Source organism: Mobula hypostoma, chromosome 11, assembly GCF_963921235.1.
Source record: "Mobula hypostoma chromosome 11, sMobHyp1.1, whole genome shotgun sequence".
NCBI classification, from domain to species: domain Eukaryota; kingdom Metazoa; phylum Chordata; class Chondrichthyes; order Myliobatiformes; family Myliobatidae; genus Mobula; species Mobula hypostoma.
Window position 1 is genome coordinate 109,630,335 of NC_086107.1, and position 226,445 is coordinate 109,856,779.

A 226,445-nucleotide genomic window follows, 5' to 3' on the forward strand; every position below is an offset into this window, starting at 1 on the left:
ATGAGGATAGTCATTGTAGTCATAGTCATACTTTATTGATCCCGGGGGAAAGTGGTTTTCATTACAGTTGCACCATAAATAATTAAATAGTAATAAAACCATAAATAGTTAAATAGTAATATGTAAATTATGCCAGGAAATAAGTCCAGGACCAGCCTATTGGCTCAGGGTGTCTGACCCTCCAAGGGGGGAGTTGTAAAGTTTGATGGCCACAGGCAGGAATGACTTCCTATGACGCTCTGTGTTGCATCTCGGTGGAATGAGTCTCTGGCTGAATGTACTCCTGTGCCCACCCAGTACATTATGTAGTGGATGGGAGACATTGTCCAAGATGGCATGCAACTTGGACAGCATCCTCTTTTCAGACACCACCGTCAGAGAGTCCAGTTCCATCCCCACAACATCACTGGCCTTACGAATGAGTTTGTTGATTCTGTTGGTGTCTGCTACCCTCAGCCTGCTGCCCCAGCACACAACAGCAAACATGTTCGCACTGGCCACCACAGACTCGTAGAACATCCTCAGCATCGTCCGGCAGATGTTAAAGGACCTCAGTCTCCTCAGGAAATAGAGACGGCTCTGACCCTTCTTGTAGACAGCCTCGGTGTTCTTTGACCAGTCCAGTTTATTGTCAATTCGTATCCCCAGGTATTTGTAATCCTCCACCATGTCCACACTGACCCCCTGGATGGAAACAGGGGTCACTGGTACCTTAGCTCTCCTCAGGTCTACCACCAGCTCCTTAGTCTTTTTCACATTAAGCTGCAGATAATTCTGCTCACACCATGACAAAGTTTCCTACCGTAGCCCTGTACTCAGCCTCATCTCCCTTGCTGATGCATCCAACTATGGCAGAGTCATCCGAAAACTTTTGAAGATGACAAGACTCTGTGCAGTAGTTGAAGTCCAGGGTGTAAATGGTGAAGAGGAAGGGAGACAAGACAGTCCCCTGTGGAGCCCCAGTGCTGCTGATCACTCTGTCGGACATTTCCACCTGGGGTTCAGTTAACAATGGTTGTGTTGTCAGCAAAATGATAGATGGCATTTGAGCTGTGCCTGGCCACACAGTCACGGGTGTCGAGAGAGTAGGGCAGTGGGCTAAGCACACAACCCTGAGGTGTGCCAGTGTAGATTGTCAGCGAGGTGGAGATGTCACTTCCGATCCGCACAGACTGTGGTCTTCCGGTTAGGAAGTCGAGGATCCGTTTGCAGAGGGAGGTACAGAGGCCCAGGTTCTGGAGCTTTTCAATCCGAACTGTAAGAATGATAGTGTTAAACGCTGAGCTTTATTTAATAAACAGCATCGTGATAGAGGTATTTGTATTGTCCAGGTGATCCAAGGCCGTGTGAAGAGCCACCAAGACCACATCCGCTGTAGACCTATTGTGGCAATAGGAAAATTGCAGTGGGTCCAGGTCCTTGCTGAGGCAGGAGTTGATTCTAGTCATTACAAACCTTTCAAAGCATTCCAGCACCTTAGATGTGAGTGCTACTGGACTACAGTCATTAAGGTAGATCACCCTGCTCTTCTTGGGCACTGGTATAATCGTTTTGAAGCAGGTGGGAGCTTCCGACTGTAGCAAAGATAGATTGAAAATGTCTTTGAACCACTCCGCCATTTGGTTGCCACAGATTTTCAGAGTCGTATCAGTACTCCACTGGAGCCTGTCAGCTTGCAAGGGTTCACCCCCTTCAAAGGCAGCCTGACGTCAGCCTCTGAGACAGAGATCATGGGGTCACCGTAGGGATCCTCACAGCTGTAGTTTTATTCTCCCTTCTAAAGTGAGCATAGAAGACGTTGAGCTCGTCTGGGTGTGAAGTATCGCTGCCATTCATGATGTTGGGTTTCACCGCGTGGGAGATTATGGCCTGCAAACCCTGCCAGGGTTCACAAGATGGGATTTGAGCTGTGCCTGGCCACACGGTATTGCGTGTAGAGCAGTGGACGAAACACGCATCCTTGATTCGCACCGGCGTTGATTGTCAGCGAGGAGATGTTATTTCCAATCCGCACTGACTGTGGCCTCCTGATGAGGTCAAGGATCCAGATGCAGGGGGAGGTACAGAGGGCAACGTTTTCGGAGTTGTTGACTGGAATTGGGGGTAGGATTATGTTGAACGCCGAGCTGTAGTCTATAAACAGCAGCCTGACGTAGGTATGACTATTGTCCGGGTGATCCAAGGCCAAGCACAGATCCAGTGAGATTGCGTCTGCTACGGGCCTATTATGGGAACAGGCAAATTGTAGCACGTCCAGGTCCTTGCTGAGGCAATTGTGGATGTGAGCGCAACTGGGTGGCAGTCATTGAGTTGAGAGTGGTTATTTTGTCAAAAGGGCAAAGGAAGTTCTCCCCAGTGCTCTGTGGTATTTGAGCTGATAATCACAATCTATCAAGTGGTAGGCAGAGATGGTGAGGAAAGGCAGGTCGTGACTTGCATATCCTTTAATTCCTTTGACAGTTTTGACAACACAGTTCCGGTCATTATGAAACATGACAGCAAGCTTGGAAGGTGGAGCCATGTTAATCAGATTCTCGAGTATCCAAATCGTGATGGCTTACAGAGTAGAAACGGGCCTTTTGACCCATAAGGTTTATGTTGGTCACTGACTACCCATCCATATTAATCCCATTAGTTACTTGTTACTGAAACTTTGACAAACTTCTATAGATGTGTGGTGGAGAGTATATTAACTGGCTGCATCACAGCCTGGTATGGAAACGCCAATGTGCCCTTGGATGGAAAATCCCTCAAAAAGTCGTGGATACGGCCCAGTCCATCACAGGTAAGTACTCCCAGTCATTGAGTACATCAGCACGGAGCACTGTCGCAGGAAAGCAGCATCTATAATCAGGGATGCCCACCACCCAGGTCATGCTCTCTTCTCACTGCTGCCGTCAAGAGGAAGATACAGGAGCCTCAGGACTCACACCACCAGGTTCAGGAAGTTATTACCCCTCAACCACCAGGCTCCTGATCCGAAGGGGATAACTTCACTCGTCCCATCACTGAACTGTTCCTACAACCTATGAACTCATTTTCAAGGACTCTTCATCTCATGTTCTCGATATTTATTGCTTATTTACTTATCATTATTATTTCTTTTTCAATTTGTTTGCACAGTTTGTTGTCTTTTGAACACTGGTTGTTTGTCCGTCCCGTTGGGCGCAGTCTTTCATTGATTCTATTATGATTCTTGATCTATGCCCAGAAAAAAATCTCAGGGTTGTATGTGGTGGCCAATCTGTACTTTGATAATAAATTTACTTTGAAGTTTGAAATGCTCTGAGAATCTAACGTTCATCGCTCCTTCAGATAATGTGTTCCAGATTCCACCTTCTGGGTAAAAAGGGATCTTTCTCAAGTACCTCTGGGCAGGTCATTAGCTCAGTGAAGGATGCCCTTTGCTCTGCCCGAACCTTGCCGGTCTGCCAGCAAGTCGAGATGACTGTCGAGCAATGCTGCTGACTGGCACCATTCCACACTGCCAGGAGGTGAGGTGAAGCTCGGGGCAGCCGCTGTGAGGACTCGGTGGAGAGGGGCCAGAGTACAAGGCTTTTCCTCTGTTGGAGAGAAGGGGGCCAGGTTGAGAGAGGAAGCCCTCGATTGTTGTAGTAGTGTACCACCCCAGAGGTCCATACGACTGGCAGTTGTCCTGTTGGTTTTAAGGACTGTGATAGAACACGGCTTAATGAAACACACACAAAATTCTGGAGGAGCTCAGCAGGCCAGGTAGCTTCTATGGAAAAGAGTAAACAGTCGACGTTTCTGGCTGAGACCCTTCTTCAGGACCGGAAAGGAAGGGAGAAAGAGTCAGACTAAGAAGGTGGGGGCAGGGGAGGAAGAAGTAGAAGATGGCAGGTGATAGGTGAAACCGGGAGTGGGGCAGAGGGGGAAGTAAAGAGCTGGGAAGTTGTTAGGAGGAAGAGATAAAGGGCTGGAGAAGGGGGATTCTGACAGGAGAGGACAGAAGACCATGGAAGAAAGGGAAGGGCCAGGACCACCAGAGACAGGTGATGGACAGGTAAGCAGAGAAGGTGTGAGAGGGAAACAAGAATGGGGAACGGCGAAGGCGAGGAGAGGGGTAATTACTGGAAGTTCAAGAAATTGGTGTCCATGTCATCGGGCTGGAGGCTACCCAGGCGGAATATAAAATGTAGCTCCTCCAACCTACATGCTGTCTTCGCGACAGTAGAGGAGGCCGTGGACAGACATGTCAGAATGAGAATGGGAAGTAGAACTGAAGTGGGGGGCCACTGGGAAATCCTTTATTTTTTTGTGGCAGATGGAGCAAATGTGCTCAAAGCATTGACTGTGACTGTAAGAAGGAGAAGGCTTTGTGCAATTTATTACGAATAACGTATGGGAGACAATAATAGATCAGTAAAAGCTGACAATGAGCGTGCAAGTCTCAAACGCGACCCTACAGGTCAAGCTGCAGCTCACATCAAGGAGACAAAGACTGTCCCATCATCCTCTCATCCAGGTCTCAGAGCAGAAGCGAGGCTGTGTTTGTCTCGAGGCTTCACACACAGACTGGCCTCCCTAAGCTCTGGATATCCGTCCTGCTGGCCACGGTCTTTCATTGACTCTTTTGTGTTTCTTGTATTTGCCATGATTGCCCTCAAGAAAATGAATCAGGTTTGTATATGTGACATATAGTTTATTTATTTGTGTACTTATTTACTGAAATACCATGCTGCCCAGTAATCCCTGATTTAACCCTAGCCTAATCACAGGACAATTTACAATGACCGATGAACCTACCAACCGGTCTTTGGACTGTGGGAGGAAACCAGAGCACCTGGAGGAAACCCACACAGTCACGGTGAGGACGTACAAACTCCTTACCGGCAGTGGTGGGTATTGAGCCCGGGTCACCGCCTGTACCGTAAAGCGTTGTGCCAACCGCTACGCTACCATGCTGCCTTTTGATAACGAATTTACTTCGCGCCTCAAACTTTGTATACGCGGGCCCTACGCCTCAGCAAACAGCCCCGTAGGCACACGTACACACCTTATGAGGAATTTGCTGAGGAGCATTGGCCAGGGTGCAACATGCAACAGAAACTAACAACATTAATAACAATAAAGAATTATATGAGCAATAAACTCGGATACTAAAGTACAGATATGGAATAAACTGAGCTTAATTACTTACTGAGGAAATTAAGAACATGGTGGCATGGTGCGAAGACAATAACCTATCCCTCAATGTCAGCAAGACGAAGGAATTGGTTGTTGACTTCAGAAGGAGTAGCGGACCGCACGACCCAATTTACATCGGTGGTGTGCAAGTGGAACAAGTCAAAAGCTTTAAGTTCCTCGGGGTCAGTATCACAAATGACCTGACTTGGTCTAACCAAGCAGAGTTCACTGCCAAGAAGGCCCAGCAGCGCCTTTACTTCCTGAGAAAACCAAAGAAATCTGGCCTGTCCCCTAAAACCCTCACTAATTTTTATAGATGCACCATAGAAAGCATTCTTCTAGGGTGCATCACAACCTGGTATGGAAGTTGTCCTGTCCAAGACCAAAAGAAGCTGCAGAAGATCGTGAACACGGCGCAGCACATCACACAAACCAATCTTCCGTCTGTGGATTCACATTACACCGCACGCTGTCGGAGCAGTGCTGCCAGGATAATCAAGGACACGACCCACCCAGCCAACACACTTTTTGTCTCTTTTCCCTCCGGGAGAAGGCTCAGGAGCTGAAGACTCGTACAGCCAGATTTGGGAATAGCTTCTTTCCAACTGTGATAAGACTGCTGAACGGATCCTGACCCGGATCTGGGCCGTACCCTCCAAATATCCAGACCTGCCTCTCAGTTTTTTTGCACTACCTTACTTCCCACTTTTCTATCTTCTATTTATGATTTATAATTTAAATTTTTAATATTTACTAATTTTAACTATTTTTAGTATTTTTAATATTTAATATTTGTAATCCAGGTAGTGGGAAGCGCAGAATCAAATATCGCTGTGATGATTGTACGTTCTAGTACCAATTGTTTGGCGACAATGAAGTATAAGGTATTCCAAGTATGCCCTGTTACGCTTTTCAGGCGGCAATGAAGATCCTCAATCTCTGTCTGTCCTTGCCACTTCAATTCATTGCAGTTTCTGTAACAATTTTTTTTTACCCATCAGGGGTGAGCTGAGCCCCAAGCAGTTAATCTGATCAACCATTCTAATTCACTCCTCCTTGCCCCCCTCTATCTGGTATCCTGGCACTGCACTGTAAAGAGCTTTTTATCATGCTGTTTACATTCTAAATACTGTACATGCTGGTATTTATGTATTAATATATGGCTTATTCCCTCCAAGAGGGCCACAACCTTGTCGTTGTGAGCCTCAGTGACCCGGAAAGCTACATTGGCTGGAGTCAGGGCTCTTGGAAGGGTCACCCATGCCAAACAGGTCAAAGGGTAGAGGCCAGACTAAGAGTGGTCCACTGGTCCTCCAGGTTCGGGGGTTCAGCTCAGGGCTAACAACCCTGACTGGTCAAACAAAACTGTTACGGAAACAGCAACGAAGAATCCTTCTACATCTGAGTGTGACGGATGTTCTACGAGTCTGTGGTGGCCAGTGCGATCATGTTTGCTGTTGTGTGCTGGGGCAGCAGGCTGAGGGTAGCAGACACCAACAGAATCAACAAACTCATTCGTAAGGCCAGTGATGTTGTGGGGAAGGAACTGGACTCTCTCACGGTGGTGTCTGAAAAGAGGATGCTGTCCAAGTTGCATGCCATCTTGGACAATGTCTCCCATCCACTACATAATGGACTGGGTGGGCACAGGAGTACATTCAGCCAGAGACTCATTCCACCGAGATGCAGCACAGAGCATCATAGGAAGTCATTCCTGCCTGTGGCCATCAAACTTTCCTGGATTCCTGGTCCTGGATTTATTTCCTGGCACAATCTACATATTACTATTTAATTATTTATGGTTTCATTACTATTTATTATTAACAAAAACCAATTTCCCCCGGGATCAATAAAGTATGACTATGACTATGACTATTCCTGAGTCTCCAGCCAGGACTTGCATGACTGACAGTAGTGAAAACCGAGGGGAAGCTACTGACATGATGAAGGGAGCCCTGAACACCACCAGAGATGGAGGACCTTCATTGCTGCCCTAAACGCCAGCGGTGTAACGGGCTGTAAGTAAGTACGTAGATTGTTCTGTGATTAGGCTAGGGGCAAATCGGCGAGTTGCTGGGCAGCTGGGCAGTGTGGCTTGATGGGACGGAAGGGCCTCTCCCACACCCTGAACAAAATCAAATAAAGCTTCTGTACCAAGTTAGGCGTCGTTGAGCAAGATATTGTTGAGTAACTACTGTCTGCTTGAACGGTGGTTGACGTTCCTGTACTGATGACTGAGAAATAGCGGGCTGGATTTGCAGTACTTCATATGAACAGGACATACCTGGGCAGGTTGTCATAACACTAGGCGGATGACAGCACCCTGACTGTGCTGGATCAGCTTGACTGGAGACACAAGAACTTCTCTGAGTGTCCTCTTGAGAAACACACACACACTCACAAAATGCCGGAGGAACTTTTGAAGTATTGCAGGGGTTCCCAAGCTGGTGTCCACGAAGCCCTTGTTTAATGGTATTGGTTCATGACATTAAAAGAAAGGTCAGGAACTCCTGACTTACAGCATTTTGTTCAGTTCTGGTCACCTCAATAAAAAATATGGAATCTTTAGAGTGGGTGCAGACAAGTATTACTAAGATGCTGCCTGGATTAGAGAGTGTCTCTAACTCAGTAAATCAGGCAGCATCTATAGGAGGGGAATAAACAGTCAACGTTTCAGACTGGGACTCTTCATTGGAACTGTAAATTGGAATCCGATTTATTGTCTCTGATATAAATTGTGAAATTTGTTGTTTTGTGGCAGCAATGCAGTGTAGGAATAACAAATTACTATAAATTACAGTAAAAAAGTAAATATGTAATCTCATTATCTCATGTTTTTGTTACTTATTCATATTTGCATTTGCACAGTTTGTTGTCTTCTGCCTTCGGGTTGATCTTTCATTGATCCTGTTATATTTACTATTCTGTAGATTTGCTAAGTATGCCCGCAGGAAAATGGGTCTCACGGTTGTATATGGTGGCATATTCCTACTTTGATAATAAAATGTACTTTGAAGTTTGTAAAAGAGGAATATTGAGGTAGTGTTTGTGAAATTAGAGACCATTCAGGAACCTGTTGGCACAGGGGAAGAAGCTGTCTCTGGAATATTGAGTGTGTGTCTTCAGGATCCTGTACCTCCTCGATGGTAGCAGTGAGAAGAGAGCGTATTCCAGATCGTTGGGGGATATTTGCGTTGATATGCAGGTGTACCTAATAAAGTGGCCACTGAGTGTACATTCAGTGTATTGTGTGAATTTATGTGCCTCTGCTAGCAGATGTTTTATTGTGCCTGCACCTCATCACACGTGTGCTTGTAAACTCGACACGCCTCTGAGCCTCAGTGACCCATCTGTCTCTGCTCGGTTTGAGCCCATTCCCGTCCAGTAGCCGGAGGCCAGTGACTCGATAGAAGACCTGGCACCAGCTGGACTTCATCGGGAGTTTGTGGCGAATCCGGGTGCCATCAAAGGCTCCAGTAAATTCCGACAGGCGTACCGTGGAGGGCATTCAGACTGGCTGCATCGTCGCCTGGTACTGAGGCTCAAGCACACAGGATAGGAAGAGGCCGCACACTTGGCCATCGTGGGAACAAGACTCCACTCCAGCTTGGACATCCTCAGAAGGTGGCATCCGTCATTGAGGACCCTCACCACCTGGGCATTGGCATCCATCATTGAGGACCCTCACCACCTGGGCATTGGCATCCATCATTGAGAACCCTCACCATCTGGGCATTGGCATCCATCATTGCGAACCCTCACCACCTGGGCATTGGCATCCATCATTGAGGACCCTCACCACCTGGGCATTGGCATCCATCAGTGAGGACCCTCACCACCTGGGCATTGGCATCCATCTTTGAGGACCCTCACCACCTGGGCATTGGCATCCGTCATTGAGGACCCTCACCACCTGGGCATTGACATCGGTCATTGAGGACCCTCACCACCTGGGAGTTGGCATCTGTCACTGAGAACTCTCACCACCTGGGCATTGACATCCATCATTGAGGACCCTCAACACCTGGGTCATGCCCTCTTCTCATTGCTACCATCAGGGAGGAGTTACAGGAGACTGAAGAACCACAGTCAAACTTTTAGGACCAGCTTCCTTCCCTCCACCATCAGATTTCTGGAACTGTCCGTGATGATACCTCACCGTTCCTCTTCTGCGTAATTAATTTTTTATTGCAATATAAAGATCTTCTTTATGTCTTGCACTGTGCTACCATCAAAAGAGAACAAGCATCACCACAGAATCGGGTTTAGTATCACCGGCATACGTCGTGAAATTAGTTGTCTTTGCGGCAGCGGTACAATGCAATACACGATAATTTGTTGTTGTTCAGTCGTTAAGTTGAGTCCGACTCTTCGTGACCTCACGGACCAGAGGGTCCACAGGGTTTTCATGGCAAGATACGGAAGTAGATTGCCAGGCCTTTCTTCCACACAGGTACTGCTGCTGCCCAGGTTGGGACCCAGCTGGGATTTGAACTCACGACCATCTGCCTCAAAGTCCAGTGCTGATACCACTACACCACTGGCCAGCCCAATCCATAATAATAGAGACTATTAAATACCATGAGAAATGTATACAAAATTGAATTCAATTAGTAGCACAAAAATAGAAATTAAAAACAGAACTGAGAGGCAGTGTTTCGAAGGGTCTCGGCCCGAAACGTCGACTGTACTCTTTTCCACAGATGCTGCCCGGCCTGCTGAGTTCCTCCAGCACTTTGTGTGTGTGTTGCTCAGATCTCCAGCGTCTGCAGATTTTCTCTTGTATGTGAGAGGTGGCGTTCATGGGTTCAGAAATCAGATGGCAGAGGGGAAGAAGCTGTCCCTGAATCGTTGAGTGTGTGCCTTCAGGCTTCTGTACCTCCTCCCTGATGGTAGCAATGAGAAGAGGGCATGTCCTGGGTGATGGCTTCCCCTATCTCTTTATAGCTTGTCCTCCACCCCGCCTCGCCCCACCTTTTTTTAAAATTCTGGCATCTTTCCTCCTTCCTTTCCAGTCCTGATGAAGAGTCTCGCCCGGAAATGTCGACTGTTTATTAATTTCCATAGATGTTGCCTGACCTGCTGAGATCCCCCAGCATTTTATGTAGGTTGCTCTGGATTTCCGGCATCTGCAGAATCTCCTGTGATTATTGCACGGCCGCCTGACTGTGCGACTAGAGCTAACTTGCACTGACCAGTGAAGGGGCACTGTATCTTTAAGACGAATTCCTGCTCCTCAAGTTTGTACAAGCTCACAGCCCACTGACTGACGCCCCGGACCCTCCCCCAGGACGTGCCTTGGAGAGGTGCTCACCTCTCCCACCCCCATCCCACGTAGGTCGTGCCCAGGGGCCACTTTATTAAACATGGGCTTGATTGGCAGCAAGACATGAATCACTTCCTCATACACACACCACAGGAATGTCAACAATGCAGCGCCTCCCCGGATTTCGAGCTGCCCTCGGGGTCCTAGTGCCCTCTGCCAATGGGCAACAGAGGGCTGGAGGAAATCTGTAAATGCGCACATTGTGTCAAATGAGAGGGGCAAAAAAGGATTAAAACCAAATTAAAGGAACGGAAAATAAAACAGTGCAATAGTTTTACATTGTGAATTGTGAAAGGATTTGAAAACTTTTTGGTCTAGGGTTGCTGCACGTAATTTGGTTTGTACATTTACCATGTTACAACATGACCCCTACAGGCTTTTTTTTTAATTCATAAACACAGGAGATTCTGTAGATGCTGGAAATCCAGAGTAACACACAAATTACTGGAGAAATTCAGCAGATCAGGCAGCATCATTTAATGTTTAATTATTTATGGTTTTATATTGCTATATTTATACTCTATTCTTGGTTGGGGCAACTGGAAGGAAAATCAATTTCCCTTGGGATCAATAAAGTATGACTATGACTATCAATGGAGGGAATAAATGGTGGATTTTGGGCCGAGACCCTTCATTAGGACTCTACAGGTCTCTTGTTTTAAGATTCAACATTGTGTAACACCATTTCCAACCATCATCAACATCATTATGTGCTGTGTCGTACGACGTGGGCGATCATGGTCTCTTCCATGATTGTTCTTGGCAAAGTTTTCTACAGAAGTTTGCCATTGCTACTTTCTGGGCAGTGCCTTTACAAGGCGGGTCACCCCAGCCATTATCAATACTCTTCAGAGATTGTCTGCCTGACATCAGTGGTCACGTAACCAGGACGTGTGAAATGCACCAGCTGCTCATGTGACCATCCACCACGTGGCTTCACATAGTCATAGTCATAGTCATAGTTTATTGATCCCGGGAGAAATTGGTTTTCGTTACAGCTGCACCATAAATAATTAAATAGTAATAAAAACCATAAATAATTAAATAGTAATATGTAAATTATGCCAGGAAATAAGTCCAGGACCAGCCTATTGGCTCAGGGTGTCTGATCCTCCAAGGGAGGAGTTGTAAAGTTTGATGGCCACAGGCAGGAATGACTTCCTATGACGCTCTGTGTTGCATCTCAGTGGAATGAGTCTCTGGCTGAATGTACTCCTGTGCCCAACCAGTACATTATGTAGTGGATGGGAGACATTGTCCAAGATGGCATGCAACTTAGACAGCATCCTCTTTTCAGACACCACCGTCAGAGAGTCCAGTTCCATCCCCACAACATCACTGGCCTGACGAATGAGTTTGTTGATTCTGTTGGTGTCTGCTACCCTCAACCTGCTGCCCCAGCACACAACAGCAAACATGATAGCACTGGCCACCACAGACTCGTAGAACATCCTCAGCATCGTCCGGCAGATGTTAAAGGACCTCAGTCTCCTCAGGAAATAGAGACGGCTCTGACCCTTCTTGTAGACAGCCTCAGTGTTCTTTGATCAGTCCAGTTTATTGTCAATTCGTATCCCCAGGTATTTGTAATCCTCCACCATGTCCACACTGACCCCCTGGATGGAAACAGGGGTCACCGGTACCTTAGCTCTCCTCAGGTCTACCACCAGCTCCTTAGTCTTTTTCACATTAAGCTGCAGATAATTCTGCTCACACCATGACGAAGTTTGCTACCGTGGCCCTGTACCCAGCCTCATCTCCCTTGCTGATGCATCCAACTATGGCAGAGTCATCCGAAAACTTTTGAAGATGACAAGACTCTGTGCAGTAGTTGAAGTCCGAGGTGTAAATGGTGCAGAGGAAGGGAGACAAGACAGTCCCCTGTGGAGCCCCAGTGCTGCTGATCACTCTGTCGGACACACAGTGTTGCAAGCACACGTACTGTGGTCTGCCAGTCAGGTAATCAAGAATCCACGACACCAGGGGAGCATCCACCTGCATCGCTGTCAGCTTCTCCCCCAGCAGAGCAGGGCCGATGGTGTTGAACGCACTGGAGAAGTCAAAAAACATGACCCTCACAGTGCTCGCTGGCTTGTCCAGGTGGGTGTAGATACGGTTCAGCAGGAAGACGATGGCATCCTCAACTCCTAGTCAGGGCTGGTAGGCAAACTGGAGGGGATCTAAGTGTGGTCTGACCGTAGGCCGAAGCAGCTCGGTGGAGGATTTGTAATTACAATATGCTCATGTGACCATCCACCACGTGGCTTCAGTTGACCCTTTTCAGGGGGAAGGGGCAAAGCAGGTGCCACACCTTGTCCAAGGGTGACCTGCAGGCTAGCGGAGGGAAGAAGCACCTTACAACTCCTTTGATAGAGACGTGTCTCCACCGTGCCACCCACATTTCCTGTACATGTGTGAAAAATAATGAAATGTTTGTTACTCAGTCTCCGAAGCAGCACGAAAACACGATAAGACAAAGAACACAATGATAGTTAAAAAAACACAACTAAATGTAAATAGATGATACTTTATATTCATACATTGGTTGTATATCCATAAATCGACGCTAAGCACGGGAGTGTCTGTACATAAGGTGACTCTGACAGGAAATGATAAAGTGGTGCTGGTTGGGAGGGTGGAGAGGTGGTTAGTGATCTACTTGCAAAGGGTTGTGAATGAGGGATGTCATTCACTCATGGGGTCAGAACAGAACAATGATGAAGTTAGCCGAGCTGCTGCTTCACAGCTCCAGTGACCCGTTCTGGCTCCTGGCTTCTTCCCCCTTCCTTTCCGGTCCTGAAGAAGGGTCTCAGTCCGAAACGTCAACCGTTTACTCCTCTCCATGGATGCTGCCTGCTCTGCTGAGTGCCCTGCCATTTTATGCGTGTTGCTCTGGATTTCCAGCGTCTCTGGAATCTCCTATGTCCAGCGAGCCATGTTCATTCCTGACCTCGGGTGTTGTCTGCATGGAGTTTGCAGACGTCCCACCCTGCAAAAACTCACTTCAGAGAGGTAGCGCCATCAATTTGCCGGAGACTCCCGGAACTTCCGGGAGAGGTGGGATGTCTGCAATAGAGTAGCTCCTTAGCAGCCGGCCAGCTAGTTTAAATAACGTTAGCTCTGCTAATGAACGAATGACACCTGTTAAACTCACCTCAACATGTCTTTTACAGTCTTAACCCACCAGGGCAGTAGAAAAGTCACTGTTGCAAACAGTGCAGCGAGCAACACTGCCATTATTTTTGACCCCTATTAGGCAGGAGTACACTTTAGGGTAGTCTGGGGTGACGTACGTTTTATATTTTCTTTCTTTGGAACACTCTGCCATGGCGCGCGTGCTCACTCTCTCGCTCACGTGCTCTCTCGCACTCTCGCTTGCTTGCTCTCGCTCTCTCTCTCGCGCTCTCTCTCTCTCTCTCTCTCTCTCTCTTGTGGTCGCTCTCGCGCTCTCTCTTGCTTTCTCTCTCGCGCTCGCTCGCTCTCAAAAAAATTGATTTCCGGGACATTGTATATAATTTGTGGGCATCAGGGAGCCACTATCAATATGCGGGAGACTCCCGGAACTTCCAGGAGAGGTGGGATGTCTGAGTTTGCACGTCTTCCCTTTGACTGGGTGGATTTCCTCCCACATCCCAAGGGCGTGAAGATGGTAGGGTAATTGGCCACTGTGTAAGTTGCTTCCAAATTGAGGATGAGGTTTAGAATCTAGGAGTGGAGTCGTAGGAGAGTGAAATATGATTAGCATAGAGAGTCATAGAGCCATAGAAAAGTACGGTACAGAAACAGGCTCTTCAGCTCATTTAGTCCATGCCAAACCATTTAAACTGCCTACTCCCATGGATCTGCCCTGGGACCATAGCCCTCCATACCCCTACCATTCATGTACCTATCCAGACTTCTTTCAAATGTTGAAATCGAGCTCGCATGCACCACTTACATTCACTTCATGGTCTCACGGCCCTCTGAGTGAAGAAGTTTCCCCTCACGTTCCCGTTAATCTTTTCACCTTTCACCCTTAACCCATGACCTGTGGTTGTAGTCCCACCCAATCTCAGTGAAAAAACCCTGCTTCCATTTGGCCTATCTACACCATAAGGTATGGATCTACTGCTCCTGGAGCATTGACTTCCCTTGGCACTGTTTATGGACTGAAAACTTACATTGACCTGTTATCTACACATGCACATTGCTCTCACGCTCTCTCCCTCCCTGCAACGTGATTACACCAGTTAATCTCATCTCCCGCGTGCGTGCTTTTATTTAATTGATATGTTGTTGTACAGACATAACAAATTGGCAACAAGTAAGAACCTGAAAGTCTGCGAATATCACCAACTGCACCGACTGCTACAGGACGACAGACTTCGGAGAGAGACAGCAAGAGGAAAGAGTTAAACAGTATGGGGGAGGCCGTCACGGACACCAACAAAGGGACACATGGGTGACCGTGCACGGTACACAGTGAAAGATGCACAACTAGCAAAGTTAAAGGTGAAAATAACGTGACGATGGCCTTCGTCGGGAAAGCTGACAAATTTGATAATGCTAATGAGAACTGGGAATCGTATATCAAGAGAGTTGAACTGTACTGTAATGTGAAGGATGTGGTTGAGGAAAAGAAAATATCCACGCTTCTTAGCTTAATGGGTGCTAAAACGTATAGGCTTTTACACAACGTAGTAACTCCTGAAAAGCCAACAAAGAAGACGCACGATGAAATTATTACAATTTTACAAAATCACTTGAGCCCTAAACTGCTGGTAATAGCTGAGAGATTGAAATTTTACAAAAAGAACCAGTCAAAGGATGAAAGCACTTCTGAATACGTTGTGGAACTGTGCAAACTTTCCCAGTGCTGTGACTTTAGAGGTGGACTGCAAACAGCCTTTTCCAAAAGCTCCCTTCTGGAGAGCACTGTAGGGCTAGTAAAACAAAAACTCATGCCATCTTAGAAGTTCCTTCCCCCAGGCAGTTAATCTGATCAGCCATTCTAGTTAGCCCCCCACCACCCCCTCTATTATCTCAAGTTCAAAGCTCAAAGTAAATTTTATGATCAAGGTACATCATCATACACATCAGGGGTCCCCAACCTTTTTTGCACTGCGGACCGGTTTATTATTGACAATATTCTTGCAGACCGGCTGACCCGAGGGGGCGGGGGGGGGGTGGGGGTAGGGTTGCCAACGGACAAGAGTAGCAGTCAAATATGTTGTGTTTACCCAGAGAAAGACTACAATGACCATGAAGCCTTGCGTGGGCACCAGTGCGCATACGTGATTTGCGCATGTGTGTACCTGCCGATTTTTTTCTACAAATCGTTTTTTGTGATTCTGTTTGGGGGTGGGGGTGGTGTTAATCATGACTGGAATATAGGTGATAAGTGACTAATGCACTCAATTTCATTTCTAAAAGGGGTTATCTAACAAATTTAATATTAAACACACAGCGCATATTTTCCTCGCATGAATATAGTGATAAGTCAATTATCAGGGGAGGACAGGGGAGCTTGAAGTAAGTGTTGAATGAACTTCCAGTAGAAGTGGTAGAGGCAGGTTCGATATTATCATTTAAAGAAAAACTGGATAGGTATATGGACAGGAAAGGAATGGAGGGTTGTGGGCTGAGTGCAGGTCGGTGGGACTAGGTGAGAGTAAGAGTTCAGCATGGACTAGAAGGGCCGAGATGGCCTATTTCCGTGCTGTAATTGTTATATGGTTATATAAGTCACTTATAAATCGATAGCATCATAACATTTTAAGTAATGTTTGGATATTAAACACAGAACACATATTTTCCCCATATGAACATATAAAATCATTGCAACACACCAACATCGCTGAATCAGTGGGAGCCCTGGGCTGAATACTTGTTTCCTGCAACAACATAGTCCCATCAAGGGGTTATGGGAGACAGCGATACTCGAAGGGTGTTCCTTATGTCCAGTCTATTCCGCAATTTAGTTTTCGTTGCATTCATTGCAGAGATATGTTGGAAATGGAAGCAACGTTTTCAGTTCTTTCATGGCTATCTCAGGATATTGAGCCTTGACTTTGATCCAGAATGCTGCCAGAGAGGTTATGTCAAACATACTTTTCAGCCCGCCGTCATTTGCAAGCTCGAGGAGTTGATCTCCTTCCCGCGCTGACATGGATGACGCGCGGGTAATGACCTCGCGTGCGTAATGGCTCAACTGTGGGCGTGACAGGGAATGAGGAAAGGTGCAGCTGACTCATATCGCCAAATCATATTGTTTCCTCATGGTCCGGTAGCGCTTACCTTGCAGCCCGGTACCGGTCCGCAGCCCGGTGGTTGGGGACCACTGATATACAACACCGAGTTTCATTTTCTTGTGGGCATACTCAACAAATCTATAGAATAGTAACTATAACAGGATCAATGAAAGATCAACCAGAGTGTAGAAGACAACAAATAGTGCAAATAGCAATAAATAACGAGAACGTGAGATAATGAGATAAAAAGTCCTTAAAGTGAGATCACTGGTTGTGGGAACATCTCAATGGATGAGCAAGTGAGTGTAGTTTTCCCTTTTGTTCAAGAGCTTGATGGTTGAGGGGTAGTAACTGTTCTTGAGCCTGGTGGTGTGAGGTTTTTATAATGCTGTTTACATTGTAAATACATGCTGGTATTGATGTATTTATGCCCATTTTGTTCCACATCCGTACTTTAACCTCTATTTTATATTTATTTAATTCTTTATTCTTATAATGTTGGATGTTGATTTTTGTGAATGTCATGCCCTGACCAGCACAGCACAGCAAATTCTGAGAACATGTAAATGCATATAGTGAATAAAATTGATCCTTGAAGCAGAGTTTCAATGCAAAACTTCGATAGTTACTTTTGCCCCCATAGAAGGAGAAGGTGTTTTTTACGGCGGGAGAATCTAGGAAAAGACAGTACAGCATCAGAATAGAAGGACACTGCTTCAGAACAGAGATGAGACCTTGGTCAGACAACACTTGGAGTACTGTGTTCAGTTCTGGTCATCTCATTACAGGAAGGATCTGGATACCATAGAGAGAGTGCAGAGGAGATTTACAAGGATGATACCTGGAGAGCATGCCTTATGAGAATAGGTTGTGTGAACTCGGCCTTTTCTCTTTGGAGTGATGGAGGATGAGAGGTGATCTGATAGAGGTGTATAAGATGACGGGAGGCATTGATCGTGTGGACAGCCAGAGGCTTTTTTTAGATTTAGATTATGAGGACACTCAGTTCTCGTTTATTGTCATTTAGAAATGCATGCATTAAAAAATGATACAATGTTCCTCTGGTATGATATCACAGAAACACAAGACAGACCAACTGACAAAAACCACATAATTATAACATATACTTACAACAGTGCAAAGCAATACCGTAATTTGATAAAGAGCAGACCATGGGCACAGTAAAAAAAAGTCTCAAAGTCCTGACAGCCCCAACACCTCACGCAGACGGAAGAAGGAAGAAAACTCTCCCTGCCATGAGCTTCCAGCGCCGCAAACTTGTCGATGCAGCATCCTGGAAGCACCCGACCACAGTCCGACTCTGAGTCCGTCCGAAAACTTCGAGCCTCCGACCAGCCCTCCGACACCGAGCACCGAGCACCATCTCTGCCAAGTGCTTCGACCCCGGCCCCGGCCGCCGAGCAACAGGCAAAGCCGCCGAGGATTCAGGGCCTTCCCCACCGGAGATTTTGGATCACACAGTAACAGCGGCAGCAAAGCAGGCATTTCAGAAGTTTCACCAGATGTTCCTCCGTGCTCTCACGTCTGCCTCCATCAAATCAGAATTGTGCACGGCCTCCTACTTGACAGATTACAGATATTCATCACCAGAGGCCGCTGCATCATGCCGCCATCTTCTGCTCCTCCTTTTTCCCAGGGCTGAAATGGCTAACACGAGGGGCATAGTTTTAAGGAAGTAGGCACAAGGGAGATGTTAGGGGTAAGTTTTTCACTCAGAGAGTGGTGAGGGTGTGGAATGTACTGCCAGCAAAGGTGGTAGAGGCAGATACAATAGGGTCCTTTAAGAGACTCTTGGATAGGTACATGGAGCTCAGAAAAATAGAGGGCAATGTTTGTAGGGAAATTATAGGCAGCTTCTAGGTTACATGGTTGGCACAATGTTGTGGGCTGAAGGGCTTGTAATGTTCTATATTCCATGTTCTATGAATTTCTGTGGCCAAAGGACAGTGAATTGGTGGAAGTCATTGCCGTAGACGGCTGTGGGTGCAGTCTTTGTGTGTAGGCTAAGTCTTTGGGTGTAGTTAAAGAGGGGGTTGACAGGTTCTTGATTAGCACGGGTGTTGAAGGTTACGGGGAGAATGGGATTGAGAGGGAAAATAAATCAGCTGTGATGGAATGGTGGAGCAGACTTGATGGGCAGAATGGCCTAATTCTGCTCGTATTTGGTTTTATACCGCATGACCCTCTGAGTTCTTCCAGCAGATTGTTTGTTGCATCAGGGAGAATATCTTTGTACCTTTCATAAAACGATGGCTTGGCTCCGCTTACTTCTGTAACCCCATCCAAACCTGGGCAGTTGTTAATTTGCGCACGGTAAGCTCCCGCAAGCTAAGCTGGATTGTAACGCACACAAAATGCTGGAGGAACTCAGCAGGTCAGGCAGCATCTATGGCAAAGAGCGAAACAGTCAATGTTTCGGGCCAAAACCCTTCATCAGGACCAGGGAAAATGGTAAGTCAGAGTAAGAAGGCGGGGGGAGGGGAGGAAGAAGTACAAGGCAGCTGGTGACAGGTGAACCTGGGAGAGGGGAGAGGTGAAGTAGAGAGCTGGCAAGTCAATTATAGTCATGGTCATGGTCATAGTCATAGTCATACTTTATTGATCCTGGGGGAAATTGGTTTTCGTTACAGTTGCACCATAAATAATAAATAGTAATAGAACCATAAATAGTTAAATAGTAATATGTAAATTATGCCAGTAAATTATGAAATAAGTCCAGGACCAGCCTATTGGCTCAGGGTGTCTGACCCTCCAAGGGAGGAGTTGTAAAGTTTGATGGCCACAGGCAGGAATGACTTCCTATGACGCTCTGTGTTGCATCTCGGTGGAATGAGTCTCTGGCTGAATGTACTCCTGTGCCCAACCAGTGCATTATGTAGTGGGTGGGAGACATTGTCCAAGATGGCATGCAACTTGGACAGCATCCTCTTTTCAGACAGTGAAAGGGCTGGAGACGGGGAGGACAGGAGGCCATGGGAGAAAGGGAAGTGGGAGGAGGTGATGGGCAGGTAAGGAGATAAGGTGAGAGAGGGAAATGGGAATGGGGAATGGTGAAGGGGGGAGGGGGTTGCAATTACCAGAAGGTTACGAAATCAGCGTTAATGCCATCAGGCTGGAGACTCCTCCAACCCGAGTGTGGCCTCTGTGCAACAGTAGAGGAGGCCATGGAATAACATGTCGGAATGGTTGAACCACTGGCCTATCTTAGCTGTTGGCATTGTAGGAGACCTGTTACTGAGAAATGCCCCAGCTCTTGGCTACGGCTTGCCATGTGCAAATAACTCAACCTCTCTTAATGAGTCTCAAAGGACAAATACATCATGGCATTGAGTAACGCTGAAGGATTTTGGCACCAGCCCCTAGTTTCCACTGGTTTTACTCCTCTCTGCCAAGTAGTATTAGCAGCCACTGCGTGATCTGGATTACAAATCCATTTAAAGATTAAAAATAAATATTAGCTTTATTTGTCACATGTACGTTGAAACTTGCAGGGAAATGGATTGTTTGCGTCAACAACCTATACAGTCCGAATCTGCGCTGCGTTCAGCCCGAAAGAGTCGCCGTGCTTCTATCGCGTCCACAACTTACCAACCCTAACCCGTACAGTCCTGTGCAAAAGTCACAGGCACATGTATATAACCAGGGTGCCCAAGACCTCTGCACAGGACTGTAGTAATTTTATGTATTGCACTGTACTGCTGCAAAAAAAAACAAATTTCATGACATATGTGAGTGATGATAAACCTGATTCTGATATGGGTCTCTATTGTGGACTGAGGGTGGGAATGAGGCAGGGAGAGGGGAATCATGGTTGGGAAAAGGGGAAGGGAGAGGGGAGGGAGCAGGAAGCACCAGAGAGACATATCTGTAATGATCAATAAAACAATTGTTTGGAATCAAATGACCTTGCCTGCTGCCTCAAGGCTGGGTGTGTCTGCACCCTCGCCACCCCCTGCCCCAGCACTCCTTGTCTGCCACCTGTCCTTCACCCCTCCCGTGGCGCTCCACCCTCGCCATTCCCAACACCCTTTGCTCCCAGCAGATTTACAGACTCGCTCCCCGCTCCACATTGACAAATAAAGTGCTGTACAAAAGTCTTAGCCACTCGGACTATACATCATGCCTAAGACTTTTGCACAGTTCTATACATCTTTGGACTGTGGGAGGAAACCAGAGCACCCGGAGGAAACCCACGCGGTGATGGGGAGAACGGACAAACTCCTTACAGGCAGTGGCGAGAATTGCACCCCGATCGCCGGGGCTGTAAAGCATTATGCTGGCCGCTAAGCTACCGCGCCAAGTAGCGCTGATCGAGAGGTTGCTCGTCGCTCGAAGATCTTTAACACCCACCCTCCCTCCCACACAGTGCCCGCAAGCCCTGGAAGAAGATTTGAACGGGTGCTCACTGCTCAGAGAATCAACGGAGCTGTTGAAGTGTAGACCCATGAAATGGAGAACAGGCTCAGAGAACTGAAGGGTATCCCCTGTCACAATGAGGAAAGAGATACTTCATACTTTATTGTCGCCAAACAATTGATACTAGAATGTACAATCATCACAGTGATATTTGATTCTGCGCTTCCCACTCCCTGGATTACAAATAGATAGTAAATATTAAAAATTTAAATTATAAATCATAAATAGGAAAATGGAAAGTAAGGTAGTGCAAAAAAACCAAGAGGCAGGTCCGGATATTTGGAGGGTACGGCCCAGATCCGGGTCAGGATCCGTTCAGCAGTCTTATCGCAGTTGGAAAGAAGCTGTTCCCAAATCTGGCCGTACGAGTCTTCAAGCTCCTGAGCCTTCTCCCGGAGGGAAGAGGGACGAAAAGTGTGTTGGGTGGGTGGGTCGTGTCCAATTGGGCACAGTTACATGGAGCACTGACACAAGAAAGCAGCATCCATCATCAAGGACCCCCACCATCCAGGCCATACTCACTCCTCACCACTACCATCGCGCAGGAGGTACAGGAACCTTAGGACCCACACCACCGGGTTCAGGAACAGTTATTACCCTTCAACCATCAAGCTCCCAAACCAGTGTGGGTAACTTCACTCACCTCAGCTCAACCCACATCCTCACTTTCAAGGACTCTTTGAGAATCAAGTTCTCATTTTTTTTTTTAATTTGCCCAATTTGACTTCTTTTGCACGTTCCTGATGAAGGGTCCCGCCCCAAATCGTCGACTGTTTATCCGTTTCCATAGACGCCGCCTGACCTGCTGAGTTCCTCCAGCGTTTTGTGTGCGCCAGTTTTACACATCGGTTGTTTGTCAGTCTTTGTTAAGTATAAATTTCATTGCACTTCTTTATTTTCCCGTAAATGCCTGCGAGAAAATGAATCTCAACCTAATACACATACTTCCATAGTAACTTTTACTTTGACAACCAGTGTGTGAAAGCAACACACACACACAAGATGCTGGAGGAAAAAGCTTTGAGCAAAGACCACCAGGCTCCAATCAATTACTTTCCACAGAGGTGAGACTAGTCAATAAACACTTCCACCCATTAATTCATCACGACTTTATCATTTTCTGTCAGAGTCACCTTATGTGCCCAGCGTCACTTTATGGACATATAATCAACCTGTGTATATAAGCCATCTTATTTTTATTGTGTTGGTTGTTTTTTATTAGGACTGTATTCTTTGTCTTACTGTGTTTATTTTACCCCGATCACACAGGACATGCCCTCTTCTCATTGCTACATCAGGGAGGACATCCAGGAGCCTGAATGATTCAGGGAGAGCTCCTTCCCCTCTGCCATCTGATTTCTGAGTGGCCATTGAATATATCAGTACTTTTTCTGCACTACTAATTTAACTTAAATTTTAATTTATATGTATTTTTACTGTCATTCACAGTTTTTTAAAGTTATGTATTGCATTGTACAACAAATTTCACGGTGTATGCCGGTGCTGCCTTGGATCTGGAGTAACAATGATTTTGTTCTTTTTTTGACACTTGTGTACTGGAAATTACTTTAATTTTTCTCGAATCTGGAACATTAACGATCCTCGACACTTTGTGGTGGAGAGCAGTGCGCCCCCTAGTGAGCAAATATGACTTCAAACAAAGTGCATCCAGCAGCTTGTTTGAATCACGTCAAGTGAAGTTTATTCAAGCAACATACATCATAGTTGCTGGTGAACGCAGCAGGCCAAGCAGCATCTATAGGAAGAGGCGCAGTCGACGTTTCAGGCCGAGACCCTTCGTCAGGACTAACTGAAGGAAGTGAAGTTTATTGTTTTTTTAGCTGTATACATGTATCTAAAGTATATAACCATAATGTGTATAGAAACGAGGTAACATTTCTCTGAACCAGAGTGTAAAGAACAGTAGTACACATAAGACACAATAACTTATGAAGGTAAGGATAAAGTCTGCAGATAAATCACACAAACTAAAGTGCATAAATTAAATATTGTCAGATACAGATCAACCCATGACACTTTGAATGGGATGCAGCAGGGAGTTCAGAAGCCTAATGGCCTGAGGGAAGAAACTGTTTCCAATCCCGACCGTTCTTGTCTTTATGCATCAGAGTTTCCTGCCTGTTGGTAGAAAGTCAAAGAGGATGCTGGATGGATGGGTGGGGATCATCAATAATACTAAGAGCCCTTGTGTATCCAGTGCTCCTGATAAACGTCCCCAATGGATGTGAATAGTGCCACTGATATAGCCATCTCTGGGTCACACGCTCACTTCAAGTGCTGGAACCGTTTCTCAACTTTTTCCTCTCCCTTTCAGCCCAGGGTCACTGAGTCACCAGCGTCAACTCTTTGCAGGGGGTGCAGTTTCCAGCTGATGTCCAAAGTCGAGTTTGTTATCATATTTGCAAGTGCATGCATGCATGGGTGCACTATAAAACTTACTTTCAGCAGCATTACGGGCACACAGCAACAGAGAGACAACTTTTACAAGAACATGTCAATTAAACACGAGTGATCCAAAATTACACAAGGAAAGCCACAATAATAAATAAAACAGTTCAAGGAGGAGCAAAATGGTCATAATGTTTAGTACATTGAGTTAGTGATTAAAAATTTAAAGTTGAGATTAATGTTGTATGTGTGTTATGCACAGGTGTAATGAAAAACATACACTCAGTGTCCACTTTATTAGCTACCTCCTGTACCTACAAGGTGATGACTACTGAGAGTATGTTCATGGTCTTCTGCGACTGTATTGTCAAAGTTTGATGTATTATGCGTTCAGAGATGCTCTTCTGCACACCTCTGTTGTAACGTGTGGTTACTTGAGTCACTGTCACCTTCCTGTCGGCTTGAATCAGTCTGGCTTCCAATAGACAATAGACAATAGGCGCAGGAGTAGGCCATTCAGCCCTTCGAGCCAGCACCACCATTCACTGTGATCATGGCTGATCATCCACAATCAGTACCCTGTTCCTGCCTTCTCCCCATATCCCTTCACTCTGTTATCATTAAGAGCTCTATCTAACTCTTTCTTGAAAGAATCCAGAGAACTGGCCTCCACTGCCTTCTGAGGCAGAGCATTCCACAGAACCACAACCCTCAGTAACAAGGCATTTTCAACCACAGAACCTGTTCCCCAGATGGTTTTTTTTTGTTTTTTGCACCTGTCCCTATAAACTCTAGCACAGAGGTTCCCAACCTGGGGTCCGTGAGCCCCTTGGTTAATGGTAGGGGTCCATGGTATAAAAAAAGGTTAGGAAAACCTGCTCTAGAGTCTGTTGTGCGTGAAAATCCCAGGAGATCGCCTGTTCCTGAGATACTCAAACCACCCCATCTGGCACCAAGATCAAAGTCACGGTCAAAGTCACTTAGATCACATCTCTTCCCCATTCTGATGTTTGGTCTGAACAACAACTGAACCTCTTGACCATGTCGGCATGCTTTTGTGGATTGAGCTGCTGCCGCATGATTAGCTGATTAGATACTTGCATTAATGAGGTGTACCTAATAAAATGGCCGCTGAATATCTTTGCAGCAGCATCGGAGACATATTACAACATTTACAAGAAAAACAAATTATATATAACTTTTACAAGTAAAGACACAGGAATAGGCACTTCCGGCCTCTAACAACCTGCACCACCCAACCATCCACCAATTTAACCTTAGTCTAATCACAGGGCAATTTACATTGACCAATTAACCTACTAACCAGTACGGGGAGGACGTACAAACTCCTTACAGAATTGAACTCTGAACTCCAACTTTTGATCGTTGAACATGGAACGAAAAGATTGAGCATCACAGCCTTCTGGCTCTGATCCACAACCCTCTGGGTCAGAAACTTCTCCGCGTCTCAGTTCTAGCCATCCGACTCCTTATCCTGAAGTAACAAGGTCTTTGGTCCGGTCTCTCCACCACCTGCTAGGGATCTGGTGCATTTCAACAAGATGGCCTAAACCTCAGGGACCTTTTCTGTTTGGTCTCCCCACCCCCACCCCCACCCACCCCCAACGTTGCTCTGCCACTCTGACGTGTCTCTTCCATACACAGCGATGTGCAGTCCACAAGCCCCACCCTCCTTGGTGGTGTTACCTCACCAGGAGGTGAGTCACCTCTGTCTAGATGCAAGTCAACAAGAAGGTACTCCAGCCCTGATAACAGTTAATATTAACTCAAGTTAACCAGTCAGAGATTAAAAAGCTCCCCGCTCAGATTTGGAGTCAGGTAACAAACAATCTGCTGGAGGAATTCAACGGGTCAAGTAGCGCCTGTTGGGGCCAAAGGATTTGTCGATGTTTCGGGTCTCCGAAGACTCAGGCAGGTTTCTACAGATATACCATGAAGAGTATAGGGGCCTTTGAAAGGAAGCTCTCCAAGTACGCAGGACTGGTCAGCAACTGTCAGCAGGCTGGATGAAGAGCGAGGTGTCTCCCAGTGGAGGTTGGTTGTAGGGGATTTGTAGCCCGTTCTTTAGTTAGAGCCTTCAGCATTTTGGGCATCGAGGGAGAGAGGAAGAGGAGAGCCATCCGCAGTACCACCGATGCGGCAGAGAGGGCCTCAAGATGGCTGTGGCTCAAAAGAGGGGAGCCATGGAGTCATAAGCAGCTAGCCATCTGGACACAAGCTGGGGTCTGATCAGCCCGGCTGGGTCACCTGGAGGAGGTTGTGTGATGCTGAAAGACCCGAAACACCCGATGATTCCAGGAACATCACTGAAGATGTGTCCGGAAGCATCAATAGATGTATGTACACAGTGACTGGTATGGAGCCTCCAATGCACAGGATCATGAGGATGTTTCAGAGGGTTTTAAACTCAACCAGCTCCATCATGGACCCATATCAGAATCAGGTTTATCATCACCCACAGATGTGGGGGTGGGGACGGGGGTGGGAGTCGTTGCCTTGCAGCCGCTTGAGCATGGGACGGGGAGTTGAGGGGGGCTTTGGGGTTCTAATGTTTTAACGGCCATTCATTCTTTGGGGCATCTTTCTGTTTTTGTGGATGGCTGCAGAGAAAAAGAATTTCAGGCTGTATATTCTACACATTTCTCTGACATTAAATGTACCTATGTGTCATGAAATTAGAGTTTTTTTGTGGTAGTATAGTACAATTAGATGAGTGGCCAAAGGGTTAAGGTGTTCCTCTAGTGATCTGAAGGTCACTACTTCGAGCCTCAGCTGAGGCAGCATATTTGTGTCCTTGAGCAAGTCACTTAACCACACATTGCTCTGCGACGACACTGGTGCCAAGCTGTATCAGCCCTAGTGCCCTTCCCTTGGACAACATTGGTGGCGTGGAGAGGGGAGACTTGCAGCATGGGCAACTGCCGGTCTTCCATACAACCTTGCCCAGGCCTGCGCCCTGGAAACCTTCCAAGGCACAAAGCCATGGTCTACATAAAATTACTACAGCACTGTGCAAAAGTCTTACACGTCCAGGCTGTAAGACTTTTGCACAGTACTGTATCTGTGACAACAAACCAAATTCTGATTTTGATCAGGATTGAGAGTGGAGAGGCGAGATGGCCGGTATAAAGGGTGGGGGGGGGGCAGGGGCGGAGTGAGACAGGGGTCAGAGATAATTGGTCAATCGAGGAAGGGCAGAGGATTATGGACAGGTTGAGTTAGGTGGAGGGATGAAGTTATTAAGTGCAATCGTGAACAATAGCCAGATCAGAAATGCTGATCAACTCAACTAGTTCCCAAAGAGAACTCTGATAGTCCAATCAGATGGTTCACTGCTGCTCGGTGATAGAACACAAAAAAAATCATATGTACAATTAAGAAACATTAAAAAATAATGGCAATACTGGAGTCATGGTGATCATGATGAAGTCTGCTGGAGAGAGACATCTATACACGTGCTGTCCTCCATAATTCAAAGAGATTGAAGGATAAGGTTGCAGGGTGACGAAACGTGGCAAGAGCACTCGGAACTAAAAACTAATCCCTACCGGGAGAAAACAGCACCTGTTCTTTCTGCTTCTGCCAGAGATCAAGGCAGGTGGATGTTAGATGGAGACAGAAAGAGAAAAAGAAGCAGATGGAGTGAGCTGGGGAAGAGGGGAGGATGAAGGGGAAAGTCGGCAAGAAGACAAAAGCTGCTGGCGCTGGAACCTGATCGGTAAGGAAGGTGACATGAGGCGACAGGTGGGGGGGGGGGTGATGAAGTGTGGAAGCTGGGAGGTGATAGGTGGATGGGCTGAAGCAAGAGGGATCTGATAGGAGAACAACACACACAAAATGCTGGAGAAAATCAGCAGACCAGGCGGCATCTGTGGAAAAAACGTACAGTTGACGTTTCAGGCCGAGACCCTTCGGATTTCCGGCATCGGCAGATTTTCTCTTGTTTGTGATCTGATTGGAGAGGATAGCAAGAACAGTGAACTTTCTGATTGTGGGTTACCCCCATGTCCAGACTGTTCTCCCTCCACTCCCTCCTTCCGACTTTTCACCCCTCCGACTTTGTTCCTCTTTCCCATTTCTGGAAGAATGATTCGGAGGAAGTGGGACTTGCACTGACAGCTGTCTGGGGTATGTGGAGAAGATGAAATTGGGATTGTGAGAGGGGCGTGTCTGCTCCATCATGATAATAAATCTGTTGTGTCAGGTACAAGAACTTCATTCATTTTTATAGTTGCTGAGACCCTCGTTGAACGTGTACTTCTTTTCCATGGACGCTGCCTGACCTGCCGAGTTCCTCCAGCATTTTGTACGTGTTGTTCTGGATTCCCAGCATCTGCAGAACGTCTTGTGGCGAGGACTTCCAGTGTTGCTGTCTGGGGTTGAGGAAATATTGAAACACTTTTATTAACAGTAAAATGGGTCCTCGTCCATGCTGTGTCTGCCCTGGACTGAGGGAGGAGCAGTGGCGCAATCACCTTTATTCAGGGGTCTGTGGGAGGAGTCACAGGGGCGGTCAGCAGAGGGGCATGTCCAGACAGGTAACCCAGTTACAACATATATATATGGTTTACCACACCCATTCCTGGCTGCTCTCTGTAAAAGCCATCTGAAGACATCTTCCATTTCATCTGTAGATTCCAAGCAGGTTATTTGATGCACAAAGCTCCAGAGAACAGAAGCAACATTGTCCCCTAGGTTGCCAATCTCCCAATTTTTTTTTATAAATGACACCAAGCTGCCATCTCTATCGAAAACGCACAACTAAGTTTGTAGGAATGATTTTGGGGTCAGAGAAGGGAACTAGAGGTCAGATTAGGATTTGGGAAAGGTGATAGGGGCAGTTAGAGGCCAGTCTTACGCTCCACATCCGAAGGCCAGCAATGTGGATGGGTGGCAAAGGACGTTCACAATCTAGGCCCCTACTCTGCACTCGACGGGACAGCGGTGTGGACGTAGGAAACAGAGGACATCCGTGGGCTGTCCTAGGTCAGTGGAAGTCCATTGGAGGAGGCAGCATTAGGGTCAGTTGGTTGGGGTGCTCGGAATTCAATCATGGAATTCGGGATCCCGTCGTCAGCTAGTCCAGCGGTCGAGGTCGAGGATCAAGGCCTGAAGAATGATCAGGCAATCTGTACCTCCAAAGAGGAGCATTTCCTACTAAAATGTCTGTTTCTCAGAAACCCTGGGAAGAGATACAGTGGAAGAAATGTGACCTAAGTGACGTTGACTGAAAATGATCGCTGGTGTTAGATGGGGTAGTTTGAGTATCTCAGAAACTGCTGCTCTCCTGGGATTTTCACACACAGTCTCTAGAGTTTATAGAGAATAGTGAGAAAAACAAAACAAAAAAAAAATCCAGTGAGTGGCCATTCTGCGGGTGACAATGCCTTGTTGATGAGAGAGGTCAGAGGAGAATGGCCAGACTGGTTCAGGCTGACAGGAAGGTGACAGTAACTCAAATAACCACATGTTACAACAGTGGTGTGCAGAACAGCATCTCTGAATGCACAACACGTTGAAACTTGAAGTGGATGGGCACAACAGAAGAAGACCACAAACATACACTCGTAGGCATAGGACACATCTCAAAGTGGCCATTGAGTCTAGGTTTAAAGTCATTGGTAGAAAGAAAAATCAGAGGGAAAATGAGGAATCTTATTTTCACCCAGCAGGTGAAGGGTAGTGGAGGCAAAAACATTCAATAGATTCAAACAGGTCTTGGGTACAGGCAAACAGCTGTGAGCGGCAAGTTCAAAAATTCAAAAAGTTCTAAGTAAGTTTTATTATCAGAGTACATACATGCCACCACATACAACCCTGAGATTCTTTTTCCTGCGGGAATACTCAGCAAATCTATGAAATAGTAACTATAACAGGATCAATGAAAGATCATCCAGAGTGCAAAAGGCAACAAACTTTGCAAGTACAACTATAAATAAATAGCAGTAAATAATGAGAACATGAGATAATGAGATAAATCCTTAAAGTGAGATCATTGGTCGTGGTAATCTCAATGGATGTGCAAATGAGTGTAGTTATCCCCTTTTGTTCAACAGCCTGATGGTTGAGGGGTGGTAACTGTTCTTGAACCTGGTGGTGTGAGTCCTGAGGCTCTTGTACCTTCTACCTGATGGCAGCAGTGAGAAAAGAGCATGGCCTGGGTGGTGACTATCTCTGATGATGGACGCTGCTTTCCAACGACAGTGTTTCATGTAGATGTACTCAATGGTTGGGGCAGCTTTACCCATGATGTACTGGGCCAAATCCACTACCTTTTGCAGGATTTTCCATTCAAAGGGCATTGGTGTTTCCACACCAGCCGGTCAATATACCCTCCACTGCACATCTATACAAGTTTGTCAAAGTTTTAGATGTCATGCCAAATCTCTGCAAATTTCTAAGGAAGTAGAGGCACTGCCGTGCTTTCTTCACAATTGTATCTACATGCTGGGTCCAGGACAGGATCCTCTGAAATCGTAACAACCAGGAATTTAAAGTTACTAACCCTCTCCACCTCTGATCCTGTTATGCAGACTGGCTCACGGACCTCTAGTTTTCCTCTCCTGACATCCACAGTCAGTTCCTTGGCCTTGCTGACATTGATTGAGAGGTTGCTGATGTGACACCACTCAGCCAGATTTTCCGATCTCCCCACTGTGTGCTGATTCATCACCACCTTTGACAGCGGTGTCATCAGCAAACTTGACTATGGTATTGGAGCTGTGCTTGGACACGCAGTCACGGGCGAAAAGCAAGTAGAGCAGGGAGCTAGACACACATCCGTGCAGTGCTCCATGTAGATGGAGATCATGGAGGAGATGTTGCCAGTCCGAACTTACTGGGGACTGCAAGTGAGGAGATCCGGGATCCGACGGCACAAGGAGGTGTTGAGGCTAAAGTCTTGGAGTTTATTGATTAGTTTTGAGGGGATAATGGTGAATGCTGAGCTGTAGTTGATAAAGAGCTGTCCAGATGTTCCAGGGTTGAATGAAGATGAGACAGCATCTGCCATGGACCTGTTGCTCAGTATGGAGCAGGTCCAAGTCACTTTTCAGGCAGGAGCCGAGATGTTTCGTCACCAGCCTCTCAAATCACTTCCTCACTGTGGGTGCAAGATAGCCATTGAGGAGGCCACCGCCCTCTTCCTCAGCACCGTATAACTGAAGCCTGCTTGAAGCAGGTGGGCACCACACACTGCCAAAGCGAAAAAGGTTAAAGACGTCAGTGAACACACCAGCCAGTTGGTCAGCACAGGTCTTTAGTACATGTCCGGGTAACCGGTCCGGTCTAGGTGCTCTCCAAGGATTCACCCTTCTGAAGGCAGCCCCCATGTCAGTATTCAGATACTGAGGTTCTGAGACGTGGGGGTTTGCGATGGTTCCTCCCTGCTCTGATGGTCAAAGTGAGCTTCATACCTTCGATGCCCATCTGGATTTGAAGCCCTGCCGTTCCCCCATGTCGCTTGATTTGGTTTTGTAGGAGGTTATAGCACTCAAACCCTGCCGCAGCCATCGAGCATCCCGCGTTGATTCTGGTTTGGTCCGGAATCTCCACTTTGCCCATGAGTTGGCTTTCCAGAGATCATTCCTGCACCTCTTGCAGTATTCTTGGTCGCCAGGCTTGAATGCCTCTGATATGGACCTCTCTTCAGACCTCATGGTTCATTCAGGGCTTCTGATTGGGGGAGACTGAATGATTTAGTGGGAACACACTCACCTGTAACTGTTCTAATGAAATCTGGAGTATTCGTTCAGATCCACAGATGAGTGCTTGAACACAGCCCAGTCCACTGACTCAAAGCAAGCCTGTAACCGTTCCTCTGCCTCCCGTGACCACCACTTAGCTGTCCTAATCTATGTCGTGTAGACACTTGGAGCTGGCTAGAGGGATTAGACTGGGCAGCTGTTCCCAAACTGGTCCAAGCACTGTGGCCCACGGTGGCCTGTTTCTGCACTGCATGCTTTTTATGATTCTGGTTCTGCGTCATTAGAAGACATGGTGGTGGGTGGAGGAGGAGGAAATGGGTGTGGACAGGAATCGGAGCGGACATCATCCGCTGAGCTGTCCTCCCCTCAAATCTGTACTAAAAAAATCTTGGCTATCCACCCTGTTTACTTTAGTCCAAGTGTCTGTGACGGGGCACTTCTGAATGGTTAAAAAAATAATGGAAATGGCTCAAGTCCAAAGGGACTTCCGTCCCTGTGCCAGAGAGTAAACTTCACAGAGAGGTACAGACAATAAAAGGCGGTGTTTATCAGGACTGGGAATTATCCATCAGCAGTGCAGAACTTACTTAGTCACCCCGGAGCACACCACACCTTAACACCATCGTCAGACAGGAGTGCAGTGTAAATTCACCCAAAAGCACCTCAATTCCACAGATGAAGTTTTGGGAAGAAGGAACAGCAGTGGGATTGGATTGGATTGCCTGGAATTCTGAAGGTTTGATTGTCAAATTCAAAGTAAACTTGCCGAAAAAGTACATATATATCACATAGAGGTTCATTTTATTGCAGGCATTCACAGGAAAAACAAATAAGGAGTTTATGAAAAAAACTATACAGAACAAAGACTGACAAACATCCAATGTGCAAAAGACAAATTGTACCAATAACAAATAAAAGTATTGATAAATGAGTTGCATTTTCCTTGAAAGTAAGTCGATAGGCTGTGGAGTGTTGTGTTTGATATTGAGGGAGAGTGCAGAGAGACACCCCTGGGGGCCAAAATGCAGGCTATTCAACTGAACTTTATTGATAACACTCTGCTTGTTCAATACGTGAACTCCTCCCATGTCATCATCGTAGCTTGTCGCACCAGACCGCCAGCCACTCTAGTGTTGTTTGGTTGATGTTGAGCAGGTCAGTGTCAGCTAAATCAGGTGAGGGTGGGCAGTTGCGCGGAATGTGTTCAATATTCTGCACCCTTTCGCCACACTCACAGGATTCGCTGGTCTATAAACCCCACTTCACCATATTGTCTCCCGTCCTACAAACTCCCGCTCTCGCTCCGTTGAGAGTGCACCATTTCCATCTGTCAAGCAGTGCCTCGTCTGGTAACATTTCTGTGGGGTCTTGCACTGTATTGTCTGGTGGGGTTCTGGCTTCTGTTTATTGCCAGAGGTTGATCCTGTAACGTTTGGGGGGGGTATGTTCCGTGCTGTAGTAAAGCTTTTCCTCGATTTTAGGCGGTTGGAAACTGGCACATGATGATGTAGTGGGTGCCGTGGATCCGAGTTCTGTTTACCTTTTACAATTTTTGTTGTAGTGTGTCTTCGGATCTCTGGGGGAACAATGCTTGCAAGTCTATAAATGATGTTAGTGGGTGTGGGAGCAGCTAAATGAGTGGCCTAGGATTGACCCATTAACTAACACAACGTCTCCCCTTCTTGGGGCGGGGGGGGGGAATAAACTGAGTATCTACTTCTCATCTATAGACCTGCATTGAAATTATAGTCACTGACATTAGCAATTCAGTTCACTTTACCCGTAAGCACGTAACTTGTTGCTCCTTACGTAATCATAAAAGAATTGCCAACATTATAACTGTCTTTCTCTTTTATAAGAAAAACTCTCACTGTCCTTGTATAAAAAAATGCCACATTATGACCATCCTTCACACTCTCTCTCTCTGTTTTCCTCCTTTACACACCAATTTCTTTTTTAAGAACAGTCTCATTTTGTGAAACATTTTCATCATTAGAACACCTTTTAAAAACAGCACTAAATCTAATGGAGGTCAGGGAGGACTACTGGAACACTCTGGCAAAGTAAGAAGATTATTCTACACCTCTTTAGTCACTCGTCCTGAGCTATTAGGCTATGGAGTAGGGTGGTGGGACAGATAAACGACCTGATCTGGTATAGGCTCCTGGGAGCGTTGGAGCAGACGAAGATTCTGTAACAAGTGTATCCACCTCAGGCAAGTGGTCCTTGTCATAAGGATCAGACCACTATTTCTTTCGCTACCTATCGTGGACCTTGAAGGTGAATGAGTGTTCTGCCTGACTTCACCTCATGATCTCCTGATCACAAATGACCCACAGTGCAGGTTCCGCTCTATTGTTCCTTTGGTGGATTGGTCTGAAACTCAGACATCGTCACCTCTCCTGGCTGCATGCTGCTTTCCCGTGGCAGCATTCCGTGTAGGTGCGGTCGCTGGTGGGGACGGCGAAGGGGAACAAGGAGAATTTCTCCACCTCTGTTCTGATCGCACTGTCGGAGACGGGCCTTCATTGCTTCAAGTATTCCAACACGCTTCTGGGATCACTTCGTCCTTCTACAGTTGAAGTCGTTCAAAGTCACGGTGCCCCCCGAACCTAACTCACCATTGCCTGTAAGGAATTTGTACGTCCCGTTGACTGTGAGAGTTTCCTCCCACATTCCAAAAACGTACAGTTAGAGTTAGCGAGTTGTGGGCATACTGTGTTGTCGCCAGAACTGTGCCCCCCCCCCCAGTGCATCCTTGGACTCTGTTGGCCATTTACGCTCACGATGCATTTCTCTGTATGTTTCAAAGTACATTTGACAAACAAAAAGGTAATTTTTTTGCTATTCTTTGAATCTTTAACTAAAACCAAGTCTCATTCAGCCAGCACCATTATGTTCACACATATACACATACCCATCACCTAGGACTTTACACAGCACTGTAGTAATTTTATATATATTGCACTGCACTGTTGCAAAATTAAAATCATGACATATGTGAGTGATGATAAACCCAGAGTCTGATATGGGTCTCTACTGTCGACTGAGAGTGGGAAGGGGGCAGGGAGAATCATGGCTGGGAAAAGGGGGAGGGAAAGGGAAGCACCAGAGAGACATTCTGTAATGATCAATAAATCAATTGTGCAAACATCTTAGGCACCCTGGTTATATACGAAGGATGATTGATAAGTTCGTGGCCTAAGGTAGACGGAGTCAATTTTAGAAAACTAGCACATTTATTTTTCAACATAGTCCCCTCCTACATTTACACACTTAGTCCAGCAGTCGTGGAGCATACGGATCTTGGACCTCCAGAAAGTGTCCACAGCAGGGGTGATTGATAAGTTTGTGGCCTAAGGTAGAAAGAGATGAGTTACTAACTTCAAACTTCCTGCATTTTCACTCAGAGTGAAACTGCACTTCCATGTAACCAGAGCTGTATAACTCATCTCCTTCTACCATAGGCCATGAACTTATCAATCACCCCTGCTGTGGACACTTTCTGGAGGTCCAAGATCCGTATGCTCCACGACCGCTGGACTAAGTGTGTAAATGTAGGAGAAATAAATGTGCTAGGTTTTCTAAAATTGACTCCTTCTACCTTAGACCACGAACTTATCAATCACCCCTGGTATAGTACTCTGCAAAGCACAGACACAGACAGTTAGGGTGCCTAAGACTTTTGCACAGAACTGCATTTGTCAATGTGGAGCAGAGAGCGAGTCTGTAAGTCTGGCGGGAGCAAAGGATGTTGGGGAATGGAGAGGGAGAGCATGGCACAGGTGGCAGAGGAGTGCCAGGTTGCAACACGCCCAGCCCTGAGACACCAGGCAAGGTCATTTGATTCCAAACAATTGGTTTATTGATCACTACAGAATGTAAATGGTGCCTCCCGCTCCCTCCTTCTTTCCCCTCTCCCTGGACCTTTCCCACTCTCAGTCCACAACAGAGACCAAAATCAAAATCAGGTCTATCATCACTCTTGTTTGTCATGAAAATTTTGTGTTAGCAGAACAGTGCAATACATAAAATTACTACAGTACTGTGCAAAAGTCTTAGGCACCCTAGCTATATACACACGTGCTTAAGACTTTTACACAGTACTGTACAGAAACAGGACCTCCAGCCAGGTGACTCCAACTTCAGGGAATCTTGTAGTTATTATACAAGACAGGCGTCCCCAGCCATTGTTAATACTCTTCAGAGGCAGCCCGCATGATGTCAGTGATCGCATAGCCAGCACCAGCTGCTCCCATCGCTTCACTTGACCCTGATCAAGGGTGGGGTGGGGTGGATGCTAAGCGGGTACTACACCTTGCCCAAGGGTGACCCGCAGGCTAGCGGAGGGAAGGAGCGCCTTACACCTGCTTTGGTAGAGATGCATCTCCACCCCACCACCCAATCTTGCACTTATCTGAATTAAACTCCATTTGCCATTCCTTGGCCCACTTAGCTGAAAAAGATTCCCCCCTACACACTAATTTTTGCTAACTGCTTTCATTGTCCCCAATAATCACCTATTATAGTGTCAGCTGCAAACTTACTAACCAATCCTTTTGCTTTCAAATCCCTCTCTTTCGCCAGCCTTACAACACTGCTGTCTCTACACCTCACATTTGTCCACTTGCCCCACCCCACTGTCTCTCTCCTGGCACACACACAAAATGCTGGAACTCAGCAGACCAAGCAGCATCTACGGAACAGGGTAAACTGTCAACGTTTCTGGCCAAGACCTTCCTCCAGTACGATCTCCAGCATCTGCAGATTTCCTCATGTCTGTGTGTCTCCCCTGGTACTTAGCGGTTTTGAGGGCATTCAAGGCATATATATAACCAAACGAAACAACGTTCCTTTGGACCACGGTGCACCCACACAACACATATCACACACAGCACATAAACCAAAATATTATGCTATAAACAAGTCAATAAAATGCAATTCAAAATGCATGAAGCAAAACGCAGCAAAGCTAAATGGTAAACAGCCCACAGTCTCCATGATGAGACCTCAGCGGTGTATTCATTAGTCTCACCACCTGAGGGAAGAAGCTGTAACCCAGCTTCAAGGGCTGTGATCACATCAGAACAATTGCCTGTTTCCTTCCTGCCAGGTCCTGGATTCGCTACCGCCGGTGATCAGTGGAATGACGGCGGCCTCATCCGCAAACTTCATTAGCTTAACTGATGTATCACTGGAGATGCAGTCATTGGTGTATAGAGAAAATAGAGGGGTGGGAGAGGAGAGCCGAAACTCCGACCAGCCATTCCCCTCGTACGCCTCCTGATGCTACCATCTGCCGCTTTCAACTCCCGTGCCCTACATTGCTGCCTTTAATTCAGTTATTGAATTCTGAATGCTCCTTGAGGTGGTTATAGCTGGGGCAGGTAGTGGGGACAAGCTCCCACAACCTATTAAAGGCTCCCAATGGCATGCATCTCAAATAGCCTCTGACAACCAAGTCCAGCTCCTGACCATCACATGTGGCTTAGCTACGAAGCCCGGCGGAACCATTTCTACTGACAGGAGAAGGGGCAAAGGCAGGTTATTGGCGCTTTAAAACCTGTCACTTCGGGCAGATGGGGCTCATCAGCCGTGGTTGGCAGCTCATCTAGCAGAGGGAAAGTTAAGCCACACGTGATGGTCAGGAGCTGGACTTGGTTGTCAGGGGCTATTTGAGATGCATGCCATTGGGACCATTTAATAGGTAGTGGGAGCTTGTCCCCACTACCACCCCTGGCCATAACTACCTTAAGGAACATTCTGATCTCAAACCTCCGCTACTTTGCATCTATACACACTCATGGGAAAAGTCCACGGCAGGAGTCCCCCAGGGCAGTCTAGCGTTGAGTTCAACGCTGACTGGCAACTCCTGCGATGCTGCTGGTGCCAAACGGTATTGGTCTCCGCCGTTCCTTTGGAATTCGTCAGATGTGTGGAGAGGGCAAATTTTGCTGCATGAGCAACAACCTGCTCTCCATATCGGAGAAGGAAGTCTGAGAATCGGAGCCAGAGTGCGGCGGGAGCCATTTTGATTTTTCTTATCATTGGAGTTCAGAGGGGTGGGACTGCGCAGGCGTGTAACATCGGGCAGTGAAATGCGGAAGATTTAAAAGGAACAGAGCCTTATACAGCGGGCAGCGTCAGTTTGCAGGCAGCGGAGTGAGCTGGGAGCAGAGTGAAGACTTAAGGGCTTTGGCTCAATGGGCTTCGGCGGAAACAGGCGAGACAAAGTAGGTTTGGTTTTCAATTTTTCCTGTTATTTGAGGAAAGGGGGAAGTATGAGTGTGAGGGCAGCTTGCTGTTCTCGGTGTCAGATGTGGGAAGCCCTGGAGTCTCCTAGTCTCCTGTACGTCCACATTTGCGCCAGGTGCGCCAAGCTGCAGCTCCTAAGGGACCGCGTTAGGGAACTGGAGCTGCAGCTCGATGACTTTCGTCTGGTCAGGGAGAGTGAGGAGTTGATAGAGAGGAGTTACAGGCAGGTGGTCACACCGGGGCCACAGGAGGCAGACAAGTGGGTCACGGCTAGGAAGGGGAAGAGGAAGTGTCGGGTACTAGAGTAGCTGTGTAGCTGTGCCCCTTGACAATAAGTACTCCTGTTTGAGTACTGTTGGGGGGGGACAGCTAACCTGGGGGAAGCAACAGTGGCCATGCCTCCAGCACAGAGTCCGGCCCTGTAGCTCAGAAGGGTAGGGAAAGGAAGAGGAGGGCAGTAGTAATAGGGGACTGGGTAGTTAAGGGGTCAGATAGGTGATTCTGTGGACGCAGTCCAGAGACCCGAATGGTAGTTTGCCTCCCTGGTGCCAGGGTCCGGGATGTTTCTGATCGCATTCAAGATATCCTGAAGTGGGAGGGTGAGGAGCCAGAGGTTGTGGTACATATAGGTACCAATGACATAGGTAGTAAAAGGGAAGAGGTCCTGAAAGGAGAATATAGGGAGTTAGGAAGGGAGTTGAGAAAAAGGACTGCAAAGGTAGTAATCTCAGGATTACTGCCTGTGCCACACGACAGTGAGAGTAGGAATACAATGAGGTGGAGGATAAATGCGCGGCTGAGGGATTGGAGCAGGAGGCAGGGATTCAAGTTTCTGGATCATTGGGACCGCTTTTGGCGCAGGTGTGACCTGTACAAAAAGGACAGGTTGCACTTGAATCCTAGGGGGACCAATATCCTGGCGGGGAGATTTGCAAAGGCTACTGGGGAGACTTTAAACTAGAATGGTTGGGGGGGGGCAGGTGGGAATCAAATTGAAGAGACTAGGAGAGAGGAGGTTAGTTGACAAATAGAGAAAGCCAGTAGACAGTGTGTGAGGGGGGATAGGCAGGTGACAGAGAAGGGGAGCAGTCAGACCAAAGATGTAGGGGAGAAGGAAGAAAAAGATAATAAAGTTGTTTGCACCATTAGGGATAAACAGAGAGTAAGAGGTGGAGAGTTTCTTAAATGCATCTATTTTAATGCTAGGAGCATTGTAAGAAAGGTGGATGAGCTTAGAGCATGGATTGATATCTGGAAATATGATGTTGTAGCTATTAGTGAAACATGGTTGCAGGAGGGGTGTGATTGGCAATTAAATATTCCTGGATTTCATTGCTTCAGGTGTGACAGAATCAGAGGGACAAGAGGGGGAGGTGTTGCATTGCTTGTCAGAGAAAATATTACAGCGGTGCTTTGGCAGGATAGATTAGAGGGCTCGTCTAGGGAGGCTATTTGGGTGGAATTGAGGAATGGGAAAGGTGTAGTAACACTTATAGGGGTGTATTATAGACCACCTAATGGGGAACGAGAATTGGAGGAGCAAATTTGTAAGGAGATAGCAGATATTTGTAGTAAGCACAAGGCTGCGATTGTGGGAGATTTTAATTTTCCACACATAGACTGGGAAGCCCATTCTGTAAAAGGGCTGGATGGTTTGGAGTTTGTAAAATGTGTGCAAGATAGTTTTTGCAGCAATACATAGAGATACCAACTAGAGAAGGGGCAGTGTTGGATCTCCTGTTAGGGAATGAGATAGGTCAGGTGACAGAGGTATGTGTTGGGGAGCACTTTGGGTCCAGTGATCACAATGCCATTAGTTTCAATATAATTATGGAGAAGGATAGGACTGGACCCTGGGTTGAGATTTTTGATTGGAGAAAGGCTAACTTTGAGGAGATGTGAAAGGATTTAGAAGGAGTGGATTGGGACAATTTGTTTTATGGGAAGGATGTAATAAAGAAATGGAGGTCATTTAAAGGTGAAATTTTGAGGGTACAGAATCTTTATGTTCCTGTTAGCTTGAAAGGAAAGGTTAAAAGTTTGAGGGAGCCGTGGTTTTCAAGGGATATTGGAAACTTGGTTCAGAAAAAGAGAGAGATCTACAATAAATACAGGCAGCTTGGAGTAAATGAGGTGCTCGAGGAATATAAAGAATGTAAAAAGAATCTTAAGAAAGAAATTAGAAAAGCTAAAAGAAGATATGAGGTTGCTTTGGCAAGTAAGGTGAAAATAAATCCAAAGGGTTTCCACAGTTATATTAATAGCAAAAGGATAATGAGGGATAAAATTGGTCCCTTAGAAAATCAGAGTGGACGGCTATATGTGGAGTCAAGAGAGATGGGGGTGGTTTTGAACAATTTCTTTTCTTTGGTGTTCACTAAGGAGAAGGATATTGAATTGTGTAAGGTAAGGGAAACAAGTAGGGTAATTATGGAAACTATGATGATTAAAGAAGAGGAAGTACTGGTGCTTTTAAGGAATATAAAAGTGGATAAGTCTCTGGGTCCTGACAGGATATTCCATCAGACCTTGAGGGAAGTTGGTGTGGAAATAGCAGGGGCTCTGACAGAAATATTTCAAATGTCATTAGAAACGGGGATGGTGCCGGAGGATTGGTGTATTGCTCGTGTGGTTCCATTGTTTAAAAAGGGTTCTAAGAGTAAACCTGGCAATTATCAGCCTGTGAGTTTGATGTCAGTGGTGGGTAAATTGATGGAAAGTATTCTTAGAGATGGTATATATAATTATCTGGATAGACAGGGTCTGATTAGGAACCGTCAACATGGATTTGTGCGTGGAAGGTCATGTTTGACAAATCATATTGAATTTTTTGAAGAGGTTACTAGGAAAGTTGACAAGGGTAAAGCAGTGGATGTTGTCTATATGGACTTCAGTAAGGCCTTTGACAAGGTTCCACATGGAAGGTTGGTTAGGAGGATTCAATTGTTAGGTATTAATATTGAAGTAGTAAGGTGGATTCAGCAGTGGCTGGATGGGAGACGCCAAAGAGTAGTGGTGGATAACTGTTTGTCAGATTGGAGGCCAGTGGCTAGTGGTGTGCCTCAGGGATCTGTACTGGGCCTGATATTGTTTGTCATATACATTAATGATCTGGATGATGGGGTGGTAAATTGGATTAGTAAGTAGTCAGATGATACTAAGATAGGTGGAGTTGTGGATAATGAAATAGGTTTTCAAAGCTTGCAGAGAGATTTAGGCCAGTTAGAAGAGTGGGCTGAAAGATGGCAGATGGAGTTTAATGCTGATAAATGTGAGGTGCTACATTTTGGTAGGATTAATCAAAATAGAACATACATGGTAAATGGTAGGGCATTGAAGAATGCAGTAGAACAGAGGGATCTAGGAATAATGGTGCATAGTTCCCTGAAGGTGGAATCTCATGTGGATAGGGTGGTGAAGAAAGCTTTTGGTATGCTGGCCTTTATAAATCAGAACATTGAGTATAGGAGTTGGGATGTAATGTTGAAATTGTACAAGGCATTAGTAAGGCCAAATTTGGAGTATTGTGTATGGTTCTGGTCACCAAATTATAGGAAAGATGTCAAGAAAATTGAGAGAATACAGAGAAGATTTACTAGACTGTTACCTGGGTTTCATCTCCTAAGTTACAGAGAAAGGTTGAACAAGTTGGGTCTTTATTCTTTGGAGCGTAGAAGGTTGAGGGGGGACTTGATAGAGGTATTTGAAATTATGAGGATAGATAGATAGAGTTGACATGGATAGGCTTTTTCCATTGAGAGTGGGGGAGATTCAAACAAGAGGACATGAGTTGAGAGTTAAAGGGCAAAAGTTTAGGGGTAACATGAGGGGGAACTTCTTTACTCAGAGAGTGGTAGCTGTGTGGAAGGAGCTTCCAGCAGAAGTGGTTGAGGCAGGTTCGATGTTGTCGTTTAAAGTTAAATTGGACAGTTATATGGACAGGAAAGAAATGGAGGGTTATGGGCCGAGTGCAGGTTGGTGGGACTAGGTGAGAGTAAGAGTTCAGTACGGACTAGAAGGGCCGAGATGGCCTGTTTCCATGCTGTAATTGTTATATAGTTATATATTGTGCTACCTTGACTTCTGTATCACGTACCGGTGGGACACAACATCCATGGTCATCTCAACCAACAGAGGGCTTCATCAATGAGCTCTGAAAGATCTCAGAGGATTCTTTCCCTTCCCCGTTCCCAAACATTGCAACCAGGCAGACAGGAAGATCACGATTACACCGGAAAACAAAGATTTTGCTTCCTGGATACTTCTGGGTGTATCTTGGGCATTTGGGGCTGCTGATCATGAAAATCACCATGAAATTTCCGTACTATGCATCTTTTTTTTGAAACTGCCTATATTTGTTGTTTCAATTCATAATTCAAGTCAGAATAATTGATACCAAGATTAAGGAAGGCATTTTGTTGGTCCATAAATCAATGACAGGCAATTTGAAGAACCTCTACTGGGACTGTGAGAATCGCATGGAAGGCATTCAAGGACGTTGTTGAAAATGTTCTTTGCAACTACAGAGCACCAGACTACATGCAGCTGGTTGACAACATGCTCCAAGCACTCAAAACCATGAAGTGCAACAAGTCACTGAAGATTCATTTTCTGCATTCCCATTTAGACTTCTTCCCTGCAAATCCTGGCACTGTCAGTGACGAGCATGGTGAAAGGTTTCACCAGGACATTGTGGTCATGGAGAAACGGTGTCAGGGCAACTGGAATCCATCAATGCTGGCTGATTATTGTTGGACACTTAGATGAGAAGCCTCAGACACTGAGTACAAATGAAAATCATCAACAAAACATTTTTAGCTTAGTTGAACTATTGCAAACCGCCAACACTGTTATGTAATTAAACACATTATATTCAATAAAAGTTACTTGTTTCCCCAAATTCCTACATGATGCAAGTAGTCTGAAATTATACTTGTGTGGTCTATCTGAGGAAGCAACACTGAAAACGTTGTCCAATGTTATCTGACTGCTGCTGGATGCTCCATCGCTGACTGTGACACTGGAGTGACATTCTGACGATTGAAATACCACAGGTACACCGCCTCCCTAATGGCAAATGGAATTTAATTCAGAGATTACATGCACACCAAAACATACAGTGAAACACATCGTTTGCATCAATGACCAGAACAGTCCGCGGGTGCGCTGGGGGCAGCCCTCAAGTGTTGCCACGCTTCCGGCGCCAAGTAGCATGCCCATCTTTGAATAGTGTGAGGAAACTGAAGCACCTGGTGGAAACACATGCGGTCACGGGGAGAACATACAAACAGCCCGAATTGAACCCCGATCTCTGGCGCTGCAAAGCACCCCGTAACCACTATGCTACCATGGCACCATCCCCTATTGTGCTTTACGAGACTTGTGCTCATCAACATGAGGTGTGCCACACCAGGGAAACTTAAGCACTCAGTGGTAGCAACAACATAGCCAGAGACAGATAAATATTTCCCTTCTACCCCAATACACAGAATACAATGGAGCAAATGACGATGAACAGGAGAATTACAGGTAGGCACTTGATGGCCAGCATGGGCCCAGTGGGCCAAAGGGCTTATTTCTGAGCTGTAAAATGATATGACATTAACTTCCAGTATCAGGTTGTCCCAAGGTAACACTTTCCACCCCTAAAAAAAGTGTCTCACATGATCACAGACATTCACAGGTTACAAATCTCTTATCCTAATTACCAACAGACATAGGAGCAGAATTAGGCCATTCAGCCCATCGACTCTGTTCCACCATTCCACCATGGCTAGTTTATTATCTCTCTCAACCCCATTCTCATGCCTTCTTCCTGTAACCTTTGACACCTTTACTAATCAAGAACTATCAACCTCCTTGAAATATACTTAAGTCACTTGGCATATGAGGGAGGAGAAGATGGCAGTACACCACGTGTGCGCAGCTCTCCAGTGAAAATGATATCGTATCTGTTAAATAGGGGCCGTGGACAATTTTGATTTGATGGAGAATGGACGTGAAAGCACAGAGGAACATCTGGAGAAATTTCTGAAACGTCCGTTCGTTGCCGCTGTTACTGTTGTGGTCGTGAATCTTTCGGAGGGTAGGCCTCAAAATCCCCGGCCTTGCCTGCTTTTGGCGACTAGAAAGGAGGTTGAATTGTTCGGACAGAGATGGCGCTCAGTACTCGGTGTCGGAGAGCTGATCAGAGCTCGAAGTTTTCGGATGACTCAGAGTCGGATTGTGGTCGGCATGGCAGGGAGAGTTTTTCTTCCTTCTCCCGTCTGCGTGAGATGTGGGACATTGAGAAAATTTGAACTTTACTGTGCTCATGGACTTCTTCATCAAGTTATGGTATTGTTACACTGTTTGTAACTATATGTTATAATTATGTGGTTTTGTCAGTTTTTTCAGTCTTAGTTTGTCCTGTGTTTTGTGATATCACACCGGAGGACATAATGCATCATTTCTTAATGCATGCATTACTAAATGGCAATAAAACAGGTCTACGTGTCTTCATAATCATACCCATATGTCAATACCCTAACAAGCAAGTGCGTGGAGGGACTGGTGGGATCGGGGGTTCCTAACTTGGAGATCATGAGGCACTTGCTTAATGATATTGGTCCATGGGATTTAAAAGAAAGTTTGGGAACCCCTGGGTGGGATGAATGAGGACGGATTTTCCAGATACTGTGGAGCTGCCGGCCTAAGAGAAGGACGACGTCGATTCCAAACCCAGGTAGATGAGACTCGTTAGCCTTGCCAGGAAGTCTGTCTAGGAAAAGGAAAACTCCGGTACTCAGCCAACAGCCTTGCAGTCACCGCAGCTCGTTGTGCCATTGTGGAACGTCCCCCAGGCCAAAGAGCGGAATCGGCCCACGCACGCCGATCCTATCAACCTACGCAGCACAGGGAAGAAGAACAGCCCTACAGCGAGGGAGTTCCCTCCTGATCTTCACAAGTGAAGAACCAGCCATCACATCTCACACTGTCCTGTGATTCGGGGTGCTGGGTGGCGTGACTCTTTGGACCGGAAGGACCTGTACTGTGCAGCGTCTCTAAATAAACAATCATATTTGTTACGGTATACTAGTTTAAGATTCATTTTCTTGCAGGTACTTACATGAAAATAAAAACAATAGAATTTCATGACAAAATGCACACAAAGACCAATGTGCAAAAGTCATCTGTGCAATTAAAACTAATACTGAGAACACGAGGTGCAAAGAGTCCTTAAAAGTGAGTCCAAGTTGTGGAGTCAGTTCAGAGTAACGGTACGGAAAGGTTACCCATGCTGATTCAGCAGCCGGATGGTTGTTTGGTAATAACTGTTCCTGAACCTGGTGGTGCAGTGGCATCAGCACCGAACTTCGAGGCGAGTGGTCCAAGTTCGAGTCCTGCCGGCCCCTTGTACACTTTCCATCCACGCTGGGTTGAGCTTTGTAAAACCTCGGCCTCGTTAAAAAAAAACAAAATAGGCAAATGCTACGGAAACAGCAAAAAAATGCCACCCGATGCGTCGCAGGGCGTGATAAAGGGACTACAACCCGGTGGTGTGGTACCCAAGGCTTCCGTAGCTCCTGCATCAAGAAGAGAGCATGCCCTGGATGGTGAGGGTCTTTGATGGCAGATTCTGCTTTCTTGTGGCATGTAAATGTACTCAATGGCGGGGAGGGCTTTACCTGTGGATGGACTGCATTACCTATATCTAAAATTCTCAGTCCAAGGTGGGATTTGAACCGTCTACAATAAAGAGGCCACTGACTGTATACTCATGGCTTTCTGCAGCCGGAGCCCAACCACTTCACACACCACTGTCGTAATCGCCTTCCTGGCACCCCTTGAACCATTCCCCTCTGATCTCTCTCTCATTAACAAGGTGTTTTAGCCCACAGAACAACTGCTCACTGGATGTTTTTCGCACCATTCTCTACAGACTTTAGAGAATGTTATGCATGAAAATTCCTAGAGAGCAGCAATTTCTGAGATACTCAAACCACCCCATCTGGCACCAACAATCATTCCACGGTCAAAGTCACTTGGATCACATTTCTTCCTCCATTCTGACGTTTGGCCTGAACAACAACCGAACCTCTTGACCATGTCTGCATGCGTTTACGCATTGAGCTGCTGCCACATGACTGGCTAATTAGATATTTTCATTAACCAGTGTACCTAATAAAGTGGCCATTGAGTGTATGCCACCAGATAAATTAATCTGGAATTACATCAAGGTGATCGCTCTCTCTCTCTTGATGCTGGAGAATAGTGCTGGAGCAAGGTTTAACCGCTGCAGTTGGTAGATTTGGACTAATTCAGGTTTATGATGTTTTCTAGGTCTGGTTCTTCTTTATGGGTGATTTTTGAATTGGGGCAGCCTGCAGATAATGAACACTGACCAGAACTGAAAATACCTTTACAGTTTGTGTTTTTCCACTCATTATTGTTGCTGTAGTTGGCGCAATTATTTTTTTTTGCATATGGGGGGGGTGCAGTTGATGTTTTTCTTTGAATGGGTTGGATTCCATGGTTCTTTGTTTCATGGCTCTCTGTGGGGAAGACAAGTTTCAGGGTTGTACTCTGCATACATTAATAAAAAAAAATGTACCTTGAACCTTTGACACTAGTTCAGTAATGACAGAACAACAACATGTGGATTTGTGGGAGGAAGGAAGTTGTGGAGATTTATACCTTGAAGGATTGGGGATAAGCGTTCTAAGTTGAATCAGCAAGGCCACAAAGTTCCAGGTGTTCCAAACCTGGTATCCACAGACCCCTTGCTTAATGACGTTAGGCTATGGCATTAAAAAGGTTGGGACCCCTGCATCTGGAACCCAATCCATCCAATAACACCCTGGCAGATTTGCTATTCTCTGACTGTTCTTGGCCCTTTTAATAAGACCATAAGATATAGGAGCAGAATTAGGCCATTTGGCCCATCAAGTCTGCTCTGCTATTTCATCAGGGCTGATCTATTTTCCCTCTCAGCCCCAAATCTCCTGCCTTCTCCCCATATCCCTTCATGCCCTGACCAATCAAGAATCTATCACCCTCTGCCTTAAATACACCCAATGACGGCCTCCACAGAAACCTCTGGCAACGAATTCCACAGATTCACCACTCTCTGGCGAAACAAAATTCCTCCTTGTCTCTGTTCTAAAGGGACACCCCTCTATTCTGAGCCTCTTGTCTTAGTCTCCCCCACCATAGGAAACATCCTCTCCGCATCCACTCTAATGAGACCTATCAACACTAGATAGGTTTCAATGAGGTCACCCCTCCGTCTTCTGAATTCCAATGAGAATAGGCCCAGAGCCCTCAAACGCTCTTCATATGACAAGCTTTTCAATCCCAGAATCATTGTCGTGAACCTCCTTTGAACCCTCTCCAGTGTCAGCACATCCTTTAAGATAGGGGGCCCAAAACTGTTCACAGTAATCCAAGCTTTATAATGCCTCCAAGATTGCATCCTTGCTTTTATATTCTAGTCTCTTGAAATGAATGCTAACATCACATAATAAGGTTATGAGTGTTGATTTCAGCTCCAGTCTTTCAGGCTCAGCATGGACAGGATGGGCCAAGTGGACAGTTTGGTGCTCTACGACTCTAAACGTTCAACACGTGTGTGGAAGAAGACTTTATGGAGCAAAGGCCCATGACAAACTACAGACCTGATAAACAGTCGACCGACTGAAATCGCACAAATGACTTTACGCCCGCTGGCGATGAGTTGATGATCTCCGAGGAGCTCCTTCTGCGCAGAGCAGTCAGCCGATGTTTTGGCCCATTGTCCCTGCGCTCACTTCTCCCCTGCCTCTCTCGCGCCATCGCGCTGTACAGGGGCATGTTAGTCTTCACGGTGTTGCCAAACTTGGAATAGTCAACCGCGTACCTGCCCTCTTCCTCAGTCACGATGGGCACGAACCTATGGCCCCAGAGTATCTCCTCCGGCAGGTAGGAGGTACGCACTTGGGTCGTGATGCCTGTGGTCTCCACCACACCTTCCAGCAGGACCACCACCTCAAGATCTTCTTGCTGGAGATCAGACTCGGACAGAGCGTAGAGCGGGCTCTTCTCGTCAATGGTGTGGCTTATGATCAGGGGGGACACTAGGAAGATGGCGTTGGGTTGCACCGAGTTCTCAACCTGGATGTCGATCTGGGAGATGGGGATCACCTCCCCCTCCTGCGTAGTGGTCTTCTTCACCAGTTGCATTCGGATGGTCGCGCTGATGATCATGCTCTTCCTCAGGTCGCCCACCCGGAACATGAAGCAGAGCTTACCGTTCCTCTGCGCTATGACCGCGTGCTTGCTGAAGATGATGGTCTCCGCTCTGCGGTTGGCCTGGGCGGTCTTCATGAAAATACAGCCCAGCATGACGGCGTTGACGATGAGGCCCGTTATGTTCTGGATGATAAGGATGGTGATGGCCATCGGGCACTCCTCTGTCACCATCCTGCCGCCGAACCCTATGGTCACCTGCACCTCGATGGAGAAAAGGAAGGCAGAGGTGAAAGACTTGATGCTGGTGATGCAAGGCACGGCCCCCTCCTGCCCAGCATCCAAGTCTCCGTGGGCGAAGGCAATGAGCCACCAGAGCATGGCGAACACAATCCAGCTGCACAGGAAGGACATGGTGAAGATCACCAACGTGTACGGCCACTTAAGGTCCACCAGGGTGGTGAAAACGTCTTGAAGGAAGCGCCCCTGCTCTCGGATGTTCTTGTGGGCCACATTGCAGCCTCCGTTCTTTGAGACGAAACGGGCCTTCCTCGACCTGGTGCAGTATCGGGGCTGTGACAGGTTGTCCTCCACTAATCTGGTCAGCAGGTACTCGTCTGGGATGATGCCCTTCCTCGCCAGCATCGTGGGTGTAGGTAACCACCTGTGGGGCCAGTTAGAAACAGGAAGAAAGTGTTAGGCTCTTTTCCAAGTTGACGCACTTCTATATTACCCTTAATGGACTACAACCTTGGAACATTACTACGGCAACTTGTACCCAGTCATGTTTTAGGCTTCAATTTCTTTGTTTGCTGCTGATTGGTTATTCATGAATTATTTTTCTGCCTGTTGTCAAGTTTATTATTGCACAGTGAGGTACAACTACAAGGAATAAAATAACTAGCTTGAAGCAGTATCGCAGGTACATGGCTTCTGATAACAACACCTCGAACACAAGTTACGTATACATTTACGTCACGACAATGTACAACGAGGTCACCGGACCAGACACTGAAGCTAGTGGATATAAAAGTGTTTATTCAACAAAAGCAAGCAATTGGCATCATAATTCGAGACACTCTTGGAAGAAGAGGCCCGCTCGACTCAGTAGGATGTGGCTTTTTTTACATGCTAAAGATCAAAGGCAACAGCAGGCCAATGTACCTACAATGCTTCCTTTAAATTACATGTAGTTTTCAAATGCCTCCTTCTTAGCACCCACACTCCAGACACCCAAAATGAATCACAAACACAAGAAAGTCTGCAGATGCTGGAAATCCGAGGCAACACACACACAAAATGCTGGAGGAAGTCAATAGGCCAGGCAACAGGTATGGAAAAGAGTAAACAGTCAATGTTTTGGGCCGAGACCCCAGAATGGAAGTTAATTGCCACCGACTCTCAGCCACATTCTTGTAGATGCAGGCATCTGAGTTTAATAGTTCAGAGCTGCATTTTTAATTCGATCTGCAATCCACATTCAAATCTGAAGATTGGTTGCTGGTGAAATTAATATCTGCTATGTAGCCCAACTCTAGAATATGACCCAACCTATCACACCGAAGGAAAACCAAACTGCTAAACAAGGAAGTGCGAAGATACCCAGGATCAGAGACAAGTCTATGGTGATGCAGAAGGTGATCAATTGTTAGAGGAGGATTAGATCGGATCAGTTCAAGAGCCTGTCGGTAAATCTCATCTAAACATTGAACATCTGAATCAATATTGACATTGAACATCTGTTTGGTGACTGTAGTATGGAGCGGATTGATGATGGCGCTAAACGGCAACTCCTTTGCTTGCATTTTTGGAAACAGCTCTACTTCTATCTTTATTTCTCCCTTTCAGGGTTCTTTTGAAGACCCTGACCTGAAGTTACACGCTGACTATGGGGGAATGCGGGAATGGGACCCGCTCTCGGGGTTTCATGACCAGCCATTGTTGCTCGGCACACCAAGGATTCAGCCCAAGAGTCCAGCTCTGATTCAGAAGCCTAGGATCCCAAGGCTCCGAAGACGGGCGGATCGAGGGTCGGTGTCCCAACAGGAGATCCATGTGTCGTTGGGGGGTGTCAGAATATCTAAGGCTGTGTGCCCAGATCTTTAAGCGCAGAGCACGAAAAGAAGCGACGTAACGGACTTTTAACATCGTAAACCAGCGAGTTGTTTGTTTTGTCTCCCCGCTCGCTGTGAAACGGAGACACCCCTTTCTCCCTTATTAGGGAGGGAGGGAGAGAGAGAGAGAGAGAGAGAACCTGTGGTATGTCAAACACCGGGTGAAACACAAAGTCTTTAGGGTAACTGCAAGTCTGTCTTTGCCATTGCCTTGCTCACGCTTGAGTGTTCGGTGACGGGTACCGATGCTTTTTTTCTGCCGGTGGGGGGAGGGGGATTGTTGCTTGCTGCCGCCAACATGCAGGAGGGAGGGGAGCTGGGGGGGGGTGGTCTTTGGGGTTCTAATATTTAACTGTCGTTCATTTGGGGCACTCCTCTGTTTTTGTGGATGGTTGCGAAGAAAAGCATTTCAGGATGTATATTGTATACATTTCTGAGATTAAATTGTACCTTGGAAACCTTTTTGAAATATTCTCAATGCAGTACTGAGGAAGTGCCACACTGTTGAATTCCAGTGACTTTAAACCATAATCCAAGCTGTGGCTTTTTGACCGGTAGGACTAGGGTTGTGCAAGTTGGTTCAAGAACCTGCGTGTTTCAGAAGAGTACCTTTCTCACTTCTGTTTAATGAATCAGACTCAGGTTATTCGGGCAAGCATCAACATGCAGCTCAATATTCCCCACTCAGGGTTGTGGACTGGGATCAAGGATACAAAATCTAATAGGGCCCCTTCTCCTTCCACTCCTCCCATTGTCCATTCTCCTATCAGCTCTTTACCTCTTCCACCTATCACCTCCCAGCCTCTTGCTTCATAGAGCAACACACACCCAAAATGCTGGAGGAACTCAGCAGGTCAGGCAACATCTATGAGGAGGGAAAAGGAGTCAATGTGATGGAGGATCTCTGCCCAAAACATCGACTCTTTATTCCTTTCCATAGATGCTGGCAGAGCTGCTGAGTTCCTCCAGCATTTTGTGCGTTACCTGTCACCTGCTTGCATCCTTCCTCCCCACCATCTTATTCTGTCTTCCATCCTCCTCCTTTTCCAATCCTGATGAAGGGTCTCGGCCCGAAACGTCGACAGTTTATTCCCCTCCATAGATGCTGCCTGACCTGCTGAGTTCCACCAGAATTATGTGTGTGTGCTTAAGATTTCCAGCGTCTGCAAATTGAAGTCTTTAACATAAACGGATTATCTTTTCAACACCATGAGCAGAAAACCACAAGCTACGAGCCCTGCTTTCAGTGCTGGAGGGTTGCACTGGATATCACCGAAGGAGAGAAGACAACTCTTTACTAGTGCCTTTGATCCATTTTAGGGACCTAGTAATTCTGTCATCAGGGAAGCAAACTACATTCAAATAGCGCCTCCTGGGGTGGGGGGAGGAGGAAGGAAAGATGAAAGCAAAGTTCACATTTTTTAATAGCACTTTCCCCATCCTCAGGACACCCCAGAACATTGGTTGAGCAATTTAATAATTTCATAGCATCATATACAGTGCCTTGAAAAAATATTCCACCCCCACAACTAGTTTCACATCTTACTGCCTCATTTTCTAAATTTAATATACTGAAGTAGGATTTTTTTTTGAGCTAATCTACAAAACGTTGTGCATCATGTCAAATCAAAAGGAAAAATTCCAAAACCTGTCAATAATTTAGTAAGAATTAAAAATCAAACTCGAGGCTGAAAAAAAAATCGTTTCCTTTGTAATTACTGATATCCCCTCAGGTACAATTCTGTAAATTACCTTACCAACTCGCCCAATTGGTTGATGCAGAAATTGGAGGATCACCATTTTCAATGAAAACCCCCTCTCGACAGTATAGTCAATTTTCAACAGACCAAAGTGAAGGCAAAAGAGCTTTAAAGACAAGTCAGGGAAATGAGTTTCAGTCAATATTTCGGGTTGAGACCCTTCCTCAGGACTGATCTAAAGACAGCAAAAATATATATTATTGGTGCAATAACACTGTAACACTTGCAGATCATTCTAGCTCTGGATGAGACACTTGCACAACTTGTACAGTCCTGATAAAGGGGCACAGCATGAAGCATCGGCCATAAATGCTGCCTGACCTGCTGAGTTCCTTCAGCATTGTGTGTGAGATCCTCTGGACTTCCAGCATCTGCAGAATCTTGTCCGTTCCCATTCTCGTTTATAGAGTCATTGGAAAGTACAGCACGGAAACAGGCCCTTCGGCCCATCGAGTCTGTGCCAAACCATTTAAACTGCCTACTCCCATTGACCTGCACCGGGACCATAACCCTCCATACTCCTACCACCCATATACCTATCCAAACTTCTCTTAAATGTGGAAATCAAGCTCACATGCACCACTTGCGCTGTCAGCTTGTTCCACACTCTCATGACCCTCTGAGTGAAGAAGTTCCCCCTCAAACCTTTCACCCTTAACCCATGACCCCTGGTTGTAGTCCCACCCAACCTCAGTGGAAAAAGCCTGCTTGCAATGTTGTTGTCTCGGTATGGCAGGTGTTTTCCTTGTCACACTTCTAATTGGCTTTTGTCAAGCCACACCTCCTGCTCGTGGCCGCATCGATGAACTGCGGCAAAGCCGTCTCGGATCTTGCTGGCAGGGCACGCTTGGACCAGGTGGAGGACATGCTGGGTTGGGGAAACCACGGGGGCAAGCTGGGGTTTGTCAGGCGCCCCATCAGTGGTAGTGTTTGCCCCCTTTTGACAGGTTGACTTCTGAGTCTATTTGCAGCTATCCAGCTTTTTCTAGTGAGGAGCAAGGCGGGGTCGTCGATCAAATCTCCACTGGGGGTGGGGTTGTTGGTGTGCCTGTACTGGCACCATTCAGTGTGTTCGTCAAAGCAGCTGAGGCTTTTCAAATTATAGAAAGGTTTTTGGGATTTGAATCGGGAAGTTGAAGGAGCATTTTCAATGAGTTTACAAACTGGATACGCTTGTAGAATTTTGCTGAAGCTGCTCTTCCACGGATCTCCAGGGGTGCTATTCCGTTCATTGTTGGGAGCCTTTGGGCAGGTGAGGATTTTAGGGCTCCTGAGATTATTATCATAGAAATATGGAGGTGAGTATTGCTACTGTTAGTTTGAGAACTTCTCTCCCAGGAGGGTGCGTAATAGATGGTGGCGCGACGCAGCGCACAGTGGCCACTCCAGTGATGAATATCTGTTATTTGTCAAGTAGGATGCCATGCACAATCCTGATTTGATGGAGACGGACGTGAGAGCACGGAGGAACATCTGGTGAAACTTCTGAAATGCCTGTTTCGCTGCCGCTGCTACTGTGTGGTCCAGAATCTCTGGAGGGGAAGGCCCCGAGTCCTCGGCTTTGCTTGTTGCTCGGTGGCGGGGGCCGGGGTCAAAACGCTCCGCAGAGATGGTGCTCGGTGTTGGAGGCTTGAAGTTTTCGGAGTCGGTTGTGGTCGGGTGCTTCCAGGGTGCTGCATCGGCAAGTTTGCGGCGCTGGAGGTTCATGGCAGGGAGAGTTTCTTCCTTCTACCGTCTGCGTGAGATGTTGGGGCTATCGGGACTTTGAGACTTTTTTTTTTACCATGCCCATGGTCTGCTCTTATCAAATTACGGTATTGCTTTGCACTGTTGTAACTATATGCTATAATTATGCGGTTTTTGTCAGTTTTAGTCTTGGTCTGTCTTGTGTTTCTGTGATATCATTCTGGAGGAACATTGTATCATTTCTTAATGCATGCATTACTAAATGACAATAAACGAGGACTGAGTGTCCTCATAATCTAAAATATTTGGCGAGTGGGAAACATTCCTAGGCCGGATGTTCGTAGGACTGACTGGTTAGCACCCTGTCTGGATTTTAGCTTTTTTGCAACATTTTGAAGTAGATCTTTTATGAGAGAGTTCGATCTAGTGTGAATCCTATGTACTTTGGGTGTGAATCATTGGGTAGCTGTCCGTCATTTAGTTTGATGTCAAGTTTAAGTTTGGTTAGTCAGTTGTCCAGATGAAACATGCAAGTTACTATTTTGTTGACATTCATATTTAGGTGCCACTTTGAGAAGTGGGTGGATAGGGAGTTGATAACTTGGGTAAGGTTTTTTTCCTCAATAATCTGACATTGTTTGATTCAAAGGTTATGGCTCAGTTATCAGCACATCCAAGTTGAAGGTAATTGTAAGCAAATTTGCTATCTATATATCCTTCCAAAGTATTTTGGCCCACAATGTCGACTGTGCTCTTTTCCTAGAATGCTGCCTGACCTGCTGAATTCCTCCAGCATTTTGTGTGTGTTGCTCAAGATTTCGAGCATCTGCAGATTTTCTGCTTTATAGATCCCTCATACTCTTCAAGATCCTGCCCAAACTCATTCCCACTCTTTTCTCACTCTCTGTAATTTCTAATATCACATTCTTCCTAATCCTACCGCACCCACACCCAGAATCACAATCAGGATTATCATCACTGACACATGCCATGGAATTTGCTGTCTTGTGACAGCCGTATAATTCAGGCTTTACAAATTACAAAGTTCCAACTAAAGTAAATAAACCATGAAAAAAAGAGGAATAATGAGGTAGTGTTCGTGGGAAGGACACCTCATTCTTCGTCTGGGTGAGTTGGTGTTGCAGTCTGCAGAACTCAATAATATTAAGTTCTCCAATTCCAGGTTCCTTGTGACTGCAGATGCTGGAGTCGGGAACAACAAACAATCTGCAGAGTTCCTCCAGCAAATTGTTTGTTGCTTCAGATAACCTGCTCTATCTTTGTGCCTGCCATCCTTTTTTCTTCCCCCATTTGTATCTTCTGGCCTGATTCCTTTAGGTTGTCTTAGCCAGGTGAGGTGGTGGGAATAAGCACAAAACACTCTGCAGATGCTGGGGTCAAAGCAACACTCACAACAGGCTGGAGGAACTCAGCAGGTCGGGCAGCATCCGTGGAAACGATCAGTCAACATTTCGGGCCGGAATCCTTCGTCAGGACTGAAGAGGGAAGGGGCAGAGGCCCTATGAAGAAGGTGGGAGGAGGGTGGGAAGGAGAAGGCTGGTAGGTTCCAGGTGAAAAACCAGTAAGGGGAAAGATAAAGGGGTGAGGGAGGGGAAACAGGGAGGGGATAGGCAGGAAAGGTGAAGAAGGAATAGGGGAAAGCACAATGGGTAGTAGAAGGAGGCAGAATCGTGAGGGAGGTGATAGGCAGCTGGGGGAGGGGACAGAGTGAAATAGGGATAGAGGAAGGGAGGGGGAGGGAATTACTGGAAGTTGGAGAATTCTATGTCCATACCAAGGGGCTGGAGACTACCTAGACGGTATATGAGGTGTTGCTCATCCAACCTGAGTTTAGCCTCATCATGGCAGTAGAGGAGGCCATGTATGGACATATCTGAATGGGAATGGGAAGCAGAGTTGAAGTGGGTGGCTACCGGGAGATCCTGTCTGTTGTGGCGGACGGCGCAGAGGTGCAGAATAAGCTCCCACTACCTACTGAATGCTCCTTAACAGCCTGCATCTCAAATAGCCTCTAGACAACCGAGTTCAGCTCCTGGCTTTTACGTGTGGCTTAGCTACTAAGCTCAGCAGAACTATTTCTACTGACAGAAGAAGAGATAAAAGCGGGTTACTGGTGCCTCAAAACCAGTCACTTCGGGCCGATGGGGCTCATCAGCCGTGGTTGGCAGCTCATCGGGGAGAGGGAAAACTCTGATCTCAAACCCCCGCTGCCTTGCGGCTACACCCACTCATGGGGAAGGCTTTGGGAGTAAACCTCGAAGAAAATTCCAGAGCTGGAGTCCTTAAGGCAGTCCTACACAGAGTTCAACGCTGACTGGCGACTCCTGGTACCAAACTGTATCAGTCTCTGCCATTCCTTTAGATTCATCAGCTCTGTGGAGAGGGGGAGTTTGTACTACTCTGGCTTGCATAGACTGCTAGGACACAACTTCCATGGTTGACCCCAATTAACAGAGGGACTACTAATTAACCTGCATCGGGGACACCGGTTGAATGATTATAAGCATAATTCTGACTCATTATCACTGACATATGTCAGGAAATTTGTTTTGAACTCTCTCCCTCCAACCCCTTCACCCCGCTCTCACGCAAAACATTATGAAGTCCTTCACATTCGCTGTAGAGAGCAGGTTTAATTTAATTCACCTGGAAAGACAGCACCACCTTGTGTTAACATCTCTGGAGCAGGACTCAGTCCTACGGTGATCTGACTCAGACGAGAGCTGGCCAATGAGAGGAGCCTTCAACGGTGCAGAGACAGGCTACAAGTGCCCATCAACATTCGCGCTAATTGTGCTTTTAAAATACAGCTGTGCAGGCCAACCATTGCTCGGAGGAGGAATACGAGTACGATATAAAAAGATGGCCTGAAAACTGTGTGGCACTTTAAATGTTTTTATATGCACAATACAAATATGTAGAAATGAAAATTGGAAAAAATATTGCGATTTTATCTATTAATTGAAAGGTATAATGAAATACAGTAGAGCAAAGAAAATCTTTCATGTTTCATCTCAGCATTGTATACTGCATACATACTTCGATTACAAATGTACTTTGAATCCCTGCTGACCTGATCTTCTGCCTCGCCGCATCTACCTGCAGTCAGACCGATGTTTCCTCTAAAGCGTTAGCGTACGTACACACAACTTTTGCCACTAGTGCACAAAGGAATTTAAACTGCGGACGAAAGGTTGTCACCCTCTACCTCGTTGGCAGGTTAAGTATATTTCACGATCGTACACAATCACACTTCCTTTTCCGGTTTCTGCTGTGGAGGGGGTTGACAATATGAAGTTTGCGACGATTTGTCTGCAGATTTTAGAACTGGCTTATTTATACTGTTTTTAATTAAAGAAATTATTGATTCACTATGTCAAATTGCAAACGGTGTGAAGCGCAAAAGAACTGCTAGTTCATTTAAAGTGGGACGGCTTAATGAAACAGTAGAAGCTGCTACACCGAAAGCTCATGAGGTCAGGAACGTGCAGCTACGAGAAATATTTATGTACAGAACAGAAACTGGTGTTACCTGCGTGTATTGTCGCAATGCAGAAGTTGCCGGAGTAGCTTCAAGTTTGCTTCCACTTAAGAATTCAGTGTGCACATGTTGTCGTCACTGGGCAAAAAAAATTGCACAACACAAGAGATTTTTGTGCCCACTGGTTATTATAAATTAGTGGGAACGTTGACCTAGACTATATCTCGGTAAGCATCTCTCATCCGGGGACCTCTCCATACTTCTGTCAAATTGAACCTATATCAACCACTCCACTAGTGACTCATCTACACTCATACCACCTTCTGAGAGGAGCTCCCCCTCAGATTCCTCTTGAAAATTCCACCTTTCACCCCAAACCCACACTCAGTGGCCACTTTATTAGGTACACCTGCTCGTTAATGCAAATGTATAATCAGCCAATCGTGGCAGCAACCCAATTCATAGAACCGTGTAGACATGGTCAAGGGGTTTAGTTGTTCAGACCAAACATCAGAATGGGGAAGAAATGTGATCCAAGTGACTTTGACCGTGGAATGATTGTTGGTGCAAAGACGGGGTGGTTTGAGTATCTCTGAAACTGCTGATTTCCTGGGATTTTCACGCACAGTCTCTAGAGCGAGGTTCCCAACCTGGGATCCACACACTCCTCAGTTATTAGCATAATGCCAGGAGGTATTAACCCCTTTGTTAACCTATCCCTCAATGTCAGCAAGACAAAGGAATTGGTTGTTGACTTCAAGAGTAGCGGACCGCATGACCCAATTTACATTGGTGGTGCACAAGTGGAACAGGTCAAAAGCTTTAAGTTCCTCGGGGTCAATATCACAATGACCTGACTTGGTCCAACCAAGCAGAGTCCATTGCCAAGAAGGCCCACCAGCACCTTTACTTACTGAGAAAACTAAAGAAATTTGGCCTGACCCCTAAAACCTTCACTAATTTTTATAGATGCACCGTAGAAAGCATTCTTCTAAGGTGCATCGCAACCTGGTATGGAAGTTGTCCTGTCCAAGACCGGAAGAAGCTGCAGAAGATCGTGAACACAGCCCAGCACATCACACAAACCAATCTTCCATCCTTGGACTCACTTTACACCGCACGCTGTCGGAGCAGTTCTGCCAGGATAATCAAGGACACGACCCACCCAGCCAACACACTTTTCATCCCTCTTCCCTCCAGGAGAAGGCTCAGGAGCTCGAAGACTCGTACGGCCAGATTTGGGAACAGCTTCTTTCCAACCGTGATAAGACTGCTGAACGGATCCTGACCCGGATCTGGGCCGTACCCTCCAAATATCCGGACCTGCCTCTCGGTTTTTTTGCACTACCTTACTTTCCATTTTCTATTTATGATTTAAATTTATTTATAATTTAAATTTTTAATATTTACTATCGATTTGTAATCCAGGGAGCAGGAAGCGCAGAATCAAGTATCGCTGTGATGATTGTACGTTCTAGTATCAATTGTTTGGCAACAATAAAGTATAATACCCTGTGGCATTAAAAAAAGTTGGGAAACTCTGCTCTAGAGTTTACAGAGAATGGTGCCAGTAACAAAAAAACATCAGGTGATGCTGATGCGGCCTCCTCTACTTTGGCAAGACCTGTCGTAAGTTGGGGGACCGCTTGTTCGAGCACCTCTGCACCATCTGCCACAAGCAAAACTTCCCAGTGGCCAAATACTTCGGTTTCGATTCCCATTCCCTCAGGACGGAGGAGCAACACTGTATATTCCATCTGGATAGTCTCCAACTTGACAGCATGAATATGGATTCCTCCTTCCAGTAGAAAAGAATTTCTCTCCCCCCTCCCCTCTTCATCTGTTCCCCACTCTGGCCTCTTACCTCTTCTCACCTGCCTGTCACCTTCCCTTTCTCCTCTGGCCCACTCTCCTCTCAGATTCGTTCCTCTCCAGCCCTTTACCTTTCCCACCCACCTGGCTTCACCCATCACCTTCTATCTTGTCCTCCTCCTCCCCCGACCTTTTTTGTTCTGGCGTCTTCTCACTTCTTTTCCAGTCCCGACAGTCTCAGCCCAAAACGGCGACCGTTTATTCATTTGTATAGATGCTGCCTGACCTGCTGAGTTCCTCCAGCATTTTGCGTGTGTTGCCATGTACTCAATATCCTGATTTACGAAGATCAATATGCTAAAAGCTTTCTTTATGACCCTATCTACTGGTGACACTGAATCACACATCCACATCACAACACACTCCTCTCACCTGCTTTTGTGTCATCAGAAATCAGTAAATAATTGAGGGCCAATATTTGATCTCTCGGGAAATCCCTTAGTTACATCTCTCCAGCCTGAAAAGAATTTACACGTTCTTTTCTATGTGATAGCCAGTTTTAAAATCAATACCAATGCACTTTCTCCAATACCTTGGGCTCTTAATCTATGAAACAGCCTCGTGTGGCATCTTTCAAATGCTTTTTGGAAATAAATTCATTGGCCACTCTGGTAGACACCTCCTGTGCCTAATAAAGTGGCCACTAAGTTTATGTTCGTGGTTTTCTGCTGCTGTAGCCCGTCCACATCAAGGTTCGATGTTTTGTGCATTCAGAGATGCTCTCTGCACACCACTGTTGTAACGTGTGGTTATTTGAGTTATTGTCACCTTCCTGTCAGCTTGAACCAATCTGGCCATTCTTCTTTGACCTCTTCCATTAAAAAAGCATTTTCACCCACAGAACTGCTACTCAATGGATTTTTTTTATAGCAACTTAATGACTGTCATCCAGTAGCACTCACATGTACACAATGAAGTGCTTTGAGAGGTTGATCATGGCCTGAATCAACTCCTGCCTCAGCAAGGACCTGGACCTCCGCGATTTGCCCATCATGGCAGACGCAATCACAATGGCTCTTCACACAGCTTTAGATCACCTGTACAATACAAACACCCGTGTCAGGATGCCTCTCATTGCCTATAGTTCAGTGTTTAACACCATCATTCCTACAGGCCTGATCGATAAGTTACAGAACTTGGTCCCTGTAACTCCCTCGGCAACTGGATTCTTGACTCCCTAACCAGAAGACCACAATCTGTGCAGGTTGGTATTAAAATCTCCTCCTTGCTGACGATCAATTCTGCCACACCTCAGGGATGAGTGCTTAGCCCACTGCTCTACTTCCATGAATCTGGCCAGGCATAGCTCAAGTGCCATCTATAAACTTTCTGATTGTTGGCAGAATTTCAGACAGAAACAAGAGGGCGTACAGGAGCAGGATATACCAGCTAGTTGATTGGTATTGCAGCAACAACCTTACATTCAACATCAGTAAGGCCAAAGAGCTGATTGTGGACTTCAGAAAGGGTAGGACGAGGGGTCGGGGACCAATCCTCGGAAGTGGAGAGAGTGAGCAGTTTCAAGTTCCTGGGTGTCTAGACCTCTGAGGATCTAATCTGGTTTCAACACATCGATGCAGCTATAAAGAGGACAAGACAGCAGCTATATTTCACCAGGAGTTTGAGGAGATTTGGTCCGTCACCTAAGAAACTAGGAAACTTCTACAGATGTACCGTGGAGAGAATTCTGACTGCCTGCAGCACCACTTGGTATGGGGGGGGGGGCGTGGTGTGGCTACCGCACAGGATCGAAAGAAGCTGCATAAATTTGTGAAATTAATCAGCTCCATTTTGGATACTAGCCTCCATAGTATCCAAGACATCTTCATGGAGTGGTGTTTCAAAAGGCAGCATCCATCATTAAGGACCCCCACCAGGGCATGCCTTCTTCTCATTATTGCCATCAGGAAGGAGATACAGGAGCCTGAAGGCACACACAAACTCGGCAATTCAGGAACAGTTTCTTCCCCTCTGCCATCCAATTCCTGAATGGACATTGAACCCATGAACACTACCTGACTTTTATTATTTCTGTTTTTGCACTATATTAATTTAACTATTTAATATACATATATATGCACTCACTGTAATTGATCTTAATTAATTTTTTTCTATTTAATCTGTATTGCATTGTACTGCTGCCACTAAGTTAACAAATTGCATGGCATATGCCGGTGATATTAAACCTGATTCTGATTCTCTTTAAAGCGTTTCCAACCTGTTTTATTGCATAGATCCCCACCGTGAACTGAGGCGTGCGAGGAACCCAGGTTGGGAACCCCCTGCTCTCCAGACTATTGTGTGTGAAAATCCCAGAAGATCGGCAGTTACGCAAACCCGTCTGGCACCAACAATCATTCCATGGTCAAAGTCACTTAGATCACATTTCTTCCCCATTCTGATCACTGGTCTGAACAACTGAACCTCTTGACCACGTCCGCATGCTTTTATTATCCCGGTCCAACTCAGGTAACTCCACTTTCCTAGTGTTATAAATTCAAGATAGTAGGTTTCATTCTGTGCTGTTTATCCTCAAACTTAGGCCATAAGACACAGGAGGAGAATTAGGCTGATTTATTATCCCCCCCCCACTCTCAACTCCATTCTCCTGCTTTATCCCCTGAAACCCTTGACCTCCTCACTAATCTCCTTACTAAGGAGGAGAAGATGGCAGTGCGCGCGGCGTCTTCGGTGAATGATATCTATAATCTGTCAAGTAGGGGACCGTGCACAATTCTGATTTGATGGAGACGGACGTGAGAGTATGGAGGAACATCTGGAAAACTTCTGAAATGCCCACTTCGCTGCCGCTGCTACTGTGTGGTAACCGGAATCTCCGGAGCAGAAGGCCCCGAAATCCTCGGCTTTATGTGTTTCAGCGGCCGGGGCGAGGTCGAAGGCGCTCGGCAGAGGATGGCGCTCGGGAGGCTATATCGGAGAGGCTGGTCGGAAGCTCGAAGTTTTCGGACGGATGGACTCAGTGTCGGCTGTGGTCGACTGCTTCCAAGGTATCAGCAAGCTGACGGTGCCTGGAGGTTTATGGCAGGGAGTTTCTCCCTTTTGCCGCCTGCTATCGGGGACTCGGGAGTAGATCGACTCGGGGACTTTTGAGAATTTATTTACCGTGCTCATGGTTTGTTCTTCATCAAATTACGGTATTGCTTTGCACTGCTGTAACTATATGTTATAATTATGTGGTTCTGTCAGTTTTAGTCTTTGGTTTGTCCTGTTTTCTGTGATATCACTCCGGAGAAACATTGTATCATTTCTTAATGCATGTATGCATTTCTAAATGGCAATAAAAGAGGACTGAGTCTTCTCATAATTTAAACTAATCAAGAACCTATCAACCTCTGCTTCAAATATACCCAACGACTTGACCTCCTCAGCCGTCTGTGGTAATGAATTCCACAGATTCACCACTGTCTGGATACAGAAATTCCTCCTCATCTCTGTTGTCCTTGTACTCTGAGGTTGAGTCCTCTGGTCCTAGACTCACTTACTAACGGAAACATCCTTTCACATCCACTTTATCCATGCCTTTCAATATTCTGTGGGTTTAATTGAGCTCTCCCTCTCATGCCCAGAAACATGAAAGTTCACCTAGGTTTCCATCATATCAGGATCTTTAACTACATGATCAGTTCTTATTTCTCAAAACTCACGAGCAAATCCAATATAGCCCGTTCCTGGATATACAAGTTGGTTGTCTGTCAATTTCAATGACGATGATAGGAACCTTTTGAAGTGGAAAAGTCGTTGCAGTGGGGCAGTCCCCCTCTCTCAATCTCAGAAGCCCTATTCCAGTGGTAAGAGTGATCGTCACAACTGGAGATCTCCTTGGTTGCAGAGGATGGCCACAATGTAGGTTCCATCATATATGAAAGCAAGAAGCAATCTGACGGAATCCACAAGTTCTTTTTCTTCGCCATCCTTACTAGCTTGGTCGGTCCAGTCAATAGGTAGATTAAAATCTTCCATGACAACTGCAGGTCCTTGATACGAGCTGGGTTAGATACATGGGTTATATCCAAAGGGGGGGGAAATGGCTGGAGTCACTTAGCACTTAAGTGCAAGGGGGTTTATTAAAAAAACGATCTTACAAAAAATGCGCAAATATAGCAAAAAGCAAACTGCCAATGCTTACAAAAAGATATCTTCTAGAAAACACCATAATAGCTCCATACTATTTTGTCCAGTGAGAACTCCGGGCAACCCCGATCTGTCTCTCCCACTGAAAGCGATGAGCCCTGTTTATTAGGCACCAGGATGTACCATCTTTAATCACACAAAGTTAAATTAAGACTACACATGAATTAGACTATGATGCATCCCACAAAGTAGTTACAATCACATTGCAAAATGAACAGAAGTATCTGGCTTAGATACGGTATATAAACAACATATACACATTGACACATCCCCATTACTGAAGATAAGAAATATTCTGCGATGCAAGGTGGGAAAGGCATCATAAAGTCACCCCGAGCACATCAGCTCGATTTAGGGCCCACTATGAGAATATATCAGGGGAGGGAGGACATTGAAGTGCAACGACAGAAGAATGACATGTGTCTGTGTCTGTCTGTGTCATACATTTACCAAGAATTCTCCACCACACTAGCCCTTTATTTTTATAGAGAGACAGCGCATTTATTTAATCCGAGCCTAATCACAGGGCAATTTACAATGACCAATTAACTTACCAAGCAGTACGTCTTTGGACAGTGGGAGGAAACCGGAGCACCCAGAGGAAACCCACACACTCACAGGAAGGATGTACAGTACAAACTTCCTGCAGAGGACAGCAGAATTGAACTCCAATCTCCTGAGCTGTAATAATGCCACTGCTACACCATTGTACGAGGGGCGATTGATACATTTGTGGCCTAAGGCAGAAGGAGTCAATTTTAGAAAACCTAGCACATTTATTTTTCAACATAGTCCCCTCCTACATTTACACACTTAGTCCAGCGGTCGTGGAGCATACGGATCCCTTCTTTGTAGAAGTGGTTCACAGCAGGGGTGATTGATAAGTTTGTGGCCTACAGTAGAAGGAGATGAGTTATTAACTTCAACCTTTCTGCATTATCACTCAAAGAGTTGAACTGCAGGTGCATGTAACAAGAGCGTCTTGGACCTCCAGGTGGTCCATAGTAGGAGTGATTGATAAGTTTGTGGCCTTAGGTAGAAGGAGATGACTTATACAGCTCTCGTTACATGCATGTGCAGTTCAACTCTTTGACTGAAAATGCAGAAAGTTTGAACAACTCATCTTCCTCTACCTTAGGCCACAAACTTATCAATCACCCCTGCTGTGGACCACCTCTGGAAGTCCAAAACGCCGACCTCTACAAAGAAAGGATCCGTATGCTCCACAACTGCTGGACTAAGTGTGTAAATGTAGAAAAAAATCAAAGTGCTAGGTTTTCTAAAATTGACTCCTTCTACCTCAGGCCACGAACTTATCAATCACCCCCTTGTATATTTACCGGACTACAAGATATAGGAGCAGCGTTAGGCAATTTGGCCCATTGAGTCTACTCCACCATTTCATCATAGGCGATCCATTTCCCTCTCAGCCCCAACCTCCTGCCTTCTCCACACGACTATAATGAAGACTCTAACAACCTCTTCCTTAAATATACCCAACGACTTGGCCCCCATGGCTGTCTGTGGCAACAAGTTCCACAGATTCGCCATATCTGTGGAAATTCCTCATCTCCATTCTAAATGAACATCCCTCTATTTTGAAACTGTGTCCTCTGGCCCTAGACTCTCCTCACCATCCTCCAAAAAATTCTGAGCACCCACTCCTGCTGACTGCAACCACATTTTCAGTTAATGCTATTTGATGATATTCCAAATGCTGCCACCAGCTCATCTTTTGGCGTGTCCCAGTACCAAAGCAGCAAGTGCAGCGCTTTCCAGCACCAGTGATAGGAAGATCAGGGTTCAATTCCCACTCCTGCCTTTAAGGAGTGTGTATGGTCTCCCCGTGACCACACAGATTTCCTCCAGGTGCTTCGGTTTCCTCCCACATTCCGAAGATGTACGGGTTTAGGGTATTAAGTTGCACCACCTGCTGCTAGAGAAGTGAAGCAACACTTGCAGGCTGCCCCCAGCATGTCGCAGACAGCGATGAAAACATCACATTTCACTATACGTGTCAATACACTGCATGAGACAAAAAAGCTAATCTAATGGTTCAGCACAGACTAGATGGACTGAAGGGCCTGTTTCTGTGCTGTAGTTTCTATGACTCTAATCTTGACCATTTTCTCAGTCCTGACGCATGCTTCAATCAGAGACTTTCTTGAAGTTCAAAGTAAATTTTAATCAAGGTACATATACGTCACCATAAACAACCCAGAGATTCATTTTCCTGCAGGCATACTCAGTAAATCTATAGATCAGTAACTATAACAGGATCAATGAAAGATCAACCAGAGTGCAGAAGACAACAAACTGTGCAAAATGCAAATAGAAATAAATAGCAATAAATAACGAAAACATAAGATGAAGAGGCCTCAAAGTGAGATCATTGGTTGTGGCCGCATCTCAATGGGTGGACAAATGAGTGTAGTTATCCCCTTTTGTTTAAGAACCAGATTGTTGTGGGGTAGTAGCTGTTCTTGAACCTGCTGGTGCGAGTCCTGAGGCTCTTGTAGTTTTCCTACTATAATAAGGTGGACAATTGCCCTCACAATCTATCATTGCATCTTATTGTCCACCTGCACTGCACTTTCACTTCTGCTGTTACACTTTGTTCTGCAATTGCTTTACAATGTGTTATATTCTGGATGAACAGTATACACGGCAATCTTTTCACTGCATCTCAGTCCACGTGACAAAAACAAACCATTTCCAACCTTGAATCAGCAAACGCCAGGAACACACAGCAGGCCAGTCAGCAGCTGCGGGGAGAGAAGTGGGGGTCAATGCTTCGTTCAGGCGCAGACCTGGATGGTGCCACGAAACACTTGAACAAGCACTGGCACTGCGAAGATCAGAGAGTGACCCAAGGCAAACGCAGACAGGAAATTTCCACACCAGCCACTGCTGTTACCCGCTGGCGTTTAGGGCAGCAATGAAGGTCCTCCATCTCTGGTGGTGTTCAGGGCTTCCTTCATCATGTCAGTAGCTTCCTCTTGGTTTTCACTACTATCAGTCATTCAAGTGCCGGGGTGGAGACTCAGGAATATCGTCACACTCAGATGTAGAAGGATTCTTCATTGCTGTTTCCATTACAGGACCGTTTTACCAGTCAGGGTTGTTAGCCCTGAGCTGAACCCCCGAACCTGGCAGACTAGTGGATCACTCTTAGTCTGGCCTCTGCCCTTTGACCTGTTTGGCATAGGGTAACCTTACCTAGAGCCAAAGCATAAAGCCCTGATTCCAGCTAGCATAGATCTCCAGGTCACTTCAGCCCCTTAACCCAATTAACAAGGTTGTAGTCCTCTTGTTGAAAATTTCCACACAGATTGCAGAAATTGAGGACAGTGCGTCCTTCGCCATTCCAAAAAAATGCAACCAGTTGAGGGGATAACTAATGGGACGACGGCTCCTAGAGAGGGAACGTGGGACAGGAGAGAGGCAATAAATTAAAATGTCATTTGAAATTAAGAGGTTTCCTGAATAGGGGGGAGTGTGTGTGTGTGTGTGTTGTACATTGGTAAGGTACATTTACCACCTGATTTATACTACACAAGCGCGGAGGGAGCCCAGTACACAATCAGTTTCATTTTCCTTGCAATAATTTCCTATACACTTCGATCAGAGCGCCACTCACCTCCGATGCCAAAAGCAGAATATGAGTTGCCGCGGTAAGGTTTCAGGAGCATCGATTCCGCATCCCTCGCCTGCAGGGTCCCTCCGCCTCACCTGGGAACAAAGACCATTTATTCCCGCTCGCTCACCCTGACACAGGTTGGTCCATTAAAATAGAAACAACACAAGCTTGTACCAGGAGAGACGCCGGTCTGAGGGAAATCAGCTGATCCCATCAATTCCCGTGGAAACCAGTGATGGACACAGCCTGAAAAGGACGACTTAAGGGCAAGTGGAAGATTTTATTTTGCCAAATTGCCACCGGCGCATGGATTCCTCTTAAAGGGAAAGTGCCCAGATCACGATGTTAAACGCGATTTCAAAGAGCAAGGCTTCCGCTCCGATTCTCCGGGGCACGTCCCAGTGTTTCAGCGGGGCGGCGAGGAGCTTTTCCAGAAGCCACATCTTCGTAGGAGGAGCGAAGCAAAATGTCAGCCGTCTCCTGAGGGAATGGGAGCAACTCGGCGCTTCACACCCGCTGCTGTGTTCACCCCCAGCGTGAGGCAGAGGAGGGTTATTTTTTGCTTTTATTGCATTCTAGCGTAATACCAGTCGCAAGGAGGCCCTTCGGCCCATTGTGACTGTGCCAGCTTATTGAAATCCTACTCCACTCTTTCCCACCCTACCAAGTTCGGGAAGAGTTTTTCAGCAGGTCGGGCAGCATCCGTGGAAACCTGCTGTGAGTGTTGCTTTGACCCCAGCATCTGCAGAGTATTTTGTGTTCGGGAAAAGTTTTGTTATCCTGCAACTATCAGACTCCTGGACCCGCCTGAATAACTTCTCTAGGTCCCTTGGAACATTACCCAATCTCTGACCATTTTTATTTAGACCATGAGAAGAAATTGAGTCACCTGGGACTGTATGTGCTCACGGGATTCAGAAGAATGAGAGGAGATCTTATAGAAACGTATAAAATTATGAAAGGGATATATAAGATAGAGGCAGGAAAGTTGTTCCCGCTGTAGGTGAGACTATAACGAGGGGACATAGCCTCAAGATTCAGGGGAGTAGATTTAAGACGGAGATGAGGAGGAACTGCTTTTCCCAGAGAGTGGGTAAACCTGTGGAATTCTCTGCCCCACAAGGCAGTGGAGGCTATCTCAGTAAATATAGTTAAGACAAGGTTGGATAGATTTTTGCAAAGTAGGGGAATTAAGGGTTATGGGGAAAATGCAGGTAGGTGGAGATAAGTCCATGGTCAGATCAACCATGATCTTATTGAATGGAAGTGCAGGCTTGATGGGCCAGGTGGCCCACTCCTGCTCCCGTTTCTTACGATCTTATGAATCACCTCACATATTCCATAATTGATGCATCTGCCATGTATTCCCCAAGGCCTCCTCGCATGCTCCGGCCGGATCACAATCCCAACTGGTGTTGTACCACCATGTATGATGGGTGGGAAGAAGTTCAAGTTCTTTGATTGGCTAAAGAACCAGAGTTAAGTTGAGGGGAGGCTTATTTATTTATTTATTGGGATGCAGCACAGAACAGGCCCTCCCAGCCCTTCGAGCCATGCCACCAGCAATTTAATCCTAGCCTAATCACGGGACAATTTACAAAGACCAATTAGCCTACTAACCGATACATCTTCACACTATGGGGGAATCCTGGAGCACCCGGAGGAAACCCACACGGTCACGGGGAGAACGTACAATCTCCCTACAGGGAGAGGGGAGGGGGGGAAATGAACCCAGATTGCTGGTACCGTAAAGCGTTGTGCTAACCACGGCGCTACCATACTGCCCCGTTCAGTGAGTTGTGACCCAAAATCCAGATTTAACTGGAGCGCTCAACTGTCTAGTGATGGCCACCTGAAAAGGATGTAAGCCATCAAAGTCAAGGTCGAGCTTATTGTCACGTGCACAAGTGCACGTATGCACAGGTGCGTTGAAAACTTACCTGCAGCAGCGTCACAGGCACACAGCACCATTCACAAGGAAAACCTAAATGGAACACAAATTATATGTGATTTTTACAAGAAATAACATGATTGGAGCAAATAAAAACAGTCTACTTTAGTGCAAAGTGATCAGAGTGGTCATAGTGTTGCTGGACTGCAGGTCAGCTGGTAGAGCAGAGAACTGTAGAGGAAATGTAGTCATGAGAGGGAAGGAGGGGAAGAGGGACTCCCCAACCCAAAATTACAGCACATTTTTATATGTTAAAAAACAAAGGTAACAGGACAATTTCTATAGTTACAATGCTTCTTTTGAGTTACATGTAGTTTTCAAATACCTGGATCTTCCCAAACTAAGGGTTAATCACTGTGGTCCCTCAGTTGTATTCATGCAATGGGGTGTTGATTGCATTCATGTATATATCAGTTTAGTTAGTGTTACCTGGTCTGTAATTTACTGTTCAGAGCTGCATTTTGAATTCAATCCACAATCCAAATTCAGGTCTGAAAGTTAGCTGCTGAAGTTAATATTTGCTATGTACCCTAACTCTAGAATATGCCCTAACAGTGTTGGTAAGGTTGAAGTGAAGTAGCTGTTCCTGAACCTGATGGTATGAGACTTCAGGCTTCTGTACTTCCAGCCCAACAGTAGCTGCGAGAAGATAACGTGGACCATCTGGTTGGGATCTTTGATGACTGATGTTGCCTTCTTGAGGCAGCACTTCCTGTAGATACTACCAAGACATCTTCAAGGAGCGGTGCCTCAGAAAAGTGGCGTCCATCATTAAGGACCCCCATCACCCAGGTATGCCCTCTTCTCGTCAATTCAGGAACAGCTTCTTCCCCTCTGCCATCCAATTCTAAATAGACATTGTAAGACACTAGTCAGGGCCGCACTTGAAGTATTATCAACAGTTTTCTTGGAAAGGATATATTGTCATTGGAGAGAGTCCAGAGGAGGTTCACAAGGATTATTCCTGGAATGAAGGGGTTAACATATGAGGAGGGTTTGGCAGCTTTGGGCCTGTACTCACTGGAATTTAGAAGAATGCGTGGGGATCTCATTGAAACCTACCGAATGTTGGAAGAACTAGATAAGGTGGACTAGATAGGAGAGGATGTTTCCTATGGTGGGGGTATCCAGATTTAGTGTCCACAGCCTCAAAATTGAGGGGGGGGCCTTTAGAAGAGAAGTAAAGAGGATTTTTTTTTAGCCAGAGAGTGGTGAATCTGTGGAATGCTCTGCCACAGACTGCAGTGGAGGATAAATCACTAAAGGCATATATTCAAAGCAGAAGTTGATAGATTCCTGATTGCTCAGGGCACCAAGGGATACGGAGAGAGGGCAGGTGTATGGGGTTGAGTAGAATCCGGGATCAGCCACAATGAAATGGCGGAGCGGACTTGATGGGCAGAATGGCCTAATTCTGCTCCTATGTCTCATGGTCAATCCCATGATCACTACCTCACTACTTATTTAATATACTAGTTAATTAATTAATAGTTTATATTAATTAACTAGTCACTATACATATATACTTACTGTAATTCAGTTGCTTTTTCTATATTTGTCATGAATTCCATTGTTCTTCTGTTTTTGCATAAATTTTTAAACTGTTTTCAATTTTTTTAAGGGAATGTCCTCCAGCACCCAGGACATGCTCTTTTCTCACTGTTACCATCAGGGAGGAGGTACAGGAGCCTGAAGGCACACACTCAGCGATTCAGGAACAGCTTCTTCCCCTCTGCCATCCGATTCCTAAATGGACATTGAACCCTTGGAGACTACCTCACTTTTTTTAATGTGCAGTATTTCTGTGTTTGGGCATTTTTAAAAATCTATTCAATACAAGTAATTGATTTACTTGTTTATTTATGATTATGTTTTATTTATTATTATTATTTTTTCTCTCTCTACTAGATTATGTGTTGCATTGAACTGCTGCTGCTAAGTTAACAAATTTCACGTCACATGCCGGTGATAATAAACCTGATTCTGATTCTTTTAATACACATATACTTATTGATTTACTTATTTTTCTACATTATCATGTTAGCATATATTAGCATTGTACTGCTGCCACTAAATTAACACATTTCATGACATATGCTGGTGATATTAACCCTGATTCTGATTCTGCTGATACAGACACAGAGCTTCCAAGTCAAAGTCAAAGTCCATTTATTATCAAAGTGCGTATGTGTCATTTCTGGACATTAAGGGAATCAAAGGAGAAGGAGAAAGTGCAGGAAAATGGTTCTGAGGCAGAAGACCAAGTGTGGTCTGGAGGAATGGTGAAGGTTGCTTACTCCTGGTCCCAATTCTTCTGTCCGACCTGTTTTCTCTCTGAAGGGCAGTGGTGGGTAGTGAGAAGGAGGAGGAGGGAAGGCAATTGGTCATTGGGTCAAGATCAGTCCTGTAACAGCCCTGGCTGAGTAAGAGGAAAAAGGAGGTACATCACAGGTGTAGGCAAGTAGGAACAAATGAGGAGCTTATGGAGTACAAGAAATGCAAGAGAACACTTAAGAAAGAAATCATAAAAGAAGGCATGAATTTGCTCTAGCAGACAAGGTGAAGGAGAATCATAAGGCATTCTACAGATATGTTAAGAGCAAAAGGATTGCTAGGGACACAGTGGGTTCTTTGCAAGACCAGAATGCGTGGAGCCAAAACAGATGGGGCAGATCTTAATTGGGGCATCTGTATTTACTGGGGAAACAAATACAGAGTCTATAGAAGTGAGGCAAAGTGGGTTCAGCTTCATTGGATCCTGTACAGATTACAGAGCAGGAGGAGTTTTCTACCCTGAGGCAAATCAAGGTGGATAAATCCCCAGGGCTTGACAAGGTGTTCCCTCAGACCCCAGAGGAGGAAAGTACAGAAATTGTCAGGGCCCTAGCAGAGATATTTAAAATATCCTTAGCGACAGAAGAGGTACCAGACGATTGGAGGATAGCCAATGTTGTTCAACTTTTTAGTAAAGACTCTAAACAGAAACCAGGAAATTATAAAGCTGGTGAATCTGACATCAGTTGTGGAAAGTTATTGTAAGGTACTCTAAGGGACCAGATATATAGGTATTTGCGTAGACATGGACTGATTAAGGAGAGCCAGCTTGGCTTTGTGTGTGGTAGGTCATGTCTAACCAATCTTAAGGAGTTTTTCAAGGAGGTTACCAAGAAAGTGGATGAAGGCAAGGCAGTGAGTGTTGTCAACATGGACCTCAGGAAGGCAATTGACAAGGTCCTACATGGGAGGTTGATCAAGAAGGTTCAGTCACTCAGCGTTCAAGAAGAGGTAGTAAATTGGATTAGACATTAGCTTTGTGGGAGAAGTCAGAGAGTGGTAGTAGATGGTTGCCTCTCTGACTGGAGGCCTGTGACGAGTGGTGTGCCACAGGGATCGGTGCTGGGTCCTTTGTTGTTTGTCATTTATATCAGTGATCTGGATGATAATGTGGTCGATGGGATCAGCAAATTTGCAGATGATGCTAAGATTGGAGGTGTGGTGGACAGTGTAAAGGGATATCATGGCTTGCAGAGGAATCTGCCTGAGATGGAAAAATAGCAGATGGAATTTAATGCAGACAAGTGCGAGGATTTGCAATTTGGTAGGACCAACCAGGGCAGGTCTTACACAGTGAGGAGTGTGGTAGGACAAAGGGATCTGGGAAAACAGGTACATACTTTGATGAAAGTGGTGTCAGAGATAGAAAGGGTCATAAAGAAAGCTTTTGGCACATTGGCCTTTATAAATCAATGTAATGAATACAGGAGATGGATGTTAAGTTTAAATTGTATAAGATGTTAATGAAGCCTAATCTGGAGTATTATATGCCATTTTGGTGACCTACTGACAGGAGAGTTGTAAACAAGGTTGAAAGAGTGCAGAGGTGTTGCCAGAGACTGAGTTATGAGGAAAAACTGAATAGGTTAAGCTGTATTCTTTAGAATGGAGATTTGATAGAGGTATACAAAATCATGAGGGGTACAGATAGGGTAAACGCAAGCAGGCTTTTTCCATTGAGGTTGAATTGAATTGAATTTATTTAAATCTTACATCCATCCCACAACATCTGTCTGTCTGTCTAGGTACCACATCTGATGTGGACTTTAGTGACCATGGTTTTCCATATAGATCTATCCTTCGTTTTTTGGATGACTTCCATTTCCTCGATGTGTAGCCACCTGGCTATGCTTTTGATGCACATAAGCCGAGGTCTTCCTCTAGGTTTGCTCCCCTCAATTTTTCCAGAGAGTATGAGTTTTCCTAGTTTATCTTTCCGCATGATGTGTCCTAGGAACCTGAGTTGTCTTTCTCTTATTGTTGGTATGAGTGATCGAACTGCTTGGGCTCTTCTGAGAACTTCTTCATTTGATGTGTGTGTGGTCCATGATATTTTTAACATTCTCCTGTAGAACCATAATTCAGCTGCTTCTAGTCTTTTTTCCATTGCTGGAGAAGTGGTCCAGCATTCACTTCCATAAGTCAGGATAGAATAAATGTAGCACTGCAGTATTCTGTTTTTAGTGTACGTGCTCATTTTTCTGTCTGTTAATATGGTCTTCATTTTTTGGAAAGCTTCTTTCGCTATTGCTATTTCTGCATTTGATACCTGTGTCGCACCTGCCGTTACTTGTTATTAGGCTGCCAAGATATTTGAATTTGTTGACTTGTTTGATGTTTGTATTTCTGATCACCACAACATCAGGGAGTAAAAATCTTTGCATTATGACTCCGTCACAACCATGTGAATTTATAAGTCTAATGGCTTGTAGAAAGAAGATGTCCTGTTGCCTGTTGGTCCTGGCTTTTATGCTGTGGTACCATTTGCCAGATGGAAGCACCTGAAACAGTTTATGTCGGGGTGACTGGTGTCCCCGATTATCCTCCAGGCCTTCTTTACGCACCTGCTGCTGTAAATGTTGGATGGAACTACAACCAGAGGTCATGACTTAAGGGTGAGAAGCTTAAGGGGAATATGAAGGGAAACTTCTGCACTCAGAGGGTCGTGAGAGTGTGGACTGAGCTGCCAGTACAAGTGAATGCGAGCTCGATTTCAACATTTAAGAGAAGTTTGGATAGATACATGGATAGTAGTGATATGGAAGGTTATGGTCCCGATGCAGGTCATTGGGAGTAGGCAGCTTAAATTGCTTACGGCATGGATTAGATGGGCCAAAGGGCCTATTTCTGTGCAGTACTTCTCCATGACTATGACTCTATGTTGTATCCCAGGAACACTGAGCTCAAAGATAAATTGGTAAATCGATAAATTAGCAAAATGTATTGAGGTGCAGTGAAAACTTTGCTGTGTATGCCATCCACATTGCTGGTCTACCTTGAGGGATCGGCAGTGGAGAGAGTCAGCAGCTGTAAGTTCTGGGTGTAACTATGTCGGATGACCTGTTCTGGGCCCAACATACTGTAGATGCATTCATATAGAAAGTGCATCTTTATTTTCTTCGCAAGCAAGAGGAAATCTGCAGATGCTGGAATATCAAGCAACACACATAAAAGTTGCTGGTGAACGCAGCAGGCCAGGCAGCATCTCTAGGAAGAGGTACAGTCGACGTTTCGGGCCGAGACCCTTCGTCAGGACTAACTGAAGGAAGAGTTATTAAGAGATTTGAAAGTGGGAGGGGGAGATCCGAAATGATAAGAGAAGACAGGAGGGGGAGGGATGGAGCCAAGAGCTGGACAGGTGATTGGCAAAAGGGACACGAGAGGATCATGGGACAGGAGGCCCAGGGAGAAAGAAAGAAAAGGGGGGGGGAAGCCCAGAGGATGGGCAGTGGGTATAGTGAGAGGGACAGAGAGTGAAAAAGGAGAGACAGAAAAAGAATGTGTGCATATAAATAAATAAATAACGGATGGGGTACGAGGGGGAGGTGGGGCATTAGCGGAAGTTAGAGAAGTCAATGTTCATGCCATCAGGTTGGAGGCTACTCAGACGGAATATAAGGCGTTGTTCCTCCAACCTGAGTTTTTCTTTTTTTAAATTTCTTTATTTTCTTAGGGGGTTTGCGTTGTTATCAAACACTTTAATAAACTTCCACAGATGGTTTCATCAGGGTTTGTGTTGTGTATTTAATATTTCAGTAGTATTTGAGTAATCTTGTATACAGTATATATATTGTTTGATTTAGCACTCTTGTTTGAATAATTCATTGCAGTTTATATATAAAATAAGTGAATTGCATACGTCATCATGCTAGCTCGTGATACGTTCGCATTTCGCTTCAAGTAAACACAAAGTTAGACTCACATTTCAGACTCCCATGTCTTCCTTTGAATTAGCTTAATGCTTTGAAGTTACAAAGAATAACAGTTTGATGTGGCAATTTGAATGCACGGACCATAAGACGTTGCAGAGAATGGTGGACCCGGCCCAGTATGTTACAGACACATCCCCCACCATCAATCGTACCACCCTACCACACAGGCCATGTTATCCTTTCACAACCACCATCAGGTAGGACACCATCAGGTAGGAGGTACGGAAGCCTGAAGCCTTGCCAGGTTCAAGAACAGTCCGGAAGACAGATCTCAGCCCAAAACGTCAACTGTTTACTCCTTTTCACAGAAAGTTCCTTCAGCATTTTTCGTGTGTTGCTCAAGAACAGCTACTCCCCTTCAACCATTCAATTCATGACCTGACCAGCAATACCCTAATCACTACAGTTTAGCAAAACTTTGAACACTTTGCACAAAAACTGATTTTTGTTCTAATTGTGTTTCTTATAAAAATTGTGCAAAATTTATGCTTAATAGTAACACTATACTTCTTTAAACTTGTATCATATATGCACTTTTTTATTTAAGTCAAGTCAAGTTTTTTTGTCATTTACCTATATACATGTATGTATAATGTCAAATGGGATAACATTTCTCCGGACCAGGCTGTAAAGCACAGTGATACACATAACACACAATAACTTAGGAAAGGAAGGATAAAATCTACAGATGAATTACGCACAAATAAATAAATTAAAGTGCAAACATTAAATACTTGGGAGTTTTGTGGTAATGTTACTTTATGTGTTATGTATATGAGTTATATGTACTGTGCTGTGCACCTTGGTCCGGAGGAATGTCGTCTTGTTTGGCGGTAAAACAAGTGTAAAGTTCAATGCCAATAAACTTGAACTTGAACAGTAAATGTAAAGTGACGAGCTAGTAAATTAAGGTAGTGCGGGGACAGCAGATGTTTCACTTCGGCCAACAGAGACGATTCAGTCAAAGTTCAAAGTGAATTTATTAACAAAGTGTCCATATGTTACCAGATACTACTGTCAGAGTCATTTTCATGGAGGTGTTTCGAAGTTCAAAGAAAATGTTATTCTCAAAGTACAGTTATGTCACTATATATAACCCTGAGATTCATTTACTTGTGGGCATACTCAAAAAATCTATAGAACAGTAACTATGAGAGGATCAATGAAAGATCAACCAGAGTGCAGAAGACAACACACTGTGCAAATGCAAATATAAATAAATAGCAATAAGTAATGAGATAATGAGATAAAGAGTCCTTAAAGTGAGATCATTGGTATCATCTCAATATGGGCAAGTGAGTGTGATTATCCCCTTTCATTCAAGAGCCTGATGGTTGAGGGGTAGTAACTGTTCCTGAACCCGGTGATGCAAGTCCTGAGGCTCCTGTACCTTCCTCCTGATGGCAGCGATGAGAAGAGAGCATGACCTGGGTGGTGGGAGTCCCTGAAAATGGATGATGCTTTCTTTTTAAACTCCCGAAGTGCTTCGTGTGGATGTGCTCGATGGCATTTACAGGAAGATATAGAAATACAATTGAATTTATGATATACTGTACATAAATGAAGACTGCCAAACAACCGATGTGCAAAAGAAGAGAAATAATGAAAATAAAAATAAATAAATAAATAATATTGAGAACATGGCTTGTAAAGTTCTTGGAAGCAAGTCTGTAGGTTGTGGAACAGTTTATGACTGAGGTGAGCGAAGTTATCCACACCAGTTCAAGAACCTGATGGTTGTATGGTAGTAACCTGGTGGTTCTCAGGCTCCTGTAGTTCCTACTTGATGGTAGCAGTGAGAAGAGGTCATGACTTGGCTGGTGGGGGTCCTCGATGATGGAGGCTGCTTTCTTGTTGCAGTACTCCTTGTAAATGTGCTCAATGATGGGGGGGGGGGGCTTTGCCTGTGACGGACTGGGCTGCACCCACCACATTTCGTGGCTTTTTTCATTCCTGGGCACTGGCGTCTCCACACCAGGCTGTGATGCAGCCAGTCAGGATACTCTCCACTGCGCCACTGTAGACGTTTTAGAAGACATGCCAAACCTGTGCAAAGTTCTGAGAAAGTAGAGGCGATCAGCGTGGCAAGAGTGCACTGGGGCAGTCACTGCTAGCAAACGTGTCAACAAAGATTTTAGACTTGATTAGATTAGATTATGAGGACATGTAGTCCTCCTTTATTGTCATTTAGTAATGCATGCATTAAGAAATGATACAATTTGTTCCTCCAGAATGATATCACAGAAACACAAGACAAACCAAGACTAAAAAAACTGACAAAAACCACATAATTATAACATATAGTTACAACAGTGCAAAGCAATACGGTAATTTGATAAAGAACAGACCATTCGGCAATTTATAAATTAAGGCAGAGTCCAAGCAGTGTGATGTTACAGAGCTAGGAACTGTTCTGAAGCAGATTTATGGTTCAAACCTCATCTGAGTGCCAAGGCTTGAACCAATCTGCACATTAAAAAGGATTTTGATTGATAGAGAATGAAGATTGTGAGTAAAGATTACTGATTCACAAAATGTATGGGTTTTGCAGGCAGAACCATCATGCTCTTGAACCAGAGGGGATAACTTCACTCAACACCACTAACCCCATCACTGAACTGTTCTCACAACCTATAGACTCACTTTTAATGACTCTTTACCTCATGTTCTCGATATTTTTTGCTTATTTATTAATTATTACTTTCTGTATTTGTAGTTTCTTGCCTTTTGCACATTGGATGGAGGCAGCCATTCTTAGACTGTATTGTGTTTCTTGTATCTACTGTGAATACCCGCAAGGCAATGAATTTCAGGGTTGTACAGTATATGGTGACATATATGCACTTATATAATAAACTTGTTTCGAAATTTGAGCTTTGAGATTTTATGTATCCCATTCTCATCGCTCATATCTTTCTAAAAAATTTAACATTGACATAGGACGATTTTCTTCTGGAAAGCTTAAAAAACCTGTGGAGTCCATAAAACCTTAAGACATAGAAGCAGAATTAGTCCATTCGCCCCTTTGTATTTGCTCCACTGTCCCATCATGACTGATTGATTATTCCTCTCAACCCCATTCTCCTGTCTTCTCCCCATAACCTTTGATGCCTTGACTAATCAGAAACCCATCAACCTCTGATAAGACCATAAGACTTAGGAGATGAATCTCGTTGCCTGACTCTAGACCAAGGGTTCCCAACCTTTTTTTATGCCGTGGACCCTTACCGTTAGCTGAGGGGTCTGTGGACCCCAGGTTTGGAACCCCTGCTCTGGAATCAGAATTGGCTTTTTTATTACTGACTTTGTGTCTGCAGGTTTCGCAGCGATTTGCCCCAGTTTCATGATGCAGACATCCCACCCTGCAAAAACTCATTTCAGGGAGGTAGCACCATCAATTTGCGGGAGACTCCCGGAACTTCCGGGAGAGGTGGGATGTCTGCAATAGAGTAGCTCCTGATCAGCTAGCCAGCTAGTTTAAATAACGTTAGCTATACTAATGAACGAATGACACCTGTTAAACTCACCTCAACATGTCTTTTCCAGTCTTAACTCACCACGAGCAATAGAAAAGTCACTGTTGCAAACAGTGCAGCGAGCAACACTGTCTTTATTTTTGACCCCTATTAGGCAGGGGTACACTTTAGGGTAGTCTGGGGTGACGTACGTTTTATATTTTCTTTTTTTGGAACACTCTGCCATGGCGCGCTCTTGCTCTCTCTCTCTCTCGTGCACTCTCACTTGCTTGCTCTCACTCTCTCTCGCACGCGCTCTCTCTCTCTCTCTCGCGCACTCTCACTTGCTTGCTCTCACTCTCTCTCGCACGCGCTCTCTCTCTCTCTCTCATGGTCGCTCTCACACTCTCTCTTGCTTTCTCTCTCTCGTTCTCCACACTCGCTCTCAAAAAAATTGATTTCCGTGATATTGTGTATAATTTGCGGGCATCAGGGAGCCACTATTAATATGCAGGAGACTCCCAGAACTTCCGGGAGAGGTGGAATGTCTGATGATGAACTGAGACCAAGGCTTTGGGCCTATTCCGGGCTACTCAGGGGAATCGGATCTAAGGGCTCAATTTGGTTCGGAATGCTGCTGCTTGCTTCCATTGTTTACATGATTTGTGTTTTTTTTCTTTCTCTGCACATCGGGTGTTGGTCCTTATTGTTTCTTAATTGGGTTGTTTTGGGTTTCTCACTTTGTGGCTGCATGTAAGGAGACAAATCTCAAGGTTGTATAATTTATACATACTTTGATAATAAATGTACTTTGAGTCTTTGACTATGACATGAAATTTGTTATTTTGTAGCAGCAGAACAATATTGATAAAATTACTATGAGCTACAAAAGGGTTCTTCTCTACTAAGATTCTATGAGCCGTGAGACCCAGTGTTTCCACTGCAGAAACAACTTTAATTTTAGTGGCTAAGGAGCTTTTGACTAAGTTCGACATGAACCCACATGAGGAAATATCAGACGAGGTGACGGAGCTCGCTCCTACAAGTTATGTTAGGGAAGAAAGTGGAGCAGATGTTTAGGTACTCAGCAGATGGAGGCACAGCTGGCAATGGCGGTGTGAAAAATATTATGCAATATAACAATTGAACTGATCAGACAGACAAGGCCCTCTCTTCTTCCCCCGTGCCATCAGATTTCTAAATGGTCCATGAACTCAAGAGACTACCTTTTTCCTTTTTTTAAAATTTTGCAACTTATGGTAATCTTTATGTCCTATGCTGGAGTAAAACAACAATTTTCAGACCCATATGATCCTCTCAGCGGTTCTCACAGTCCTTTGTAGGGGCACTGGACTGTGAGAACAGCTAAGAGGATCATAGGGGTCTCCCTACCATTCATTAGGGACATTTATCAGGAGCGCTGCGCACGCAGGGCCCTTAGTATTATCAAGGATCCCACCCATCCATCCAGCATCCTCGTTGACTTCCTACCATCAGGCAGGAGACTCCCATGCATAAAGACAAGAACAGTGAGGATGAGAAACAGTTTCTTCCCCCAGTCTTCTGAACTCCCTGCCTCATTGTATTCGAAGTGTCGCTGGTTAATCTGTGCACTTTAGTTTGTTATTTATATGTGATCCATCTGTAGATTTTATCCTTACCTTCATAAATTATTGTGTGTTATGTGCTTTACACCCTGGTTCGAAGAGACATCTAATTTCTATATACATTATATGGTTATATATGTTATATACATGTAGTTAAATAACAATAAACTTCACTTGACTTGATATATCAGTGAAAATACACTTGATTCTGTAAATCAAGCTGTATCATCTCTATGTGCTTCATTTAATCTCTGTATTGTCTCCACCCATCTCTGACACTCCATTTGCTCTCTCCACCCTACTGTGCAACATAGTTTTCCTGCTTCTGATGGAAGGTCACCAACCTTAAGACAGATGACACAAAGTTGGGTGGCAGTGTAAAATGTGAGGAGGATGTTATGAGAATGCAGGGTGACTCGGACAGATTGGGTGAGTGGGCAGATGCATGGCAGATGCAGTTTAATGTGGATAAATGTGAGGTTATCCAATTTGGTGGCAAGAACAGGAAGGCAGATTACTACCTGAATGGTGTCAAGTTAGGAAAAGGGGAAGTACAACAAGTTCTAGGTGTCCTTGTTCATCAGTCACTGAAAGTAAGCATGCAGATACAGCAGGCAGTGAAGAAAGCTAATGGCATGCTGGCCTTCATAACAAGGGGAGTTGAGTATAGGAGCAAAGAGGTCCTTCTGCAGTTTGTACAGGGCCCTGGTGAGACCACACCTGGAGTATTGTGTACCGTTTTGGTCTCCAAATTTGAGGAAGGACATTCTAGCTATTGAGGGAGTGCAGCGTAGGTTCACGAGGTTAATTCCCGGGATGGCGGGACTGTCATATGTTGAAAGATTGGAGTGACTGTGGTTGTATATACTGGAATTTAGAAGGATGTGAGGGGATCTGATTGAAACATGTAAGATTATTAAGGGATTGGACACGCTAGAGGCAGGAAACATGTTCCAGATGTTGGGGGAGTCCAGAACCAGAGGCCACAGTTTAAGAATAAGGGGTAGACGATTTAGAATGGAGTTAAGGAAAAACTTTTTCACACAGAGGGTTGTGGTTCTGTGGAATGCTCTGCCTCAGAAGGCAGTGGAGGTCAATTCTCTGGATTCTTTCAAGAAAGAGTTAGATAGAGCTCTTAAAGATAACGGAGTGAAGGGATATGGGGAGAAGGCAGGAAAAGGGTACTGATTGTGGATGATCAGCCATGATCACAGTGAATGGTGGTGCTGGATCGAAGGGCTGAATGGCCTACTCCTGTACCTATTGTCTATTAAGGTTTTTCTCTCCACAGATGCTGTCTGATCTGCTGAGTATTTCAAAGTTCAAAATAACTTTTATTATCAAAATACATATATGTCATTTTCTCATTGACATACTAAATCTATAGAATAATAAGCAGAACAGAATCAATGAAAGACCGTTCAACTGGAGCGTTTAATCACAGTGCAGAAGACAACAAAATGTGCAAATACAAAAAGAAAGAAATAATAATAAAAATTAAATAAGCAATAAATATCGAGAACGTAAGACGAGGAGTCCTTGAAAGTGAGTCCATTGGTTGTAAGAACATTTCAACGATGGGGCAAGAGAAGTTGAGTGAAGTTATCCCCCGATGGTTGAGGGGTAATAACTGTTCCTGAACCTTCTGGTGTGAGCCCTGAGGCTCTTGAACTTCCTTCCTGATGGTGGCAGTGAGAAGGGAGCTGGCCCTGGGCGATGCGGGTCCCTGATGATGGATCCTGCCTTCCTGCGACAGCGTTTCATGTAGATGTACTGAATGGTTGGGAGGGTTTTACCCGTGATGTACTGAGCCAAATCCACTTCCTTTTGTAAGTTTTTCCATTCAAGGTGTTTCGATACCAGGCTGTGATGCAGCCAGTCAATATACTCTCCACCACACATCTATAGAGGTTTGTCAAAGTTTTAAATGTCATTCCGAATTGTCGCAGACTCCTCAGGAAGTAGTGATGCTACTGTGCTTTCTTCGTAATTGCACTTACATGCTGGGCCCAGACTGGTCGTCCGAAATAGTAACGCCTAGGAATTTAAAGTTGCCTACCCTCTCCACCTCCGATCCTCTCTGATGAGGTCTGACTTATGGACCTCTGGTTTCCATCTCCTGAAATCTATAATCAGCTCCTTGATCTTGCTGACATTGAGTGAGAGGTTGTCGTTATGAAACTACTCAGCCAGGTTTTCAATCTCCCTCCTATATGCTGATTCGTCCCCACCTTTGATTTGGCCTCTGGCAATGGCGTCACCAGCAAACTTGAAAATGGCAGAGAGGCTGTGCTTAGCTCCACAGCCAGGAGTATAAAACGAGTAGAGCAGGGGTGGCGAAGCACACAGCCTTGTGGTGCACCTGTGCTGATGGAGATCGTGGAGGAGATGTGGTTGTCAATCTGAACTGACTGGGGTCTGCAGGTGAGGAAATCCAGGATCCAATTGCACAAGGAGGTATTGAGGTCGAGGTCTTGGAGCTTGTTGATTAATATTGAGGGGAGGATGATGGTGTTAAATGCTGAGCTGCAATCAACAAAGACCATCCTGATGCATGCACCATTGCCGTCCAGATGTTCCAGGGTTGAGTGAAGCGCGAATGAGATAGCATCTGCTGTGGACCTGTGCTCTAGTAGGCAAATTGGAGCCTCTCAGGCGGGAATTGATCAGTTTCGTCACTGAAAACTCAGAACACTTCATCACTGTGGATATAAGTGCAATTGGTCGACAGTCATTGAGGCAGGTCACCAAGCTCTTATCGGGCACCAGTATAACTGAAGCCTATTTCTATTTCTCTTACAAATGTAGTCCTTTCCAGCATAGAACACTGCAGCACAGAAACAGGTTCTTCAGCCCATCTAGTCTGTGCTGAACTACTAATCTGCCTGCTCCCATCAACCTGCACCTGGATTATAACCCTTCATATCCCTCCCATCCGTGTAATTATCCCAATTTCTCTTCAATGTGGAAACTGGACCCGCATCTACCACTTCCAAAGGCAGCTCATTCCACACACTCACCACCCCTGTGAGTGAAGAAGATCCCCCCCATATTCCCTTTAAACCTTTCACCTTTCACCCTTGACCCATGACCTCTAGTTCTAGGTCTCCTCCAACCTCAGTGGAAAACACCTGCCTGTATTTACCCTATCTACACCCCTCATGATTTTGATGTATTTAGTAGCACTAATTATTTCCCAGAGGTGCTCAATTTCCCCACCCACCTTGCCGGTGGCACTTGATAACGGGATCTTGTATTTCAGCCTTGAGTGGCAGAGTTCTCCAGCAACAAGGTAAACACCAGAGGAACTTAGCACCTCAGGAAGCATCTACGGAGGGAAACGGTCAACATTTGGCCCAAAAAACATCAATTGTTCATTCCATAGCCGCTGCCTGATTTGCTGAGATCCTCACATATTTTGTGGTTGTTGTTCAAAATTTCTAGCATTTGCAGAGTCTCTTGCATTTATGATTTTCTTGTGGATCTCAGCAGGTCAGACTGGATCTGTGGGTTTCATAAGCTGGTCTGTCCATTTTCCTCCACGGATGCTGCCTGACCCACAAAGTACAAAATGTACAAAGTAAATTTATTCTCAAAGTACATGTATGTCACCATATACAACCCTGAGATTCACTTTCTTGCGGGCATTCACAGTAAATACAAGAATCGCAACAGAATCAATGAAAGTCCAACAGGACAGATGTTAACTAATGTGCAAAAGACAACAAACTGTGCAACTACAAAAGGAAAGAAATAAAATAATAATAGTAAATAAGAAATAAATATCGAGAACATGGGATGATGAGTCCTTGAAAGTAAGTCCATCGGTTGTGGTTCCTCCAACATTATTTTTGTTCCAGATTCAAGTGCCTGCAGTCTCTTGTGTCTCTCCAACAAAGTTCTGAGCCAGACCTTCAGCCCCAATATACCAGGACGATTTGTAAACAAAGCATTATTACAAAGAGTCTCATATAGTAAATAGCACACAGTAATTAAAACATGATAAGAAAATACTTCACCCAAAAATAATTACATGTTCCATACAGTCCTTGAATAGTAAGAGCGTCAAAAATAGAAGGCTGGAGAATGGGGTCAAGAGGGAAAATAAATCAGCCATGATTGAGTTGTGGAACAGACCTAATTCTTTTCCAATGTCGTATGGTCTAATTACAGGTTTCTGGTCTTTCTTTCTTCACTCTTTCAAACTGCTTGGGATGATGTACTGCGTTATGCTGTAGCTCTGTAACAAATACTGTTGTGTATCTCACATCTTTAACACTGGTTATAAAAAAATTAAACTGGTTCAAATTAGGCTGTGCCTGCGAAGCCGGCCTCCGTGTCCAAAAGTGAGAATTTGACCATATTGACTCAGGTCCGGTGCTTGTTGTGAATTAAAAGCCTTCCCCAACTAAAAATGTTGAATTTGGTGAGAAACTTGTGTTCATCAATGAAACACAGAGATTTTAAAAACCATATCAAATTTTTCAGTGATTTAAAGTAGCTTATAGGTAAAATACTGTGAACACTTACTAAATTTAAAATTAACACACACAAAATGCTGGTGGAACGCAGGTCAGGCAGCACCTATGGAAATGAATAAACAGCCGACGTTTAGGGCCGAGACCCTTCATCAGGAAACCTGCTGAGTTCCTCTCGCATCTTGTGTGTGTTGCTTTGGATTTCCAGCATCTGCAGCCTTTTTCGTGTTTATAAATTTAAGGATTTGTTTTACTATAAAGTGCGTTCATTTGCATTAATGGCGTATTTCTCCAGTACATTAATTCTTTATTACTGATGACATGGAATTCAAATTATATTGATTTGATTTTACTTCTGTACGAAAAATGTTCGCAGAAACGTTAACTAAAACCCAACCATAGCATTTTCAAGCGTAATTTTTCAAATGCTTCCCATAAGAGGGGTAACGGTGTAGCAAAACACTGGCATTCCCCTTTAAGAAACCACTCTGCGGCTTCGTGAATTTCCGTCACAATTCGGCGGTCCCGCCGCCCCTAGTCTCCTATTCGATCATCCCCGTAACCATTCGGCAACTTCCGTGCCTCTCCATCCTCCCCTCGTCCTTCCCCGCTTCCGCTCGGCTCCCCCCTCCCAGCCGGAGCCGGTCCGGCGGCGCGCCGCGCATCCTGGGAGTTGCAGTTCTTTATCTGGCAGAGACTCCTTCGGGCGCCAGGGTGAATACGAGGGATGTGAAACTACAACGTCCGGCATGCCGGGCGATGTACGCGCTTGCGCATTGCGCGGGAGATCGGACAGTGCATTGTGGTAAGATGGTGGCTTCTCCATTGTTCAGCTGTGTGTTTGCAAGAGGAAAAAATCCCCTGAAAGCGACCAGTGGAGGAAATAAGGCTTGAATTTCACATGTAAGGTAATATTAAACTCACTTCTGTAAAAAGGAATGGGGGTAGTGCGAATCTGGCGCAATTGAATTTTGACTCTAATGGATTAAGAATCTATTAATCGCAGTGGGAGCAGTACAGCAGGGCATTAACGGGTATTTCTGGCCAAAGAGGGTAAAATATTGTAGTCCACAGTAATATAATGCTTATATACCACGATAATCTGTTTTCTCCCCTGTTTTCCCCCTATTCACTCCTCAATTATCAAGATCTAACTTAGTGATGGCGGGGAGGGGGGAAGAGGTGTGGAGAAACAGGCATCATCTGCCGTCCTCCACTTTCTACCGATCCCTCTCCACTACCATAAACCACCCCCCACCTTAACACAAATCAGTGCTTGGAATTATTCCACAGTCACCCTGGTGACCAGATCACGGCCCCATCCTGTTGCTGTCTGTACTTCCGTCTGTCAACTTTGGGGCAACGTTTATAATAGTTTTAATGTTTCTGGCTATATTTCTCCCAGAAAAATATCAGCATATATTGGCCCTGGGTCTGCAATATATGATGTATAACTTGTCAAAAATCTTGAAGAATGCACGTCTTCTGTTGCACCTGTACAAGCCATACGTGAGCGGAAATATTTCTTGGAGGATTCATTTTCTGTGCAGATATAAGCTGGTATTTTACTTTAATTCGTGTATATATTTTGTGCATTTTTTCCTCATTGGTTGAAGGATGTCACTGTCTGTGGAAATGAAACATGTCTGTTTAGATAACGAAGCTTGATCAACAAGATTGTATGATTAGTAGATGCTTTGCAATGTGTCACTTTCCAAAACTTAATGTATCCTTCACTGTGTGATAATTCTCATGTTAGTTTGGAGTGGCTTCACTAACTAATGTGGTGGTAATATTGTGCCTTGTATATATTGGAGACTGGATCAAAAAATTATACTTCATTGAAGATGATTGCAACGATTGTGGTTTTATGGTTTTTCTCTCTACTATAGTCTGTGAGTTCTGACTTTAGATGTGAAAGTAAAATAGACATCAAAAAGGACTTTAATGATAAGTAATTTAAAGTGGAGAGGGGAGGGTGTGCATCCAGAGACGCTCTCTGCACACCTCTGTTGTAACTTGAGTTACTGTCACCTTCCTGTCAGCTTGAACCAGTCTGGCCATTCTCCTCTGACCTCTCATTAATAAGGCATTTTCATCCACAGAGCTCCCGCTCACTGGATTTTTTTTGTATTTTGCACTATTCTCTGTAACCACACATTCGACGCCACTCTGTTGCTTGTGGTTGAATTTTGACTTGTATCGAGTGCACCCAATGAGCTCTGTACCCAGTTTCTTGCTTTGTTGTCCCATCTATCATCCTGTTTTGTGGTGAGTTTATAGGGATTTTTGTTTTGGATGTGTGGGGTGAAATATATAGATTACTGCGGATTGCAGTTGTAGATAACTGCAACAGGGTTGATCTTCCTGTCAGGAGATCCAAATTTCTCCCCCAAATACCTAACCTCTGCATCAAATAGCACAGATTCAAATATTGGAAGATAAAGCTTTCCATTTGGATTCATTGGAATTAAAGAGTGCGATAGCAGTTCTGGTATTAAATTAACAGCCCTAAAGTTTGTGAACTTGAGTCCCTCTTCAGTACATTGTAAAATATAAGAGAATAATTCTGCTAACACATGATAATCCCAAAGAAAAATGAAAATCCTGAAAGCTGAAGGACTGATAATATGAATTTATTAATATTTTTGATAGTAACAGACACTGAAAGGGTAACTTTCAGTTGTTTGGAAATATTTGTACCTGCAGTGTGTTGGAGGTTTGTTAATCAGAATCAGGTTAATATCTCTGGCACATGTTGTGAAATTTGTAAACTTTGCAGCAGCAGTTCAATGCAATACATGATCATCATGGTTTTGGAGATTTATGTGCTGGACGTGAAGGCTGGTGGGTGATAGGTGAAGGGTTTCGGCCCAAAACATCAACTATACTATTTTCCATAGATGCTGCCTCACCTGTTGAGTTCCTCCAGCATTTGTGTGTGTTGCTCGAATTTCCAGCATCTGCAGATTTTCTCTTGTTTGTGACATGATCATCAATGTTCCCTCTAATTTGTACTGACCAGCATGTGCAAAAATCTTGTGCTGCGTACTTTTTTGCCCAGTGACAACATGTGTGCACTTAATAATTTCTTCAATAAAAGCAGTGTAAATAAGCCTGCAGACAAATCATTACTAACTCCATATTGTCAACACCATCTGCATCAGAAACGGGAAAGGGAAATGTGATTGAGTACGATTGTGAAATATGCTTAATATGCCATTGAGGTAGAGGGAGATAACTTTTTGTGTGCAGTTTAAATTCTTTTGTGCACTGGTAGCAAAAGATGTGTGCGTACGCATACCTTAGAGGGAACATTGATAATGTAGGGAAAAAACTAAATTACAGTAAATAGTTAAATTAAATAAGTAGTACAAAAACAGAAATAAAGTGAGGTAGTGTTAATGTGTTCAGTGTCCATTTAGAAATCAGATGGCAGGTGGGAGGAAGCTGTTCCTGAATCGTTGAGTGAGTGTCTTCAGGCTTCTGCACCTCCTTCCTGATGGTAACAATGAGGACAGGGCATATCCTGGGTGATGGGGGCCTTAATGATGGACGCCACCTTTTTGAGGCATCGCTCCTTGAAGATGTCCTGAATACTATGGAGGCTAGTGCCCATGATGGAGCTGACTAATTTAACATTAATTTGAACAATTTAAAATCCCACAAATCATACTTGACACTGAGTCAATTTGCTGTTTTAAATAACTGATCGATAGGTTTTTGTTAATTGAGAGAATTTGGGTGAAGTTGTTTTATAGAATCAGATTTAATATCAGTGGCATGTGTTGTGAAATTTCACGTCACATGCCGGTGATAATAAACCTGATTCTGAAATCTGCAAACTTTATGGCAGCAGTACTATGAAGTACATGATAAATATAGAGGAAAAACAAACCCGAGTTACATTCAGTGTGTGCGTTCGGGCTTCTGTATCTACTTCCCGATGGTAGCAAAGAGAAGAGGGCATGTCCAGGATGGTGGGGGTCCTTAATGATGGCTGTCGCCTTCCTAAGGCATTACTCCTTGAAGGTGCCTTGGATACTACGGAGGATGACTGTGTTTCTTCAACTTATTTTGTTCTTGTGAGTAGCCGCCCACCCCCCCATCCCCCAGACAGGCAGTGATGCAGCCAGTCAGAATGCTCTCCACAGTACATTTGTAGAAGTTTTCGAGTGTTTAGTTGAGAAACCAAATCTCTTAATGAAATATAGCTGCTGTCTTGCATTGATACGTTGGGACCAGGTTGGGTCCTCCGAGATATTAACACCCAGGAACTTGAAATTGCTCACCTTGTCCACTTCTGATCACTTTATGAGGATTGGTTTGTGTTCCCTCATTTTACCCTTCCTGAAGTCCGCAATCAGCTATTTGGTCTTGCTGACGTTGAATGCAAGGTTGTTGCTGCGACAGCACTCAACTAGCTGGTATATCTACCTCCTGTATGCCCTCTCATCTCCATCTGATATTCTGCCAACAGATTCTCCATCTGAGATTCTATTATAAGCCAATTTATAGATGGCATTTGAGTTATGCCTAGCCACACAGTCATAGTTAGGTCAGCCATAATTTTGTTGACAGGTAAACAGCCACTCTTACTGAAACCATGTGTGATTCTTGGTGAGACCACACCTAGAATATTTTAAAGGGCTAGTTTCTGTTTCACAGGAATAGTATGCTTGCAGTAAAGGTTGATTTCTGGGTGGGAGATTGTCCTGTGAGGAGTCACAGAATAAGAAGTTTTCTCATTGAAAACGTGAAAAATTCATACAGACCTTGACAGTGTACATCAGTAGCCACTTTATTAGGTACACCTGTACACCTCGTTAATGCAAATATCTATTGGTAATTATTGATATGGTATGTCAACAAATACATTCAAAAACTTCTATAGATGTAACGTGGAGAATATTCTGACAGGCTGCATTACTGTCTGGTATGGGGTGCTACTGCACAGGTCCGAAAGAAACTGCAGAGGGTTGTAAGTTACTAGCCTACAAAGTACCCTGGACATCTTCAAAGAGCGGTGTCTCAGAAAGGCTGCGTCCATTATTAAGGACCTCCAGCACCCAGGGCATGCCCTTCTCCAACTGTTACCATCAGGTAGGAGGTACAGAATCCTGAAGGCACATATTCAGCGATTCAGAAACAGCTTCTTCCCCTCTGCCATCTGATTCCGAAATGGACATTGAACCCGTGAACACTACCTCACTTTTTTAATATATATTATTTCTGTCTTTTGCACAATTTTTAACCTATTCAATATACATATACTGTAATTGATTTATTTATTATTATTATTTTTATTTTATTTCTTTATTTTTTCACTTCTATGTTATGTTTATATTATATTTATATTATTATATTTTCATTGCAATCAATGAAGTGCTGCTGCTAAGTTAACAAGTTTCACAACACATGCTGGTGATAATAAACTTGATTCTGATTCTAATCAGCCAATCATGTGGCAGCAACTCAATGCATAAAAGCATGCAGGCAAGGTCAAGAGGTTCAGTTGTTGTTTAGACCAAACATCAGAATGGTGGAGAAATGTGATCTAAGTGACTTTGACTGGAATGATTGTTGGTGTCAGACAGGGTGGTTTGAGCATCTCAGAAACTGCTGATCTCCTGGGATTTTCATGCACAACTGGCTCTAGAGTTTACAGAGAATGGTGCAAACTATAAAAAAAAAATCCATTGAGTGACAATTCTGTTGGCGACAATGCCTTGTTGATGAGAGAGGTCAGAGGAGAATGGCCAGACTGGTTCAAGCTGACAGGAAGGCGACAGTAACTCAAATAACCACATGTTACAACAGCGGTGTGCAGAAGAGCATCTCTGAGTGCACAACACATCGAACCTTGAAGTCAATGGGCTACAGCAGCAGAGGACCACGAACGCACACTCTGGCCACTTTATTAGGTACAAGACCTACCTACTAAAGTGTCCACTGAGTGTATTTGTGGGATGAAAGTTTTCCTCTCTGGAATATCTAGAAGCAAGGATCACAGTCTCAGGATAAGTAGCAGGCGGTTCACAATTGAAGTGAGAATATATCAATTCACTGAAAGGATCTTTGGGATTGCAGACCAGACAGAGGGCCAGACTGGCTTCTTGCAACATACACAAAATGCTGGAGGAGGTCAGGTCAGGCAACGTGCATGGAAAAGAGTAAACAGTTGATGTTTCAGGACCAGAAAGAAACAGAAGATGGCAGAATAAGAAGGTGGGGGCAGGGGAGGAAGAAGTACAAAGTGGTAGGTGATAGGTGAAACTGGGGAAGGGCTGAAGTAAAGAGCTGGGAATTGATTGGTGAAGGAGATAAATGGCTGGAGAAGGGGGAAGAGTTGAGGGCCAGAGAGCTCACAGAGGGAGAACAATGAGAGAGCGTTTCACTGAACACCCGGCGAAGGGAAGCTTTGTTTGTGTTTTAGGGGTTTAGTTAATCTGGCTGGCATAAGAGACCTGGTGATGGGTTGAAAAGAAACTGCAGAGTCTTACAGTTCAGAGTCACTCTGGCTCGTGGCTCTGAGAATGGCCAAAACTGAAAAATGGCAGATGTCATTCAGCCAAGGTACTGAATCCAGAGCAGGATAAACCTCTTGCTAACTTGGAGCAAACAACAGGAATTCTGCAGATGCTGGAAATTCAAGCAACACACATCAAAGTTACTGGTGAACGCAGCAGGCCAGGCAGCATCTGTAGGAAGAGGTGCAGTCGACGTTTCAGGCCGAGACCCTTCATCAGGACTAACTGAAGGAAGAGTGAGTAAGAGATTACTCACTCTTACTCACTCTTCCTTCAGTTAGTCCTGATGAAGGGTCTCGGCCTGAAATGTTGACTGCACGTCTTCCTAGAGATGCTGCCTGGCCTGCTGCGTTCACCAGTAACTTTGATGTGTGTTGCTAACTTGGAGCAGCAGGTTTGAAAAGCACTCTGGAATAAATAAATTTAGAAAGGAGTGTTGGAAAACAAATCTGTTTGATCATTGGCATAAGTCACGCAAACCAATTGGTTCCTAAGATAGATTTGTTCCCCCGTGTTGGTGCTTGGTCATCAAAAGTACGTTTTCTAAGTTTTATTTCTGTTAGCCCGTAGCCTCAACCACAGGAAGTTAATTCCTTCCAATTTATGTCTGTATAACAATTTTGGAGATTCTGGCATTGTGACAAACAATACTGGACTGTTAGTCTTTTGTATATACAAAGTTTAAATTACACTTTATATTTTTTTTTTGCTGATGTTATATCCCGGACTGATGCTAATTTATCTCAATGTTGTGATTTGGGATTTGTCCACCAGTTGAGCTACAACAGCTTTCAAACGTGAAACATAACTAAATTCCAGCACTTGCTAACCAGCAGCTCTGAAACATAAATGCGAAAAAGCGCTAATTTGCTGTGGCTGCGTGGACTGGATTGGAGAGCCTGGAATCCGCACATGTCTGTGCTATTCCAAATTGAGACCGCATTTCGGCCTGCTTGTTAATTAAATGGTCACCGCACAGGTAGGGAGCTGCACCCTTCAATTCAAGACATCAGGGAAGAATGTCGCCATCTTTCTAAGACACTCAACCAAGAGGATGATAGTCCCGTTCTTGTAGCCCAGGGCATATTAGTAAGAAAGCTTTCCTCCTATTGTTGCATTTTGAGCTAGTGCACTATTTTTGAGTTTAATTCATTCTTCTTCAAGACCTTCCTCATTCAGTTTCCCTCTTCAGCTAGAATTAATAGGTTTCTCCTCTTTCACCATCTTCCCATTTCTCCCCCGGTGCCTCACAATCCCGATGAAGGACATTGGCCCAAGACGTTGACTCTTTATTCCTCTCCATACCTGTGGAGTTCCTCCAGCATTTGTGTGTATTGATTCGTATTTACAAAAGTGAATTATCAAATAACGCACACCAAATACTGGAGGAGCTCATCAAGTCAGGCAGCAACTATAGAGGGAAATAAACAGTTGGTGTTCAGGGCCGAGACCCTTCATGCTTCTACCCTCTTCTTTTCCAGTCCTGCTGAAGAGTCTTGGCCCAAAATATACTTTATACTTCTATACTTTATACTTTATTGTCGCCAAACAATTAGTACTAGAACGTACAATCATCACAGCGATATTTGATTCTGCGCTTCACACTCCCTGGATTACAAATATTAAATATTAAAAATATTAGAAATAGTTATTAGTAAATATTAAAATTTTACTTATAAATCATAAATAGAAAATAGAAAAATGGGAAGTAAGGTAGTGCAAAAAAACCGAGAGGCAGGTCCGGATATTTGGAGGGTACGGCCCAGATCCGGGTCAGGATCTGTTTTGCAATCTTATCACAGTTGGAAAGAAGCTGTTCCCAAATCTGGCCGTACGAGTCTTTAAGCTCCTGAGCCTTCTCCCGGAGGGAAAAGGGACAAAAAGTCTGTTGGCTGGGTGGGTCATGTCCTTGATTATCCTGGCAGCACTGCTCCGACAGCGTGCGGTGTAAAGTGAGTCCACAGATGGAAGATTGGTTTGTGTGATGTGTTGCGCCATGTTCACGATCTTCTGCAGCTTCTTTCGGTCTTGGACAGGACAACTTCCATACCAGGTTGTGATGCACCCTAGAAGAATGCTTTCTATGGTGCATCTATAAAAATTGTTGAGAGTTTTAGGGGACAGGCTAAATTTTTTTAGTTTTCTCAGGAAGTAAAGGCGCTGGTGGGCCAACTCTGCTTGGTTGGACCAAGTCAGGTCATTTATGATATTGACCCCGAGGAACTTAAAGCTTTTGACCTGTTCCACTTGTGCACCATCAATGTAAATTGGGTCGTGCAGTCTGCTACTCCTTCTGAAGTCAGCAACCAATTCCTTCGTCTTGCTGACGTTGAGGGATAGGTTATTGTCTTCGTACCATGCCACCATGTTCTTAATTTCCTCTCTGTACTCAAACTCATCATTACCTGAGATATGGCCTACAATTGTTGTGTCATCAGCAAAATTATATATTGAGTTTGATGGAAACTTGGCTACACAATCATGGGTGTACAGTGAGTACAGCAGGGGGCTGAGTACACAGCCTTGTGGGGCACCGGTGCTCAGAGTGGTTGTAGAGGAGAGCTTGTCCCCTATTTTTGCAGCCTGGGTCCTGTCTGTGATGAAGTTGAAGATCCAGCTGCAGATCTGAGTGCTAAGGCCCAGGTTCCGGAGCTTAGGAATCAGATTATTTGGAGTGATGGTATTAAAGGCAGAGCTGTGGTCAATGAAAAGGAGCCTTACGTATGTGTCTTTATTCTCCAGGTGTTCTAAGGAGGAATGTAGGGCCAGAGAGATGGCATCTGCTGTTGACCTGTTGCTCCGGTAGGCGAATTGCAAGGTGAGGTGGTGGAGAAGAAAGAATGAGGATTTTGTGCCGGTGAAAGTTCTAAAGGGGGCGCCAGCAAAGAATTCTGACCAGTCCGAAATACAAATCTCTTTCCAGAATCACCTTCAGTGCGTTCACCCCTCCACATGAAAGGAGAAAAATATTAAATATTGGCTGTTTATTCCCCTCCATAGCTGCTAAGTTCCTCCAGCATTTTTGTGTGTTTTGCTCTGGATTTCCAGAATCTCTTGTGTTTATGATCACCCAGTCCTTGATATTCTGCACAGTGACTCTTAGGTCTTGATAAACAGAAGATGAGAAGGGATTCATTACTGGGCTCTACTGAGAAAAAGTAATTTTTCAAATCCCTACCAAGCCAGACTGTAGCAACATAAAATAATTTAATAAATCTGGAATAAGAGGCTAATATTTGTGATGGAGATGAGGAAATTACTACATATGAGAGCCAATGAGATTGCATCTGCTGTAGTGGTTCCAAGTCGTTGCGGAGGCAGGAGTTGATTGTAGGCATAACCTACCTCTCAAAGCACTTCATCACCAGAGATGTGAGTGCTACTGGACTCAAATAAAGGTCTGGGTTTCCTTTCAAATGGGTTGGCCAAGGACAGGTTGCTGTTCGTTGGCTTATAGTGAGCTGTGTTCTTGATCTCAGCTAAGGAGTTATTCTGACCTGAGTGAACTCTGTGTGCTAGTGGGACATACAACTGCCACAATTATGTTGTGGTTCAGTCCTGATTCACCCATCCAGGGATTTTATTTTCCAAGGTTGGAGTCATTTTAGGAGTATATGCCGAGACGGGTATTTAATATTTTTCTCCTTTCATGTGGAGGGGTGAACCCACTGAAGGGGATTCTGGAAAGAGATTTGTATTTCGGACTGGTCAGAAAACCCTCATTCTTTCTTCTCCTCTGCCTCACCGCCTCAACACCCTGCACATCTCAAACCTTTTTAATTTTACCTCTTGGCACCTGGTCAATGTCTCTACACTCTTCCCTCTTTGTTTGCTGTACCTACTGCCCGTTACACTGCTGGTGTTTAGGTCAGCTATGAAGGCCGTCCATCCCTACCTGTCCTGCAGTTATTTGTGCTGGCTTGCCAGTGTTGTACATGGTTTGTACAGTCCAAACATCAACTTTGGTCTTGGTCTTGGTGGTGTTCAGGGCTTCCTTCAGCGAGCCGGTAGCTTCCTCGGGGTTTTCACTACTGTCAGCCATGCAAGTCCTGAGTGGAGATGTAGAAGTGCCATCACACTCAGATGTAGAAGGAGTCTTCATTGCTGTTTTCATAACAATTTAGGGTGCCTTGTTAGTCAGTTAGCCCTGAGCTAAACCTCGAATACTGAGGACGGGTGAACTACTCTTATCCTCTATCCTTTGACCTGTTTGGCATGGGTGACCCTACCAAGAACCAAAGCACTCGTCTCTGACTTCAGCCAACATAGCTCTGTGGGTCATTGAGGCACGCGAGCCTCCAGACCACGACATGGTTGTGATCCTCTTGTTGGTTTGTTTGTTGAGATGTCAGGTTATTCTCGCACTAAGTGATGCCCAAATTAGTTAGTTACTGCTTGTTAACACCGATGCCCAGGAGTGTGAGGAAATATGCCAAGATGTGATTAGTGTGCAAAGTTCTCTTGCGCTGTGACAAAGTAGATACCACTGAGTACATGACATGAAGCTAATTGTGAGGAGCTGTTTCAGTCACTTTAGAGCAACACACACACCCAAAATGCTGGCGGAACTGAGAAGGTGGAGTCTGGCAGGAGAAGAGAGTGACCATAGGAGAAAGGGAAGGAGGAAAGGGAAGGGAAGGAAAGGGAGAGGTGATAGGCAGATAAGAAGAGGTAAGAAGGCCAGAGTGAGGAATAGAAGAAGAGGGAAGGGTGGGGGGGAGATTTCTTTTTACCGAAAGGAGAAATCAATATTAGTAGTTGATGTCCATTACTATCTTACTGTACAGCAGTGGCCATTTTCCAAGCCGAGACCAAGAGCAAGATAATGAGCATGCAGTCTTTTCAGCTGGGGTGGGGGGGGGGTATTCAACACGGTGGCATAATGCATTGCAGTGCCCGATTCCTGCCACGGTTTGTAGGGAGTTTGTTCATTCTCCCCATGACCAAGTGGATTTCCTGCGAGAGCTCTGGTTTCTGTCCACATTCCAAAGACACACAGTTAGGGTTAGAAAGTTGTGGGATGTGTGGCTACGCTTTCCCAGCATGATCCTTACTGGTTTGATTTGATGCTAACAGCATCAACAACATTGTCTGCTTCGACATACTTGTGAGAAGTAAAGCGAATCTTTGACTCCAGTCGTGTTCAGTGGCAGGTGTACGCTTCGAGCGGCTTCTCCTCCTTGTCCCACTCGAGATTAGAGTGCTCTCTGAGAGACCTTCCTGATCTGCGTCAGTAAACACACCTAGAGACACCATTAACAAGTGAGCCCGAACAAGGTACTGTGTCTCATTGATCGGGTGATTGGAGATGACGTTCATTTTGAGCTGTGCTCGCAGCTACGGAGTGAACAGGGGAGATTGAAGGGAGCTGAAAGAGCCACTTTTCGCTCTGTCCTTCTGGGTGAGAGCATCGTTGTGTCAAAGAGCGGGACTGCCAGTGTGACTCCATCACTCTGTCTGCCCGCCGGCTCCTATGACTTCACAGGCACCGTGATGACTTCAGGGAGTAAATGCAATAAACTCGAGGGATTTTTTTTTACTCGAGTGTTGTCAAGTTGAAGGGAGCTGACAGGCTACCCTGTTCAGATTAGATTAATAAAGCGGCAGCCGTGTGTGTTTAAAACTGTACACTGAGAGTTACTATATTTAAACAGTGAAATTAAATTGTGGGTCAGACAGATGTTTCCAGATGGTGAGACCAAGAAGCTTTCCCTTTCCCATTCCTGTTCTGATATGTCGGTCCATGGCTTCCTCTTCTGCCAAGATGAGGCCACTTTCAGGTGGGGGAGCAACACCTCATATTCCGTCTGGGTACCCTCCAACCTGATGGCATGAACATTGATTTCTCCTTCCCTCCCCCTTTCCTCTGTTTCCACTGTGACCTTTCACCTTGTCTCACCTGCCAATCACTTCTCCTCTCCTATCAGATTCCTTCCTCTCCAGCTCTTGACCTTTCCCACCCACCTGGCTTCACCTATCACCTTCCTGCTAGCCTCCTTCCCTTTCCCCCGCCTTTTCATTCTGGCGTCTTCCTGTTTCCTTCTCAGTCCTGAAGAAGGGTCTTGATCTGAACCATCAGCTGTTAATTTACTTCCATTGATTCTGCCTAACCTGCTGAGTTCCTCCAGCATTTTGGGTGTGTTGCTCTGGATTTCCAACATCTGCAGATTTTCATGTGTTTGAGCTTTACGTATCTTCAGTGGCCACTTTATTAGGTACACCGGTGCACCTGCTCGTTAATGTAAATATCTAATCAGCCAATCGTGTGGCAGCAACTTGATGCATAAAAGCATGCAGACATGTTCAAGAGGTTTAGTTGTTCAGACCAGACATCAGAATGGAGAAGAAATGTGATCTTAGTGACTTTGTGAAATGATTGTTTGTGCCAAGCAGGGTGATTTAAGTGTCTCGTCTCAGAAACAGGTGATTTCCTGGGACTTTCTCCCACAACAGTCCCCAGAGTTTAAATGAATGGTGCAAAAAACAGAAAAAAACATCCAGTCAATGACAGTTCTGTGGATGAAAGTGCCTTATTAATGAAAGCGGGCAGAGCAGAATGGACAGAACGGTTTGCTCAAATAACCATGCATTACAACGGTGGTATGCGGTAAAGCATCTCTGAATGGACATGCCAAACCTTGAAGTGGAAGGGCTACAGGAGCTGAAGACAATGATATGCACTCAGTGGCTATTTATTAGGTACAGGAAGTATCAGTAAAGTGGGCAATGAGTGTATAAATTAGTCACTAATCTATATACTACCAAAACTCTCATGCTCTATCTCGTCTGTTTGTGACCTCCAATTAGCACAGACGATGCATTACAGCGGCACTTCTTTCGGCTAAATCAAATTAAAATGCACTAACTTACAGAATGCAGGCAAAGTTCAGGGTTATATATTCGTATAGTATTGCTCATTCGCCAAAATCAACAGGCTCCCTTTTTAACCCAAGAGCCGATCCGCCATCATGGAAATCAGGACGCGACAACCCGACGCATGCGCACAGCCAGCCTCAGCAGCGACACCTACCGGAGCAAAGGGGCAGGGCAGTTCTATTTCGAGGGGTCACATTCTGCTCATCACCATCAGCATGTGCAGGATGGGACAGATCTGGCTGCCACCCATCAATAAGTGATAATTAAATCTTACTGTAATGACGTACTTTGAGACACTCATAAAACACTTTGCTGTAGTCAAAGGACAGCAGTGACTATATCACGTCCATTTAGGAGAATGCCAACCACATCATCAAGAATAATCGGCATCCTTTGGTGTCAGTGCTTCGTATCTTCTATGGGGGGACATTATGATCAAGAGGTGACGCCAAACGTCATCGGGAAGCGGCAAGGAGAGGGAGAGAACAAGAATCGGATGAGGCCAGGGCCATACGACTCCAGGATCAAAGAGTCAAGACAAAAAAAGATGAGAGAAGAAGAGACAGAGGAGGAGAGGCATGCACGTCTCCAGGATCAGAGACAAACAACAAACAGCAGAAGAGCTGAAGAGACGGGGGATGAAAGGACTGCACCTTTCCAGAATGACAATGAGAGGCACAAGGGTGGCAGATAAACCAGAAATGATGCCATCAAAAGTGTCCTTTGTTAAATGAGGAGGAGCTGTATTTGCTTTGCTACGTGTCATTCTTCTTTAATAAACTGAGGTTTTCTACTTCAGTTTCCAAAGCAAAGTGATACCAATAGCATTCAGGAAAATTTAATGTTCATTCTGGTCACATCAGACTACACTACCCTTCTCTCTAAGGGTGCCCCAATGGGTCACCCTGTTGTCTAGTAGATTATTATAAATTTCTGTACCCAAGTTTGTCAGGGATGTGGCACTTAGTCCATTTAGAAATAAATGCAGTCAATCAAATAATTAAAGAGAAGCTGGATAACAACTTTATTTTTAAATGGTGAAATTAAATTGTGGGTCAGACAAATGTTTCCAGAAAGTAAGACCAAGAAGCCATGCATACATTCTGTCCACTTTATTAGCTACACCTGTACACCTCGTTAATGCAAATTTCTAATCAGCCAATCATGTGGCAGCAACTCAATGCATAAAAGCATGCAGACACGGTCAAGAGATTCAGTTGTTCAGACCAAACATCAGAATGGGGAAGAAATGTGATCTGAGTGAATGTGAGACAGAAAATTCATTGATCAATGAATTGAAATCAAAACTGTCATATTGTAGATGGGCCGAATATCCTGCTTCAGTGCTGTTGCTCCTTGCAGTTTTCTGTCATCTGTCAAGAGTTTTTCAATTAATTGTTTCTTCCGTTTGCTCATGCCTCACCGATGTGATTGTATAACCAGCAGTGGGTTCCGATGTCTCAGCCAAAGGAACATCTTCCACCTGTGACCTGATCTAGTGATTTGACCACAAGGAACATCACAGTGCAGTCTGCTGCTACCTACACTGGATTTCCCAGGCACATTTTTCAAGCTCTTCTATTTGCTTCCTTGTCTATTGATGTTGAGGCCAGCTGTAGTACCTGAATCCCTGCCAGAGCTGAAACAAGCCATTGCTTCATAGATCACATTAATGGCCTTCTTTATGCAAGTATCTCTGGGTTACCTGTCTGGCCATCTGTGGAACTGGGTTGTAATTACTTCTCTTTGATAAAGGGAGTGATTTGAGCACGCCAGTGTGGTCTCTGCTCACATGCTTGATTATGGAGTAACACATCAACAAGAACCCCCACCACCCAGACCATGCTCTCTTCTCGCTGCTGCCATCAGAAAGAAGGTACAGGAGCCTCAGGACCCACACCACCAGGTTCAGGGGCAGTTATTACCCCTCAATCATCAGGCTCTTGAACCAGTGGAGGTAACTTCACTTGCTCCATCACTGAACTGGTCCCACAACCTATGGACTTATTTTCAAGGACTCTTTATCTCATGTTATTGATATTCATTGCTTATTTATAATAATAATTTTTTTTTTCTCTTTCTGTTATTTGCACATTTTATTGCCTTTTGCACGTCAGTTGTCTGTCCTGTTGGGCATGGTATTTCATTGATTCTGTTATACGTCTTCAATTTAATGAGTGTGCTCGCAAGAAAATGAACCTGAAGTGTGTATGATGATAATAAATTTACTTTGAACTTTCAAGCCCACTCACAATGCTGGAGGAACTCAGCAGGTCAGGAAGCATCCATGGAATGGAATAAATGGTCGACGTTTTGGGCCAACATCTTCCTGCTTCCTTTCTAGTTCTGATGAAGGGTCTCGACGTGAAACAGTGACTGTTTATCCCTTTCAGTAGACGCTGCCTGACCTGCTGAGCCCCTCCAGCATTTTGTTGCTGTTTCTCTGGATTTCCAGCTCTGCAAAGTCTTCTGTGGTTTTCATCAAGCAGTATCTTTCATATTGCATTTATCTATTAATGTTTTTTTGCCTCTGAGCATGTATATTATATTTCAGTCCTCTATTAGTGACCTAATCTGCTGATAAGGAGCTTCTGAAGCCTCTGTTCAATGAATCAGGTGATGTTTGAGAGTGTAGGTTGGTTTCTGTGAAAAGCTGTGTAGAATTATGGATACTCTTCCTACAGATGCTGTTTGGCCTGCTGCGTTCACCAGCAACTTTGATGTATGTTGCTTGAATTTCCAGCATCTGCAGAATTCCTGTTGTTTGCATAGAATTATGGATTCCAATTAATTGGGACTGGTACATTTTGGTCCAATTAAGTGGCTGCCCCAGTATTCCAAAGTTTCATGGAAATAGTCAAGAAAGTATAAAGAAGACAAACTACCATTTAATTGAGTAAAAAATTGTGTATTTGAGTGAAATATGGAACAATTTAGAACACTACCAATATGATAGTACTATAAAACTGTGTATTTATATAGTTTTCGACAGAGGAATTCACCCTAGTGTGCACTGCTGTGTTCTTTTGATTGACTGTAAATGAACAAAATCAGCACGGACACGGAGTGCTTTTGTACAATGTTTTTGACAATTGCATCTCCAAATCTTCATTTTCATTGTAACATTCAAGATGATTGTCTATATCTGTACGTTCAAAGTTCTTCGTAGTTCTTGATTTGTTTAAATATTTAATTAATTTCACTTTCACTTCTGCCATTTTTGGCATCTCCAAGCCTGAATGCTTGAAACCACAATGAGCAAAATAGTTCTGAATTGTCTTACTGCTTATTCTTGCCAACTACCAGTGATAAAACTCACTGATTTTTGGACACAAATAAACACAACTGACGCTGTTTAAAAATAGTTTGCCCTAAGCACGATATGGTGTCTAACAGCCATACGAGTGCACACAACTACTGGTAGTTAGAAACTGTTTGGCAACAGTCTTCTTTCCCGATCAAATGGCATAGTATCCCAAATAAACAAAGGGAATCCCTACTATTTTCCGGATTAGTTTTTGTTCTTTAAGAGTTATCCCAAAAAAAGTGTCTGCCCCAATTAAGATAAGATAAGGCATCTGTTAGTCTTGCGAGACCATGGATCTGCGCCTGGAAAGTCTTCACTCTCCAGGGTGCAGGCCTGGGCAAGATTGTATGGAAGACCGGCAGTTTCCCATACTACATCTCCCCTCTCCACGACACCAATGTTGTCCAAGGGAAGGGCAAGGGCCGATACAGCTTGGCACCAGTGTCGTCACAGAGCACTGTGTGGTTAAATGCCTTGCTGAAGGACACAACACGCTGCCTCGGCTGGGGCTCGAACTCACGACCTTCAGGTTACTAGTCAAATGCCTTACCCACTTCGCCATGTGCCCACACATGCCCCAATTAACCAGTAGCCTAATTAACGGGAATTCACTGTATTGAGTTAATTAACAGCATGATAGTCCATATCTGGGTGCTGGGGTGGAGATAGATCTCTACCAAATGAGGTGTAAGGCGCTCGTTCCCTCTGCTAGCCTGCCGGTCGCCCTTGGGTGAGTCATAGCCCCCTGACCCCTGCTCCTCCGATCAGGGCCACGTGAAGCCATGAGAGCAGGTGGTGGATGGGCGTATGAGCAGCTGGTGCATAATCATGTCCTGGTTATGTGACCGCTGACGCCAGGCAGACAGTCTCTGGAGAGTATTGATAATGGCTGGGGGTCACCCGTCTTGTAAAGACGCTGCCCAGAAGAAAGCAATGGTAAACCACTTCTGCAGAAGAACTTGCCAAGAGCAATCGTGGTCATCAAAAGAACATGATTGCCCACATCATAGGACACAGCACGTAACAACAATGATGACAGTCCACATCACTATAGCTGAGGGACTGTAATGCTGTAAGTTTTCTGTTCTAATCCTTACTTCTAACTTTCATTACAATTCCAAGTCTTGGGCTCAGAACCACATGGTTTTAAAAGTTAGAGACTTTAAACGTAAAGAAGAGTTGGGACAAAAATGAAATGTACTCAAGGGATTCTGCAGATGCTTAAAGTCCAGAGCAACACAATAAAATGCTGGAGGAATTCAACAGGTCAGGCAGCATCTCTGGAAATGAATAAACAATCGACACTTTGGGCTGAGACCCTTCTTCCGGAAAGAAAATGAAGGGGAAAGACATTAGAATAAGAAGGTAAACAACAGGAATTCTGCAGATGCTGGAAATTCAAGCAACACACATAAAAGTTGCTGGTGAACGCAGCAGGCCAGGCAGCATCTGTAGGAAGAGGTGCAGTCGACGTTTCAGGCCGAGACCCTTCGTCAGGACTAACTGAAGGAAGAGTGAGTAAGGGATTTGAAAGAATAAGAAGGTGGAGGGATGGGGAGGAGGACAAGGTAGAAGGTAATAGCTGAATCCATGTAGGGTTTGGAAGGGGATGAAGTAAGAAGCTGGGCGGTGATCGGTGTAAAAGGTAAAGAGCTGGAGAAGGAGGAATCTGATAGGAGAGAAAGTGGACTGTAGGAGAAAGGGAAGGAAGAGGGGTGGTAATTGGTAGGTGAGGAGAGGAGAAGAGGTAAGAGGGAGGGACAAAAATACCACAAGTTAGAGAAATTGATGATCATGCCATCAGGTTGAAGGCTACCCAGACAGAATTTGAGGTGTTGCTCCTCCAACCTAAGAGTGGTCTCATCATGACAGCAGTGGAGTTCAGACTGACATGTTGGAATTAAGGTGGTTGGCCACCAGGAAATCCTGCTTTTTGCAGATAGAACCGAGGTGCTGGACAATTTGTATTTATAAAGGATCTTCAACACTACAAAAATGACTTAAGGTACTGCAGAGGAATGTATCAAATAAAACTTTAGTCATGAGGTGTGTAAATCCCATTGACTGCAATTGGAGATGTATAGGATGTGAGAATTAGAGGTTAGTGATCTTGTAGTGTTGTAATTCATAGAGGGTGTTAAAAGTAACAATGAGATGTTTAAAATTGAGATATTGCTGTCCAGAAGCCAAAGTAAGTTCATCAAATCTATAGAAATAGACCATAAGACATAGGGGAAGAATCGGGCCTTTTGGCCTGTCGAGTCTGCTCCACCATTTTTAATATAATTAATGAATGTAGATTAGTATTGGTTTATTAATGTCAAATGTACCAAGTTACAATGAAAGGCTTGTCTTGCATACTGTTCATACAGATCCAATCATTACACAGTACATTGAGATAGAATAGTGAAAAACAATAACAATGCAAAATTAAGTGTAAAATTCACCGAATGAGCACAGAGAAGAGAAACAATGAAGTACAAAGCCATAACAAGGTAGATTGTGAGGCCAAGTGTCCATCATCGTACGAGAGGTCCATTGAAGGAATGTTGATGAAGGCAACATGAACTTAGCAAGGCATTTGACGAAGCCCCGCATGGGAGATTGGTCACTTGGCATTCAGGATGAGGTAGTAAATTGGATCAGACATTGGCTTACACAGTGAACAGTAGGGCTCTGAGGAGTATGGCAGAACAAAGGAATCTGGGAATACAGGTCTATAATTCCTTGAAAGTGGTGTCACAGTTTGATAGAGTTGTAAAGAAAGCTTTAGCACATTGTTCTTCATAAATCAAAGTATTGAGTACAGGAGATGGGATATTATGTTGAAGTTGTGCAAGACATTGGTAGGGCCTAATCTGGAGTATTGGGTGCAGTTTTGTCACCTCCCTACAGGAAAGTTGTAAATAAGGGTGAAAGAGTACAGAGAAAATTTACAATGATGTTGCTGGGTCTGGAGGACTTGAGTTATAAGGAAAGGTGAATAATTTAGGACTTTATTCTCTAGAACGTAGAAGATTGAGAGGAGATTTAATAGAGGTAAAGAAAATTTTGAGGGGTATAGATAGGGTAAATGCAAACTGGCTTTTTCCACTGAGGTTGGGTGGGACTACAACAAGGTTGGGTGAAAGGCGAGAAGTTTAAGGGAAACATTAGGGGAAACTTCTTCACTCAGAGAATTGTGAGAGTGTGGAACAAGCTGCCAGCACAGGTGGTGCATGCAAGCTCGATTTCAATGTTTAAGAAAACTTTGATTAGGTACGTGGATGGTAGGGATATGGAGGGCTATGGTCCCAATACAAGTCGATGGGAGTAGTCAGTTTAAATGGTTTCGGCATGGACTAGATGAGCTGAAGGGCCTGTTTCTGTGCTGTGCTTTTCTATGACTCTATGACTAAGATTCTGATTAACAATGGGATAGAAGGTCTCCTTGAGCCTAGTGGTGAGTGATTTCAGACTTTTACATCTTAATGCCAATGAGGGGAGAAGAGAGTATGTCTGGGGTGGGTGGGGTCTTTATGAAGTACTACCTTTGAGGGGATATCATTGTGTAGTTTGTGATAATCAATTTGTGGTGACGGGATGGGAAGGGTTACATTCAAACTGCTGAAAGGAAACTTCGGGTCTAGCATCAGGAATTTCTTATTTCTGTATTATTAACACTAACAAGTGAAGGGAAACGCCTCAGTCATTAAGAGTCAAATGCACGAGGAAGAGCTGAACAATTTTCCGGACGATCAGTCTTACCTATGATTTCATTTTTTAAAATGTAGAGATACAGCACAGCAATGTTATCCATTGGCCACAGATTAATATTTAGGTCCATGAGAATTTATTTATGTGCATGCTTTAGGTCACTATCTGAGCTAAATTCACTCTCTATATACAATTAAGGGATGCGCTAATAGCAGAACATAGAACAGAGTGCCTGAGCTTATGTTATCTGTTTACCAGTGCTCAAATGTTTTAGGGCATCACAACTAATAAGTGCAGTACTGAAATAAGGCACTTCAGCCTATAGAGAAACATGGCAGCATCTTTTTCCCCCCACTGATAACAAGATGATGACCAGTTGAACTGTTGTAACTGGCTTTCTTCAGTATTCAGTCTGAGCTTATGGGATATTCTATGCCGATCTGATATGAAAGATCTGTGGCAATACAATCTTTGTTAGTGTTATACTATCATATTTGATCTTGCGTTTCTGACACGGGTTTCAATAGATGTAGACCTTTGAAGGAAAGCCGTGCTCTTGCTGTTTACAAAGTGCCGGCTAATTCCTAAATCATTGCGCTCGCTCTCACTTGTACTAACAAATTAAGGTACAGTAAATGCAAATGAGCTGGAATGTAAATTCCAACTTTCCACTTTGCTCGAGTAGTGAAAACACAAGGACGTTCCTGAAGTTAGGGTGCCAATATTCATTTCTGTAATCCTTAATAAAAATAATTAGTGGTAGCAAAGGACCTCTGCTACAGTTCAGAGATGAATAGGTTCAAAGGTTCACTTTATTGTCAAAGTACGCATGTACAGTACAGCTCTGATATTCGTCTTCTCCAGATAGCCATGAAATACAGAAAGTCCATGGAAGTTGTTGAAAGGAAAGATATCAACTGCCCCACCATCCCAGTACGAAAAAAATAAACAAAACTTGCAGACCCCAAAATCCCCCCTGAGGGTCTCAAAGCTGCCACACTGCAATGGTGTCCTAATGTGTCCTAATATTGCTCCATGATGTAAGTAAAGAGCAATAATTTTTGATTGTCTGAACCATGCAAAATAGCCAGTGATAGAGTTTTAAGGTTCTTCTAAAATTAAGTCTTATGGTCTCAGCAACTTAACCTGTTTAATGGTGCGGTACTTGTGATAATGGTTAGTAATTTGAGGCAATAAGTTGTGAGTAACACCCGAGAAGCAGATGAGTGCTTCTTTAAGTAGATCGGATCAGCTTTTTTAGATGTATTATTGGAATCTGGGTAATGTTTAAGGGTTGGACAAGAGCCATTGTTACTATAATGGTTGTCACATTTAGTATATGCTCTGACTCGTAGTGAACTTTTTGAAGAGATCTCATAATTTTCTTCGTCTTAAAAAGCTGAGTGGTTTTGAACAATAATCTAAAACTAGCAAGAATTTTCCAAACTGTCTAATCCAAGTGGCCCAAATATCAGTGAAATTTATTTTATTTAGGGCGGGGGTTTCCAACCTTTTTTTAATGCCATGGACTGATACCGTTAAGCAAGGGGTCACTGGATCCCAGGTTGGGAACCCCTGATTTAGAGATACAGCATGGAATAGGCCCTTAAAGCCACATGGCCCTGCAAACCCTGACAACTCACATTTAACCCTAGCCTAATCCTGGGACAATTTACAATACCAATTAACCTACCCAGTATGTCTTTGGACTGTAGGAGGAAATTGGAGGACCTGGAGAAAACCTCCACGCATTCCACGTGGAGGACATACAGAGACTCCTTACAGAGGATGCCTGGGTCCCAAGGACCTGAACTATAATACCATCTTTCTAACTGCTACACTACTGTGGCACTCTTTTGACCTTTGATGGGCTGAATGGCCTAATTCTGCTCCTATATCTTGAGGTCTTGTATACCATTAGACTTTGAAGACAAAGGAGCTGGGTTAGCCATTCAGCCCACCGAGGCTACTCCACCATTCCATCATGGCCGATTTTTATTTTCCCCCTCATCCCCATTCTCAAGAACGTATCAGCCTCTGTTTTAAATATACCCAATAACTTAGCCTCCACAGCCATCTTTGACTATGAATTCCATAGACTCACTGCCCATTAGCTAAAGAAATCCCTCCTCATCTCTGTTGTAAAGGGATATCTTCTGAGGCCGTACCTCCTGGTCCTGGACTCTCCCACTATAGGAAACATCCTCTCCACGTCCACTCTATTTAGGCCTTTCAATATTCAATAGGTTTTAATGAGATCCACCCTCATTCTTCTAAACTGCAGTAATACAGGGCCAGAGCCATCCATCACTCCTCATACATTAACCATTATGATTGATCCAAGTCTGTATTTACTTGACAGTTAGACTTTGCTGCCTAGAAGGGACATGTCCCAGTGCAACAACATGTTCCTCATTCCATGGTATCCTTTCAACTGCCTACTTATTGTCTTTTAAGTGTTGCCAGTGCCGCCACTGCTGATCCGGAATTATGGAAGAAGATGAAAACCAGGATCCACAGCAGAACGAAACTCCGGGGGATGAAGCAGGATTGGATCAGTGCACTGAATCACAGAGAGATAGAGGTACCATTTGCTTTATCTCTCGACACTTTGTTCAACACCCAATGCAGCTCTCCTCTTTTACTTCTCCAAGTGGGAAACTCCACCATAGGCAGACCATCTGTTAGTGTTGAAAGATGAGAGGAACTTTTACCCCCCTCAGCTAATTAATTTGGATCTGACCTTTACTTCAACTCCACCTACCTGCCTTGGTTCTGTAACCCTCTCAATGCTTTCCTGTCATGGATATGTCAATTCTCTAGCCACCACGGCTGGTGACGAGATCAGATTTTTCACTTTATTTTACATAAGATTATATTTCTTTCCCTCCCAAATTAAGACGGATACATGGTGTAAAGTTCAACTGTGACCTAATTGAATGATGATCTAGGTTTGAAGCTTGAGCTGAGGTGATTTTTAGTTATTTTGGAGCTATAGCGCAGAACACACCACCTGGCTCAACGAGCTGTGCCGCCCAGCAGCCCACCTATAGAACCCTAGCCCAATCACAGGACCATTTACAATGACCAGTTGACCTACTAGCTGGTATGTCTTTGGACTGTGGGAGGAAACTGGAGCACTCGGAGGGGGGGGGGGAACCCACGTGGTTCACAGGAAGGAACGTAGAAACTTCTTACAGACTGCGTCAGAACTGAACTCCGAACTCCGCTGCCCTGAGCTGTAATAGTGCTGTGCTAGCCGTTATGCTACTGTGGCTCCCCACGGAACAATGATGAAGGTTTGAATACTCAGAACTCGTGTTCTCAGTATTATTTATTTTTTTGTATTTGCACAGTTTGTCTTTTGCACATTGATTGTCAGTCTTTGTGTGTAATTTTTCATTGATTCAGTTGTATTTCTGTGTTCTACTGTGAATGCCTGCAAGAAAATGAATCTCAGGGTTGTATACGGTGACATATACGTACTTTGATAATAAATTTACTTAGACTTCGAAGGGCTCAGAGGCCAATTCTTGTGTTTTTAGTATTGCTTGATTGCATTCAAGCTCTCTTCTCACTGCTGCCATCAGGTAGAAGGTACAAAAGTCTCAGGGCTTACACCTCCAGGTTCAAGAACAGTTACTACCCTTCAACCATCAGGCTTTTGAACAAAAGGGGATAACTACACTCATTTGTCCATCTATTGAGATGTTCTCGCAATCAGTGATCTCACTTTAAGGACTCTTTGTCTCATTATTTCATGTTCCAGTTATTTATTGCCATTTATTTATATTTACATTTGCATAGTTTGTTGTCTTCTGCACTCTAGTTGATCTTTCACTGATTCTGTTAGTTACTATTCTATCGCTTTGCTGAGTTTGCACGCAGGAAAATAAATCTCAAGGTTGTATATGGTGACATATATGTACTCTGATAATAAAATTTACTTTGAATTTGAAATTGAAGGAGGCTCATTATGAATGTGAACCTAGTAGTCTGAATAAGCTGTGTTCTTTCCCATAAATTCCATAGTGTAGGAAGAACATCCTCCTTTTCAAACTTTTGACCCTGTTAATTTTAAGCACAGCATGTCAACAGAATCTAAGCATCAGTTAAACAATTACTTATTTAGAGATGCAATGTGGAGTTGGCCCATGCGGCCACAACAACCCACGATTCAAGCCCATCCTAATCACAGGACAATTCACAATGACCAATTAACCTCCCAGCCGGTACGTCTTTGAACTGTGGGAGGAAACCCACACATTCCACAGGGAGGACGTGCAAACTTCTTACAGACGGCACCAGAATTGAACCTCAAACTCTGACGCCCTGAGCTGTGATAGAGTCATGCTAACTGCAACATTACCGTGACGGTTGGCGCAACTCCAAGTCTGGATGTCAGGAGCAACATGTGAGACACCTCAGGCTTGATGTCCAATTCCATTCAGGTGAATTTGATTTGGTTGGTACTAAATTTGCTGAAACTCTCCTAAATTTTAAAGTACATTTATTTACTATCAAAGTAGGGTATACAGTATACAACCTTGAGATTTGTTGTCTTGCAGACAGCCATGAAACAAAGAAACACCATAGAAACAGTTTTAAGAAAAAATCCCACACAAGAACATCAGATGTGAGGGAAAAAACAGCTCAAGCAAACCGCAAGAGTGAACATTTAACACGCAAGACGCTAAACATCAATCTGTAGAGCCCCCTAAAGGGAGTCCACAGCCACCAGTGAGCAAAGCCAGACCAGCCACAGCCACCAAGGTTAGTCAGTTCAGTGCTGTGTCGATGATTGCAGACCTCGGATCAAATGGCACAAATAGTAAGACATGGTTCAGCACTGAGCACATATTTAGTTATGGGATAGGGTCGTCGCTGTCAAGGTGAGGTTTTTATTGGCCATCTCTACCTGCAATAATCAGCCATCTTCTGGAACTGGTGCAGTGTTTGTGGTGAACGGTGCTGCGAGCTGAGGATGATGAGGATTTAAATCTAACAATAAAGTTCAATGTTCAAAGTGAATTTATTATCAATGTAAATTTCTATCTTTTCGCAACCTTGAAATTCATATTCTTGTAAGCACCCACAGGAAAATAATAAAATACAATGGAATCCCTAAAAAGGCCCTATGTAAAGATCAACCAACATCCAGTGTTCAAAACCATAAAAAAGTATAAAAGAATAATACTGAGAAAATGTGCTGCAGTGATCATAAAAGTGTGTACAGGCTATGGAGTCAGTTCAGCCCTGAGGCAAGTGAAGCCATCCCCTCTGGCCCCAGGAGCCTGATGGTTGTAGGGCAATAACTGTTCTTGAACCTGGTGGTGTGGGTCCCAAGACTCTCTTGCACCTCCCGCCCAATGGTAGAAGCAAGGAGAGAGGGAGACAGGTCAAACGCAGGTAGACAGGATGGGTTCAAATGGGGAAACTAGGCTGACACGGATGAGTGGGGCTGAACACCGGTTCACCGAGCACTGGTAAACACCCTAATGAAATTAACCTCCAAGTCAAGCTAGGTTTGAATGCTGCAACAAGTTTTGGCATCCACACTGAGGGAGGGAGGGTGGGTGGATGAAGAGGAATTGGTAGGTTAGACAGCTAACATTCCTGCTACTGATCTTAAAAAAAAATCAATCCAGTTGTTTCTGTTTCAGGCAGGGCAGTGAGGAAATTTTATTTGAAGTAACACACAATCTTCTTGTGGAACTCTGCAAGTCAAGCAACATCTGTGGACAGAAATGTCAAAAATTCCTTTCCTCCCCACAGATGCTGCCCAGCCACTGAGTCCCTCAGCTTATTTCCTTCTCCCTCACCTCCATTTAGGGCCTCGAACAGTCCTTCCAGGTGAGGCAAAACTTAACCTGTGAATGTGCTGGGATCGTCTATTATGTCCAGTGCTCCCAATGATTGGTGAGACCCATCGTAAATTGGGGGGGCCACCTCATCGAGCGCCTCCAATCTGTTCGCCAAAAGCAGAACTTCCCAGTGGCGAAACTTTTTTAATTCCAATTCCCATCCACGTTCTAACATGTTGGTCCACGGCCTCCTCTTGTGCCAAGGTGAGGTCACCCTGAGGGTGCCGGAGCAACACCATATATTCCATCTGGGTCACCTTCAACCAGAGAGCATGAATAATGATTTCCCCTTCCGGTTAAAAAAAAAATTCCTTCCCCTCTCCCCATTTCTTCTGTTCCCCACTCTGGCCTTTTACCTCTCTTCACCTGCCTTTCATTTCCTCCTGGGTCCCCTCCTTCCCTTTCTCCTATAGTCCACTCTTCCTCTCCTATCAGATTCCTTCTTCTCCAGCCCTTTACCTTTCCCACCCACCTGGCTTCACCTATCACCTTCCAGTTAGCCTTCTTCCCCTCCCCACATCTTTTTATCCTGGCACCTTCCCCCCCCCTTCCTTTTCGGTCCTGAAGAGGGGTCTCAGGTGTGTTGCTCTGGATTTTCAGCATCTCTAGAATCTCTTGTGTTTACAGTTTATTTCTTGCTCCTGATTCCAGTATCTCCTTTTCTTTGAAGTAGTTGTCATGGCAGACCATGCTGTTTAGTTTAGGCAGCATGGTGGAATAGCAGTTAACACGATCACTTTACAGTGGGTTTCAATTCCTGCTGATCTGTAAGGAGTTTACACATTCTGCCCATGATCACCTGAGTTTCCACTGGGTGCTCCGATTTCCTCCCCACATTTTAAAGATGTACGGGTAAGTTGTGGGCATGCTATGTTGCCCTCAGCACAATCCTCACTAATTTGATACCGGGTGACACAGTAGTATAGAGGTTAGTGTAATGCTTTACAGTGCCAGTAATCAGGGCTCAATTCCTGTCACTGTCTATAAGAAGTTTGTACCTTCTCCCCTTTACCACAGGGGTTTCCTCCGTGTGTTCTGGTTTCCTCTCACATTCCAGAAATATATGGGTTAGTAGGTTAATTGGCCACATGGGTGTAATTGAACAGTGCGGGCTCATTAGGCTACAAGGGCCTGTTACCATTCTATATCTCTAAATAAATAAAATTTCAAACCCTACTTTCTGAAGTTGTACGATTTGGGCTAGTGAGTTGTACCAGAAGCATGGCGACAGTTGTGGGCTGCACAGTGTAACCTTTGCTGATTTGATTTTACATTAATGATGCATTTCATTACATTTCGATGTATGTGTGACAAGTAAATATTTTTAAATAAAATCTTGAATTGTTTGGTTGAGAACACAGTTGGAACACCTGCCTTCTCGTCCTCTGATTTCTGAAATCTGTACAAATGGAGCCTATGCTTGGCATCAACTAGTTCTTCCCTATTATCTTGACTAGCTTTTATCTCTCAACTATTAGTGCTATCCTGTTCCACAGAGCTAGGGTCTTCACCGCCAATTTTTGAACAGAAAAGGAAGCAATATGTCTCACTATTGCAATAAACTTGGGTTTAGAAAGCATCTTTAATGTTCCAAAGCTTATCACAGGTCGGCTAGTGAGTAAGGGTCAGCTTAAAGTCTCTTGATTGTGCCAAGGTTCTCTCTGCCATGCAATCCCCCATTGTTACTTCCCCCATCTACCCTGAAGTCATTTTGGAAGGTTCAGTGGCCAACCAGGATGCTGCTCTAAGGTATCTGTTAGTGACACTTCTGAGTAATGAGACCTATGAGCACTGGTTTATAATTTTGCCCTTGGTTTTCAAACATGAACGTGTAAAATGGGTACATATCTCATGGGGATATGTGGAAGCAGATTATGAGCTGCAGTGGCCTTCATAAGTCAAGGTATTGTATGCAGGAGATGGGACATTATGTTGAAGTTGTGTAAGAAATTGGTGAGGCCTAATTTGGAGTATTCTGTGCAGCTTTGGTCACCTACCTGCAGGAAAGATGTAAATAAGGTTGAAAAGTATAGAGAAAATTTACAAGGATGTTGCCAGGTCTAGAGCACGTGAGTTATATGGAAAGATTGAATAGGTTAGGACATTATTGCTTGAACGTAGAAGATTGAGAGGAGATTTGATAAAGGTATACAAAATTACGAGGGGTATAGATAGGGTAAATGTAAGCAGGCTTTTTCCACTGAGGTTGGGTGGGACTACAATCAGAGATCATGGGTTGAGGGTGAAAAGTGAAAAGTTTAAGGGGAACCTGAGGGGAAACTTCTTCACTCAGAGGATCGTGAGAGTGTGGAATGAGCTGCCAGTGTAAGTGGTGCATGCAGGCTCAACATTTAAGAGAGGTTCGGGTAGGTACATGGATGGTGGGGATATGGAGGGCCATGGTCCCGGTGCAGGTCGATGGGAGTAGGCAATTTAAATGGCTTTGACATAGACTTAATGGGTGGAAGCACCTGTTTCTGTGCTGTACTTTTTCTATGACTCTCGTAAAGTGCATAATTCCCATGGAATTAACCTTGTTAAGCTTCTCTCCTTATTTCAACTGGCTGACAATCTGAGTTTGGATAGTCTGGGTATAAAGCCACCAAATCTTCAGAACATTTTTAGTAATGCAAAAAGAAATGATTGTAAATATTACAAGTATATAAGAATTGTAGTAATGTTTCTCTGATACACTCAGGCTGTATATGGATATAATAGAAGTTTAAAAAAAAATTATACTGAAGTCTTTAATTTCTGTAAAGCGTTTGAGGACGTTCCGAAGTGATTTGCAGTGAAGTATTTTGGAAGTGTAGTCGCTGTGGTAAGGTGGAAACTGGTGTGCACATTGCAATGTAACCCTGCCATGGGCGACAGTGGAAGCAGATTCAATAGTGGTGTTCAAGAGGCTTTGATACAGGGGCACACACAATGCTGGAGGAACTCAGAGGGCCAGGCAGCATCTACAGAAAGGGGTAAACAGTCAACATTTCAGGCTGGGACCCTTCTTCGGGACTGGAAAGTAAGAGTAAGAAGATGGGAGGAGGAGAGAGAGAAGAACAAGGTGGCAGGTGATAGGTGAAACCAGGGGAGGAGGGCGGGTGAACTAAAGAGCTGGAGGAAGTTCCCTCTGGTGCTCCTCCCCCTTCTCCGACCCTTTATCTCTGTCATCAATCAACTCCCCCCCACCCCTCTCACCTATCACCTTGTTCTTCATCTTCCCCTCCCTCCGCCTTCTTACTCTGACTTCTCCCCTACTTCTCCAGTGCTGAAGAAGAGTCTCAGCCCAAAACTGTTTACTCTTTTCCTTTGATGCTGCCTGGCCTGCTGAGTTCCTCCAGCATTTTGTGTGCGTTGTTTTGGATTTCCAGCATTTGCAGATTTTCTCGTGTTTAAGATAGGCATTGATTATGCTGGGAATAGAGGGATATAGAAGGGTTTAGGTTAATTTGGCATCATGCTCAGCATGGACATTGTGGGCCGCAGCACCTAATCCCTTGCTGTACTGTTCTTCAAAAACACAAGAAGGATCATCATATTGAGCAAATAATCTGTTTTAGAAAATGACAATTCAATCCCTAAGCCATTTGGTCTTTGAAATAATGCAGTGAACTATTTTCTGTTCGCCTGAGAATAAGGGGTCCTCAGGTTAAAATCTCATCCAGACAATAGCTGTCTCAACAGTTTAACACACCTTTAGTCCTGCAGTGGAGTGTTGGACTGGATCCTTGCGCTCTGATCTTTGGAGTGAGATTCAAGCCCACAGCCTTGTGACTTGGAGGCAACAATGCTGCTAACTGAGTCACGACTGAAGCTAATTATAAGTGGGGTGGGAAATGAACTCAGTAAAAAAAAATTACCTCGGGATGGTGAGAACATGGAACTCTCCACAATAGGGTAGGCAAATAAACTGGGTATTTTTAATGGGAGCTAGAAAAGCACATCAGGAGGAAAGCAATAGATGGTTACACTAGAGGGAGAAGACCTGTAGGCAACACAGATTGGTGGACAAGCTTTATTGAACGACCCTTTTCTGTAACACGAAGAAAACACTGAAAATGTTCAGTCAGGGCATCTATGGAGTTCACGTTTCAGGTTCGTGATCTTTCATCAAAGATCATCTTATTTTTACTCCAAATTTCCATCACCTGCAATATTTTTGCCCTTGTGTAGTCCCTGAACCTCCACCTCGAGCAATATCCACTATTCTCTGGTACTTTTCACAAATAAAAGGGTAAATTTAACTTCTACCTCTATGTTATATTAACTTGTCTAACGCACCTTCTACATTAGACCTCCTGGATCAGTTTTGCTTACCCTTGTTCGTTTGCTGGTTTTTGTATTGAAATGTTTTAAATGAACTACTAACATAGGGCAGTGGTCCCCAACCTCTGGGCCACGGACCGATACCGTTCTGCGAAGCTTGCAGGGGTGCAGTGGTAGCCGGGACGCACCCAGCACATCTTTAAGAAAAAAGCCGAAATAAACAACCTAATTAATCAGGTGCCGCCCGGCACACTTGTTTATTTCGGCTTTTTTCTTGAAGATGTGCTGGGTGCATCCCGGCTACCGCTGCACCCCTGCATGCTTCGCAGAACGGTATCGGTCCGCAGCCCGGAGGTTGGGGACCACTGACATAGGGGACCTGATGTTTCATCATGAAGGTTCTGGAATCGCAGTGAATTATTCTAAAACTGTGCATTGTTTCCATGTTCTACAGGTGCTGAGCAGGTACGCCTGATCCCACAGCCGCTGAGGCAGAGCACGCACAATAATCGGTCTGAGTGCGGCACACCTCCGCAAGCTAACTGCAGAGATTCGCCATGTGGACAGCAGGTTAAGGTAAGGTGGAGGGCAGAGCGGTAGTGTAATGGTCAGCACAACGCTTTACAGTACCAGCGACCCGGGTTCAATTCCCACCACTGCCTGTAAGGAGTTTGTACATTCTCCCCGTGACCACATAGGTTTCCTCCAGGTGCTTCAGTTTCCTCCCCAGTCCAAAGATGTACCAGTGGTAGGTTAATTAGTCATTGTAAATTGTACCTTGATTAGGCTGGGGTTGAATCGGGGGTTGCTGGGTGGCGCGGCTAGAAGGGCCTATTCCACACAATATTTCAATCAAAATATTATTAAAAATAAAACATAGGAGCACATTCAGCCCATTGAGTCTGCTCTGCCATTCCATCATGGCTAATTTATTATCCTTTTCAACCCCATTCTCCTGCATTCTCCCCACAACCTTGACTCCCCTTACTAATCAAGAACCTATCAACTTCGGCTTTAAATATACCAAATGACTTGGATACAGTTAGCCGTGTCCTGAAGAAGCGTTTCAGCCCGAAACGTCAACTGCTTATTCACTTCCATAGATGCCGCCTGACCTGCTAAGTTCCTATAGCAATTTATGTGTGTTGCTATGTCCTGATGTGTAGTAGGCATGGGACGGAAGGTTTGACTTCTCCCCAGGTGTTAACTGGTTAATTTGCTGAGCTGAGAATTTTACTTTTGGTTACTACTTTGTGCATAACTAGCCATTCTTAGTCCAGAAGATTAAAATGGGCTCAACTCCTTTAGTACTGTGTTGACAAGCAGCCAGAAGAATTAATATGTCAGGTTGTTGAAAGATCCTTTCCAGCATTTCTAATTTTACTTATAATTTCTGCCCACAATATTTGGCTTTGAATCAGAATCAGAATCTGTTTTCATGTCATAAAATTAGTTGCCTTCCAGCAGCAGAACAGTGCAATATATAAAATAAGCTACAATACGAAATATTTTTAAAAAACAGTGCAAAAGTGTTGAGGTATTGTTCATGGGTTCATGGACTGTTCAGAAATCTGATGGCGGAGGGGAAGAAACCGTTCCTGAGTGTGCCTCCAGACTCTGGTACACTTCCCTGATGGTAGTCATGAGAAGAGGGAATGTCTGGGTGGTGGGTATCCTGAATGAATGCCGCCTTTTTGAGGCATCAGCTTTTGCAGGTGTCCTCGATGGTGGGGGAGGCTAGTGCCCATGATGGAGCGAGCTGAGTTTATAAATCTCTGCAGCTTTTACTGATCCTGTACAGTGACCCCTCCATACCTGACGGTGATGTGACAGCCATAATGCTCTCCATGGTACATCTGTCGAATTTTCTGCAGACTTCGGTGACTTGCCAAATCTCAAACTCGTAATGAAATATAGCTGCTGATTATCTGAATTTGATATTCTGATTATTCCTCCTCACTACTATCCTTCAGATACTGTCTCAGATCTCTTTACTCACTGATACTGTAATCATGCTGTCTCAATGCAGACATAATGTTACTAAAGTAGATTGTCTTGACATTATCACATTGCTGTTTGTGGAACATAGAACATAACACATAACACATTACAGCACAGTACAGGGCTTTCGGCCCTTTTAACCATCTTTAACCTCCTACAAGGCCCTCCATTTTTTTAAAAATCATCCATGTGCCTATCTTGAATTCTTAAATACCGCTAATGTATCTGGCTCTACCTCCCCTGGCAGCGCATTCCGTGTACCCACTACTCTCTGCGTAAATAAACCTACCTCTGTACTTTTCTATCCCCTATACTTTTCTCCAATCACCTTAAAATTATACCCCCTCGTATTAGCCATTTCCACCCTAGTTAAAAAATCTGACTATCCACTCTCTCTGTGCCTGTTATCATCTTGTACACCTCTTTCAAGTCGCCTCTCATCCTCCTTCACTCCAGAGAAAATCCCCAGTTTATCCTCGTAAGTCATGCTGTCTAGTTCAGGTGGTATCCTGGTCAATCTCTGCACCCTCTCTAAAGCCTCCTATAAAGAGGCAACTAAATCAGAACACAATATTTTGATGCCTCAAAAAGGTGGCATCCATCATTAAGGACCCCCGTCACCCAGGTCATGTCTTGTTCTCATTGGGGGTGAAGTAAAGAACTTGAAAGTTGATTGGTGGAAGAGATAAAGGGCTGGAGAAGGGGGAATCTGACAGGAAAGGGCAGAAGACCATGGAAGAAAGGGAAGGAGGGAAAGTAGCTCTTTACTTCACCTCCTTCCCCTCTCCTGGTTTCACCTATCACCTACCACCTTGTACTTCTTCCTCCCCCCACCCCCACCCCCACCTTCTTACCTATATTTTCTCTTCCTTTCCAGTCTCGACCCAAAATGTCAACTGTTTACTGTTTCCTATAGATGCTGCCTGGCTTGCTGAGTTCCTCCAGCATTTAGTGTGTGTGTTGCTTTGGATTTTCATCATCTGCAGACGTCCTCGTGTTTGAATTAATTTGAAAGACAGCACTTCCTTGACTACATTGCACTGTCAGTAGTGGACAGGGAGCATTAGGTTAGATTTTGTTCTCCATCCTCTGGAGTAGGACATCTGGGTCTAAAGACCTCTCATTTAAGCAGTGATTGGCACTGAAGGCTATTAACATGTTCTTGTTCACGGTAACATCAGGCACTGTGAAGTAAAGTGGGTTGGGGGGAGGAGTGCTACCACGCAAAATAGCATGGAGGTCACCTCTGCATTCTGGATGAATGCAAATGACCTGACAGCATCATTTCATCTTCTGCTAATTGAAACTTATTTACATTTCAGAACTCCCTGCAGTGCTTAAGAGGCATGAACGTGGCCATTCGTGAACCAAATGACTGTGGGAAGATGTGCCAGCGAGGTATCCGTCAATGTCCTTTTAGTTTAAATAAGTAGAAATGTTGGAAAGTCTACTTTGTAGATGGAATCTGGGCTCTTTTTGTTTACTCGTATTTCGCACCAGCCCTGAGTAAGCCCAGTTAAGTTGGATAGATTCAGAGTAATTTTAGAAAGTCAGTATCTTCAAGAGTGGGGGAGAAAATTGTTGGGAGGATGGGGAAATTAGCCTTAAAATCTTAATAGTGATTGCAAAATAAAAGGGTTTGACCCAAAACATTGTCTTTTTTATTCCCCTCCATGTGCACTGCCTGACTTGCTGAGTTCCTCCAGCATTTTGTGTGTGTTGTTCAGGATTTCCAGCACCTGCAGGATTTCCTGTGTTTGAGAGTGGCAGAGTAGTTACTATTCTCCATTTTAATGCCTTCATGTGCAAATTTGACCCCTTCAGTGATAGAACATGCTCTGGAGTACAAACCTTTGTGTTGCATTGTAAATGTAGCTGTATCATATCCACAAGTCCCTTCAATGCATATGTGCACATCATGGACCAAAAGGAAGCCACTACACAGGTCGGCAGTAACCGTTTGGATTTCAGTCAAGAATGGTGATATTCACTTCTCAGCATCGAGTGTCTAAACTGACATTTGATGCCTTCCGTGTTCTCCATGCAGGGACATAGGCAAATAATTGCACGGTATTTGCAATACTCAGACCTAACCCTGATCATTCTCCCCCCACCCTCAAAATGTCCTCCATGTCTTTCTCTTCCCAATATTTTATCAAACATCTCCTTAAAACCATCAATGTTTGCCTCAGTTACTAACGTGATTACAGGACCACTCGGACTAGAGAATATTTTCCTAATTCCCTCATCAGCAATGCTTATGAAGGTCCTCCATCTCAGGTGGTGTTCAGGGCTTCCTTCACCATGTCAGTGCTTTCTGTTTTCACTACTCTCAGTCATGCAAGTCCCAGATGGAGAATCAGGAATAATGTACTCATTGTTGTTTCCATAACAATTTTGTTTTACCAGGTTGTTAGCCCTGAGCTGAACCCCTGAACTTGGAGGACTGGTGGACGACTCTTACTCTGTCCTCTGCCCTTTGACCTGTTTTGCATGGGCGACCCCACCAACATCCATTAATGACAATCTGCATTTGTGGCTCTAGATTTAGACGCCCAGGAGAAATCTGATGACATTGGAGTGGGAAAGCTTACTAAATCTCCAATGGGGTCTATTAAAGGGACGAATATTGGCAGTTAAATAGAATCTCTTGCTGTGGTAATGTTTTCATTGTGGAAAGAAATTTGAGAAGCAGTCCTCTGGTGAAGTGAAGGTTAGGACAGAAATCACGAATACTTCTGATAAATTGTGAATAATTTTGAAGTAAGTATGATAAGCTTGTTAGACAGAAAAAACGGGTGTAAGATTGCCAAAAAAAAGCAGATGAATTTTATTTCCCATTACGAGTCTGAAAAGGACAGTAGAAGCCACTACAATAGCAATCTCTAAAAGACAATGGGATAGATGGTCAAAAAAAAGTTTACAGTTCTGTATGGAGAACAAAACAGAAGATAAGAGAAATTGGCGTCTCTCTCTTGGAGCTGTCCTCTGAGAAACTATGATTTCTTTTTGTGGCCCTTCTTCCTATAGATTCCAGGAAAAAGAAGCAGATTAGACGACGAAAGGTGTGCATGCCTGTGGAATCCAACGTCGCCACCAGAAACTCGCCAGAGGCTGCAGTGCCCAGTCTCCATGGGAACGGGAACCCGGTAAGGCTCCTGAGTGGACCCTTTGAAGATTAATTAGGGTTGATTGAATCCACCCTGTGAAGCATCTAAGAACATGAGGACTGCCCAGTAAGTTATCCAATTACCGTTCTCCCAATTGGAAAATACAACAGTAGTGAACCTGTTCGCTAATCATAGTACTGAGAATTCACCAGTGAATCTACAGCAGGCACGGATCTGTGTGCTGGCCACTTTAGCCACCTGCTCCCGTGAAGCCATTCAGTGTTGCAAGTTGCTGATGCAGGTCCTCACCAGGTTACCAATGAGTCCTGTTCCTGTAAGCTGGTCAGTGCGGATCGACAATAGTATCTCCTCCTCACTGACATTCGGTGCAGGCATACCTCAAGAACTTGTGCTTAGCCCACCGCTCAACTCCCTCTATACTTTTGACTGTGCTTCGGTACAGCTCATCTATAATTTTGCCAACTGTTCTGGCAGAATCTCAGATGATGACGAAGAGGACTTACAGGAGTGAGATAGGATCAGCTGGTTGAGTGGTGTCGCAACAAAAATCTCACGCTCAACATTAGCAAGACCAAGGAATTGATTGTGCCCTTCAGGAAGGGGAAGTCAGGAGTACACACACTGAGGGGTCAGCATTGGAAAGGGTGAGCAGCTTCAAGTTCCTCGGTGTCGACATCTCAGAGGATCTATCCTAGGCTCAACATATTGATGCAGTCTCGAAGAAGACACGCCAGTGGCTATACTTCATTAGGAGTTTGAGGAGCTTTGTTATGTCACCAAAGACTAGAACAGTACCACAGATGTACCCTGAAGAGCATTCTGAGTGGGATCGTCACCACAGATCTACTCTGAATGGGTACATCTGAGTGGGCTTATCCCCGTTTGGTGTGGAGGCTCTAATGGATCGCAAGAAGCTACAGAAGGTTATAGACTCAGCCAGCTTTATCACAAGCCTCCCCGCCATTGCAGACATTTTCAAAAAGTGGTGCCTCGAGAAGGCAACATCCATCATTGAGAGCCCTCACCATCCGAGACATGCCCTTGTTAGTCCCATCAGGGAGGAGGTACAGAAACCTAAAGAGAATGCACACTCAGCTGTTTTAAAAGCAGCTTCTTCCCTTCCGCCATCAGATTTCTGAACGGTCCATGAGCCTCATTATTCCTCTTTTGCACTATTTATTTATATCTTATTGCAACTTATAGTATCTTCGCCTTGCCCTGTACTGCTGCCACAAACCAACAATTTCACGACGTACGTCAGTGATAATAAACCTGATTCTGATTTGGTTTGTAACTCAGATCAACCGAGTTCCCACAAGGCAGACGATGCCTGCAGCTCTGTAACAGCTGGTAGGTTCATCTCGCCCCAGAATGCTTGTTTCCATGTAAGGGCTGTACCTGAATTGGGTGTTTCCAACCTGGGGTGGACCTGCATTCCATTATTCCCCCCAAAAAATGTTCAAAGTAAATTTATTCTCAAAAGTACATATCTGCCACCATTTTCTTGCGGATATTCACAGTAGAACAAGGAAATACAATAGAATCAATGAAAAACTACACACAACCATGACTGATAAATAACCAATGTACAAAAGATGACAAACTGTGCATATACAAGCAAAGAAAATTATAATAAATAATACAAAATTTGTTAAGAATAATAATAACAAAAAACACTCCCCTTGACTTTGAGTGAATCAACAGTGCTTTCACTGATTACCTTCCTTCTCTGTATTTCCTCCCTTCAAAGGAGAAAGAAGTGGTATCAGTTCTACTGTCCCATCTCAGCAGTGCGCTACAGCACATCGGATCCACATATGGAGCCACCCTGCGGACACGGCTGAACCCGGAGCCTGAATCTGTTGCCGATCTGGGCCCCTCTTATTTGTAAGAACAATTTCTTTCTGAATCTGATTGAATCAAATCTCTCTTGTCATTTGCACATCCCCTGCAATGTATTTCAGTTCTGACTGAATAATCAAGTAAGAACTTGCATTTGCGTATTTCCTTTCACAATCCCATAATGAAAAGAGTATCTAATTGTACCAAGTTCTGCTCAGCCAGTGAAGTGTTTCAACAGCAGATTCACCATTCTACTGTAGGACACACCACAGCTGATGGACAAGTAGGCTTTTACAACCAGCAGTTTGGGATTTATTTTCTTGGGTGATTTTGGTTAAGAGAAAAATAACAGTTTAGTTTGGGTAGCCTCCAACCTAATGGCATGAATATCGATTTCTCCTTCTGGTAAAAAAAAATCACTTTCCCTTTACCTCCCCTCTTCTTCTATTTCCTCAAACTGACCTTTTACTTCTTTTCATCTGCCTATTACTTCCCCCAGGTCCTCTCCTCCTTCCCTTTCTCCTATAGTCCACTCTCCTCTCCTGTCAGATTTCTTCTTTTCCAGCCCTTTACCGTTCCTACCCACCTGGCTTCACCTGTTACCTTCCAGCTAGCTTTCTTCCCCGCTCCCCACCTTTTTTTATTCTGGCGTCTTCTCCAGAATGGGATGCCTGTTAGATTGATCACTGACCACCTTCTTATTTGGGGGCTTGTGGGTTAGAATCATACGTTGTAGAAACAAGCAATTTGGCCCCTGTCTCCGTATTGAGCATTCATACCCACCTCTACTGATCCCATTTGCTGGCACCAAGTCTGAAGTTTTCAGAGCTTTGGCTATTCTAGTGCTTTTTCAGATAATTAAGTGTCAGAGTATATCTCCATCAACCATGTTCGTGCCCAAAATCAATCATTGTCTATGTATTTATATGACATAGATCATCTAGTCTCATTCTAGTTCCAGATAGACTTGACTTGCTTCATAGGGTCAGATTTGAAGGCCAAATACAGGGTTAATGGCAGGATTCTTGGCAGTGTAGAGGACCAGGGGGATCTTGGGACCCACATCAACTGCTCACTCAAAAAAGTTGCTATGTAAGTTGATATGGGTTGTTCAGAAGTCATATTGGTGTGTTGGCTTTCATAAGACATAGGAGCAGAATAAGGCCATTCAGCCACCAAGACTGTTCTACTGTTCCAGCATGGCTGATTTATTTTCCCTTTCAACCCCATTCTTTTGCCTTTTCCATGTAACCTTTGATACCTTTACTAATCAAGAGTTTCTGCTTTAAATATATCCAGTGATTTGGTCTTCACAGCCATCTGTGGCAATGAATTCCACAGATTGACCACCCTCTGGCTAAATAAATTCCTCTTCATCTCTGAAACATTTTTCTATTCTGAGGCTGTGCCCTCTGGTCTTAGAAGCACTATAGGAAACATACTCTTCTCATCCACTCATTTAGGCTGTTCAGTATCCGATAGGTTTCAGTCAGATCTCCCCTCGTTCTTCTGAACTCCATTCGAATACAAGCCCAGAGCCATCAAATACTCCTCATATGTTAACTCTTTCATTCTTGAGATAATTCTTGTGAACCTCCTCTGGATCCTCTCCAATGCCAGCATATCCTTTCTTAAATTGCATTTGCCTTCCTTGCTACTGACTCATCTTGCAAATTAACCTTCAGGGAATCCTGCACAAGGACTCCCAAGTCCATTTGTACCTCTGATTTATGAATTTTTTTCCCCTGTTTAGCAAATATTCTACACCTTTATTCCTTCTACCAAAGTGCATGATCATACACTTCCCTACACTATATTCCATCTGCAAAATCTTTGCCCATTTTCTTAATCTAAGTCCTTCTGCCTTCTCCCTCTTCCTCAACACTACCTGCCCCTCCATGATGTATAACATGAAAAGAGGTGGTCCCAACACCAGTCACTGGCAGCCAACCAGGAAAAGGCCTCCTTTATCCCCACTCTTTACCTCTTGCCAGTCAGCTAATCTTCTATCCATGCTAATATCTTTCTTGTAATACCATGGGCTCTTGTTTAGCAGCCTTATGTGTAGTATCTTGTCAAAGGTTTTCTGAAATCCAAGTAAACAATATCCACTGGCTCTCCTTTGTCTATCTTGCCTGTTACTTTCTCAAAGAATTCCAACAGATTTGTCAGGCAAGACTTCCCCTTTAGGAAACTATTCTGACTTTGGCGTACTTTATCATGTGCCTCCAAGTACCCCGAAACATCTTCCTTAATAATGGGCTCCAACATCTTCCCAACCACTGAAGTCAAGCTAACTTGCCTACAATTTCCTTTATTTTGCCTTATTTGTCAGGGGATTGAGTTCAAGAGCAGCGAGGTAATGTTACAGCTCAATAAAACCCTGGTTATTCCGCACTTCGAGTAACAGTTCTGATCACCGCATTACAGGGGGGATGTAGATGTATTAGAGACAGTTCAGAGGAGATTTACAAGGAATCCTCTTGTACTAGAGGCTTATGGAGTTAGGTTGATAGAGCTAGAGCTTTTTTCTTTGGCGCAAAGGAGGATGAGAAGTGGTTTGCTAGTGGTGTACAAGATGCTAAGAGGCATAGGTCAAGTGGATAGCCAGAGACTTTTTCCCAGGGCGAAATGGCTATTACAAGGGGACAGAATTTTAAGGTAACTGGAGGAAAGTATATGCGGGATATTAGAGGTAAGTTTTGTTGCACAGAGTAGCAGGTACCTGGGATGCCCTGCCAGGGGAGGTAGAGACAGATACATTAGGGCCATTTAAGAGACGTGCACATGGATGATAGAAAAGTGGAGGGCTTTGTAAGAGGGAAGGGTTAGATTAATTTTAGAATAAGTTAAAATGTTAGCAGAACATCATAGGCCAAGGGGTCTGTACTATTGTACATTTTATAACTCCAACAGGAAAAAAATGTCACTTCTTGGCCATTTGGTTAAGATCAAGTATAATATCTATAGAACCTCTCCAACTAAGTAAAATGTCCCAAAGGTTCTTGCAACATTGGTGTCAAACAAAATATTGACAAGAAATCAAATGGAGATTTGATAGGACAGGGTGGTTTTAAGGAGAACCTTAAAAGAGGTACTAGAGGTTCAAAGGTTTATGGAGGGAATACCCAAGTTAGCAGCTGAAGATATGTTTGAAAGTGGTAAAGCAATTTAAAATACGTATGCATAAAGAGCCATAATTGAAATTGGGTTGGCTGCTTGTTTGTAGAGTTGTTTGCCGAGTTGGAGGTTAGGTTGCAAATGTTTCGTCACCAGTCAAGGTGACATTGTCAGTGCGCAGTTGAATGTTGTTTTTGCCGGGTGCTCATGTTTATATTGGTCTGACTCATTGTTCTGATTGGTTGGCTGTCATACTGGCCACTAGTCTCCACTGCCCTGTATTCCTGGATGTGATCGAATGACAAATGGGGCAAGAGAAAGGAAATTGGTAGGCAAGCTTGGTTCTCAATGGAGGACTCTTATTAACAAGTATATTGAACTAGATGCAATTTACAGACTTGTATGTCTGCGGATCAGGGCCAAGGGGTGAGCTGCAGACACCCGAGAAGTCAATGCTCACAACGATTGAAGCAACATTCAATTGTGCACTGAGGGTGACCAAATGCTTGTGACTTAACTTCCAGGCTCAGCGAACAACCCTACAAACGAAAAGCAATAATTTCTTAAATCATCCAGTCATTTCTCGGCTGGAGGTAGATATGAAAATTGGGACAGGCTTGACATATGGGGTGATTGGAATACTCAACTTCCCTTTCTATAACATAGGTTATATAGATCCATAGATCAACCTGTGAGAACGATGACTAAATGAGTTGACAGGATACAGCGGGAAATGCTTTTTCCCTTGGGAAAGTGCAGAACGAGGTTGCACACCTTAAAATCAGAGTCTAGTCATTCAGGGATAATGTCTGCTAGCAACTCTTAAATGTTGATCTCTGTGGATAGGAAAGGCTGATGGGCCTAGGTTCTAATGGAAAATGTCAGACTAAGATTGAGGGATTTCTTTTTGAATTTGGTAATGACAGTGGAGCCATAACAGGGAGATGAGTTACAGTGTTGATCAGCTGCAGTGGCTTGGCAGAACAGAGCAGAGTGGTTGCCTTCTGCTCCTGTGGCTCTGATGTCTGGCCCAGCTCAGTGCTAGGTGATACCTCCGTCCCATTCATCATAAGGAAATAGATTTCCATCATTACCCAGTAGTAAGATGCAAGGTCAAGAGCTGTCTGTCTGCAGCTGAGTATGGTGGGTAAAGTTAACACAACACCACACACACAAAATACTGGAGGAACTCAGCATGTCAGGTAATATCTATGGAAATAAATAAACAACCAACGTTTCAGGTTGAGACCCTTCTTCAAGACTGACAAGGAAGGAGGAAGGCAGGAGGAGGAAAAGGTGGTGGTGGGGGGAGAAAAGAGGATTGCTAGAAGGTGATCAGTGAAGTCTGGTGGGTTGAAAAGATAAAGTGCTGGAAAAGGATGAATCTGATTGGAGAATGGACCATAGGAGAAAGGGAAAGAGGGGGGAACCTAGAAGGAGGTGATAGGAAGGTGAGATAAGAGGTCATGGAAGAAGAGGAGAGAGGCAGGGAAATTTTTACTGGAAGGAATAAATCGATGTTCATGCCATTAGATTGGAAGCTACCCAGGCGGAATATAAGGTTAACATAGCTTGCTTTCATGTGGCTGAGGTCCGTTCGAGGGAAAACTCAACATGTTGCATGCACTTCTTTGATGTCTGTGCTCCTATCTAGTGGCAGGTTAGAGCCAGAACACACAGAAGAGACGACAGATTTGCAAGAAGATGGTGTTTCCAGTCTTGGCATCCGTTTTGTACGTCACCCCGGGTTTGTTGTTAAGAGAGATCGGACCTGGCGATATAACAAGTCAGGTGGGGAAATGTTCCTTTTTTCTCTGTGCATGTGTGTCTCACTCTCACGTTCTCTTTTACTCCCTCTCAGTGCATTAAACACAGGCTGCAGTGAAGGTTTGAATGTTTAATGTACAGTAAGATACTTTTGTTTTTAATTGCCTATTACTCCCCTGACAATTAGGGCAGCAATGAAGATCCTCCATCTGTGACGGTGTTCACAGCTTCCTTAATCGTTTCAGTAGATTCCTCTCCGTTTTCACCACTGTCAGTCATCCAAGTCCCGGTGGAGACTCAGGAAGACCATCACACTCAGATGTAGAAGGATTCTTCATTGCTGTTTCTGTAACAATTTTTTTTTTGACCAATCAGGGTTGTTAGCCCCAGCTCCGAACCTGGGCGATCAGTGGACCACTCTTAGTCTGGCCTCTACCCTTTGACCTGTTTGGCATGGGTGACCCAACCAAGAGCCAAAACACAAAGCCCTGACTTCAGCCAACATAGTTCTCTGAGTCATTGAGGCGCGCAAGCCTCCAAACTCTACAACAAGGTTGTGGTCCTCTTGCAGGACATTAAGATAATTGCACTATAATTCTGTGTTGTAAGCATTATACCTAATATTTTTGCACCATTCCTCTATTCTTACTCTTAGAGTATAAACTGTTAATTTTATTTTTATTTGTTTAAGGTTGTCCTGAGCAGACTTCAAATGTCTGACATGTATGATTGTCATTGTTTATATAAAAAGAACATTTTAATATCTGCTGCATGTGTTTACTTGGCTGCTTATTCTGGCTAAACATGTAGCCACTGGAAAGGGATTTTTATTTTTCAAATTATGTTTCCCATTGTATAATCATAGACTCAGTGGCCACTTTATTAGGCACGGAAGTGGAATCTGCGTGGTCTTTTACTGCTGCCGGGCTCATCCACTTCAAGGCTCAACGTGTTGTTCATTCAGAGATGCTCTTCTGCACACTACTGTTGATTATTTGAGTTACTGTCACCTTCCTGTCAGCTTGAACCAGTCTGGCCATTCTTCCCTGACCTCTCATTAACAAGGCACTTTCACCCACAGAACTGCTGCTCAATAGATGTTTGTTTTTCGCACCATCACTGTGAACTGTAGAGACTGTTGTGTGTGAAAATTGCCCTGCCTAGCACCAACAGTCATTCCACAGTCCAAATGTGATCTCTGAGATCACATTTCTTCCGCATTCTGAAGTTTGGTCTGAACAACAACTGAGCCTCTTGACCATGTCTGCATGCTTTTATGCATTGTTGCTGCCACATGATTGGCTGATTAGATATTTGCATTAACGAGCAGGTGTACCTAATAAAGTGGCCATTGAGTGTAATTACCAGCAAGTTTACTTGGGTGCTTTCTCTGGCTAAACACTTTGATGGAGACTATGGAAATGGAATTTTAGTTATTAAATTGTTTTTCCTGTTGTATAATCATATGCTAGAAAAAGTGAAGTAGCCTTAAGGAAAATCAAAGTTCAATTCATGGTCTAAACTTTTTGTTTAGCAGTGTAACTAGGGATTTGGCAATGTAGTGTAATTCCTGCATCAGGTGAGACTCAGTTTGCTCTTTGCTGTATTGTTCTTCAACGTTAAATAACTTAGTTATTTAATCTTGTAGGGTATTTATTTATTTAGAGGTGCTGCGCAAAGTTGGCCCTTCGAGTTGCACCGCCCCAGCAAACCCCGACAACCCCAATTTAACCCTAACCTAATCACTAGCTTGTGTTGGGAATTGCTTATGTCACGTGCCCCATGTTTTTTTTATCATGCCTCGGTGTTAATTCTAGATATTCCAAGATGTCCAGGCAATTTAATGCTCTTAAAATGAGGTTCCCTTTCTAATGTAAGGCTGGAACTTTTGACCACTTGGTATGATGGCTAGTCATTGTATACAAGGTGAATTCTGGATTCAAAGCAGTAAGCACCTTTTTTTTTAATACAGTAGGTCCGCCTGGTTTTTGACTTATCCAACCCAATTCTATTTATTTATTTAGTGATACCATATGGAATAGGTCTTTCCGGTCCTTTGAGCCACGCCACCCCATCAACCCCACAACCCCCAATTAACCTAACCTAATCATGGTACAATTTACAATGACCAATTAACCTACCTGGTATATTGTTGGACTGTGGGAGGAAACCGGAGCACCTGGGAAAAACCCACACATTCCACGGCAAGGATGTACAGAGACTCCTTGCAGAAGACGACGGAATGGAGCTCCAATGCCCCAAGCTGTAATAGAGTCGCGCTATCTGCCGCACTACTGTGGCTCCCTCTAGTCCAGAAGCAGCGTATATTGTTTTAGGGTAAGATATCAGCCACTCAAGATTGAAATTCCCTCAGATATCTGGAAACCTTTGGCAAGACCAATAAAATTCAGATGAAAATTACGCTTGAGGGGATTGATCAAGAAAGTGGAATTTTAAGCAAAGATCAGATTAGCTGCAATCCTGTTGAACCCCACAATTGGTATGAGGGTCCGAGTGACGACTCCTGTTGTAATCACTGGGGTCTCCATAGCGTAGCGGTTAGCACAGTGTTTTTACAGTTGTGAAGTTCAGGGTTCAGTTTCGGTGCTGTCTTTACAGAGTTTGTAATGTTCTCTCTGTGACCACTTGCATTTTGTCCGGGTACTCCAGTTTCTTCCCGCCATCAGTTAGCAGGTTAATTTTTCTGTAATTAGGCTAGTGTTTAATAGGTGGGTTGCTGGGCAGTGTGGCTCTTTGGGCCAGAAGGACCTGTTCCGCGCTGCCTCTAATTAAATAAAATGTAAATTAAAAAATATGGGAATAGTTAAGGCTTTGGACAAGAACTTGTGCCCAGGCATTGACTTGATCGAGGTGTACAAGGTGTTAAGAGGCTTAGATTGGGTGAACAGCCAGACCTTTTCCCAGGGTGGAAATGGCTAATACGAGAAGTACAAGAAATGGAAATGGCTAAAGTGATTGGAGGAAAGTATAGGAGGTGGGTCAGCGGTAAGTTGCTTTTTTTTTTATTACATGGAGAGTGGTGAGTGTGTGGAACGCGCTGCCAAGGCTGGTGGTAGAGATAGATACGTTCGGGACACTTAAGAAACTCTTGGATAGGCACTTGGATGATAGAAAAATGGAGGGCTGTGTGGGAAGAGTTAGACTGAATCTTAAAGACAGGTAGAAAGTTTGTCACAACATCATGGGCCGAAGGGCCTGTACTGTGCAGTACTGTCTATGTTCTATGGCCTCCGGTGACTCAGTCACCTTACCCAGTATATTTCAGAGAAACTATGGGTGGACCTTGTGTTTGGCAGATACAACACCTCCTCGTGACTTGAGACTCTTGTCATCACAGCTGAGCACCACTACAACTCAGGAGGCTTGGGCAAACTGCCTCAAGATAAGATTCCTCTGTGTTCTATAGAAGCGGTAGAATAGGATTGAGGGAAGGTGAACCCACCACGTCTTTTCGGATTGATGCTAAGTTTTTCTTTGTTTCTCCTTGCAGTGTCCAGTGGCTTTCCATCTCCGTCACTGAGGGTACCGTCTCAGAGCATCGTAAGGGAAGCTTTACCTTTCAGGAATTGCTTATGCAGTGGTGGACTGTCCAACACAAGGAACAGCGGAAGCCATTCCATGGAATCCCACGGCATGAAGAAGGCGAACGATGGGTTGGGTCTGTTGGATTCATACGCTTTGTCACCAGCATCCTTGGACTGCCTGAGGCAAGGGTTGCTGAGAAACATGGGTAATCTGGAGCAAACTGAGACTTTGGGGGACTCGAGAACGAGAAACCCCGATACAAGGACAGAGAAGAGTAACCAGCCAGTGGCTACAGGCTTCAAAGCATCCGTTTTCTCCCCCAATGTAGACTTGACAATGAAAAGAAGGCTGGATCCATTGGGGGTAGATCTCATTTGCCTATCACCGAGAAGCAACAGGCTCGGTGTGCTTGTGAATCCGAGCACAGATCAAAAGCCGATGGCTGATTCTCCTATAAAAAGGCTTGTGGGTACTACCCAGGGCTTGCATCCCTCTGAAGGGGTCAGTTGGGGCATAGTCCTTGGCAACGGTAGTGGTATCTCAAATGGTCAGCAACGGCCATTAAACGGAGGTGGCTGCTCCAACTCAGGGAACCAACCCAGCTCATCTAGCATGCCTCAAACGTGTGAAAAGACAGAGTCCAGTTCAGTCCCTTGCCACCAGAGCGTCACTAATCGGATTAGTTGTTCTGACAGTCGACTGAGGCCTGAAGCCTATGACCCATTCAATCCAACTGATGAAGAAAATATTAACGGAGAGTTTATAGGTGGTGACTTTTCGCCGAAAGAAAGGACGGGCTTGGACGATGAGGAGGAGGAACCCGAGGAGGACGACGAGGAGAAGTATGACCCGTTTGACCCTACGGGTTCCATCGCAAGTTCAAACAACTTGAGCCCAATGGGAGATGACTCCGAAGGTGAGCTGAAAATTGTTAGCGATGCCGGGCTAACCGAGGAGGAAGAGGAGGAGGACTGCATGAGCCCTGAGTACGAGATGGAACGGTCCCCAGAGTCGACGACGTGCGTGTCATCAGATGTAGAGCTACGGCCTGACTGTGGGCATGCGGTCAAGTCAAACCTAGAACCTGACCTCTACAGTTCGCCCGAGTGCGGAGACGCACAGCCGGAGTCCCACGCCAGCTTTACAGAGTTAAGCTCCACGATCGAACCTGATTCTAAACTTCAGAGTGAGGCTCAGCTTGACTCAATCTCTCAACCAGACTCCAACTCGGTTGACTCAGAAGATGATACTCAGTCCCAGAATGAACTGATGATAGATGAAACAGCCTGTGCAATGTTTGAAGGTGAAGAGCCAGTGTCATCACCAATGGATTTTAGCTTGATGCATAATCCTGATCCAAAGATGAAAGAAGAGCCTGAGTCATTAAAGGTTATGGAGAAACAGGTCCATCCCTTGGAAGAGGGTGACCCTTGGAAAAGTGAACAAGCGAAGGAGCCAAGCCTTAAAGGAAAGATGAGCACTGGTCCCACAGAAGCTTCCAAACACAAAGTGGCTTCAGATCTGCAGAATGCACCCAGGTATCAGAAGGACTCTGAAAAGGTGGAGTCTGAGATGGCAGGAACACACAAATCCCAGAGCCGGTCTGCAGAAAAGATGAGCTCAAGTGGTCGGGTGGGATCAAAGTCGGCGTTGAAGCAGCGCTCGAGAGCTGAAGCCGTACGGAAGGATAAATCTGGTGGTAAGGGGCACTCGAAGGCAGAGCACAAAAGCAAGTCCTCTTCTACTTCCAGGTATCACCACAAGTCCCACCGTACCGTGGAGAGAAAAGACAACCTTGTCTTCACGGTGAATGTCTCCAAGTGGCCAGACGATGCACACAAGTACGAAGATTCTGAAATCGAAGAAGGTGAGATTGTCCAACAGGATGAAGAGAACTTCAGCCCGGCCAGGACCTTTCGCACTCGAGGGCGGATTTTTGAGCGTCTAAGAGGAGTTGAAGGGGACGATTTTATTTCCCTTCATGCCGACTCTGACGAGGGGGCGTTGCAGATTGACCTGGGTGAAAACTCGACGGAGGGTGGACGGAAGAAATTAGACCGCAGGAGAAAGGTGACAAATCAACAGAGAGAGAAGGTGCCGAAACACTCGAGGTCACCAGCAGAATCCAAAGGCCAGTCCGGCTCCCACTCGGAGTCCAGCTCCCGCAGCCGGAAAAAACGCAAGCGGGAACACAAGAAGACCCGATCGAAGGACCGGAAGCGATCCAGGTCCCAGTCTCGTGAGCGCAAAAGGTCCACGTCCCGAAGCAGATTGCGAATCCATCACAAAAAGTCCCGGTCGAGATCCAGGTCCTGGGAACGAAGGCGGTCGAGCTCCCGATCACGTCATAAGGTGTCCCGGTCTCGCACCCGTTCCAGGGAGCACCGAAGGTCTAGATCCTGGTCACCCTCCATCAGCACCAGCATGTCGGCTCTGGGCTCCATGAGAGCTTCGGCTGAGAGGTGGAAGGGCCGCCCGCCCCCGTCAAAGGAAAGTGGGTCATTCCACCGTTCCCGCTCGAGCAGCAAGTCCAGGAAGGAAAGGCGCAAGAAGGAGAAACATCGAGAGGTGGAAGCCTCAAAGCGCCGAAGGCATTCAAGGTCAAGGTCCAAGGAGAGGTCCCAGAGGGAGAAGAGACAGCCCAGCCCTTCCCCTAGAAGGTCAAAAGAAAAGAGCGAAAAAGAGAAGGACAAGAGTAGAGAGAGAAATCCTGTGAGTGAAAAGAAACACGAGAAAACTACAAAGGGAAGGCGTGACAGCAGGATAGTGGTTCCTCCTTCGATTCAGGAGCTGAATGATGATGACATTCTAATTAAAGCTCGCTCTATTACCAGAACCATTACTGTGAACCCAGGGGAGGCCATGGAAGACCAAGACGATTCAATGGAAGTGGCAGCCCTCTCCCCAAACCGGGAAGCCATTTATGACTCGGATGAATTGGGCTTTGAGAACAGCTTCTCCGATGTGGAACCAGCTGACCACTTGCAGGAGGGCAGGGTGCCGGGGAAGGGGCCAGACGGCAAGAATGAGAGGAGGAGTGTTCACGAGAAAAGCCACCGAGTGGGAGAGACTGGCGCTAAGCTGACCAAAGTGAAGGACCGAAAGAGAGCTCACCCGGAAGAGAAGCCTACCAAGGAGAAGCGAAGGAAGAAGCTAACCGAAGGGCAAAAGGGGCCAGTTGCGACAGACAGCCTGAAGACTGAAAAGAAGGCTAAAGAGCATTTAATCGGTGGTCAGTCTGCCAAGAAAATCAAGGCACCATCCAAGGAAAGCAAGCAACAGGTGCCTCGGAAAGTCAAACTCCAGTCAAAGGTAGCCGTTCTCATCCGGGACGGAGTGAGCTGCGCTGCCTCGATGAAGGAGGACCGCGGGAAGGGGGGAGGTTTAATCGGCGTGAAGTTCAGCCGGGACAGGGAGAGCAGGTCACCGTTCATGAAGACCGAGGAGAAGGTCCACGACTCGAAGCCCAGCCGGCACCGGGCTGAGAGCTCGGACAGCAAAAGCACTCCATTGCGGGTAGTGAAGGGGAAAGCCACGGTGAAGCAGCGGTCGGCAGCAAAGAAGGCCAAGGCAGCTGGTGGGAAGGCCAAGGGCTCTGGGAAGAAGAAGAAGGAGGCCAAGGCCAAGATTGCCCTGAAGAAGGCTGCATCTGATAGCAGCAGCAGCAGCAAGGACTCCAGCCCCTTCAGGAACAAGGAAGAGCTGCAGTGGTCTTCCTCGGAGAAATCTGATGACAAAGTGAACCTCCCGAGCCCTGTGAAGGACACGGTGGAGCAGGGACTGTCCCCCCTCTCTCAGATCTCCGAGAGTACCTCCCAACCCCTGGAGCCGGCCTTTGTGCCAAAGGAGCCCCCACAGCACCAGCCTCCTCCACCACCCCTCCCTCAACAACCGAAGGATTATCATGAGCACAGCGACACTTCAAAGGTCAACGGGGATAAACCAAGAACACTGAACAAACCACTGTCATGGGACCTCCAGACAGGAGGAGGAATGTTAGCACGTAAGTATTCTTGGCAAGAAGTGTACTCTTTTTTGAAGAAGAACAGTGGGAGGGGGATGTTCTCATTGAAACTTATTGAATATTGAAACATCTACAGTACTATGTAAAAGTCTGAGACACATATACAGTGCCTATAAAAAGTATTCATCCTCCTTGGAAGTTTTCTTGTTTTATTATTTTACAAAATTGAATCACAGTGGATTCAGTTGGTTTTTTTGACACTGATAAGCAGAAAAGACTCATGTCAAGATGAAAACAAATTTCTACAAATTGCCCTAAACTTATTCCAATTATTAAACACAAAATAATTTTTTTCCATAGTGGGGGAGAAAAGCCTTTTTCCCTCAATTATTGATTATTTATTTAACTCAAAATAATTGATTGCATAAGTGATTACAGCCTTGAGTCTGTTTGGATAGGTCTATCATCTTTGCACATCTGAACACTGCAATTTTTCCCCATTCTTCTTTACAAAACTGCTCAAGCTCTGTCAGATTGCATGGGGATCGTGAGTGAATGGCCCTTTTTAGTTCCAGCCACAAATTCTCAATTGGATGGAGGTTTGGACTCTGACTTGGCCATTCCAGGACATTAACTTTGTTGTTTTTAATCCATTCCTGTATAGCTTTGGTTTTATACTTGGGGTCATTGTCTTGCTTGAAAACAAATCTTCTCCCAAGTCACAGTTCTCTTGCAGACTGCATCAGGCTTTCCTCCAGGATTTCCCTGTATTTTGCTGCATTCATTTTACCCTCCACCTCCATAAGCCTTCCAGGGCCTGCTGCAGTGAACGTCCCCACAGCATGATGTAGCCACAACCACGCTTCACGGTAGGGATGGTGTGTTTTTGACGATGTGCGGTATTTGGCTTACACCAAACATCACGTTTAGTCTGATGGCTAAAAAGCTTAATTTTGGTTTCATCAGACCATAGAACCTTCTTCCAGCTGACTTCACAGTCTCCCACATGCCTTCTGCAAACTCTAGCTGAGACTTCATGTGAGTTTTTTACAACAGAGGCTTTCTCTTTGCCACTCTCCCATAGAGCTGCGACTGGTGAAGCACCCGGGCAACAGTTGTATGTGCAGTCTCTCCCATCTCAGCGACTGAAGCTTGTAACTCCTCCAGAGTTGTCATAGGTCTCTTGGTGGCCTCCCTCACTAGTCCCCTTCCTGCACAGTCACTCAGTTTTTGAGGACGGCCTGCTCTAGGCAGATCTACAGCTGTGCCATATTTTTTCCATTTCTTGATAATTGACTTAACTGTACTCCAAGGAACATTCAGTGACCTGGAAATTTTCCTGTATCTATCTCCTGACTTGTGCTTTTCAATAACTTTTTCACAGAGTTGCTTGTTGAGTTCTTTTGTCTTCATGGTTTAGTTTTTGCCAGGATATTGACTCACCAGCAGTTGGACCTTCCAGATACAGGTATATTTTTACTACAACTTGACTGCACATGGGTAGTCCCCATTTAACTAGTTAGGTGAGTTCTAAAACCAATTACCTGCACCAGTGATGATTTGGTGTGTCATATTAAAGGGGGCGAATCCTTATACAGTCAATTATTTTGTGTTTATATTTGTAATTAATTTAGTACTTGCAGAGAACTGTTTTCACTTTGACATGAAAGAATCTTTTTCTGTTGATCAGTGTCAAAAAAGCCAAATGAAATCCACCGTGATTCGATGTTGTAAAACAATAAAATATGAAAACTTGCAAGGGAGTGAATACTTTTTATAAGCACTGTACATAGCTGGGGTGCCCAAGACTTTTGCACCGTACTGTATTTGCCATCATAGAGCGGAGAGCGAGTTTGTAAATCTGGCAGGAGAAAGGATGTTGGGAATGGTGAGGGTGGATGCCACAGCAGGGTTGCAGGACAGGTGACAGGGAAGGATGGGGTGGTGCTGGTGTAGACACACTCAGCCCTGAGACACGAGGCAAACAGCTGGTTTATTGATTATTACAGAATGACTCTCTGGTGCTTCCTGCTCCCTCCCCTCTCCCCAACCATGATTCCCTTCTTCCTGCCCTCTTCCCACTCTCAGTCCTCAATAGAGACCCATATCAGAATCAGGTTTATCATCATTCATATATGTCATGAGATTTGATTTTTTTTATTGCGGTAGCTGTACAGTGTAATACATAAAATTACTACAGTACTGCGCAAAGGTCTTGGGCAAAAGGCCTAAGACTTTTGCACAGTGCTGCAGATGAAGTGGATGTGGAGAGGAAGTTTATAATAGTGTGGGAGGGGAACGCACATAATAGTGTAGGACCAGGACATCAAGGACATCCCTTTAGAACAGAGATGAGGATGACTTGCTTGAGACAGAGCGTGGTGAATCTGTGGAATTGATTGCCACAGACGGCTATGGAGGCCAAGTCACTGGGTATATTTAAAGTTCGAGGTAATAGGTTCTTGATTGGTGGGGTTGTCAAGGTTTGTGGAGAGAAGGGAGAGTAAGGCTGAGAGGGATAATAAATCAGCCATGACGGAATGGTGGAACAGGTTCGATGGTCCTATGTCATATGTGTTACTGCCCGTCACATGCTGGTGTTTAGGGCAGCAATGAAGATCCTCCATCTCTGACGGTGTTCGGAGCTTCCTTCATCAGGTCTTTAGCACCCTCTCAGTTTTCACTACTGTTAGTCATGCTGATAATGATGGAGACTCAGAAATATCGTCACACTCAGATGACGTAGAAGGATTCTTCATTGCTGCTTCCAAAACAGTTTTGTTTTACCAGTCAGGGTTGTTAGCCCTGAGCTGAACCCACATACCTGGAGGTCTGGTGGGCCACTCTTAGTCTGGCCTCTACCCTTTGACCTGTTTGGCATGGGTGACCCTACCAAGAGCCAAAGCATAAAGCCCTGACTCCAGCCAACATAACACTCCGGGTCACTGAGGCACACAAGCCTCCAAACCACATGAGTTTCCTCCAGGTGCACTAGTTTCCTTCCTCTTTCCAAAGACCTATGAGTCAGGGTTGTGGACATGTTGTGTTGAAACAAGGTGATACTTGCAGACTGCTCCCAGTGCAACCTCAGACTGTGCATTTTTATACTCTTCAATTATGTAGTGTATTTGACCCTGGATCTTAGAAGGATATACAAAATATTGGAGGAACTCAGCACATCAGGCGTCAGGCAGCAGCTATGGAAGGGAATAATCTTATGGGCCAAGAACCCTTCTTCAGTACTGGAAGAGATTTCTAAGATAAGATGCTAACTGCTCTCCCTAAAAAGCTGGGAAGATATTTAACATCTCTCTTTCTGGCTTCTTCCCCCTTTCTTTCCAGTCCTGATGAAGGGTCTCAGCCCAACCAGTAGATTGTTTATTCCTCTCCATGGATGCTGCCTGACCTGATGAGTTCCTCCAGCATTTTGTGTCTATCACTCTGGATTTCCAGCATCTGCGGATTCTGAAGATTCCTTTTTCTTCAGCCCTTTACCTTTTGCACGTATTACCTCCCAGATTCTTACTTCATCACGCTCACCTGGTTTTACCTATCACCTGCCAGGTTATACTCCTTCCCCTCCCCCTCTTTCTTATTCTGGCTTCTTTCCCTCTTCCTTTCCAGTCTTGAAAATCGGTCTCAGCCTGATATGTCAACTGTTTATTCCTCTCCATTAATACTCAAAGTTCAAAGTAAATTTTATTATCAAAGTACATATATGTCACCATATACAACCTTGAGATTCATTTTCCTGTGGGCATACTCAACAAATCTATAGAATAGTAGCTGTAACAGGATCAATGGAAGATCAACCGGAGTGCAGAAGACAACAATCTCTGCAGATATAAATAAATAGCAATAAATAACGTGCATGAGATAATAAGAATAGAGTCCTTAAAGTGAGATCATTTGTTGTGGCAGCATCTCGATGGATGGGCAAGTGAGTGTAGTTATCCCCTTCAAGAGCCTGATGGTTGAGGGATAGTAGCTGTTCTTGAACCTGGTGGTGCAAGGCCTGAGGCTCTTGTACCTTCAACTTGATGGCTGCCTGACTTGCTGAGTTCCTCCAACGTTTTGTGTGCTTCTGAGGAAAAATGTTTGCAATTTTCTCCAGCACAGAATGGCATGCATTAAGTATGAGTTTCAGTGATCACCCAAACTGATCCTGGTCCTTGGCCATGCTTACAGTTTTATCATGACTGGAAGGAGGGAACTGGGCTTGATATCTCTTCCCAGTAGGTGCAGAGAAGATGGTAATGTTGTCACCTGTCGCTCAGCTTGGTCCCACCCCTGCTGGCTGTGAACCGCGCTCATGCCTTTGTGTGTGTTCATTGTAGGGATTCATTGTAGCATTTAATATTGTTCTGCTATCTCCACGAGGAAGGGGTCATGGCAGCGTTTTATTATTCAATACAACACACTCCATTCAAGCTTATTTTATCAACAGTAACGAAATAGATTGAAAGCCATATGCAACATCAGTGACTATGAGCCCAACACAACATCGATGTGAGTAATGCCATCTGTTTAGCAGAATGAATAAAACCCAGCTTCTGTTGAAAACCTGGTAGTGGTGCCACAGTAGCGTGGTGGTTAGCATGACATTAATACAGCCTGTGGTGTCGGAGTTCGAAGTTTAATTCCTACGTCACCTGTAAGGAGTCCATACATCCCCTCCATGGAATATGTGTCCGGGTGCTCCGGTTTCCTCCCACAGTCCAAAGACTTAACTGGTTGGTAGGTTAATTGGACGTTATAGATTGTCCTGTGATTAGGCTATAGTTCTCGAGTGACCAGAGGGGCTTGTTTCGCATTGTATCTTTAAGTAAAATAAAATTCTGGTGAACGGTTGAGTGGAAGGAGAACTCGTTTCTTTAAGTTTCTTGGACCTGTTTGTCTTGTTGGTCATTCCTAGCTGGACCAAGACGAGGTTCTGTTATAACTGGCTTCATATTTTATTGTGCTTCAGTTGTTATTTCTAGATATGCCATGATTTCCAGGCTCACTTTTAAAATGGGCTTCCCCTTCTAATGTAGCGCTGCAACTTTTGATCACTTGTTATGGTGGCTAGTCATCCTGTATTGGATGAATTCTAGATTCAAAGCAGTAACCACCTTCAGTACAGGAAATCTGACTGATTTTTGACTTATCCAATCTAGCCCAATTTTTCTTTTCCCCCCTTGTAGTTATGTATTTAGCTATAAAGTGTGGAATAGGCCCTGCCAGCCCTTCGGGCCACCAGTTCCACCAACCCCACAACCCCGATTGAGCCCAACCTAATCACAGGAAAATTTACATTGACCAATTAATTATCCAGTACATCTTTGGACTTGGGGAAAACCAGTGCATTCCATGGGCAGGATGTACAGAGACACCTTACAGAACGTCGCAGGAATTGAACTCCAAACTCCAGAACGCTCCAATACCAAGATCTTTATTGAAACTGCATCATTGTAAGGGAATGTCCAGTTTTTTTGTTTTTACTCTTCCTTCATCCCCCAGAAAACTGCATAAGTTTTGTTGCTCAGTCCATGGAATTGTTGAATGGTCCAGTACAGGAGGAGGCTGTTTAGACCACCCAGTGAAAAACGTTCCTTTTAACCTGTCTTTTTCCTTTCATCATAGTCCTGGATTATTATATTATATATTAGTAAGATAATATATGCAGCACCAGTGGTGTCCTGGGTTCAATTCTGCTGCTGTCTGTAAGGAGTTTGTACATTCTACCTATGGTCTCCTCCATTTTCCCACATTCCAAATGGTTTGTATGTTAATTGGTCACATAGGTGTAATCGGGAGGGGTGGGCTCGTTGGGATGGAAGAGCCTGTAACTGTGCTTTATCTCAAATAAATAAATTAGTTTTCCTTCCTGTTTATCCAAATCCCATTTAGGCAGGAAGTGCCCACACTGGGCTGTTGTTCAGTGAACTCCCCACTGGGAATCTCAGTGAGAAGCTGGTGCTTAAATTCTACCAAACTGGTGCAGAAACAGGCTTTTGCTGCCAGACCTTTGTCCACAATATAATTCTACTTGTTCACTGGGCTGTGGCAACCTCGTAGTGACTTGACTTAACAGCTAGAATTCTGGGCTGTTACCTCTATTATGGCAGCTGAGGAATTTAAGATTCTGTTAATTAAATATGGATCTTATTTAATAGAAAGAAATCTTATCTTGGTTATAGAAACATAGAAAATAGGTGCAGGAGTAGGCCATTCGGCCCTTTGAGCCTGCTCCACCATTCAGTATGATCATGGCTGATTATCCAACTCAGAACCCTGTACCATCCTTCCCTTCCATACCCCCGATCCCTTTAGCCACAAGGGCCATATCTAACTCCCTCTTAAATATAGCCAATTAACTGGCCTCAACTGTTTCCTGTGGCAGAGAATTCCACAGATTCACCACTCTCTGTGTGAAGAAGTTTTTCCTCATCTCGGTCCTAAAAGGCTTCCCCTTTATCCTCAAACTGTGACACCTCGTTCTGGACTTCCCCAACATCGGGAACAATCTTCCTTCATCTAGCCTGTCCAATCCCTTTAGGATTTTATACGTTTCAATCAGATCCCCCCTCAATCTTCTAAATTTCAACGAGTATAAGCCTAGTTCATCCAGTCTTTCATCGTATGTAAGTCCTGCCATCCCAGGAATCAATCTGGTGAACCTTCTTTGTACTCCCTCTATGGCAAGGATGTCTTTCCTCAGATTAGGGGACCAAAACTACACACAATACTCCAGGTGTGGTCTCACCAAGGCCTGTACAACTGCAGTAGTACCTCCCTGCTCCTGTACTCGAATCCTCTTGCTATAAATGCCAGCATACCATTCGCCTTTTTCACCGCCTGCTGTACCTGCATGCCCACTTTCAATGACTGGTGTATAATGACACCCAGGTCTCGTTGCACCTCCCCTTTTCCTAATCGGCCACCATTCAGATAATAATCTGTTTTCCTGTTTTTGCCACCAAAGTGGATAACTTCACATTTATCCACATTAAATTGCATCTGCCATGAATTTGCCCACTCACCTAACCTATGCAAGTCACCCTGCATCCTCTTAGCATCCTCCTCACAGCTAACACTGCCGCTCAGCTTCGTGTCATCCACAAACTTGGAGATGCTGCATTTAATTCCCTCATCCAAGTCATTAATATATATTGTAAACAACTGGGGTCCCAGCACTGAGCCTTGCGGTACCCCACTAGTCACTGCCTGCCATTCTGAAAAGGTCCCATTTATTCCCACCCTTTGCTTCCTGTCTGCCAACCAATTCTCTATCCACATCAATACCTTACCCCCAATACCATGTGCTTTAAGTTTGCACACTAATCTCCTGTGTGGGACCTTGTCAAAAGCCTTTTGAAAATCCAAATATACCACATCCACTGGTTCTCTCCTATCCACTCTACTAGTTACATCCTCAAAAAATTCTATGAGATTCGTCAGACATGATTTTCCTTTCACAAATCCATGCTGACTTTGTCGGATGATCTCACCGCTTTCCAAATGTGCTGTTATCACATCTTTGATAACTGACTCTAGCAGTTTCCCCACCACCGATGTTAAGCTAACCGGTCTATAATTCCCTGGTTTCTCTCTCCCTTTTTTAAAAAGTGGGGTTACATTAGCCACCCTCCAATCCTCAGGAACTAGTCCAGAATCTAAAGAGTTTTGAAAAATTATCACTAATGCATCCACTATTTCTTGGGCTACTTCCTTAAGCACTCTGGGATGCAGACCATCTGGCCCTGGGGATTTATCTGCCTTTAATCCCTTCAATTTACCTAACACCACTTCCCTACTAACATGTATTTCCCTCAGTTCCTCCATCTCACTGGACCCTCTGTCCCCTACTATTTCCGGAAGATTATTTATGTCCTCCTTAGTGAAGACAGAACCAAAGTAATTATTCAATTGGTCTGCCATGTCCTTGCTCCCCATAATCAATTCACCTGTTTCTGTCTGTAGAGGACCGACATTTGTCTTAACCAATCTTCTTCTTTTCACATATCTGTAAAAGCTTTTACAGTCAGTTGTTATGTTCCCTGCCAGTTTTCTCTCATAATCTTTTTTCCCCTTCCTAATTAAGCCCTTTGTCCTCCTCTGCTGAACTCTGAATTTCTCCCAGTCCTCAGGTGAGCCACTGTTTCTGGCTAATTTGTATGCTTCTTCTTTGGAATTGATACTATCCCTAATTTCCCTTGTCAGCCACGGGTGCACTACCTTCCTTGATTTATTCTTTTGCCAAACTGGGATGAACAATTGTTGTAGTTCATCCATGCGATCTTTAAATGCTTGCCATTGCATATCCACCGTCAACCCTTTAAGTGTCATTTGCCAGTCTATCTTAGCTAATTCACGTCTCATACCTTCAAAGTTACCTTTCTTTAAGTTCAGAACCTTATCTTGGTTATGGTGTAATAACCTTCAGGGAGAGAAATCTGCCATTAGTATAACTCCATTTCACCTATGTAGTTGATCATTGAATGATTCAGACCATAGGAAGTGGGAAAGGGCCAAAAAAGCTTGCTTCATTGTGATCATGGTTGAACTTTTACCTCAGCTATTTTCTCCCACTATTTCCCCATTTCACTTAGTTTTCTTAAGTGAAATAAAATGCTGATGAACGGTACAGGAGTGGAACCCGGTGTGATCTTCTGCTGCTGTAGCCCATCCACTTCGAGATTCAATGTGTTGTGCATTCAGACATGCTCTTCTACACAACACTGTTGTAATGCATGGTTATTTGAGTTACCGTCACCTTCCTGTCAGCCTGAACCAGTCCAGCCATTCCCCTCTGTCCTCTCTCATTAACAAGGCATTTTCGCCCACAGAACGGCCACTCATTGGGGTTTTTTTTTTGGTTTTTCCACATCATTCTCTGTAAACTTTAGAGACTGGTGTGTGTGAAAACCCCGGGAGATCAGCAGTTTCTGAGATGCTCAAACCACCCCATCTGACACCAAGAATCAAAGTCACTTAGATCACATTTCTTCCCCTTTCTGATATTTGGTCTGAACAATAACTGAGCTTCTTGACCATGTTTGCATGCTTTTATGCATTGAGTTGCTTCCACATGGTTGGCTGATTAGATAATTTGCATTAATGAGCAGGTGTACCTAATAAAGTGGCCACTGAGTGTATATTGAATAGTCTAACAACTTAGTTAGAATTGGAATTGGTGTTATTGTCACATTAAATGAGGTACAGTGAGAAGTTTCGTTTTGTCTGCTATCCATGCAGATTATTAGATTTGAGACAGTGCATTGAAATAATACAGGGGAAGGTTGTAACAGAATGCCGAATGAAGTGTAACATACAGAGAAAGCACACTGCAGGCAGACAGTAGGATACAAAGCCATAACAAAGTAGATTATTAAATCAAGAGTCCATCTTAACATACTAGGGAATTGTTCAATAGTCTTATTATAATGGGGTGGAAGCTGCCCTTGAGCCTGATGGCACAGGTCTGCAGGCTTTCGTAGCTTCTGCCCGACGGGAGGAGGCATTGGAGTGTATTTACAGAGTGGGAAATCAAGCTGGCTGCTTTAGTGAGAAATGTAGACAGAGTCCCTGGAAGCGGGGAGGGTGGTCGAGTCACTGCAGTTTCTTGCAGTCCCAGGCAGCGCAGTTACACATCTGCACATCTGGTTAGGCTGGTACATCTGTATAAACTGGTGAGAGTCACTGGGGGTATGTCAAATTTTTTTAGCCTCTTAAGGAAGTAGAGGTACCGGTGAGCTTTTTTGCTCCTGACATCTATGTGGTTGACCTCAACACCACTGATGAAACCGGGAGTATGTGCACCCTCCTCCCCACCCTGATGTCAATAACTAGACATTGAGGGAAAGGTTGTTGTCAGGGTCTGTCCCCACGCTCTGCCACACTGGGCTCAGCCTTCGAGTGCATTTGGGATGGGGAACTCATAGTCTTGCTGGTGCACTAAGATCTCCTTCTGGTACTCCAGCTCTTCGTTAGCCACCTTCTGTACTGGAGGCCCACTTTTGGTGGTATCAGGAGTTCTCAAGCTTTTTTTTAATGCCATAACCAATACCATTAAGCAAGGGGTCCATGGGCCGCAGATTGTGAGCCCCTGCTGTAGATAAATAATCTGGCTCCTATAAGTGTAGAGGGGCTGAAATCTTGTGGTGCACCAGTATTGGGGGTACTTGTAGCAGAGTGGTTTCTGCCTGTCCTTACTGATTGCTGTCTGTTTGTCAGTGAAGGATCCACTTGCAAAGGGAGATGTTGAATCCTGGATGTAAGAGTTAGTAGATGAGTTTCTTGGAATTATAGTTTTGAGGTTGAACTGTGGTCAATAAACAGTAGCAGGAGTCTTTACCGTCCGGATGTTCCAGAAGTGAGTGTAGGGCCAGGGCTTCCGCTGTGGACCTGTTTTGGCAGTAAGCAGATTGCAGTGAGTCGAGGTTGTCTGGGAGGCTGGAGTTGACCAGCCTCTCAAAGCACCTCATGGTGGTGGATGTCAGAGTTAGGTGGTAGCCATTAAGACTAAAATTACCGTATTTTTTTTTTTATTGACATATATTGTGGGGTAGGCCCTTCTGGCCCTTCGATCCGCACTGCCCAACAATCCCCTGATTTAACCCTAGCCTAATCACGGGACAATTTACAATGACCAATCAACCTACCGATCGGTATGTCTTTGAACTGTGGGAGGAAACCGGAGCACCCAAAGGAAACCCACGCGGTCACAGGGAGAACGTACAGACTCCTTACAGGCAGTGGCGGGAATTGAAACCAGGTCACTGGTACGGTAAAATGTGCTAACCACTACGTTACAGTGCCACTCCAATTTTTCTTAGGTACCTAAACAGGCAGCCTGATTTGGCAGAGAGGTCACTTAATCAGTTCAGTATCAGCACTATTATCAGGATAACAATCATGTTTATTATGTGTTGTGAAATTTGTTGTTTAGTAGCAGCAGCACAGTGCAATATATAAAATATACTATAAACGACAATAAGAAATATATACTGTAGAAATTAAATAAGCAGTGCCAACAGAGATTGAGGGAAAGTAGTGAGGTAGTTTTCATGGGTTGATTGTCTATTCAGAAATTTGATGGCAGAGGGGAAGAAGCTGTTCTTAATACGTTGAGTGTGTCTTCAGTCTCCTTTATATCCTCTCCCATAATGAGATTGAAGCAGTCAGAAAAGGGCATTCCTGGATGCTGAGGGATTTAATGATAGATGATAGATATTTGAGGCATCACCTTCTGAAGTTGTCTTGGATGCTGGGGAGGCTAGTGCCAATGATGGGGCTGGCCGTAGTTTTTTCCTATCCTGTGCAGTGTACCCTCCGTACTAGATGGTGATGCAAACAGTTAAAATGCTGTCCACGATAGAAGTGTAGGAATTTGCCAGAGTCTCCAAATTGATGTTCCAAAGCCTCCACACTGCCTCAACTTAGACATTGCTGCAGCCTCTTAGTGACTCCTGTGAGGGGTGTTTCTTCCTTTTGAATGTAATTCTGGGCTCTTACTTTGTGTTTCAATGTTAAGTTACAGCACTGCTGTTCAAGATGGAGGAAGCCAACCGCGCAAAAGCCCAGGACTCTTTTCAAGCAATCACTCAGGTACTGTAGCCGAAACACCACCTGGTTTTGCTTCCAAAGTCTTCCCACTGTCTGTCGCCTCCAAATCGGGACAAAGTTGACTATTTCTCCCATGCGTGTCTTGACTTTGAAATCTCCCTTAATGTCAGCTGCCTTTGGGATCCGCCTGCTCCCCAGAGCTGACCACAGAAATCCACACTGATGTTCCAGGGATGTCCCTTTCCTTTCTGGGTGATGCGTTGAGCTCCAATAATTGGTAAAGAACTTACAACTCCTCATGGATGCAAAGAAGGCAAATTCTCCCCATTGAAATGTAACCAGTATTTTACAACCCGATCACTGACAATCCCATTGAAACTTAACATGTTACGCTTTGAAAGAGCTTGCGGTTCAAGTTCCAGTTTATTGTCATTCAACCGTACACATGTATACAGCAAAACGAAACCAAGGTGCAAAACACAGTACATATAGTCACACACAGCACAAGTAATTACAATCAAGTACACACAGTCACAAAATAATATTAGCATACCTGGCATTATTATAATAAAACAAGCTTTTACGGTGTTACAGTTGTGCGATATTTCAGTAACTAAAGCACTTTGAAAGAAACTTTATATTGGGCTTTCCTCTATTCCTGCCCTCTTTCCCATATCACGGTTAGCGTTTCAAATCCCACTGCAGTCTGTAAGGTGTTTCAATGTTCTCCCCATGGCCAAGCAAGTTTCCTTCCACATTTCAAAGATGTACAGGTTAGTAGGTTAATTGATCACATGGGTGTAATTGAGCGGTGCGAGCTCATTGGTCTGGAAGGGCCTGTTACCATGTCTCGATAAATTTTTAAAAATTAAATTACAGGAAAATGACCCAGCTTGTGTAATATATCTCATTATAGCTTCACCTGTTGAGTTACAAATCAGCAAAATCTACTCTGCACCCCCTCCAGGACCTATGAGTGCTTCCAAAGAGGTTATTGCAACTAGTCACAGTACTCTAGACCTAGGACAATCTCTGTCTACTCCCTCCCACACATAGTATTCTTGGTTGCCACAAGCCTGTCAGTTTTCCTCTTCTATTCATGTTTGCAATAAATGAAGCTGTAAGTGGCAACAAACAAAAACCGTCACATGAGGAATTTCACAGAATATGATGGAATTGTTACTGCATTTAAAAACTTGCTAGGTAGTGCATGACAATGGGACTAGCCCACAGTGACCAAAGGACTAACGGGTTTGTCCTGTCGTCAGCTCCACCCTCTGCCTCTGCACTATTTCACTATGAAGTGAGCAACAGGATAACCGATTGTTTGCTCTGCAGATTCTCAGCCAGGCAAAGCCCCCTGCGTCTCAAGTGCCGACTAGCCTCTCCAGCCACCTCCCTGCCAGCCAGCCCACACCGAAGTTTCTCCGCCAGGGCTCCTTGTCGATGCTGGGCACGTCAGCAGGACCGCCCACGTTGCCGGGATCTGCCAGTCAGCCCCCTGCCACCACCTCCGGGAAACTCTACGGCATGTTGGACAGCGGCGAGGTGGCCAAGGTAGAGGGGACCACCAGCTTTGATGCCAACATGGATAGTGACCGGGTAAGGCTCTCAAGTGATCTCCAGCAAATCGTTCACTGCTCAACCGTATCTTTCATCTGTAGTTATCTTTAAAGCAGTAAGCCTTGTCTCCGAGACACTTCTGCAACCATTATCCTATGAGGTATTGGGTCAGGTGACTAAATGCCCTGTCAAGAGGGTAGATCTTAAGATGTGTTTAAAATGCAGGAAGAGAAAGAGGTTTCATGGAGAGTTTCAGAGAATTAACTGTAGGCTACCAGTTGGCCAGATTAAAGGGCATAGGGCAGGAGAATTATGGAAGGCGATTCAACAGAGATGGAAGCAGGTAAAAATGTTGATATTGAAGTGTTACTTGAGTACTTTGCTTTGAAAGAGGCTCTAGTATTTTCACAGGAGGTCACAAAAGGGAGACACAGGACACAGTAGCAGAATTAGGCCGTTTTGGCCCATCAAGTCTTCACCATCTATCATGACTGAATTAGATTATGAAGACACGTAGTTCCCTTTTATTGTCATTTAGTAATGCATGCATTAAGAAATGATACATTATTTCCTCCGGTGTGATATCACAAAACACAGGACAGACCAAGACTGAAAAAACTAACAAAACCACATAATTATAACATATAGTTACTACAGTGCACAATACCATAACTTAATGAAGAAGTCCATGAGCACAGTAAAGTTCAAATTTTCTCAATGTCCCACATCTTACGCAGACGGGAGAAGAAAGAAAAACTCTCCCTGCCATGCCGACCACAATCCGACTCTGAGTCGTTCAAAAACTTCGAGCTCCGATCAGCTCTCTGATACCGAGTACTGAGCGGCATCTCTGCCCGAACGATTCGACCTCCTTCTTGGTCGCCAAAAGCAGGCAAGGCCGGGGATTTTGAGGTCTACCCTCCGAAAGATTCACGACCACACAGTAACGACAGCAGCGAACGGGCGTTTCAGAAATTTCTCCAGATGTTCCTCTGTGCTTTCACGTCCATTCTCCATCAAATCAGAATTGTCCACGGCCCCTATTTAACAGATATGACATCATTTTTCACCAGAAAGCTGCGCACGCACGGTGTGCTGCCATCTTCTCCTCCCGTCGAGATTTATTAGCCCTCTCGGTTATTAGCATTCTGCTCTCTTCATGTAACCTTTGATGCCCCAACAAATCAGGAATCTACCTACCTCCACTTTAAATTTATCCAACGACTTGACCTCCATAGCCCGTCAGTGGCAATGAATTTCACAGATTCATCACCCTCTCTCTGGCTTAAGAAATTCCTCTCATCTCTGTTCTAAAGGGAAGTTCTATTCTGAGACTCCTCGACTATAGGAAGCATCCTCTCCACAGCCACTCTATCTAGGTTTTACAATGTTCGATAGTTGCAGTGAGGTTCCTCCCACCTGCCCTGCCCCCCACTCATTTTTCTTAACTCCGGTGAGTAGATGCCCGGCTATCAAGCACTCTTCATACTCCCAAACACGAGAAAATCTGCAGATCCTGGAAATCCAAAGCAACACACACAAAGCACTGGAGGAACTCAGCAGGTCAGGCAGCATCAATGGAAAAGAGTAAAACATTTCAAGCTGACACCCTTCATCAGGAAGGGGGGGAGATGCTAGTGTGAAAAGGCAGGGGAAGGTGCAGGAGACTAGCTGGAAGGTGATTGGTGAAGCCAGGTGGGTGGGAAAGGTCAAGGTCTGTAGAAGGAGGAATCAGATAGGAGAGGAGGGTGGACTACAGGAGAAAGGGAAGGAGGAGGGCACCCAGGAGGAAGTAATAGGCGGGTGAGAAGGTCAGGGTGTAAACGTAACTTTGCTGGATCAAGTATCGACAGCACAAAAAGATCGTTATTTATCTTTTCACCCGTTTATTTCTTCGAGCTCAGCTGGTGAGTGAACTTGGACCCGACATCAGGGAGGGACCCTTTCTCATCTCCCCGGTAGTTCTACAAGTTCACTGCCCGATGTCCGAATTGTCAGAAGTTATAAGACCACCGATACAAAAGAACAATCAGTTTGACAGCCATTCTGGTCAAGTCAATGGACTATTGATACAAAAGTCCAATTAATTTGTTAGACACTCCAGCCACCTTAATTAAAGAAAGGAATGTCCTACCTGGTTTGCTGGAGCCACAACTTAATTACAAAGATAAGAACATCCGTAAAATTTATGCTTTAATTAGGAAAGGAATGTTCTGTCTAATTTCCATCAGATACTGCTTTTTGTCAAAATGAAAAGGTGTGAAAAGCCCAGAGACATCTATGTGGATCTGGGCGAACTTTAATCCTAATCTTGCTCCAAAGAAAGCAGCTGTGAGACATTATTCAAACACACTGCAGTCACAGACATAGTCAGTACTGAATCCATTGTTTACAGGGATCTGAAAATCCCCCTTTCCCTTAAACTTTATCAAGGGTAGGGAATAGAGGAAGGGGGGGGTAGATTTGTTTACTGGAAGGAGAAATCGATGTTTAAGCCATCAGGTTGATGGCTATCCAGGTGGAATATAAAGTGTTGCTCCTCCACTCTAAGAGTGATCTCATCATGACACAAGGGTAGGACATTCCTGAGATCAGTGTCGCTCATCCCATTTCATTGTCCAGCCTTGTACACTCAAGCAGGGTATTGGCAGAGCAAGCTGAGAGTTGCAGCCAGTTTCAGAAGAGACTTCCCTTCTCTGGCAATCTATAATTCTGTTACCCACAGTGCACAGTCCGGCCCACTCTCCACCCAGACAAATGCAGGAGCACGCCTGATCCTCGGTTTGGTACCAGGACTAACCCCTGGTTTCAGCTCCACCCTCTGCCTTGTTCCATCACCCTGCCAGCTTTGGCGCAATTCAACCGTCCCGGGCTAGGAGTCTGATTCTGTCTGTCCGCCCCTCACAGTACCTGAAGAAGCTGCACACGCAGGAGCGAGCGGTGGAGGAGGTGAAGCTGGCCATCAAGCCCTTCTATCAGAAGAAAGAAATCAACAAGGAGGATTACAAGGACATTCTCCGCAAAGCTGTACATAAGGTGAGTACTCTTGCTCATTGATGTTTACTGTTTTGTTTTAGTGCAGTGTTGTTGCAGCCAATATTATTCACCCTCCCCCTTTATTTTCGTTGACTGAAGCACTAATATTGAAAAAATTGCTTATTCGGTGCTAATCCTTTCTTGTCCCTCCTCTGTTTAATGGCTTTGTAGCATCCTAGTGCTTTATACCCATAAGGTCCTCCACTGGTCAGAGTTGACCATGAATATCGTATCCCAACTGTCACGTGAGGGCAGTATGAAATGGAGAGCAAGCTGTTGCCTATGCAGCAGGCTCCCCCTGTCCACGCAGCTGATAAATCCAGAAGGATGGCAAGAGACCAATATGGTTTCAAAACCATAAGGTATAGAAGCAGAATTAGCCTTATAATCAAGGTATGCTCTGCCATTCGGTCATAGCTGATTCACTGGAAATTACAAATGTCCTCTCTAAATCCATTCTATCTATGCCTTTCAATATTCAGTCGGTTTCAATGAAATATTACTCCACCCCCACCCCCTGTTCTTCTGAACTCCAATAAGTACGTTCTGGAGATCACTGCCTGGCTAAGAGTTGGAATGGTGTTCGCTCATGAGCTTCGAGAGGGAGCTGGATGGTCCACTTGATGGAGAAGGAGGCAGCAGTGTCGGCTGGGTCATGATGGGGAGTGGGACAGGGTGTCTGGCTCTGACAGAGTTGGCTTGTCGGGCTGAGGGAGCTGCGTCAGGGCAGCCATGAACGGCAACGCTCGCAGCAGCAAGAGTGTGCTTGCTCTTCCTGATCAAAAAACTGAAATCGTCACCACCTTCTCCAATTAAGAATGGCCAATACATATTTGTATCTTATGAATGAATAATGGAGGTATGTGGCATTCGATGGGGGAGAATGTCCAAGTTCGGTTTATTGTCATTAGACTGTACATACAGTTGCAAGAAAAAGTTTGTGAACCATCTGCATTAAATACTCAAAAAATATGATCTGCTCTTCATTTATGTCACAATCTGCCTAAGCTAACAACACACAAACAGTTGTACTTTTCATGTCTTTATTGAGCATATTGTTTCATCATTCACCATCCAGGCTGGAAACAGTATGTGAACCCTTGTATTTAATAACTGATAGAATCTCCTTTCACAGCAATAACCTCCACCAAATGTTTCCTGTAGCTGTTGATCAGATTTGCACGATGGTGAGGAGGAATTTTACACCATTCCTCCATTACACTATTACACCGGCACCTCTTTCACCTCAGACAGCTGAAGAAGTTTGGCATGAGTCCCAAATCCTAAGGAGCAGGGGCACAATTGAGAGCATCCTGACTGGCTGCATCACTGCCTGGTGTGGGAGCTGTGCTTCCCTCAATCGCAGGACTCTGCGGAGAGTGGTGCGGACAGCCCAGCGCATCTGTAGTTGTGAACTTCCCACTATTCAGGACATTTACAAACACAGGTGTGTAAAAAGGGCCCGAAGGATCATTGGGGACCCAAGTCACCCCAACCACAAACTGTTTCAGCTGCTACCATCCAGGTAATGGTACTGCAACATAAAAGCCAGGACCAACAGGCTCTGGGACAGCTTCTTCCACCAGACCATCAGACTAATTAATTCACACTGATACAACTGTATTTCTGTTATATTGACTGTCCTGTTGTACATACCATCTATTACAAATTACTGTAAATTGCACATTGCACATTTAGATGGAGGCGTAACAAAGATTTTTACTCCTCATGTATGCGAAGGATGTAAAAAATAAAGTCAATTCAAATTCAAATACAAAACTGTTTTCAGTTCATCAATATTTCTGGGTTACCTTACATGAATAGCCCTCTTCGGATCATGCTACACCATCTCAATTGGGTTAAGATCTGGACTCTGACTTGGCCATTCCAAAACATGGATTTTCTTCTTTTTAAACCATTCTATTGTTGATTTACTCTTGTCTTTTGGATCATTGTCTCATTGCATCATCCAACTTCTGTTGAGCTCCAGATGATGGACCGCTAACCTAACATTCTCCTGTAAAATGTCATGATACAATTTTGAATTCATTGTACCCTCAACGATTGCAAACTGTCCAGCCCCTGAGGCAGCAAAACAGCCCCAAACCATGATGCTCCTTCCACCATGTTACACAGTCGGGATGAGGTTTTGGTGTTAGTGTGCAGTGCCCTTTTCCCTCCAAACATAGCAGTGTGCATTTCTGCCAGAAAGTTCAACTTTTGTCTCATCTATCCACAGAACATTGTCCCAGAAGCATTGTAGAATATTCAGGTTCTTTTTGCAAACTTGAGATGTGCAGCGGTTTTTTTTTTTGGAGAGCAGTCGTTTCCTTCATCCTTCCATAAACACCATTTTTATTTACTGTTTTTCTTACAGTGGGCACAAGAACAGAGATTTTAGCAAGTTCTAGAGATTTCTGCAGGTCTTTTGCTGTTACACTGGGGTTCTTTTTCACCTCCTTCAAAATTGCAGGTTGTGTTCTTAATGTGACCTTGACAGTATGCCCACTCCGAGGGAGAGTAGCAGCAGGATCAGAATCAGCTTTATTATCACCGGCATGTGACGTGAAATTTGTTAACTTAGCAGCAGCAGTTCAATGCAATACATAATCTAGCAGAGTGAGAGAAAAAATAATAAATAAAATAAAACATAATAAATAATCAAGTAAATCAGTTACGTATATTGAATAGATTATTTAAAAAATGTGCGAAAACAGAAATACTGTATCTTTTTTTTTAAAGTGGGGTAGTGTCCAAAGCTTCAAAGCCCACTTAGGAATCGGATGGCAGAGGGGAAGAAGCTGTTCCTGAATCGCTGAGTGTGTGCCTTCAGGCTTCTGTATCTCCTACCTGATTGTAACAGTGAGAAAAGGGCATGCCCTGGGTGCTGGAGGTCCTTAATAATGGACGCTGCCTTTCTGAGACACCGCTTCCTAAAGATGTCCTGGATACTTTGTAGGCTAGTACCCAAGATGGAGCTGACTAGATTTACAACCTTCTGCAGCTTCTTTTGGTCCTGTGCAGTAGCCCCTCCATACGAGACAGTGATGCAGCCTGTCAGAATGCTCTCCATGGTATAACTATAGAAGTTTTTGAGTGTTCTTGTTGACATACCAAATCTCTTCAAACTCCTAATAAAGTATAGCCGCTGTCATTTTTATGGCTACATCAAAATGCTGGGACCCGGTTAGATCCTCAGAGAGCTTGACACCCAGGAACTTGAAGCTGTTCACTCTCTCTACTGCTGATCCCTCTATGAGGATTGGTATGTGTTCCTTTGTCTTACCCTTCCTGAAGTCCGCAATCAGCTCTTTCATCTTACTGACGTTGAGTGCCAGGTTGTTGCTGCGACACCATTCCACTAGTTGGCATATCTCACTCCTGTACACCCTCTCATCGCCTGAGATTCTACCAACAATAGTTGTATCATCAGAAAATTTGTCGATGGTATTTGAGCTATGCCTAGCCATACAGTCATGAGTATACAGAGAGTGGAGCAGTGGGCTAAGCACACACCCCTGAGGTGCGCCAGCGTTGATCGTCAGGTGAAGAGGATATGTTATCATCGATCCGCACAGACTGTGGTCCTCCGGTTAGGAAGTTGGGGATCCATTTGCAGAAGGAGGTACAGAGGCACAGTTTCTGCAACTTCTCAATTAGGATTGTGGGAATGATGGTATTAAATGTTGAGCTATAGTCAATGAACAGCATCCTAGATGTTTGTGTTGTCCAGGTGGTCTAAAGCCGTGTGAAGAGCCATAGAAATTGCGTCTGCCATTGACCTATTGTGACGATAGGCAAATTGCAATGGGTCCAGGTCCTTGCTGAGGCAGAAGTTCAGTCTAGTCATTACCAACCTCTCGAAGCATTTCATCACTGTCGATGTGAGTGCTACTGGGTGATAGTCAATAAGGCAGCTCACATTATTCTTCTTAGGCACTGGTATAATTGTTGCCTTTTTAAAGCAAGTGGGAACTTCTGCCGGTAGCAGTGAGAAGTTGAAAATGTCCTTGAATACTCCTGCTAGTTGGTTGGCCCAGGTTTTCAGAGAACTAGTATATTCACAGATATCTTCAACCTCTCACTCCGGCAGTGTTTGGTAACCCGCCTCTAAGACTATCGCCCAATGGCACTTACATCCACAGTGATGAAGTGTTTTAAGAGGCTAATGTTGAAGAATATCAGCTCCTGTCTGAGTGGCAACTAGATCCGCTACAATTTACCTACTGAAGCAATGGGTCTACAACAGATGCCATCTCATTGGCTCTTCACACAAACCTGGAGCATCTGGACACAAAAAGATGCATACATCAGGAAGCTCTTTATCGATTACAGCTCATCCCCTCAAAACTAATCAGTAAACTCCAAGATCTGAGGCTCAATACACCCTTGTGCAATTGGACCCTGAATTTCTTCACTTGTAGACCCCAGTCAGTTGAGATTGGCAAGAACATCTCCTTCACAATCTCCATCAGCTCAAGAGCACTGCATGGATGTGTGCTTAGCCCCCTGCTCTGCTCACTTTACACCTATGACTATGAGACTAAGTACAGGTCCAACACCATATACAGGTTGACCACCGATTTTCCAGCACCATCAGTTCCTGGGCCTTGCTGGATTAAAAGAGATCATGCAATAATAATGGCAAAAATGAACTGTAGAAGCTTTAAAAGGATTATTAAACCAAAAAAATGTAAATTTATTAATTACTGTGCTTACAAAGAATATTGCTTCTTGGTTATCTTTTTAAACATTTCATCCAGGAAAAGTTGGTTCATGTGTTTGATCTCTTGCTGTATAATGTTTCTTGCAACAAATAAAAATTCGTTAGCTCTTGTTCTGTCACGAAAGTACGTTTCTAACCCTTTGATAAAATCATCAGCAACTCAATTAACTTGTCAATAATAATCGTTCAGTTTCATCATCGCTGCCATCTTCATCACTTGCAGTGTTTTTATCAGCATTCAGAATGCTGTCTGTAATTTGAGTCTGTAAGGTGATGCACAACAAGTGTTTCATTGTCAACAATTATCCACTCACGTAGATTTTTTCATTAAGACTACTTGCTAGATCTTTGAAAGCAGGTCCTGCAACACTTTTTGCATACACAAGCAAATCATGAACATTTACTTTGTGCTTTGATACACGGAATCTTGAAAAATCATCGTCAAGCTTTTTTTCAGGCACGTTATCAAACATCAAGGCAGGCCACAATTTGTGCCAGCCATTCTTTCGTGTTGAAGGTTCTACCTTCTTCTGTCCTCGAGCAATGGACCAAAGAATGTCCTTCATGTTAAATTCTTTAATAAATGTGTGTACAGAATTGCCAACATTCACCTCATCTGACAGACGTTTCATGAAAAGTGAGTGATACTTGGCCTCGTAATTTCATCCAGATTAAAAGAGGTGCCAAATCGTCAGTTTCTAGAAGATCGGTGGTCAACCTGTACTGTTGTGGGCCGTATCAAAGGTGGTGATGATACAGGAGGGAGATTGAAACTTTGGCTGAGTGTAATAACAATAACCTCTCACTCAATGTCAATAAGATGAAGGAATCAATTGTAGATTTCAAGAGAGGGAAACTGGAGGGCCATGAGCCAGTAGTCATCAGAGGATCAGAGGTGGAGGGGGTCAGTAACTTTAAATTCCTGGGTGTCACTTTTTCAAAGGACCAGTCCTACACCTATCACATAAATATAATTGCAAAGAAAGCACAACAGCGCCTCTACTTCCTCGGGATTCGGCATGTCATCAATAAATGTTGACAAACTTTTATAGATGTGTGGTGAAAAGTGTGTTGACTGGCTGCATACCGGCCTAGTGTGGGAATACCAGTGCCTTTGAGCAGAAGATCCTAATGGACTCAGCCCAGAACATCGAGGGTAGAGCCCTCCCAGCCACTGAGCCCATGAAATGTTGCCGTAGAAAAGCAGCATCCATAGTCAAAGATCCTCACCACCCAGACCTTGCTCTTTTCTCACTGCTGCCACCAGGTGGAAAGTACGAGAGCCTCAGGGTTCACACCACCAGGTTCAAGAGCAGTTACTACCACTCAACCATCAGGCTCTTGCACAAAAGGGGATAATTACACTCATTCTACTTCTGATGTTCCCACAACCGATGGTCTCAGTTTAAAGATGCTTTATTTTGTTGTTTCATGCTCTCATTATTTATTGCTATTTATTTATATACATCTGCATTTGCAGTTTTTTGTCCATTGATCCTTTTTGCATTTACTGTTCTATAGACTTGCTAAGTATGCTGCAGAAAAAGAATCACAGGGTTATATGTGGCCCACATGTATGTACTCTTGATAATAAATTTTACTTTGAACTTTGATCTTTCCTCCATTTGTAGACAATTTCTCTTACTGTGGACTGATGAACACTCAGGTCTTTAGAGATGCTTTTCTAGCCTTTTCCAGCTTCATGCATCTCTACAATTCTTCTAAGGTCCTCTGAAAGTTGTTTTGATCGAGGCATGGTGCACATAAACAGATCTTTCTTGAGAAGAGCAGACTCTGTCAGTAACCTGACTTCGTCATTTTTTTTTATATAGGGCAGAGTACCTCTACAACCCACACCTCCAATCTCATCTCAGTTATAGGAGCACCTGACTCCAAATAGCTTTTCTAGAAGTTATTACCCCGGAGGTTCACATAGGTTTTTGAACCTGGACTGTGATTATTTAAATGGTGTACTCAGTATTGATAAGAAGAAGTACAATTGTTTGTGTGTTATTAGTTTAGGTGTTAGTCTATTATTGTGACTTAAATGAAGATCAGACCCAATTTTATGAGTAATTAATGCAGAAAACCAGGTCATTACAAAGGGTTTGCATACTTTTTCTTGCAACTGTGTATACAACCAAATGAAACAACATTCCTCCAGACTACGGTGCAGCCACAAAACATATCAACACAGCACATAAAACAAACTATTGCCATCAATAAGTTATTAAAGTATAATTCAAAATGCATGTAGTGTGCAGCACAAATAAACAGTAAGCAGCTCACTGTCCTCATGGCGAGACCTTGGTGGTGGCAAAGTATTCATTAGTTTCACAGCCTGTTACCTAGTCCTGATGCTCCTGTACCTCCTTCCTGACGGTGGTAGGGATCCTCAACGGTGTCTTGGGCTCTTTGTCTACAATGCTGCCAGTGAGTGTCACAAAATAGGTGGGAGGGAGACCGCTAATATCAAGTATCTGAAAGGAATATAGATGGCACAGGTGTATATGGTGTGGGACTGGGGTTGCTCTCGTGCAGCAGGCATGGACCTTTTGTTTTACTTAATTAGAAATACATCGCTGTACAGGTCCTTCCAGCCCAACCAGCCCGCACTGCCCAAACAATTAACCTATTAACCTGAACGACTTTGGAATTTGGGAGGGAACCAGAGAACCCAGAGGAAACCCTCACAGTCACCGGGAGAACGTACTATTGGGATGAGGAGTTCTCCAATCTGGGCAATTTATTTGTAAACGTTTCATCACCGTGCACGGAGGCTTTGCCAGTGCGCTATTGATTGTGATGTGTTCTCCGAAAGCTGAAGAGCAGACAGCGGCAGAACTGGACCTGGTTTGCTGGCACTGCGATAGCGTTACGCTGCACCCTTGGGGGGCTAAATGGCCTTCCCTGTGGTGTAACCTTCCCATGACTTTATCGGTGAGGTGAGAATGGGGATAAGGAGGTGGATGGTAAATTGCACAGTGAAAGCAGAGGGCTCTCTCAGTGAACAAGGGGTTAACTTCTGATGGCCTTTCTGCATCTCTCCTCTCATAACATCACTCACCAACTCGTCTTCCCCCGCTCAAATTCATCGAGCCATTCTCCCCCACTCAAGTTCACTGAACCATTCTCCATCGCTCAAATTCACCGAGCCATTTTTCCTCCTCACTCAAATTCACTGAGCCATTCTTCCCCCGCTCAAACTTACTGGGCCATTTCTTCTCCCCCTGCAGATCTGCCACAGTAAAAGCGGTGAGATCAACCCCGTTAAAGTTGCCAACCTGGTGAAGGCTTACGTGGAGAAATACAAGTATGCCCGGAGGCACAGCAAGAGACCAGAGGACAGCAGTCTCCAGAGCAACGGCAAGGAGGCCGGGAAGTTAGAAAAACACGGCAAAGTCTCGGCACAGACGTAAACCAGATCAAGAGACAGTTTTTAATGAGTTACCAGAATTCAATAATTTTGAGCACCTCTCCTCGTTTTATTTTTCATTTTAATAAGTGTGAAGACATTTTTTTTAAAAGACGAAAACTTTAGAAGTCCATCTGACGTTCCTGGGTTAATCTCATTGTGGCAGTGCCTACTGATCCTGAATTAGATGGAAGAAACTTGGGACACTTTTAATGAAATACAAAGGGGGGGGGAGGGTGGTGGGGTGGCAGAATATTCTTGGAAAGTTTAAAAAAATCACTTTTAAAAACTGTATACTGTATCTCCCAATTGCTGTATATAAGATAGGAGCCATCGGCAAGCTTTCTCATCTCCTTTCTGACTTCTGTTAATATTTTGTTTTTAATCTCCTCCCGCACCTCCCATCCCAATCCCTGAACTCCCTTGCCCTCCATTTTCTTTCTGCATGACGTTCCCTTTTCTAGGTCAGTGAATTCTATATGGTTTTAACCAGAAATAAATGATATTACTTGCTCAGTGATCGAGAGAAGGCAGTGTATTAGAGAGGACCTGTCTGTCCTGTTGATGTCTATGCTATTCGTTATTCTTTTAAAAAAAGATTATATATATATAGTTCAACGTTGAAGAAAAGCAGACGAGAGTCGATGTTTTCTCATTTGCACGTTTTAATTAGGTAAGAGATGGGGGATTGAACCTGTGACCACTGTCTTCGGAACGTGTTTCTCTTTATGTAAATGTATTTACTTTAGTCATGCTTCCTGACACTGTAGCTGGTCCTTTGAGGCACCCGGGGTGGAATTCTTTCATCCAATGCAATTACTGTTGTAAAGTTGAGTGTTGGGGAGTGCTCTTGGGGAGGGAAGGAGGAAGGACATAGGGTTGATTCGGCCTGTGTCACTGGACTGCCTAATCACACGTGTCCACCTTTTCATCACCTGCCACTGCCCTCGGTTTTCTTTCCTATTTCCATTCGTGACCGCGATGCACCGGATGCAGAGGCTTGGGAGACTTGCTTTGGGCTCCCTAATGATTTTTCCTCCCCCTTCCCCACCTCGACAAGTGTGTATGTGGTTCGTATCATCTGCTATCGTGTCAAGCCAGTTTTGCCCGCGCAGAGGAATAAGGCAAATGGTTGACGATCATCCTTATCTTTATTTCTTTAATTTATTTTTTCAGCAGGAAGTGTATCTGATATTTGGCCCACACCGTGAGCTGCTCAGGAGATGGGTGATACCCTCCTCGCCCCTTGATTTGGGGGAGTTTGTATTTTAATTCCAGAGCTATTCATTGGTACCCTCCCCTTCCACCCCGCTGCCATCGCCCCAGTTTGCTGCCAAATCATGTTAGACATAGGATTAATTCGGGCCGCTCTCCTATCATGCTGCAACCCTGTTGTGCCCTCCCCCCCCCCCGTGCTCCCCACTCCTCACCCACGGCCAAATTGACGCACCTGACCCCCGTGTACCACTGCGCTTCAGATTTAGTTCCTGCACGTCCAGGGTAGGACAGTCGTCTTGTAGGCGTGAATTGCTCTGTATCTCAACTGGCAGTGTTACATTGAGGGGGAAGAAAGGTTTGCAGTCTGACTTTGTCTGAACCTTGTATGTGGTGTAATTACAAGAGGAGGGTATATAAACGATTGACAAGTGTATCCACTGTTCTAATTTCAGTCTGAAGCAAGCTTGACTAACTATTGTTTGGTGTCATTTGGTTTTGAATGGGTTTGCAAGTACGCCTGGTGGATGAGGTTATGTGAATGTGTATGTGTGTATATACGTACACTGGGGAGTTGGGGTAGGGAGGGGATAGACTGGGTTTCACACACCCAAGAAGTACATATATATTGATAATTGGAGTTTTGCTGGCCATTTTAAATACTAGATAACATAATACTCATTTAGAAAGAGGCAAAGTAGTCCCTCTTGTGACATTACTGAATCTCGTCATTTAAAAAGGAAACATTTTTTAATTAAAAAAAAATAAAGCCTCGAGAAAATTGGACAAATTGTTTTGTAAAACAACTAATTTATTTGGGTTGTTTATATTTGCAGTTGAGGGGCCCGCCCTAGTGTTTCTGCATCTCTAACCTGAAGGAAAAGAAACTATAAACAGTATTAGCACAGTTGAAGTGAGGAGCACGCCAGCGTTAGGTAATGGCTTACGAGGAAATGGGAGATGGGTTGTTTTCAGTATTTTATGTTGAATAATCCCCTGTGTTCTTTCACACAGGCGACTATAGAAATTCTGAATGAGTGGGCAGGGCAGGGGAGGGCAGGTGGATGGTTGTTTGAGAAGGTGAATTTCATTGTGATCCTTGGAAGTTGGAGTGATAATAGGCATCTCATCACTAGGGGTACATGTGGTTGGGTTATGGTAATACCACTGTGCTCTTTCAACTGTGCTAATATTGTACATCTGCCTGTTGTTGAGAATATTGTATAAATAAAAAAATGAGATTGTTACAGAACAGAAGTGCTAGTTTCTTTTAAACAGTCAGATCCAAGTTGCTTACTGCCCATTACGCCATTGGCATTTAGGGCAGCAATGAAGGTCCTCCATCTCTGGTGGTGTTCAGGGCTTCCTTCATCATGTAAGTAGCTTCCTCTTGGCTTTCACTACTGTCAGTCATGCAAATCCCGGGTGGAGACTCAGGAATACCATCACACTCAGATGTAGAAGGCTTCTTCAGTGCTGCTTCCGTAAGTTTTGTTCCCCCCTCAGCTGAACCCCCTTGTACCTGGAGGACCGGTGGACCACTCTTAGTCTGGCCTCTACCCTTTGACCTGTTTGACATGGCTCCCTACCAAGAGCCAAAGGAGAAAGCCCTGACTCCAGCCAACGTAGCTCTCTGGGTCATTGAGACATGCCAGCCTCCAAATCCAAGGTGTACGGTCCTCTTGGGGGGGTCAACTCCAAGCACGTGGTTTTACCTAAGCTCTCTCACTTTTCCTGAGTCTGGTTAGTAGAGTGTGGAGTGTGGTCAGGGTCACTCAGGAGGGAGGGAGTGTTCTCTGCCTGCTTGCTACTGAATGACCTCCTGTTCAACACCACACATTGGGTCAGCAAGCAAGGGCAAGACTGGGGCTTGGCACTGCATTGCAGTTGAATAGCCTGTCACAATGACATGAATAAATCATAGAACCATACAGCATGGAAGTGAGCCCTATAGCCCGATTGTTCAGTGCCAACCCATCAAAGCTTATTCCAGCATGGATCCCCTACAATTAACCAAGTGGTCCGTGGACCCCCTGTTCTGAAACCTCACCAATCTATATACCTGTCCAATTATCTTTTAAAAGTTGTTTTTGTACCTGCCTCAGCCACTCCCTCTGGCAGCTCATATCATGCTTTGTGTGTTTTTAGGAGAAAAAAAATAGTTGCCCCTCAGTCTTTCCCCTTTCACCTTAAAGCTTTAATCTCTAGATCTTGAGTCCCCAACCCTAGGAGAAAGACTGTGCATATTGATCCTGTCTATGCCTGCTCATGATATCCTAACTTCCATAAGGATTGAAGTCATAGAGCACTACAGCAAACAAACAGGCCCTTCAGACATACCTTGTGCCCAAGTTCTAGCCTGTCCAATCTCTCCCTAGAACTCAGTCCAAGTCTTGGCAACAACCTTGTAAATCTTTTCTGCACTCTTGATGCCAGTCAAAATGCAGAGCAGAGAGGGTCCTGCTACCCAGCCTGGTTGGAGAACGTTACGTGTACCTCAGGTGGGGAGAGGAAGGAAGATAATGCCAGTTCTCCATGTAAAGTGCTTGTACTTCCAGTCATATGACCATAAGAGATAGGAGCAGAATTAGGCCATTCCATCGTGGTTGATTTATTATCCCACTCAACCCCATAATCTTGCCTTCCCACTGTAACCTTGAATGTATTTACTGATCAAGAACCTATCAACCTCTGCTTTAAACTTACCCATTGACCTGCCCTCTACAGCCACTGAACGCAACAGATTCCCACACTCTGGCTAAAAAAAATTCATCCTCATCTCTGTTCTAAAGGGACTTCCTTGCATTCTGAGGCCACGCCCTCTGGTTCGAGACTCCCCCACTATCGGAAATAGTCCTGCCCTCATCTACTCTGTCTAGGCCTTTCAATATTCAACAGATTTCAACGAGAAACCCCCCCCCCCGCCATTCTTCTAAACTCCAAAGAGTGCAGGCCCAATCAATGCTACTTCATAAATTTGAGAAGCCCAAATGTTCTTTAAGTACTTTTAGGTGTTATTTACCAAAAGCACATTCCGTGCCCATTCCAGTTGTGTCACTAAAGGTGTTTGTTTGCTTATTTATTTATTTAGAGGTACAGCATGGAAACAGGCCCGATAAGCCACATGACCAATTAAATTACCTGGTACATCTCCCAGAGGAAACCAACTGGGTGACAGGTAGAACGTACAAACTCCTTGGAGAGAGGGCCAGGATGAACCCAGAACTCCCCGAGCAGTAACAGTGTTACGCTAACCACCAGGCTACCGTGGTGCCTGCTTCATCAGGGCACTATCTTGGTTTTACAGCAGGCTTCCACACAGCTGGAAGAACTTGCTGAAGCTCCAGAGGGGCTTGCCAAGGATCGGCTGAGAGGGCAGCCTGGATCTAGGGAAAGGGTTCCCAACCTTTTTTATGCCATGGACCCCTACCATTAACTTGGTGGTCCGTAGATCCCCAGGTTGGAAACCCCTGATCTAGGGGATACAGTCCCAGATGCAGGTGAGGTGCAATCCTATCAAAGCCATGAATCGTTGAATTTCTGCCTCAGGTAGGCACGGAAACCGTTGGGTACTTTCAAGGTCAAGTTCAACCTTTGGTCTCCAAGAAAGAGGAGGCCAATGAGTAACAGGCAAGAAAATGGAGTTAGAGGCCCATGATTTTACAGAAAAGTTTGAGGGACTACGTGACCCTATTTTGTCATTCTGTTGGAGTATGGCTGAACTAATAACAACAGGCTAGTGTCTGAGTGAAAACAGAGCACGCCGGGCTGCATCTGTGGGGAAAGAAAACCAGGTAATGGCCCATCCCAAACAAGGTCGAAGCAGCCTGCTTGTTAGATACCCCCCATCAATCTTCGGACCATGTTTGTCATTGATTCAGATGACACATTTCACAGCATGTTTCGATGCACATGTGATAAATAAAGCTGGTCTTCATATAAATCTGGAACTCCCCGACCTAAAGCACCACCTTCACTAAAATGACAACAATGATTCAAGATCACCACCAGTTACTGCCTGCTACAGGAAGTCATTGGAGTTCTATTCAAAAGGTTCAAAGGAACATCTAAACAAGCCTGATGCATTTTAGAAACAAGTCCTGTGGACTGATGAAGTTAAAATAGAAGTTTTTGGCCACAATGAGCAAAGGTATGTTTGGAGAAAAAAGGGTGCAGGATTTCATGAAAAGAACCCCTCTCCAACTGTTAAGCACGGGGGTGGATCGATCATGCTCTGGGCTTGTGTTGCAGCCAGTGGCACGGGGAACATTTCACTGGTAGAGGGAAGAATGAATTCAATTAAATACCAGCAAATTCTGGAAGCAAACATCACACCATCTGTAAAAAAGCCAAAGATGATAGGGTAGTTAGAAAGCTTATGGGGTGTTAGCTTTCATAAGTCGAGGGATAGAGTTTAAGAGTCGCGGGGTAATGATGCAGCTTTATAAAACTCTGGTTAGGCCACACTTGGAGTACTGTGTCCAGTTCTGGTTGCCTCACTACAGGAAGGATGTGGAAGCATTGGAAAGGGTACAGGTATTTACCAGGATGCTGCCTGGTTTAGAGAGGATGGATTATGATCAGAGATTAAGGGAGCTAGGGCTTTACTTTTTGGAGAGAAGGAGGATGAGAGGAGACATGATAGAGGAGTACAAGATATTAAGAGGAATAGATAGAGTGGATAGCCAGCGCCTCTTCCCCAGGGCACCACTGCTCAGTACAAGGGGACATAACTTTAAGGTAAGGGGTGGGAAGTTCAAGGGGGATATTAGAGGAAGGTTTTTAACTCAGAGAGTGGTTGGTGCGTGGAATGCACTGCCTGAGTCAGTGGTGGAGGCAGATACACTGGTGAAGTTTAAGAGACTACTAGACAGGTATATGGAGGAATTTAAGATGGGGGGTTATATGGGAGGCAGGGTTTAAGGGTCGGCACAACACTGTGGGCCGAAGGGCCTGTACTGTGCTGTATTATTCTATGTTCTATGTCTATGAAAAGAGGATGGCTTCTACAACAGGATAATGATCCTAAACACACCCCAAAATCCACAATGGACTACCTCAAGAGGTGCAAGCTGAAGGTTTTGCCATAGCCCTCACAGTCCCCTGACCTAAACATCATTGAGAATCTGTGGATAGACCTCAAAAGAGCAGTGCATGCAAGACGGCCCAAGAATCTCACAGAACTAGAAGCCTTCTGCAAGAAGAATGGGCAAAAATCCCCCAACAATAATTGAAAGACTCTTAGCTGGCTACAAAAAGCAATTACAAGCTGTGGTACTTGTCAAAGGGGGTGTTACTAAGTACTGACCATGCAGGGTGCCCAAACTTTTGCTTCTGGCCCTTTCCCTTTTTTGTTATTTTGAAACTGTAAAAGATGGAAATAAAAGTTTTCTTACTTAAAATATTAAAGAAATGTGTCATCTTTAACTTCATGCCTTTTGGAAATCAGTTCATCTTTTACTCGCTTAGCTATTCACAGTAACAGAAATTTTGACTGGGGTGCCCAAACTTTTGCATGCCACTGTATATAACTATATAGGAATCTTTTTGTAACTGATAGTACTTTTTATGTATTTCACTCTTCTGTGGCAAAACAACAAATTTCACAAAGGTCGGTGATAATAAATCTGATTTTGATTTTGACAGGCTGAATGGCCTAATTCTGCTACTGTACCCAAGGGTCGACCAAGGATATTGCATTCGAGCTGTCTATGTGATACGCAAGCCGGGACAGTACGATATGGAGAGCAAGCTGTTGCCCATACAGCAGACTCTCCAGATAGGGATGATAGGGAGAGTTAGAATGTAGAAATCTACAGCACATTACAGGCCCTTCGGCCCACAATATTGTGCCGACCATGTAACCTATTCTAGAAACTACCCTACCGTCTAGCCCTCTATTTTCCTAAGCTCCATGTACCTATCTGAGAGTCTCCTAAAAGACCGTTGTATCCCCCTCTATCACTGTCACCAGCAGTGCATTCCACACACCCACCACTCTCTGTGTGGAAAAACTTAGCCCTGACATCCCCTATGTACCTACTTCCAAGCCCCCTCTCATGCTAGCCATTTCAGCCCTGGGAAAAAGCCTCTGGCTAGCCACACCATCAACGCCTCTCGTCATCTTATACACCTCTCATCCTCCGTCGCTCCAAGGGGAAAAGGCCGAGTTCACTCAACCTATTCTAATAAGGCATGCTCCCCAATCCGGGCAACATCCTTGTAAATCTCCTCTGCACTCTCTCTACAGTATTCACATCCTTCCTATAGTGAGGTGACCAGAACTGAGCACAGTACTCCAAGTGTGGTCTGACCAAGGGCCTTCACCCCCCTCCCGTATCCTTTCATGCCCTGACCAATCAAGAATCTATCAACTTCTGCCTTAAATATACAGTACATACAGACTTGGACTCCACAGGCGCCTGTGGCAACAAATTCCAGATTCACCAGTCTCTGGCTAAAGAAATTCCGCCTCATCTCCTCTCCATTCTGAGGCTGTGTCCTCTGGTCCTAGCCTCTCCCACCATCTGAAACATCCTCTCCGCATCCACTCTGTCGGGGCCTTTCAACATTCGATAGGTTTCAATTAGGTCACCCTCATTCTTCTGAATTCCAGTGGATACAGCCCCGGAGACGTCAAACGCTCTTCATATGACAAGCCGTTCAGTCCTGGAATTATTTTCGTGAACCTCCTTTGAACCCTCTCCAGTTCCAGTACATCCTTTCAAAGATAAGGGGCAGAAAATTGCTCACATTACTCCAAGTGAGGCTTCACCAGTGCTTTATAAAGTCTCAATGTTACATCCTTGCTTTTGCATTCTAGTCCTCTTGAAATGAATGCTAACATCACACTTGCCGCCTTGTCGCTGTTTGCGTGATTTTTTTTGCGCGCGGGGGGGAGTTGATGATCTTGTTGCCATTTGTATGATTTGATTTTGCTTTTCGTATGTGTGTGTGTGTGTGTGTGGGGGGGGTTGATGTTTTTCTCTGAACAGCTTCCGTGGTTTTCTTTGATTCATGGCTATCTGGAGAAGACAAATCTCAGAGTTGCAAACATACTTTGATAATAAAAGTACCCGGAATCCTGAACCTTGAAGTCGAGGATCCAGTTGCAGAGGGGGCCAAGTTTTGAAGTCTGATGATTAATACTGAGGGACGAACACTGAACGGTAACCAACATATAACAGCCGGAGGTATGTCTTGCTGTTGTCTAGATACAGAGCCGAGTGGAGAGCAAGTGAGACGGCGTCTGCTGTTGACCTGTTGCAGTGACAGGCAAGTTGCTGAGAGTCCATGCCCTTGTTAAGGCAGGAGTTAATTCCAGCCATAATCAACCTCTCAAAGCACCTCATCACAGTAGATGCGAATTCTATGGTGCAACAGTCGCTCAGGCAGTTCACCCTGCTCTTCTTGGGCACTGGTATGATTGAATCAGCCGAGAACTTCAGACCACAGCAGGGAGAGGTTGAAGGTGACCTCGAACACTCCAGCCAGTTGGTTTTCAGTACCTGGTCAAGAACGCATTCGATGGTTGGATGCAAACACGAGGAAATCTGCAGATGCTGGAATTTCAAGCAACACACATCAAAGTTGCTGGTGAACGCAGCAGGCCAGGCAGCATCTCTAGGAAGAGGTACAGGCAACGCTTCGGGCTGAGACCCTTCATCAGGATGAACTGAAGGAAGAGCTAGTAAGAGATTTGAGAGGGGGAGGGGGAGATCCAAAATGATAGGAGAAGCCAGGAGGGGGAGGGATGGAGCCAAGAGCTGGACAGTTGTGGAATTCACTCAGGAGTAGAGTTATTCTCCCTTTCAAAAACGAAGAAAGTGCGAGAAATGTGTAAACGTCTCAGTTTGGCTGTAGCTATATTTACACTAGAATGTGTAGTTAAAGAGTCAAGATTCAACGTGTAGTTAGACAGCCCATGTGGGCTGTATATTTCTACAATTCTGCAATCTCAATTGGGTGTGTGTGTGTGTTACCATTACAGAGTACAAGTTGACCACAAGAGTTTTGAGGCAGATTTTTATTTTTATTTAGAGCTACAGTGTGCAAAAGGCCCTTCTGGTCCTCCGAGCCGTGTCGCCCCAGCAACCCCTGATTCAACCCAGACCTAATTAAAGGTCAATTTACAATGAATAATTAATCTCAAAACTAGAATGCCTTTGCGCTGTCGGAGGGAGCTGGAGCACCCGGAGGAAGCCCACGCATTCTACGTGAATACTCCTTAGAGATGATGTCGAAATTGAACTCCGACCTCCGACGCCCCAAACTATAATAGCATTGCGCCAACCACTAGGCTACCGTGGAACAATAGTGCGACAGAAAGAAAGCATGTATTATGAAATTGCTATTTGACCCCATGCAGTATTATTGAGACCCCTTTAAATATTCAGAGCCAGCAAATGGCAGAAGATGACAGCTGATTAATTGAGTGGCTGCCTTTAAGTCAAATGAACAGCAGAGTGAAGCGTTACAGGAACCTCCCGGTCAAATCACAACGCTAACATTTCAGTTGCGGCACGGTGGCTCGTTTGGCTCCGACGCCGTGCTGCCGAGAAGTGGCCAGTACCAGAAAGTGCACTCGCAGAGCCTGCCCCTGTGCCGGGCCACAAACCTGTGTGCGACATAGAGCGAGGACTGTCCAGCACTGGGGTCTTCTCATCCGTCCAAGTGTCTCATCGGCCCACCCACAGCGTTACTGCAGCTGCCGGATTTCCAGCTTCACCATCGGCGCTATTTTATTTAGCGGTTCTGCACGGAGTGGGCCCTTTTGTCCCTTCGAGCCGTCCTGCCCCCCCCCCCCAGCAACCCCCACAACTCCAACTAACCCTAACTTAATCATGGGACAATTTACATTGACCAATTAACTGACCCGGCACGACCTCGGACCGTGAGAGGACCCGGAGAAAACCCACGCATTCCACGGGGAGGACGTACGGAGACTCCTCGCGGAACCAAACTCCGAAATTGCTGGGACGTGTACGGTCATGCACTTTGGCGGAAGAAATAAAAAGCAGAGACTATTTTCTAAACGTGAGAAAATTCAAAACTCTGAGGTACAAAGGGACCTGGGAGTCCCTGTGCAGGATTCCCTAAAGGTTAACTTACAGGTTGAGTTGGTGGTGAGGAAGGCAACTGCCATGTTAGCACTCATTTCCAGAGGACTATAAAGCATTATAAAGCGCTGGTGAGGCCTCACTTGGAGTATTGTGAGCAGTTTTGGGCCCCTTATCTAAGAAGGGATATGCTGACATTGAAGAGGTTTATGAGAATGACTCCAAGATTGAAAGACTTTCATATGAGGATTGTTTATGGCTGTGGGCCTGTACTCACTGGAATTCAGAAGAATGAGGGGGATCTCACTGAAACCTACTGAATGTTGGAAGGTCTCGATAGAGTGGATGTGGAGAGGATGTTTCCTATCGTGGGGGAGTCTAAGACCAGAGGACACAGCCTCAGAGCAGAGATGAGGAGGAATTTCTTTAGCCAGAGAGAGTGAAGAATCTGTGGAATTCATTGCCAAAGGTGGCTGTGGAGGCCAAGTCATCAGGTACAGTATATTTAAGGCAGAGGTTAATAGATTCTTGATCAGTCAGGGAATGAAGGGAGACAGGGAGATGACAGGAGACTGGAGCTGAAAGGGAAATGGATCAGCCACGATGAAATGGCGGAGCAGACTCGATGGGCCGAATGGCCTCATTCTGTTCCTGTATCTTATGGTCTTATGGAATTGAACTCCGAGCTCCATTTGCTGAGAGCCAATCATTTTCAGCCATCTTTGTCAGGTTAATGGACTGGGGGGCATCTATTCCGCACCCTTTGCCACCCCCAAGAAGATGATGAGGAACCGTCTTTGGAAACCACAGGAGAACCCATTGGCTTGGTTGGACAGTTAGATCGGACTCACGTATAGACCAGATAGGATAAGCTTTCCTTCCATAATGACAACAGTGAATCCATTCAATTTTCAAAACAGCATTCCAAATTTTCTGATGAAGGGGATCCGAGTGGAAACATTATCTGTGCCTTTCTCTATAGATGCTGCCTGACCTGCTGAGTCATTGAGCACTACAGTTCCAAAAAGGCCCTTCAGCCCATCTAGTCCATGACATACTATTACTCTGCCCAGTCCCATCGATTTGCACCCGGACCAAAGCTCTCCACACCTGTTCCATCTGAACCCTCTCCAATGTCAGCATCTTTCAAATGTTGATATTGAGCCTCGTCCACTACTTCTGCTGGCAGCTCATTCCACACTCTCACCACCCTCTGAGTGAAGAAGTTTTCCCTTAAACATTACCCTTAACACAACACTTCTAGTTCTAGTCTCACCCCTCAGTGGAAAAAGCCTATCTATACCCCTCATAATTTTGTATACCTCCATTAAATCTCCCCTCACTCCCCTACACTCCAGGGAATAATGCCCTAACCAATTCAACCTTTCCCTATAATTCAGGTTCTCAAGTCCAGGCAACATCCTTGTAAATTTTCTCTGTACTCTTTTAACCTTATTGCTATCTTCTGGTGGTGACTCGTGCAAGCAGCTTCAATGGAAATCATCACATATTCCTGTTTTAGATTGACACAGCTACAGCCATGGACAATGCAGTAAGCAACATCACTTTAAGGTATTTAAAAACTCTATCACTACTCAAAAGTCGACAAATCTCAGACAGTAGTCTCCAGTTGCAAGTGCAGTTCCCCTTTAAGACAGTGGAAGAGAGGATGCTGTGCTGGATTTAAGATGATGAGGGTTCCAAATTCCACCTCCGTCCGTTCTGCTGGCAGATGTACAGTCTCTGGAAGATAAAACTGAAGACGTCACAGCAAGATTGCTGTACCTGGGGGTTATCAGAGGCTGTTGTGTTTTTTGTTTCACGGAGACTTGGCTATCCCCCGTCATTCTGGACGCAGCCATACAGGTTGCTGGCTTCACGACCAAGATAGGACTGCTGACTCTTTTGAAGGCAGAGGAGGTGGAGTACGCTTTATGATTAACTCCTCCTGGTGCACAAACGTGGTGGTTCTGCTCACTCAACCTGGAACCTCTAGCAATCATTTTATCTGACGTGGAAGTTTCCAGCCATCATGTTGTTAGCAGTGTATATTCGACCTCAGGCCCGTGTCAAACGGGCTCCAGACGACCTGAGCAGTGTAATCAACAGGCTGGAAACAGCACATCCTGATGCCTTCCCCATCACTGATTTCGATAGAACCTGTGTGGATGAGTGTGTGCCTACGGGAACATATCAGACATACCTGAGTCAAGTGCCATGGATGAACCAGGAGATTCATGGTCTGCTGAGAGCTAGGTCTGTGGCTTTCAAGTCTGGAGATCCAGGACTGTACAAGAAGGCCAGGTATGACTCACGGAGGGCCACCTCAAGAGCAAAAGAACAATTCCGAAAGGGTTGGGGGCGACATCGGATGCACATCAACTGCGGCAGGGTTCACAGGCCATTACCGCCTACAGAGTGAAACCCTAACACCACGAATGGCTGTGATGCGTCACTCCCAGACGAGCTTGCTCGCTTTGAAAGGGAGAATAAAACGACAGCTATGAGGATCCCTGCAGCATCTGGTGAACCTGTGATCTCTGTCCCAGAGGCCGACGTCAGGCTTTCTTTCAGAAGGCTGAATCCTCCCAAGGCAACTGGCCCCGATAGTGTACCTGGTAGGATGCTGAAAACCTGGGACAACTAACTGGCAGGAGGTGCTCAAAGACATTTTCAATCTCTTATTGCTGCAGTCAGAAGTTCCCAACTGCTTCAAAAGAGCAACAATTATACCAGTGCCCAAGAAGAATAGGGTGAGCTGCCTTAATGACTATCATTCAATAGCACTCACATCTACGGCGGTGAAATGCCTTGAAAGGTTGGTCATGGCCAGAATCAACTCCTGCCTCAGCAAGAACCTGGACCACCGCAATTTTCCTATCGCCACAATAGGTCTACAGCGGATGTGGTCTCAGCAGCTCTTCACAAGGCCTTGGGTCACCTGGACAATACAATACCCATGTCAGGATGCTGTTTATTGACCACATCTCAGCGTTTAACACAATCATTCCTACAGTTCTGATCAAAAAGTTCTAAAACCTGGGCCTCTGCAACAGGATCTTTGACTTCCTAGCCGGAAGACCACAATCTGTGCGGATCGGTAATTAACATCACCGTCTCGCTGGCGGTCAACGCTGGCACACCTCAAGGATGTGTGCTCAGCCCACTGTTCTACTCCCTCTACACCCATGACTGAGTGACTAGGCAAAGCTCGAATGCCATCTACAAATCTGCAGACAACACAACTACTGTTGGCAGAATTTCAGGTGGCGTACAGGAGCGAGACAGATCAGCTGGTTGAGTGGTGTCGCAACACCAATCTCGCACTCAACGTCAGTAAGACCAAAGAATTGACTATGGCCTTCAGGAAGAATAAGACAAGGGAGCACACATCAGTCCTCATCGAGGGACCAGAAGTGGAAAGAGCGAGCAGTTTCAAGTTCCTGGGCGTCAACATCTCTGAGGATCTGTCCTGGGCCCGACATATTGATGCAGTTACAAAGACAGCGGCTCTGTTTCATTAGGAGTTTGAGGAGATTTGGTTTGACACCGAAGACACTCGCAAATTTCTACAAATGTACCGTGGAAAACATTCAGACTGGCTGCATCACCATCATGCACGGTGGGTGGATCGAAATAAGCTGCAGAAAGTTGTGAACTCAGTCAGCTCCATCATGGGGACCAGCCTCCCCAGCATCCAGGGGATATCTTCGAAGAGTAATGACTCAAAAAGGCAGCGTCCATCATTAAGGACCCCCATCAGCCAGGGCATACCCTCTTCTCATTGCTACCATCAGGAAGGAGGCACAGGAGCCTCATGATTCAGAAATCTCCTCTTCCATCAGATTTCTGAGTGAACATTGAACCCATGAACAGTTTCTCAATGCTTTTTTTTTGCCTTACTTACTTAACTTTATAAAAAATATATATATACTGACTGTAATTTACAGGTTTTGTTATTATGTATTACATTGTACTGGTGCCACATAACAACAAATTTCAGTGATATTAAACCTGATTCTCACTCTGGTCTCTCCTGTAGGTAAACAACCAGAACTGCACACAATACTCCCAACTAAGCCTCACCAATTGAATTTCCTAACTCCCGTACTGAATATTCTGATAGCCAAAGTGCCAGAAGCTTTAAGATCCTTTCTCCTGTGACACCTGAAGTGCTGACTACAGTTTTCTCAAGGTTTACTTTGTTAATCCAGGCGGGACTTGAGTTTCGGATGAGGCTCCCGTGCCGCTCCCCGGACGACAGGGCCCGTCTAGTCCAGGTCCATGTACTCCTCCAGTACCGATAAAAAGCTGCTGGTGCAAAGCTGGTTGGAGAACTGCAGGTTCATTTCATCGCTCCTCAGAGACGAGGCTCCAATTCCGAGAGCCAACTCGTGCAGCAGCTGGAAGGATACAGGGACCACCTGGACGAAGGGAGGGAGAGCCCATCAGCACAGTACCTGCATCGCATTCGCAATAACGAATTACCAAAGAACAAACGCACGCACACACACAAAACGCTGGAGGAACTTAACAGGTCAGGCAGAGGGAAATAAACAGTCGACGTTTTGGGCCAAGACCTTTCATGCTTCTACACACTTCCTTTCCAGCCCTGGTGAAGGGCCTCGGCCCGAAACGCCAACTGTTCATCCGTTTCCATGGATGCCGCCTGGCCCGCTGAGTTCCTCCAGCATTCCATCTGTTTCTCAGAAACCGCACATCCCTTCACATGCTCACCACAACTCACAAAGCAGAAGGTAAAATTGACTGTTAGCATTATGACCATAAGACCTGGGAGAATTAGGCCATTCGGTCCATTTAGTCTTCTCCACCATGCCATCATGGCTGATTTATTTTCCCTCCCAATCCCATTCTCCTCCCTTCTCCCCAGAACCCTTGACACCCTTGCTAATCAAGAACCTATCAACCTCTGCTTTAAATATACCCAGTGACTTTGCATCCACAGCCATCTGTGGCAATGAATTCCACAGATTCACCACCTCCTGGCTACAGAAATTCATCCTCCTCTCTGTTCTAAATAGACGTCCCTCTATTCTGAGGCTGTGCCCTCTGGTCCTCGACTCCCCTAATGTAGGAAACATCCTCTCTAGTCCTGACTAAGGGTCTCGGCCCGAAACATCGACTGTACCTCTTCCTAGAGATGCTGCCTGGCCTGCTGCGTTCACCAGCAACTCTTATGTGTGTTGCTTGAAACTCCAGCATCTGCAGATTTCCTCGTGTTAACGTCCTCTCTACGTCCACTCTACCTAAATCTTTCAAAATTCGGTCTGCTTCAATGAGATTCGCCCCTTCATGCTCCTAAACTCCAGCGGGTTCAGGCCCAGAACCATCATGATTAACCCTTTCATTCCTGGGATGATTCTCGTGAACCTCTCAAGTACCAACACCTCCTTTCCCTCTCCCCATGGGGGGGAGGGGGAGCTCGGTGCGGTATCCCGGCGGGACGATGCGCTGCCCACAAACCAACTTACCCGGACCATGATCATCTTCTTGTTCCAGGGCCTACCATCGGGATCAGGCCAAAGCTCTCCAAAGCACAACCAAATCGTGTACTGCGGAGAGCCGCCGGTGGAGTTCACAAAGTCATGGAGCTCTGCAGAGGAAGAGTAGAATTTAGTCATTCAATCCGGGCCGCCAGTGGCTTTAAACATCTTTCAAATCTGCTGAAGTAGGTGTGGGTCCCCTTCCTGGACAACTGCTCTCTGCCTGGTGAAGGTGGTCCCAGGCTAGCTGGGAGGAAACACCAGAATTTACACCGGTAACAATGAGAGACCAGAAATATACTCAGACACCACTTTATAAGGTACACCTGATCCCAGGAGATCAGCAGTTTCTGAGATACTCAAACCACCCCATCTGGCACCGACAATCATCTCACAGTCAAAGTCACAAAGATCACGTATCTTCCCCATTCTGATGTTTGGTCTGAACAACAACTGAACCTCTTGACCATGTTGGCATGCTTTCACGCACTGAGTTGCTGCCACATGATTGGCTGATTAGTTATTTGCAACAACGAGCAGGTGTACCTAATAAAGTGGCCACCGGGCGTATGTTCGAATTGCACTGTATTTTGTAGGTGGAACACAAAGCTGACACAAGAGTGGGGTGAGTGAATTCTGATGGTGGTGAATGAGGTACCAATCAACAGAACGTCTCTGTCTGAGGTGGTTCTGTTTGTCCCAGGGTTATTGGAGTTGTGTTCACCCAGGTAAGTAGAAATTATCCTGCTTCACAGCTGGCCTGAAATGGACTTCATCAAGCAGTCCTTAGGCTGTAACCTGAAACTGAAGGTGGGCACTCGAATATGGTTCATGTACCCAATGCTCTAGATGGTGGGATGGAGATACGTCTCACCAATGGAGGTGTAAGGCACTCCTTCCCTCCGCTAGCCTCCACCTGCTTAGCCCCCCAATCAGGGTCACGTCAAGCCATGGGAGCAGGTGGTGGATGGTCGTATGAGCAACCGGTGCAGATCACAAGTCCTGGTTATGCGACCGCTGACGCCAGGCAGACAATCTCTGAAGAGTATTGATAATGGCTGGGGTCACCCGATTTGTAAAGACACCGTCCAGAACGAGGCAATGGCATATCACTACTGTAGAAAAATTTGCCAAGAACGATCATGGTCATGGAAAGGCGCCGTATTGCACAGCTGATAACGAGCGAATAAACCCAACGTTACCCATTTCACAACATACAGCCTACTGGCTTGCAGCTAAGGGAATCCGGCCTGAGTTACACACACAAAATGCCGGAGGAAATCAGCAGGTCAGGGAGCATCTACAGAAAAGAATAAACAGTTAACCATTTGGGCCGAGACCCCTCTTCAGGACAGGAAAGGAAGGGGAAGACACCAGAATGAAATGGTGGGAAAGGGGAAGGAGGACAAGCTAGGAGATGCAGGTGAAGCCAGGAGGGTGGGAAAGGTAAAGGGCGGGAGACAAAGGAATCTGAGAGGAGAGAAGAGTGGACCATGGGAGAGAAGGAAGCAGGAGGGAGGTGACAGGCAGTCGAGGAGAAGAGTTAAGAGGCCAAAGTCGGAATAGAAGAAGAGGGACTGAAAAAAATTACCAGAAAGAGAAATCGATGTTCATGCCATCAGGTTGGAAGCTTCCCAGACAAAATATGAGGTGTTGCTCCACCTCCTGGAGTAGGGCAGAATGGCCTTTGTCCATGTCATATTCCCTTATATTCAGAATCTTTCAAATGTGACCCGATGCAGGTCAACATCTGACATGTGACCTTTGAGCCAATGGCGCAATGGACACGCGCCGGCTGTCTTGACATTGCTCTGGAGACCACCATGCTATGGACTTCACCCACCTTTGCTGAATTTCGCCAGGCCATGGAGGACAGTGAAGCTCCTGCTCGAAATTTCCTGAGGCTCGCAACTGGTGGGGTCTTGACCCACTGACCAGAAGACCTTACAGCTGCCGTAGCGCTGGACGTAAATCTGGTTCTGCTGTACCTCCAGCGTCAGTCCCTGGCCAACTCGCTCCAGCAGTTTGTTGGTGTACTTGATCTGCCGCTGGTCACTCAGCGGCGTCGAGGTGGGATCTGGGAACCAGACGTCCTGCAGGTAGGGGAAGGAGGACTGCGAGGAGTAGGAAAGACGGAAGCCGTTGGGGTTCCTCACTATTTCCTTCTGGACCTTTCTGCCGCGATAGTAGATCGAGACTTCAAAGTCCGTCACTGCAAAGAGAAACGAGTTCTACCTCAATGTCTCTTCCAAAGCATTCAGTGTTAACAGACTGCTTCCAGCCAAATTTGGGTCCGGAATTCTCAACCCATGGCATAACACGGGCAGTGCGGTAATGTAGCGGTTAACGCAACGTCTTACGGTACCAACGATCACCGATCGGGGTTCAATTTCTGCCACTGTCTGTAAGTCTCCTGTGACTACACCAGTTTCCTCTGAATATAAAAGCAAGGATGTAATGTTGTAACTTTATAAGGCATTGGTGAGGCCTCACTTGGGAGAACTGTGAGCAGGTTTGGGTCTCTATCTTAGAAAGGAAGTGGACAGGGTTCGGAGGAGGCTCACGAAAATGATTCCAGGATTGAATGGTTTGTCATATGAAAAGCACTTGATGGCTCTGGGCCTGTACTCAATGGAATTCAGGTGGTGACCAATTTGAAACCTATCGAATGATGACAGGTCTCGACAGAGTGGACGTGGAGAGGATGTTTCCTATGGTGGCAGAGTCTAAGACCAGAGTTCACAGCCTCAGAATAGGGGGGCGTCCTTTTAGAAAGGAGATGAAGAGGAAGTTCTTTGGCCAGAGAGTGGTGAATCTGTGGAATTTGTGGCCACAAGCGGCAGTGGAGGCCACCTTTATGTATATTTAAGGCAGAGGTTGATAGATTCTTGATTGCTCCGAGCGTGAAGGGATACGGGGAGACGGCAGGAGGTTGGGGCTGAGAGGGACAACGGATCAGCCATTATGAAATGGTGGAGCCGACTCGATGGGCCAAACGGCCTGATTCTGCTCCTGTATCTTACGGAATCCTGGTCTCACAGCTGTTGCTGTGAAGCGTTACGCCAGTCACTACGCTGCCGTGCACATGCAACTCAGACTAAAACAGAGAGATAGATGCTATGCCACAGCAGTATAACCAAACCTCAGTATTGTGAAAACAACAGGCTACAAAGCCCACTTACAAAATGCTATCAACGTCAGTGTTGTGCCAGTGAAAACACATCACTTTTAAGAAGAGGCACTTCACACTGGTGCCATGGTAACGTAGTAGTTAGAGCAACGCTATTACACCTCAGGGCATTCCGAAGTCCAGAGCTCAATTCTGGCGCCATTCTGTAAGGAGTCCCTGTACGTCCTCCCCATGGAATGCGCGGGTTTTCTCCGACAGTCCGAAGAGCATAGAAGAGTTTACAATTATATAAAGCCCAGGCATTCGGAGGGCACACCACTACTGAACAGTGCACGGATGATGTCTCCTCGCACGGTGACCAAACGTTTGCAAATGCATTGCCGAGATTGGAGAACAGCTCAAGCCCAAGTCCAGAGACCCGCCGGGTAGGTCAACTGGTCATCGCAAACTGCCCCGTGATTAGTTTAGGGCTAATCGGGGTTTGTCGGGGGTTGCTGGGGCGGGGTGTGGCTCGAAAGGAATGGGGAAGGCCGACTCCACACTCTATCGCTTAACAAGCAGTTCACTCCAGAAACTCAACCTAGCATCTCAAAGCACACGTTGCACCCAACGCACTTTCTGCAAAGAGCGCACAGCATTCCCCGTGGAACGCTCCTTTTCCTAGAGGAATGTTAACACCTGACTCAGGAATTCTATCACCAAGCGAAGTTTGGGGTGGTACAAGAAAAAGAGAAGAAAAAGGGTGAAATAGGGAGAGAGCGAACAACTATCTCAAACTCAGAGCCACTATCCCATGAGATTGGTTGCAACTAGAATTACAGGTCAGAATCAGAATCAGGTTTACTATCACCGGCATGTGTTGTAAAATTTGTTAACTTAGCAGCAGTACTTCAATGAAATACATAATATAGAAGAAAAATAAATAAATTACAGTATATGTATATTGAATAGATTAAAAATCGAGCAAAAACAAACAATATACATTAAAAAAGTGAGGTGGTGTTCATAGGTTCAATGTCCGTTTAGGAATCAGATGGCAGAGGGGAAGAAGCTGTTCCTGAATCGTCATAGGTTAAGGGTGGAAGGTGAAATACTTAAAGAAAACCTGAGAGGAAACGTCTTCATTCAGAGGATGGTACAAGCACAGAGTGAGCTGCCAGTAACATTAAAGAGAAGTTTGGAGGGCTATGGTCAAGGAGCAGGTAGATGGGAATCGGCCGGAGCTCCCAAAGTTTTTTAATGTCATGGACCAGTACCATTAAGCAAGGTGTCTGTAGACCCCAGGTTGGGAACCCCTGGACTAGGCAGAAAAACAAGTCAGCATGGACTAGATGGGCTGAAGGGCCTGTTTCTGTGGTGTGATGCTCTATCACTCCACGGCTAACGATAAGGTACTTTGCAAAGAGTTCTGGCATCTAGAGGTGGGGGGAACGGAGCGGACAGCAACACGTGTGCCGCAGCTGAGGGGAAGTGCTGGGGACACTCAGTGGGTCAGGCAGCGTCTGAGAGGGAAAACGAGAAAACAAGTTAGCCTGGCAGAGTTTCTACGCTGGAGATACCAAGGTTCAGATCCGCTGACACCACCTTTCATTGCTTCCAGTTGCCAAAATCTTTCTATCTTCCATTTCCCTCCCACCCTAACCTGTTCGTCTGCAGTCCAACAAAAGTTTGGGGAACACCATGTTCCATTCAGACCCTATTGTGGTTCCAGTACTAAATTCAGCAATTTCAGGTAACACAACTTTCCTAAACTGAGCAGTTCTCTCTTCACAAACCCGGCCTAATTTATTGGTTTAGAGATACACGGTGCTACCGGCCCTTCGAGCCACGTCTCCCAGCAACCCCCCGATTTAACACTAGCCTAATCACAGGACAATTTACGATGACTGACCGGCATGTCTTTTGGACCGTGAAACCAGAGCACCCAGAGAAAACCCACGCACTCCACGGGGAGGACGTACAAGTTCATGACAGATGACATCGGAATTGAACTCTGAACTCTAGTGTCGCACTAACCGCGAATGATGAACCGCCCATTTCTGCCGTTCCCCCTTCCCAACAGATTCCAACAGCAGATCAGGCGGGACCTGCATTTCACATCTCTCTCCAGGACTCAACAACCTGATGAAGACAGAGCTCTGTAAACGGCAGGATGAGATGAGAATTCCAGCCTCCCTCCAACGGGAAGACCCCCTTTATCCTGTTCAGCACGACTTGGCCTCCAGAGCTGCCTGTGGCAATGAACTGCAGAGATTCACCACTCTCTTGCAAAAGAAATCCCTCCTCGTCTCTGTTCTAAAAGGATACCCCTCTATTCTGAGGCTGCGTCCTCCGGTCCTAGACTCTCCCACTATTGGAAACATCCTCTTCACATCCATTCCGTCAAAGCTTTTTGCCATTTGATAGGTTTCAATTAAGTCACCCCCTCATTCTTCTGGCCCAGAACCATCAAATGCTCTTCACATGACAAGCTGTACAATCCTGGAATCATTTTTTGTGAATCAGTTTTGCAGAGGGAACTTACAAGGATGTTGCCTGGATTGGAGAGCATGCCTTATGAGACTAGGTTGAGTGAACTTGGCCTTTTCTCCTTGGAGCAGCAGAGGATAAGGGGTGACCTGATAGAGGTGTATAAGATCGTGTGGATTGCCAGCGGCTTTTTCCCCAGGGCTAAAATAACTAACACGAGGGGACATAGTTTTAAGGTTCGTGGAAGCAGGTACAGAGGGGATGTCAGGGGTAAGTTTTTCACACAGAGTGGTGGGGTGCATGGAATGCACTGCTGGCGACAGTGGTGGAGGCGGATACAATAGGGTCTTTAAAGAGCCTTTTAGATAGGTACATGGAGCTTAGAAAAATAGAGGGCTATGCGGTAGGGAAATTCTAGGCAGTTTCTAGAATAGGTTACGTGGTCGGCACAACATTGCGGGCCGAAGGGCCTGTTATGTGCTGTAGTTTTCTATGTTCTATATTCTATGAACACGCTCCAGTGCCAGCATTTCCTGTCTTAGTTAAGGGGCCGCAAATTGGCTCATGATACTCCAAGTGAGGCCTCACCGGTGCCTTATAAAGTCTCGACTTTACATCCTTGCTTTTATATTCTGGTCCTCTCGAAATGAATGCTGACATCGCATTTGCCTTCCTCACCATCGACTACACCTGCAAATTAACCCTTAGAGAATGCTGCACAAGGACCCCCAAGTCCCTTTGCGCCTCAGATTTATGAATTTTCTCTCCTGGTCAGCTGCCAGTTTGCAGCTTTTCCTTTTATTTCTGGTTTCCAGCATCTGCAGTTTTATTTTCCATTTTGCCATCACACGATCAGCAGAGCTACGGGCTACGACTGGCTAGGGACTAACTCCGCCAGCTGAACACGCACTCAAGCAACGCACGGGGCGACGGTGAAACCAAAGGTGGGGACTAACCGAGCACCCGGTCCGGAAAATACTCCTTCATCTGTGCTTTGAACTCGGTCGTGCTCGGAATCATGGCACTGGGGTTTACGTCCAGGGTCGGCGTTGCCCAAGCGCCGTCTGCCGCCGCGCCAAGGTCAGGCAGAGGGGTTGGGTTTGCTTGGCTCTGACTAGCTGGAGGCATAGCTTGGAATGGAGAATAGCTGGGGATATTCAGCGCCAGCCCCGCGTCATCCAGAGGCACTTGATTACTGGGTCCTGAAATAAGAGAGGCAACGTTAGATTGGCTTGCAGATATCCCACTCAATCTAAGGCACTGCCAAGATGTCAATTCTTTTTTTTTGTAATTTATTTTTTATTGAATTTCATCATCAAACAAACATCTCCATATGATGTATTTCAGATACTGTACATATAATCATATTTGTCACAAATCTCCACATAATATTTATCTGAGGTATACACTTATAGAAAGGAGAGGAAAGAAAGAACAATCAAAAGAAGAAAACTATGTACAAAGTAGGAAGTGATCTTTTTTTTACAACATATTCATTGACTTGTGAGAATAAAATCAGGCCTATGAGGTGTTATGTAGTTAAACCATTTTTTTCCAGCATGAATAAAATTGTTCCAACTTATGATTAACAGATGCTGTTATCTTCTCCATTTTGTAAATGTCCATTGTAATTTCCATTCATACATTTAGAGCTGGGCTCTCCTGTGATAACCATTTCCTGGTAAGAGTCTTTTTACCAGACACCAGCAGTACATTCATTAAATATTTATCTCTTTTCAACCATTCTTGAGGTATATACTCAAATTAATGGTCTTACTCTCGAAGGGTATTTCACATTTAAAGATGTCTTGTAGGGCATTATGTATCCCACTCCAATAGCCTTTGATAACAGGGCATTCCCAGAAAATATGATAATGGTTTGCATTTTGATTTCCACAATTTCTCCAGCAAACAGGGGGGTTGTTATAGAAAAGTACAGCACAGCACAGGCCCTTTGGCCCGCAATGTTGTGCTGACCCTCAAACCCTGCCTCCCATATAAGCCCCCACCTTAAATTCCTCCATATACCTGTCCAATAGTCTCTTAAAACTTCACTAGTGTATCTGCCTCCACCACTGACTCAGGCAGTGCATTCCACGCACCAACCACTCTCTGAGTTAAAAACCTTCCTCTAATATCCCCCTTGAACTTCCCACCCCTTACATTAAAGCCATGTCCTCTTGTATTGAGCAGTGGTGCCCTGGGGAAGAGGCGCTGGCTATCCACTCTATCTATTCCTCTTATCATCTTGTACACCTCTGTCATGTCTCCTCTCATCCTCCTCCTCTCCAAAGAGTAAAGCCCTAGCTCCCTTAATCTCTGATCATAATGCATACTCTCTAAACCAGGCAGCATCCTGGTAAATCTCCTCTGTACCCTTTCCAATGCTTCCACATCCTTCCTATAGTGAGGCGACCAGAACTGGACACAGTACTCCAAGTGTGGCCTAACCAGAGTTTTATAGAGCTGCATCATTACCTCGCGACTCTTAAACTCTATCCCTCGATTTATGAAAGCTAACACCCCATAAGCTTTCTTAACTACTCTATCCACCTGTGAGGCAACTTTCAGGGATCTGTGGACATGTACCCCCAGATCCCTCTGCTCCTCCACACTACCAAGTATCCTGCCATTTACTTTGTACTCTGCCTTGGAGTTTGTCCTTCCAAAGTGTACCACCTCACACTTCTCCGGGTTGAACTCCATCTGCCACTTCTCAGCCCAATTCTGCATCCTATCAATGTCTCTCTGCAATCTTTGACAATCCTCTACACTATCTACAACACCACCAACCTTTGTGTCATCTGCAAACTTGCCAACCCACCCTTCTACCCCCACATCATAATGGGATTTCTGAGAGGGTGTAATAAAATATCTCATCAAGTTTTAAGATGTCAATTCTGGATGACCTGTCACCTGCAACCCTTCTAGACATGGATAAGCAGGGCATGACAGACTTCCCACGGACAGATCACAGGCACCCAAAGTTCACGTTACACAGAACATAAACATAACAGTACAGTACAGGCCCTTCAGCCCACAATGTTCTGCCGGATTTTAATCTACTCTAAGATCTACCTAACCCTTCCTTTCTTCATAGCCCTCCAGTTTTCTTTCCTCCATGTGCCTATCTAAGAGTATCTTCAATGCCCCCTTAAGTATTACCCTATCAACTTGGATGGCAAATTCAAGGGGTCTTTACATGTCTTCCCAAAGCTGAGATCAGGGCACCAAGCAGCCTGACCGCTGGGGTTCTCAATCATTCTGTTTTTCTGAACGGGGAACCTGTGTGATTCTAGGAGGAAACTTCTTCCATGAGTGTCCCTAACTCAGCTGAACTGTCCCTCACCTCACCCGTCATTCCCCTCCCTTCTCCTACCTCCGACAACAGAGCTTGCTATTCAGTAGAGAGAAAGGGAAGCTTCTATCTCCTGTGCCCACTGCTTTTCTTCCCCCACCCCCATCAGCGGCTGAGGCAAGATTCTGGTCCCCAATAACATGAGGAAGAGAGGAGGCCATTCAGCCCATTGTGTGTGTTCCTTTAATGAATGGAAGGGCGGATAGTGTGTTCGGTTTCCTCAGTTCGTACTAACCAGAACCTTGCCTAGGCTAAGGTTCCCAGTGGTTGGTATCAAAATTGTCAGTGGCACAGTAGCGTTATGCTACTGCAGCGCCAGGGACACGAGTTCAATTCCAGCCGCTGTCTGTACGTTCTCATGACCGCGTGGGTTTCCTCCAGGTGCTCTGGTTTCCTCCCACAGCCCAAAGACGTACGGGTGAGTAGGTTCATTGGTCACATGGGTAACTGGATGGCCAGAAGGGCTGGTTACTGTGCTGTATCTCTAAATGGGGTGCCTAGGGAGGGGTAACACCGAACACACAAAATGCTGGAGGAATCAGAGGGTCAGGCGGCATCTACGGAGGGGAATAAAGCAGCTGACAGAGGAGGGGCACACGAGGGAGGTGATCAGAGCCGAGAAGAAAAAGGGAAGGAGGAGGGAAATGGAAAAGGAGAGAAGTGGTTCCATTTCCCATTCTGGCACCCCTCCTCCTTCTCCTTTTCCCATGGTCCACTCTCCTCTCCTCTCCTCTCCCATCAGGTTCCTCCCTCTTCAGTCCTTTACATTTTCCACCTATCACCTCCCAACTTCTCGCTTTATTCCCCCTCCTCCACTTGGCTTCGTCTATTGCTGCCAGCTTGTACTCCTTCCCCTCCCCCCACCTTCTTTTCCGGCTTCATCCCCCTGTCCTTTCCAGTCTCGATGAAGGTCTCGGCCCGAAACGTCAACTGTTTATTCCCCTCCGTAGACTCTGCCTGACTTACTGAGTTTCTCCAGCACTTTGTATGTGTTACCTGGATTTCCAGCATCTGCAGAAACTCATGTTTATGATCTCACTAAACTTTTTTTCTTTGAACTCTCTCCATTGAAAGCCAAAGCTGGCATCTATGCCTAAACGGCACCAATTGCCAGGGGTGGCCACAGCGAACGGAGGCACACATAGTGGTTAGCACGGAGTTTTACAGGACCAGGGACCCAGATACAATTCCTGCCACTGCCTGTAAGGAGTTTGTACGCTCTTCCCGCGACGCGTGGGTTTCCTCCGGGTGCTCTGGTTTCCTCCCACAGTCCAAAGATGTACGGTCGGTAGGTTAACTGTAAACTGTGCCATGATAAGGCTAGGATTTGTAAACACAAAATAATCTGCAGATGCTGGGGTCAAAGCAACACTCACAACACGCTGACGAACTCAGCAGGTCGGGCAGCATCCGTGGAAACGATCAGTCAACGTTTCGGGCCGGAACGTCGACCAATCGTTTCCACGGATGCCGCCTGACCTGCTGAGTTCCTCCAGCGTGTTGTGAAGGCTAGGATTTGATTGGCTGGGCGGCATGGCTCGAAGGGCCCATTTTCAACTCCACCTGAATAACTCACTGAAGCGTTTCAGAAGTACGGTACAGTTTTCCATCTGTTGCTCGCCCTGCCTCTGTCCTAACCACACTGTAAAATGGAGACTTGGAGCAGTGATGTACGATTCACCTGATGGTTCAGTGGCCCAGCAACAGAAGCAGACCCAAGACAAAATCGAACATCATCTAGGTACCTGGTATTTGGCTGAAAATCCTCAGACCACTCAGACTGCTCTCCAGAGTTGCCTGCGGGAAATAACAAAAGAGACGATTACACACAAACCACGGAGGCAGGAGGCTGCTTGGATTAAAGCAGCAGCCATCATCAGGGACCCCCACCATCCAGGTCATGCTCTCTTCTCGCTGCTGCCATCAGGAAGAAGGTGCAGGAGCCTCGGGACCCACACCACCAGGTTCAGGGACAGTCATCACCCCTCAACTATCAGGCTATCGAACCAGAAGAGATAACTTCATGCAACTTCACTCTCCCCATCATTGAACTGTTTCTACAATCTATGGACTCACTTTGAAAGACTCTTCATTTCATTTCCTCGATATTTATTGCTTATTTATTATTATTTCTCTCATTTTTATTTCCACAGTTTGTTGTCTTTTGCACATTGGTCGTTGGGTGCGGTATTTTACTGATTCTGTTAAGGTTCTTGCATTTACTGAATATGCCAGCAAGAAAATGAATCTCGGGGATGTACAGTACCCATCATCATAGCTTGTCGCACCAGACAGCCAGCCACTCTAGTGTTGTTTGGTTCATGCTGAGCAGGTCAGCGTCAGCTAAATCAGGTGAGAGTGGGCAGTTGTGCAGAACTTGTTCAAGGTACAGTACTGAACAACAGTCTTAGGCAGATATTTATAGCTAGGGTGCCTAGGACTTTTGCACAGGACTGTAGTGATTTTGTGTATTGCACTGTACAGCTGCGGCCAAAAAAAAATTCATGTCGTACATGAGTGATGATAAACCTGATTCTGATACGGGTCTCTATTGTGGACTGAGAGTGGGAAGGGGGCAGGGAGAGGGGAATCATGTTGGGAAAAGGGGAAGGGAGAGGGGAGGGAGCGGGAAGCACCAGAGAGACATTCTGTAGTGATGAATAAACCAATTGTTTGGAATCGTATGACGTTGCCTGGAGTCTCAGGGCTTGGGGTATGTCTGCACCCGTGCCTGGCACTCCTTCTCTACCACCTGTCCCACACCCCTCCCACGGCACTCCACCCTCGCCATTCCCAACGTCCTTTGCTCCTGCCAGATTAACAAACTCGCCCTCCATTCCACATTGACAAATATAATACCGTGCAAAAGTTTTAGGCTCCCTAGCTAAATATATGTGCATAAGATTTGTGCTCAGTTCTGTATGTCATCAGTGGGTTGCAGCACGATGCAACTCGAAGGCCGGAAGGACGGACGGGCCTGTTCCGTGCTGTACCTCTACATAAACACTAAGTGAATATGTTTCAATGTCTGTATTTCATCTTCTGCCCAGGCACGTCGCAGCATTCCGAAGTCGATATCAAATTCTCCAGTACTATACTTTGATAATTAATTTACTTTGAACTTCTAATTTAGGTTGAGCAAGCTGGGGCTTTTCTCTTTAGGGCAGAGGAGGATGAGAGGAGACTTGATGGAGGTGTACAAGATGTTAACAGGCATAGACTGAGTGGACTCCCAGAAACTTTTCCCCAGGGAGGAAACGGCCAAAGCAAGGGGAGATCTTTTTAAGGCAGGGGTCCCCAACCTTTTTTGCATCGCGGACCGGTTTAATATTGACAATATTCTTGCGGACTGGCCAACCGGGGGCGGGGGGGGGGGGTTCAAGTAGGGTTAAACTCAACATGTCTTTTACAGTTAGGGTTGCCAACTTTCTCACTCCCAAATAAGGGACAAATGTAGCAGTCAAATCCCGGGACACTTGTATTTACCCCAGGAAAGACTACCATGACCATGAAGCCTTGTGCGGGCACCTGTGTGCACATGTGTGACGTGCACATATATGTGACGTGCCCATGCGTGTACGTGCCGATTTTTTTCCCCCACAAATCGGTCTTGGCATAATCTTCCCGACTACACTGTACATACATTATTTCTACTTTATCTATGTTGTGTATTTATCATATCATTCCTGCTTTTACTATATGTCAGTGTTATTTTCAGTTTTGTCTGTTATTTGGTATGATTTGGTAGGTTATTTTTTGGGTCTGGGAACGCTCAAAAATTTTCCCCATATAAATTAATGGTAATTGTTTCTTCACTTCACGCCATTTCGGCACGAAAGGTTTCATAGGAACGCTCTACCTTAGCGGGGGAAATACGGGACAAGAGCGGTCCCTTATGGGACAAACGAATTCAGCCCAATATACGGGACAGTTGGCAACTCTATGTTCAAGTTCAACAGTGCGTGACAGGGAATGAGGAAAGGTGCAGCTGACTCATCGTTTCCTCGCGGCCCGGTAGCACATGCTCTGTGGCCCAGTGGTTGGGGACCGCTGTTTTAAGGTGACTGGGGGAAAGTATAGGGGGATGCCAGAGGTGAGTTCTTTACACAGAGAGCGGTAGGAGAGCAGAACTCCTGCCAGGTGTGGTGGAAAAGGTAAATACAACAGGAACAATTTTAAAACTCTTCAATAGACATCAGGGATGTCTCAGAGTAGGATAAAAGGCCAGCACAACATTGTGAGCTGAAAGTCCTGTACTGTGCTGTAAGTTCATTGTTAATTTCTACACAGGAGTGCGATGCTACTGCAGCGCGGGGCGTCAAGTGTTCTGAGTTCAAATCCAGCACCCTCTGTAAGCAAGCTTGCATGTTCCTTCCCGTGGCGAAATGGGTTTCCTCCGGGGGCTCCGGTCTCCTTTGGGTGCTCCAGTCTCCTCCCACAGTTCAGAGATGTACCAGTTAGTAGATTAATTAGTCACTGTAAACTGCCCCCTGATTAGGCTAGGGTCGTATCGGTGGGTCCCAGCATGGCTCAAAGGGCCGGTTCCACACTGTATCTCAAAATAGAACTAAATAAATTTCAATGTCAATTCTTCATCTTCTTTCTGACATGTTGCAGCCTGCCGGACTTGATACTGAATTTTCCAACTTCAGGTAACTCACTTTCTCTGTGTCACATCTTGCCATTTCGACTGTAGTTCATACATCTGCAATATTGTCTCAACATTTGCTCTTTCCACTTGTGCAGCCTGACGTTCCATAGCCCCCCACCCTCCATCAGCAACACATTTGTCCCTGTGATACACCAGGCGCATTACCACCCAACGGCTGCCCCCCGGTGGCGCAGTGGTTAGCACGAGGCAGGGATCTCCAAGGGACTGTGGAGTTGGAGAGAACTGATACTGCCATTCAGAGAGACTCCAAAACAAATGTACAATATTCACTAATGCAAGGATATAAGAAGGAGCACTTCCACAGGAACGTAGCATCCATCATCAAAAAACCCATCATCTCTTCTCGCTGTTGCCATCAGGAAGAGGGTACAGGAGCTTCACGTCCCACACCAGCAGGGTCAAGAACAGTTATTATCCCTCAACCATCAGACACCCAAACCAGCGTGGATAACTTCACTCACCTCGACACCAAACTGATTCCACAACCAAAGGACTCACAAGAACTCTACAACTCACGTTGTGACTATCATTTATTTTAGAGATTCAGCACAATTTGTCTTCATTTGCACACTGACTGTTTGTCAGCCTTCGTTTGAGTGTAGTTTTCCAATTATTCTATTGTATTTCTTTGTTCTAATGTGAATGCCCGCAAAAAAGTGAATCTCAGGGAAGTATATCTTGATGTACACGTACTTTATTTATTTAAAGATAACTGCACGAAACAGGCCCTTCTAGCTCGATGAGCCACACTACCCAACAACCCAGCTACTTAATGCTAGCCTAATCGCAGGACAACTTATAATAGCCTATTAGCTTTCGGTATGTCTTTGGACTGTGGGCACGGGGAGAACGTACAACGTACAAGCTCCTTACAGACTGTGCCCACATCGGGCAGCGCGGTAGCGTAGTGGTTAGCACAACGCTTTACAGTGCAGGTGATCCGGGTTCAAATCCTGCCTCTGCCTGTAAGGAGTTTGCACGTTCTCCCCGTGACTGTGTAGGTTTCCTCCAGGTTCTCCGGTTGGCAGATTAATTGGCCATTGTAGGATGCCCTGTGATTAGGCCAGGATTAAATCGGTATATTGCTGGGTGGCGGGGTTCTAAGGGCCGGAAGGGCCTCCTCCACACTGTAATAGCGTTGTGTGAAGCGCAACGTTATTGTGGTGCTTCCTTTGGTAATAAATGTACTTTGAACTTTGCAACAAATCCAATGGAGGAAACTCTCTACCTGCTCTGAGCTTTTCAGGCTGTCAATTTGATATCCATAAGCTCCACACTGTCCTCATTGTAATGTAACACCAATTCCACACCACCCCCCCCCCCCGTCCCCTCTCCAGCCACCCACCACTCCCAAGGTTGCAGGACAATAGCAAAGCTATTACTTTCAGGATTGTGGAACCTGTGGTGGAGGCAGATACACTAGTGAAGTTTAAGAGACTACTAGACAGGTATATGGAGGAATTTAAGGTGGGGGGGGTTATATGGAAGGCAGGGTTTGAGGGTCAGCACAACATTGTGGGCCGAAGGGCCTGTAATGTGCTGTGCTATTCTATGTTCTATTATTCCCACAGGGAATGCTAGAAGTGAAGAGCGAAGGTAGGATTAGGAAAAAGATGCTGGAAATCTGAAATGGAAATTTAGGGAAAAAAATGCTATAATCCTCAGCAGGTCAGGCAGCGTCTGTAGAGAGAGAATGAGAATTAATCTTTCAGCTGAGTGAGAATTAAGCTCTCATCACGGCGGAAAAGCCAGACCTGGAGAGATAACTGCTGCCCTCTCTGGAGGTGCTGCCTTTCCAGATCTACAGCGATTGACCGCAAGAAACCACTGTGGAAGGAGTTAACCTGCTCCTGTAAGGAGTCTGTACGTTCTCCCCATGACCGGGTGGGTTTCCTCCCACAGTCCGAAGACCTATCAGTTGGTAGGTTAATTGGTCATTGTAAATTGTCCCATAATTAGACGAGGTCCCATAATCAGGGGTTGCTGGGCAGTGCGGCTTGAAGGGCTAGAACTGTCGAGACAATGCTGTGTCCCAACACATAAATAAATAGTAAATAATACATCACTAGATACATAGAGAGAAAGAGGGAGATAGAGAGAGAGGTAGTGGAGGGAGGAAAAGATGGCGCGACGCAGCACGCGCGGCCGTTCCGAATGATATCAATATGCATTAACTAGGGGCCGTGCACAATCCTGATTTGATGGAGACAGATGTGAGCACGGAGGAACATCTGGAGAAACTTCTGCAATGCCCGCTTCGCTGCCGCTGCTGCTGTGCGATCGAGAATCTCTAGAGGGGAAGGCCCCAAATCCTCGGCTTTGCCTATTGCCTGTTGCCGGGGCCGGGGTCGAAGCGCTCGGCAGAGCTGGTCGGAGGCTCGGAGTTTTTGGACGGAGTCGGACTGTGGTCGGATGTTTCCAGGATGCTGCATCGGCAAGTTTGCGGTGCTGGAGGTTCACCGTCTGCGTGAGATGATGGGACTTTCGAGAGACTTTGAGACTTCACTGTGCCCATGGTCTGTTCTTATCAAATTACGGTATTGCTTTGCACTGTTGTAACTATATGTTATAATTATGTGGTTTTTGTCAGTTTTTCAGTCAGTTTGTCATGTTTCTGTGATATCATTCTGGAAAAACATTGTATCATTTCTTAATGCATGCATTACTAAATGATAATAAAAGAGGACTGCATGTCCTCATAATCTAAAATGGATAGAGACAGAGAGGGAGAGAGAGATAATGAATGAATTTCAGGGCTGTACATGGCGACATATATGTACTTTGATGAGGGTTTGCAGTAATTCTGTTTTTATTTTCAGTTTTAAGCAATGGTGGGTAAACGTACAAGACAAAAAGGGACAATATGTTAATTATGTGCCTGTATGTAAGCGAGAGTATCTGTCATGTGTGTGTGTGTGTGTGTGTGTTGGGGGGGGAGAGACTCACAGGAAGACTGAACATGAGTTTACATCTCCACATGTGAAGCATGGAGCAGATGGGCCGAATGGCTCTGTCTGGAGCAGCAAATAAACTCCACCAGCTCTCCCAGTTCACAGACCCAATGCAAGGAGCCTCCCATAAAAGGCCTAAAATCAATACAATCCCGCGCTCTTGCCGTACCGTGTTAGGAGGTGCAGGTAGGGACACATGGTTGACATCCGCGACAGGGAGCTTCACCTCTTCCTCCTCATTGCTGCTGGCATCGGATTCCAGGTCTGTGGAGAAAGAACACTGGAAATGCAGTGAAATGCAATTAAGGGTCAGAAGCTGACAAGTCTCAAATCCAGACGAGCAAGTGTGACAGTTACTCAGTCTCTGCTGCCCTCATAAGTTACAAGATTGTTTAACGTCGTTCCCTGAACACAAGTGTACGGAGAAGAAGATAATTGTTACTCTGGATCCAATACAGCATAAAAAACACTCAAAGAATAAAGAACATAGTAATATTAAAAAATACAATAAATATAAATACATAAGATAGCCTAGCACATAATTGTCGGCCCAGATCAGAGGCGATGCAATCGGCAATTGCCTCTGATCTGCGCCGACCTTTACGGGCCGGGCAGCACTTAATTTATTAGCGTGTTTATTTCAGCTTTTTTCTTAAAGACATGCTGGGTGCCTCCCGGCTACTGCTGCGTTCTTTGTGGCAATGTATCGGGTCGGCGGCCCGGAGGGTGGGGGCCACTGCACCACCCAGCCCGCGACGACTCAGTCTAACACACCATCATCAGTGAGCTCAGCGCTGTTTTCCCAATTCCGGTAAGTGATACTACACTGTACATACATTATTTCTACTTTATATAGGCTGTATATTTTTACGTGTTATTTGGTAGATTTGGCAGCTTCGTAGTTTAAAGGTTACTGGACAGCGCGTTTATACCAACAGCGCTTGCGTGAGATTTTCGCTACGGAGATCTGTGCAGGCAATCGTTGTACGGAAGTATTTCTACTTTATATAGGCTGTGTATTTATCATATCATCCCTGCTTTTACTATATGTTACTGTTATTTTAGGTTTTATGTGTTATTTGGCAAGATTTGGTAGGTTATTTTTGGGTCTGTGAACGCTCAGAAAACTTTTCCAAAAAGATACATGGTAATTGCTTCTTCGCTTTACGACATTTCGGCTTACGAACCGTTTCATAGGAACGCTCTACCTTCAGATGGCGGGGGAAACCTGTAATAAAGTAGTGGTGGAGTTAGTGGGTGGAGGTGTTGATCAGCTTTACCTCTTAGGGGGAAGGAACTATTTTTGAGTCTGGTGATGCTGATGTGAATGCTACACAAGACCACAAGACATTCGAGAAGAATTAGATCATTTGGCCCATCGACTCTGCTCCGCCATTTCATCATTGCTGATCCATTTTCCCTCTCAGCCCCAATCTCCTGCCTTCTCCCTGTAAGCCTTCATGCCCCGACCAATCAAGAATCTATCGACCTTTGCCTTAAATATACCCATTGACTTGGTCTACACAGCTGCCTGTGGCAACAAATTTCACAGATTCACCACTCTCTGGCTAAAGAAATTCTTCCTCATCTCTGCTCTAAAATGATGTCCCTTCTATTCTGAGGCTGTGTCCCCTGGTCCCAGACTACCCCAACAGAGGAAACATCCTCTCCTCAGCCACTCTATCAAGACCTTTCACCCTTTGATAGATTTCAATTAGGTCACCCTCATTCTTCTGAATTCCTGTAAATTCAGGCTGAGAGCCATCAGACGCTCTTCACATGACAAACTGCTCAATCCTGGAATCATTTTCATGAACCTCCTCCAAACCCTTTCCAGTTTCAACACATCCTTTCTACGATCAAGAGCCCAAAACTGCTCCCAATACTCTGTGAGGCCTCGCATTGACAAGACATCTTTGCTTTTATATTCAGTCCTCTCAAAATGAATTCAGATTTTTAAATTTTCTCTCCACTTAAGAGAAGTCAACCCTTTCATTTCTTCTAGCAAAATACACTTCCCGACACTGTATTCCATCTGCCACTTCTTTGCCCATTTTCCTAATCTAAGTCCTTCTGTAGACTCTCTATTTCCTCAAAGCTACCTGCCCCTCCACCTATCTTGGTAACGTCTGCAAACTACAAAACTATTAATTCCAACATCCAAACCATTGACATATAACGTAAAAAGCAGCCCCAACACAGACCCCCATGGAACACCACTAGTTACCGGCCGCCAACGAGAAAAGGCTCCCTTTATTCCCACTCTTTGCCTCCAGCCAATCAGCCACCGCTTTATGCATGCTAGTATCTTTCCTTTAATACCATGGGATCTTAACATGTTAAGCAGCCTCCTTCCTAATGGGAGTAGGACGAACAGTACAGAATCACAGCAAAATTTGTCCTCACACCAGTCCTCAGTGAGAGGTCAGCTGTGCAAAGAATGAACAGCCATCTTGGGCATTAACATCTGGGGGGGATCTGTACTGGGCCCAACACATCGACCCAATCACAAAGGATGCAGGCCAGCAGCTCTAAGAAAGTTTGAGGAGATTTGGTATGTCACCAAAGATTCGTGCAATATCCACACTCATACATTGGACTTCTCCGTGGATTGTCACCTTGTCGCGGTGGAGAAGCTTGTGTGGTCCTGTGATCCCGAGAGCCGTCTGGAGCTATGCTCCTGGTAGGGTCACCCATGGCGGTAAGATCGAGGGTGAGGTCCCTGACAAAGAACAATCCAACCAAGACCTCAACGGAGGAACAGGTGGACGAAGTTACTTGGAACTCAACGGCTGTGAAGGCGGATGATGGCTGCAACAAATCCATCAGCTCCAATCGTCGTGGTTTCCATGCCATTGGAATTAGTTGGTTGATTTGTGAAGTATCGTGTGCTTCTTGGAGTGCAACATCAAGTACACGTTAAACAAATACACGGACAGGCGTCTTCGCTCTGTGGGCCACTTCTTCAGAACGAAGACCATCATCCTTGACCTCGAGGGATAGCCACGATGACAACGACATTGGAGAGCACCCTAACCGAATGCATCACAACCTTGTATGGAGCCTCCAACGCACAGGATCACCAACAGCTGCAGAGGGTTGTAGATTCAGCCAGTTCCATCACGGGTACGACCCTCCCCACCATCAAGGACGTCTTCAAAAGGCAGTGCCTCAAGGCCCTCCCCCTGCAGGGCATGCCCTTTTCTCATTACTACCACAACGAAAAGGTACAGGAGCCTGAAGACTCACACCAACAGTTCAGGAACAGCTTCTTCCCCTCTGCATGTTCCATGAAAACTGCCTACTCCCATCGACTTGTACCCAGACCATAGCCCTCCAAACCCCTGCCATCCATGTACCTATCCAAGCTTCTCTTAAACTATGAAACTGAGCTCCCATAGAACAACCAATCTAATGTTACCAATAATAAAACTGAATCTCTCTCTCATTCAGTAACCTAAGGTTATTTAGTTTCTCCCCTTCCTGTGTTTCTCTCTTATCCCATTTCTGTCCATAAAAGAGAGGGAGATCCTGCTTCATTTCTCTCCACCTCCTTCACTCACTCTAGCCCCGCTCTGAACCTCCCTCTGTCTCAACATTATCCCTCTCCCTCCATTCCCCTCTCCCCATCTCTTTCACTTCCTGTTCCTCCCTCACCCTCTCCCCATCCCTCTCTCAACCTGTTCCTCTCTCCCCATTTCTCCCTCTGCATCTCGCCTTCGCCCCGCCGTTCCTCTCTCCCAAACCTCCCTCAACCCGTCACCATCCCCTTTTCCCTCATTGTCATACTCTTCCTGTTCCTGCCTCCCCTGTAATCCCTCTCTCTGTTCCACTCTCCCCCCATTCCTCTCTCCATTTCCCCCATCTGCCTTTCACCTCCTCGCTCTCTCTCTCTCTCCCCCTCTCCCTCTCCCTCTCTCTTTCCCTCTCCCTCTCTCTCTCTCTCTCTCTCTCTGTCTCTCTCTCAGCATCAGCACCCCACCCTTCCAAGCTCTGGTATGCCGTGTATTTTCAGACGGACGTGGAAGTTCCAAACGGACAGATCTCCTCGCTCAAGTTTCTGGACGTGCACACCATCCATTCTCAGGCAAAGAGCTCTCTGGGGGTGCCACCGTTTACCACAGTGGTAGTAGAAATAGAGGCAACACAATCAGGGACAAAGAACCCTCCCCCCAACCCCCGGGCAGTGACCAGGACAACCTTTTCCCCACCACGTCCATAGGCTCTTTTAATCTCTCAGTCGTGACCATAAGACATAGGAGCAGAATTAGGCCATTCAGCTCATCGAGTCTGCTCTGCCATTCCATCACGGTTGATCCTGGATCCCTCTCAATCCCATACACCTGCCTTCTCGCCATATCCTTTGGTGCCCCAACTGATCAGGAAACTGACCTGAGCCTGCATGATGCTTGGGATTGTTCTGCCTCCCACTCTCACACTCTATTCTCATCCCTCCCCGTCTCCCCCTCCAAACTTACCATCATTCTCAATGTTGCCACAATGATCCATCCCGTACCGCAAGATGCTACTTATTAGATTAGATTCAACTTTATTGTCATTGTGCCGAGTACAGATACAAAGCCAATGAAATGCATTTAGTATCTGACCAGAAGTGCAAAGAATAGTGTTATTTACAAAATAACTGTGAATAAAAAGTAAGTGCTACAGCACACAAATATGAAAGTACTGAGACAGTACAATATGGGTGCAATACTGCTTAGCGCTGTGATGTGAGGTTCAGCAGGGTCACAGCCTCAGGGAAGAAGCTCTTCCTGTGCCTGCTGGTGCGGGAGCGGAGGCTCCTGTAGCATCTACCGGATATGAGAGTAAAAATTATTAGAGCATGAGGTCTTGCAAATCCAAAGCAACACAGACAAAATGCTGGAGGAACTAGGGAAGTGGTCTCTTCCAAAAGAAAAGGGACTTCCTCTACTTTTCCTTTTGTGAAGGACAGAAGGCCAGAGGTTCAGAAGATGACCAGGTGAGTGTTTTTAAAAGGATACAAGATATATAGAAACGATAACAGGGTGTCGGGGAGCGGGGGTAGTTTGGTCTGGCCGAGGTGGGATGTCCCGTTATTACAAAAGAATTAGAATTCCATTTGAAATCTCGTTTTGCCATTACCAGTGACAAGACAGGTGTTAGTAGATTCTGCTCAGGTTTAGACTGGGCAGATGATGTCAGTTTAATGTGTGATGTAATGGAAGGCGAGGTTTCAAATGGTATCAGTGAATTTCAAAACGGTACTGCGGCCAGCCGGGACAGCCTGGCTCTGGCTGATAGTTGTATTTCTTCAGATGTTGGTGGGTGGCTTAGTAAGTCTGCAAATGATATAGAGATTGGTGCTGTCGTGGAGAGCATACAAGGCTGGCAAAGAACATAGCAGGGTATGAATCGCTTGCAAATATGGGCAAAGAATCGGCAGATGGAGTTTAACCTGGTCAAATGTGAAGTGTTGCACCTTGGTAGATCAAACGTAAAGAGACAGTCCACTGACTCTTAACAGTGCTGACGAGCAGAGGGATCTTCAGGTCCAAGTTCATGGCTCATGGCTAGTAGTTCAGAAAGCATATGGCATGCTTGCCTTTATTAATTGAGGCACTGAATTTAAAAGTCAGGAAGTGGAACCGGAAGAGAGGGAGAGGGGGTGAAGTAGATTGATGATTGGTTCTCCTCCTTCCCTTTCTTCCATGGTCTACTGTCCTCTCCTACCAGATTCCCCCTTCTCCAGCTCTTTATCTCTTCCACCAATCAACTTCCCAGCTCTTTACTTCACCCCTCCCCCTCTCCCAGTTTCACCTATCACCTTCCACCTTGTACTTCTTCCTCCCCACCCCCAGCTTCTCACTCTGACTTCTTCCTTCCTTTCCAGTCCTGAAGAAGGGTCCTGGCCTGAAAATTCGACCATTTATTCTTTTCCATAGACGCTGCCCGACCTGCTGAGTATTTTGAGCAACATACATCAAAGTTGCTGGTGAACACAGCAGGCCAGGCAGCATCTATAGGAAGAGGTGCAGTCGACGTTTCAGGCTGAGACCCTTCGTCAGGACTAACTGAAGGAAGAGTGAGTAAGAGCACCTCTTCCTATAGGTGCTGCTTGGCCTGCTGCGTTCACCCGCAACTTTGATGTATGTTGCTTGAATTTCCAGCATCTGCAGAATTCCTGTTGTTTGCTGAGTATTTTGTATGTGTTGCTCTGAATTTCCAGCAACTGCAGAATCTCTTGTGTTTATATCTAACAGTCTGGGGGTCAGTACCCGCAGATAGAACAACAATTACTCTGGACAACCACTGGAATGACGTCGACCACTGAGACAAGGCCACTTTTGAGCTCACACAATGAAATGATTAAGACTTAGGAACGATACGCAAGGGTGAACATGACCAGACAGAGATGCAAAGAGATTCTGTAGATGTTGAAAATCTTCAGCAGCACACACAAAATGCTGGAGGAACTCAGCAGGTCAGGCAGCATCTATGGAGGGGAATAAACAGTCGACGATTTGGGCTGGCAGCTCTCTCAGCCCAGAATATCAACTGTTTATTTCCCTCCACGGATGCTGTCTGACCTGCTGAGTTCCCCCAGCATTCTGGGCGTGTTGCCCAGTGGGAGGATTTTGCTCGTGGATGCAGTATTCCTGTACTGTCAGTTCAAAACTCCCGGGAAAAAAAAAAGGTTAATTCATGGCTTTCTTATCCCTGCAACTGTTTAATATTTTGGGAAGCCCCTCTTGGTGTTGGATGTGCACAAAATAATTCAGAACCCTTGATCATGAAACGTTGATACATTGCACCCACAGGCATCCATCACTGAAAACAAGCTCCACCGCCTACTAATCAGATTTTTTCAATATGTGATTTTAAAAAAAAGTCAAATATGATTGCTGGACACGTCAGGTGATGTTCATGATATCACACTACCACCACTACTCAAGACACTGGAGTAAGACAGAGCATGGGTTTTAAATACTGCCAAACCAAATACAGAGTGGCCACTTTATTAGGTACCTGTATATCTGCTCGTTAATGCAAATATCTAATCAGCCAATCATGTGGCAGCAACTCAATGCATTAAAGCATACAGACATGGTCAAGAGCTTCAGAGTAGACATCAGAATGGGGAAGAAGTATGATCTAAGGGACTTTTGAGTATGGAATGATAGTTGGTGCTATCATTCTCAGTCTGGTATCTCAGAAACAGCTATCTTCTGGGATTCTCATGTACACAGACTCTAGAGTTTACAGAGAATGGTGTGAAAACAAAAAAAAACATCCAGTGAGCAGCAGTTCTGTGGGGAAATGAATGCCTTGTTAACGAGAGAGGTCAGAGGAGAATGGCCAGACTGGTTCAAGCTGACAGGAAGGCGACAGCAACTCAAGTAACCACACGTTACAACAGTGGTGTGCAGAAGAGCGTCTCTGAATGGATGGGCTTCACCAGCAGACCACGAACAAATGCCCAGTGGCCACTTTATTAGGTACAGGAGTTACTTAATACAGTGGCCACTGAGTAAATGAACAAACAGGGAGCTATCTGTCTTTCAGTATTAGATATCTGTGTAGATCACTTGGAAGTAGCACTTGGGTGATAAGCAACACACACAAAGTGCTGGTGGATTGCAAACCAAGAATGCAGTTAGTCCTGCGAAGGGTCTCAGCCCGAAACGTCGACTGTACTTCTTCCTAGAGATGCTGCCTGGCCTGCTGCATTCCACCAGCATTTTGTGTGTGTTGCTTGAATTTCCATCATCTGCAGATTTCCTCGTACTTGGGTGATAACATTGCTTAAGAAAATAATTTCATTTGAAACTATCCACTTCAATCACACCAGCATCTCGGAGTCAAACCCAGATATAATAAACTTCATACAAGGAGATTAGGCTTAGAGGACTTGGAGATACAGGGCTTGTTTTGCTGTTGTTGTTTTGTTGCTTGTTAGGGCGTATTCTGGAGTTATGATATATAGCAAATATTAATTTCAACAGCAATCAGTCATCAGATCTGAACATGGACTGTAGACTGAGTTTAAGTGCAGCTCAGGACATGTTTTTTTTTGGAGCTGCAGAATGGGGGTTGATTGCAAACCAAGAAACACCCCATTAACCTGAGATGTCTGCATATGCATGAAAGCAGCCCAGAGTCAGTGGCGCTTCACATTTGTTTTGGGTGTCTGAGTGTTTGTGTGAAGATCTATGTGTTTGAAAATTAACACACACAAAATGCCAGAGGAACTCAGCAGGTCAGGAAGCATCTATGGAAAAGATGCTGATACTTCATACTTTATTGCCGCCAAACAATTGATACCAGAACGTACAATCATCACAGCGATACTTGATTCGACAGATGCTGCCTGACCTGCTGAGTTCCTCCAGCACATTGTGTGTATTGCTTTGGATTCCCATCAGCAGCAGATTTTCTTGTACTTGTGTTTTTAAATTATATGTAATTCAAAGGATACGTTGTAACTATAGAATTGTTCTGCAGTTACCTGTGATCTTTAACACATAAAAAAATCATGTAATATCGGGTCAGGGGGCCTCTTCTAAGAGTATCTCCAGTATGATACCTGCTTGTTTTGCTGAATAAAGACTTCGATATCACCAGCTTGAGTGTCTCTCCAGTGACTTCATTCACAGTCACAGCCGTAGCCGTGCTCTGCTGGCACCAGAATGTGTGGCGGCACTTGTGGGTTGCCCCAGAACATCCTCTTCTTCTTATTCTACTATTTCTGGCTGTTTAGACGCATCTAGGCGTATCACAGCCCTCCGCAGGATGTATAATTAATCACAGAACTTCAAGGGACTCAAATTCTCGAATACAACCTAGTCTCACGTATAAACTGAACAATAGACTCTTCAATCAGACGTTGATTCTCTTGATGGCCAAACAAAGATTGAATAGAAAACCAAAATAAATTTAAGCCAGATAGCCTCTTGAACAACATGCTTCTTTCAATTTTGTATCGATTACAGCTCATCAAAACATGCTGGACTGTCTCTGGACTACCACGGTCACATAATCCAGTAGGATGTTTTCCCATTATCTTTAAATAATAATTTAGCCCACAATGCCCCAACCTAAGTCTTGTAAATTTCACCATACCTCTACGACTTAAAAGGTAACAGTCTGAGACCTTTTTAACTAGTGCGTGACTAGAAAAATAATGCCTGCCCCTTAATTCATTTTTCCAATCCTCCTGCCACTTCTTCTCTATACCTTTTTTAATCCTACTTCTCAATTCTGCTCTGCCTAGAGGAACTCTAATTTCTACTTGCCTGCTCTGTAAGGAAGACTTTGCAATGCCATCCACAATTTCATTTCCCTCCACCTCAGCATGCCCAGGTATCCATGAAAATCTAACTGCACAACCCATCTTCCCTACTCTAAACAACACTTTCAGAACACCCTCGAATGTGTTGGTTGTTAATGCAAACGACACATTTCATTGTGTGTTTCACTTCGGTACAGATGAGTGACAATAAGTAATTTTGAATCTTGCAGTAAATAAATTTGAATCTGGAGAAGAAAATGAAAATATTGCCTCATTGTTATTTTGCTTGTGATTTAACTTTGCTATGCCTGATGCCTGCTTGTATTTTTATATAATCACACACACACATATAGTAATTACAGTAGAGTTGCTTCTGTATTTTTCTGTAAGGTTCCAAGCTTTCCTGGCGATTTTCGTTTTTATTTATTTACTGAGACACAGTGTGGAGTAGACCATTTGAACAGCACTGCCCAGCAACCCCCCAGTTCACCCCGAGCCTAATCACAGTGACCGACTAACCTACTAAACGGTACGTCTTCAGACTGTGCGAGCAAACCCACGCGGTCACAGGGAAAACGTACAAACTCCTCACGGGCAGTGTCGGGAATTGAACCCGGGTCGCCTGTACTGTGAAGCGTTGTGCTGACCATTACGCTGCTGTGCTGCCCGGTTAGTTGTTACCGATGGAATTTTGTTTATCTCTGGCACAGTATAGAAGACCACAACTACTGGACTGGATTTTATTTATGTTTTTTAAAGCAACCATCCCTAAGGATATTCCGACAAAAACATCAGTATCTTTGATCTTTCAGTACAAAGAGGTGGAAGAAAGCAGGGATAAAGCAGTCCATTTAATAACAGAGGTATCATCCCAACATTAATCTCTCCTGGTAATCTTTTTTCTCATTCCCCCACCCCCTGCTCTTCTTCCATTCCCCATTCTGGCCTCTACTCCTCACCTGCCTATCAGCTCCCCCGTAACCCTCCTCCTTCCCTTTCTCCCATGGTCCACTCTCCTCTCCTATCAGATCCCTTCTTTTCCAGCCCTTTACCTCTCCCACACCTATCACCTTCTAGCTCGTTCTCTTCCCTCCCCCACCTTTTTATTCTGGCATCTTCCCCCTTCTTTCTCAGTCCTGCAGAAGGGTCTCAGGCCAAAACGTCGACTGTTTATTCATTTTCATAGATGCTGCCTGACCTGCTGAGTTCCTCCGGCATTTTGTGTGCGTTGCTCTGGATTTCCAACATCTGCAGAACCTCTTGCGTCTACCATCAACTCCTGCCTTCAAATAGGCCCTCCTGACCCTTCAAGCCGCACCCCCCGATTTAACCCTGGCCTAATTGTGGGACAAGTTACAAAGACCAATTAACCCACCAACCAGTACGTCTTTGCACGGTGGGAGGAAACCCACGCGGTCACGGGGAGAACGTACAAACTCAAGGGCAGCGGCAGGAATTGAACCTGTGTCGCTGGTACTGTAAAGTCTGAGACACAGAAGAGATTCTGCAGATCCTGTGAGCAACACACACAAAATGCTGGGGGGACCTGGCAGGCCTTTCTAATCAAGCAGGATAACACCTCAGCCTGTCAGAGAATTGTCTCCGTGATTAAATAGCGCTAGGGTATGTTTTGCCTGAGAGAGGATCCGAACACTGGATATGTTGACGACATGATTCCGTTCAACCGAGGAATGTGCCCTCTTGTTGAAGGGGAATGAGCTTTAGATAAACTCCCTGTGTCTCGTTAACAACGATGGAGAGAATAGCTTCGCACAGTACCGTCAAACACTGTTCCTGAGCCGATACTCTCATTGTCCCACTGCACTGGTCGCTACCATCAGATTTTTGACACACAAAACGTTTGGACAAAGTGTTTTAATTTGTCAGGTAAAACGGATGCAAAAATAAAAACGAAATACCAACATCTAATAAATTAGTTTATAGTTGCTCTTGTGAATGCCTTGCAGCTAACATCCAGTCTACCCTGTTACCTTGGTAACCTCACTTGGGGCACTGGTGCACTTTAGCCGAGGCCCCTACTATGTACCAGCAACTAGGGGGCGACTACTTTGTCATACTAGTGCCCAGAGGAGAGTGTTCGATTTTGCCGGAAGTCTGGCGTGGCCGTTTCAATGCCCCAGAGCCTGTGGGAGGTTGTTCTGTTGTGCCAACACCCTGGGGCGGCTGCTTGTTTATCTTGGTGTATGTCCGCAGTGGGCGCCCGTGGCGACCTCTGGGAGAGCAGGGTTCCAGCGCGCTGCCATCGGGGGCTGTGGCACGGGACGCCTTGACGTGGGACACGGGCAAGGGCTTTGCCCGAGGGGAGAAGCTGATGCCGCGAGGGAGGACACTGGTCCGGAGAAGCGGAACGCCGCTGGGCCTCTCCCGGGGGCGGGCGGCCAGCTCCCTGCAGATCTGCTGCGTCCCCGACTGCACCGCGTCCGTCAGAGACTTCAGGCCGGCGCCGATCCCCACCACCAGGTCCCGCAGGACAGCCGTCTGCTCCCGCAGCGCCGCCGTGTTCTTCCGGGAGGTGGCCCTCTGCTCGCGCAGGGCGGCGATCTGCTCGTGCTGGAGGGCCAGCTGCTCCCGCGCGGCCTCCCTCTGTTCGCGGAGGAGGGCGACCTGCTCCCGGACGGCCTCCCGCTGCTCCCTCATGACGGCCACCTGCTCCCGGCTGACGGCCAGCAGCGCCCGGCTGGGGTTACCCTGGGCCTCCATGGAGGCGCAGAGACTTTGAACAGCCTCCTCCTGCGCCTCCATGGAAGCCAGGACCCGGTCCATCAGCCGCTGCATCGCGGCAGCGTCCGTGCCGGTCGGAATGGAGCTGCGTATCACCTCCACGCTGGAGCTGAGGCTGTCCTGGCTCCAAAGGACCTCCTGTGCAAGGTTGGAGACCGACACCTCCATACTCCTGGCCATCTCCTGCATCCTGTCTGAAAGGCTAGATAACGAGCCAAGCATTTCGCCGTGCATCTGCACCAGCCTTTTCTTGAATGCCTCCCTGTCAAAGTTCTCGCTCAGGTCCTCCGGGGCAGTGCTGCTATGCGGACTCTCTCGCCGGGGGGCCTGCACCTCACTTTCCCTTTGCTTCTTGGCTGGCTGCAGCCCACTAGTGCCAGCGACGTCGCGATGGGAAGTACGACCCTCCAAGAGCTTGTCCTCTGCCTTCAGGGTTGCACTGTCCGAAAAGGCGCTCAGAGATAGGTGCCATGACGTGAGGTGCCCCTCTTCCTCCATATCTTCCTCAGAGACCTCCTCCTCCTCCTCCTCCTCATCCTCTTCCTGCTTTTGTATCTGATCTGAGGATGATGGTGAATTTCCCTCCGGAAAGTCTGCAATGATAAAGAAAAAGAGCATGGCTACTTATATTGCAGGGTTCCCGGATGGAAAGTAGCCAACAGTCTGCCACCCGGTGGCGGCCCTCTGTCATTGCAGCGAGCGGAGCGCAGGATCTCCGCAAAGATTTTGCGTGCCCTCCTCCTGTGCCCCCAGTGCAAGCCGGAACCCAAAACTCACGCAACGCAGTGCTAGATGGCCCGCGGCAGTCTGCAAGGAGTTTCTACGTTCTGCCCAAGACCTCGTGGGTTTCCTCTGGCTTCCTCCCATGTTCCAAAGACGTACCGGTTAAGATTAGTAAAACTGTGGGCGCGGTTAGTTGGCGCCGGAAGTGTGGCGACACTCGCGGGCTGCCCCCAGCTCGTCCTCGGACGGTGTTGGTCGTTGACACAAAACGACGCATTTCACTGTACGTTTCGATGCAGGACCACAAGACACAGGAGCAAAATTAAACCATTCATCCCATCGAGTCTGCTCCGCCATTCCATCATGGCTGGTTCATTTTCCCTCACAACACCATTCTCCTGTCTTCTCCCCGTAACCTCTGACGCCCTTACTAATCCTGTCGGCCTCTGCTTTAAAAACACCCAATGACTTGGCCTCCGCTGCCTTCTGTGGCCATGAATTCCACAGATTCACCACCCTCTGGCTAAAGAAATTCCTCCTCATCTCTGTTCTAAAGGGACGTTCTTCTATTATGAGAACAAAGGCCAATACTGTGACGTGTACACAGGACAAATAAAACTAATCTTTATCTTTGCTTTTGATTCATTAAGGGAGATAGGGGCTATGAAGGGCCTTAAGGAATGGCAAATCGGATGTGTTTAGCCCTCCCTCTGCGATAACTTGGGCTTGGGGATTGGCTGTGTACAGAGGGGATTCTTTCTTCTTGCCCAGTCTGAGGGGGAAGGACAGCCTAAGAGGCTTCCCACCTGCCGGCCAGACCACCAGCGATCACTGGAAAACTGTGCCTGAAAGATAAGGGGGGAACACACATAAAATGCTGGAGGAACTCAGCAGGCCAGGTAGCATCTCGCAAAAGAGTAGTCTACGTTTCAGGCCGAAACTCTTCGGCAGGACCCTAAAACGTCGACAGCACTCTTTTCCTAGATGCTGCCTGGCCTGCTGAGTTCCTCCAGCATTTTGTGTGTTGCTCGGATTTCCAGCGTCTGCAGATTTTCTCCTTTGAGATAAAGGGGGAAAGTCTTTTACAGAACGGTCCTCTGCTTGATCTACGTAGGTGTCAGTTCGTCTGTCGCTCAGCACGGGAGCATGCGCCTGCATTGCGTGCATGAGGTGAAGGTTTGCAAGGGGCTCCAAGTCGTCGACGCATTTGAGACGCAGCTCAGAGTGCTGACATTAGCTGCAATCTTTGCACTTCTGTCTGCAAAGCTCTGTTTTCCTTCAGATCGCACTCCCAGCAGACGGCTGTCCGTCCAGTCCTACCAGCTACAACCGAGCTTAAACCTCGAAAGCCTCTTGATACCACACCCCAGTGCATTCCATCCACCGGCTTGGGTGGGGTTTAATCCACTGGGATGACCGGTATTATACAGGGATCACTCCGTGTCCACTCCCCTCCCTCAACAGACCACATGGCCATTTTTCAGCTACCCTGGCACACGATCTCCATGGCTTTAGAACCTGCATCATACACCTGACTGGGAAACACTGCCTGAGGGAAACAAAACTGTACCGACATACTCGGACCCCAATCGAAAACTGTGACCCCAATGGCCCATTATTGATCAAAGCAGTGAGACATTTTAACGTGGCTATATGGTCTGAAAGAACAGAGTTTACTCCTCTCCATCGATGCTGCCTGACCTGCTGAGTTTCTCCAGCATTTTGTGTGTGGATATTTCTTTGATTCTCTCTTCTTCTTGAACAATCGTTATTTCTGCTTCCCCACCTCCTCTAAGATGCTTAGTTTCCCCCCATACACACCGCACTCCTATCAACTCCCTCTCTCTCAAACCCACCACCCCTCCTTCCCCTATCCACTGCCACTTCCACCACAGCTCCCGCTCCATCCCTCATGTGCCACGAGTCCTCCCTCCCCATTCACCGTCTCACCCTGATGACCCACCTTCACATTCCCCTGGCGTCCGACCCCTTACTAACCTCTTCATCCCACTCCACCCAACCAAGTCTACACACCAAGCCCACCTACCTGAATTCCTCCCATGTTTTTCCAACCCCTTAATATTGTTATAGCTGGGAGTGATAATGGACACAAGCTCCCACTGCCAACTTAATGCTCCCGTTGACGTGCGCCTCAAATAGCCCCTGATAACCAAGACCACCTCCTGGCCTTCACATGCAGCTTCGCTACTAAGCCCCAGGTGGGCTGTTTCTACCGAAAGGAGAGGGCAAAGGCGGGTTACTGGTGCCGTAAAACCAGTCGCTTCGGGCAGACGGAGCTCATTGTGGTTGGCAGCTCGTTTAGGAGAAGGCAAACTCTGATCTCAAACCTCCGCTGCCTTGCGGCTACACCCACTCACGGGGAAGGCTTCGGGAGTAAACCCCCGCGAGGGAAAAATCTGGAAATGGAGTCCCTAAGGCAGCGCTACGTTGAGCTCAACGCTGACTGGCAACTCCTGAGACGCTGCTGGTACCAAACTGTATTGGTCTTTGCCGTTCCTCTGGACTCATCAGGTGTGGAGAGGGGGCAACAGCTTGCTCTCCAGATGGTACTGCCCTGGCTTGTGTATCTAGACAGCTAGGACTCAACATCCATGGTCAGCCCTGACTGACGGAAGCCTCCCAGCCCTTCCTCCCTCGATGAGGGGCAGAGTTAGCTCAAGGGCCCAATGATCGTCCCCTGCTCATGCCTTCCAAGGCCCCTCCTCCTCCATCACGCTGCGTCTCCCTCCCTGCAGGCGGAATTCAACCGGGAGCCTTGTGAAGTGACACACTTTGGAACAAACTTGAAAGCGGGGAACACGGCAGAATCCTTAGCAGTGTGGACGACCGGAGAGATCTTGTGGTCTATATCCACAGGTCTCCAAAGTTGATAGGAGTGGTTCAGGTGGCTTCCGTTATTCAGGGGCTGAAGGCCGTGAGGTAACACCGCGACTCGGCAAAACTCTGGTTAGACCATGGTATTGTGTTCTGTTCTGCTCACCCCGTTATAGGAAGGAAGTGGAAGCTTTAGGGAGGGTGCGGAGGAGATTTACCAGGAGGCTTCCTGGACTACAGAGCAGGTTTTATGAGGATCGGTTGAGCGAGCGAGGTGTCTTCTCTTTGGGGGAAAAGGAGGTGACCTGACATAAGGTGTACAAGATGACAAAAGGTACAGATAAGAGTAGACAGCCAGAGACTTCTTCACAGGGAGGAAATGGCTAATACAGCAGGGGAAAATTTTAAGATGATCAAAGGAAAGTATGGGGGGGGGGGGACATCAGAGGTAGGTTTTTTAACATAGAGTGCATGAAGATCAAGGAATGCACTGTTGGGGGTGATGGTACAGGTTAGTATATTAGGGACATTTAAGACACTCTTCAGACACGTGGATGAAAGAAAAGTGGACGGCTATGTGGAAGGGAAGAGTTAGATTGATCGTAGAGTGGGTTAAAACGTGAACACAACATACAGGCTGAAAGGCCTGTACTGTGTTGTATTTGCTACCCTCCACTCCATCTCCATCAGTCATTCTACTGGGAAGTCCCTGTCATAAGACACAGGAGCAAATTAGGACATTCAGCCCTTCGAGTATGCAATGCCATTCCCATCACAGTTGATCGATTATCCCCCCTCGACCCCATTCCCCTGCCTTCTCCCCACAACCAATCAACCTCCGCTTTAAATGGACCCAAAGACCTGGCCTCCACAGCCGTTCGTGGCAGTGAATTGTACAGATTCCCCGCCCTCCGGCTGAAGAAATTCCTCCTCGTCTCGGTTCCACAGTGGTGTCCTTCTACTCTGAGGCCATGCCCTCGGGTTCTAGTCTCACCCAGAACAGGAAACATCCTCTCCACGTCCACTCTACCCCGGCCTTTCAACATCCCATAGGCTTCAATAAGATTCACCCTCCCTTCCATTCTTCTCCAGTAAGCACAGGACCAAAGACGTCAAACACACCTCGTACGTTAACCGTGAGCCTCCTCTGGACCCTCTCCAATGCCAGCGCATCCTTTCTTAGAAACGGAGCCCAGAACTGCTCAGTGCCCTCTTCAAGTTTCTATCTAGTCATTGATGACAGAATGAGATTTGACAAGAATTGCGTGGGATCTCTGCAGTCTGTGGAAGTGGGGGAGCTAGAGTCAGACGCCATCTACTAGACAAAATGCTAAATCAAAGCCCTTTATGCTCCATCAGACAGGTGTCAGAGATCACACTGCTTACCCTTTACTTGGTCTTAAAGGCAGATTAATGCGCTGCACTCAGTGGTCCCTTTAATAGGTGCACCCGCTCGTTAATGCAAATATATAATTAGCCATTCGCTCGGCAGCAACTCCATGCATAAGAGCACGCAGACACGGTCAAGAGGTTCAGCTGCTGTTCAGACCAAACATCAGAATGGGGAAGAAACGTGATCCCAGTGACTTTGTGCAATGATAGCTGGTGCCAGATGGGGTGGTTTGAGCATCTCAGAAACTGCTGATCTCCTGGGATTTTCACACACAACAGCCTCTAGAGTTTACAGAGAACGGTGCGAAAAACAAATAAAACACCCAATAAGCAGTTCCAAGGGCGAAAATGCCTTGTTAATGAGGGAGATCAGAGGAGAATGGCAAGACAGAAAGGCAACAGTAACTCAAATAACCACACGTTACAATGGTGTGCTGAAGAGCACCTGATGTCGAAACTTGAAGTGGGTGGGCTACAGCAGCAGAAGACCGCAAGCATACACTCAGCGGCCACTTGATTAGGTCCAGGTGGTACCTAATAAAATACCCAGAGAGCATCATCACAGTAACCTTTTAAGGAACTGACTGCCCATCCTCCATAAGGGTAACCGCCAGGTTAGAGCAGACTGTTTGTACCCCAAACAATTCTCAAGTCAGAGAGGCAGACTGAGTTGCCAGGCAGCAGAAGATGCCAGCAGGTCTATCCTGCTCGTCACTCAAACGCTCCATCGCACGTACAGATTTTAACGCACGTTGGACGCTCGTAACTTGGGGAGAACCGATTGTGTTTCTTGGATTTACTGTGAATGCGCGAAAGGAAGTGAATCTACACGTTGGACGTTCGTAACTTGGGGAGAACCGATTGTGTTTCTTGGATTTACTGTGAATGCGCGAAAGGAAGTGAATCTTGGGGTTGTACGTGGTGACACATATGTTGTTGTTGTTCCTTCGCGCGCCTTCTGGGCATTTCTGCTGTATCTGACGCATTTGTCTATCTTTCCACGAGGCCGAGTGGCTAGCTCGATGCTCAGCCCAGCACGGGTGGAAAGCGCGCAAGCAAGGAGCTGGCCGGATTCGAACTCGGGCCCACTCGCCCCGCAGTCCGGGTGCGGATGCCACGACACCACCAGCCAGCGTTAACTTCTATGTGCTTTGATAATAAATTTAACTTTGAACTTTGGAATGACAGACTGAGGTTACTCACCGGAGTTATGGATCTCGTAGATCAAGTGGGGGTCGAGGGGATCACTCCTGTTGTCCTGCACTCTACGGAAATGCTTCTTTCGTGCTAAAGCACTTCGGAAGTTTCTCTTCCACACAGGGGGATTTGGAGCATCGATTCCTACTCTGTACCGGCCACTGGCTATTGCCCAAGCCTGCGAAGCATACAAAAACATGTTAGCATCTGCTCAGGTACCTCCTGTACCTAATAAAGTGGCCACAGATTGTACGTTCATGGTCTTCTGCTGCTGTAGCCCATCCACTTCAAGGTTCGATGTGTTGTGCGTTCAGAGATGATCTTCCGCACGCCGCTGCTGCAACGGGTTGTTATTTGAGTTACTGTCGCCTTCCTGTCAGCTTGAACCAGTCTGGTCATTCTCTTCCAACCTCACAGGGCATTAACAAGGCCCACAGAACTGCCACGCACGGGATGGTTTTTGTCTCTCACACCATTCTCTGTAAGCTCTGGAGAGTGGTGTGTGTGTGTGTGAAAATCCCAAGAGCTAAGCAGTTTCTGAGATACTCAAACCACCCCATCTGGCACCAACAGTTAGTCCTCGGTCAAAGTCACTTAGATCACATTTCTTCCCCACTCTAATGTTTGGTCTGAGTAACAACTGAACCTCTTGACCATGTCTGCATGCTTTTATGCATTGAGTTGCTGCCACATGATTGGCTGATTAGATATTTGCATTAACGAGCAGGGTACTTAATAAAGTTGCCTGCGTATATACGATAACACTGCAATTAAACTGTTACATACAGCATACGCGGAGCAAGAACAACAACAACAGTACGATTAAACATTTTTGCTGAATCATACTAGCAACTGTACACACTGGTCAATTTACCTGCTCGAGTGACAAACCGGACCCACCGTAATGAAAATATGCACCCGCGAAAAGAGACGTAGAAGTTCCGTGCGTAGAAGACCCAAATGATTTACCGTGCAATTGGCCACACTTGCAAGAAGAGGACCACAACCTTGTCGTTGGGTTTGGAGACGCACGAGCCTCAGTGACCCGGACAGCTATGCTGGCTGGAGTCAGGGCTTTATGCTTTGGCTCTTGGTAGGGTCACCCATGCCAAACAGGTCAAAGGGCGGAGGCCAGACTAAAAGTGGTCCACCGGTCCTCCAGGTTCGGGGGTTCAGCTCAGGGCTAACAACCCTGACTGATAAAACAAAATTGTTACGAAAACAGCAATGAAGAATGCTTCTACATCGGAGTGTGATGGTATTCCTGAGTCTCCACCCGGGACTTGCATGAGTGACAGTAGTGAAAACCGAAAGGAGGCTACTGACAGGATGAAGGAAGCCCTGAACAGCTCCAGAGATGGAGGACCTTCATTGCTGCCCTAAACTCCAGTGGCGTATCAAGCAGTAACTAACTGTTTGATACGCCACTGCTCAGTCTCACAATCAATTCGATACAGATCATAAATGTCTACAACAATGCACTGTTTTTTCTTAAAATGAAGTAACATTACTTCCCAATATTAAGTCAAACAAATCTTTTTTAAATATTACAAAAAGAGAAAACGCTCGTCTAAAATGCAGAGAAACTGCTGGAAATCCGAACAAACAGCGCATCGGTTTAAAACCCCATGCTGTTGGAGGGAGCGTGTTAGCATGTTTATCAGAAAAATCTGAAAAAAATACTCAACCTGTCAGGCAGCACCTGTAGAGACTGAGACAAAGTTAATGCTTCAGGACAATGAAATTCCCTTTATTCTCCTTCTCTCAAACAAAATGTGTTTACTTATTTATTTAGAGACACAAGGTGGAACATACCCTTCCGACCTACCGAGCTGCCCCACCCAACAACCCACCAATTTAACCCTAGCTGTTGGAATCAGTTGTTTTTATTTGTTTTTAAATAAGATATTAGTTGAATTAATGCAAGACTAAAGTCATAGCTTTTATTTCTAACAAACATGGATACTTTCAGAACGCAAACAACAGGAATTCTGCAGATGCTGGAAATTCAAGCAACATACATCAAAGTTGCTGGTGAACGCAGCAGGCCAAGCAGCATCTATAGGAAGAGGCGCAGTCGACGTTTCAGGCTGAGACCCTTCGTCAGGACTAACTGAAGGAAGAGTGAGTAAGGGATTTGAAAGCTGGAGGGGGAGGGGGAGATGCAAAATGATAGGAGAAGACAGGAGGGGGAGGGATAGAGCCGAGAGCTGGACAGGTGATAGGCAGAAGGGGATACGAGAGGATCACGGGACAGGAGGTCCGGGAAGAAAGACGGGGGGGGGGGACCCAGAGGATTGGTGCCAGATGGGCTGGTTTGCTGATTCCTGGGACTTTCACGCACAATCATCGTATAGTAGAGTCATACTTTATTGATCCTGGGGGAAATTGGTTTTCGTTACAGTTGCACCATAAATAATTAAATAGTAACAAAACCATAAATAGTTAAATAGTAATATGTAAATTACGCCAGGAAATAAGTCCAGGACCAGCCTATTGGCTCAGGGTGTCTGACCCTCCAAGGGAGGAGTTGCAAAGTTTGATGGCCACAGGCAGGAATGACTTCCTATGACACTCTGTATTGCATCTCGGTGGAATGAGTCTCTGGCTGAATGTACTCCTGTGCCCACCCAGTACATTATGTAGTGGATGGGAGACATTGTCCAAGATGGCATGCAACTTGGACAGCATCCTCTTTTCAGACACCACCTTCAGAGAGTCCAGTTCCATCCCCACAACATCACTGGCCTTACGAATGAGTTTGTTGATTCTGTTGGTGTCTGCTACCCTCAGCCTGCTGCCCCAGCACACAACAGCAAACATGATAGCACTGGCCACCACAGACTCGTAGAACATCCTCAGCATCGTCCGGCAGATGTTAAAGGACCTCACTCTCCTCAGGAAATAGAGACCATGCCAGACCATGTTGCAACCAGTCAGTATACTCTCCAACACACATCTAGAGAAGTTTGTCAAAGTTGTAGATGTCATGCTAAATCTCTGCAAACTCCTAAGGAAGCAGAGGGGCTGCCGTGCTTTCTTTGTAATGGCACTTGCTTGCTGGGCCTGGGACAGCTCCTCTGAAACGATGACACCTACGATTTTATAGTTGATAATCCTTTCCACCTCTGATCCTCCAATGAGAACTCGTCAATATATAAAAGGCCACATTGGGAGCACCGGACGCAGTATATCACCCCAGCCGACTCAGAGGTGAAGTGTTGCCTCACCTGGAAGGACTGTTTGGGGCCCTGAATGGTGGTAAGGGAGGAAGTGTAAGCCCCAAACAGTCCTTCCAGGTGAGGCAACACTTCACCTCTGAGTCGGCTGGGGTGATATACTGCGTCCGGTGCTCCCAATGTGGCCTTTTATATATTGGCGAGACCCGACGCAGACTGGGAGACCACTTTGCTGAACACCTATGCTCTGTCCGCCAGAGAAAGCAGGATCTCCCAGTGGCCACACATTTTAATTCCACATCCCATTCCCATTCTGATATGTCTATCCATGGCCTCCTCTACTGTAAAGATGAAGCCACACTCAGGTTGGAGGAACAACACCTTATATTCCATCTGGGTAGCCTCCAACCTGATGGCATGAACATTGACTTCTCTAACTTCCGCTAAGGCCCCACCTCCCCCTCGTACCCCATCTGTTACTCATTTTTATGCACACATTCTTTCTCTCACTCTCCTTTTTCTCCCTCTGTCCCTCTGAATATACCTCTTGCCCATCCTCTGGGTCACCCCCCCCCGTCTTTCTTCCCGGACCTCCTGTCCCATGATCCTCTCGTATCCCCTTCTGCCTATCACCTGTCCAGCTCTCGGCTCCATCCCTCCCCCTCCTGTCTTCTCCTATCATTTTGCATCTCCCCCTCCCCCTCCAGCTTTCAAATCCCTTACTCACTCTTCCTTCAGTTAGTCCTGACGAAGGGTCTCGGCCTGAAACGTCGACTGCGCCTCTTTCTATAGATGCTGCTTGGCCTGCTGCGTTCACCAGCAACTTTGATGTATGATACTTTCAGAACAAATTGTTTTGCGTCCCCTTACCAGCAGAAACGTAGTTTATCAGTTACATCATGGTTTCATTTTTCATTGACTCACTGTTAACACATGATACGCCTGTGCATTTCCATTGGTCCCTCCTAAACTCAGGAATTTGCGTGATCTCGAGTATGAAAGTGCCAGTGTTTGCAAAAGCCTATCTTTGGATCACCTTTGCTCCTTCGCTTCTGACCTGGTTTCACGTGCTCTACATCTGCTCCTTTAAACTTCAAACTAAACGACTGCAAAGCAGCAAAGTTTCCTCTCATTCTTGGGACTCGGGGATCGGAAAAGTCACCGAGATCCCACTGCAGCCTAACCACGGGGCAATTTACAATGACCAATTAACCGACTAACCGGTACAGGGGGGAAACCAGAGCACCTGAAAGAAACACACACACACACACGTGGGAAGAACATACAAACTTTCTTACAGAGGACGCTGGAATCGAACTCTGAGCTCCCACTCCCCCAGCTGTAACAGCGTTGCACGAACCACTATAACACCCACTGTATATCTCTAATATCCTCACTCAGAAGATAGATTACTGAGCTGAGTTAGAGCCATCATGGGTACCAGCCTCTGCCATATCCAAGACATCTAGGAGCGGTGCGTCAGAAAGCTGGCTTCCATCATTACGGGCCCCCACCACCCAGGACACGTCTTGTCCTCATCGTCGCATGAGGAAGGAGGTACCAGAGCCTGAAGGTACACACTCAGCGATTTAGGAACAGCTTCTTCCCCTCTGCCAACTGATTTCTGAACGGACCTTGACCCATTAACACGACCTCACTACTTTTTTTAAAATTTCTGTTTTTGCACCATATATCAGGGATGCATCTTGCCCTAACCATGGACTTTTTACTCTCCTCCCATCCGGTAGGCGCTACAGGAGCCTCCGCTCCCGCACCGGCAGGCACAGGAAGAGCTTCTTCCCTGAGGCTGTGACACTGCTGAACCTCTCATCACAGCGCTGAGCAGTATTGCACCCATATTGTACTGTCTCAGTACTTTTAATTTGTGTGCTGTAGCAAATTTTTTTGTTCGCAGTTATTTTGTAAATAACACTATTCTTTGCATTTCTGGTCAGATGCTAAATGCATTTCATTGGCTTTGTATCAGCACAATGACAATAAAGTTGAATCTAATCTAATCTATTTTAATTTAACTATTTAATATGCACATGTATACTTACTGTAAAATCAGGTTTTTTCCCCTATATTTATCTATCGCATTGTACTGCTGCCAGAAAGTTAACAAATTTCACGATATATGCCGGTGATATGCAACTTGATTCTGAAATACTCTCTGACTCGCCGCAGATGCTGCCCGACTGTCTACGACTATTGCCAGCATTTTGTTTTTACTTTAGCGTTACCTCAAATATCTTGACATCATCCGAGGAGATGTTCTGTCTCAAGCAGTGTTTCCAAGGAATCCTGAACTGTCTCTTCTCTTTATTTACCCAGCAGAGGCCGGGGTACTGGCCGCTATCTACTTGCGTGATGAGCCACGGACACAGCAAAGGCTTCTGGGAACTCATCCTGCTGGGAAGAGAGTGAAAATAATGGAGGCGGGGGTCAGAAAGACATTAAGAATATAAAGGAGTGTGAGCACAAGCCCTTGTCACCCTGTCCGCCCTCTTCTATAATTCAACATTTCCCTTGTTAAATACAGATCAGGCCTGTTCCTCCCGGAATCTCATTTTCTAATTGGGATTGAAACTGAACCACTTTTACTGACAGGAGAAGGGGCAAAGGTGGGTTACTGGGCGCCTTAAAACCAGTCGCTTCAGGACGATGGGACTTGACAGCCGTGGTTGGCAGCTCATCCAGAAGTAAAACTCTGATGTCAAACCTCCGCTGCCTTGTGGCTACACCCACTCCTGGGGAAGGCTTTGGGAGTAAACCCTGAGGATAAACCCAGAGCTGAAGTCCCCAAGGCAGTCCTACATCGAGCTCAACGCTGACTGGCAACTCCTGCCAAACCGTAAGGGCCTCTGCCCTTCAGATGCGTGGAGAGGGGGAGCTTCCTGCACGGGCAACAGCTTGGTCTCCATATCCTACTGTCCTGGCCTGCGCATCATGTAGACCCCAACCACAGCGGGTGTCAGAAACAAGAAAAAAACTCTGCAGATGCAGAAAACCCAAGCGATGCTGGAGGAACTCAGCAGGCCAGGCAGCTTCTATGGAAAAGAGTACAGTCGATGTTTCAGGCCGAGATCCTTCAGCTGGACGTCATAAGTTGGGATCAATTCCTGCTAAGGTCAATGGACGAACTATCCAAATGGACTCTGGTTAATTGGAACACATTTGGGACCAGAACATTTTGCTCCAATTAGCCAAAGTTTCACAGAAATTGTTGGAGGAATAAAAAAGACAAACTATCGCTTAACTGAGAAACAAATTAGGCTTCTAAATAAAATACTGGACAAATTAGACTATCAATATGACTACAGTACTATAGAACTGTGTATTCGTTCCCAATAGTTATTGATGGAGGAATTCATCTGGCGTGTACACACTGCCGTGTTCTTTTTATTAACAGTAAATGAACAAAATCAGTGCAGACACCGAGAGCAGATAAGAGAATAGCTTTGTTGCCTCCCTGCATGAAGTCAAAATAAAGAAAGCAAAATGATGGAAAAATCACAGCTTTTTGAATCGACGTCTGTCGGCCCAAATGGATAACATAACGCAACTGACATTATTTAAAAACTGCTCACTCTGTAATGTCTAACGGCCACACAAGCGCACACGAGTGACACTAGTTAGAAACTGTTTAGTAACAGTCTCCTGTCCCAATTAAGCGGCATTGTGTCCCAAATAAACGAAGGGAATCTCGGCGATTTTCTCGATTAGTTTTCCGGTAAGTTCTGTAACACATTGCTCGAAGAAACAATCTCTGATGCAACCAAAAAGAAGCCACATTGGCTCTACTGTAAGACCAGAAGACAGAGAAGCAGAATTAGGCCATTCAGCCCATCGAGTCTGCTCCATCATTCAATCATGTCTGATTTATTTTCCCTCTCAATGGTTCAATATCAGATAATGTATACAGTTTACAACCTGAATTCCTTACTCTTCACAAACATCCACAAAACAGAGGGAAAAAAACAAAGAATGACTGAAAAGCATTAGAACCCCAAAGCCTCCCTCCCCCTCCCATGCACAAACTGCATCAACCCTCCCTCTCCTCTTTCCCCGCTTGCTTCAGCAAAGGCATCAACAACTCTCCCACTAACCCCCTCCACCGTGCAAGTAAAAGCCCCCAGACACCAGGTTTCGGAGTCTGTCAAAAACTACAGTCCATCCCAACAGTTTGACCTCTCAACAGACCCTCTCTCTCTCTCACTAAAGAGGGAGAGATTATCGCTCCTGTGAGGGGGGAGGCCAACGGCTCGCTGTTTTAATCTGCAGTGTCGCTTCCTCGAGCTCTCCTGCCTTCTCCCCGTAAACTCTGACACCTTGACTCATCAAGAACTTTGTTTGGACTTTGAGGAGATTTGGTATGTCACCAAAGACTCCGGTAAATTTCTGTGGAGGTACAGTGGAGAGCATTCTGGCTGGCCTGCTACGGTGTCTCCAATGCACAGGATCCCAAGAGGCTGCAGAGCGCTGTAGACAAGACCAACTGCACCACAGGCACAAAGCTCCCCTCCATCCACAGCACCTTCGACAGCAGGTGCCTCAACAATGGGGCATCTGTTATTAAAGACCCTCACCCTTCGGAACATGCCATCTTCTCATTGCTACGATTACAGGAGCTTGAAGACCCACACTCCATGTTTCAGGAACAGCTTCTTCCCCTCCGCCATCAGATTTCTGAATGGACAATGAACCCAGGTACACTACCTCACCATTTTTCTTTTGGCTCTCTTTTTGACCTAATTATTTTATTTATACATATATATTTATTTATTTTTGTAATTTGTTTTTTAATGTAGGGTGTCAGGGTGGAGATACGTCTCTACCAAAGGAGGTGTAAGGCTCTCTTTCCCTCCGCTAGCCTGCAGGTCACCCTTGGGCAAGGAGCAGCACCTCTTTGCCCCCAGTCAGGGTCATGTGAAGGCATGGGCGCAGGTGGTGGATGGTCGTATGAGCAGCTGGTGCAGATCACAAGTCCTGGTTATGCGACCACTGACACCAGGCAGACAATCTCTGAAGAGTATTGGTAATGGCTGGGGTCACCCGTCTTGTAAAGACACTGTCCACAAGGCAACGGCAAACCACTTCTGTAGAAAGGCTTGCCAAGGACAACTGTGGTCCAAGATCATGATCGCCTACGTCACACAACATGGCCATCATGATGATTATGTTGTACAGCTGCCGCAAAGACAACAAATTCCACAACGTAAACCTGATTCTGATTTGCATACCACTAATTCTTCAATACATTTGCTAGCTTTGTTTGACAAATCAACATGTAGGTTCAAATCTCCCGACAATTACAGTTCCCTATTATGATCTGTGCTACTGAAAAGGTCACATTTGGGTTGGGGGGGGCGGGAATTAAGACAACTCCTAACTGCGTCTCCTTTCCTGATCTCATGATTCATGATCTCAACCCAAAGCCATCCACTACCTCTAAATCACAACTCAACACCAATCTGATACTTTCTGGATTAATCGTCGTCACATTTGGTCTGTTCTTTTGAAACAGTGCTGAAACCCTCCCCCCAGTAATCAGCTATTTGTGTCGTAATCTCTTCAATCTTACTGTGACCATCTTGATTTGAACAACTGATTTTTTTTTAATATAGTCTACACTAATTGCCTCTGCACTGAATAGTTTTGCCCCATCCCCACCTTGTCAATCCTCCACCCCCTCACAATACTGAAAAAATCTAGGATTTCCTTTCCTCTCTTCCCCACCGTTAAAAGGGGTGCTCCCTCCCCTAAAAAAATTGCCCTCTCCACCCTTCTCTAAGAGGAGCTTCACCCCGCCCTTCTTTCAAGAGCCCTTCCCTTCTAAGGACACCCTCTTTCGCCCTCCCTCCACTTTCCTTCCCTCCTCTAAAGGAACACTCCCACCCTCCCCCTCTTCCTTCTCTAAAGGGGATGCTCCCTTCTCCCTCCCCCTCCCCCTCTTCCTCCTCTAAAGGGGACGCTCCCTTCTCCCTCCACTAAAGGGACGCTCCCACCCCTCCCCCATCCCTCCTCTAAAGGGACGGTCCCCCTTCCGTCTCCCTCCACTAAAGGGGCGCTCCCCACCCTCCTGCTTCACACAGCCTCCTCACTCTAAAGGGACGCTCCCTCCTCCAAAGGGGCGCTCCCCCTTCCGTCTCCCTCCACTAAAGGGGCGCTCCCCCACCTTCTTGCTTCACGGAGAGCCTCCCCGCTCTAAAGGGGCGCTCCCTCACCTACGGGCTCTCAGCCCGACCCCAATCCCCACCGGAGAGCCGCCGCGCCGTTCGGAAGCGGCCGCCGCCGGACACCGGAGCCGACTCGGCGGGGACCCACCTGCCAGGGACGTCCCGGCTCGGCGCCGCGATCCACTTTCACTTCGCTGTTCCCCACCTGGCGCCAACCGCCCGGATGTCCCGCCTTCCCCCGAGCATCACTTCCGCCAGCTGGGAGCATCGAGGAAGTTCCTCTCGGATAGAGTGTAGTTTTGTCCGCACAAGCCTGCCCGTGTCTCTCCCCTCCACAGCACAGTTCCAATCTGTACAGGAGTCACCAGATGCCAGAATACGAAGCAACACGCAAGATCAGGCAGCACCAATGGGGGAAATTCATCTCCTCAGATGCTGTATGGCAGAGGCCTCCCAGTCCCACACCCCCTATCCTTTCACATGACCATCTACTCCCCTTGACTGTCCTGCACAGAATCAGAGTAAAGTCCAACACAGCCCAGCTAACCGGTACCAAACCATTTAAACTGCCTACTCATATCAACCTGCACTGGGACCGGAAACCTCCATACCCTTACCATTGACGTGCAAACCAATCCAAACTCCTGAGACGTTGAGATCAGGCTTGCAATCACCACAAAGATGATAAAATCCGCAGATGCTGGAAGTCCAAGCGACACACACTTGCCAGGCAGCATCTTTAAGGAAAAAAAGTGCAGTTGACATTTCAAGCCAAAACCCTTTGGCGGGACTTGGTGTCTGTTGCATCCACCACTTGTGCTGGCAGCTCTTTCCACACTCTTACCTCTCTCTGAGTGAAGAAGTTTCCCCTCATGTTCCCCTTAAACTTCTCACCTTTCACTCTGAACCCATGACCCGTGTAGTCCCACCCAACCTCAGTGGGAAAAGCCTGCTTGTACTTACCCTATCTATACCCCTCATAATTTTACATACCTCTATCAACTGCACTCTCAATCTTCTACTTTTCACAGAAACTATCTGGACTCAGGAGGTTCTGCAGATGGTTCAAATCTTGAGCAACATTCACAAAAAAAAACAATTTTAGAAGAATGGGGGGGGGGAGGGTTTTCGTTGAAACATATCCAATATTGAAAGGCCCAGATAGAGTGGATATGGAGAGGAAGTTTCCAATAGTGAGTCTAAGACCAGAAGGCACACCCTTAAAATACCAGGAGCTCCATTTAGAACAGAGATGAGGAGGGATTTCTTTAGCCAGAGGGTGGTGAATCTGTGGAATTCATTGCCACAGATGACTGTGGTGGACAAGTTATTGGGTACATTTAAAGTGGAGTTTAATAGATTTGATTAGTCAGGACATCAAAGGTTATGGGGAGAGTAGGGTTGAGAGGGATAATAAATCATCCAGACTCACTGGTGTTGATGTCCTTGAAGGAATCTACGTTCAGTAGCCACTTTACGAGGTGGCTTTCTGCTGTAGCCCAGCCACTTCAAGCTTCAATGTGTTGTGTATTCAGAGATGCCCTTCTGCACACCACTGTTGTAACATGTGGTTATTTGAGTTACTGTCACCTTCTTGTCAGCTTGAACCAGTCTGGCCATTCTCCTCTGACCTCTCTCATTAACAAGGTGTTTTCACCCACTGAACTGCCGCTCACTGGATTTCTTTTGTTTTGTTTTTTGCACCAGTCTCTGTAAACTTTAGAGCAGCGATTCCCAACTTTTTTTATGCCATGGAGCCTTACCTTCTTCTTCTTCTATTTCCGGCTGTTTAGATGCATCTAGGCGTATTACAGCCCTCTGCAGGATGTGTAATTAATTATAGAACTTCAAGGGACTCAAATTCTCGAATACAACCTAGTCTCACGTATAAACTGAATAATAAACTCTTCAATCAGATGTTGATTCTCTTGATGGCCAAACAAAGATTGAATAGAAAACCAAAATAAATTTAAGCCAGATAGCCTCTTGAACAACATGCTTCTTTCAATTTTGTATCGATTACAGCTCAGCAAAACATGCTGGACTGTCTCTGGACTACCACGGTCACATAATCCAGTAGGATGTTTTCCTATTATCTTTAAATAATAGCTTAGCCCACAATGCCCCAACCTAAGTCTTGTAAATTTCACCATATCTCTACGACTTAAAAGGTAACAGTCTGAGACCTTTTTAACTAATGGGTGACTAGAAAAATAATGCCTGCCCCTTAATTCATTTTTCCAATCCTCCTGCCACTTCTTCTCTATACCTTTTTTAATCCTACTTCTCAATTCTGCTCTGCCTAGGGGAACTCTAATTTCTGCTTGCCTGCTCTGTAAGGAAGACTTTGCAATGCCATCCACCATTTCATTTCCCTCCACCCCAGCGTGCCCAGGTCTCCATGAAAATCTAACTGCACAACCCATCTTCCCTTCTCTAAACAACACTAAGAGAATCTCAATAACTATGTCAGGACGAGCTTTTGATTTACTCCCTTTTATAGACTCTAAGGCAGCAGCAGAATCCGAACAGATGATAACCCTACGTGGTCAAGAGTCTTCTATCCACCATAAGGCCCAGAGGAATGCTAGTAATTCTGTTGCAAAGACAGAAACACCATCTGAAACCCGGTGACCAATCTTAACTCCAAGTTGAGACACATACATCCCAAATCCTGCCCTGCTGCTCTCTGGGTCCACTGAGCCATCAGTAAAAATCTTCAGATAAGATCCCCATTTATTATTTACATATTCATTTGTGATCAAGCCTTACCTTAAACTGAGGAGTTGGGAACCCCCGCTCTAGAGTCTATTGTGCATGAAAATCCCAGGAGTCCAGCAGTTTCTGAGGTACATAAACCACCCCATCTTGAGCCAACAAGCATTCCACATTCAAAGTCACCTTGATTGCATTTCTTCCCCATTCTGCTGTCTGGTCTGAACAACAACTGAGCCTCTTGACCATGTCTGCACTAGTTGCTGCCACATGATTGGCTGATTAGATATAAATGAGGTGTACAGGTGTACCTAATAAAGTTGGCATCTGAGTACATCTTTCTGCTATATGAAGCAGGGATCCTGGAGATTCATCCAAGGGATGGGAAAATATGAAGCCATTCATTTTGGAAGGGGTGAATTTGAAGGCAGAAAGCAGGGTTAATGCAGGATTCTTGCTAGTGTGGAGGAACAGACAGATCTTGGGGTCCACGTCCATAGATGCCTCAAAGATGCCGTGCAAGTTTTTAAGAAGGTGTATAGTGTGTTGGCCCTCCTTACAGGATGGAGTTCAAGCACTGTGAGGTAATGTGGCAGCTCTATAAAACCCTGGTTAGACCACACTTGGAGCATTGTGTTCAGTTCTGGTCACCTCATTACCGGAAGGATGTGAAAGCTTTAGAGAGGGTGCAGAGGAGATTTCCAAGGATGCCACTTGGACTAGAGGATAGGTGAGTTAGCGAGGGCTTCTCACTTTGGAGTGAAGGAGGATGAGAGGTGACGACAGAGGTATAGAAAACACTAAGAGGCATAAATAGTGTGGATGACCAGAGACACTTTCATCGGGTGAAAATGAGGGGGCATAATTTTATGGTGATTAGAGGAAAGTATAGAGGGGATGTCGGAGGTAATTTTTTCCCACACAGAGGGTGGTGGGTGCATGGAAAGCCCTGCCAGGGCTGGTAGGAGACATTTAAAAGACTCCTAGAGTCTTATATGGATGATAGAAAAATGGAGGGCTATGTAGGAGGGGTTTTAAATTGATCTTGGAGTAGGTAAAAGATCAGCACAACATTGTGGGCTGAAGGGTCTGTACTGTGCTGCAGTGTTCTATATACTTAGGCAGGTAGATCAGCTACGAGAGTAAGTGAACAGTCTAACCTTTGGATTACTTGGAAGAATGGCACAGAGCCAGGTTACCGTCATCAGGTTTTAAGTCCCACTACATTACTTCCGAGTATCCCTTTAAATAATCACTGAGAGTCTTCTCTCTATCGTTAACTGACCCGTTTCCTCATTTCAGGGCAATTGGGGATGGGTGACCATTGTCAATGGTGTTGCAGGAAGGAAGATATTTTTAAAAATCTAATTCAAGATAGCACCACACAAGTTCAACAGCGAAGCAGTAAAACCAGTCGGGCCAAAACATTCCAAGAAATGGGCCAAGTTATTTACTGGTCTGTTCTGGATCTGGATCAGAATCCATCCTGTTCTTGTGAAGGTGGCTGGGTGATGGAGCAGAAATGGGACTGCAAGTAAGTCAGAACAATTTTAGATGCTCTTGGAACAAGTACAAGGTTCTGATCGATTCTGCTTTTGCAGGACCACGGCCAGGAGACCCTGTCTCAAAGTGCTGATCCTGCTGATGGTGGCTTCCTTCCTCCAAGTCGCAGAGTTCTTCCCGGCAGCAAGCAGGTGAACCGAGCTGTCGGGGGCAGGGATTTTTCAAAGGTATTCCTGTTCTTGTCTTTCTAAATGTTTTCAGAGACACGAAGCAGTTTCTCCAAACTTCATGGTGTCTCCATTCATTTTGTAGAGTCTCATAGTGCTGAAGGAGGCCATTTGGCCCATTGAGGTCTGCACTCAGCAAAATTAGCGAGACCATAAGACAAGCAACACACATCAAAGTTGCTGGTGAACGCAGCGGTCCAGGCAGCATCTCTAGGAAGAGGTACAGTCGACGTTTCGGGCCGAGACCCTTCGTCAGGACTAACCGAAGGAAGAGCTAGTAAGTGATTTGAAAGTGGGAGGGGGAGGGGGAGATCCAAAATGATAGGAGAAGACAGGAGGGGGAGGGATGGAGCCAAGAGCTGGACAGGTGATTGGCAAAAGGGATATGAGAGGATCATGGGACAGGAGGCTCAGGGAGAAGGAAAAGGGGGAGGTGGGGGAAAAAGCCCAGAGGATGGGCAAGGGGTATAGACAGAGGGACAGAGGGAGAAAAAGGGGAGAGAGAGAGAAAGAATGTGTGTATAAAAACAAATAACGGATGGGGTACAAAGGGGAGGTGGGGCATTAGCGGAAGTTAGAGAAGTCGATGTTCATGCCATCAGGTTAGAGGCTACCCAGGTGGAATATAAGGTGTTGTTCCTCCAACCTGAGTGTGGCTTCATCTTTACAGTAGAGCCCATGGATATACATGTCAGAATGGGAATGGGATGTGGAATTAAAATGTGTGACCACTGGAAGATCCTGCTTTCTCTGGCGGACAGAGCGTAGGTGTTCAGCAAAACGATCTTCCAGTCTGCATCGGGTCTTGCCAATATATAGAAGGCCACATCGGGAGCTCAGTTAGTCCTGACAAAGGGTCTTGGCCCAAAACGTCGACTGTACCTCTTCCTAGAGATGCTGCCTGGCCTGCTGCATTCACCAGCAACTTTGATGAGTGTTGCTTGAATTTCCAGCATCTGCAGAATTCCTCGTGTTTACGTTTTTAAAGACCATAAGACATACAGGCCAAATTAAGTCATCGAGTCTCTTCCACCATTCCACCACAGCCAATTTATTATCCCTCTCAACCCCATTCTGCAGCCTTCATTCTGCAACGTTTGACAGCCCCGACTAATCAAGAATCATCAACCCCCACTCTAAAAATACTCAGTGACTTGGCCTCCACAGCCGTCCGTGGCAATGAATTCCAGATTCACCACTCTCTGGTTAAAGAAATTCCTCCTCGCCTCTATTCTAAGTGGATGCCCCTCTATTTTGAGGCTGTGCCTTCTGGTCCTAGAGTCCCCCACTACAGGAAGCACCCTCTCCACATCCACTCTATCTAGGCCTTTTAATGTTTGATAGGTTTCAATGAGATTGCCCATTTATTTTGGTACAATATCAGAGAACGTAGACAGTACAGAACCTTAAATTTGTATTCTTCAGACATCCACGAAACAAGAGATCCAATAAATTGAACGATAGAAGCCCCCATTCCACCCACCCTCCGCACAAGCAGAAGCACCGACTTCCACCCACCTCCCCCCCCCCACGCAAGCATCAGCAGAAGCCCCCAAAGAGACCTTGATCCAGAGTCCAACTACTGTCAATAACCCAGCACCATGGTATCACAGACAGGCTCTCTCTCTCCAGCGAGGGAGAAGTTGCTCTACTACAATGAGAGCAGGAGACCAACAACTCGCTGTTCCAATGTTACAATCTTCCACGTTGCTTCGGAAACACACCACCTGCTGTCTCATTGGCTCAGTCTCCCATGACGCTTCATTCTTCTGAACTCCAGGGTAGTCCCAGTGCCATCAAATGCTCCTCACGTTAACCCCATCATTCCTGGGATCATTCTCGTGAACCTCTTCTGGACCCTCTCCAATGCCAGCAAATCCCTTCTTGGCTACAGGGCCCAAAGGACAGATGATAACTGATTCTAGTACAGAACTGGAGGAATTAATAAAATCAAGCGTAAGTGTTGAGTCCTTCAAGAGGACCTTAACCTTGTTGTGGTTTGGAGGCTCGTGTGCCAGGGTCAGGGATGTCTCTGATCGTGTCCACGATATCCTGAAGTGGGAAGGGGAACAGCCAGAGGTTGTGGTACATATTGGTACCAACGACATCAACAAGAAAAGGGAGGAGTTTCTACTACAGGGAGTTAGGAAGGAGGTTGAGAAGCAGGACCACAAAGGTAGTCATCTCCGGATTACTGCCTGTGCCATGTGACAGTGAGTATAGGAATAGAGTGAGGTGGAGGATAAATGCGTGGCTGAGGGATTGGAGCAGAGGGCAGGGATTCAGAATTCTGGATCATTGGGACCTCTTTTGGGGCAGGAGTGACCTGCACAAAAACGACGCGTTGCACTTGAATCCCAGGGGGACCAATATCCCAGCAGGGAGGTTTGCTCAGGCTACTGGGGAAAGTGCAAACTAGGATTGCTGGGGGGTGGGAACCAAACTGAAGAGACGGAGGAAGAGGTGGTTAGCTCACAAATAGAGAAAGCTTGCAGTCAGTGAGAGAGGGAGGATAGGCAGGTGATAGAGAAGGGACATGTTCAGACCGATGGTTTGAGATGTGTATTTTAATGCAAGGAGTATTATAAACGAAGCAGATTAGAGTGTGGATCAGTACCTAGAGCTATGATGTTCTGGCCATTACGGAGACTTGGATGACTCATGGCAGGAATGGTTACTTTGAGTGCCAGGCTCGAGATGTTTCAGAAAGGACAGGGAGGGAGGCAAAAGAGGTGGGGGCGTGGCACTGCTGATCAAACACTTTTCTGCATGGAGGGATTGTCTATGGAGTCTCTGTGAGTGGAAGATAGGAACAGGAAGGGGTTAATAACTCTGCTGGGTTTAAATGGGGTGGAGTTTGTTAGGTGTGTTCAAGAAGGTTTCTTGACACAATATGTAGATAAGCCTACAGGAGGAGAGGTTGTACTTGATCTGGTATTGGGAAATGAACCTGGTCAGGTGTCAGATTTCTCAGTGGGAGAGCATCTTGGAGACAGTGATCCCAATTCTATCTCCTTTACCATAGCATTGGAGAGGGGGATAGGAACAGTCAAAGTTTACTTGGAGTGAGGAGAAATATAAGGCTATCAGGCAGGAACTTGGAAGCATAAATTGGGAACAGATGTTCTCAGGGAAATATATGGAAAATGTGGTGTGGAGTTCTGCATAGGTATGTTCCAATGAGACAGGAAAAGGATGGCAGGGTACAGGAACCATGGTGTACAAAGGCTGTTGTAAATCTAGTCAAAAAAACTAAGTAATGACAGAGATCTAGAAAATTATAAGGCTAGCAGGAAGGAGCTTAAGAATGAAATTCAGAGAAGCAGAAGGGGCCATGAGAAAGCCTTGGCAGACAGGATTAAGGAAAACCCCAAGGCATGAGAAGAGCAAGAAGATAAAACATGAGAGAATAGGACTAATCAAGTGTGATAGTGGAAAAGTGTGTATAGAACCGGAGGAGATAGCAGAGGTACATAATGAGTACTTTGCTTCAGTGTTCACTGCGGAAAAGGATCTTGGTGATTGTAGGGATGACTTACAGTGGACTGAAAAGCTTGAGCATGCAGATATTAAGGAAGGGGGTGTGCTGGAGCTTTTGGAAAGCATCAAGTTGGATAAGTCACCAGGACCACATGAGATGTACCCCAGGCTACTATGAGAGGCGAGGGAGGAGATTGCTTAGCCTCTGGTGATGATTTTTGCATCA

General features: G+C 45.5%; 3 protein-coding genes across 9 annotated transcripts; 1 reads left to right on the forward strand and 2 right to left on the reverse strand.

Moving 5' to 3' along the window:
- Positions 1–46,580: 46,580 nt before the first annotated feature.
- Positions 46,581–66,930, reverse strand: LOC134354400 (ATP-sensitive inward rectifier potassium channel 11-like). Its single transcript, XM_063063394.1, has 2 exons — positions 66,465–66,930; positions 46,581–48,402 (listed from the first exon to the last, which is right to left on the reverse strand). Exon 2 carries the CDS (start codon positions 48,381–48,383, stop codon positions 47,181–47,183), a length of 1,203 nt encoding a protein of 400 aa, XP_062919464.1. The 5' UTR covers positions 48,384–48,402; positions 66,465–66,930; the 3' UTR covers positions 46,581–47,180.
- Positions 66,931–85,016: 18,086 nt separating this feature from the next.
- scaf1 (SR-related CTD-associated factor 1) lies at positions 85,017–166,034 on the forward strand. Of its 4 annotated transcripts, XM_063062849.1 has the most exons (13): positions 85,061–85,129; positions 93,494–93,553; positions 107,088–107,214; positions 115,212–115,333; positions 118,081–118,156; positions 119,789–119,907; positions 121,640–121,776; positions 126,506–126,642; positions 130,130–134,167; positions 145,647–145,720; positions 147,017–147,280; positions 150,149–150,277; positions 158,240–166,034. In XM_063062849.1, exons 3-13 carry the CDS (start codon positions 107,121–107,123, stop codon positions 158,420–158,422), a joined length of 5,373 nt encoding a protein of 1,790 aa, XP_062918919.1. In that variant the 5' UTR covers positions 85,061–85,129; positions 93,494–93,553; positions 107,088–107,120; the 3' UTR covers positions 158,423–166,034. The 4 variants fall into 4 exon arrangements, with proteins under 4 accessions (XP_062918917.1, XP_062918918.1, XP_062918919.1 ...); XM_063062847.1 differs by lacking the exon at positions 93,494–93,553 and having other exon boundaries at positions 85,017–85,129; XM_063062848.1 differs by lacking the exon at positions 93,494–93,553 and having other exon boundaries at positions 85,027–85,124.
- Positions 150,952–218,524, reverse strand: LOC134354096 (interferon regulatory factor 3-like). Of its 4 annotated transcripts, XR_010019723.1 has the most exons (10): positions 218,443–218,524; positions 214,359–214,524; positions 208,943–209,114; positions 190,946–191,040; positions 184,899–184,950; positions 180,752–180,997; positions 176,040–176,408; positions 174,185–174,306; positions 172,894–173,116; positions 150,952–152,888 (listed from the first exon to the last, which is right to left on the reverse strand). XR_010019723.1 is itself a non-coding variant. In XM_063062854.1 (9 exons), the coding sequence occupies exons 2-9, from the start codon at positions 214,521–214,523 to the stop codon at positions 172,964–172,966; spliced, it is 1,374 nt and encodes a 457-aa protein (XP_062918924.1). In that variant the 5' UTR covers position 214,524; positions 218,443–218,524; the 3' UTR covers positions 166,269–172,963. The 4 variants fall into 4 exon arrangements, 3 of the variants coding, with proteins under 3 accessions (XP_062918924.1, XP_062918922.1, XP_062918923.1); XM_063062854.1 differs by lacking the exon at positions 150,952–152,888 and having other exon boundaries at positions 166,269–173,116; XM_063062852.1 differs by lacking the exons at positions 150,952–152,888; positions 172,894–173,116; positions 174,185–174,306; ... (2 more) ...; positions 184,899–184,950; positions 190,946–191,040 and adding an exon at positions 200,791–203,382.
- Positions 218,525–226,445: the final 7,921 nt, after the last annotated feature.

Coding starts and splice junctions, on each gene's coding strand:
- LOC134354400 (XM_063063394.1), bottom strand. CDS start 48,383: ATGCTGGCGAGGAAGGGCATCATCCCAGACGAGTACCTGCTGACCAGA.
- scaf1 (XM_063062847.1), top strand. CDS start 107,121: ATGGAAGAAGATGAAAACCAGGATCCACAGCAGAACGAAACTCCGGGG. Junction 118,157..119,788: donor TGGGAAGATGTGCCAGCGAG/GTATCCGTCAAT, acceptor TTCTTCCTATAG/ATTCCAGGAAAAAGAAGCAG. Junction 119,908..121,639: donor TCCATGGGAACGGGAACCCG/GTAAGGCTCCTG, acceptor CTCCCTTCAAAG/GAGAAAGAAGTGGTATCAGT.
- LOC134354096 (XM_063062852.1), bottom strand. CDS start 214,523: ATGAGTTCCCAGAAGCCTTTGCTGTGTCCGTGGCTCATCACGCAAGTA. Junction 209,115..214,358: donor ATGATGTCAAGATATTTGAG/GTAACGCTAAAG, acceptor TATGCTTCGCAG/GCTTGGGCAATAGCCAGTGG. Junction 203,383..208,942: donor CTACGAGATCCATAACTCCG/GTGAGTAACCTC, acceptor TTATCATTGCAG/ACTTTCCGGAGGGAAATTCA.